Here is a 288,358-nt window from a genome sequence, read left to right on the forward strand (position 1 = left end):
TTTTTAAAATCATGTTTAAAACTTTTGGTAAGTGTTGTTTATGGTTTTTGTTTTTGATGGATGATGGTCATTCATGGTGGAGGTTTAAGGGTTTTTTAAAATCATGTTTAAATCATTAGTCTAACTTTAGCATGTCTGAGTCATCATATATATTGGTACCTAAATCTGTTCTAAATACAAAAGTCGAGGGTTTAAGGGATTTCATACGACCTTGAATACCTTAATATGATGGATTTCCTACTAAAGGAGCTTAGGAGTTTATCTCATAAAAGCTGATGTGTTCCTTTTGATTGGCTGTGATGATGTGTTTAGATTCAAAAATACTTGAGTTTATGTGCTCTCTGGCATGGCATTTGATGTGTGAATGTGACCTTGCTGTCACATTTGCCTTTTTAATGCAACCATGATGAATCATTACTCTTCCTTGAGCATGTCTGAGCCTTTGTAATCTTAAAGAACACCATGACTTTTTATTTATAATGTGGTATTATTAAAGGTATTGAAATTTTTACTATGTTTTCTGTTTTTATCTTAGTAATTTTCCTTTGGGTTGTGATGTCTAATTGTTTAATATTTGCAGGGTAATGATGTGGAAATGGCTGATGAGTGAAGAAAGTGTTTGGTTCTTTATGTTCGTACCTATTTTATGTTCTTAACGGTGTTTGTTTTGTTCTCCAAATTTAGGCACTCGGAAAGGTACTTAATGAACTTCTATTGAACTTTGATCAGTTAATGAAACAAGCTGCAGGTAGTTTTTTTTTAAAAAAAACTTTTTTCATGGCTCATTAATTTAGTTTATTCATGTAAAACTGTTTTGTGATTATGAGATAGGAATTGACAAATGAGTTTGATGTTCCGGTGGTGTTTGCTTATACTGACTTGATTTTAGGATACTACATGTTAAATGACAACAAAGGAGTATTTAGTTTTTATTTGTTTTCATTCACAAAAATTTTCTTTGGATGGATGAACTAATTTTATTTGTTTGATCATGTTCATTGTATAGTTGCTAAAAGATTTATGGATGGTGTTGTTTTTTCAAGGGTTAAACCAAGGACCAAAAAGATGGGATCAGCAGCTAGAACATCATCATTAAACCTTGTTGAACTTGCTTCTCTTGACCAAGAAAAGGCCCAAATAAATATTCATCTTTCGGTCCATATTAGCAGATTGCGGTCCAATACTCTTTGTAAGTACCTTTTAAAGTTTTAAGTATACAACTCTTTTCCAATATTATAGGTTTGAATATGGATGGGTCAGGTGATGGGTCAAACAAGTGAGCATCGGGAAAATGATATATATTGGTTGCTTTGAATTTTGAAACCATAGATCAAGTCAAAAATAGATGTAAACTGGTTTCAGGAGCTATTCATACAAACTAAGGTATGTTATTCAATCTTCTTTGTGTATATTTATCCACTGCAGAAAGTTGAAATGATTTTTTGATAATTTTGGGTAATGTGTGGTCGCAGTAGCTTTCCTTCTACTTGTGCTTATCTCGCTGCTCGTCGTATGTTGCTTGAATCTTTTTGTAGAAAGTGGGGTTGAGCTTGGGGATGTAAATGGGCTGGTCAACTGGATTGGTGCAGGTAAAACAAGACTTATTTGATCTGGTTGTCCTAAGAAACTTTGTGCTTAGATTTTAATAAGTTTTCGTGTGTTAGGCATGATTTACAGAAAAAGGTATTCTTATGAATTATGACACTAAACTAATATTTCGTCAATGAAACAAGTAGATTGTATGCATTAAAATTATACTTAGATGACATTTTACATGTTCGATAGAATTTGGTGTTCGATAATGACAATTATCATATGCTAAAGAGTATTTGGGTTTTTTAAAGTGCATTTGATGTAATCAATTACTTTCGACAAAGATACTTCGATGGAAAGGTGCTTATAATATTTTCAGTTTGCCCGTTTGTTTTGCCAAATGTTCGACTCATTGCTTGAGGTTGTCGTAACGAGATTAGTGATCAAAAAAGACGAGATAAAAAGAAAGCAAAAGGCGGTAGGTCACTGCGTCTTTATTAGCCTCTTCACTAAGTTGACTCTAACATTTGATAGTAAATTAAATATTGTTGGGGCAAATATAAGCATTAGGCTTTTGTTGTTTTGTTGAAGTTTTGTTGTTTGAGTAATTGTGCTGCAAATATTGATATATGATCCCCATGTATAAAGTTCAATCAAATGTGATTTTGGAGATATAAGTTCAAATGACATATACGATTCTTTGTGGAAGTTATTTAAAGCTACTCTGCATGTGACAAAGACATGTTAGCTTACGAATTCAACAAAAGAGTATTTTCATTTTCACACCAGAATTTTTTACATGTATTAAGCTTGAGTTGTGTTTTGGAGGATCGGTGATTACAGTTGTATCTTTCTATTACATTTTGTAGATATATACTCGTATAACAATAGATACATATAACTCATTGAGTTCAGTTGAATAAGTATACTGTGTTTCCTCACGGATTCTAAGGCTTAATATTATACGAGTACAATTATAAGAGTTAATCATACTCTTAATATTATAATTTTGTAAACATATAAAATAAGACAACTATTTTTTAAAACATATTTTAAGTTATTTATTTAGGTTATATTTCCAATATATATCTCGTGTTTTCACACGGGTTTTACATCTAGTATAGCTATATAGTAGTATTTTGAATTGTTATTTCATTTCCCTGGTGGTCATTGAAAAAGCTTATCTATACTATCTATACTTACTATATTATAAAGCAGAGTTTCTCTAGATTTTTAAAATTGAACTTGAAATTTTCAATATTGATTTTAAGTACTTCCCTAAAATGTCTCTCCTATCTATTCTATATTTATCTAAAATAACTATAATGCCCCTTCTCTCTCTTCAAATCTAAACCAATCATCTTTTTTCTCTCTCCTCCATAAATCATTTATTCCTCCAATTCATTCAAAATCTTTTATCTCAAAAACCGTACTCGATAAATTATAAAAATTGTATGGGTGTTTTAAAAATTTCATGCTCTTTCATTAGAGATGTCATTCGATATACTTTCGACAAATTTTTAAATCCGAGGGCGGAGCCCGTACGGCTAAGGCATTTGACTATCATACTCTATGACATATCAACTCCTATAACCTATCATACTCTATGACCTAGGTATCACCCCACCACCTCACCGCCGCAACGCGCGGGTACTTGCTCTCGTATTATAAAGTAGATTTTCCCTAAATTTTCAACATTGAACTTAATTTTCAATATTGATTTTAAGTACTTCCCCAAAATGCCTCTCCTATCTATTCAATATTTATCTAAAATAACTATAATACCCTTTCTCTCTCTTCAAATCTCAATCAATCATCTTTTTTTTCTCTCCTTCATAAATCATTTATTCCTCCAATTCATTCAAAATCTTTTATCTCAAAAACCATACATCGATAAATTATAAAAATTGTATGGGTGTTCTTAAAATTTTATGCTCTTTCATTAGAGAAGTCATTCGATATACTTTCGACAAATTTTTAAATCCGAGGGCGGAGCCCGTACGGCTAAGGCATTTGATTATCATACTCTATGACATATCAACTCGTATAACCTATCATACTCTATGACCTAGGTATCACCCCACCATCTCACCGCCACAACGCGCGGGTACTTGCTTTCGTCTATATAAAGCTAATTAACTTTCAACAATCTATTTCAACAATATACACATATTAATTTATGATATACCATACTTCAATGCATACAACTTTCTCTCTCTTCCATAAATCATTTTATTCCTCTAATTCTTTTAAAATCTTTTATCTTAAAAACCGATCGATAAGTTATAAAAATTACTCCTATATGGGTGTTCTTAAAATTTCATGCTCTTTCATTAGAGATGTCATTTGATATACTTTCGATGAGTTTTTACATCTGAGGGTAGAGCCCTTACGACTAAGGCATTTGGCTTTGACACTCTATTACATATAACTAGGGATGACAAATATACCCGTATCCGATGGGGAACCCGATTTGACCGGGGAATCCCCGAGTTGACCGGGGATGGGGATGGGGATGGGGACGGGTACGGGGATGTAAATATAATCCCCGATGGAAATGGGGACGGGGATGGGGAACCATAAATCCCCGTCCCGATACCCGAACCCGAAAATACTATATATATTTATTAGAATCACTTTAAGTTCTTGTTTATATTCAAGAATCAGTTTTAAGTTTAATGCTTTTGTTTAATAATTTTTATGTGTTATACTTTATTAATCATTTATGTAACATATATATTTGTTTATACATAGAAAGAAAATGTCAAAATACACATTCTCCCACGTATCATTTATTAAGATAAATTCACGTTCATTCAAAAAAGCTATCCCCGATACCCGACGGGGATCCCCAATACCCGATGGGGACAGGTATGAGGATGTAATTTAATTACCCGAAGGGGATGGGGATTACAACTGAAAATCAGGTATGGGGATGGGGATTGAGATCCCCGACAATCCCCGCCCCATTGTCATCCCTACATATAACCTCCTATGACCTATCATACTTTATGACTTATCACCCTCATCATTTTACCGCCGTAACGTGCGGATACTTGCTCTCGTATTCATAAACTGCAATAAAAGTAAACATATAATGTTGTGGCTTACGATGTGAATTCTAGAGTATATGCCAGATTTCTTCTCTCTTTATATATTCGCAAACATTTTGCTACTAGGTGTGAAGAACATGCCTGTTTTTATAAGCATTATGGAGGCCAACACTACATACTAGTGGTTTATTTAGGCTTTTTGATTGTTGATACATAACCTCTTCTCAGTTGACACCTTGAGCAAGTGGTGTTCAGTAAAACACTTCTATCGAAACTCAAGGAAACTGAGTAATGAACGCACTTATTTATATGGATCTAAAACATTTCCTTGTGCTCTCCTCATCCAAGATGGCCAGGTATTAAACATACTTTCTACATATATCCATATCTTACTGGGTGCTAAGTGGCTGTTGTAGAGTTATTTAACTGTAAACGGGTTCGGTTAGCTAGAAATTTCGAACCGTTTTTCGGGATTCGGTTCGGTTTGGTTAGTTAGAAATTTTAAACCGTTAATTTCGGTTACCCGCAAATCGGTTGCCCGGAAAAATCGGTTAATTTCGGTTAACCATTTATTAAATTATGCTAATATAAAGTTTTAGTTTTCAATTATATTGTATTAATTAATTTTTCTATGTATAGTAGTTTTGTAACTACGTTTATATTTTGTTTTATAAAAAATATACATTACATCTAATTTTAAATTATTTTTTTCTAACGTTATATTTATGCAATGCAAGTTTCTATTTAAGAGTATCATATTTTCGGGTTTCGGTTTTTTTCAATTTCGGTTTTTTCGGTTTCGGTCCACGCGGTTCAGACCGGTTTTCTGGTTTATTTTTTACACCCCTATTTTAGATTACTAATTAAAATGTCTTCTATATGATATTACTAATACTTTTGATAAATATTTTAAACAAAGTCAACAACTTTTCTTAAAAAGAGTATATATATATATATAAGAAAATTACTTAGAATATCTAAAATTAAACATAGATTGTGAAATAAAGCTAGTAAAATTGTTAATATTTTAGGCAACAAATACAAAAAATTAGCTAAATGGATATGTAAATGATGTATTCATGTAACACATATATGATTATATGTAGGTAAGGGTTGGGTATTGTAAAACAAGTATTAAGGTAAAACAAATAAGACAAGATCTTGACCCTTAGATCATGGTCAAGTCGATGCACGAAGATTCACGAAGCAATTGATGCACGATGATTTTCATGAGGCACGGTGATTTTATTGAAGAGAAATCTATTGTTTTATTTATTTTAATTTAATACTTGTTTTATTTTACCTAAAACCTATGTAGGTATATATCAAAATTCGGTTCGGTTCGGTTAACCGCGGGTAATGAATATTGAAAACCGTAACCGAACCGTTACACATCGTTTTTTTTGTTTTCGGTTTTTTCGGGTTTCGGTTTTTTTCAATTTCGGTTTTTTCGGTTTCGGTCCACGCGGTTCAGACCGGTTTTCTGGTTTATTTTTTTCACCCCTATTTTAGATATCTTAAGGTAAGCATCGGAGGGAAATGTGTAAGGTTTCGATATGCGAGTTCACAATAGAGATGCTAAATGAGTAAATGATCTATCTTCAAATAGAAATGTTATGCTTAAAATTAGAGAAAATAGCCTCAATACCCAAATATGGATACAACTATATCAATTTACCCAACAATTTTTAAATTTTCACAAAATACCCATAAGAATCGCAATAATCTGAGATAATCGCAATAAGATTCATAAGATCGCAACGAGATTTACTATAATCGCAATGAGAGAATGATAATCGCAATGAGATTATCATAATCACAAGATCTTTATGCGATTATGTGTTCTTTATGCGATTATATGCTATTTACGAGATCATAGGTTCTTTATGAGATCATAGGTTCTTTATGTGATCATAGGTTCTTTATGCGATCCTTGGTTCTTTATACAATTCTTAGTTCTCATTGCGATTCTTCGTTCTCATTGCGATTCTTCTTTCTTATTGTGATTATTTATCTTTATTGCGATCTTATCCAATTAGACAACCTCTAAGATGCCCCATAAACCATGTCCATTAATTAGATGTTTCTAATTTTCCAACCCTGTTTCACATTTGAAGAAGTTGGATATGAGTTGTATGTGTTTGAAATGTGGTGGAACGAAGAATTGTTGGTGATTTAATTTTGAAGGAATCATGAAATTTTGATGTTGATAATAGGTATCTTGTTGTACATTGTGATCTCCATAAACGGGGGTTGATGAACTGACTTGATTACTTCCGATTTCTAATTGGATAAGATCGCAATAAAGACAAATAATCGCAATAAGAAAGAAGAATCACAATGAGAACGAAGGATCGCAATGAGAACCAAGGATCGCATAAAGTATCTATGATCGCATAAAGAACTTGTGATCTCATAAAGAACCTATGATCTCGTAAAGAACCTAAGATCTCGTAAATAACATATAATCGCATAAAGATCTTGCGATTATCATTCTCTCATTGCGATTATAGCAAATCTCGTTGCGATCTTATGAATCTAATTGCGATTTTCTGAATCTTATTGTGATTATCTGAGATTATTGCGATTCTTATGGGTATTTTGTGAAAATTCAAAAATTGTTGGGTAAATTGATATAATTTTATCCATATTTGGGTATTGAGGTTAGTTTTTCTTAAAATTATTCTATTGTTAAATTCGTCGAACACTTGATTAACCTGAGAAATCCTTGTATACAGGGTTTATATATAAGTAGTTATTACAGTATATACTTTATAAGACCATGGTCGTATGATCACTACATTTCCAATTATGTTTCTAATTAACTCTTGCATATAATGAGTGTACAGCTTAAGAATATTACAATATATAAAAGGACTGAAAATAATACTATACATATAATCGTTGAAATTTTTTTAATATACTTACTTTTAACAAAATATAGTACATGTTTAAACCAAATTATGAAATTGAATATTGAAAGCTCCGTGCTTAGGCTAAGTGCATGTATGTTACTTAACTCGCTTTCAGAAGATCGAGAAAACTTTGCATTCACGTAAACTATCGTGTAAAAGTTTATGAGAAAAAATACTGGAGATTATGGATATATTGTTTTTATCCAAGATATTAGCAACAAGTTCCATTGTCGTCCAGCGGTTAGGATATCTGGCTTTCACCCAGGAGACCCGGGTTCGATTCCCGGCAATGGAACATTTTTTAAGCCTATATTTTATGCTAGAACTCTTGTTTTTGTTTTTACTTTTGTTTCTGATATCTGTTTTTTCTTTTTTTTTTTTTAAATTGATTTCTTTTCGTATACCACCGTAGTACTTTCTCCAACTGTCCCAGATTGTAGAGGTAGGTACAATTGTCAACTGCTTTAGTGAATTCAAATCGTTTGATTATTCATATAACAAAATGCTATGGAATGCAAACCGTTATTAAACGGAAAAACATTACAATACACATTTGTTCGCTTAAAAGTATATGTAAATAGCATATGTTGATAAATTCATATTATATACTAGTTTTTGGTCCGATAGACGGATAGCCTCAAAATATATTCATCAAAATAACAAATAACAAAACATATGAAAAATAACCAAACATGAACAAAACAAACTTAAAGGAATTACCCCTTTTGTAATAGAAAAAAAAACCATAATCAAACACAACAAACTAAATTATAAGATATTAAAAATAACAATAACATAACAATTCAATATCACATAATAAACAAACATGAACAAAATACCAAAAATAAAATTAAAGTGATAAAAAAAACCGTTTTTTTTTTTTTGATAAATTTACTGAACTTGATTTGTTTATTAAATATAGAAAGAAGATGAATAATATGAATGAGAATGATTAATAAAAGCTTAAGTTTTATATATAATAACTTATTGGGAAAATTTTAAGGATATTATATATTTTTAAAATTTAAAAAGATTTTGTTCATAGAAAAAGATTTATAATAGAATATTAAAGATTTAATAAACAAATAAAAAATAATAAAAATCTAAAAACAAAAAAAGAGAGCTATAGAGTAATTAAGAGGGAGTTTTAAACGTAAAGAGTTTTAATTGTGACAAGTGTATATCAACTTCCTCCTTTAGTTATATATAAATTTTATTATTGTTGGTTGGAAGATATTTGTAAAAAAGTTGTATAAAATACAGACAAAGCATGAAGTAATCTTTGTTGAAATTTTTTATTTTAATTTCAAATCATTAAAAGATAAAAAAAAAAAACAAACAAACACACACACATAACGTTCATCCTTAAATCGACCCTTCCGCCCCAATGACCCCGCCTTTGTAGTGGGGCAACACATGATGCGGGTGTTGTGGCCTTCAGTGTAATCAACCCCGGCATTAGGAACCCTCTTTAATAACTTTAATTCGACACTAGCTAGCTTAGATGGATATGGTGGAATTGAATGGTGGCTCCTACGACATGTCCCTCTCACTAAAAAGCTGAAATATACATTTAATAATTTCAAATTCCATGAGTATCTCTTTAGTGGCATGCGTATTAGACTAAGAGGAGTGAAGGGTTATGGGAATGCCCCTCCTCCATTCCTTACATGACACATGTCTAAACCTAATCATGATGGGCATTCCCTCCATTCCCTTGGGGCGGAGGTAGGGCATTCCCTATTTCTTTTTTTTTCTTTTTAAATTATAATTTTAAATAAACTAAATAAAACAACTAATTTTTATTAAATAAAAAGCACTATCACATTAAAAAAAACATACATAATACTTACAAAAAATAAAACAAAAGTAGCTTATCTAATAATATTAGAAATTTTTTAGAAATGAATTTAATAATATTAGTTAAAAAAGAAATATGGGATACATGATGTTTTGTCCTTAATTTGGTGAGGTGAAAACATTTTATAGGTAGTCTATTAATAATATCCTTCCATGTAGTATCCTTATCTTTTTTATGTAGTCTTCTTCTTCACCAAATCACCATACATCTTCTTCTTCACAAGTTTATATCTATATAATATATATATATATACACACACATTTACAGGTCAAAAGAAAAGAAAAAAAATATCAAACTCACCACCCCCAAGATGCAACGTACGAAATTTCACAAGCAAACAAAAGCGGAGCCGCGTTAGAAATGCGAAGGGGCACGAAAGATAAGGAGGCGGAACGCCCATCGGGACCGAGATTGGGCGTTCCGGGTGAAAAAAACGAGAAGAAACGGGCTACTCCTCTTAGTCTGAATAGATAGTGTCGTGACACGTTTTATCATTATCAAATCATTTAAAACTCAGACCAGACTTTTCTTTAGTGATTTCATTCCAATAGCCCAACAGTTTATCATAGAAAATTCTGACTTGTTTTCTTTATTAATTTGTTGTTTTTGAGAATTCTTAGATTTGGATAAGGACGTATGACGTAGAATTTATATCTATTCTTAAGCTACTCACAAATAATCCAACAACTATGAAAACGCTAAGGATAAACTCTTGCATTTCACCTTTAAAACGTACTAGATCGTTATATTGAAAAGGGAAAGTGATAGAATTGAACGCACATATTGAGGGAGATCGAAGTTAATTAATTAATGGACCAACCAAATGTATTTTATATTGACAGGTGTGAAACGATATGGATGTCATCTTTGGTCTTATATGCCCTTATTTATCTCTAGATTCAGGATATGGTGGCTACTCCACAAATGTCTCGATCCATCATATAATTTATATATCTTAAAGGTTTTTATTAAAAATGCTATATATATATATCTTCAGTTCTTCACTAATTCCTATCTATCAAACAGAAGGCTAGCTATGAGTAAGTGCAGATACGTCGGAGCCAAAATATATATATGAGGGGGCAATATGAATACACTAATTCTACGTTTTGTATGTGTTCATTATATTTAGTTTTTTTTTTTTACGGACAATTTCAAATATACCTTTAAAATTAAAAGAAAAAAAATACATTGTACGAAAATTATTCGACAATCTTAGACCAAGAATCCTAGTTTCGTTACTTTATGAATTAAACCTATTGATTCGCAAAATACCATGTTAAATTGTTAAACTTGATTAAAGAATACCGTGCTTAGGATTTATTTCATAAAAGAATTAATCAACTGTCGGCCATGTTCACAAGAAAGGTAGAAAATTATAAATTAAAAGCAAAATCCGACTAGTCCCTAATTAAAGGGAAGTGATATTCATACAACAAAATTCAATCCGTCATCTACAATAAAAATATAATTTTTAATGCACAATGTTGTAATACTGAATGATGCAGATATTGTTATAGATGTACATTTATAATTAATCGACTGTGATCACAAGAAAGCTAAAAAATTATAAATTTTCGTGAGTCCTATTGTCACCCGATCACAGGCTGCTAGAATAAGGGCTCAATCCTCCACGATAGGACCCAAATTACTCTTGCAGGCTAAAAATTCAGACACGTACGTACATGATATTCTCTTTATATATTCTTTTATGTTTGATTTCACATTACCAATCAAGCCACGTACTGTTACAAAAGGGGATTCTCTTTATTCTTATATATATGCACATTTTTCTTAATTTCCTTATTTTGGAAAAGGACAAAAAGAAGTTGGATATCCATTCATCCACGGACGACGAGCAATCCCCAAATACCTAATAAAGACAGAAAAGAATAAATCTAACCTAATTTGTAGACCTAATTATAAGATAGTGACATGTGGAAAAATCAGGGGACAAGATTAGGAAAAAAAATTAGTGGAATCCAGATATCTAAGTTCTTAAGGTTTTAGGTTTATTTTTAGTTAGATTGATTAATTATTTTCCTAAAAATAACATAAATTTATTTATCTTCGTGTGTATATATTTAACGAACTTCTTACGAACGCATAGCTATAACCAACAACTGTATTCATATTCGTTAATTTACTTTTGGTTAACAACAGGTGGATGAATGGTGTAATTATTGGGTATAGGCGTATTTCAGAGCTATTCATGAATGGTTGGTTGACCGCTCATTTTCAACCCATAAAATACGAGTGTTAAAATTGTTTAGACTCCATAAAATGACAAAACAGCCTTCAATCACTCTCTATTAATTTCACTTGGACGTACCGTGCATTTTCCTACTCCGATCTATAAATACGTACGTACCCGGCCCTTTGAATATAACTTAAATTAATAAACGTACACAATATTATAAAAATAAGTAATGGGTGCTGTAGCTTATGTTGTGGAAGACTTTCTAGGCATTGTTCAACTCTTTAGCGACGGTTCTATTAAGCGTAGTCACGAAAACATCGACTTCACTCCTTTCCCCGTTCAAGACGACGGTTCTGTCGACTGGAAAGACTATTCCTATGATAACCACCATGACCTCCGCCTCCGTATCTACAAACCCAAGTCCACCACCACCTCCAAACTTCCGGTCATATATTTCCTTCACGGCGGTGGATTCTGTGTTGGGTCATTTGCATGGCCAAATTTCCACAACTGTTGTCTTCGTCTATCGTCCGGCCTTCATGCCATTGTGGTGGCGCCTGACTATCGTCTTGCACCGGAACATAGACTTCCGGCAGCCTTGGAAGACAGCTATGGTGCTCTGAAGTGGATACAAACGATGGCTACTAAAGACGGTGGTCATGGAGAAACGTTTGACCGTTTTGACTTTGATAGGTTTTTCGTGACCGGCGACTCTTCTGGTGGGAATATAGCACACTACTTGGCGGTTCGGCTGGGACCCGGATCGCCGGAGCTGTCACCGGTGAAGATACGAGGGTATGTGATGCTGGCGCCGTTTTTTGGTGGGACGGAGAGGACCAAGTCGGAGGTGGAAGGGTCGTTGACGGAAAAGTTTTTAACGTTGGAGCTTCTTGACATGTAAGTCTCGATCATGCATGCTTAATTTTCTTCTATACATGTTTTATATGCTTAATTAATTATTAAACACTTAAATATATATGATCAGTCACATGCACAAAAATGAGCAAAGAAACAGAGGAAAATTAATAATTAATGTTGGAGTAATATGTGAAATTAAGTATTGGTGTGTATGCGCTTTGGTTGTTAAACTTTAAAATTGATGGGTTCGGTTGAGTTTGGTCTAATTAATTAGTTCAATTTAAAAGATAAAATAATTTAAAAAAAAAAAAATTAAAAGTATTGGTGTCTAATTAGTTCAGTTTTCAATTTTGGGGTGATTAATATGGCGATACAAATTAAAACAAGATCATCTAGCTAGCTCGATCTAAGTCCTAACTCTTTTAATTTGCTCCTAATCATGGAGCTATTGGTGACAAAATCAAACGTCTTTTGTATCGATTGCAGCGAGTTATATACGAGCAAAACAATATATAACACGCAAACACAATACAAAACATAAACATATATAATATTGAAGTTCAAACGTAATCATTAAATATCAACATAAGTTCTTATTTAAATGATTACATACATAGTTCCTAAAACATAAATGATAATCAAATCTATGTTGCGATTGTCACAAAGAATCTGCATCTACAGACTCCCCTTTGACGATTGCAACTAGATCTCTTTAAAGTCTTCAAACTTAAACTTCAAAGTTATCCATTAAACAAAAGTCTGGCGCTATCGCAATATTCTCGCACATTGTTTGGTAACGTCCACCGTATTCCAACCAAACATTTTTGGTATCTCGACCACCACTACTATTTGCAGCGATAGTCGCTGCAAATAATGCGGCCCCCCTGTCTGTAATGACAAATCTGGCAAAATAATAATGGGCCCCCTGTCAGTAATCGCTGTAAATAATTAGATATAGACAAAACACCACTATTTGCAGCGATTGTCGCTGCTAATAATCTGGTTGAATTATCAAAAATCTGGTCAGGATACCAACCGCCTTGATTAATACCCAATTAAAAAGAAAAAAATGTTCTTTATCGAGACAATGATATATATGCGGGCAATATATGAATTTGGTTAGTTTCTATAAATTCCTCAAAACGAAAAATAACGTCCTCATACACTGTTTTCAGAATTAGCTTAGATATATATGGTGGCGCCCCCGCCATGTCTCTTTCAATAAAAAGATCTCTTGTTGACTTTTCAATTTTCAATTTTTTTCAGTAGATTGTGTGTATTCAAATTCAATTATTTATGTCTTTAGTGGTATACTGACCATTATCTAGATTTATCTCTATCAAAACCTTTGTGGCTTCTGATTATTACGAGTATTTTTTTTGGACAAAAATTGCAAAAAATTATTATACCACGATGGTAGGTAAACGAGCAACAAGCTACGCCGCCACCCTTTTATGTATAGCAACAAAAATTGATTTTTTATCTTTATTTAAATACAAGGTGCTAAATACTGGAAAAAGGAGTTATATGGAGTTATATACTGTATATATATACTTAATTCATGATCGATCGCCTCCGGGGGAGGCCCGGAGGGAGCAAACCCAACCTTCGGCCAGGTTACATGTTGGAAAGAGGCAGAAAATTGTTAAAAATTTTCTACATATATTACATATATATATAAGTATAATGTGTTTTATGTATAGATATATATGATTCCAATTAATTAAACAAAATTATAAATACTATGTCTTTATTATTATTCTAAAGTCTCACTTATAGAAACTTAATTTAAAAAATAAAAAAATATAAAAAAACCTCACATACAAATATATATTGTTTTGGCCCTCAAATATATTTTTAATATTTTAAATAAATATTTGGTCCCCATGATTTTTATAATTAAAAAAAATATATGAAGAGTTTTTCACTCAACTAATATATCTAACAGCCTCATATTCCATTCCCCATATATGAATTGCCTAAGAGCTAGTGTCATAGTGTCATATATTTTCCCGACTCGGTCGGGGCACTTAATTAGCTATGACGCCACCTCATTAATATAAGATTGGTTATATATATATATATATTGTAAGTTTGTAACTTATATATATTGTAAGTTTGTAACTTATATATATATATGATACATGATGATAGGTTTTGGAGAATGTCATTACCGGTGGGAAAAACAGCAGATCATTCCTTTGCAAATCCATTTGGACCTAACAGCCCGAGTCTTGAACTAGTCAAGCTTGACCCAATACTCATAATGGTTGGAGGAAACGAAATCATGAAAGACAGAGTGAAAGTATATGCAGACCGGTTAAAGAAGCTTGGAAAGATAGCAAGTTACGTTGAGTTCGAAGGAAAACAACATGGGTTCTTCAGTAATGAGCCTTATTCGGATGTTTCAGAGTCGGTTTTGAATTTAATCAAGGATTTCGTGTCTCAACAATCCAGCAATTAACCTATTCAGACCTGCTTAACCTTTTAATTATATTCCGAGCTAGTACGTAGTGATCGAGTCAAACATTAGTTTGACATTCGAGCTAGAAGTTAAATTGTTTTTGGTATTGAGTGAGATCGAGCTAGAAGTTAAATTGTTTAATGTATGAAAGCATCAAATTAAAACATGTACAATTAATAGGATTTTGATTTTTGAATGATTATTATGTAATGATTCATGCTTTCTACGCAGTCAACTAATTACTTTATCAGTCAAGGGTTGTAAATGACAAATCTCGTAAACATAAAGGGTATATATGAAACAATTGGTATTGCAAGTGGGACACCTTTTGTTAGAACAAACACATTTTTGAAAAATTAAAAAAAAAAAAAAATAGCTACTTTTACAAAACATTTGTTAAAATACCCTAATTTTGCAAAAAAAAAAAAAAAAAAAAAAAAAAAAAAAAGAACTCGAAGAAACTACTAATTATTTTTTAATTTTAATGAAAAATTAACTTATGTGTAATGTCCCACGAGGAAACTATGATCAGTCATCATATTTATTTTGGTATTTTGTGTTTCATGTTCTTTGTTTAAACTGTTACATATTCATATACACTACTTTTCTAATATGTTGCAAGTGTATCTGTGTTAAGAATACGTCACATTAATTATGTACATGCATGTTCTTTAGATGCATGTTTTTTAGCTACTGAATACTGATACATGATGCTTACCGTCGTTAAGTAAACACGGTGTCTTCAGGAAGAATTATATGGTCTTGCCAGAAAGATCGACTTGTTATTGAAAATTGGAAATTATAAAGTCTTTGGAAATAATGATGTGCAAAAAAAAAAGAGGATGTGACTAGAGAATATGGAAGATGTGCCACTAACTTTTGAGTAACATGGAAGATGAGGTTTACATACATATATATATATATATAGACAATATAACGGAGTCGGCAAATTAATGGCGTGAAACTATCAAGTGTTGCATTATAATTGCTTAAGTACCATTGAGATTGACACTTACTTTGTAAACTCATATTTGACTAATCATATTTTATGATCGCCTAAATTGTGTCGATGTAGATCTTCGAGATATGTAGTTTCTTGAATAAGATGATCTGTTTATTGTGACATGAGTTTGAATTTGTGGCTGCCGTTTAGACCGTTGGTCAGCTACTGTATGGGTAATTGTCGTAAAAAGTGGTATTTTGTGGTAGATTAACAAAACATTGTGTAGGTTTATCACTTAATTTCCTAAAATTAAACACTACAAATGACAAATGATTAATAAATCATGCATATATAGCTTAAATACAAATGACAAATGATAGATAAATCATGATAGCTTACATATGCTTAATTAAGCCTTTTTTTTAAACAGATGTTAATTCCCTAATCGACATAACTGACTCATACCACCATTCCACTACTCATCTATAGTAGATGAAATGAAACTAAACTAATAATCAATGAATCATTGAGTCGAATCACGTCTCACGTACGTGTAAGGTGTCTCTTACTTTAATAAATATAAAATTTTAAGTAGATCAAACTGCTTTTGATTGAAAAAGACGTATTTAATTTGTTAAAGACAGCTGCCAATAGACATATCTCAAAAGTCAAAACTATAATACTGTATACTCTTATTAATTTTCATCATCACTTAAACCTACAATACAAATGGCTTAAATTATTGATAGATTGCGTATTGTAAATACTTAATGATACCTATTGTTCGTTTGTACGTGTAGCTAGATGAAAATTTTAATAATTGTTTTCATCTTTGTGACACAAAATATGTTATTCACAAGATGAAAGCTTGTATATTTATATCCGTACATTTTTACAAATTGTCACTCCTATTTTGGTCTAATGATATATTTGATGTATCATTTAAAATAGTCACTACAAATAATGTTACATTTATTTATATTTTTATTTAGCGTGAACAAATTAAAAATTTTGTCACACTTTTATGTGTAAAAATATATATAACTTAAAGTGTGTAGAAATTTTTTCACATTAAAAAGTGTGTAGAATTAAAAGTTCACACTTTTTAGTGTAGACTTTCATAATTATTTTATAACACCTCATTTGTTCACACTACATTTTTAGTTAGCGTGGACAAATGTGGTGTTAAAAAATAATTATGAAAGTTCACTACACTAAAAATGTGAAAATTTAATTTTACACACTTTTTAGTGTGAATAAATTTCTACACATCTTTAGTTCTACATATTTTTAAACAAATAAAAGCGTGACAAAAATTTTAATTTGTTCACGTTAACTAAAAGTGTAAATAAATGCAACATTATTTTTAGTGAGTACTGCTAATAAAAACTATTGTTTTTTGCAATTGAAGTTTGTTTACCTCAATTCATGATTTTCTTTGGAGGGAGAACGTTTTATTAAATGTTTATGACATGTATTATTATCATATTTTCAAAAGTAGAATCACACATGTATACAATAAGTTATAAGTGGAATTGAGTTTAAGTGCTCCAAAGATTTTATATATATATAGGAACTGATATTTATATTATACAAGATAAAGTATTCGTGTGTTGTGACGGTAAGATGGTGAGAGTGATAGGTCATAGAGTATGATAGGTCATAGAAGGTGAAAGGTCATAAGTGTGATAGCCAAATGCTTTAGTCGTACGGGCTCCGCACTCGGATTTAAAAATTCTTCGAAAATATATCGAATGACATCTTTAATGAAAGAACATGAAATTTTAAGAACACCTATATGATTTTTATAATTTATCGATGTACGGTTTTTTTAGATAAAAGATTTTGAATGAATTAGAGAAATAAATGATTTATGGAGGAGAGAAAAAAAATGATTAATTGAGATTTGAGGAGAGAGAAAAAGTATTATAGTTATTTTAGGTAAATATAGAATAGATAGGGGGACAATTTGAGAAAGTAAATGTTGAAACTTATAATTTATATAGGGGTAATTTGCTTTATAATATAACGAGAGTAGGTACCCGCGCGTTGCAGCGGTGAGATGGTGAAGGTGATAGGCCATAGAGTGTGATATCATAATGTGTGATAGCCAAATGGGAAGTAGGGGTGAGCATGGGTCGAAACCCAGCCCGACCCGTGAGAGCATGAAAACGTGAACCGTGACCCAACCCGTGAAGACACGGGTTGGTTCAGTTCGGGTCGGGTTCGGGCAGGTCACGGCTTTACTTCACACTTTTTCGTTTTTTGCCTTCACCCGACCCGTCCAACTCGTGACCCGCGAAAACACCAAATGCTTGACCCGTGACCCGACCCGTTAGTGCTTCGGGTGTGGGTCAACGGTTTTTTTGCTCATTCCTAATGGGAAGTGATATTTATACAACAGAATTTAGCCATTTACAACAAAAATACAAATTGTAATGCATAGAGTACAACTGAATGATGCAAATATTGTTGTAGATGTCTAAATTTAGTTGTAGCAATATCATTTCCCTAGCCAAATGTTTTAACCGTACGGGTTTCGCCATCGGATTTAAAAATTCGTCGAAAGTATATCGAATGACATCTTAGCTCTAATGAAAGAGAATGAAATTTTAAGAACACCCATATCATTTTTATAATTTATCGATGTACGATTTTTGAGATATAAGATTTTGAATGAATTGAAGGAATAAATGATTTATAGATAAGAAAAAAAAACTGATTGGTTGAGATTTAAAGAGAGGGAAAACGTATTATAACTATTTTAGGTAAATATAGAATAGATAATTGGGCATTTTTGGAAAGTAAATGTTGAAACTTAAAATTTAGATAGAGAAAATTTGCTTTATAATATAGATTATTTGTATCTACTAATTCTTTTATTTATATGATTATGACGACACATGACATAACTAGGTGAGATCGAAGATGGACGTCATAACATGATATAATACGGCCCTCGATCTCCAAGAGCGTCCAATATTGGAAGATGTTTGGTTTTGGGAAACTTTTGAATGAAATATAATACATATATGAGTATAACAATATGAATACATGATATGGTACGACCCTCCTCCCTGAGTCCCTGATACGGTCCACTTCGGTAACTATAAAGTCTTCATAATAAAATTATATTATATAAATTTTCGGTAAAATAAAATAAGTATTAAAGTAAAACAAATAAAATAATAGATTTTTCTTCACTGAAGATCACCATGCAGCATGAAAATTATTGTGCATCAATTGCTTCGTGAATCTTCGTACAGCAATTTAACCATGATCCAAGGGTCAAGATCATATCTTATTTGTTTTACTTTAATACGTGTTTTACAATACCCAACCCCGTATTATATATTTGTAAGATATTAAGATTGTGTCGATTAATAGTTGTTATATATATCTCATATGAAATATTCACATTATGTCCTCAATGTCTAATTAAGATAACTCTCCTCGATCGGTGTTCAAAGATAACTCTCATTATATCCATTTACTAATCATCCATACAGATGAAATAATACGGGAAAAGACATGAAAGTGGTGATGATGATTATCATCACTTTTATGATTAATAATGTGGTTCATTATAGACCATAAGAAGATAATTAAGCAATATTAATTGGATACAATTTCGACAACCTCCACATATAATAAATCAAACAGCAAATCCCACTTTCGCATTGAAAAATTTCATTTTAGAGATTTTTCTTTAAAATAAAACCTAAATTTAATTGTATCTAAATAAAATTTTTTTAAGATAATTGTTTAAATGTTAAAGTTCCAAAAAAGCTCTTGAAAATATCATGTCAAACATGTCTCCATATGTCATGCAGAGTTAATCGATACTCATCATTTATTTATTTATTTTTATTATTATCCTACTATTTATTAAATTAAAAGAAAAATTAACGGAGATTGTTGTTTTAAAAAAAGATAAAAAGAGAAACTAACAGTGGATCGGAAGGTGAACCACACAAGCTCGTCATTTATGCAACGATGGGAACCGAAGAAGTAAAGCGAGGAGATACTGCCTATAGTGTCGGTTTTAGACTAGAAGGGACGAGGAACACGCGACGAGCCTGCTGAGAGCATTCTAATAATTAAGTAATTGATGTTTATGTTGTTTTCGCTATGACTGCAGGCAGGGCCGTTGATCAAGGTGTGCAACCCGTTCTTGTGAACAGGGCCCAAAACTTTATATCCAATGATATATATATATATAATTTATTTATTTTAAAAACAATTTTTTTTGTAAAAACCATGGGAACTCTTATATATATATTTGTTAAAATGTTTTTTTGTTCATTCACATGTGAAATGATATAAAAATGTATGTTGTAAAAAAAACTTTGTGAAGAAACCTTCAAAATAGCTTTTTATTAACTTAAAAACGACTATATGCCGTTAAGTGCCGGAACAAGAATTTGGTGCTCGGCCGAGAGAAAACAATAGACATAGTGATTTTCCAAACGTATGGGTTTTTTTTAATAAAAGGCTATATATGTCACTTTCCATTAAAAGCATGATGCTGACTTTCTTTTCACACAAGATATTGTTGAATAGTCAATATGTCACTTTCCATTAAAAGCAGCATTTGCGTTAGTAAATTTTTACTATTTACTTTCCATCTTTTATTAGTATTAATCTTTATCAACGTGTCTAGATTTTAATAATAATACTAATACGCATGGTTTATCTTAATCGCAAATTCAATTCAATTAGTTTTCATATCTTTTAACGAGACAAAGTACCCACACGTTATGGCGGTGAGATGGTGGGATGATAGTTCATAAGGTATGATAAGTCATAGGTGGTGATAGGTCATAGAGTGTGATAACCAAATGACTTATCCGTTCAGGCTTCGCCCTCAGATTTAAAAATTAGTCGAAAGTATATCAAATTACATTTCTAATGAAAGAGCATGGAATTTCAAGAACACACATATACTCGTAATTTTTATAGTTTATCAACGTACGGTTTTTGAGATAAAAGATTTTGAATGAATTAGAGAAATAAAATGATTTATGGAGGTGAGAAAAAAATAAATGGTTAAGATTTGAAAAGAGAGAGAAAAAAAAAATAAGTGGTTGATGGAGATTTCTTATAAGGGTATTATGAATAAGTGATAAGGCTATTTTGGAGTTTTCAATTACTTAAATTTGAAAAAATGTTTTTTATTTCCTAAAGTTGATTTTTATTTTTCTTTTAAAGTTTGATTTACACTTATTTGTTATTTACGGTTTTTAATTTCGTAAAGTTATATTGGTTTCATTATAATTTACTTAATTAAGGTTGTATTTGTCAAAACTTTGAAAAGATAATTAACCACACTTCGCTAATTATCTTTCACAATCCCATGTTCTATTACTTCTATAAATACCCCCTTAATCTTTCTAATATAATCATACCATATCTTTGATGCTATAATTACTACAAATAATATATAATGGGTTCTCTTCCTTATGTTGTAGAAGACTTGCATGGCATTCTTCAACTCTTTAGTGACGGCTCCATTTACCGTTGTCAAAACATCGACTTTCCGCCTTTTCCACTCGAAGACGAGGATGGTTCCGTCGAGTGGAAAGACTATTGTTATGACAAACTCCATGACCTCCATCTCCGAATTTACAAACCCAAATCCATCACCACCAAACTTCCGGTCATAAACTACTTACACGGTGGCGGATTTTGTGTTGGATCGTTTGCATGGCCACACGTACACAACCTTTGCCTTCGAATGTCTTCTAGCCTTGATGCAATTGTGGTAGCTACCGATTACCGTCTCGCACCAGAGCATAGGGTCCCATCAGCTCTCGACGACTCGCTTTGTGCTCTCAAGTGGCTCCAAGGTTGTTGCGATGATCATCATGTAATTAATAATGTTGATTGTTTTGATTTTGACCGGGTTTTCATAATTGGAGACTCTTCTGGTGGGAATATAGCCCACCATCTGGCGGTCCGGCTAGGACCTGGCTCGAGTGAGCTAACACCCATCAAGATACGAGGGTATGTGATGTTGGCACCGTTCTTTGGAGGAACAAAGAGGACCAAATCCGAGGAACAAGGATTGCCGGAAAAGTTCCTTAACATGGATACTATTGACACGTAAGTCTAGTGCGATCTATATATATTTAGGGAAATTAATGATATATCTTTCGAAAAGTTAGCATACTAATTTGTTTTAATTAGCAGATATATGTTACACTTACAAACTACTTAATTATATTTTTTTTTAACATGCTACAATTTTATTTTGTTATACTTATTTGGGAGTTTTATTATTGACAGGTTTTGGAGAATGTCATTACCGGTTGGAAAAACAACGGATCATCCCTTTGCAAATCCATTTGGGCCTAACAGCCCGAGTCTTGAACTAGTTAAGCTTGACCCAATACTTATCATTGCTGGAGAGAATGAAGTTTTGAAAGATAGAGTGAAACTATATGCACAAAGGTTAAAAGAGCTTGGGAAAATAGCACGTTACGTCGAATTCCAAGGGAAAGAACACGGGTTTCTGTTTGATGAGCCTCATTGTAAAGCTTCCGAGTCACTTTTCAATCTCATCAAAGATTTCATGGTTGAATTTTCTAGTTAACTGATTCGGATCACGTTGTTTTTATGCTCGTTTGTATGATGTACGTATCAAAACCTAGCTTGTAAAATTATTGAAGTTATCTTTTTGTATGAATTGATCGAATTATTGTAGTTTTAATTATCATGCTTCATGACTAATGAGAATTAATCTAAGATCGAGTTCTTTCGTATCAATTTTGAAGTTTTTTATACCGGTTGAGTAATACGAGTATTTCATTAACAAGCTAGTGTTCATTTTGAGGAGAGTAGAGTCATTGTTTTGTTTTACTTAATCATCTTACCATTATACAATCAGAAGTAGTTGTAACCGTTTAAAAGTGTTAGTGAAAATTTCCAATCTATTTTAAAAAGTGGATAGTTAAAAGTGGGACAAACAATCTATCGGTATGTTTGACACAAAAACTTGGAACTGAGGTTGTGGTCAGGGGCTTGGAGCTGGATCGAGCTTAGAAATGGGGCTAGGAGCTGGGGCTTCTATTTCAACCCTTCTTCCATCAGCTTTTATTTTAAAGAGTTTTTAGAGCTGGGACTTTTAATTTAAAATATATATCCAAACAGGGTTATGGAGCTTTTTTTAAAAGCTTGGGGCTTTTAAGTTCCTAAAAGCCGCTAAAAACCCTCTACCAAACAGACACTATATCTATACTCCTTTATAATGCTAACTAAACCTTAATATTTAAATAATTAAGCACATTTGCAAATATTTCTAAAATACCCCTCACTCACTCATTAACTTACTAAAAAAAAAAAACTGTTCAGTGTCGTCTTTTACGGGTTTTGAGCCTCAATACCTTGACGGTTACTTCCATTATCTACATAAATGGTAGAAAATACCCCTCAACCGTTGCATGAGATGAGGATCAAACTCATGACCTCTGTCTCCAGATATCAGGTGTTTACCACTAATCCAACTATTCATTTATAAAATAAATCATTCTTCCACTCTTTTTAACTTTCGATCTTAAAAAATCTAAAATATCTTTAACTTTCAACTCTTTTTCAATCCATATATTACATCTATTCAAAATACCTCTAAAATATTTTTCAACCCCTATTGACTCAAAATTCTGTATGTTTTTATTTATTAATTAATTTAACTATTTACACCAAATATATCTATAATATATTTAATGAGATTATTTACAACATACATCCTTTAATCTTTGATATAACTATGTTACCCTAGTTTAAATCAATTATTTTTGTGTTAATAATCACAGTGCTACTTTCGTCGCATTACGCGCGCACTCTATTGTAAAATGAAATGCAAATGAACACTTACGATGGGCCGGGGGAAGGAAAATTTGCACGTCCATCGGTGATAAGTAAACTGAGGGTATAAAAATTGGTATTTTATCATTAAGAAATGTTGGTATTTTTATATAAAGTACCTATATACACATGTGTTATCATATTAATTAAAACTTTTAGAGTTGTCACTATCAGATTCTATTAATTAATTTCGTCATAAAGGTTAGACAAAGAACATAATCCAAGTTTTTTTTATCTAATTGGAAGATATGGTCTCTATTTTACTAAAATAAAAATATATATTTGGCATTATTCGTGTTTTTTCTTTACTTGCTACATATCCTTTATTGAATGTTATTTTGTATTTTCATAAGACAAGTAGACATAAGTGCATTGAATGAGTTAATTTTTTACGCAGCCTCTGATTCGGTTATATTTTCTTAGACTTTTTAATGAATTCTGATAGTAATAAAAGGGAAACGTGAATGTCAATCGACGTCATTTACATCCACATTTTGATATAATATAACATGATAAATATTTCATATGTGGGATGATTATAGATTTTACACGTTATGATATAGACATTTTATTTTTAATTACTAAGACTAGATACGGTGGTGGAGGCGGCGGAAAATACATTTAGACTTACCAAGTTAATTACATTATGTTTCTATATAAGTTATAATATCTGCTCCAACAAGTACTTTTCCATGGAAATCAGTTTGATTTATCTGGAATTTTATAATTATTTTATTTTAGATACATCTGACATCTGATTTGATCGACATGATGATAAATTGAAAATCATTTCATGAATAGATTAATAGAATAGTGGTATGAGTCATAAATCATTTGGATCAAGGATAATGCATACATTTTAATATCATTTTAAGATAAGAAGATTTATATTGATATACAGGTAGTATATTATTATTACGGATTAAAAAAGGGATTAGGTACAGCCTAATAGCCTATTCACTGCAAATAAAACCAGAAACGACAGCGTATCAATAATGTACGTATACGTATTAGAATTATCAACGTACGGAAGAAATTAGAAGAGCATTGCCTTGACAGACGAAATCGACAACATATAAAACGGATACCTTGTGTCTAATGATAAAGATATATATATAAGGGATAAATGAAGTTGACGTTAGGCATTTGAGTTGATTGAAATTCATATTACATATTAATTTTTAATATATAATTTATAATGTATAAATAATTAGGTCTCATGTTTTTTTATGAATTAAAAAATCAACATGTGAAAAGGATTTTAAGTACCCAACTTAGGTGCATAAGACCATCTTTAACGTCAGTGTATTGGACTATTGGCAGCGTATCTGCATCAAAAACGCCGGAATGTCGCCGTATTGGGTTAATGTGCCCGACGTTTTCGTCGGTGTATTTAGTCAAATTGGTGGCAAATACGCTCGGGGAGATGGTGTATTGGATTTTTGTTTTATTGTTTTGAATTATTTTTTGCTGCTACACAAAGGATTTGAATTTTGAAGAATGAAAATTTTGGTAACAAAGAATCAAAGCGTTATTTTCTGGTCGGCCGGGTCGGCGGTTGAGGAAGACAGTTTTTTTCTACATATAACTCATTTTCTAATTTAACCCCTGCAGTTTCAAAGTGTTATTTATATGTAAAATTTTATTATTTCATTTTAACCCCTTTAGTTGTTAACTATTTATAAGTTGGTTTATAAAGTATTTACAAAGTGTTACAACTTGGTTTAAAAGTATTATAAATTTAATATTATTAATATTGAAACATATTTTTTAATTTTTATAATGTATTTTTTAATATTGATATAAATGATGATGTGTCATCAATAAATTAAGATTTCAGTGTAAGGATTAATGATAAAAGTGGTTCAGTGTGATGAGTCAATGAATTGTTGATGTGATACCAATAAACTGAGTTTTCAGTGTGATGGATTAAAGATGATGTAACAAACCTTCACTTCCCCCATTATATATAATGAATTCAAAAACATGTATAACATACACAATCATGGTCAAAAGTCGGAATGTTCAAGAATTTGAACCACGTGTGTAAAAAGTAAAGTAAAATTATGCGTGAAGTTATTAACAACAACAATACCAAGACACAATCCCTGGACAGTGTATAAGGGAGGTAAGTTGTAGACAGTCTTACCTCTACCCAAAGGTAGAAAGACTGCTTCTAAAAGGGACCTTCGACCACAAAGAGATGAAAATCGAAGAGTGGAGAAAGTTTAGTTACCGTATCCGTCGTCCGAAAATAGCATACGAAAACCACCGGCAGCATTAAGAGTAGAGAAAAGTAGCAAACAAGCGACCTAGATAACTTAAGCATAGGTTCAACAATATACATACAGTAACAACCATATTGAACGTCGACAAATTTAAGTGTTTGATCATACATAAAATTAACTAAGAATTTCTAGTGCCTGAAGTTATTAACGTTAATCCCCAATTAATGTTGAGCAAAGACTTTTTGGAACCTATGGAATCTTGGCTCAAGTGAAGAAAGTTATTAACAGTGACTATTCCTAACTAATATGGACACTTGACAATATTAAAGTTATGAAATATCATATATATATATATATATATATGTATGTGTATATATATATATACAGAAAAATGCTACCTTCCATATTAAAAGTTCGCCTCCTAATTTTCGTGATAAATGTACAAACAAGTTATGCACCTTAAACATAGCCCTTAGGGCTGTATTTAGCAAACCCCATACAGGGAATATAAGGGTTTTAGGAATATCCAAAATTTGTTTTTAGACTATTACACATTATGTATTTAAGGGTTTTAGGAATATAATATATGATATTTACCTGACTGAAAATGGTAGAACCAAACGGAGAGGTACGTTGATCTTACTAATTAAAGGAAGTAGATTTGTTTTTCTGTATTTTTTTTTTCTGTTTTGTTTGGAAAGGAAGGAAATAAGTTTGTTAACTTTATATAGTCTGTTGGATCAAATTTTTAAAAACTATATAAGGGTGGACAAGATTCTCATAGTGATTGGAAAACTTGATTTGATCACTTGTTTAAACTAAAGGCCTTTTGGAAGAGAAAAATCAAAGAAAAAGGAATATAGTTAGGAGTTGAATTCTAACTCTAGTTACACTATACATGTATCATTTACGACATGACATGTCACAACACTTCACGATTTATGATCGTGTACTTCCTGAAGGACGCAAAAGACTCTGCTACAAGAACAAGTCGATCGTGAAATTAGCTATCAATTCAAAAAAGAAAATTAAGGCTAAGAGGAGTGGTATGACCTCCCTTGAGGCCACTAGCATATGGTGGTGTCATGCGGCATATAACGTTGCCATGGGTTGTCATGAAAAATTGGTGGAAGTGGTGTTGTTTATGGAGTGAATTGAAAGGGATTTCCGACAAATGGCTTATGATGATTGGTTGGGGATAATATTTAAATGAAAAAGTATAAAGAAAGAGACATGGGAGAGAGGAAGAAGTGTGAGTCGGCATCTCATGTGGAGCGCCCAGATGCCAAGCAGCCTGCGGGGGAAGTATTTCGGCTACTCGTCGGTGATTAGAGTAGAAGCCGCCGGGCTAGCATCCCCACTCCCCTTAGCCTGATAAGTCTTTGACTTTAGATTAGGCGATGTATTGTTAGATCTTGATATATAATATATATATATATATATATATATGGGGTTTGCTAAATACAACCTTTAGGGCTGTATTTAAGGTGCATACATTGTTTGTACATTTACCATGAAAATCAGGAGACGGGCTTTTAATATGGAAGGTACAAGTTTTTTTTGTGCACGTTAGGGCTGTATTTAGCATTTCCTTATATATATTTATCAAATTTTATGTTAGTCAATCATTCGATATTTATAGCCAATCAATATATCATAACGCTATTAAGAATAGTTAGCATATAAAACAAAGGTATCGTTAATAATAGTCCTATGAGTTGTCATTAAGTTATACTATCTTTTATCAAATACGAGTGTGAAGACCATGTTCCTGTTTTCCCTCCCTTACCTTAATTAATAAAGTCGAAAAACATGATCCACCATTGGCTTCCTAAAATTTTGTACATATTTTGGTCTCCATGGAATTTCAAAATTTTGTTGGGGAAATTCCACCTCCAATCTTCAACAGTCATGACCTGAGCTCCCTCCCTTTGGGCCCTTGTTGTCATCTTATTCTTACTCTAACCATATCATTCAAGGTACATACATATATATCTTAATGCATTACCGTAATTACTAGTTGTTTGTGAATTCAAATTGTAACTTTTTTTTATATATATATATTACAGGGTCCTCTAGTTGTTTTCTTTGATCTTGAAAGATATATATATATGGTTTGCTGGAGAATCGGCAAAAAGGGAAAAATATTCACATCCTTTTCTATCTTATATATACATTCGTCGTTAATATAGTTGTTGTTTGAATCGTTCATGGGCTCGGATTGTGAAAACAAAGAATGTGAACGTTGTTGTAGTTGTGATCCAATGGTTCACAATACACCAACATGGATTCGATCTGTGAAACGAAAGCTAGATGAACTCGAAATAGAAGAAGAAAGTTTCTTGATCCCGGGTTTATCAATACCTGAAGTGGCTCGTGTTGAGATTGAAAATGAATGTGGTGCATTGCGTGAAATGGTTACAAAGCAACAACAAACGATTAATTCACTTTTGGTTGAGTTAGAGGAAGAAAGGAATGCGTCTTCTTCAGCTGCAAACGAGGCCATGTCAATGATCTTAAGGTTGCAACGCGAGAAGGCAGAAATTGAAATGGAGCTAAGACAATTTAAGCGCTTTTCTGAACATAAAACGAGTCATGATCAACAAGAGATTGCAGCGTTAGAAGACTTGTTGTATAAACGAGAACAAACGATTCAATCTTTAACTTGTGAAGTACAAGCGTATAAATACCGAATGATGAGTTATGGTCTTACAGAATCTGAAGCAGATGGTGAAAAGGGTGTAATCACACATGCTAACAGCATCATCACAAACTCAGAAAACCAATTTGATTTCATTCCATATGATTACCCTCCTCTAAAATGCCATACAAATGAGCAAGAAACTTACCCTGAATCTGATAATGAAACAATTGATATAGATAAATATGCATTCACTGAGACCCCGTGTTCTTTAAAAGACATTGAACAACGAATAAACCAACTAGAAAAAAGTCCTAGCCATCAACCCGTGTTTGACAAAGTTATCGTTGGTCATTCTCCAAGAAAACAAAAACCTGCCAGCCTGTTTTCTTTTGATAGTGCAGGTTCGCTCTTTGCGACCATCAAAGAAGAGAACCCAAGTTTCAAAAAGGTCGATAACAGGTCAGAGTTTGGAAGTGAACTGAGCGATAGAATATACACCGTTGACTCAGTTCATTATGGTGAAACATATCATAATGACCCGAAGGCGAATATAGACACGTATGATGATATAATGAGCAGCCCAAAAGATTCAGTGTGTCATAGTGAGATACAAGATCCAGAGGTTATGAAGCTTTATGCAAGAGTTCATGCATTAGAGGCTGATAGGGAATCCATGAGGCAGGCTATTATTAATATGAGAACAGATAAAGCCCAGTTGGTATTATTGAAGGAAATAGCTCAAAATTTGTGCAAAGATATGTCACCTGCAAACAGGATGCCTATTAAGAAACTATCTGTATTTGAAAGTTTGGGTCAAAGTCTTGCATCCTTAATCTTGTGGAAAAAGAAAACAAGTCAATGCAAGTAAGTAATACATACAACTTGAATAGCATACTTGAGTCTGATTTTTATTTAGGTGCCAAAATAAGATAAGTGATATTCTAGTTAAACATAACTTAATTAGTGATTTCCTCATCATTAAAAAAAGTCAGCATGATCAGACTTACAGACTTGTAAACTATCACAATATCATTTTGATTTTAAATCAAAACTTTTGAAAGACGACTAGTTTAATTTAAGCTTTTTTCAGAAAGTGTGATGAAACAAAGTTTCTACAAGAAACAAGAATCCATCTAAGCAATACATTGACTAACTATATGATTATTATGTTCTTTAGGTACATGTTTGGTATGACTGCAAGTAATCCAGGGTTGATGGTACTTTTCGACAAGGGACCTCAGGTGGAGCAATGGAGATGCGTTTCAAGAACACAACTTTAACTATTAAACTGTCTTTCTTCTTCGATTATGTATGTTGGTTTTGTGACGATTTGTTGTTTGATAAATGGGTTGTGAAAATTTTCCTTTGAACTGGTTTTCTGGTGGATTAGTAAAGAAAGAATGCGAGTAAGGATGTAGGTCTGGTCCGCTTGTAAGGTTTGCTGGAATTTAGCTCAATATGCACAATATTAATGTGGCGATCTCTAATTCTCTATGTACATATATACATTACATATACTGATATAAATATTCTAGTATCATACCAATGTTGTTATCAAGTGTTTTATGGGTCTCACCACAGTTTAGGCATGATATTTTGTACTTTTTCAAAATGTAATATATGGTTTCCTGCATGGAGTAACGAACAAGTTTGATTATCAATAACATGTCTAAATTGATCTTCAGTAGAGGGCAGAAATGATAGGAGTGAAAATTGTGTGGATCTTAATTATAAAAACAGGTAATGTTGAAGAATAAAGTCTGCCTGAATGATGTATGTGTCATTCCCGGGTCTAGGCATAAACACTTGGTTAGAAGAGGACCCCTGCCAACGAACATGATAAATTGATAACTCCTTTACTTCAACTCTCACCAAATTCTAAGATTTGACAACTCTTTCAGGTAACCATTCCCTTATTGTAACTTGAACCATACTTACACGACGGGACTTCAACGTCACAATCATGTAGAACTTGGTCCCTAGTGAAGAATGGACAGAAATATAAAGTCAAGAGTGAGAAAGAGGTGAGCGTTTGGGATGACTGCGAAAGTCGTGACTTTGGGTTATGATCGTGCAATGTTATTCCATTTTCGATCGTCATAATGCGCTTACAGAATTTATTCAAACAAAAATAATACCCGCGCATTGCGGCGAAATTTTGTTTTAAGAATGAGATAGATTCGGGGGTAGTTTAGTCTAACTGTAGAGATGGGTATAGAAAGATGTATTAAAGTAAGGGGCATTTTAGACTTATCATGTTCATAATGACTTAAAGCTAATTTGCTTTATAAGGGAGTATAGATAGTTTAGTCCAACTGTAGAAGTGGGTATAGAAAGATGCATTAAGGTAAGGGGCATGTTTGACTTATCAAGTTCTTAATGACTTAAAGCTAATTTGTTTTACAAGGGGTATAGATAAAACAGAAAATTCAAGAGAAAAACACCTTACCCCAACTTGATAATACATTTTAGCCAAAAACACCCTGTTATTTTGACCCAAATCGCAAGTCAAACATCATGATTTGAATTCACGTATTTCATGTTGTTATTCGCTAAAATAACTACATCTCTTTTTAATCATAATATTACGTGATATAATTTTCCTGTGCTAGCTATTGGGTCGATCAAGGATAGAACAATAATAATCGATTACCCAATTATTTTTAGAAGACTCGAAAAAAACTATATATTATTAGGTATTGATTTTTGGTTTATTCTCTTCACCTAGCATATAGTAATATCAGATTATTTGGAAGTAAGAAAAACAAAGCAACCTAAAAGCCACAACTCAGAAGTCAGAAGATTGAGTTAAAAAATTACTGTTCGAAAAAAAAAAAAAAAAGTAAAAAATTAACTGTCTGCAGTAAAACTGTAAATAGAAACGAGTAAACAACTAAACATCCTTAAACTCTTTATTTTGGGTGTTGTCAAATGAAATATAGGGCTCCTTTTCCTTATAAACCCTAATCACAACTATCCTCCAGCAAACCCTAATCTTCAGGAATTACAATGTTTGGCTGCAGAACCTTATTAAAGCAGATTAAAAAGAGAAAAAGAAGAAAACTCCCCCGCAAATCTTTATCCAAAAACTCCAAACAAAAACCTCAAGATTTAGACAGATTTAGCTTAAAGGGCCAAAACTATGGAGTTCAACCATTGGGTAACTTTTATTTATCCTCGTCTCCACGCAATTCAAGAAACACAGGCTTAGGTAATATCCAAAAACTTACCGATGAACTTGTTCTTGATATTTTAAGCCTTTTAGATGGGACCCATTTGGGCATTTTGTCAACTGTTAGCAAATCTTTTTATGTGTTTTGTAATCATGAACCCCTTTGGAGGAATCTTGTTTTGGAGAATAATGATGATGGGTTTCTGTTTAGAGGGTCTTGGAAGTCGACTTTTGTTTCGGGGTTTAAGCCGTGTTTTGATGTCGAAAAGATTGGAACTTTAGGGTTTAAGGTGAAAGATTTTTACTCTGATTATATGTTTCAAAGTTGGCTTTGTGCTAATCTTGAAATGAAAGATGAATGGTTGGCAAAAGATAATATTGTTAGGAGAAAAGGGATTTCGGTTGAGGAGTTTGTGTCGAAGTTTGAGGAACCGAATAAGCCGGTTTTGTTAGAAGGGTGTTTGGATAATTGGCCTGCATTGGAGAAATGGGATAGGGATTATTTAGTTGAGGTTTGTGGAGATGCTCGGTTTGCAGTTGGGCCGGTGCAAATGAAATTGGATGATTACTTTCTGTATTCTGATCAAGCACGAGAAGAGAGACCGTTGTATCTTTTTGACCCAATATTTGCAGATAAAGTTCCGAAATTGGATCAAGATTATGATGTTCCAATTTATTTTAATGAGGACTTGTTTGGTGTTTTGGGTAATGCGAGACCCGATTATAGATGGATTATCATTGGACCAGCAGGGTCAGGTTCTTCGTTCCATATTGATCCTAATTCGACTTCAGCCTGGAATGCAGTGGTGAAAGGTTCAAAGAAATGGGTTTTGTTCCCCCCTGATGTTGTTCCACCAGGGGTGCACCCGAGCTCCGATGGTGCTGAGGTTGCGTGTCCAGTGTCAATAACTGAGTGGTTCATGAACTTCTATGAGTCGACTAAAACATGGAAAAAGAAACCCGTGGAATGTGTATGCAAAGCTGGTGAAGTTATCTTTGTCCCAAACGGTTGGTGGCATTTGGTTATAAACCTTGAAGATTCCATTGCCATTACACAGAATTTTGTTAGCAGGTTCTGTTATTATCTTTTTAATTGATGATTATTATCTAGATATGCTGGAGAAATTCTTAATAGATATATACATATTTATATGATTTCCAGGAGGAATTTGTTAAACGTGCTTGATTTTTTAAAACGACCTAATGCCAGCACACTTGTTTCTGGAACTAGAGATCGGGTGAATCTACATGACAAGTTCAAGAAAGCCATTGAAGCTGCTTTCCCTGGAACCATTGATGACTTGGTGCAGAAAGCCGAGAAGAAAAAAGCTGAGCAAGAGAAACCGTCTTTTTGGGATTCAGTCAAGGACTCCAGTTCGGGTGGTTTCAAGTTTTCTTTTTAGAGATATGTTGTTGAGCTATCACATTGTCTCTTATATGTTTCTTTTAAATTATGAGTTAAAGAACCTTGCCAAGAAGGCAAATATGGATACATTCTTAACTTTGTAATCTTTTTAAAATTTTAATACAACATTTCATTGCTTGAATGATATATCATAGCTTGCTGCATTTTGTTTGATTTCAAAGGCGTTTATAGTGTTAAGAACAAGATTAATGGCAAGTGGCAACAAAACTAATTTTATGACAGAGCATATTGAGAATTGATATACTTTTGTAGTTTGAAGTTGTAATAATCAAATAAGTCACTAAGCTTTTAGAATCTAATTTATAATGATTTATCTTGTTTATAATCAGATGGTTTTAATTATTATATTAACAGTAATCCTAAATTAACCATTTACAAATCAGTTCACGATATACTTATCAAATCCAACCAATTATTGGTCTACCGTCGACCAGTACTATACAAAATTTCAGAATGGAGTTACTAAACCTGGATAAACCACCAGCCAGACATCAAAGTGTGACGCAGATAGGCACATAATTGCTAGCTAGGTATTCACGATCCTACTGTAGGAGAAAGATGATGACTGGCTCTTTCAGCGAATCTGTGGAGCAAGCTGGATTAGTGCATGGGCTTGAAATTTCAGCTCAAAAGAGTCCCTATAGATTCTTAGTTTCTGTTTTTCGCTCCTAACCGACATGAAAGGCAAATCGCTTAAAAACCCAACATCACTCTACCACCAACCAGTCATATGGCCAACATGAAAGAAGATAAATCAGGAAACACTATACTTGAACAGACAATGAAATAGAATTTTAACCCTTGAGCTCGATTTTTATCCACATGTCCTACCTGTAGGCTGCTAGCGGACAGACCAATTCACTATAAATGACTATCTTTGATTTCCAAACAGGGTGAGAAGATTATCACATTCAAAGCACAATTCTAAACACCCAAAGAACAATATAAAAGGAACCACCTATTAACAAAGGGAGGTGATCTGTACACCACCAGTTTTTGGCGATACACCACCAAATATGCATTATTGTGTTGTAGAGTATAACACTGTAAAGCACAGTTAGTGGTGTATCGCCAAAAATTAGTGGTGTACAGATCGGTTCCCATTAAGAAATTAGATATAGAATCCAATAATAAGGACAGAATAAGCAAACTTTTAAGCAACAAGGTTTGATTCAACTGCAAGACTGGTCAAAGGTTTAGGTTTAAAATAAAGGGAGAAAACATAAACACAAGTTTTTCGCCATTAAATAACTTCAAACCGGTGAAAGGGAAACAGTGTAAGAATCATCTGAATATTTCAAGCCTTTTAGAAAACCACTAGTCAGGTGATGAGAAACAACAGTGTTCTTGATACCAAACGGACAACTCTTTTCATGCAACCCATCAACTGCTTTATCTTTTGCTTCGGACTTTTGACTAATGATGTCAAGGCCAACATTCAAGCCAATTGACATCGGTTCTACAACAAAACTGCAAATAACTATACTTTTAGAAAGGATATACCTGTCATTTAGAGAATAAAACACAAAGCAGAAACAAGAAAATCTGCCTACCTGGCTTCAAAGCTAATATCACCATTTGACATCATTGCATCACACACTCTGCTGGTTATCCATGGAGGAAGATAAGCATCCTTGATTTCAACAGTGTAATGAGAAGCGGAAGCTGGACCCTGGTTAGGTTCATTTGTAATTGGAACAGACATATGATCGATTTTCCTCACTTCCCTGCATTTCACCTGTAACCCATGAGCTTGAAATGTTAAAAACTTGTTTCACAACACAAAATAGAACAGATTAGTGAACAAACCTCAGGTGCAGAAAGAGCAGCATTTTTAAATGGTACTGGTGAATAAAGTAAAGGAACATCATAACTATTCAGAGATGGTAAAAGAAACCTGAAAACAATAAACAAGTATGAGAAGAGGTGAGAAATGTCAGAAATTCACTAGGTTTTATTTTTCTATAATAAAGAATATATGCTCACCTATAGTTAAGTAGAAAATCATATAACCCATTTACATTAATGTCACTGAACACCAGGAAGGATTCTGGGCTATTATCCACATCAGATAAAGAAACAGTGCGCCTAGTCTGCATAAATATAATTATTTGAGTTTCTAACTTTTTATAATAAGGAGGTAAATCATACTCAAAAGCATAAGCTTACTATCACATTACCTGTCCAAGGTTGTACTTTTCAAGCTCCGATAGCTCAAAAAGGTCTTCTTTAGTTACTTGCTCCACTTTAGAATGGCAGAGAGGCATAGTAAAAGAGATGTCCTTAGATACATAAAAACTATTTAGCACAAACCGAACACAGCAAAATGAGAACTGATAAACCCTTGAAGGAAAGATGAGACATACTTGTTCTTTTAACAGCGACCTTAAGCTTCTTGTAGATTGGGATACATAAGCATTGCACACGCTTTTACTTCCCATCGAACCATTGCTGCTAGTGAACATTGCCACAAACTGTCCAGTGCAAACTGTAAACTTGCAAGGAAATGCACTTCAGAAAAAATGTAAGAAAAATAAACTTATAAATAACATAAGTAGATTATCATAACCAAAAATATCCAAGAAAGAAAGAGACACTACCATAAAATAAGTTACAAATGTTTTTCCGCAACATGGCATAAAGACTACTAAATGAGGCCTCCCATGCCAATTGGCGTTTGCTCAAGAAATCCATTTGCCCTAAAAGTTTATTAACAGCGTAGGTCACAAATTCAAACCAAATTGGTAAAAAATAACACAACAACGTATATAACTTAAAACCAGATCCAGTATTTTTGATAAATACCTTGTCCATTTGTAGACAGAGTCAATGCCGCTATGACTGGAGGAGGTAGAGAACTCTGTGGGTACACCCAGGAATACAAAGATTTTGTATTGGATGCTTGAGCAGCTGAGCAATTGGATTCCTCAAGATCGTTAAACATGCCACAGCTCATCAACCGATGAAACCTGATGATCACACAAAATCTACAGTCAGTTGCATAACATCAAGGACACAAACTGAGAAAACTTTCAAGTAACATTACCAAGTGACGGATGATGAAGCAATCACACGCATGCTGGTTTTCAATGTGAAATCCAGTGGAGTCATGTGACCAGGCAACTGAAACTCTGCGCAAAATTTCGTTGTATTTCCTTCAGAAGGTTCTGTTGGTGAAATTGAGGTAGTAGGAGGTGGGCGACTTGCAAGCCCTCTGAAGCCTTCATCCTATAGACATTATGAACTTTTACATATACATATGTTATTCATAATGTAGGGCAATATCAAGATAGATAAAAAGAAATACCATATCAAGCAAAAAACCAGATGACTTTTCACCCATGGATGACAACTCCACTACATTCCGAAATGTGCTGGTGCTGCATTTTTGGGATGTGATGTGAGATTGTGCAAGTCTGTCTTTCGTACTAGTAGTTTCAGCCGAAACATGTGTATCTTTTGGACTGCAGAACATAGATATAAAATGGAATGTAACAAGCAGATTATTAAAGATATAGAGAATAGCATGATGAGGTAATTAAGTATACCCTGAACTCTGCGGCTGCCTTTCTGCAGGGAGCTTTAGAGAAAAAGAAGAATTCTTTAAGGCATCAACAATAATGTTTTCCTGATATGCGTCATTAATTAAGGAAAACATAAATTTGAAGTTCATTTCATTTAACCATATGATAACAATCATTACTCTATTATGCAGACCTTAACATTTTCCTTCCCGGGCAGTATCTTTTGCCTCAGATTGTTTTTCCTGCTAGGAAAAAGTTCATCCACACGTGTGTCGATGTATCTTGGATTCTTTGACACAATAGGTTTTGTAGGCTCAGTTGTTACTCCATGAATATTTCTGCCATCGAAAAACTTGATAGTTAGCTGTACAAACTCATACAATTAGAAATAATACATCTAGGGTTTTAGGTAGTCAGATTGATACCGCGTGGAACTAAACTCCAGCGCTGGAGATTCATCCATTATCTCAATAACATTCTTGCGCTTCAACTGCTCACCCTGTCATTCAAACAAAAGTCTTTATATCAGCTTCTCATTTCATCGACAATTTCTTTAAGAAGAAAAGCATAATTAATATGATAATAATTCAAGTTTCACAAAAAATTGTCACAAATTATACCGACCTCCATGAAAATAAAGTTTCAATTTTGTTAATGGTTTATTGATCGATGTGATTCAAGTATCATTATAAAGGTTTACATAAAGCAGTATTTCAATGCCTTAGAACTGTGCCTCACTGACTCAAATCAGAAATTCCCTTCTCCCATAAAGTCATATGAACTACACTTAACAAAAAAAAACAGCAGTCACAGCATCATTTAAAGGACTACACACACACAAATAGTGAGAGATGCAAACAATGACCACACATACACATAGACATAAACATAGGGGCGAATAATTGTAAAAAGGATCAAAACTTGTGAAAAAGCCCTCAAAACAAATCAAATCCAGCTTGTCCATCATAAAAGTTGGTTTTGCATAAGAAAAACTGTGCTTTTTGCATCACGTGTTACCAAAATGATTACAAACTTTGTGCAAAGAGGTCAATGATAATCAAACACATCAAAAGATTTATTGTTTTAAACATAAATTTGCCTTCTGGCGTTAAAGTAAACTTGTATTTGATCAGCACTGGAGTAACCTCGGTGGAAGATATCAAGTTCTAAGTTATTGAATTTAATATTTCAGATATAAATTATCTTTAAAAAAAAAAAAAACTTGTTCAGTGCCGCCTTACGCGGGTTTTGAGCCCCAGGAGGCTGTTTACAAAGGTCAGGGTGTTTACCAGTTATCCAAACCATGCTACTTATATGAATTATCTTAAAAGTAACCACATTTTCTCATTTCTCTAAAAAAATACCTAACTTTAATTAACTAAAAACAATTAATCAGATCACTTCGATATATGAAATCCCTATGTTTAACGTTTCCATAAATCTATAAATACACAAAATAAATAGATATAGGTATATATATAACTGATAATACTCACTCTCAACTCAGAAGGCGTCTTTCGTTTGATTCCGTTGCCGGTTTTTGAATAACCAGCGGTGGATCCACCGTCGTTGCCACCGGAAAACAAAGGAACTTTTGACACCGGTAAAACCGGTCCACGTGATGCAACCTTAGCCATTATTACCGATTGATATCACAGCCAAAGTCAACTTTTAGGGTTGTTGACTGTGTGTCCGATCGATTGTGCTCTGAAAATAAGGTTTTCTCAGATAATTAATTTTATTCTTGAGATAAATGGAGAAGTTAAAAACATAAATGGAGTGTGATAATAATGATAGAATAATGATAAATAATATTTTAAATAGAAAAGCGGGATTTTTTAGCGTTTTGGGGGTTTTTTGAATAAATTTTGATTTCCCTCCCTCGGACTGCTACTTACTAACGTCGTTAATCATTTCCGTTAGTTGCTTTTTGTTTTTGGTAAAAATACACTTTTAATCCCTAAAGTAGACACGACTATCGCTTTTCATCACGGAACTGAAAAGAATTACAAAATTAACCTCCAACTTGACATTTTTTGCGATTTCCATTTTTGGTCCCAACGGCATTAGCAATTTGTTGTTAGGTCTGCTCAAGAGTATTTCAAATTAGGGCATATTTGTTACTTTCCCAACTTCACATAAACACTTATATATGTATGGTCGTATGGGTTGGTGTCAAATGCCCAACAAGTAGGCGTCTAGTATTTCTTTATCGTGGCTTTACATAAAACACAAAGATTGAAGGAGAGTTCATGACATGTATATAATATTAGTATTAGTATTAATGTTAAAGTTAAAATGTTAAATATATCTACTCGTGAATCAATTAATTATCAAAACCTAATATGAGTTGTTTCAATATTTTGGTTAAAGTGCAATGTGTTAAGAGAATTTCTGACCCAAATAATATTTATTCAACATAGAATAACCATATTCTGATCATTTAATATTATATATAGAATATTTTACTGACAAATAAATTTGAAGGAACTGTTTAAAGAAATTTTTGGCTTGCTGCAACTTGAAACCCATATTGGCATAAACTTCAACATGAAGTAAGTAACATTATGAGTTAATTTCTGTGGATTTGTAGTTTTATATACAAGAGAAAGTACTTGTGCGTTGCGGTTGTGACATGGTGGGGGTGATAGGTCATAGAGTGTGATAAGTCATAGGAGCTGATAGGTCATAGAGTGTGATAGCCAAATGCCTTATCCGTACGGGCTCCGCCCTCAAATTTAAAAATTCATCGAAATTATATCGAATGACCTCTCTAATGAAAAAGCATGGAATTTTAAGAACACTCATATAATTTTTATAACAAGTTGTAACCTTCTTTAAGAGACCTAGCGGCGGGGATGTTGGTTTGGAAACCTAAGACCGAACTTAGTTTCCTCATGGTTTCGGGCATTTATCTCTTGAGCGTGTGGGCATACGTGTTATCACTTATGTTCTACAGAAGTGTGCATGTTCCAACTTCCAGCATACTACCCACTTTGAATGTTATTGTTCGGGTTCGAATCATTAACATCAAACATTTTTCGTTCCAAAAATAAAAATAAATAAATAAATAAAGTCTCGTTAATTGTGTATAATATTGAAGGTGTCCTTTTAATATAATATGAAATTGGTTTCTACTAATGATAATAGTCGGTTCTAGCCCTGCTTTACGGGGCCTTAATTATCGTATTGATATGTTTCATTATGTTTTATATTTGCATTAGAGTAAATTACACGTTTCGTCCCTGAAGTTGGCACGTTTTTCACTTTTGATCCCTAAACTTTAAAAATTACAATTTTAACCCTAAAGTTGGCCAATTTTTTCAATAATCGTCCTTTGGCCTTACTACGTTAAAAAATGGCTGTTAACGTACGCACGTGCTAGACACGTGAGGGCACTAATGTCATTTCACCTTACACCGAGAGACAAAAAGTGAAAAAATAGCTACTTGAAGGACGAAAATTGAAAAAATAGCTACTTGAGGGACGAAAAATGAAAATCATACAAATAAATTTATTCTTCCATTCTTTCTTTTCCGATGAAATTTTCTGACTAGACATTTATTTTCTCTTTACCCCCAAGCCTCTGTAATGACCACCACCTAATAACCACCAACAACAGCCTCGCTACCAGCCACCGCCGTCTATAACCACCACGAGCAACTGCCACCCACAGTCACTGCCGCCTATAATTACCACCAGCCATCGCCACTACAATCAACACCAGCCACCACCGCCTACAATCACCACCAGCCACCACCGCTTACAATTCCCCCCAAACACCGCCATCTACAGTCACCTCCAACCACCGCCATCTACATTCACCACCAACCAACCACCGCCACCTAGAATCACCACCATCCACCGTCTTCCTTTCAATTAAAATCAAAATTTAGAAAAGAAAAAAAAAAGATGACTGACATGTTTAAACTATAATTTGTTTGATTGGTTGTGTTTTAAATGTCATGAATTTGAGTAAATGATTTTGTTTGTGGTATAGATTTGGATTCAAAGTCGGAAAATTCCATCGGTAAAAATGATCGGAGAAGATGATCGAAAAAGAAAGAATGGAATAATAAGTTTATTTGTATGATTTTCATTTTTCGTCACTCAAGTAGCTATTTTTTCACTTTTCGTCCCTCAAGTAACTATTTTTTCACTTTTCGTCCCTCGGTGTAAGGTGAAATGACATTATTGCCCTCACGTGTCTAGCACGTGCGTACGTTAACGACTATTTTTTAACGTCGTAAGGCCAAAGGACGATTATTGAAAAAATTAGCCAACTTTAGGGTCAAATTTGTAATTTTTAAAGTTTAGGGATCAAAAGTGAAAAACGTGTCAACTTTAGGGACAAAAAGTGTAATTTACTCTTTATTAAATCAACAACTTCTTAATTAAATACCCGTTTGTCATGGAAGAAAACAAAAAAGATATAAATTGTAAAAAAAAAAAGACCAAGAATAATAATGGAAAAAGAGAAAAAAGCAAAATGGGGTTAACAAAAAAAGTTAATAGAAAACCAGATAAGATATATGTAAAACAAAATTTTACAAAAATTATAACAAAAAGTTTTTAAAGATTGTAAGTGATTCAACTCACACCTTGTCACGAATATTCGTCTTTGTTTTTAGAGTAAATACCACAACCTCAACATTATATTCGTGTTTTCTTAAAAGTTTCGTAATAGATAAATGTTATAAAACAAAATCCAGAAAACCCAACTCGAGAAAAAATTCAAGAAAAAAATTAAAACTTTTAGAAAAAGGTGTAAAGAGTAACATGTTATAGAAATGTAAAAAGATAAAAAGAAAAATAAAAAGCATATGTGATTTCTATTTCTATGAAGTATAAAATATGAAGGAAAAAAATGCTACAATTTAATACAAAAAGTTACAAAATTTATTTTACAAATAAGAAATTACAATTTGGAAAAAAACAAAAAATAGCAACATATAAAATAAAAAAAATGCAACAAATTTTATGAATAAACAAAAATATAAAAAAAAAAACGAAACTACATAACTTGTATCAATTCTATTAAGTATAAAACTTAATGATTTTTAAAAAAAAATTATGATAGTAAAAAAAATAAAAATGTTGGATTTACCATGGTTTGATCCTTGTATCAAAACTCTTAGAGCTCCAAACCAACTCATCTAACTACATCTTCGTTTTATTATTTGTTTTAACTAATATATATTGGACAAGATTACTGTATCAATTGTTAAACGGCTTAGTATAAGCTTCTTTAAGACAAAATGTCTTTGTAAGCTTTAGATCTTAGCTAGGTTATGTCTATGTAAGCTTTAAATATTAGCTAGGTTAGATTTGGGCTCTGCAAATGGTAATGTTTTGCTTATCTTTGATATTTTCCTAAATGTTTTACCTTGATGTTTTGGTAAACTCATGGGGCAATTTGTGATGTATTATGAGATTGTTGCTTTTGATGTATGATGTTTAAATGAATAACTAAACGAATATTTGTGTTTGAGATGTTTTGTTATAAGTTGTAAGAGCAGCTATTGATATAGTGTATATATGTCTAATGAACATGTCCAGGAATGTATAAAAAAAAAACAACAAAAAGAAACAGCTGGTAGTAATGCAGATATCATACACGGTGACTTAAAAACCATGTCAGAAAAAGATACAACATACAAGGCTATACAAACCGTGTAAAAATGTAGGCTTTTTACACGGTTTAAAAACTGTGTATAAAGGGGTTAGAATCAGTTACACAACATTGTTACATGGAAGCAAAACCGTGTAAAAATCCAGTTTTTAACCGTGTAAAAAATCCTGTTTTGTAGTAGTGTCTATTTAGATTTTAGATTTTATACACCATGCTTTGAAGCTTGTACTTTACTGTTCACATAGGTTTCTTTTAATAAAGGATATAATTTATCGATGTACAGTATAAAAAGTTTTGAATGAATTAGAGGAATAAATTAATTTATGGAGGAGAGAAAAACAAATTAGTGGTTGAGATTTGAGTTGAGAGATGAAAATGAGTGGTTGAAAGTGAAAAAAAATTGACAGGAACAAATGCTTTATAATGTAGTAGCGAATGCGATAGAGATAGATAAATATTTACTCATAATTCTCTAATTTTTAAAATTACAAAGGTAATTTTTATTTGAAACTTCATTTCATTTACTTGATCAAGGGTATACCGTATACGTACGTATATCTCAATAACTTTCAATAATATTCACTTCAATATATAATTATTAAATTAGAATGATAATTAAGTTGGACTTAACCATTTGGGAAATACGATGGACCTCTGTATATGATCATTATCTCATTTTCAATTAATTAAGCTGTACGTAATCAAAGTAGAATTCACAAGTTAACTATGATTATGACTTATTTCAAGAATAAAGCTATATATGCATATTTATTTTCCGCTGAAATCATGTCATTATGGGTTACTTTTGATAACGATCGATTTTGTTTTCTAATTTGCTCTATCGGTTGCGTCATATATATAAATAACTATTTTAACTTTGCATTATCTGTGGTAGCTAAATGCTGTTTGATTAACAAGTTAAGGGATCGAAGTTTTTGAAGAGCCAAAAATCCAATCAAACTGACGTATTTGTACAAACAAATTGAGTAATAAAAACCACGGATAATGAATTATTGGGATGCCTAAATAAACTTTTTTTAATAAAAAAAATCTAGATTCATAAAAATAAATCATACAATAATATATATATGTTTCATGTCAATTAATGAGGAGTCTTCAAACCACTTGATGACTCCAGAAATTAAGATGACACGCACATTCAATTCACGACTAGCTGGCTATTAACAAATATGAAGCTCGATAATATATATAAACATATGTCTAGCTATATGAATCTACACCGTATATATATAAAATTAAGATTAAGATGATCAACAATATTAATTTTGATGATGTGAAGATGATGACGTTGGTTTTCCAGTAAGTTGTTGAACCGTGGACATGAACTCGTGAGGGGGCACATGAACCACCTTTGGTGACTCCAGATAAACTATCACCGGTGGTTTATTACTACCATGCTTCTGGATCAATCCATTACTATTTTTCTTGTAGTTGGCCGCCTTTGTTATCAAAGGTGCGGGTTTTGGACCATGTAAACCTTGCATTTGCGTGGCAGCCATCATGCCGTTGGAATTGGTGTTCATCTTCGATTTTCCTTGGATCGATCTTTTTATTTTTTATAATCTAGTGAGTGGTAAAGCATATTTATATATATGTATGATAGATGATAGTTATAGGAGTAATGAGAGTAATAGATAAAATTTTAACATGCTGCTGGTCAGCTTTGAACAAGTCTTTATTTCCCTTTTTTTTTAAAACCATATACCCTGTATTTTTTTTTCATGATAATATGACGACCGAGTTACTTTGTTAGTTCACCCATATGGATGGGACTTAATCAACAAAGTCAAACTTGTAGTAAATAATTGAACTAATTGCATTTTTGGTCCGTGTATTATCACACTTTTCGCACGTTTGGTCCAAACTTTTTATTTGTTGCATATTTGGTGCCAAAAATGTGCATTTTTCGCAATAATAGTGCAATTTTACGATTCCGTCATCTATCAACCGTTAAGTAGGTCATATGCACCTCATGTGAGGAGCAAAATCGCCTATTACATAAAGAAGGACCATTCTAGCAATTTTCATATAGAGTTAATGACAAGTTTCGTCCCTATGGTTTGTGCCAATTTTTATCTATTTGATGAGACTCTCTCTCTCCCTCTTTCTTCCCCTCTTATTCATCTTCTTTCTCAAGCAACATGGTTGGATCAGTGGTAAACACCATTGCCTCTGGAGATTGAGGTCATGGGTTCGATCCTCATCCCATGCAAAGGTTGGAGGGCCTTTTCTACCATTTAGGTAGAAACTGGAAGCAGTCTCTCTACTTAGGTAGAGGTAAGGTCTGCTTACATCTTAACCTCCCCCATACACCGTCGAGGTATTGGGGCTCAAAACCCGCGGAAGGCGGCACTGAGCAGTTACTTACTTACTTTTTTCTCATCTTTTATTCATCTGCTTCAAAAAAAATCCATAATCGAGAATCAAAGAACTATAAAACCATATAAATTTAAACACATAAACCCAAATATGTATATCTAAATTTCGGTCAAATCCAAAACCATATACATAAAAATTACAAACAAATACAAAACTGAACCAGATATACCCATTCGATCTAGATTTGGCTGGATTTGAACCATCTTACCATCATCCCCGGCCACAACCTCCCAACTCTATATGAAAATTGCAAGAATGGTCTTCCTTTATGTAAATAGGCGATTTTGCTCCTCGCATGAGGTGCACATAACCCACTTAACGGTTGATAGTAGACGGAATCGTTAAGTTGCACTATTCTTGCGAAAAATGCACACTTTTGGCACCAAAAATGCAACAAATGAAAAGCTTGGACCAAACGTGCAAAAAGTATGATAACACAAGGACCAAAAATGCAATTAGTTCTAAATAAATTTTCCTTCTTTGATAACAAAATATCGATAACTTTAGAATTAACATATCTTAAAAAAAATAGTTCTAAAATATCGATCCATGTCACACACTGTATATATGTTTGGCATAGTAGAGCTTTTAATTGCAGCTCAAACTTGTAGTTTTCAAACTACGTAGTTGTTTACTTGTTTATGTTTAGACTTTATGTTACACATATGGTACAAAACAAATAAGGTAATCAATTACCAACCTTAACTACAACAAATTAAACTCTGTTATATTTTTTTTTCCCATTTAAATTTTGCTTTTCTAAAAGTACTAACTAGAATAATGTATGATAAAATCCAAATTTATTGATGAAGGCTTGAGCCTCTTAGGAAAGAAGTGAAACCAGACAATGTTTAGTAGTTTTGTAGGTGTGAAAGTTTATATAAGCTTTATTTAACGTATAAAAGTTTAATAATTAGTTACACGAATCTATTATACACATATGTTAGTTATATGAATCTATTATGCCAGACATACTATTTATGTTACTTATTTTCAAGTTAATAAGGACGTGTGTGAATCCTTCATATTTAACCAATTAAATACATTAAGAAACGAAATTCAATTTCAATTCCATCAAATTCTATCAAAAATTTGTGAACTAAACGCACCTCGAGGAATGAAATATACATCATCAAAAGAAAAGGATTAGTATATTCGAATGTAACAAACTTTGAACGAATGTCTATAGTGTGAAATAAGTAAAGTTGTGTTCATTGTATGTAATAATCTTTAAATTTTGTCTATTGTGTATATCCAGATCTACGTGACAACCATATAAAGTTGTCACTTGTTAGTTTTTGATTGGTCAGATACACCTGGATACATACAACAAACATAATTCAAAGCTTATTGCATAGAATGAACACAACTTTAGTTATTTCACACCGTAGAATACTCGTCTAAAGTTTGTTACATTATAGGATACTTATCCCTAAAAGAAATGTTCACATTCCATTGGAATGATATTATTTTATCTTTTAACATCCAATTAAAACATATTATTATACGAAATGGAATTCAATTATAATTTCATTAGAGTTTGTGAACCAAACATAATCTAAATCTTCTTTACAAGAATCGATCTCATAACATCAGTTGAATAAATGTTAATCATTCAAAATAACAAACTAATTTTTTTTATCATAGCTAGATAGATTTCGTCCAAGTATTCTATCATCGTTTCATATGTGTAACTGTATGTGTAACTGTGTAAGTGTGTAACTAAATTAAAATACCATTAAGAATTTCAAGTTCTCCCAACTTGACTAGTCAAGTTATAAGTTAGGAAAACTTAGGAAAAATTGAGGGAATCCTTTCCAAAAAATTTAAGATGATAAAATCGTGCTCACTTGCAGCACTGAGCATATCATAACTAGAAGTGATTTTGTTAGTACATTAAGGCATGCATGATGTACATTGAAATAAAATAATTATCACTATGTTTATGGTTGTTGCATGCCAAGTCAACTATAATTGAAGTAAGTTGCGCCTACAACGACCATTTCGAACCCAATATTAAGTCTCTTATATATTTGATTAATTCGCCATATATATAGCTATATAGCTAGAGTCAGTCAGTACTGATTGAGTCTGCTTGACTTGGTAGACATGTATCGCTTTAAAACTAGCTAGCCGTGTCCAACACCAGAAAAACAAATTTTACCTGGTTCAATTCCTAGATATATAGATCGATCTGGTAATAAGCTAGCCAGTTTTTACTTCAATTAAATTAAATAGATAAATATATATGGATGTAAGTAGAAATTAGAATGTTCATACACACGTATTTTTTTTCCAGTTATTTCCGTGCCAGCTTTAAAATGTGAAAGCATTAACAAATGTCTATTTTCTTATCATAAATACAAACAAGAAAGCAAATTATTAAGATAAAAAATAAATGGTAAATAGTGATCATCAGAAGTGAGAAGAATTATATGATGTGAGGATGAAGAAATTAAAGTTTTAAAATGAGGCACTAAAATATATATTAAAAAAAAAGAAGAAGAAAGTTTTACCATTCAAAAGTCTATAATAAATTATCAAAAAGAGACCCAAAATAAATTGTCATACAAAATAACTTTTGAAGACTACTAAATTTTTAATTTTGAGGCCCGGTACAGTTGCACAACTTGCAAAAACTCCTTTTTTGTTACAGCGAAGATTGAAATAAAGACGTACCAGACAGACTCATCAAAGATTGTGATCAAAGATTGTGACGCGAGCGAACAAACGACTTTTTCTTCTTCGACTGGGATTTCTCCGACATCTGTCTAGTTTAATATTTTGATAGTACAAGCAGCCCAATAGTGTAATCAACGCTGGAAAATAAATGGGCCCGGGCTTAAGGAAAGGCCTAATAATGTTCAAGATGTGAAACAATATGGCCCCTGCGAGTCTGCGACTCTGCGAGACATGTCCAATAATTCCCTACTGGTAGGTTCTCTACCGGGGTTTGATAAAACATATGCTCGAATCAATATTTGATTTACAAATTTTGAAGTTTCCAAAAATATATATTGCGATGTTACATATTTTAGCTAGATAATATCACAATGAAATGTCTAAAATAGGTGTACTATGTTATCTTTTAAAAATACTGGACCCAAAATCCGTGGAAGACGACACTAAAAGATATTGGGATTCAAAATCTGTGAAAGACGACACTGCCCAGTTCATTTCCTTTCCTTATGTTATCTTCTAAAGGTGTCGATAACTTAATGATTGCGAAGGTCCAAAAAAAAAATTCACGTAATACTAAGCATATAGGAAGAACACAATGACATTAGGAGTATGGTGATAATATACCAAACACATTCTCTAATTATAAAAACTAAAAAAGGTTGATTTTAGGCTACTAACTATTAACTGTTAAGAACTTGTTAGTGTGAAATTTGGAGCAGTCAACGTCTGCATGCATGAAAATGTGAAACAATCCTTAAACCAAGTATATTGAAACAAAAAAATAAAAGTAAAAAAGAAATGTTGAAAACCTTTCCATTAGAATTGTGAAAAAAAAATGAACAAAACCAAGCGTTAAACCTACAACCCCTGACTTAAAGTCCAGGGCCCAAACCAATCCATCCAAATAGAATCTTTTTATATCATTTGTTTATTAAATATATATTTATTTGATGTTTTAGTTGTGCATTATGCCTCTAAACTTGTATTTCACTGTTCACATCAAGTTACTATATTAAAGAAGGTAATTTGATATTTTGGTTGTACATTATGCCTCTGAACTTGTATTTCACTGTTCACGTCAAGTTACTATATTAAAGAAGGTAATAATTTGGCTTTTTACAAGTTGTAGGCATCATGAATTAATTTTCCTTAAAAAAAAATACCCTACATAAAAAGTGTCTACGACGTATTGATTTAGCGTAAATTGATACGATATTTAAAAGGGTAGCGATATATATACAACCAACAACTGTACACATTATATTGCACAATGTATAACTGTATAAAACAAACATGGTTGTGGAAAGCTAAAAGTTGTTGTAGATTTATCATTTGCCTATTTAAAAAGGGGTGAAATATTTATGACTTTATGATTCTATGTTTCTAGTCGTTATTGAGTTTAGGAGGTTTGTTCATTCATTAAAAATAAAAATCAAGAAATAACCTTTCTAAAATAACAAAATGACTAATTGCACGTTAAAAATGATGGTAATTTAATTTGACAATCGCATGAACTATATGACAGCAGTCGAATAGATGGTCAGTTAGGTTAATTTATGATCTGTCTTAATTTGTATCATTTCTCGAATTAAAAAAATAATAAAAAAAAAATAAATGTAATCGTTGAACAAGTGATATATATCTCCCAATAAATGAAAAATGTTATTTATTCTAATTTAATCTAAGCTAGTATACAATAATCTAATATGTTTTAGTGAAACCATTGGGTAATAGCCACTGACCCCAAGCCGCCACTTCGGGGAACTTAGGTTCGAGTATTGCCAAAAGCAAACTTAAAATAATTAGGAGATTATTAAGTGACTGAAATTTACCTAGACACTAGCCTAGCTGGAGGTTTAGTGGTTACCAAGTGGTACATGAAATCAAGGGTTCTTATCCAATTATTATTTTTTTTCTTTCTAAATATGTTTTAGCGATCCAGAAATTTCGCTTTGCATTAAGTAGATCGAATGCGTTATCATGTTGGGTCAAATCATAATATGATAATACAACATGCCTCGTAAATTATTATTTCGATTATTAATCTCTTAATTAAACTTGTTGACTAGTAAACTTCACTAACTAATCCTTAAAATTATAAAGAAAACAAATTTTTTATTTTGTATATTGCTGCATGCTATTGGAACTAATCTTTCACAATTTAAACCAATATATTTTAGGAGTGGGTGATTAATGATAACTTCATCTTAATATATAACACAAACCCACATGATTAGAATAAAAACACACTTCGTAAAGCAAATCACGAATTTCACCACAAGAATTGGAGGGGTATAAAACCGTGAAAAAGAATAGCTAATTATCTATATCATATCATAATATCATATACTACATATATATATATATATATATATATAAGATCAACCACTTTTTAAAATTTCAAATTGAACTACTTAAAATATTATTCTTTTTTATTCATTAATTTAAACATTTCCACCTAATATATATATATATAATACCCTTAATGAAATAATTTACAACATAAATTCTCCGATCCTTAAAATAATTACAGTACTTTTTTCTAACATCAATTACTTTACATTCACCACCATTGCCATCCCCACCATCCGTCACCGCCACCAACAGTCGCCACCGCCTCCACCACCGCGCGTCATTACCATCATCACCGCCACATAGAGGTGGTCATTGGATCGGAACCAGAACCGGTTCCAGTCAACGTGACAAAGAATCGGTTCTTCAAGAACCGGAACCGGTTCTTGGTCAAAGTTTGACCCTTTTTTTCGTTTTTTCCCGGTTTGGAACCGGGAAGGAACCAATTTTTGGATCCAAAAGTGGAACGTGTTCCTATCTATCGGTTCTTGAGGAACCGAAACCGGTTCCAATCGGTTCCGGTTTTAAGATTATCCAAATCGGTTTTTTTGAAACTGGTATTTTTGCCCACTGTCTACCGCCACATTACTGGTATTTTTGCCCACTGTCTACCGCCACATTTCGTGAGTATATGACTCGTCTGGAAAAATGAGGATTGATTGAAACTGGAATGATACTAATAAATGAATGTAAAATGGACTGGCTCTGATGTACGAGTATATATGGAGTATTGAAGTATATATATCACAATAAACTTATTAATAAATGTGAGAGAAATTAGAGAGCGAATTTGGTGAGCATTTCTATTTGAATCCAATATTGATTGTAAATGAAAAGAAAGTTGGCTTGTATATAAAGCAACACTAATTATCAACCAATTACATAATTAGTCTTCTAAGTATTCCATTTACAAAGAAAAATGATAAATCCTCCTAACCAAATAGCCTAATAATCCTCTAGATTCCTCCTATTATATTAAGAAAGTGACACGTGGTATCCACTAATTCTATTTCCTAATCTTGCCCACTGATTTTTCCACATGTTATCATCTCATGATTAAGAGAATTATTAGGCTACCTGATTTAGCAGATTAATCATTTTCCATTTACAAATGTACGTATCTACACTTTGCGAGGCCCGGAATCCGAATACAGCGCCCATTGTTAATTAATTAATTAATTAGCATCACTAACCATGTTTAATATTATTGGAGTGGGTGAAGTTTTTGAATATAAAAAGTTTGTAACAATGACGAAACATTTTTCAAAAGTTTCTTATGTATATATATATATCACTTCATACTTCTGTTATAATACGTACCCCCTTTAATCCTTCTAGTTAACTAATTATATATATGTACTTTGAATATAACCACACAAATGGCTAGTAGTGTTCCTTACGTCGTGGAAGACTTGAGCGGCTTTATTCAGGTCTTAAGCGACGGTTCTACCCGTCGTATGGAGATCCCTGAGCCGCCTTACGATGTCAAAGACGACGGTTCTGTTGTGTGGAAAGCCTATTGTTTTGACAAAGAACACAACCTCCACCTGCGCATCTACAAACCCAAATCCGCCACTAATAATATTAAACTTCCTGTTATATACTATATTCATGGTGGCGGATTTTGTGCTTGGACAATCGAACGTCCCAAGTACCACAACTGTTGGCTTAAAATCTCTTCATCCCTTAATGCCGTTGTGGTGGCACCAGACTATCGGCTTGCACCAGAACATAGGCTTCCTGCTGCCATAGACGACTCGTTTAGTGCCTTGAAGTGGCTCCAAGCTCTAGCTAATGATATAGATGTGGTAATTGATTCATCATCTTTTGATTTTGATCATTTTTATATATTTGGTGATTCTTCGGGTGGAAATATAGCGCACCACTTGGCAGTGAGGCTCGGACCTGGCTCGCCCCAGCTGATGCCCATCAGGACTCGAGGGTATGCCATGTTTTCGCCGTTCTTTGGAGGAACCGAAAGGACCAAGTCGGAGGCGGCTGGGTTGCAAGAAATTGTCTTAAACATTGACATTCTTGACACGTACGTAAGCTATATAAATGCAACTAATTTCTTTTTACTACTTTAATTTCTTTCTACAAGCAATATATGTTTCTAGCGTTAGTTAATATTTTATTTTGAATACTACTCTTGGGACTTTGGGGTGGATGAAGTAACAACATTAATTAGAATAACAATTACACTCGTGGGAGACGGTGTTAATTGATTTAACCTTTTTAAGATTAAACTTACAAATTCAATTACTGTATATAAAAGAAATTCAATTATGTGATGTTGGACTATCAAACTCAAAATAAAGAAAAAAATAACAAAACACAACACAAACATATTTGAACTAGAACAATACCCGTGCGTAGCTCGGGTTACACTTAATAGAGTATTTTATAACTTACATTTCAATTGAACACAAGGCCCGTTTCTTTTTTTTAGTCACTTGTATTAAGTTGTGAATTGAATGTATGAATAATATCTGCATGTATTAAATAAAAGATCAATAATTGGCGGTCATTTTTGTTTATTAAGTCAAAAAAGAAAAAACAAATTGACTTAATTATTAAATTCTTAAGAGAAAGCTCACCCCTGCCTTTAGACGATAAAGCCTTCTTTTAAGTTATTACAATAAGATTAAAATAGGTGTGTTTAATCGTCTTTATTAGGTTTATTTCGGTTATTACGCTTTTTATAAATTGCCTTTTACTGCATACTTCATACCATATAATATGATAACTTAAGATCTCCAAAATGATAACTTAAGGTAAATGGTTCCATCCATACTATAAAATAATGCAAAAAAAGTACAATACTAAAGAAATGATCAAATTGAAGCTTGGAACATAATAATGAGAAGAAAAAAAAAATCTCCAAAGCAAATCCTTTTAAAGTGAAGAAATGATCAATAAACTATTGTCACAAATATAGAGAGATGAAAATCGACTCCAAAATTAATATTTGTTGAATCGGAAATACACGAAACAAACACATTACCTGGCAAACAAATAGAGAGGCGCTAAACTTGATTGCTTTTCTTATTACATAAAACTAAAGTGGAGAAATGGAGATTCATATATATATAGCAAAGAGAAAGTAAGCGTGTAACACTATCACTACTTCACAATGCTTGAAATAAGCTAAACAATCTAAAAATCCGGACCATTACTCTTGACTTATTCAACCTAGCTACTATATGTAAACACAACAAAGTTAACAACTTTTACGTGGAAATAGAGTTTGTCCAACTCAACATGTACTATGTGTTCTTGATGATGTACTTCCAATATCAGGTAGTAATATATAGTAAATTGGCTGGAAAATAAGAGCTTTAGTTATTGTATATATTGTGTTACTTGCTTTAATCCACGTTTATATTATCCGACTAACTACCCTACCATTAATTCTAGATGGGTGATTTGTAAGGCTATGATTAAATACTTAATTGATCAAATGGACATATATATATATAAACTCAAATCACCGGTGAAAATATATACGAAAAAAATACCGTGCGTTGCCCAGGTTACGATTATCAAAATAAATTTTTTAAATCATTCACAACAAAAAGAAAATTAACAGGAAATAGACCAAATCGTTTAACTAATATACAAGCTTTTCCCACATCTAGAAAACCATACTCCATTAGAGTTTGTAACTCATGAAGAAAAGAATTCAATAAAATGAAACATAGAATTGACCATAGGTTGAAAAATGAATAAATTCTTTTGATTGGTATCTTAGAGATATTGATCTGAGACATTAGCAAAATCAATTCTTGTGTTTGATAGAAAATCAAAGAAATGAAACGTATTTTATTTCATTATATTCATTTTTATATGGATTCCATTGATTCTACGTAAGAAACAATGCGTCTGCAATGAAGTAGTCATCACCATCGATCACGAAGATGGATCTTTCTCTTGGATGACATTAATAAATAGAATACAACATCGTCCAACAATTTCACACGAGCTCAATAATTTCACGAAACACACAAAAGATACCAACAGATTTGCGGTAACAAAGTAGCCACGTAAACTCTTTTAACCGGCTACATATATACATCAGTTGTAGTATTCGCTAAAAATTTTTATGACAACTCATTTTAAGTAAAAAAGATAACTTTTCATCTTTATTCTTCCGGTGTCCATGATCTTTTGCTTCTTACTTACTCACTTTATTTATGTATCATCAATGTTTCGTAAAAGAAACTATACTTTGGATTATGGTGACATGATGAGAGCATCCTATTTTTTGGTTGAAGGTCTTATACGTTAGTTGAAGATCAACATGACATTTGATTTGTTTTGTTGAAGCCATTTTTTTTTTCAAACTTAAGGTATTTTCAAAGAAGTGTAAAAACATACAATAAACATGTACGAGTATATGTTTATATAGTGCAAGGTTTGTGAAAATTATTGGGGGGATCGGAAATGGATAAGTGTGAAATTTAAAATCTCATAAGTTTCTCATCATTTGTTGTGGCAATGTGAAACATGCGGAGTAAAATTGTCAAGATTCATTGCTTTATAGTTAGTAACATAAATGGCAGTATATATTTTGAGCACATGCTTTTTCTCTACTAACAAACTTGAAGATAAATTCCATTTTAAAAGGTAGAATTTATGTGGCTAGGATGACTTGATAATCTAATCGAATGAATCATATTAATTCTTAAAGTAACTTACCGGCAACAATATGTATATATAATCACATTAATCTGCACGTTGTATCACAATATGAAAACTCTCTTAATTAATTTAAATATAGAATCCATACTTAATATTTTATTTTAAAATTGAGACGACTTTAATATTATAATAATCGAAAGAATAAGTTTTTAAAGTGATCAGCTGCTATGTATTATATATAATTAATTAAGCATATTGTTACCATCAGGAGGTAAAATAATATATCCATCAATCTTTTATATACAGTATATATATACTTTTCGTTCAAATTAGTGATTTCATGTTTGAGTAATTTATTGTATCTGAGATGCTTAAATAAAGATTAATTAACTTTAATGACAGGTTCTGGAGAATGGCATTGCCAGTTGGAAAGACATTAGACCATCCATTTGCAAACCCATTTGGGCCCGAAAGCCCAAATCTTGAGCTAGTTCAGCTTGACCCAATGCTTATAATGGTTGGAGGGGATGAGGTTATGAAAGACAGGGTTAAATTATATGCAAAAAGGTTGGAAGAGCTCAAAAAAACAGTACAATATGTTGAATTCGAAGGCAAACAGCATGGGATGTTCTTTACTCATGTGGCATATTCGGATGTCGCGGATTCGGTTTTGAATCTATTGAAAAATTTTATGCTCAAACATTCTGATGAAACGATTTAAGCTTAGTGAACTTTTGTAATATCTGATTTGAACGTTGTTTAAAAAAACATTGTATCATGAGAAAATATTATAATTCGAAAGTATGAACCTAGGTCACATGTCATGCTCTTTTTCAGATATATAGTATGTGTGGTTTACATGAAAATGAAACTAAGATTTTTATTTGAGTCCATAACTCATAAGCACAATATCTTTAGTATAGGAGAGTTAATTGTCAAGAAAGGAATATTTGGTTAAAATTCTCTGGATTATTATAGGATAAACCACTTTTTATGTTTTTTTATAGATTGTATATCACAATTAAAAGTATCTTATGTTTAGCAAAATTATATTTAAAAATCAATGTTTACACCATGTTACCGATATATTTTACGTTTAGCAAAATTATTTGTATTTGTGCGACTTATGGTTGTTGGCGTAATTGTCGATTAGTTGTTTCTGACTCAACTCAAAAACTTGTTTTTTTTTACTCGTGACTCGAATCGTAAGAGTCAATATGTTATATAAATATATATTTTTTTTGGAATGTTATTAAGATCACTCACGGCACCACCTTTTGCAATCAATGACAGCCACGCCCACGCGATCATCCTCAAATACCTTTCAGGGAAACCCAAATAATTGGGAAAAACCTTCTGTATGCAAGACTCGAACCCGTAATGTATGCACATTCAGAGGCTCTATCCCACTTCCTGATGACCATTGAGCTAAAACTCTTGGACATGCTATATAAATATATAATATATATTTTATGATAATTCACAAGTATTTATTGCACATATAATATTATATATTTATATTAAGTTAAAAATAGATCATTATTGAAATAAAATAAAATTTATAAACAAATTAAAAATTTATGTTTAAAATTTTAAAATAATAAAAAAAACTTATATTTTTAATTATGACTCTGAAGTTGACTCATACCGACTAGTAACGTGACTTGTATCGACTCAAGAGCAAAGTCAGATAATCAATCATGTCGTTTCAAATTTGCTCTATTTTGACTCGCCTGGTGCAAATTTGACAACTATGGTTGTTGGGCCGATAGGGTAAAAATTAAAAGATAAAAATATGTTAAAAAGTCTGAAGGGCCCGACGTTTTGTTTTGGGTTTTGACTTTTGAAAGATAAAAATGCATGGAATCAAATTTCTTTCTCTCTCTTTTTTTTTTTATAAAAAAAATGAGTAATAAAAGTTTGAGAAGAGGGAACCTAACGGATAAATCATTGCCCTAGCTCTAATCAGCGATGGAATCAGATGAAGATCGATGCAATAGTCGTGTTTTTATCCGAGCTTAATTTGATCTTGTGATGACGCTCCGCGGTGGTTGCTAGCCCGTTATCCCGGTCCCAGCCTACATCAGGTTCTATATATGTTTCGATCAACCTTTTCTTTTTTAATATAATGATAATTGCCCTTATTTGACTGTAGTTTACATTAGTTGGATGAATGAGTGTGCTAAAACCTAAAGGATGTCGAATAAAGACACCAAATGTTCTTTATAAGAAAAGAAAGATAGAAACCGCCCAGTGCCGTCTTACGCGGGTTTTGAGCCCCAATACCTCGATGGTGTATGGGGGAGGTTAAGATGTAGACAAACCTTACCTCTACCTAAGTAGAGAGTCTGCTTCCATTTACTACCTAAATGGTAGAAAAGGCCCTCCAACCTTTGCATGGGTTGAGGATCGAACCCATGACCTCTTTCTCCAGAGGCTAGGGTGTTTACCACTGATCCAACCATGTTGCTTACCAAATGTTCTTTATCTTTCCCCAAATTCCGACTAACAGGTTACCTAGGAAGAGAGTATATAACTCTAATGTACCGAGCGTTTAGTCTATCAGTATTAGGGCAATTCAAGTTTCAATTGAATATTAGGTGTATTATGGCCGTGTGAGTCTATAAAAAATGCGAGGATGAGGAATATGCAAATATTAGTTAATCCGCCTGTGGACTTTAGTGGCCTTGAATTAACTTGTCATAATGTCAAGTTGAAGATCAACAATACTATCAACATACTTAATTATCATTCTCATTGCTTACAATTAACAATAGCAAGTCAATTACAGTCTCCAATAGTAATTTCACAACTTTATAGAAAACGAAAATTCTTCTTGCGGTCATTGTAGCTACTTCTTGTTCTTTTGTATCCTTCCTGCTTACTTCTTTGCCTCATTAAGCCAAAAATCACTTTGAAGCTGCTGTCTATCACTGAAAAGCTCATCTAAACTGTATTTCGCAAAGAAATGTATGCCAATATACGATAGCCAAGAGCCATGGCTACCAAGGCTACAACTTCCTTCAACCCACTGCCTAATTCTATCCCGTCGATTACATGACTGATATGTTCATATTGCACCTTTAGAAGAAGTCTGTATGTGTGATAGTTGAAGGACAAATAACTTAACCACGATATGAATATGGGAACGTTCTGCACAAAATAATGGTGTATTATAGGAACGTAACCGTGAATTATGTATTGACTAGATGAATACATACATCATATATATTTGAGTAGATTACTTATTTTACCTTCACGAAAAAACCACCAGCCAACATGAAAGCCATTACAGTCACAGAGGCCAAAGTAGTTGCCTTATTCAAATCCATCATTGCAGCACCGATAGCGAGTCCAAGCCCCTACCATCGTAATTATACGTATGTCATAATTTACTTTATAAAATAGAACCACCTGGTATCAATATGAACATAGTAAAGTGGCATACCTGAGCGGCAATAATGCACAGAGAGACTATAAGTGTGGTTAGGAAAAATGACAGAGCCGTTAGTGTAAGCCCTGCCATGAAATATACTATCACCAGGAAGAGTAACGGAAGAAGAAGATCAAGCGGAAGATCTGTCGTTATTCTTGCCATGAAATATGCACTAAGCCTATACATGTCAGCTGCTTTTTCCTTTTTCAGCATTGCTCTTTCTTGAGGAAATGTGAAAATTGCCGTAAAAACCGGGAAAAATGCCCAAAACACGGCAATGAAGAAAAGCAACCCTGCCTGCGGATAAACATTTAGGCTTATGTAAACAATCACAAAACAATACGTGTAATAAAATAGTACTCGTACTATTTATCATTCCTTTTTTCCCAAATGGAAACATCACATACCTGATTCTGCAGATCTTTTGGGCTATGAACTTGTGATTGCCACCAAAGAAGTCCCAAGATGACTGCAGTTGCCACAACTTGCGTGATTCTCAACCAGCTAAAATAATCATGTCTCCTTTCTTTAATCCCTCTCCAGAACAATATGGAGTATTGTTCTCCCCAGCTTGCTCCCCAACCTCGTCTCACAGACTTTACGCTTGACTTGGTGTCTTGATCTACTGATGTAGGGCTTGTAAGCATCTTTTCCGTTTCTTGAGATACGTTCGTTATGCAAGCCTCTACTAAATACTGTAAGTCAAAGATAGACAGTGTTTTAATGAATCTTAATATGCATAAATTGTTTTGCCTTCTGTTTACTAATTTAATTACCTCATGCACAATTGCTGGAGAAGGTTTCCCACCCCTTGTTTCTCTTCCTGAATTTCCTATGTGTACTTTGTCCTCTAATTCGTATGGAACAGAAATATCATTCATATTCCCATTAGCCAGATCTAACAAGAATTCGGCTGGGTTCATGGAAATTAAAGGAGAACATCCTATCGATGCAAAATAATCCATGGCTTGTGAGGCTTTTCCAAAATACAACAAACTTCCTTTCCCAAGTAGGATTAACTTGTCAAACTTGTGAAAAAGTCTGCTTGACGGTTGGTGAATCGTGGTAATCACTGTCTTCTCAGCCTGTTTAAAACATATGAAGAATGTAGGAACTAATTAAAATGATCGATAGTTTCTTCAGATTTCATTTAACTTAGTTGGTTAGTGTTTTGAATGATCATACCTCAGCTATGTCTTGTAACAATTCTATGATTCTCAAAGCGGTTGTGGAATCCAAACCAGAGGTGGGTTCATCAAGGAATAAGAGTGAAGGGTTGATTATGATTTCGTTTCCAATGGAGACACGCTTTCTTTCTCCACCCGAGATTCCCCTAACAAAGGAGTTGCCTATCATAGAATCTTGGCACCTGTTTAATCGTAATAAGGATGTAAAACTTTTTGCTGTTACAATAATCGATAGCATCTAGAAAATACGACTCAATTACCTCTCCAAACCAAGTTCACAAATGACATCTGCTGCTTGTTTTTCTTTCTCTTGTTTCGTTAATGTCTTAGGTAGTCGTAAAAGAGCAGCATACGTTATTGTTTCTTTCACAGTTAGGTGTGGAAACAGAACATCATCTTGAGTGACAAACCCAATCCTGCTCACATCAACATCATCCCAATTTGATATTTTAGAGCCATATGTGCTGTTTAATATAAGTTCACTTGGAAAAATTAACATACCTGCTTTTTAGTAACTTTGAGTATGGCTGGTCATTATAAGTGATTGATCCTCCTTGGGCTGGCTTTGTCAATCGGCCTCCAAGCAAGCTTAGAAGTGTCGTTTTTCCACTCCCTGATGGCCCCATGAGTGCCAAAACTTCTCCTGGATTCACCTCACCATTTATCCCATTCAAAATATCCTTCTCTACTGTGGAAGTCACTCCTTTGGTTATTATCTTGTATGACACTTCCGTAAACTGCACATTTGATGATAAAGCGATTCAACTTAATTCGTTAGCATAATTAACTATATGTATGTATGTATGTATGCATCAGTAGAGATAACAGTTCATATACTTAAGAATAGAATGAGTCCATTTAGAGTTTTAGATTGATGGTCTATATTAGCTCATCATTAGTTAAGACTCCTTTTTTTTTGTTCAGGTAAAAAGCAAATTAGTCTTGTACACAAATACCATAGAGTATGAGATTTTGTACAAGACTGAACCTGACTTCTCCCATTGTTCTCAAAGAAAAACCTCCGTTTTTGCCTGCCCAAATATACACAAAAGAAATTAATCTATTTGCATTATTGGCATAAACATTCTAAACCATGAGCTGTAACACGTTTCTGTCAACAGAGAACGTAAATGCCAATGAGAGGGTACGTGAAAAGCTTTCATTGTGAATAGTCTTGTATACCTTTAGAGAGATTTGCAAGGTAGGCTCAGTATGGAACTTTTTACGCATGCCTGCTTCAATGTCTTCGGCTGTAACAAGCATGTTTAGTTTAGCAGAGAAACTTCACATATTACAAGTTAAATGCTCATATACTTATTGTTGAGTACATGTTCATTATGTTCTCGACTAATTAGGAGTTGTTCATTATGAGACTATTATCATAAAGTAGATAGGGTACGTCTTGCTGTGTCACCTCAACAGTCCTCAAGTTCTTCAAAAAGTTTATGTATGATTCTCAATGACTCCATACGATTAATCAAGGGTTAAGCACATCAACTATTTATTGGATCCTCAGTATCTGTTATCGATTTTTTTTAAAGTAATGAATATATATAAATATTTTTCATTTTGTTCTTAAGCCGTGTAGGTCTTGTTTTCGTGGTGGCAATTGTCTTTTATCTGGTCAATACGAGTACAGAGATATCCTTTTCTTTTTGCAAGTTTTCTAACCATGAGTAGTTCTTATCAAATATATTCGTAAGGTTATCATTTGATTGTTCCTGTTATCATCGTATGATATATGCTAGCTAGATATGTAGAAGAAGTTGCGAGAGGATTGTGATGTGTCTGATGTCGGTATGAATGTATGATAACACTTAGTCAAGGACTTTTTAAGAGGAAAAATGGCATCAGCAAAGTGCCTAAAAGGCTAAGATCCATGTAATGGGAATTATAAGTACACATCATGGATCAAGGGCACATGCTTGTTTTCTTGCATTGGAGAAAGCCTAATTAAGAAGAAAAATTTTAGAGATAAGAGGGAGACCAAGACCCCCTTGGACTTTAGTATTAAATGATTTGACTGGTTAGTAAACACTGGACCAAGGTGTGTGCATATGTGGTCCTAGTCCTGTCCTAGGCCCAGTTTCTATCCAAGGCAGGTCCACTGATATATGTTGTTTAGATAGACAACAGTTTTAAACTTTATACACTTATACCCATCTATGAACATATATTGTTGTATACAACTATATATACATAATATCCCATTAGTTAGACATAAAACCGATTGATAGTATGGCATGTCATTTATCGTCTCATAATATAGAGGCCTTTGCTAAGACATTTCTAACGATGTTCGTTAAGACATGTCTAACGATATATTAAGATATCACAAATTTTAAATGATCATGCATGGTCATACCCTTGAAATTAGGAGGATTATGTACCATGGCCTTTAAAATCAGTTCTTGTACACTTAGATGCTCTTAATCATCCATCACTTGTATTTACCCTCACAAATTCATATCAATTACATATATATACCCAAATCAATTTAAACACTTATTTGATTGATTCAAAATTTAGGTAAGAAAGGCCAACTTTTCAGGTGTGTCCCGTTATATATCCAACTTTATGGGCTAATTTAGCTTTTTGTTACATAAAAGTTTTAGCATGCTGTCACCTTTTGAGCATACTTTCATAGCTACTTGAAATGACATTTTTACCTCCACAAGTCTTTGCTTTTGGTGTTCAAAATATAACTCTTTTCGGAATGTATATTTCTTAAAGTTATCAAGAAGATTATTGAAAGACCCAACCTGAAACAGGGAGATACTTACGGATGTCATCGTCGCTGTAAGGTCTTGAATCTGCAATTTCATCAGGAGGCATTGTGAATCCAGCAAGTGAGAATGAAAAGCCTAGGCTAGCACTTGAAGCTCGACTTAAAGCGGCTCCACTACCAACATCATCTAATTCTAACTTCATTTGAGCGCTCTTCCCTTTCTTGAGGTATGTGTTTCTTTCACTAATACCACCTCGCCCCGGGGAGGCAAGCACTTGACTTCTGCTTGATTTTCTTGAAAGTGGACGGCTGTCCACTTCTTTAGTAGCCTCGTTTGTTATGTCAAACGATTTCATTGCGTCTCCCTCCACTATCTTGGCTAGTTGATCAGATTGCGTTCTATATATGCCCGAACTAGTACCCAGCTTCTCCATATTTGCTTGCTACATGCATCCACAAAATTGTTTATTAATAAGTGGCATGTAAACGTGAAAACATAACAACATATATAAAAGCATGAATGGCATAAAATGTTAGAGCATAAATCAATTTATGACATACCTTATACATACATATGTAGTAATAGATATAGTATCATATGAAGGGAAAAATTCCAACTACTTCACAAACCTTTACTTAGACCAGTGAACTGAAGTTAAGAAGTGATGAACTATGTAGGGAGCTAGCTATCTATTTATAATGTCCATAACTTTGAAAGACCAAAAAGCCCTTATCAATATATAAAGTTATTATTTGATTTTTGAAAGACACCTAACATTCAAATCAAGCATATATATTCTTGTAATTGTACATTTATTATAAAAACTCAACACGTCTAAGTCAGTACCCTCTGATCACAGCTGCCGTATACGTGTAAGGGTACGAAATTTTATGTATTTTTTATCAAACGTTATCGATGTTTTTGTGTGATGAGCGTCAACAGAAGAGTCATTGTTATTGAACTTTTAGCATTAATGGAGGTTTTTGTAATGAAGCTTAATTAGTAATCCACGAATATAAATGTCATCAATACTGTGAGGTCTTGGTTCGTTCTCATGTTACCTTTCTCTTAGGGCACACAACATTTTGGAATTTTTCTCATATAATTGGCACACATATTCTTACATACCTTTTATCTATTTCATATGGAGTCAGGATATCTCCATAACGGATAATTGGGATTAATTTCATCATATGCATGATCATATCAAACTCAAAATTTAAGTTAGCGTATTAATTCATATCTTTGTAGTTTATTTAAGCAAAGCAGTTTCCATTAATTTTGAGGATTAGTTAAATGTATATATTGAATGTTTGGGACTTAATATATATGGTCACCAAGATAGCTGGTTAAACGTCTTACTTCGTCTACCTGTTAGCCCAAGCTAGAACTGACAAATGAGGTTTTGTCCTGAGGCATAGTACATCATGTATGTCCTTTAGGAACGATTCGACGTAAGCATGACAACCTTAGTGAGTCATATATACAAAATATATAGCTCACATGGTTTTTTTGTAAGCCAAAGAAATCATATATATATATATATATATATGGGGGAAGTGAAGGTGGTGCCGTTATTTATGGATTAAAAAAATAGCATATGAGAGGGATTTCACCCAACTTAGGTACATAACAACACCACATTCACTTTTCCCTATATTTACTATCAATATTCTACATATAAATGATGTGGAACCACGAGAGCTTTATCTGATGACGAGGGAGTTAATTCTCCAAGAGATTGATATTCTGATAACCTTAATCGACTCACTTGAGCCCGTGTGATCCCATCCAGTATGCTGTAAATCAAACTCTTTGTAACCCTGTTAAGTTAACTTTGTGGCCTTAATTAGTCAGTAAAATGTCACCGAGCCAATTTTGCTTTCTCAAACTCAAAAAGTAGAAGTACTGATTATAGAATTAGTACAAGGAAAATAGTTATTTTATGATGATAAGTGATAGCTGATTTGTAGAAGTACTACATAACAATGCTTTACTTTTTCGAAAAAGTTATTGATTAGCTTTTAGTGGTTTAGAAACAAATTGTGTATTCTTATAATTTTGGTATATATATCAAAAAGTAGTACTATTAAGCTGTAAATTGTAATGTTGACATGGACGGGCCTGAAACCATAGAAGTAAAACGTCACGTGAAATTCAGGTGTTCTTCCACTTTTTCACCAACCATTTCAGAAAATAAATACTTCATCGTTCCATAATATCCGTTTGATAATAAGTGTTTACTTTGTGATCTGCTTATCATGATTTAAAAAGGAAAATTTTACTTTCAGCCTCATCGGATGGATTGGTTATTTCAAAAATATGTCTTATAATATCTTCTCAATTTGTTTAGTGTTTTTATGATAAATTAGTGAATTTTGTCTTACTCAATGAATTAATAACCATCATAAGAACAAAACAAACATGAGTAATATTCATATTTAATAATATACATTTCATCAAACATATGGGAAAAGTGAAGGTAGTGTTGTTATTCACCCAATTTGAGTGAAATCCTTCTCACATACTAGTTTTTTAATATTTAATATATAATGAATAAATAATTGGCCCCCCATGTATTTTATGCTTTAAAAAATTAGTATGTGAGAAGGATTTCATCCAAGTTGGGTGCATAACAGCACCTCCTTCACTTCCCCCCAAACATATACCATATGTGTGGGGATAGGCAAAAACTCCATAATCCCGATCCTGTCTCAATAACGACTCGGTCCTGGTACCGGCGAGTCCCAAATGGGACCAGGACCGGTACCCACTTTTATAAGTTTGCGGGATCGATACCAATCAGGATCGGTACCGGGAAATACTGCGCAAATTCTGATGGTTCTGACATGTAAGGAAAGTAGCATATTATCTATGTTTTGTAAGGAACTATATTTATATCTATAACTAAATTTCTATGTATTGTATATATATGTTATATTGTTATATGTATATCACTATACAAGATAGAAGTTTCAAGCTTGCAGATATACAATTTTTGCAGGTGGTATTTAAGGTGAAAACAGAACCTTCCTATTGTATAAAACTAACCTAGTTCACAACACCATTTGCACGGATTGAATGAACTTAATCGCTTGAGATTACAATTGCCCGGTACCTTTATCCTCGTCAATCCTTGTTAATATAAGCATTAGTATGTGTTTATCTGATGTTAGTGTTTAAATCCAACTCACTTGACTACTTGAGATTCTTAACTTGATATATAATCAGTTATGTCTAAAAACAAATCAGTCAAAAAAATGCAAGTGTAGCTCGGGTTTAAATGGGACGCACTTCGGGATTTGATACCTAACGTCCCGGATAGATGTGTTAGTTGGGTTGTTTCATGTATGATCCAAACTCATTAGCCTTAACTCCAACCCATTTATAATATCACTACGAGACAAAGTACCCGCGCATTGCGGCGATGAGATGGTGGAGGTGATAGGTCATAGAGTATAATAGATAATAGGAGGTGATAGGTTATAGAGTGTGATAGCCAAATGTTTTAGCCGTTCGGGCTCCGCACTCAAATTTAAAATTTGTCGAAAGTATATCGAATGACATCTCTAATGAAAGAGCATGAAATTTTAAGAACACCCATATAATTTTTACTCGTATAATTTATCGATTTATAGTTTTTGAAATAAAAGATTTTGAATGAATTAGAGAAATAAAATGATTTATGTAGGATAGAGAAAAATAAGTAGTTGAGATTTGAGGAAAAGAAAAAAAAATGAGTAGTTGTAATTTCTTTTAAGGGTATTATATGAATGTTGAAAAGTTAAAAGTTCAAAAGTGGATTTGCTTTATAATATAGTACGAGAGAATTTACCCGCGCGTTGCGGCGGTGAGATGGTGGGGTTGATAGGTCTTAGAATGTAATAGTAAAATGTCTTAGTCGTACGGGCTCCATCATCGGATTTAAAAATTTTGTCAAAAATATATAGAATGACATCTCTAATGAAAGAGTATGAAATTATAAGAACATTCATCTAATTTTTATAATTTATCGATGTACGGTTTTTTAGATAAAAGATTTTGAATGAATTAGAGAAATAAAATGATTTTTAGAGGAGAGAGAAAAAAAAATGAGTGGTTGAGATTTGAGGAGATAGATGAAAATGATAGTTGAAAGTTGTGAGACATTGATGTATGGTACATTATGCATTATCATGTGTTGAATGTTGAAAAGTTGAATCTTGTGTTTTATAATATAGCATAGATATAGATATAAATAGATGTATGTTAATGAAATGGACATTGAGTTATTTAAATATGGATTTGAAATAATAAATGAACAGTTTTGCCCTTCTGATTTGGGTAGGTTTTTTGCAAAGATTTAGTGATTGCTAATAGTTTATGACCCTTCTTCACAAGTCTTCATATGAATGTTTGAGGCCTGTAAAATGTATGCTCATAAGTCATAATCCTCTTGATTAGACTATCTATGCCTATCTTTCAATCCGGATTTTATCTCATAATAACATAATACTCGTAATAAAGTGTAAGGCCACATCTGGGTCATTCTCTGAGAGTCTGAGGTACATAATACATTTGGTAGAAATTTGGGAATTATTCATAAGTCAGTGAAAATAGAATTGGAAATAAGTACTATAAAGTAGTACTCGTAGTACAATCGCTTTCTGGTGACAAAAGAACAAAGGACGGTGCCGACCAATATTAAAGGCACATATACCCGTGACATATAACCCAAAATATATATGTTGTAACACAAGTATTCGTTCATTTTTTGGTAAATGCAAACATATATTACCACAACCTGTTTACAAGATGTAAAATGGGCTGAGAAGTTACAAAACAACCGCTTGAAATCTTGAATTATACAAATAATAAATGTAAACTATTGACCAAGTATTCATTAATTATATTAATTAGAGTTTTGTTAATGATAGTCTTTAGGATTAATTTCATACATTAAAATTTGTAACTTCAGGGGCGGTTATTAATATATTTTTATCTCGTGTAATCTTTATCTCTGCACTGTACTTTTAACTTCTCACTAGTCATTATCAATGGAATCCTTTTGAATGTTGAAAAAAAAAAATTAAAAAAAATTATTATACTTTTAATGACAACCGCTGTCATTATTATTTTCCGAAAGAAAACATTTTTTTGAAAAACATGATAACGTTATTATCGGAACTGTGTTTTATTTCAACATAAGAAAGTTCCACCGAGTGTTATGCCTTCAACTATCTCGTTGGTCGATCGAACGTTGCAAATAAAATATAAATAAATAAATAACTCAGTAGGTTAAAGACGTTTGGTAGCACATATATACTTGTCGGCCCTGACGTGTGTTCCCATGAAACTCGAATCTTCCATTTTCATATAAGAACATAATAACATTACATTTATAAAACAAAAATGACACTAATATAAATTGCGAGATGATTTTAGAAATATCGTAGTATATTTAAGAAGTGTTCATTAAATACTTTTGAAAAGTTATTTGACTGTTTGAGGAGAGATACTTCCAAAAGAAAATAGTGAACTATTTTATTTAGTTATATGAGCTTTAGAAACAAGAAACAAAACAAAGCTCGCTCGTTCACAACATGTTAACTAAGACGACGGTAACCACTACTGAAATTTTGTTTTTACTAATACTAACTATGTTTCGTAATCCTTGATTAGGTTCTGGAAATATAAGGATGAATGTCATAAGCTCGTGATGGACTCTAGACTTGGACTTCTTCTCTGCTGGGCTATTGCAGCTATATGGGCTTCATGTATTGTTAGTGGGTTTAAAGAAGATAATTAATGGCTAATCCATAGATTCAAAGGAAGACTAAACTAAAAGCCTCTCCCTTTTCCATTCCATCTAGGGTAGGGATGTGCATGGATTGAAACCCGTCCTGATCCGGTCCGAACCGGGTTGACCCGTGACTCGTAAAAGCATGAAAAACGGAACCGTGAACCATCCCGTGAAGGCTCATTTCGGGTCGGGTCAGACACAGGCGGGTCACAGGTTTCCTTAACATTTTCTCGGCTTTGGCATCACCCAACCTGGCCCGGACCGACCAACCCGTGACGCGGCCCGTTAGGGCTTTAGACGGGCGGTTCCAGTTTGGGTTTAGGTTTAGGTTTATGCGTCTTTTGCTCATCCCTAATTCTGTTGTAACAAACACCTCCTTACTTAATCGACATCATTGGTAGTGGGTGTTTCCTGGTCAATCTTTGATAGCTCGACATGGAGAAAGAGGTGATGCGAACGAGAGGGGGGTGGTGTTGGGAATCTTGGGATGGGATTGCGTGTAACAACCAATTAAAAATAACATTTATGTTTTTGTTATTGTTTTGTTTAATAATGAAATAATTAACGGATAAGAAGTAAAAAAAAAGTTATATTAGCATGAATGTGTTGTGAAATGAAAAAATAGAGAAGTAATGTAACAATTTGGAAGAGGTATGGACATTGTCACGATTGGGACAGACCTAATTGGCAAAATATTATGCCAAGGATGTATCATGTATTGTTGATTTGTTGGATACAAAATTTTCTCATACGGTTAAGTGGTTAACACAAAGTGTGTCAGACATACATACTGCGACTTATATGTAGTCGATAACACCACTAGTCTTGTTCTTCCGCAGTTTCGTTAATAATTGGTATAGGTAAAATAGACTCTTTAAAACTTTCATGCTCGAACGACACACTTCTTATTGAGAATCTCAAAACACATATACACTCATTTATTGTATTCTTCAAAATGTTAACTAAGTAAGAAGGGAATACATGCACCATAAAATGGACATCAAGTGGTTAACTATGATATTACATTATTTACTTTCTCTTGTATTGAACATAAACGGATAAATATTTAAACGTTGGTCGTTATTATACAAAATTATTAAAATAAATAAATAGAACAAAATTTTAATCCTTAAATCATAATGAAAATAATGCATGAATATTCACAAAACACAAGTATATATATATTGATGCATAATGCTTATCAATGACAAAAAAACTTATTGTTTTATATGTTTTATTTTAATTAATATTTGTATTATTTTACATAGATTTAATAATTTAATGAAAATAATATATCCTTCTTATAAATATTCTAATAGTCTTTTTAAAAACACTAAAACATGACGTATGATCCACTAATTTTTTATTTTATCAAATTAATACGAGTAAAAGATTTATAAGAGAATTGTTTAAGAGTGTTTATCATTTTCATAATTTACTTCCTTAACTTACTTAACATAGTGTACAATGTCATGTCTAGTAAAAAAAAATTGAAAGCTAGTCATATTAAAATTTGTACGATGCAAATACATGGCGAGTACAACTCCTTTTTGTAAAATAAAGATACGATGTTTTCTTTTCTTGTTGTGAATAATACAATACTAATTTGTACATTATATTTTCCCTCTCAAACAAATTACCTCCGATATCTACTCCCCCTGTAAATTCTCAGAAACAAAAACAGCCACAAATTCACCTCAAATAATGATAAGTAAGTTTTTATAATGTGTGTATGGAATTAACTATGCCATATTAACCTTCCAACTGTATGTTAACCTTCCGTTAAAATTTCCCTTTATAACTTTCAAACCTTCCCCCCAAATTAACCGTTCGTCGTTAATTCCCAAACGAACCACAAATTAAAACCCTAATATTTAACAATGCCGAAACCACAATTCGTTCTCCGCCGTTCCTTAGAAGAACGCCGCCAGTTATTACAACAACATTCCTCATGCCGATCCGGCAACCGCATGGCGGAGCTCGCCGGCGGTACCACGGCGGAGGTCGCCGCCGTATGCTGTTGTTTCCCTTGCGCCGTTGTTGATTTCATGGTTCTCACTATGTATAAAGTTCCGGCGGGTTTATGCAGGAACGCCATGCGTCGTCGCCGGCACCGGAGGTTGATGGTGCACCGGAATAGTAACGGCGGTGGTCGGAGTGAGAGTAGCAGGATCGAGGATGAGTTGTTGATGCATCCGGCGGTGGTGGCGGCGGCGGAACGGTTTATGACGCCCATGGCGGAGGATAAAGATGTGGTGGCGTTGGAAAATGAAATGTGGGAGAAGTTTTCGGAGCGTGGGTTCTGGAGAAGTCCGTCACGGAAAGAATGAAATCGGTGTTCCCTCTAGTAGTTTTGAGACCGGTTAGTGAAAAACCGATAATGAATTAAATTATTTCATTGTAATTGGGGAAACGATTAACTATTATGAATATGAATATAAATTTGAATCTAACTAGTTAATTACTACATATATATATATATGCTCTCATGATACAAGTCATATATTAATTTTAGAGGATTGATACAATGACTAACACTTTTTACTAATTTAAGTGATGAGGCCCATCCACGTCAATCGTATGATATTAACTTGGGTTAAATAACCTTGTATTAATTTTCTCTCCTCACTCTAAATATAAACTATCTATCAACATGAATCAACCTCAACTCTTTCTTCTCTATTACATGATCAAGTATTATCATATTGCTTGTCTTTTCTTTCTTCCCCATTTAACGATATCGGGTTCAGAGCAAGGGTTATCATCGACGAAACGTTATTACCAGAATCTGATCAAGGGTTATTACAACATTCTGATCGAGCGCCATAATTAACAGAATCGTCATCAAAAGCTAAGAACTTGTAGGAAAATCTAAATGATAACGCGTACTCTGTTTCGGGTGATATAAGTCATAACGCATATGCGAATTTCCAGCCTCCCTATGGTGGATTCGTTCCGATTTATCCTATGCAACATCATCCATATCATCTGCAAACCGAAGATAGGTTTCTCCAAGTTTCCCTAAATTTCATTAAAAAATGAATGCACAACATATAAAATACAAAACAAAAAGTTTAGAAGTAAGCGATCAAAAGCTAATTATTATAAGTATAAAAAATTAACAAATTTCGTACTCAATAATGTTCACATATCATTACGACAATAAGAAATCCATAATTAAGAATTAAGATGTTTTCATACCTAAAACTAATGTGACATGAATATGATAACTCAATAGCACTCCCAGCATCTTCCAAATTATAATTATAAACGATCCTATCAAGACTAAAACTACAAATAATGAAATTGAAAAATGAACCACTAAATTGAATAGAATAACTATCTATAAATCATTATCAGCCAAGTAAATAAATGAGGGATTTCCTCAAACTTTTGGTATACAACAAGTATATAAACTTATATATACGCATGTTTCTTAAATTCTCGATTAAAACTTCAATAATGATTAAGGGAAGTAATGTAGATTTATCTTCTTTGTGTAACTGGGAGATTTTGAGGGCCTTTATTTCCTGGGAGTTGAAGAATGGAGATTTATGTTTAAGGAAAGAGAAAGTAATAATAATTAATTATAACCCCGTAAAAGAAGTTGAAGGAAAAACATTAACCATAGTTAAGTATAATAGTGATGTGGATGGCCAGTTCACTCTCCACGTGAGTTTGTGAAAAAAATTAGTAAAACTGTTTGTCATTATAGCATTTTCCTTAATTTTAACTCAATCATGATATAAGTTTGAGTGAATTATGGGCGTTTTTTTTTAATTTTAAATTATTGAAAGGATAAATAATGTATGTATATATTAAGTTTATTTTTTTGTTTATATAAATAAAAAAAACAAACAATTTTAATGACTTGATGAACTAAGTATATTTGATTAAGTTACGATTTGCTTATTAAGAGCCTAACAAACAATACCTTATATTGGATTTGTAAATGGTTTGTTTGTTTCGGTTGAATTGAAACAAATTTAAACTAGAAAGGAATCCTCTACATTTTGTTTTCTTGTATGATCGATATTAATTAAGATGTTGAAAATATACATTGGAAAAGATATGTTGATTGTACACCAAACTGAGATTAGGTTTAGAAAGGAGAGATGATAGGTGTTTTTGGTTGTTTGTTGGCGATTCCCCGAAGGTAGAGTTAGTCTCTTTACGCCGATTCGAGTATGATTGATATATGGCCGATTGGGATCGTGCCGATGATTATGTTTTTAGACCTGATTGATCGTGTGTGTGTGAATAATGATTCGAATGCCTTCGTGAGGTCTTATGAGTCTCCTTTTATAGGGAGACTTTATCTTGGAGGAAAAGCTAAAGACTTTTTAGGGTTTCCCTAAGTCTTAGGAAATAAAAGTCCAGGAGGATCGTTTCCTTCTTTAATGGACTAAGAGATAAGACCGAATCCTTGAATTATAGGGGAACAATTCCTATCTCTTTATCTTACAGCGGAAGCCTTCGTTACGGACAACCCTTCGTATTGCAGTTCCTAGCGGTATGTCCTGTGTACCGATAGGGGTATGTCATCATATGTCGAATGAGATTCAACCATACAACCAGCAGAATCATGTAATACATTACATATATAGCAAGTTAGATTGTTGAGGTAAATTTTAATGATTTTTAAAATTTTACAGTAAAAGATGTATACATCTCACTTTACCAACTCATAGTTGCATCAAACAAACCTAAAAATTAATATTGTTATCAATGATGTTTCGTTCAGATATGTAATCGTATAAAGTACACATAAGTGTTTTGTCTTGTTGTAAAAGTAAGAATTTGATAAAATTTAGAGCAGAGGAAAGGAACCCAACGAGTAATAAATCATAAATATTGTACCCGATGAATAGTACGTAAGTGTCAGTGTATTTCTGTCCATAATACTTGTACCATGTGCATCAAACATAGTACAATTTTGCAGAGTGTGAAATTAATTATCATACCTCCATAATTAACAAGTTTTGTGGTGCTTACGGAGGAACAATGTGGTGTTTAACTTAGAAAGAGGGTCCGCTGAATCGATCATAGATGAAATCCGATCACTATCATTCATATGGATCAAGAGCAGGTCAAGATACAAAGCTTTATCATGGGATTGTTGGTGTGATTTTAATTTCAATTCGTTTTAAATAATGTAATGTAGTATTATGGTGTCGTGATAGTATTGGTGCATGTAATTGGTAACATATGGTGACCAATGTTTTGTTGGTTTACGCTATAATGGTAATTGATTTTGTTTGTCGTTAAAAAAAAAAAAACAAGTTTTGTGTTTTCACGAACGTGCGAGCCCACAAACTTAAACATAGCAAGGAGTTGAGAATCATTGTGGTGCATTGCGGCATTTGAATAGCTCTACATTTCTGGTTTCGTTCATTGTAAACGAATGTAAAATAATTACTAGTAAATTATGATTTAATCTAAATTAATACGGTGTAATTTACAATTTATAGCGAACTGATCAAAACTCAAATAACAAGGTCTGAGGTTCATTAGTTTGTTTAACTTGACGGTTTGTCATTGTTACAATATTATCGAAAAAAATATTTATACACATTAGCTATTTACATCTCTATTGGTTAATTGATGATGTTGACCAAAATACATTTGAGCTTTAATGCCCGTTATTATTACTTCATTAATAGAAATCACATCACTAAGGATGGTAGAAATTGATAAAACTAATCTATTCGGGAATTCCCCAAAGTCGTGTATAGAATGGTCAAAATGGTGTACTTTCAACTTTCAATCTTCTTTCAATATGTTGTATTTTCTTTTGCTTGTACTTTTAACTTCTCGCTAGCTTAAATCTTTCAATGTTAAAACAAAAAAAAAATCCAAGACAAGATTATAGTTTTAGCAATTTTTCAAACTCAATCAACTTGATGATCCAACGACTTTTTTTTTTGAACCGATTCAATGATTTTTATCGAAGAATATTTTTTTTGAACTCAATCAACTTGATGATCCAATGACTTTTTTCTATTTTGAATCGATTCAATGATTTTTCCTAATTTTTTTTATACAACTAATAAATACTAGATTGCTAACAGTGGCAGACCCAAGATTTTGAGTAACCCGTATCACAAAAATTTTAACACTACCATCATATTCATGCAAAGTAACGCTAATTAGTAGATTGTTACGATTATTAAGCATTTTTTAACGATTTTTTGTTATTTTTAGCATTTTATAAGAATTTTAGTAATTTTGTTAGTTTTTTATTCCCATTTAGTTACTAAAATACATATCTATAAGCTTGTTGCTATAAAAATCATTCAAAAGATTAAAGTCATTGACATAGATCGGTATCCCAAATTTCGTTGACCCGTAACACCAATAAAATAATCAACGTATTTCGAAAAAGTTTACACAATGTGGGTTAAGTTGACCCGTAGCCCGGGCTACCCCTTTGCTATATGTAGTTTCGCCCCTGTTACTATACTTATAAACTCCTTTGAAGATTAATGATGAGCGTCCATTTCGTGATTATTTCCTATATCATTAGGTCGTGTTTTGATGTCTAAATGAGTTAAGAAATGTGAACTTTTGGTACTTAATGGGATGACATGTTATGATAGGTTCACAAGGCGTGCAAGTGAAGGCAAACTTCTCTACTCAACTTAACACGAAGCCACAAGACTTTTGGATGAAGACTAGCAAGCGGAAGATGAAGGCTTTGAGACCGACATGAAGCATACGACCACCTGTTAGTAATTTGGGAATAACTTCTTCATACGGACTTCGTTTCTGATGAATAAGCTATCCACGAAAACACGAGAGAAAGATCTACAACTTTCATGTTGATGTCCAGGACCAGCGCCGCTCACATAAAGCTCCAGCGCCGCTGGAAGTGCATGAGCACCGCTGGGAAAGTCGGCCAGATCTAGGGTTTCTCATTAAACCTATAAATACCTCCTTAAACCCTAAGATTCGTAGCACACTTCCTCCAGACGACTTGTGAGTCATTTCTAGGGTATTTTCACCAGATCTAAACCCTCGTAACACTCTCATATCATCTGATAATCAAACATCAATCCTTAACAACATAATCATCATAATTATTAATCAAGAAGGCGTGGGTATTGCTTGAGAGGTTCGACCGAGAGAAACAAATGAGGCAGCAGCCGCGACTTTGGATCTTCTAAGTCAACATTAACATCAACCAGCCACATACCTGTTAGTTTGATCTTTCTTTTTTCTCTTATTATTGTTATTAGGGTTACTGTTAAACCGTACAATTATTATTATGGATTTATTTATATTAATGATTGTTAGGTTTATTTGTCCTGTAATGAGTAGCTAAGTGTTTTTACATCTGCTTGGATAATGTGATCATGCCTTTCTAGTGATATTATGTGCTTGTAGTTGTTGAACCGTTTTTATACTTGATTTAGTTAAAGTAGGCCGGGGACTTAACAGGAAGTCAAACTGCTTTGGTGACTTAACAGGAATTCCATAGACTATAAAGGTTAGGTCATAAAAACAGGCTTAGGTTATAATCTTAATCAGGGGACTTAAAAGGAAGTTTAATTAAAGGGTTAGGTGACTTGACAGGAATCTTGACCATTTAGACCGGGGGACTTAACAGGAAGTTTGGTTGCGATTAGTCGTTCAACAGTTATAAGTAATATGGTAGATGATCTAGGTGGCATGTGAAATAGCTCCAAGTAGATGTATCGTTTTTAATATTATTGTTCTGTTTTACTTTTCAAATATCTTTTCGTTGTTTCTTCCAATACAGTCTGCCCCGGTAATACTGGATTTTACTGTCTTTAATTATTATTAGTTTAAGCATCGTGACAACTCGGTCACAAACCCCTAACAATCTTAGAATTACACCTAGTTGCATTCTTAGAATATAGTCATTGAGAACGATCCTGGTATTATCGATTTGTTATACTATAAACGAACAGATTCACTGCCCGATAGCAAGTGTAGTAAAGAAGTTAACCTTCTAATAAATAAATTTAAAACTTTTATGAAATTATAGTTAAACCTCCATATGCATCAATGAACTACAACAAATAGTTCTAGTTGTTCCATTTTAAGAAAATCAAAAACCTCATGATTTCCTAGCTAAAATTTAAACCTCGATGATTACAATATGAATGTCATATCATTTTACCTGATTGTTAAGAGAAAAACCAAGACAATACATTATACAAAAATCTGTAACATTAACATACATAGATGAATTTATACTTGTATGCGTACAAAATAATAAAATAAAAAAACTCTCTAGCTAGCCATTAAAACATGTAGTTTCACAAACTAATTAACATTATTATTTTATCATAAAAACAAGTTTAAAAGCAGAAATGATGAAACAAATGATAAGGATGGTCAAAAACAAATAATCCAAAGGGAAGAATATAATGTCACGATCACATTCAGAACGAAAGAAAAATCATCCAAACTTTTACTTTCAAACAACAACGAGGACCCACCATAGTTGATGCCTCAATCGATGACTTTTTAAACACTATAAATTTCTCAACTCAAGAAGCAATCAAACCTACCTTTTAATATTAACTTCTAAACTATAATAATAATAATAGTATCGGCAGCTAGAAATTTATCAGCAAATTACTTGTCGACATGGTGATTTGGTGAACCTTCTTTAGAATACGTATAAGTCACTGATATATCTGATATCTCTGAATTGTATTGTAAACCAACACATAAAACATTTGTTTGTATGTACATTGTGGATCTAACTAGATTGGGTTCCTACATAGCCTTTGCGCGATCCGTATATCCAAGGAGCATGCTACAACAAAATGATGATCTTTTTCTCACAATTATTTTATATCAATTTAGTCGTCTCACGCTATTATTGACATAACAACCGATACATCATATATTGACCCGTTGATTTTGTAGATGTTTTGTCTTCCTAAAATCAATCATTTATTATCGTATGATGCATATATCAATTATAGTTATTGGTTTTTCATATAATTAATATGAGAGTGTAAATAGCTTTAACAATTTATAAAGGGAAGTGATTTTTATACTGAACAATTTACTTTGCCTACTAGAAATAGTTTTTTATGACAATTTTGCCCTTAATAATAATAATTACCCTTTACATTTATATAATTTTCAAAATATTTTTAGCCTCTTATTTTTTCCTTTTGTACAATGTATATATATAACTTAAAATCCCCCCAAACTACTGGCGGCACGTCATAAACTCACAGGTATATTGCAATTGGATATTATTTTTCATATTAGCTTTCCTGTAAATTTGTTCAAGATTATTGATATTTTTAGTTTTGTAGGTTCTCAAATAAAGCTCTATTTTTCTCCAATGGTGTAAAAAACATGTTTAGGCCGACTCAAGACCTTTTGTGATCAACAATTCAAAACATAAAAATCATTAATTGATTTAATAAATATGATAATCGGCATTTGCTATCTCCAAATAGAAGTAATGTTAATATGAAATAACAATCCAACATTAAATGCAAATTTAAATATGAAAAATCATATACAATTGCAATACACTTACCCGTTGATCAGGCATGATTGTATGGCGTGCCGCCGGTAGCTTGAGGGAGGTATTTAAGTTTTCACAAGGAATAAAAAATAGGGTAAAACTTTTTTATGTGTGGTAGAAAATTAAATTAATTAAAAAGGTTAATTGTTATTAAGGGCAAAATTGTCATAAAAAGTCATTCGTAGTAGGCAAAGTAAATTCTTTAGTAACAAAATGACTTCCCATTTATAAACTTTCACTGCAACAAATTAGTCAATTCTACACACTTTATTCTACACAATTTTGAAAAATGCGTAAAATATTATTGGATCGTTCACATTTATAAATGTGTACAAAATGTATACATCAATAACTGCGTACAAATTTAAAAGTTTCACATTTAAAAGTATGGAAAAAAATGTTCACACTAATAAGTGTGTACAAACTTTAAATATTATGCACTTATAAGTGTGAAGATCATTTCTTTGCGGATGATTTATTCGTACTTGTGTAAAAATCACCCGCAAATAAATAATTTTTATAGTGCGTAGAATTCATCTGCGAATAAATGATCTTTACATTTAAAAGTGCGTACAAATATAATATTTTACACACTTATTAGTGTGTAAAAATTTTCTTCGCATTTTTAAAAGTAAAACTTGTAACTTTTTCACACTTTTCAGTGTAGACTATTTGTACAGATTTTTAAGTGCGAACAGTTTAGCAAATTTTTTCGCATTTTTAAAAAGTGGTGCGTACAAATGACAATTTTTTTGCGTTTGTGAAATTTATTACACTTGTGTATAAATAAAGAAAATTCATGCTTACATGTAACATAAACACTGTTATTATAAGAGAGAAAGGAAATGAAATTAAAAGATGTTATAGATATCTGTGTTTTTTTTTGTTTCTTAGTGAATTGAAATGAAAAGAGATGAATTAAAGATTTTAGTTAATTTAGTTTTAAAGTAAATCATGTTACTTTTGAGATGATTTGAAAATAAAAAAGTAAAGTTCCTCCTTCTTAATCGTTAAAAAAAGAGATTAATTACAGGAAGACTAATATACTTTTTCATTTGTACACGGTTGTCCATTATACTTTTTTATTGATGAGGTTTACCTACAAACTTTGTTTTTGTACACGGTTGACCCATATTACCAGTAATCACCCTTTTTAATGACGTGGCACCCACGTGGATATTTAATGAAGCTGACATGGATTCACAACGATAGGTTTAATCACTGGATGGATAATGTACCTTCTCTTTTGTACATGGTTGGCCATTGAACTTTTTTTTATTGATGTGTATTACCAACAAACTCTTAAAATTTGTACATGGTTGACCCAAATATTCAAAGCTGGTTCTCTCTCGTACTCAAATCTTCAAAATTTCTTATTTCTCTAAAAAGAAAACCCATAAATTTTGATTAAAAAAAAGTATTTTTCTAAAAAAAGTTCCAACCGCTAACCCATTAGTCACCAAAAAATTGTTTTCAATTTGAAGAAACGAAAGAGAAAATGTCGATTTTGAGTTTTTCGAGCGAGATGTTTGAATTCTTGCAGGCTAACAAAGGTGAGTGTATAAGATATTTTTTTTATCTGACTTAGGAATGTAATGTAAATGCCGAATTAGTCAACTATTCGTTTGACAAATTTATGATTATCTACCAGATTGTCAACCAAATGAGAAAAATTTCTGAATCAAACGTTTTCTACTACAACATGTATATAATTGTTGGAATATTTTTTAGAAAAAACTTATGCTTTTTTTTAGTTAACATTTATGGGTTTTCTTTTTAGAGAGAGAATCAGTTTTGAAGATTTAGGTCAATCATGTATAAATTTTAAGTGTTTGTTGGTAATACACATCAATTAAAAAAGTTCAATGACCAACCATGTACAAAAGAAAAAGTACATTAGTTATCTAGAGATTAAACTTGTCGTTGTGAATCCATGTCAGTTTCCTTTACCGACTATAACCGGTAAAACAGTCAACTATGGGTCAACCGTGTACAAAAAGAAAAGTTTGTGGGTAAACCTCATCAATAAAAAAAGTATAATGGGCAACCGTGTACAAATGGGAAAGTACGTTGGTCTTCCCGTGATTAATCCCTTAAAAAATTTCACTTATTTTTTAAACTAGCTAATCAATCCGGGTTCAACCAGGGCCGTATAATGAAAAGGTTAAAACAAAAAATATATAGAATTATGTATGTAATTTAGGAGAGTTCTATGTATGTCTGGTTCAACCCTATTGCTTATTTGGCTTGCTGTGAGGGGATTTAATGGAGTTCTTACACATATCGCTCGTAATTGTTGGAACCTGCTTGGTTGTATGCACATGGACATGTTTATTATATTTGTATGTTAATGTTTAATAGGTTTAAATGCCCTTTTACTATGTATTGTCCATTTTACGCTAAAGTGTGTTATGCAGTGTCTGCAATTATTCTTTAACTGTAATGTAGTCACACGACTCAACCGACATGTATGGTTACTAAACTTTTTACCCTCTCAATTTTTTGTCTCTTTTTGGCCGGAGATCCTTCTAGAAGCAGTCTCTCTACCTTCGTATAGGTGTAAGGCTGTCTACATTTCTAACTTTCCCAAACCCGGTTTTTCCCGTATTGGGTACCGTTGTTGTTGTTGTATGTAATTTGTTGTCAATACATTATAATTTTTGATATGGAGATAACAATATATTTGTAAAGATGAACTTTAATATATAAAATCGATTAGGTGATAAAAAAAGAAAAGAAAACTAAGTACCATAAATCAATGGTAGATATAGAATTAAAAATAAAGAGCTAGAATACGATCAATCATTTTTCATATTAATAAGGTTACAAAAATAACATGTAACAAAAGAGATAATATAGGGCCTAATATGAAAAATAGTTTTTTAAAAATAAAGAAAAAATAATTATGACATCATAAATTTGTAGAAAATAGCTTAAGAGAAAATGTTAACATGCCACCTAAAAAAAAAGTTTTAGAAACAATTTTGTTTTATTTATATGTAACTAAACTATAATTATATAAGAGATTACTTATCTTTTTCTTTTTTTTGGTTCTTTTTTAAATGTAAACTCAAAAACATATTAATAGAATTTAAACATTAAATTTTCAATTTGTGGATTCTGGTCGAATGACCTATATATAATAGTTGTAAAATAAACAAAAGGAGGAGACTTAAGATTTTTTGAAAGATGAATTTCGTTTGAAGTTTCGTGTCACGATTCGATAGTCAAAAGTTTAACATACGTTATTTTAATCAGGTCCGTGTTAAAATGTTCAAAGATTCGAACATAGACTCAAACCTTTTTAGTGAGAGACTATCTTAAAGCATCTCCAATGGTGTTTTTATAAAACTTTTTGTAAGACTTGAATCTATTACAAAAAACTTTTATAAAGACTTTTTATCATTGGAGGTGAAGGCTTTTTTAGCAATGACTTGAAAAATTTCAAGCTATTGCATTCTCTCTCTTACATATTTAATTACAATTTAAAGAATTTTAGGTGAATTTCAAGCTATTACCATTGGAACAATAAAAAGTTTATAGAAAAAAGCTTTATCATTGTGGATACTCTTACCTGACTGACGAGGAAACTTTAAGATATTTCCAAGAAGAATCAATCCTATTCCAAGTGTATAAACATGTAAAATTAAAAAGAAAAGATAGAATAAAGTTGTATTTTAATAATCTTAATCTTAATTATTAATTAAATTAAATTAGAAATGAAAGTGAGTGGATGAATGGTATTGGAAAAATCAAAAGGTAAAGTTGTGTACTTCCATCATCTCCTCAAACACAAACCCTCTTCAAACGCTATCTTTTATCATCAAAACCTTTCATAAATTCCTCAGCCCTTTGATATTTATTATATTATACTCTTCAACAACAACATAAATACCATAAAGTTTTGATCTTTATATCATATATTCAACTTCTTTGTCACAATCTTTGGGACACTTTCTATATTCCCATGGAGGAGGTAAATTTACAATCTTACATAAAAGTTAGTTTCGATCCGTGTTTTGTTACGTGTTTTAACATATGTTTATACAACTTTTTCTTATAAAGCATGATATAATTATTGGTTAAAGCTTTCAACTTTAGCTGTTTTCCTTCAAGAGTTTTGTTGTTTTGATGACTTTATTATATGAGTATGTGTTAGTTTTTGATTTTATATGGTGTATGTAATTGTATTTATGAATTTCAGTGGTGAAACAGTGATTAATTAGCTTAAAAATGAAGTTTGTGTGGTTTAGGGGGAAATTATAACATATGGGCATTTTCTTTAAATTTACTACTCGTATTTTGGAAGGAAAATTGTTGTGAAAGTAGAAATGGATTGAATTGAAAGATATGCAATTCTTTCTGAACTTTTGTCATTTGGTTTCTTACTTTCTTTTACCCTATAATGTTAGATTTACTATAGAATTGTATTGGTGTAAATGTGGAGTATGTATGTGTGGTTATGTTGATGTTATTTTGGGTGGCTAAACCTGATATATGTGAAGATATGAATGTCTCGCTCGTCTACTTTTTACCAATTTATCGTCTATATAGGTTCAAAAAATGGAAGAAGGGAAGAGCAAGAGTCATTTAATTTCGCCTGCAGCTTTTGTTGAAGGAGGTATACAAGAAGCTTGTGAGGATTCGTGTAGCATTTGCCTCGAAGGTTTCTGTGATAATGATCCTGGAACGGTAATACTTATATTATACAAAGGAATTATCATTGTCACTAATCACTATCCTTATGTTGTGATTTATTTCTTTCATTATGTATACTGTTATGTACGTGTAATTCATGGCAGTTTTTGCATTTCAGGTGACAAGCTGCAAGCACGAGTTTCATCTTCAATGTATTCTTGAATGGTACAGCGTGAAATACTTTGTATAAGCTACTGATTTATTATACTCTTCTAGAATTTCTTTTATGAAAATCTAATTCTTTTGTTACTTTTTATTTACCTTGTATAGGTGTCAAAGGAGCTCGAATTGTCCTATGTGTTGGCAAGCGATTAGTCTAAAAGATCCATCTAGGTGACCTATTTTGCTCATTTATTATATGTGTATAATACTAGAATGTGTGTGTGGATTTTAGTGTGCTAATTGTGTTTACAATGTGCAGTCAAGAGTTATTGGAGGCGGTAGAACATGAAAGGCGGGTCAGATTCAACCCACCAAGAACTTCCACAATATTTCATCACCCCACACTTGGGGATTTTGAATTGCAACATGTATGTTATACTTGTAATATACCTAGTTACTGGTTGAATCTTTTATGACAAAGTTGTAACTTTGACATTTGTGTTTTGTATTTTAGTTGCCAGTGGGTGTGAATGACAGTGAACTTGAGGACCGAATCATCCAACATCTGGCGGCTGCAGCTGCCATGGGTCGCACCCATCATGTGGGTAGAAGGGAAGGTTCAAGGAACCGGTCAGCAGCTCATAGTCGTCCACAGTTCTTGGTGTTTTCCACAAACCCTAATGCACCTCCAGCTGTTGCCGTTTCGGCTTCTAGTGGTTCCGTTCAAGTGCAAGCAGAACCAGTTGATGAACCGACTGCTGTTGACTCACCTAGGGCATCAGCCTTATATACAGGTCGTGGGGGTGGGACGGTCCAACATACATTGACATCTGGAAGGACTAACACCTCAGATAGTCAACATGGGACGTCAGTTATTCACAGGTATTTACGGGCCGTTGAATTCTTCTTCGGAATTTATATCTTGATTACGCGTTAGACATAAACTTCAAATGTAACCGAAGGATAAAATTTAAGGTAACTGTGATATCATCAATTTAAATTATAAAGAAAGAAAGAAAGAAACTGCTCAGTGCCGCCTTCCGCGGGTTATGAGCCCCAATACCTTGACGGTGTATGGGGGAGGTAAATATGTAGGCAGACCTTATCTCTACCTAATTAGAGACTAGAGAGGCTGCTTTCATTTTCTACCTAAATGGTAGAAAAGGCCCTCCAACCTTTGCATGGGATGAGGATCGAACCCATGACCTCTGTCATCAATTTAAACTATAAAAGTGCAAAACATCACCATTTATTTAACCAGGATATAACTTGTCATCTCTTTGTTTTGAAGATCAGTTGATAGGAGATTATATGTTGGATTTTTGTTTTTGACCTCTTTGCACGGTTTCAAGTGAAACTAATCTGAATTTAATTGTTTGATATCTTGTTTATTTATATTTAAATGTTGCCTATCTACAGGAGCTCAGGTAGCGTATCTTCACCGCCTGATCAAGATAGAGCAGGGCCATCAGAAATGCAAACACCTTCAGATACATGGAAATCTAAGTTCAGTGCTATTTCAACAAGGTATAGTTGGATCTGTTATAAATTGCAGTTCCTTAACAAGTTTTGTCTAACATTTGTTTTTTTTTTCTTCTTGAAGATATAAAGAATCACTATCGAAGAGTACAAGAGGGTGGAAAGATAAACTTTTTAACAAGAGTCCATCTATGTCGAGTATTGGGTCAGAAGTAAGGAGAGAGGTTAACGCTGGAATTGCTAATATGTCGCGGATGATTGAGCGGCTTGAAGTTCAAGATAATAATAGTGAAGTTCATGATCATGATTCTCCAGCCAGTAATTTAGCTGAACAGGTTTCAGATGCAGGGGGAAGTAACCATAATCGCATTGAGATAGCTGGTGCACATGGTGGTTTAAACTAGCCTCTTTTGCTACTTTTTAAGCGGTAAAATTTTCTGCTGGCACTTGCCTTTAAAGGTGAGTTGTATATATGTAGTGTCATTGGCTTTTGTTTACATTATTAAACATAAATTCTCACAAGTACGATTCTTCATCCTCCAATGCAGAAAGTATCTTGTTTATTGTATTATGAGGGTTTTAGTATTGTGATTTGGAAGTGATTTCTTATCGTGACTCTAAGCGACAGGAAATTTTTGTTGATGTTTTTTAACCTTTTCATGTAGGTTGTTGAAAACAGTTATCCAGATAGAGAGCTTTATCACCTGGTGAACACTTCTAAATCTTTATAATGTGCTTGTAAATGTGCTGCTATTTTAATTCGAATATAGTATCGTTGGTGATCTTTTGATTATCATTGTTACTGATTCGACATGTTTTATTTAATGTATTCAATCCTTGTCTATGAACTATATGTCCATTAGTTTTGTTAGGCTGTACATAGAGTGGTACAGCCTAACAAAACTTTTGTTGTGATGTTTGCTTGTGCTTACCGAAATTTAATTGTTCAAAGTATAACCTGCTTTTTGGTATGAGCTTGTATCAATGTAAATATGTAACGCACGTATTTTTGTTTGTCAAAAACTCTGCAATTTGAACTTGGAATATAGACAAGTTATATATGTAGTTACAGATAACAAAACATGACACATTATTTAAATCTAATGCATCCTAGATTAAAAATGGGAAAAAAAGGATAGCTACGTTTAACATGCATTTGGCTCAACCTTTTCCAATGTTGGTTAGGTGTCACCTTAAGTGCTAAAATGTAAAACCTTACCAACTTTCTAATGTATCTACATTGATAATTCATTTATTCAGTGACTGGGGATATACGTAGATACAAAAGTACTAGGTTCCTTGAGTTATGCGATGTTGAGACGACGAAGTGAGAAAGTTATGTCTCTGACACACAAATATGCGGGTATACGGGTCGGGTATGCGGATTTTCATTTAAAACCATTCCTGGACCCGAACCCAAACCCGGTTAAAGTATTAGAACAATCCATACCCGGCCTTAGACCCGCATACCCGGACCCGAACCCGGTCCAAAAATGTCGGGTTTCGGTTTTACCCATCGGGTACGAGTTCGTTTGCCATCCATAATCTTGAGTGATGTGATATGAATGAGAAAGTCAGGGGTGCTAAATGTTACGAAGTTGGAAGTTGGAACTCTAATCCAGTTTACTTGGTGGCCAAGTTTATAGGAGGGGTTGGAAGTTGGAACTCTAATCCAGTTTAGGAGCTCGAATCCAGATAACGGCTAATTTTATCATTTTTAGGCTGGAATTATGTAACAATGTGTTACTATTGCTGGAGTTTTGATCTGATACATATCATGATGCATCTTGATTAACTCTTAGAGGGTGTCTTGTACCGAGATGATATAGAACGATTCACAGTTATAAACACCCTTTTGGTGTAACTTTTTTTTCTTTTATCTATATCTATCTATACTATATTATAAAACAAATTTTTCATGTCTACATTTTAAGTTTCAACATTTACTTTCTTAAAATGTCCCCTTATCTATTATACATTTATTTAAAATAAATATAATACCCTTTCTCTCTTCTTAAATCTCAAACAATCTTTTTTTTCTTTTTCCTCCATAAATTATTTATTCATCCAATTTATTCAAAATCTTTTATCTCAAAAACCGTATATCTATAAATCATAAAAATTATATGGGTGTTTTTAAAATTCCATGCTCTTTCATTAGAGATGTCATTCGATATACTTTTGACGAATTTTTAAATCCGATGGCTGACGGCTAAGGCATTTGGCTATCACACTATATAACCTATCACCTCCACAATTTATGACTTATCGCATCACCATCTCACCGCCACTAACTCGACGACCGCTGCAACGTACAGGTGCCATTCTCGCATTATTGATTATAATAACAAATACGAGGTTGTCATACATTAAGTTTAAGAAAAAAAATAATCTTACATCATACAGATTAACTTTTGAGATTTTTTGTGCAGAATAAATAAATGATTTTTGTTTGTTTCAAAACATGTACTCTAAGTAAAATTTAGATTTTAACATGAAAGTTTGTCTTTCTTCTTTTACTATCAAACTTTCCCTTTTCAAATTGTTGTCAAAAGTAGGGTTGTAAATTGTTCGGTTTGGTTCGGTTAGCTAAAAATTTCGAACCATTTATCGGGTTTCAGTTTGGTTAGTTAGAAATTTTGAAACGTTAATTTTGGTTATCCAAAAAAGTCGGTTAATTTCAGTTTTTTTTTCGGTTAACCATTTATTAAAGTTATGCTAATATAAAGTTTAAGTTTTTAATTATAATAGTCAATTTATATTGAACTAATTAATTTTTCTATGTATAATAGTCATTTAACTACGTTAATATTTTGTTTTATAAATAAATATACATTACATGTAATTTTAAATTACTTTTTTCTAACGTTATATTTATGCAACGCAAATTTCTGTTTTCATGATTTACTACTTAAAATGTATCTATATGATATTACTAATACTTTTGATAAATATTTTAAACAAAGTTAACAACTTTTCTTAAAAAGAGTACATATATAAGAAAGTTAACTAAAATATCCAAAACTAATCATAGATTGTGAAAGAAAGTTAGTAAAATTATTAATATTTTAGGCAACAAATATAAAAGTTAGCTAAATAGATATGTAAATGATGTGTTAATGTAATACATATATGTGTAAATGTATATATACATGATTATATGTAGGTATATATCAAAATCCGGTTCGGTTAACCGCGGGTAATGATTAATGAAATCCGTAACCGAACCGTTACACATCGGTTTTTTTGGGTTTCGGTTTTTTTGGTTTCAGATCACGCGGTTCAAACCGTTTTTTCGGTTTTGCGGTTTATTTCTTACACCCTAGTCAAAAGTCACGCTTTTTTGCTTTATTTCCAATGGCTCCCTTGCTGACACTTAAATTTGATACATCATCTATGCTAATGTATAATATCTGTTTATATATAAAATAATAATAAAAAGGGTAATGTAAATGTTTATACTTTATAGATAAAAGATGTTCCAATCGGATGAATCATGCAAGTCTCGTCAATCTCATAAATGGACCTTCTCTTTCAGTGATCAAAATCAATGGCTTACTGTTTGACAGACCATCGTACCATATCAATCAAAAACTAGGCTGGTACATTAAAAGTGCAAAGGCTTTTATTACCAGAAAAGAATATGAAATTAGCGTCCATAGAATACATTTGAGTGTGTAGTGGAGACAGCATGATCGATCAACGTACCTATTCACCTCATCCATTTGCAAAACCGTTAATTAGACACTTATCTTGAATTTTGAAAACGACCTTCGGACTCGATATCAATTTAAATGGGCTTAGATGTGTGTATATGTTTTTTTTTTGTTGTTGTGAATACAAATTTCATTAATCTATTATATTTAAAATTCTTAGCATGGATCTTCTTTCCGCGATTTCCGACTCAAAGAAAGCCAAGAGATTGTATTCTTTCAAAGTTCAAACACCTTAAGAATGGATAACGATAAATTCAATCGTAATATTCATTCGTCGCTTTTATGACAACACATTGAGTTTTGCCAAGGATTCAGCGCGTTGCCATGTCTCCTCCATTGGAGATGGCCTAATAGGGCCATCAAATGTAACCCAACCGTTAAGTGTAACTCCAATAAATCACGTGTAGTAAAAATCATATATTACGAGAACCTTACACACACTGCAACAACTAATGAGGTGAAACCCAAGTAGTACTGCTATTATATGACCACATGAGTCTATTGATGAAAGCTAGAGATCACAGATTCAAAACTTGTCAAAGGCATCTATGTGTGAGATTAGTGACATACCAGACAATGGCGAAGCCACACTTGTATTTCTATCAAAATTTGACCCACAACTTAGATGGCTCATTCAAGTCAAAATAAAACCAAAAAAATCAATATCTTCTTAATTTTTTAAAAATAATTTATAACTTTAATTACTCGTTTTTTAGTTTTGACCCGTCCAAAGTATAATTTCTGCCTTTGTTGTTGTTATCAGGGGTTTCCACCTATTCTTTTTACACATATTGCAATATAGCTCGACATCCCATTTCATCATATTATCAGAGTTGAAAGTCTATTCATTTCAATTAGGTAACCGATAATATTTGATTTTTTTAGATAGCCGATTATTACGGTTACACTTTAAAAACTTTATACCATTAGATCTTTGCAAAATTTCCTTACATAATGCCACATAAAAGATGTGGTCATTGCACCAGAATCTCATACCGATGAACCATCTATCCCATTGTAGGCACCGAATACATAAACTGAGAAATATTGACATTTCGTTTAAGCAATTAGTTGCTCAGCTCACTAATTATTTTTAGCATTTATTATTTTAGTTGAAGTCAAATGAACTATATATGATTCCTCTCATTCTCTAGAGTCAAAAGTATGCATGTTCTAGTCCATCTAATTAGAGCCATGAACAATCAATACTCGTCTAAAATTTGCTTCAAAATTACTCTAAGTGCATCTATTTTATATCATCTCAAACGTCTTTTTGTACTTGGATAATTTATTTACCAAAAAAAAAAAATATTTAATACATAATGTTACATTGATTAATCAGACATACAAAAGTTTCAAAACCTTACTCAATATAAAAAAAACCCATCAAGATCAGTAATAATCATGCACCTAATTACTAATCATAAGGCACGTTAAAACCAAATAAAAGATCATTACTTTTGCCTTTTCTTTTCTAAAAAAAATGTCAAAAAAATATCAATTTTCAGTAGAAGAGTAATTAAAAAAAGTGGGGGGTACCAGTGGCAACAACACTAGCTGTGTTTTATAACATGTCACTGTATTGACTTAAAAGCTTCTTCACGGGCCTTTGTCTCCCTTCCCTTCCCTTCCCCTCTCTCCTTATTTTCCAAAACGACGCCACCTCTTTGTCGTTTCATCTTCTATCTCTCTCTCCACCTGCCTCCCCTTCACCACAACCCAGGAAAACCTACTGTGAAAACACAAACACACATTTCATATTTCATATCTATAGATACAAAAAAAACCAAACACAATACCAAATAACATCATTGAATCTTTGACATATTTGTCACAAGTTTTTTTATTTTATTAAAAATAGCACCATGGATTATCAGATCTATGGTGCATTTACAACAGCTACATTTATTATATGTGTCATGTTTTTGGTCCAAACTACTTTTACAACAACAAATGCTAGTAGTGTTGCACCATCTTCTGATGACCCAAATATCAAATCTAGTACGACCCAGATCAACTCAAACTCAGTTCTTGTTGCACTTCTTGATTCACATTACACTGAGCTATCTGAGCTAGTTGAGAAAGCCATGCTGTTACAAACTCTAGAAAATATTGTTGCCACTAAGAATGTTACTATATTTGCACCCAGTAATGAAGCTTTGGAAAGACATTTGGATCCTGAGTTTAAACGGTTTTTACTTGAACCCCGGAACTTGAAATCTTTGCAGAATCTGTTGCTGTACCATATTGTTCCGGGTCGGGTCGGGTCGGAGGAATGGGGTGGGTATGAGACGCTGTGTGTTGAGGAAAGTGAGAATTGGTTGGTGATGAGTAGTGGAGAAGAATCCGGGGAGAAAATGGTGGGCGGGTTAGCGAAAGTGACCCGACCCGATGATGTGGTGAGACCCGATGGGTTGATTCATGGGATTGAGAGGTTGTTGGTGCCTAGATTGGTGCAAGAAGAATTCAATAAGAGGAGAAGTTTGAGTTCGATTTCTGCGGTTTTGCCTCAAGGAGCTCCGGTTGTGGATCCCCGGTTGAAGAAACCAGCTAGCCCGGTTCCCGCCGGAGCTCCACCGGCCTTGCCGATTTATGACGCGATGGCTCCGGGGCCGTCGCTTGCCCCGGCTCCAGCGCCCGGACCTGGTGGGGCCAAACACCACTTTGATGGAGAAAGCCAGGTATTTACCCTAGTAAAAAAATACATTTGTTTACTACAATAGAATTTTATAATTTTGTAAGTTTATTGTTTTTGTTGTTTTCGGCCATAAGCAGAAAAAATATTGACTTTCTTATATTTCAACAAAGCCGATAAGCCTAAAAATTAAGCCAGTCAAATACGACCCTAAATGTTCAAAAAGAGTACATTACATAAATTTTCCTGAACCCGCCATTGCAGGTTAAAGATTTTATCCAAACCCTGCTACATTATGGTGGCTACAACGAATTAGCGGATATTTTGGTGAATTTAACATCATTAGCTACGGAAATGGGGAAATTGGTGTCAGAGGGTTATGTGTTAACGGTGCTGGCACCAAATGACGAAGCTATGGCTAAACTAACGACAGACCAGCTGAGTGACCCCGGTGCGCCTGAGCAGATCATTTATTATCATTTGATACCCGAGTATCAAACTGAAGAGAGTATGTATAATGCTGTACGGCGGTTCGGTAAGGTTCAGTATGATACATTACGGCTGCCTCATAAGGTGGTTGCAGAGGAGGCTGATGGGTCAGTGAAGTTCGGTTCGGGAGAGGAGTCAGCGTATTTGTTTGATCCGGATATATATACAGATGGTAGGATATCGGTGCAGGGTATTGATGGGGTTTTGTTTCCGATCGAGCAAACGGTGGAGAAGCCTTCCAGCGAGGTTGTTCCACCTGTGCCAGCGAAAGTTGTGGCTAAGCAAAATAGAGGTATGTTTACTACTTATGAACTCGATTAGTTAACACGCTGTTTTCGTTCTTATCTTTGCTGTATTATGTTGGAAATGTTGATCATATATTTTATGGTTTGACACTATGTATGTTCTCTATGAATTGCTTCATTTGTAGTGTGATTGCTGATTCATTGTGAACTAAACTACCATGAAAACCTCACAATTAGGACACTTGAAATATAGATTACCAGAGCCAGTTTTTTGCTCTATTTTAACCAAATAGTTTCTTTCACTAGGTTTTGGTTGCAGAGATACTTTCTATTTGTACACTTAAAATGGCGAAAACATATGTTATATCCATGTCTTTTAGGAACAAATAATTCATTTCACTTGATACGTAAGTTGTTTATAAAATCAAGATCAACAAAACCTGTGAAATCAGAATCCAATATTGCTTTAAAGTCAGGAAAACCCAAAATCATTAGTTTTAATAGTTGAACAGGATAAAAGATAATATAGTTTGAAAATTAGACCCTAATTGAAAACATTGTTTTTAGGACAAATTAGAATCAGAAATGCGACATTACTATAATTAATTTTTGATGGCCCGAGTATTTAGATTAGGATAAGCGACACAAGATGTTCCGACAATGAGATATGGAGTCTAGATTTTGAACTCTACGCCCACTGAATCACAATAACAAGAATGTTATCAGATTAAACCTAATAATTACTCCAAAAACAATAGTATAAAGATCAATTATAGTGCTTTTAGATTAGGATAAGCGACACAAGATGTTCCAACAATGAGATACGGAGTCTAGATTTTGAACTCTACGCCCACTGAATCACAACAACAAGAATGTTATCAGATTAAACCTAATAATTACTCCAAAAACAATGGTATAAAGATCAATTATAGTGCTTTTATAGTCATTTGATAATTTTTGTTGTGACTATAGTGTACAAAAAATTAAAAGTTGGTTAATATTAGAAATAATTTTGTACCATATCTAAGTTAGTTGTGACATGATCAACAAATGTAGGAAATTTTTGTATATATGTTTGTTTTTTATTTCACTTCTGTTGCCACATCTTGATATTGCTTACTTTGACTATGCCTCTTGGTACCATTTTTGTTGTTGGTAACTTAACTAGTAAAAGTGGATCCCTTATGGAGGGGTGATTATCATAAGTTTATAAAAAAACACCATTTAACACATAGTACAGGACTATGGCATGTATTTTCTTTTGATAGTATGTTCATTCTAGTAGAAAAAAAGTACCCACTTCAAGTCCTGGAAATGATGGGAGCATCATATACCAACTGTATTGAGTCTTTATGATTAGAACATTAGGGGAAAGATCTGTTTTAAAAAGGTGAATCAGACGTGTTACTACCAAAATCTTTTCTACACTATCTACGGTTTGGGTTGATTGGGCGACCAGGTCGAAACTTTAGAATTGATTTTCAAATTTTATATAATTTCTTGGCTAACAACGCTTTCTTCCAACCGGTTGCTGATAAAACGTAGTCTTAGATGGTTTATAAAACATAGACTAATTATCAAATGGGTCAAAAGTCCTAAATTGTACTTTATTATATTCTTGCTTGCAAACGAGTACTACGATCTCTATAGGTGCATCCAGCTGGAACCCCATGTTATGCAATATCTACCATAGAGCTGACTAGTGATACTCTCTTTTGAAAACAGCCTGTTTATGATCTGGTTTTCATGCTTCATGATATTGTACCTTAAATACTTGCACTTAAAGCCTTAACATAACTGTCACTGTATATTTATCTTTTGGGCCCCTCTTTCCTGTTCTTGTCACGTTCATCAATTATCATCCTCTCCTTTGGCAAATCTTTTTACCTACATTATCAGAATATCTTTGGACTATATGGTGTTACACTTTTTCTGATATATTTTGTGTGCACGAGGTACAAGTACTAACTATAAAAAAGAAAATCAATAATAAGATTATGTAACTTATTAGTAATCACCTTCTATATGTTTTTTTTTATATTTAGATGTTAATAGGGACGAGTTAGTCCATATGTGGAGATTTTATGATGATAAGTTAATATTCATGCCGCAATGGTGTTTTTATTTACTCAAACACCCACTATTGTTATATCGATTTGACCCTTGTGCCATATCGACTAGGCCGAAGGCTTTGATTTGTTATTTAGGCACTTATGCTGTGTAAAATCAAATATATAATTGTATTAATGATTAATATTTGGAAATGTAGGGAAATTATTGGAAGTGGCATGTTCGATAGTTGGAGCATTTGGACAAGATTCTCAATTTACAAGCTGTCATTAAGACATAGATATATATTTTCCAACAATTCAAGAAAATGGATTAAAACTGGAAAATAGAACAGCCACATAGCCACACACTCAAAGGTGACCTTTTTTTTTTTCTTTCAGAAAATGAAAATGACAATATCTGTTATTATATGAACTTTGCCTATAATTATTTCTATTGATAATTATGTTTTAACACATAGTTATTTTTTACGTTTTATATCCTATTAACTTGAACTAAATGTGCCTTCCCAAAAAAAACTTGAACTAAATGTAATCTAATAATATTTGCCAGATTTCTGAAAGGAAGGTGTCCAGATATATAGCAAAAACAGATATTAAAAGGGTTAGCAGATGGATGTTGCAGCTTGCATTCAAGGAAGTTTCCCTGTTTATTTTTTTCTATATGATAATTCTTTTACATATTTATCTTGATATATTTTTGGGGTCTGTGTTTCTAAGATTACTGTAATTACTACTACTACTAGCAGAAGTGGTTTTTTGGTTTGCTTTTGGAAACACATTATTATGCAAATACATAAAATCATTTGTACAACAACCAATCAATTTTATTATAAAACCACCATTTTGCTCTCTTGATCATTTAAGGAATAAATGATCATGTCTTCACAAAAGCATTCGATATTGTGATCAAATGCAAATATTGATGTTGATAATAAACTATATGAAAAATGGTCTTCAATTTGCATAAATTCTATTTCCCTCATCAGTCCAAGCACAAAATTAACTAGCAAAAAACCAATTATTGACAAAGAAACAATCAATTCATCTTCATTGGATTCTCCAACTATCTTTTCAATCCTTTTCAATCCATTTCAGCCGATGCTTCCATACAGGATAAAGCATATGCAACTGGATTTGGCCCCAATAATATGATTTGTTACCAACACAAACTTTTGGCTATCTAACATTCAATCTTTCCCCAATACCTTGTATATCGTTGTTGTATATAACATTTCAACATTTGATCTTTCACTACTGCATAGTACTTTATTGCAGCCCGTGCACATCAAATGTATAGGAAAGTTAGCACAAACATAAGCTGTACGCATATTTCCACGAGTATAACGCTGACACCTCTAAATTTAATGAAACAAATTAGATCCATGAAATACTTCATAAAAGTATAGAACCACCAAACTTTTTTAAACAAAAAATATCCACTGGACAGCCAAGGAAACCTCATAAACTTTTGAACAATGCACTTTAAAGCACATTTTGACTTCCAATAGGGATACCCACGGGTGTCATATCCTGATTGGGTGAACCTGAACCCGAATTGAACCCACTTTCAAGCACCCTACTGTCTTCTGCACATCCTTCAGCTTCATGAGTAGCTACAGTTGGCATTTTGCTTTCATGCACTTCCTTTGTGTCTTCTGCTATCAAGACATTTTCTTTTGACTTGTCATTATTGACTTCTGAGGTTTTAGTCAAAGACTTCCTCTTGGGTTTTTTGGAAGCAGGTGTATCTTTGTGACGCTTCGTAGGGTTGAGCCTTGGTGACATAGTTTGGTCTTTAGCGCTTCGGGGGCTATCAGAAATCTCTAGTTTTTCCAAAGACTTGCTCACTCCACTCAAAGAGCTCTTGCTTCTTCCCAGCTTAGGTGATTTAGGACGCGTAAGTGGTTTCTGTAAAAAACATATATAAACCCCCTAATCAATACCATTGATAGCACAAAAAACATGTCATCAAAGAGATTGTTTGGATGTGCATTTTATAATGATAATATAGTCCTGTTTTTCGAGTATGAAATTGATCATGTACGTAAAACGTTCTAGCTAATTAAGATAAAGAAATGTACCTTCTTGAGTTGAGGTTTTGGAGGAGGCTCTTTGTAGAAGTTTGGCATTGGTTTGGCTTTAAACGTCAAACTCTTTCTCAATTTCTTTATATCTTTTTCCTGGCTTTCCTGCATATATATATATACACCCAAGTTCAATATATAATTTAATTAGTCTCTAACAAGTGTTTTAAGTAGGCCCAAATTCATTCATTGACTACAGAGTTCAGTTTTTAAGAATGACAATTCACCTTTGACTTTTCTTCCAAATAAGTCTTTTCCACTTTTTTTGCATGAACCTTCTCCTCAATCTTTGAAAAATACTTGTAAAATATAACATCATCAAACATAAGTTATTGTTACTGTTTTCATATTAAGAAAACAATGAAACAAACAATATGCACCTGTTTTCGCCTTTCAGCACGCTCATTCACCCTGAAAGGAATAGCAGATGTGCTATTCCTACGCTGCCCACCAGGGGTACTGCTGGCATTTCTATTCAAGTCAATTAACACAAAGAAAGAAGATTCATTCAGAAAAGTTAAGCAATTAATTAATCATGGTACTATAAAGTTAAGAAGTCAAGAATAATACGTACGGAGAAGCATTAGAAGTGGCAGCATCGTCTTCTTTAACTGAGAGTCGAGTTTTGATTGGTTTCAATCCACTTGATGCTCTTTTGTAAGAAGGGTGTGATCTAGAACACGAAGTTGTGGACAATGTAGGCGCCACAGGGGTTTCGGTTTTTGCAGGGAAAGATAAACTTTGAGACAAACTCGGCCTTGGTGTTCGACCAAATGTTCCAACATTAGGGACATTTTTAGCCAACTTACAGTTTTTGGAACCACTTCCTTTAGTGGTACTAACCTTAACCGGATCTCGGTTTCCAGGGTTGTTCACTTGTGTTTTGGATAAATCAATAACTTCCTCATGATCAACTTTGTTCAAGTCTTCGTGATTAGTCGGCCGCTTGGCAGCATCCTTATTTGCATTCACAACAGGTTCTTCGTTAACAGCATTAGTTTCGGATTCTAACACAAGTCCATTTCCAGACTCCATTCCGGCCTATATATAATCCAAAAACGTATATTTATTTTCAGTAACGTTTCACAAAATAATGAGATAATATTTCCTAGTAAAGAATATTTGTACAACTGTTCGATCCATTTGATCATTAACAGGGCCATTTTCAATTAAAGACCATATACGAAAATAGCAGAAAATAACTATTACTAAAACTTATGCAGTTACATTTTTGTTTTTGTTACAGTTTTTCGTTATCTGGTTACGAAAATAATATAAAAAGAAAACATGATTGGAGAGCGAACACTAGTAGATAAACATTTGTTAATGAGATCAAACAAGTATATATAATCATCCAACAAAACTAAGAAGAAAACATTCGTAAAATTACATAACTGGAAGTTGTAACCGCTAAAAAAATGATGTGTACCTTATTTGACGATGAAATGAAAATCCTGAGAAGGAATGGATTGTGTCAGTTATTATGAATTAACACGGACAAGTAGTACAAGAAAAGAAGAATTATATGCTTGTAAAGAAAGTTTGTTCTGTTTCGTAACTTTTGTTTTGGATATAGATAGAAGAGGATGAGTTGATGGGGGTATGTTGGTAATTAACTATGCAGTTTTTTATAGTAATAATGCTGGATTTAAATATTTGTAACCACTACGTCGTACTAATTAAGATATAAATTTATTTTATTTGATTACCTAAAGATTAAGAGACGGTACAAAAAAATATTCCAAAGGGGATAAACTTAGAAAACTTACGAAAAATAAATTTAAAATGGGGCAAAATGTCAAAAACCTATATAAATTTTTTTAAAATCTATAAAAAATTTAAAAGTACATGACAAAATTTAAATTTGGAATGGGGCATTGGACCCCTTTGCCCCCCTTTAGTACCGCCCCTATAATGATTACTATTAAAAAGATGAGATTAGTTTCCTGGAATGTAACTATCTTTGACCAAATGTCTATAGTAGGAAAAAACTAAAGTTGTGTGTATTGTATGTAAGCAAACTCGAAAAATGTTTATTGTATGTAAGAAAACATATGTGACAACCATATACAGATGCCACTTGTCAGATTTTAATTGGTTGAAACGAAATTCTTACATACAATAAACATTATTTCGAGTTGTTTACGTACAATACACACAACTTTAGTTATTTCTTACTATAGACATTCATTCAAAGTTTCTTACATTTCAGGAAACTATTCTCTGAAAAGATTGCGTTTTAAAAGTAGCAACTTTTTTAAATTATAAATCTTCAAACGTTATATAGGACTTGAACATATAAATATTTGATTATGTATTTGAGGTAAATAATGCATTTTCAGTCAGAAGTATGTACGTGTATGAGTTGAAATATATATACGTTTTGCTTACTATATTTTACGGTAAAGTGACATTATGTATCTAGAGTTAAAGTATTACTGTGTGAATGTAACTTTCATTTGGTTCATTGTATATATTCAAATTACTAAATTTAAACGATTAATGTAAAATTTTTACGTTGACCAATCAAAAACTTCTACGTGGCAGCTCATATGGTGTGTCACATATATACTTTTACATTAATCGTTCAATTTAGTGAGTTAGTTACATACAATGAACCAAATGAAATTTACATTCACACAATAGAAAAAGTGTAAAAGTTACTTACACCCCCAAATACTAAACCCTATGTATCTAACTCATTAACTACTATTACTTCTCCGATTAAATTTAATTCGATATATCATACACTACACCAAAAAATTGTTAAGTCTACACAACAATGTAATAAATATATGGGGAAGTGAGTATGGGTCATGTATTTATTTAAAATTCAAACAAATACTAAAATATTTGTATGTGAGGGGTCCCCATCTAAGCTTAGATGGGGAACAACCCCATACTCATTTTTCCCTAAATATATTAGCTTTTACTGCATGCTTTATTTTATTACCACTAGATTATGGTAAACCATAACGAGAAGCATAGTTTAACGAAAAATATACAAGGGCAAGATGGGAAATATGAGCTAGAATTGCTGTGAACGTGGGGAGAATATGGAGGGTGAAGTGCCAACGTGACACAACGAAGCAAGGTGATTGGTTGCACGTCCAACATGTTTCGTGCCCCACCACACAAACAAACAAACGTAGAATTGAGTTGTCCCATCTTGGGCCGCCGTATGTTATATGTCAATCAACGTCTAACAAATATGCTGGTCATCATGGAATCTGGGCCGTTGGTTTCCCACGCCTTTTTTTTGTGTGTGTCTTTTTACGTATAACAAATACGGTATATATTAGATAAAACCCGTCAATCCGATATTCAGATGTATGACACTGTGGCAAGAAGTCCATCCATGTAGGCCACTAGGCCAGGTTGATCCACGCTTCTTGACCCATCTCATGGTTCGGTGTAATGAATGATATTTTGAATGCAAATGTATACGAGCCTTTAAAAAGAAAAAAAAAAAAAAGGGATTAGTTTCCCGGAATGTAAGAAACTTTGAACAAATGTCTATAGTAAGAAATAACTAAAGTTGTATGTATTATATGTAAACAACTCGAAATAATGTTTATTGTATGTAAGAATTTCGTTTCAACCAATTAAAATCTGACAAGTGGCACCTGTATATGATTGCCACGTATGTCTTCTTACATACAATAAACATTTTTTCAAGTTGCTTACATATAATACACATAACCTTAGTTTTTTCCTACTATAGACATTCGGTCAAAGATAGTTACATTCCTAAAAACTAATCCCAAATAAAAAATATTCCTCTATGGATACCTGGTTTCCGAGACATAGACTGAAGTCACACAATTGTGTTCAATACTATAGACATGCATTTAAGATTGGTTCAAGCGTCAGAGTCGGACAGAGTTGCTAAATGATTTGTATCGATGCCTATAAATTGCAGCCAAAGAATCAAATTGCCACAACACAATCACAACCACAACCGCAAATGCACATCTTTCTCATTTGTCATTGTACAAAAAGTTAGACTTTTATCTTGTTCATTTCACATGTTCGTCTGTATGTATATAGGCATGGTACATTCTATGAGCCAAAATGCAACACCTAGCTAGCTATTTGAGTATACAAAATCTAACAACTTATGATCATCTGCTAGTTTAAATGCATTTTGTTTGTTACGTTTAGATGCAACAACAATTAACAATTTCATATCAACAAATCGACACCGGCCCCCTTATTGTCACCCTATAATCATCCTTCAATGGCTTGTTTGTCAATGTGGGATTTCCTGTATGCATCATTGTGACAAACTCGTTGTAATCTATACGGCCATCCTGCAAGTTAACAATAAAAACAGACTCAACACAACAAGTAAATGTGGAAATTTAAACTCATTTATAGTCAATGGGTCAATTGAGAGTTTTAACTCTAACCGTTCAACTAGTAAATAAAAGCATAGCTTATAAGGAAAAGTGGGAACACTTGGTCTAAAGTGTTATTAGTTATTACATGCTCAACTAGTCATCTATTCAGAAAATTTGTAAATTTTGGACAAAAAAGTATTCTGCAGGTCAACCCAGCCTGACCCATTTCAACCCTATGAAAACTTTCCATTTTTTTTACACAGAATTATTGATGTCCTGACAAAATAAATATTGATAGTCTAGAATCTAGATATGATTGTAGTAAGAACTTACATTATTTTGGTCAGCTTCTTTGATAATTTCTTCTAAATGAACACAATCTAATCCAAACTCTTTGCAGGCTTGTTGGAGTTCATCAAGGGTGATATAACCACTGTCATCTTTATCAAAATACGAAAAAGCAGCGAACAAATGATTTTCCCTATCAACTTGGTTCATATGCAAAGTTGCAGCTACAAATTCTTCGTAGTCAATAATACCATTATTATCAATATCCGCCTGTATTTCAAGTTTAAACAATCAAATGACTAATTCAATTTTAATTCGAGCAGAAAAGAAGGATAATCAGATATACTTACAGATTGCATTAGATCATAGATCTCAGACTCTTTGAGATTAGAACCAAATCGCCTGAGTCCAGCCTTAAGTTCTTCAAAAGTAATATAACCACTGTTGTCTGTATCTATTATCTTGAACATTTGTTTTAAGCCCGCGATTTCTTCCTCAGAGAGTTTTGATGCGATGACCTGTGAGGAACACCAGATGGGTAAGGATAAGGTTAAAGTCAACATTTTTGCAGTGAGATTTTGAAATTATCAGCTTCTTTTTCTTGATCTACTTACTCTTAGAGCCATTTTCTTGAGCTTGTTCATGGCAGAAAATTGAGTTAACCGGCTCAGCACTGCAGAATCAAGAGGTTTATCTGGAGCAACACCATCTTCACTGATCCAAGGGTGGCCTGAAGTGGTGAGAACAAGAATTAGAATCATATTGCTAAGATTATGGATGTGTGCTTTGGAAGTGTGTATATGAATATATGATATTATCTGGATGATACTATTTGGATGTCCTGCTGCTGTTTTCAGGTTGTAATATTCAGATAATTAGTAGATGTTTAAGACTTGAGTATTTTGGACAATCAGATTATCTAAGGAATCAATAGGAAAATAATAATCAGAAGCATAATCTGTTATGCAAAAGTTGTATTTCAACTGGAAATTCAATTCACAACAATAAGAAAATCAGTAGCAGAACACAAATCCAAACATCCCCTATGTTGTTAATTAGAAGCCAGTGTTGTTGATCAGAAATAAAATGAAAAAGGAACAGTTAGACTTACAAAGAACTTCATGAGCCGTTATCCGCCTTTTGGGGTGTCTGATGAGCATTTTTCTAACTAAATCTTTAGCACTTTCAGAGATACTAGGCCATGGATCAGAGGAGAAGTCGAGTTTACCCCGCAAGACTTCTTCAAATATTTCATTCTCAGATTCTGCATCGAAATAAAGATTATAAATGGGGATGACTAAGTTGAAAATATTTACTCATTTAATGTAGTATTTAAGACTAACCTCCCCAAAATGGAGGCACCCCACAAAGGAGAATGTAAAGGATCACACCAGCGCTCCATATATCTGCTTCTGGACCATAATTTTTAAGCAATACTTCAGGTGCAACATAGTATGGACTACCAACCACATCAATGAAAGTTTCACCTGCAATTTACACATGGTAAATTTTATTTATAATCATTTTTTGTTACCATTGATATGAAACTGATTATCGAACCCAACAAACTCCAAATAACAATCACTTAATCAGAAGCATGATCTATTGCTATCCAAATGTTGAGGTCTATAATGAGTTTCAAAATGCAACATAAATTCAAGACAAACATGTGATCTGAAAAGTACCTGGTTTAAAGAAAACTGATAGCCCAAAGTCTATGGTTTTAAGTGATGAATCTTCGTGTTCATCGACAAAGAGGAAGTTCTCGGGCTTAAGATCACGATGCATAACTCCTAATGAATGACAAGTTTCAATCACACCAACAATCGTTCTAACAAGTTCAGCCGCTTTTCTTTCTGAAAAATGCCCTATTTTCGTAATCCTATCAAACAATTCACCTCCAGCACAAAGTTCCATCACCAAATGAACAGCCACAGAATCCTCATAAGCGCCTTGAATCGAAACCACATTAGAGTTGCCAGATAAATGATGCATGATTTCGATTTCTCTTCTAACGTCCTCCACATCTTCATCTGTTAACAACTTTCTCTTAGCGATTGATTTGCAGGCGAATTCTTTTCCAGTAGTCTTCTCTATACAAAGAAAAGTCGTACCAAATTGACCATGTCCTAGTTTCTGACCCAAATTAAAGTACTCTTTCAAATGCCCGGTTTTCGTCTTCAATACCCTATCAGCTTGCAACCCTGCACTCAACATTCTCTTCACATTATGCGCCATTTTAACATCAGACGATTTACTTTGTTGCTTCACAACCAGAACCATTTCGGATTGTTTCATTTCTTGATCCAAAACTACCACCTGTGAAGGTTTAGCAATGTTTTTCGGTATGATCACCAACCGTGGAGCTGTCTTTTGAACCTCCACAGGAACTTTATCATCTTTATCTATCGACGGCATTTCTTTGCTAAATTCACCTTCGCCATTCTTATAATAGATCAAATCCGGCGACTTAGACCACCAATACGAATGTGACATAGATTGAAAGAATCCATCTTTCGAGTAACACGATCCTACACATACATTTCCCATATATCTAAATTTCTTTACCCACAATCTTTTTTCAAAAATAGATGTCTAGTTACAGCAAAAATTCATACACAAAGCTCTCAATACAACAGAATTCCCCCTTTTTTTTTTCGCCAAATTTTAAAGTTCTTACAGACATATAAACAAACACCTAGTGTACAGACATATAAAGGAAATTGGGGATGTGGGTATGATGTAAATTTGTAAGAAACAGGATAAGATTGGTGGGTATGATCGAAAGATTTTAACTTGGTATGGGTTTACTAAGTCCTTTTATATAAATTTTTGGAAAAAATGGGACTTTTTCTAATGTTTGAATGTTTCATGTTTGTGTATATATATGTGTGTATGTATGTATAGATGGACATGTACACGGGAAGCGTGGAGGTCGCAGAAATTGACGAGGGAAAGTGACAGGTTTTTCATTTGGGATGTTTTTTAAACGCGTTAGGCACACACTTTTTACATACACATCTTCAAAACAAAAAGGCATCATACCTATCATACCTATGTGTTTGAATTTACGTTTACATTTTGTTTTTCAAATATTTCATTCATTATGTGACACGTTATGTCTTAAAAGATTTTAGATGATTGTATGCTCATAAGGTAATGCTAATTATAGTGGTTAAACTTTATCTCTTAATCTTAAGTGTAGAAAATATGATCTATGTTAGTCAATAAAGTATTTTGCCGTTCTAGAAAATGTTGGTCAATAAAGTATAACTTCTCTTCGAACGTCATACCTATCATGTACTTTTTTGGTAAAGTTAATACAACATGTATATTTGAAGTATGGATTTAGGAAAATGATTAATCATTAAAAGAGGCCGTTTGTTTGATAAGAATAGAGTCATAGACCGTTTGAAAAATTCTTTAATTATTATACGCTAAAAATTTACACACAAAATTGTGTTTGATTATAAAATATCAAGTACCCTCTAGCCTCATATTAGTTTCATTACGTAAAAATTTAATATAAATAGAAAAGCCAATCATATATGTTAAGTCTCAAGTTGGAACAAGGTACATATACGCAGAGGCGGTACCAGGAAAAAATTTCAAAGGGGGCAAACTTAGAAAACTTATGAAAAATAAATCTAAAAGAGGGCAAAATGTTAAAAACCTATACAAAATTTTTAAAATTTTATGAAAAATTTAAAAATACATGACAAAATTTAAATTTAGAAAGGGGCATTGGACCCCCTTGCCCCCCTTTAGTACCATCCCTGCATATACGGTATATGTACCTTTAATATCAACGTTCACGCTAAAAAATTTAAAAATTGATATGGTATATGATATACCATATCAATTTTTTAGTACACTATATCAAATTATGTTTTATGATGATGTATATATGGTAGTACAAATCTTTGATATCAACTTTAATACATTGTGGGTTCACGCTAAACACCCTTTATAACTGGTCAACTGCGGTGTCATACAAAGAAGTTAAGAAACTACAAGTGGAAGCAAGGTGGTTATACTAATTAAGCTACTTCTTGGAGGTCATTAGAAAGCGTCAAGTGAGTGAGACCTAGTTTTCACAAACTTTAATATAAAAAACTAAAAAATACATATTCCAAGTGATTTAAATGCATGGGTAATTTCATATTTTTCTTCACTTGATAAATGGATGATTTTAATAATAATACTACTAATAATAAAAATGAAATAGAAAGATGGTTGACCTGTGTATAAAGTGGAGGAGCACTTGCACGACTAAATTGGATGTTTGACAAACGGCTGCTAACCGGATTTAAAACAAATAACATCAAGACAAACCACACCTTCCTTGATATAATCCACAACTAATTATTATTAGTTATAATAATAATTAAAACATAAACCTTTTTTTTTTACAAATATAATAATGCAAATAAAGCATTTAATATAATGGGTTTGTATATCTAACCGAGTTAGAGGCTGGCGGGCCGGCTGTTGCCGGAGACAGCTTCATTCTTGTCTTTGAGACAATGGGCTAATTTGCAACTTAACACCACACCATCAACTTTCATTCACAATTTTAACATTTTTAACTTTTATACTCCTAACAACTCTTTTCATTTCAATCTTTTACGATATGTACAACACACAAAGGTTATGAATTGTGACATCTTTGTATGGTTGAATTATGTAATACAAAGTTATCAAGAAAAAATATATATATATATATATATCCTGTTGTTTCTTCATTTTATAATTTTTTGCATTTTGGTTCTCGTCGAGGTTTTGGCATTTTAATTTCATAATTCAAGTTTACATGAATGTTGAACTTAATCGGTGTTTATGAGTAATGAGTATATTGGGTTACTGAATTAAATGGTAGGTTTTTATTGTTAGGATGCCGCTATAATAAAACTTGCGTTAATATCATTACTTTTCAGGCTAATTACTTGTTATCTTCTTACTCAGAGGTTTTGTATGTTCGGATTATCAGGAAAGACAAATCTTTGAAAGATAAACGGTCTAGTGGGGTATTCCCGTGACCATTTTCAAACCTTTTATCCTGGCCCTCCCAAGGTTGTTAACCTAGTGAGGTTCGAACAAGATACTTCTTGTGAAGACATTAGAACATCTGAGCACTATGCAGGCTTGTCGGTGATTAGTAAAATTACTTTGTGCTAATGCAACTTAATGTACCAAGAATACATGAAAATTTTAACAGCGTTATTATAACTTATAAGAGGCATGTGAAAAGCGAATGGGTGCAATAGAGGTCATGAACTCATGATTGACCCGCCCAGAAGTTTACTTATTCCTTTGACTTCCACTTGATGAAATGAACAAAGAAGATTTCCTCCACTGATAAAGCTCCCACCTAAACTCGTGTCTCATCTTTTCTTAAAAAGGTTATTCATGCTGCAGATGCTGGCTTTTAGGCTCAATCTTAGTTTTCAGCGGTAACCATATCTAGATGTTCAGGATACCCCTTTATGGTTCTGTTTGCAGGGCATTCAGAAATGGATCCACATGCCAAACAGTCCCAGTCCCAGTCCCATTTAGTTTTAGGCCGGGTAACTAAAACTGAACAGGTTTTTTATTTTTTTATTTTTAATCTAGAGTTTGTAATCTCTAAACGGCTCAACATGAAAATATATATTTTGAAGCTATAAAACCTTTTGCATTCAGCTAATCTAGTTTGGGACCATATTCTAAATTTTCAGTTTCAGTGCAGCATCCTAATTGGTTCAACGTGGTCTGGTTTTGTCCCTAGGAACAATCCTATCCCAGGTCTTTTAAGAAGCGACGAAACTCTAAAGAATGCACCGAGATCATTGATCCTAACCAAATATACTTTTGCCAGTCCGAATCTTTAGGCCATCAAAGTATAGAAACAAAGTTCTAAGAATCAACAAAATGTATCAGAATAGGGCCTGAAAAATTCTGCTAGTAGAGTCCCATAACATTTATACTCTATTCTCCAAACAAGGAACAAATATTCAACACAGCTCACTGCTATTTAAAATTAATATAGCAAGATATTTTTTTCAACCACAAAGATTAAAACATCTAATAAATGCAATTCATTTAGTTAACTAGCATCTACAATTATTCCAAAACCATACTAATAAGCATCAAGACACTAATATAAGTGGATCATGTGAGCTCAAACATCTCTGGCCAATCCTGAAAGATCGACATGTCCATCACGAGTTTCAGGCTCAACGATCTTTGGAGGTGAAGCTTCAATGGGTACACTCCTTTTAGAAGAAGGTTTAGAATCCCCATCAAACAAACTAGGAGACCCAAAAGTGGCTTTGGAGTCCCCGTCATAAAGATGAGGAGACCCAAACATACCGAAAATCCCTTTCGTCATGTCTTCAGCAGCCTCAAAGAAACGGTTCATGTTTCCAAAAAAGTTGCGTTCAATTGATTCTATATCACTGCGCAGTCCAGGGAAGTCAAACGGTGTAAGCTCTGATGACTGCCGTGGGAAAGAAGAACCTTTTGTCATCTGTTCAGTCACATCTTCTTCAGTGTATTCCTTGTTAGAATGCACTACCTCAGATGGCCTGAAAGATTTTAAATACGTGTCAAACTGATTCAAGTAAATTGATGGGCAGAGTGCCAGAGTCGCTTGCTATTATTCTATTAACAGGTCAGAAATTTATACAACTAGCATCCAGAATTTGGGGGGACCGAATCAAACGTATTTGTTGCACTAACGAATCCTTTTCGCCCCATTCCAAGTGACACATAAACTTGTGGGAGTGCTATGTCAATTGTTTCATCCAACTAAGTAACCCACAATCGGTATATTTTTTGCCTAATTGTCTATGACAATTCAAGTGCTATGCTTTTTTTTCCCCCTAAACTTTTACCCAAATTACGACAAACAAACACACACATAACTGTGTGAAAACAAACATCTATTAATGCAATATACATTAGATTAATCAAATCAAGTTATATCTGCCGAATAACTTCTGTGGAGACATAATTCAAGAATGATATACAATTGGGGACGAAATAATGAGGTCATGTAATTACTAATGCAGAACTTGAAAATGCAAGCCTTGAAATTAATCTATATAAGTTACGATGTAATCGATATCATTATACTTTTCTTGTCCTTGGACCACAAACAATATATACACACACAAAAAAGGGAAAAAAACCCTAATAAATCAAATAAATAACGCTAAGATATTAATCAATAGAAAAACACATTCATGAATGAATAAAGAAAAAGCAATACCTGCCAAGACAATCCTTAAGAACTTGTTCGGTTTTCTCGCATTTCTTAATGAATTTGCCGGGCTCAACCTCTTCAGTTCTGCACTGAGAAGATACAATCTTCCTGGTTGAGCATGCAACGCCGTCAGATCTAGGATTGTTTCCACCGTAGATCTCGCCCGAGGAGTCTTCATCATCGTCCTTCCATACCCAACCCATGATTAATTAATTAATGAATTGTCTTGCTTCTCTATTAATTAATGAATTGTCTTGCTTCTCCAGAAACCTCGAGAGTTTATTTGTCAAGGAAAAAGTGGGTGGGGGGTAAAAATATAAATAATAAGGCGGTTTATGTTTTTGCTAACTTGTTGATAAAGCACGCACCCAACTTTATAACATTTCTAAATATGCCCCTTAAGTTTTTCGACTATCTCCAAGTTATGTTCTCCAACTTTTACGTTAGATTTTAAACCAATGCGAGCCTACTCTACTCGAGCCTACAACAATAGCCCCAACCACTTGATATCTTCTGTATACAGTCCATAATAGTTCTTTACATAAATATATTACTCGTAGGTTTCTTCGGAACCAACTACAACGTTCGACCACTTAAAAAACAAACTTGTTGCTGTAGTCAGTAACACTATATATGAACTCTTTAACCACTCTAACAGTCAAACCCTTTTTGTTTTATACATAGTGCCGGTTTCTTTCTCATATTTATTTTTTCATTTTCTTGTTTGTTTTTTGTGTATTAGCACATATATGCTGTATTAAATCGTTTAATTATACACCAATTATACATATATTGTAGCTTACTTGTACCTATTATGTATGACTACATATTGTTAACGTACATATGCCCTCCCTTTCCATATTGAACCAACATGTGGACTTCCATAGATAAAACTATATACTTATGGAAGCCTCATCCGTGCATTACAATGGTTTCACCATCAAACTGACACGGTGACACCATCTACCAAATGAGGAATCTAACACACACACACAAAAAAAAAAAAAAAAAGAAAAAAAAAAAAAACACAAGACAAACAGAAGTATAAGCATGCATCCAACATCTTTATTAGATTTCGGCACACAGGGTATAAAATTCTTGCTATTTCCCTACAACGTGGGCTTTAACAAATCAAATGAATTCATGTTTCTTGTTAAGGGCTATACCAGAACTGTTTGGAGCTTTGCCTATTCTCATACATCAAATGCCAAACAACACCACCTGTAATCCTTTAAATTATCTATATGTCATGAAACAGCTCAAAAGAATAGCTGGACTAGAGCTTCTTAACAATCTCTTCATTCACACGATGATAGTAGGTCATTCTTTGAATTGATTTGAGAGCTTCATCATATTTTTTACTTTCAAAAGCATTTGCAAACAATTCAGACCAATGTCCAAGTTTTTCTTCCATCTATAAGAATTAAGAAAAAAAAGTTTTGAATCGCTAAATTATTTCTAAAAGGCTTAGCTGTAAGACACCAAGCCATTAAAATATGTTTCACATGTACCTGGGATTGAATCTGAATCAGTGCTCGGTTGTCGGGGGCTTCTTCCACTGCTTCCCTAATTTCCATGATCTGCAAGCAGAGTGAAATTTTACTCTTAGACAATTTAACTTAATGAGTTTCATTTATATGGGTAGATAAGAAATACTAATTGTTTCACAGGAACTAGTTTATGTGAGTCGAAATAAAAGTAGGGTCCGAATGTATATGAATAACGGGGTTAGAAAGCATTGAATTTCAGATTGGACAAGCAGTGGCGGACGTATGCATACCGAAGGGTATGCACTTGCATACCCTGTGCGTTCTATCCGTAATGTAAATTTTAAACTTTTTTGAATCTTTATAGTAAACTTTCTTAAGAGTGCATACCCGGTGGTTAAACGGTGAACACCCTGCAACAATTATCCGTGATTCCCTTCTCTTGTTAATGTAGAATCCAAAACCAAAATCGAAATCAAAAGTGAAAGTTTACCGAGAAACCATTTTGATTAGAGTTACTGATCAGAAATTTTGACTAGTTGAATTCAAGGGAGCATCATAACTGCAAGAAGCTAGCTTTCTCTATGTCATTTTCATCAACTAGATGACTAGATCATCAACTTGGTTCTTTGGTGGCTCTGATTCGAACTTCCTAACAGAGTGCTCCACTATCAATTGAGCACACCTGTTGTGTTCTTCTTGGTCTGTCATACATTTATATTTATATTTATAAGAACACGGTAAGAACACTTAAAAACTACATTTTGATGGTTTAAAAGTCCATAAAACTGACATAGTGCATAACTAATTATCATTATTTAAGTGTTTAACAACACATTGATCCATCAAAATCGAAAAAATCATGTTTTTTGTTGGATGCATCATTTTGATGAATATGCATCCAAGATGGATGCACAAAACAAAAAACGTGATTTTTTCGATTTTGACGGATCAATGTGTTGTTAAACACTTAAATAATGATAATTAGTTATGCACTATTTTAGTTTTATGGACTTTTAATGCATCAAAACGATGTTTTTAAGTGTTCTCACCGTTCTTATTTTAAGATTGTTCTCACTGGAATGTTACCCTATATTTATATGTGTATATATAACTAGTATGATATATCAGTGATATGATGTCGAGTGTTTTAAGTGGAATTATTATAGAAAAGAAGTAAAAATACGGAGTTGGTTACTTTTTTTTTTCTCCGAAAATTGTAAAAATAGTTTTTTATATTCATTATGTGCCCAAGAAGATGTGCAACACATGGAGAAGTTCAACTTTGTGGAGTTACACGTGTAATAGAAGAATAGGTGTGAAGGGATATAAGAATTGCAATTGCAACTTTGTATAGCGTCACAAGATGTACAAATTATATATGGTCCACCCTAATATATTAAGATTCATCAGTTTTATAAAATAGAAATTGAGTTATCCCTAATTAAAGTTAGTATCACAAAAAATTAAAGCAAAGTTATACAAATAGGGTTTTGCAAGGACATATACACGGTTACCTGTTTAGTTATTTGTCAGTGGACAATATAATTCGTTATGAAGTGTAGTTTATTTTTGTTCGCCCGTTTGTTTAAACCTTGCTAACAACCTATATGTACATACAAATTTTATTTTCTTTTAATCAAAAGTGCATACCCAATGGCGGATTCCTAGATCCGCCACTGTGGACAAGGGTCTCAACCACATCTATCCATATAAGAATAGCAAAGAAGTACATAAGGAAACTCTATCTCGCTCGATGTGCAATAGACATCCATAACAAGTTGTGTCTTAGGAATATATACATGCACCTAGTAGTCTAGGACAATGTATAGGGAAATAGGGAAATCACTATGAGAAACCAAGGACCTTAAATTACCTCGCCCAACAATTCCGGTTCCGAGACAGTTTGTTCTTCATCTACTTCAATCCCTTCAAGCCTCATCTAATAAGGCAGAAAGATGATAAGAAAAAAGCCATTTGAACGATGAAGATCATTTTCAAGCAATCAATCAACAATAATAATCAACCGGTTTGGCGAAAATATGTTCTAAAGTCAACTAGAAAAGCGTTTTTGGTGGATTGTTTGTCGATGCTACTAAAATATGTCTTCAGTCTGCAGGCATGACTTAAATATAGTGATGAATTTATGTGTCAGATGGGCTAGAGGTACAGTAAATTGCTAGATAATTATGTTATTGGTGACCCATAATACAGTTTTTGGTAATTAAATGGCTAAATTATCTACAAGACACAGAAACTATGTTTGTACTTACAATATAAATCGCTCTTAACAATGGTTTACGGAGTGTAGTATACGCATCAATAACCCTAGCAGACTGTTCAGCGGCATACTCTCTATCCTCCTGCTTAACAACAAGAACCAACACATGAACCAACAAAAAAAAGAACTTTTAAAAATCAAACAAAACATAATTTACTCACAAACCTTAGATTTGGTGTGAACCAAATCAGGATGAAGCTTTTTCTGCCAATTTTTGTATGTTCCTTCCAAAGTTCTATCATCAATATTAAACTTCCTCTCTCTGTCATATAAAAGTAGTAATAGCTAATCAAAAGAGCGAGATCCATAACACGTTAATATACTTTCACTTTTGTCAAAAGAGTAGTAATAACTACTATTAACTAGTGCTCAGTTTTGCCAGAATCACGAAAAGATAGCTTTGTGTAGCATTTTAGCTATTCAGTAACCTCAAGTAAATATGCTAAGTTGGCAGCTCAAATGATATTCTCTATACGTTAGCATTGTTATATACTAATCATACATATAACAAGATACATTCAAATTTGTCCCCGAGCCATTGTACTCAACAATTTTACACAAGTCAGGTTACCAAATAAAACGACCAAAAGGGAGCACAGAACAAACCATGGCTGCCAAAAGTAAATACGACGACTCGAGAGTATATGAGATAATTGTTCCGGCTAGCACTTACCAAAGTATATTGTCATTTTATCAAAAATCTTAATTCTAATGAAGGTTCAAATTGCAATTAGGAACTAAACTATAAAAATCCAACAAACCCAAAACACATCAACTCAATAATCATTGTCCAGAACTATATCCATGAAGAACTTGACACTAGGGCTATTATTTTAAATTAAAAAAAAAAAAAACTTACAAACCAAAAATGGTGAAATAATCAACAGAATGGTCAACAGGCTGAATACTCCCGCAAGATTCACAAAACAGAAAAGCCCTGTCACGCTTACAATTCCAACAACTACTGAAACTGGATTCACTAGAAGAACTGAAGAAACTGTTTCCAAGAATTTTGGGATTCCGTATAATAAGATGATTTTGCGGGTGGTTTTGTGAAACCCATATTGGTTGTTTGGGAATGAAGAAAGATGAAGTTGAGAAATTTGGTGGGTTTTGAAACTGGGTGATGGGTTCTTGGAGGGATATAAATTTAGGGTTTAGGGTTTTTGTTGATAATAAGGATGTTCTTGTTTTAATCTTAATAATAAGTTGTTGGTTTCTCCACATTTTTGGAGAGAAACTGATCTAGTTCTAAAACCCTGTTGTTGATGCTAAACCCATGTGATGTTTGTAGTGTTTTTGATATCAAGTTTTCTGCTTGTCTAGGCAGCTTCAAGAATTGGGAAATTTTCAGTTTTAATAAATGTTTCTATTTATTTTTTATTTGTCTTTATTTTTTTAATAATTTTCAGAATAGGTGGCAGCGTGCAGTCCTTTCCTTCCTTCCCATCTTAAAATCTTACTCCCTATATATATGGTTTGTTTTTTTTTTTTTCTTTTTTTATGTATATTATCAAAATGATGCATTAAAAAAAATATATTATTTTTTTTTATTTTGACGGATTCATGTGCTGTTAAACACTTAAATAATGATAATTAGTTATGCACTATGTCAGTTTTATGAACTTTTAATGCATCAAAATGTAGTTTTTAAGTGTTCTTATTTGTTCTCATTTTAAGTTGATTCTCATTTGATTGCCATATATATATCTATATAGGGTAGCTTTCCGGTGAGAACAGGTTAAAAATAAGAATAGTGAGAACAGTTTATAACCATTGGATAGAAAAATTGAATGGCCAAGATGAATAAGGGTATTTTTAAAATATTAAATAGATTTCATGGTAAATATGTCTTTTTACCAAGAATTTTAAGGATATGATAGTAAATAAGAAGGAAAAAAGAAAAAAGAAATGGCTATAATAACACGTTTTGGGAGTTAAAGAAAAAGACGGTTACCAAGTTGTTAATTTTGAAGAATTTTTTCAAACTTACGTACCAACTTGTATTTTAATTTGTAAAATAATTAATCCTATATTTTATTAATGTAACGATTCTTTAGATAAGTTTTGAAAAGCATTTCAGACGGAAAACACAAAAAGAAAAAGAAAGGAAGATTTGGATGCATCAAAAATAAACATTTGGATGTTTGGATACATGAAAAAATAAATATAACTTGGATGCATAAAAATGATTTGGATGCATAAAAATGATTTGGATGCATTGAAAATGACTTGGATGTATAAAAAATTAACATAACTTCGATCTAAATTGGATGCATTAAAATGACTTGGATCCATAAAAACTAATATAACTTGGATGCATGAAAATTAATCTTACTTGACTTGGATGCATAAAACTAATTTGACTAGGATCCATATTGTTGAGAAAAGTTGGAAATTAAATAATAAATAAACAAATACAGGGCTTGGTTTGATGAAATAGAAACTAAATACTTTAATATGAAAATTGATATAGAAATAAAATCGTGATATGGAAATTGTTAACTAGATCGGATTAGATCACGGTTACTTATTTATGGAGATAAAAGAAAAATATTAATTTGTAATTTTCAATTGTCTAAATTACCCTTTTTAATATTTAATGATGTGGAAGTTTCCTGTTAGTTCTTACATGTTCTTATTTTTTACTTGTTCTTATTGGATGGCTTCCATATATATATATATATAGGAAAGATAATTTGAGACCAACTAAAAAAAGTTCAAAAAAGGACCATTGATTTTCATAAGTTACACACCATCATCATGATCTATTACGATATACAAGACTTTCACAGAATGTTTTGGTAAGGAATGGAATCTTTCAAAGGAATTGAAATTTGAAGGAATAGAATTTGACGGAATGTTTTTGATTTTTTGAAAATTTAAGTGATGGAATGTTTACATTCCTATGCAATGAGATTCCCTCTTCTTTGTGCAACCAAACGCACTAAGGAATGGAATTCAATTCCAATTCCATCAAATTCTATGAACCAAACGCGACCTAAGACTTTTCAGCGACGGGCCCACAGAAAAATCATGTGTAAGTTAACTTACACATACTTACACACGTGTAAGTTTACACATGATTTTCTGGTGGGCCCGTCATCGGAAATTCTTAGTGTTTTTATTAAAAAGTCTTGTATACCGTAGTAGATGATGATGGTGTACAAAAATCAATAGTCCTAGTTGGTCCTAAAATAAATAAGAGGTGGTCTCAAAATATCTCACCCATATATATATATATATATAAATTGATTAGGGCTTTTATGAATTTACTTAAAATTTATGATTTACTATTTTGTGATTAGGTTAATCTGAATGTAGTGCAGTAGATTTGTATGTATATGTTTATGAATTGAACGATTATTATTGTGGTAAATGTTGTTAAATGTGATGGGAACCGTGTAGGTTGAAATGGTGAGCTTATTAATGATATTACAGTACCAGGGGTTGTAGCAATTAACACCATCTTATGGGAGTCGAAGAATCAACAGGTAAAGGATATATTCCCATCTTCTAAACTGTCACCGATCATTTAGCCATTAACCCCAAAATCAAATTTACTCCTTTCATTTTCATCAAATCAATTTTTTTACAGATTCAAACTTCTTCTTTTCAATTATTTAATCAACCTATATTTAATTTGTTGGAATTTTTCATTAATTTAAATTCTTTAGGGTTTTTTGCATTGAATTTGCGGATTTGGATTTTCCGGTGATGACTTTGGGTGCTGTATTATATATCTATGATTAATTGATTGGATGCAATTTTTTTTTCTTTTTTTTTTCTCATTATTGATATTATGAAATTTTTCAGCAGGTGAAGCATTTATACATGTGGTAAGTTTTTCAAATTCTGGTAAGTTTATAAATAAGTATGTCATATTCATACATATATGACATTTAACAAATTCATCTAATAGGTAAAAAAGTTAAAGAACTATGGAATTAGGAAGATATGTTTACGTAACATAATAATTACATTTTTTTTTTTTTGCATTTTCTTGCACTTCTTATTTGTTGTCTAGACTCAATTCTTTTGGTTCCTGAATGTATTCTCTCTACAGGAAAGAAAATACAGTTAACTGCAGTGTTTGAGGGTAGCAACCATGTACCTCCACACTATGTAAGTCGTCATTTCAATGTGCAAAGTCATACATTTTTCAGAATTTCAGCATTAGATTGTTGCTAGGATAGGTTATGAATTGTAACTCATTTACCTCAAAACTTTAGAAACTTTAATATAGACGTTGCTTTTAACCATTTACTCATGAATGAATTCATTTGGGGTCGTCTTCTAACTAATGACTAAAATGAATGCTATGTCCCAAGAGTAACGAGATGGTAATTCGAATTAAACAAGAGTGGGTGATGTCGGATTGAAAGTATGACATTGAATTCAGTTATAAGTAATAAAGATGCGCCTCTCCTCAATGGCTTTTTGAAATCTTTTTCAGTTTTTGATATGAATATGTTGCTCTGGTGTCCAAAAAAACTAGAGGATGGCCTGTGATGTCTATCGGATAAACAGTTTGAGTAAACAGTAAAATAATTTAATTGAGTATGAATTAACTCTCGAAAAAGCAGCAGCACCTGTCATGATGATGACGTTGATGCACCAGGGCCTACAAAGAAACTCAAGGTTAATGAACAAGAGGCGTTGGAAGGTGGTCATGAAATGATGTCCACTCAGAAAGTGGCTGCTTTTGAGGTCAATCTTTAAGAAGTTGAACTTTATTCCCTGGTAGAACTTTGTAATCTATTACAGCTGAATAGTTTATCTGCTGATTTACTTTATTGTTACGGGTTTATGACTTCCTTTCCTAAGTATATGATGTAAAATATAATATTCTGGTGCATGATGTTTGAACTTCTTTTGAAATCTACAGTTTCATGTATTAAGACTGGAGGTTTTAAATATTATCATGTGCAATAGAAAGTTTGGTGTCACTAAAAAGGAGCTGACCTGACCCATTAACGCAACAAAACTTTAACCCGACCCATCATCTACAATTTGGTGTGATTTAAAATAAAGTTTTGTTTTTTTTCTTTTTTCAAAACTGGAGGTGTATGCTTTAAATTGTTTTCTTGGTTTAGGGTTTCGAAATAGTTGGGTAGTTTCTGCTTCACCAGAAGAAGGTTGACCTGATTATTCTTTTTCTGGAAGCTAATTAACTATGTATGTGTATGCTACACTTCTGATTCTAATAGTGTGAGAGATTGGGCATTGCTTTCAGGTATATCTTTGCACCCTCCTTGTATGTGTCATTGATATGCACTACTTAGTTTTTCTATGGTTTGTCCAGAAGAAAATCGATGTTTCATATCAGTTCAATTTGCTGTATGAAGTCAGGCTGTCATCTTGCACGATGGTGCCACCTGTCAGAAGTAAGTTCTTGATAGAATGAGGTTGGACAAATGAACTATTATCCTATATCTACTTGTCCCATCCTTATTTTTATGTAGGTATATTCTATTGTCTTCGATCTACTTCTTCATATAATAAGCCTAAATTTAGTTGGAATGAAAAGAGCATTTCCTGCGATTCTCTCTTTATAATGATCTGATATCCTTTTTTGTTGAAATCATTAATATTTTCTTTTTATCATGTCTCTTATTCTGTTTTGTACAAGTTATTGTTTTGGGTTCACAAAAATATATGTTCTAAAATTATTATATATTGCAGTTAGAAAAGAGGATTTTGATGGGGCTACATATTTTGTCTCAAAGGGTTATGAGATGATGCTTATCGCATGAGACCTCATCAGGTACTGTCCTAATTATATTCTTGATCAACTGAGATGTGTACTTCGCAAAAGTGGCAATGCCTAGGTTTTCCGATATTACCCGCAACATCTATCATTCTTAGAATATAATATATATATATATATATTCGTAAATAGGGATTCATATATATCTTCCGAGACTCTATCTTGATGTTTATATATTCTTATCTTCTAAAAGATATTCCTTCTTCCTTTTCGAGTAAGTTCCTAAAGATGACGTTTACCTGGCTTTGTCTTCAGTCTGTTCAGTCTTGTGCTGATTTCTGTCTGATCTCTTTAATTTTCAGGTCACACAAATCTAGACGTCTTTTTTTCAGTAGCTTGTTCTTAATAAGTTTCTTCCGTCAAATTCATATAAGGGTTTAGTTCATTACAGTTAGCAATAAATATTTTTGTTTAACAGGGTTCTATACTTCTATTTGAGTTTTTGGGATCATAACCAAATTGTGTCTAACATCAAAACTTTTTAAACTGTGGAATGAAATACAATCTATTTTAAGCTGTTGTGATTTAATTTAAAAACTTGTAACAGTTGTTTATTTGCTTCGTTTTATTGGATGAAATATGCGTAATAATTTATTTTGAATGATGAAGGAGATACCAATATCTGAATCATTAAAAGATAGGATCATGGAGAGGAGTCACAAGAATGATGAAAGATGGTGATGTAGAAGTGAGATGATACTTACATCGGGCATGGTGTTAATTACAGCTCGATAAATCTGCTACCTAGCCCACATACAGTTGTTGCCTGGATTCAGTTGTTCCGCTCGGTTGACAAATAGGTTCATAGCAGTACACTTGACTAGAAGGTTACTGGAAACATAGTTGTTTGCATTGATGTAGCCACTCATTTGGTTGAGTTACAACACAGTGCAACAAAGTAGTATTTTTGTGCTGGTGGGTACATTCTGCAGTGTCTGGTATTGTTAAAGTAGCTAAGGAATGGGAAACATTCACTACATTTGTTGTTAATGTGCACAACTGATTTCTACTCTTAAACGGCAGCTTAGATAAGAGACTATGCTTGAAGGTAAGTTGTTGGTGTTGGAGAATGATGCTGATAAGGATCTAATTAAGGACTCTGTGTGTTCATTTTAGGCCATGTAAAAGCTGATGAAGGGTAGGTCCAAGAAGGATATCATTAACGGTGCATGATTATTTGAGCTGTGTGATTATATTATTCTGGTGATGGGGTGTGCGGCTGTCTCAAAAAAATAGAGAATCGCCTGTGATGTCAATATTAGTGATGGTTTCCATGTCGAGTTAGTTCCCCGTTACTTTTTCATATTTTGACCCATATTGTTGCAGATTCTTCTTGTATGTACCGGTGGATATTCTGAAACACTTTAACCCCACTCATGTGGTTAAAATTTGTATTATCTGCTAAAACTAAGAACCTAACCTTCAGAGTGTATTGATCTCAAGATAGAGATGTTGGGGGAGTAACTTTAATGGAATTCAATTCAGCCCACCATGACTCCTCCAATCGATCGTAAGCGTAAAGCAATGGTTAGTCTTTTGGATTCCTTCAAACTTCAGGCATTTCAGCTTTATTAAGAGGCTTTACCACCATTATCATAGTAGGAAATCTCAACTTTAGCTAATCGTGGGCTGGGTAGATGGTTTTATTAAGAGGCTTTGGCACCATTATCATAGTAGGAAATCTCAACATTAAAATGGTTGCATGGATCCCGGGCATTTATCGGATGAACTACCTGATCATGGAAAAAAGGTTTCTTCTTTGTTATGTAAACTTTTCTATTTGTTGGTATAAGGCAACTGGTCTAGGATAAACAACAGTTTCTTGAAGAATTTTTTTATTACTTGTTAGACTTGTTTTTAATGCTGTCCTTTGATAACTTCAAAAAAGCTCCCATCTTTTGACATGGTTACGCATAACGTGGTTTGTAAACCGTGTTAAAACCCCAAACCCCACACGAACCCTTAAAGACCCCCACCCCACCTGCCCATTTACAGTTCCTTTTAACTTGCTGCTAAACTTCCCATCATCACTGGCATTTTTTTGTTTCTGTCAGTTTCGACCCATTTAGCTTTTAAATGGGTCGATTTGGTTATCTTTGATCTCTACTCGGTCAAGCATTTTTGTTTTAATACTTGAATGGATAAGAATTTGGTCAAATGTGTCAAAAGTCACCAAAAGTTAATGTTAATGTATAAAACCTTTCAAATAGTTCCTTTCCAAAAAATGAATAATGTTGAGTAATAGAACTTCTTAAGTATATTTGATACACTTATTATTTATGTTAGATTTGATTTTGTTGGACAGAAGATGTTTCTTCATCTTGATCTGTTTTTGACTTGTACAGTGCTTACCTGTTTGACTAGAACACATTCTTAACTGGTTATCCAGCCTTCCTCCATTTCGCCACCTTTAGAGTGAGGTTTTTCTCTAGACACCACCCAAAATCTGTAATATGTGTATCCCAGATGGCTTGAGAATTGCTATGTAATAGTTCTATTGTGTATTTTATCTGTATTCAATTTTACTATAGTTAATTACTGTTTGAACAACCACTAGGTGATTAAATAGTTTTTTTTTTTTGGTTAAATGCAGGTCCAGCAACATCTGATATGATGCTTGCATATGTGGATTGTTTACTTGGTGGAGATGAGAAGAGAGATGACCTTCCTCCTCCACTTCATTAGAGATTTCCCTATCTTTAGTTTTTGAAGGAGATCGAAGCTACATGGCTCCTTTTGTTCTTCATAGTGACAATATTATAACCAGCCTTGGGTGGATATATGCTAAAACACTTTGCCCCCATTCATGTGGTTAAAATTTGTATTTCCGCTAAAAGTAAGGACCTACTCTCTAGAGTATATTCATCTCAAAATGGGGATGTTGGTGGAGTAACTCTAAGTCCACCCATGACTCCTTCAAGTAAGCATAAAGCAATGGTTAGTCTTTTGTATTTGATAAATGTTTGGCTGTGCGTAGCACGGGTATTTAAACCCTCGTCAACTTTAAAATGCAATGTTTAGAGTTGAAGTTACTCGCAAGTTAATGAGCTTGCAAGACAATACAGCAAAAGAGTTAATGGGGGAAACCTTAGCCCCGGTACCACAATTGGATACTCATCGACTCACCCCGTATGAGTCATGATGCCGATAAAATACCTCCATCCTAATCCCCACATGATCTGGGCACCCCGAAGGATCGAACCCGCGTATTTAAACTTCATATATGGGTCTAGGCTTTATTCGTAACGGGTACCTTGAATGAATTACTTTTTACTCCAGCTGGGATCGAACCTGAGACCTTAAAGTCACCAAGTGCTTGTCTTACCACTAGGCTAGTGAGTCTCAAAATATGGTGTTGAGTATATAATGGTGTGATAAGTGAGTCTCGAGTCGAAATTTAATGAGCAAAACAATATAGCAAAACAGTTAAGAAGTTGAGTATACAATGCAATAATGCATATCGAGTGATAAACTGATAATGGTGTGATAAGTATTCACTGGTCCCCTTGAGCAGTTAAAAAGCTATGCACTTTGATTTGGTGATCTAACCTAACACTTACTAATTAATATTAAGAAGGACCAATCACTATAAAGTTCCATCTTGTTCAGTTTATTGTCGTGATAACTGATATATATATCCCAAACAGAACAAAATGGAATCTAGGACAAATTTTGCCATTAGAGGTTATGAAATTTAACAATCAATGACGAAAACAATGAATGAGGACCAATCTTTTCACTAGTAAAAAACTCATATCTTACATACTAACATCAGTCCATCACTGCATGTACTTCCTCTTTTATAATCTTTCATATATTCACATCTTTTGAATGTTATTACGAGTATAAAAATGTCAGAAACATCTTTGAAAACGGTAATTAATTTCCATCCTCGCACATTTTTTAAACTATAGAACATATCTAGACCCAAATGACCCATCTGCACCTGTAATGTATCATATGTATATTTGCGTATGTTGAGCCTGTATAATTTTAACTATAATCTAACTAACTAGCCGCCCAGACGTGAAGTTGAGGCAGCAAAATCTTTGTTTTTTGACCTTTTTCTTAGGCAATCCGTTCTCAAGCTTCCCATTAGTGGCATTGTTTTCTGCTGATGTTGAATTTATAGCCTCATTTATGACGAAAGAGAATGAACTCCTGTGAGTTTTGCGTGAGCCTGAGGTATCGTCTTCTGGTGATGCCAAGCCCACTTCAAAATCTTTGTGCCTGAGGAAGAAAACGTTCATCGTTGGACCCGTCTAATATAAGACCACAAAGAATATACTACTCTTTTGCAAAGTTAGTGGATGTACCTGGAGCTATGACTTGAATAACTGTTTCTTGATCCTTTTGATTTTCTTGCTGTTAACTCGTTTACAAAATGTTTAGAACCATATGATTTATTGTCTTCAAGATCAGCAAACACATTATTGACAAATCGCGAGAATGATAATGATCGCGGATTAAATCCAAATTCTCTAAAGATGGTAATGACCTTTTCAAGCGTTCCTAGTGCTTGATTCACTTCAGGACTTACAACAACTTGCTTTTTATCATCGTATAATAATCTGTTACTATAACTATTCTCATGTGACCTCTCAGTTTCTTCAACTTCCTCAATTTCACAAATTGATGTCTGATCATTCACTTCTATCTTTGAGGTACAATGCTCTTCAGGTTGACCGATATTGTCCGTTTCTTGTTCCAAAACTTCATCAACAATCTTGATATCATTTTGTTCCACAGCCTCATAATAAATATCGACATCTTTTTGTTTCGAAACCCCGTTAGGTACGTTGTTTTCTGAGTAGAGTGCCTCACGAATTCGTCCATAGAATGGCTTTTTTAAGGCCTCACTGAAATCTTCATCACCTTTTGTAACAGAGGCCACTTCCTGTTGTAATATGTACTATTAGCATGGAAAAGGCTTAGTATGACTTTTGAGGTCAAACCAGGCCGTTTTCAGATGAAAAGTCGATGAAGATTTTTACAAATGTTTGAAGTTATAACTTCTTTAGTTGTAGAAAATCTTGTATAGTTCATGTGGTTACCAATCATCATAATTGAAAAAAAGTTTTATAGTTGTTTCAGGATAATGAACTTTAAACAGACACTATAAAGTCAAAAGTATGATGTATGTGCAAGCTTGCTGTTTGAAGTGATTTAGAACCACACCTTTTTAAAGAGCTTGAAGCCGCTACCTATAAGTTGCCTGGAAACAAAATTGATGATCGCTGGAGGAACAAAATCAAGTTTTACATCCATGTTTGCAATCGCCCTGCAAATAATGAAATTTTTTAAACTCGGCTATAAAGCTAAAATCCTTAACAGATGGGGAGTAAAAAGTTTCATCAAGAAAAAAAGATGACCTTATGTTAAAGCAAATAAGGAGCATTGACTTCTAAGTTAGTGTTTTGAACTATTCTCAAGATATGAACAATAAAGAGCATGAAACAAAGAAAATGCAAATCTTTACCGGAAGTAGCTTCTATTGGCACTCACTTTCTGTAAAGCAAGGCCTCCCACAACATCCATCCTTATCACATTTCCTACGTCCGGTATACCATCTCTAGTGAATCCATGAGTGCTTTTACTAATATCCTCTGTCTCAGAAATCTGCAAAAAAAAAGAGAAAACAAGGACGGGTTGTATTGGTTTATGTCCACAAGGACAATAAAGGTTGTCCCAGTATTCATTATTAAGCAGTAGTTTATATCTTTCATATGCATAAGCTATTACCGTGTTTAAAAGCACTATAACGAGATCATCTTGGTAGTAATTAAGTGTAACGTAATGGACTAACGCCTCTCTTGCCGATACTGGCCATGAGAGCTTCATCCTTTCTTCCACATGCAGGAATATAGTTATCAACATCCAGGAACAATGATCTTATACTAAGGTTTTAATCATCGAGTTTTACATAGTTTAGACAAACCTCACTAAAGATATTTGTTCACCCATTCCGATGTTCTTCACACATTCCGAAAAGAGAACCTTAAAAGTCGGGATATTGAATTGAGGCCACCTACAAGAAACAAGGGTTAAGATCCTCTCATGTTAGAATCCCTCTCAAGTTGTCTAAGTCCAATATCTGGGTTGACATCCTCTCAAGTTGAAAATTTGTATTTATAAAAAATATTGACCAACATGATAGATTTTAACTTTTGAGGATCCCACCCCAAGATACAATGATCCTAGTGAGGGTAATGGAAAAAGGGTTAAAAGTATGCATATATCACCCGATGACAATTGTAAAGAAAGAAGGAGTTGATGTTGTGATTTTCAGAGATTACTGAAGTGTTTAAACTTTTAATTTTTTCAAGATAGCCTAGAGTTCATGAGTTCAAATTTGGAACTTGTATAGTACCCACGAGAGATATGTCACAAAAGTTTACTCTGAGTCAGGATTCAACCGTTTGGCAGCAGGATGGCATGTCGGGTGGGTTGGGTAATTGTGCTTGTTAAACCCGTTAGATCCAAATGTCAATAAAACAGATTGCTTCACCCCTTTTGAGAAAAAAAAAATATATTTACCATATCAATTCCTTCATAAGTAGATAGGCATATGCTGAATTGTTTCCTAATGTGGTTTACAAGGTCTATTAGCGAATTACGGTGTTGTTTTTGTTCAATCTTTCTTTGACTACTGTGGTCAGATAAGTTAGTTGCGGTGTATAATTGTACTTGGATTTGCATAGCAAACAAACTAACGTCTTGTGAAATTGTTCAAAAAGACATTATACTATGCAAGATAGAGAGATTTTAGAAAATTTTTGGAAATATAAAAGGACAAAGAACCATTATAGAATTGCTCATCCTTACAACATACAGTGTTCATAAGTATTTCCAAATGAGAGGTGGTTTGCTTATGAACCGTAGACAGTAGTTTCCAAAATTAATAACCCAATAATTTTCTTACCATTTTTGGTAAAGTCCTGCCTCCCATGATATGCACATGCCTGCACTCAAACATATAATTTCACATTATATTTGTGCACAAAATTTTCAAACGACTCATAATAATAACAAACACATAATTAGATATTAAATTCGCATGACAAATGTCTCAAAACCCTTTAACTCTACTTACAAACATCTAGAGGCCCGTCAACATATCCTTCCACAAGTAATGTATGGAAGGGAGTGCCTGCAGGTCCCTCCCTATACATAACACGACATTCTTGATTATCATGTTTTATCTGCCATAATTAAAAATGTTTAATGACCAAAACCACAAAACTATCCCACATAATTGGCATAAAGTTATAGAAAGATGAAGAATAAACATATAACATGACCTACTTTCCAACCACCACTTGGTGTTTCGTTCACTTTTGACTCTTTAACCGCCTTCCCCGAAGCACTTCTAAGCATGCTAAGAAAATTGGCCACTTCCTTGGTTCTTTTCTGGACTAATTTATCTCTACAATCTACATAGAAACGAAATCTTCTAATATTAACAATCGAAAGTCAAAATCGGCTTTTGATTAAAAAGGAAATGAGAATTCTTCAACCTTGATCTTCACTTTGAATTGATTCTGACATTTGACTTTCAACTAGGATCTTAAGGTTTTCCACATTAGAAAGATCACTAGACATGACCGTTTGGTCGAGTCTATCTCGGTACTGAGATATATTTTCCATTCCCTCCATTTGTAAATCGCACAAACAACAAGTAGAATATGACTATGATCTTCCACTATAATCTGTAATAATCCAGTTTACGATAATTATCATAATTAATCAACATGTAGCAGTCATATTATCATAACAATCATGAAAGCTAAAAAACAATCATAGACTCAATATTCTTTAATACTCTAATTTTAGAAAGTGTACAAATTTGGTGTCTTTTTTAATACCCATGTGCAAGAAGATTGAAAATTCAACTCATTCAACAAAAGGGTACCTCTCAAAATGACAAATAATTGCTAATACGGACACAAACATTATTGAAAAGTTCTTATTGTCATTCAATGTTTACCCCCAAAAGCTAAAAGAGTCAAGAAAATCAATATTAAAAAACACCCATATACTAAAAACCAGAGAATCACTACATATAACAATCAAAAACCATAAATACAAGTGAAAAACACATATTTCTATTGGAAAGACTGAAGCTTGTGATTATATATTCCAAAAAAAGGTTTAAATTGACAGAGAATAAAGTTGTGATCAAGAAAATGAAACTTACTAGTTGAGTTTGTTGAGATAAACTAAAGATTGAATTCTTCACTGTGTTTTGAAGGTGGTGATGAGAATAAGCAAAACAAAGGATTTGTTTTTTTAAGTTACTACTGTGAAGAAAGTAAAAATGAGAATCTCAAGAAAGGAAAATGATTTGGAAGTATGAAAAGGAGACAAATTGAAACAAAGTTTAAGAAGGATCCCTGGCATATGGGGGTGGTTTTGGATACATATATACATGTATTTCTTGAATATATCAAACATCAAAAATGGAGAGACCCCAACATCGTTGTATTTGGTTAATTGCTTTCAATACTAGTCTACGTGTATGTGTGTGTTTTTATGGGTGTTTGTCAACTGCCCTTTGGGTCAACATAATGGGAAGCCTTGCAGCTGTCAATCAATCAAATGTTTATTGTGTGGGATTTGCTTTTATTTATATGATTCGAACTATGAAAATTGATACTTCATTATGTTAAACGCTTGCGACAGAATGAAGATCAATTGAATAAAAATCAGATTCACAGTATATATTTTCCTATTTATATAAAAGGTTTTTGCTAAATTAATATGCATAAAATAATTATAATTTTATCATAAATATAAAAAAAATAAGTTTTTATATGAAAATTTAACTTTTTCTATGTACACTTATATATAAAAATCACAAGGTGACATGTTAAGTTGATTTTCAACTTAGGAAAATTTTTATTTAAATTTTGTTTAGGCTTCAAAGTTAATGGTTTGTTTTTATTAACGAGAGCACGTACCCGCGCGTTGCGGCGGTAAAATGATGAGGGTGATAGGCGAGTGTGATCGGTCATAGGAGGTGATATGTGATAGAATGTCATAGCCAAATGCCTTAGCCGTACGGGCTCCGTACTCGGATTTAAAAATTCGTCGTAAGTATATCGAATGACAGCTCTAATGAAAAAGCATGAAATTTTAAGAACACTCATATAATTTTTATAATTTATCGATGTACGCTTTTTGAGAAAAATGAAAAATGATTTTGAAAGAATTAGAGAAATAAAATGATTTGTGAAGAAGAGATAAAGTTGTATGCATTGATGTATGGTACATCATGCATTATCATGTGTATATTGTTGAAATTGAATGTTGAAAAATTGAAAGTTCAAAAATAGATTTGTTTTATAATATAGTAATAGATATAGATAATTTAATAGTGAGAAATCTATCTTTTTACCTACTTTAATCACAAATAACAAATAGTATTAATTATTAGTTTATTAAGCCTAAAAATAATCTTAAAAGCTTTAAAACATGACAAGTGATATATACTAATAGTCTTTCCTAATCTCACTTTCTGATTTTCCTACATGTTTCAATCTAATAGTTAGGATGATCTATTAGACTATTGTTTTATGAGGATTTATCATTTCCCATTTATTATTTAGGTAGTTGTGTTGATATATATCAAAGGATTCTAATAAACTACATGATATCCAAATTGGGACTAAGATAAATGAGATATCGATACTCATAAATATGTTTAATTAGAAATGTCTATTTACGTGGGTGGAAGGTGTGGGTGCGAAACACTCGACGTATTTGCTTCTGAGGCCGATACGGACAAGGATGATGAAGTGTAATGTGGTGTTTTAGCGGCGCATTTCGCACACTTAGTTTCGTTTTGGCTCTGCTCAAGCCACTACCTAACTTTTTGTTTGAGTGGCTAGAAACTGTTTGAATTTTTGTAGTTTCGGTTGGCTGAATACTTTTGGGGAATTTGTATTGACTTAACCAACCCATTTGACCTAAAATAACTAGAAAAGACCTACCAACCCACCAAGCTACTAATCCATTTGATCGACCAACCGACAAATCGACCTCTTGACTCAAAAAACCTGTATTTTAACTACCAGGTTCCAGTTGACGGGTTGTGAGTTTGGGTTAAGTTTTCCAACCCAATTTTGATACTAGGGGTTAGAAACGGTCATAAAATCAGCATACGTTTTCATTTTAAAAGAAAAAAACAAAAAAACTCACTTTTCTGAATAACCTGGATACGAAAAAAACTTCATTTCCTTACTGATTTACGAAGCTAATCCTTCATGACGCTTATTATACAATACCCACACACCTATGATACAAGCCTACAAGTGCTTTCCTAAGGAGTGTGTCGATGTCGATACAAGCTTATCTACAATTATTTGTTTTGTATGTTAGCATATAAAGAAACACATAGCGTTTAATACAATTATGGTAGCGCTTAACACAATAATGGGATCCACACATGCTATGGAAGAGATTGTATCCAATCGTAATCAAATTATCATTATGTTAAAAAAAAAAAAAAGGAAATGGTTTTAATCCAATAAATTTATTTAAAGAATTTAAAATATGTTGTTTATACCTTTAATATTTATTGAGTTAATTACAGAAATCGTCTTTGTCGTGGTACTCAGCTTGCAGGTTTCATCCCTAACTTTAAAAAATTACAGTTTTAGTCCAAAAAACTTTGTTCCATCAACAGTTTTAGTCCTGGCCATAAACGTCCGTTTAAAATCAAGTCACGTGATTTGCTTGTGATGGGTAATCTCGTAAATTGGCTTAATATTACCCAGAGTTAATTACAGAAATCGTCCATGTTGTGGGCGGTCACTTGCAACTTTCATCCCTAACTTTCAAAAAATTACATTTTTGGTCCAAAATCCAAAATAAAATTAAATGCAAAATCATTTGGATTTCTAATGCATAACATATATCACAGATACACTCCCATATCCAAAATCAAAAACAAATTTAATCCAACATTTAATGAAACTCCAAATCTCATTACTTTCATATCAATACATGATCTGTATACAAACATAATATATAACTATATATATATTAGATCTATTCTTTGTATACAATTAATTCACAAACAAAAAAATCTTAGAAAAATCTCACCATCTATATTATTCTTAGCTCTTCCTCTGTTTTTATAAGTTCTCAAAACAAAAATAAAACTAAGTAAAAAATATATATCAATTACTTAAAACCCATAAATACTTAAATCCAAGAAAGTCTGAATCTCTAGTTTTCAAAAAGAGAGTAGGGTGTGAGTTAAGATTGTTTGTGAATTTATATCTGATAGAAATAGAAGAAGTTGGATAATTATGATTTTTTTTTTTTTGTGTGTGTGTAAATGTTTCTTTTCATATAGATTGAGGATAGAAATTTTGGACCAAAACTGTAATTTTTTGAAAGTTAGGGATTAAAGTTGCAAGTGACCGTCTACAGCAGGGACGATTTCTGTAATTAACTCTGGGTATTATTAAGCCAAATTACGAGATTACCCATCACGTGTGAATCACGTGACTTGGTTTTAAACGGACGTTTATGGCCAGGACTAAAACTGTTGATGGAGCAAAGTTTTTTGGACTAAAACTGTAATTTTTGAAAGTTAAAGATAAAACCTGCAAGCTGAGTACCACGACAGAGACGATTTATGTAATTAACTCATATTTATTTTAACGTTTACTACCCTGAATTCAATCATTTCTTTCCAATGAAACTAATCTAGTCCGATTGAAAAATACTCAAGTCGTGTCAAATTTAATAACTTTAGTTATAACCTTTGTAAGCCTTACTAAGCCAAAAACACAAATTTTTTACCTAAATGTATGGAGTCTAATTTGAATATTTTTGTAATTGTTCTTTAATATTTTTTTCCTTCCTTAATCTCAAAATGTTTACATAATAACAAGGTTGAACTAAGATTTCTCATGATAAAATCAAGATTGCATGGCCCATAAGCCATCCGGCTACGACTCGCTTTCCTCTTTAATTACGTAATCCACTCGAATTGAAAGCATGAGGTCGCTACCGGTATTATCAAGACACCCAACCTCCTCTTGCAAATTGATGATGATGATGATGTTTTCAAATCACACACACTACATTTAGTTTAAACCTATTTATTTTTTATTTTTTTTCTTTTGAATCTCTTTGTTTTGAAATTCGCCAAATGCTTTAGTCATGAATCATGATATATCGATACTTGATGTGACAATAAAATAAAAACATATCCGATTTGTCCATCCATATTAGTATGTGTTCCAAAAAGTATGTGACAACCGAACTTTTACAATCAATAATTTTATTAAAATTAATAATGCAGCATTTTATAATTACAGGCATAGCCGAAATCGAAGACACAAATTCAGAAATCTTAATCTTAATATATACTATAAGACAGTTGAACTAATGACTAATTAACCAATCACATCGTTCGATTTCATCAAATTGACTTTTGATGATGTCATCATTTAGATAAACTACAAACTAAAAATCCTAATAATCATTATCCAAATATATTATTATATTAATATTTATATTAATTTGTAGAAAAAGTATCATTAATTTACACTTTTTTATTTTCCATCAATAATTTACACTTTTTAGCCCTGAATACTTAATTTATATATATATTTAGTATTTATATTAATTTGTAGAAAAAGTCTCATTAATTTACACTTTTTGTTTTCCATCAATAATTTACATTTTTTAGCCATGAATACTTAATTTATATATATTTTTAGCCATCAACTCGAGAGAATTTTTTAAAATTTTCTACAAAAAGTTATTTGAAAACCTAATGACTTATTAACAAATATTAGATAGTCCTAATTGTTATCAAAGAATATAATAACAATCCTAATTGTTATCATATTATCATAGAACAAGTGATTGAAAATAAACATATGCGTGTTATGAACGCGCATCATGATTAAATACATATACTTGAATGTCAAGTTCGGGATCACAAATATGTTTATATTTTAATTCTTAATTATTTTTTCTAATAATATCACATTATGAGTACATCTGTTTCAAAATATATTATAATGGAGAAATTCTTATATATAGCATGTGCCTTGTGGAATGACTACAACAAACAATTCCATCAATATGTCTAGGCTGATAATGACAGTGAGGAACCTATGATTATTGTACTACAACTTGCAAAATATAACACTTAAAACCATGTTTTTTTTAAAATTGTAAGCTTTTATGACTTAAATGTATGAAGATCTGATATTGTTAATATTGTAAATCCTGTGTCCAGTGTTGGACACGGGTCTAAAATCAATAGTAGTAAAAGTCACTCACATGAAACCTAAATTTATAAAAGATTAAAATTATTCGTTTGTAATGATGATGATTTTAATTAAAATATGGTTGCCATTATTATTTATGTCAAAACTTTAATAATCGATTATTCATTCTCACCAAACTTTTTGGTATCATTTAAATAATCAAAAACTTATAAAGTGAACTAATAATAAAGTGTGTTATTCGTTTCGTGATGTAATGAAAGTAGAACATCTTATAAATTTCTTTTTACACATATTTTATCACGCATCCTTTTTCATATAACGATAACTAATCTTTAGACCCGTGTAATCGTGTATGCACACAAACAATATTAAGTAACGATTTGATGAGTAATAAATACCATCAAAGATTTTGTTTAAACAAAATGAGGCAGACGAAAAACAATGTATTATAAAGTCATCTACATTTGCTACAGATAATAAATAATAATTATTGACTCTGCAAATACACCAGGAAACAACACTAAAGCATGGAATATAATAAAAGGAAAACTAATAATAATATTGTAGTTATCTTAACTGAATTCCGACAATACTAATTATCTATGAAGTATAAAATAAATAAAGTTAAGTTAAGAGACGAAAGCAGTTGGTAAACCAAATATGATATGTCGTGTGCGACACAGCTGTGTGTTTGGTCATGTAAATCATGTGTACCTCCCATTCATAATATTTTCCTTATACGTAATATATACATCCTTTTTTAAAAAAAAATTTTTTAAACGACGAAATTCGAAACCCTCCCAATAATCCACTCCTACAAATGTAGGAAGTGAGATTCGAACCCTGGTAGATTTTTCGAAGTCTATTATTACTTTCCTTGAGAGGATGATTTTGTTTTACAAATACAATCAAAGCTAGATATGTCATATTATCATGCATATATGGAAGTTATAGACTGCAGTAGTGCAAGTGAGTTAACTGGAAACCTACTTCGATTCAAATCTTGTAATTATAGTTTGTTAAAAGAATAAGCAACGGCTTGCCAATATATAGAGCACAAGTATTTGGGTAAAGACCAAGGTTCAATCCCTCACATTTAGTGAATTTAGGAGTATTGGAGTCGGAATAGTGTTACAAAATTGCCGTTAAAATAAAAAATATTGGTCAAATATATGCTAGATATCTCACAAGTATTATCTATAGGTGATCATAAGTTTTGACATTTTGAAAATAGATCATACTATTTATCAGGTTTTCTATTGAAACCATGAAAAATGATACTCAAGATGACTCATCAACTAAGAAGTGAGAGTTTCTAGTCCTACTGTAGACATTTTGCAAAATTATATGATAATGAAAATCTTATATAGTGTAATATTACATTAACCAGATGAGCAAACTATCAAATTTCTGCATCAAATAATGTTAGAACCCATGGCCAACTAAAAGAAAAACAAGTTGTAGAACAATTTCAGAAAAAAAGGTAGCATAACACCATTGGACATTATGTTTATACACTAAGGTCTAAAGAGAAGCACTTTATATCGGCATATCGGTGCTTCTATATCTGATAATCTCCACTCCTAAATAGTCAAGAGGTCCAGGAACCGCCACATGAGGCTTTCCAACTACCACACGTACAGCGGATATCTGTGAGTGATTGTTCAACGTTGTAGTTGCAATAAGTTGAGCCACCGATTCTAATAGATTCTGAGAAGGACCTTCTACGATATTTTTCGCAATGCTGTCACATTTGTATACAAAGGAGAAAAGGTAAAATATGTTAGTATACAGAAGATCCTAATCGCAAAAAGTATTTAAGAACTTTATTATAGAGACCAAAAAGAAAGTATGATCAGCTAACATAGCAAGATTATTTATATTAAAATGGTTCTCTGATTTTTAGTAAACTACAAAAAAAAAAAAAGTGCTTCAAAAATTTCTTGATAACACTTGGATGTCTTTCCAGCCAATTTGACCTCTACAAGGTTTATTGCACCTCACTTGGTTCTATTGTATCTACAAATGCACAATCAAGTTGTTAAAAGTTACTATTTGTGTTACTTTTTTTCGTGGATTCTTATGGTTTGGGGTTTGTGTGAATTATTTCATCTTCTGTGTTCCTTAACATATTTTCTTAACTATCTTCATGTTCTTAGAATGATGAAGGACCATACTTTTTTAACACACAAAACTTAAAAACAAAATCATTAATCTCAAGTCAAAGCCAAAACACTTTATAACACAAATTAATGAACAGCTTTAAACCCCAAATCTATTACAGTAAAATTTAACACTTCATTTGAAATTCTTATTGACCTTAAACTTCATTTGGAATTTAAAAGTAAAATCATAAGTAAAGTGAATCTTACCGATAGATGTCTGTGTAACTGACTGTATCAGACATGTTGTCAGTGTGACCAGGCGTTCGAAGATCCATCCAAGCATCTACATCTATCTTGAACTTCTGACCCAGTTTCTTTTCCTCCTGCTTCACTCCATGATAACCATGGAACATTAACCCTCTTAGTATCAACTTGTCTCCTAACCTTGCCCCATCTGATGTCATTGTTCCTAAGAGATATCTGCACCAAATTTCTATTTGTTTACGACTTTACGCATATTCTTGTACTATAATAGAGAAGAGCACATAATGTTAAAAGCCCATTAAACCTTTCTACCGAATCTATGTGTAAGTTGCAACAAAATAGATTGAATTCACCAGATAACTAAACAATTGAAACAAAACCACAGATAATGGAACTATTAGTAGCATAAGTAAAGACGACCAGAAGTAGTTAAGGCCAAATGTTGGTTATATTGTTTACAAATCAGACACCTAAATGAACATAAACAGAAAAGCATAAGCAAATGAAAGACCAAACTTAATACAGCTTATGGAGTCTTTAGAGCTGTAAGGTTGTGGTGCATTCAGATGTTTCACAAACATTAGTCCTATTTGAAGGTAATTGTTAGTTATTAGAACATAATTACATACATTGATACATACAGCTAGGACAGAAATTGAGAAAGGACTGCTATCCTTTTAACACTCATGCATACATAATAATCTAAACTTTTGGTATCTCAAACCACTGAAAACTCCCTAACCAACATTGGAATATTTTCTACATCCACTCACTATGCCGAAAAAGCACGCACAAATGTGACCCACATGCATGTGAGACTACATGAGATGAAGGGTCATTGTTGATTTGTTAAAGCACACAAGATGTTTAGCTTATCCGAATGGTGTTTATTGATTCATTGAAAGTTTAACCCAACAACCCAAAAAGAATGATGGGCTTACTGTGTAAAACTCAAAAAACCCAAAAAGAAATGGTCTTGATATGTGAAATATAGTGTGGGTGTTTGGAATCGCTTATTATTCAGCTTATATGGTATCTACACGTGTTCTGCTTATTGCTTGTTAATTTCAGAGAATAAGCAACAACAAACATTCTATCACAAACTGTACTGAATTAAGTAACACAAGTGAAATATTATATGATGCAGTTTCTCATTGAGGAATATCATCAAACACTTGTTTGGTGTTGATCACATTCATAAAATAAATATATACTGTACTCGTATATGATAAGGCAGGCAGACCCATAAAAATATATATATATATATATATATATAAATTGAAAGACTGATATCGTGGGGGTATTAGGGTATAGAAATTGGCAAGAAGTGGAAGATGAGAAAGTACCTGCCGCCGCCGGCGGGAAAGAAACTTAAGAAAGGAGAATATTGGAAAACAAATACAAGCCTGCCTTTCAAGATATGGCCAAGGCTCTACTGCTATGCTATTGTTTGTTGGAGCCTGGTAGGCGGATGTAGTTCACAATTGACGGGGGGAAGTGCCCCCTATGACTTTCGTATTGCTTTAGAATGTTTAGTGTAAAATAACATAAAATGAAACGCGTTCAAATTTTATTTTTATAGAAAAGAAAAATTAGAAAATACATTTTTATTGTATTTTACTTTTTATTTTTCATTTCTTAAATTTTTAAAACCTCAAATTGTTTTCTACTTTTTAGTTTTGAACGCGTTTTTAAAATTTTTATTTATTTTTTAAAGATGGAAAACTCCTTTCATTTTTTAAAAAAATAAAAATAAAAAACTAGAAAACATTTTCCATAACTAAACACACCATTAGTTTTTGATAGTTTGTTGGATCAAAAACGATATATGCCCTCGGTCCAAATTGAGCATGCCCTTGTCTAATTAAAAATAAACCAAGGATAAACAAGATATATTTATGTGTTGGGCTTATTTATAATCTCATATCTACCAATCATTTTTCTTATTCTTCGCTGTGGGACCATATGCGGAACTTGAACTATTGTATTAGAGTGGTTAAAATTTGAAAATTTGTATCTGGAGGGGTTAAAGTTATGTTTTTAGTAAAATTTATAGTATAACCCCCGGTCCATAATCCCTATGAAGTTCCGTCGTTGTGTGGGATATAAAAGCTTTCAAACTACATAGTTGTTTACTTGTTTATGTTTAGACTTTATGTTACACATACGGTACAAAACAAATAAGGTAATCAATTACCAACCGTAACTACAACAAATTAAACTTTGTTATATTTTTTTTTTCCATTCAAATTTTGCTTTTCTAAAAGTACTAACTAGAATAATGTATGATAAAATCCAAATTTATTGATGAAGGCTTGAGCCTCTTAGGAAAAAAGTGAAACCAGACAATGTTTAGTAGTTTTGTAGGTGTGACTTATGAACTTCCATTGCAAATTTGTAGTTTAGAGAAGCTACAAAATTAATTATTTATCTGCTAGTTATTTTCGGATGATGGTGTTATTATAAGTAAGAATGTCGTTATAACCTCTAGTTCTTTCATGGCGTATGGATATGCTTTTCGAAAATTTTATATTCTCTGTTGTTTTCAAGGAATTTTTTTTTCCCCATCGACATTTAATGGTAGATCCGCCTCTGCAGCCTGGAGTAAAGTTTGTGTTAGTGGAGCTAGTATAGCTTTTTGGTTTTAAAATGTTTTTTTTTTTAAAATAAGATTTTGCTTTGATAATATATCTTCTAATCTTGTCTCTATCTGTTAATGTGATCGGGTAAACAAATGAGTTTTATTTGTTCACGACAACTCGGAGTTGACCTTTTTTACTTAGCTATATGCAGTTCAACTAAGGCAACCTTGTGAGCGTCTGTCGACCACCCTTAGGATGTGATCTTAAGTGGGTTTGAATCTGAAAACTCATGTGAGAACATTTGGACCCTTCCCCCAAATAGCATCTTTTTATGTTTCCAATTGGACGAGACACGTAATTTGCTTAAGTTTCGTATTCGGAACCTGTGGTGACTGGTGACTCTAGATTCTCTTTATATTGTCATTATTAGAAACAAGCTATGGTCAAGTTAACCCACTACTATAGTTCACCTACACCTCTTAACAAATTTGTAACCTCTTGAGTTTTTTGGTATAGTGCAGATGGTGGGTATGCCCCACCAAGGCTGCTTTCTATTATACTTGTAAATATCTTTTGAGCGATATAATATATTCAGTTTTCACTAAAAAATATTGTAACCTCTTTGCTAGCAAATTACTAAATCTTAATATCAGTCGGAAAATATTGATAACTAAGATATAATAAGGCAATAAGCATATGTTGACAAAACATTTTCTTCAACTCTATAATTAAAAGCTATTTCACTATATTCATTAAAAGACCCATCAAGCTGCAATTTTCCAAAAGGTTGAAATGTCAGACAACCCCAACCAACTCACATTATACCACCTTGAGTCTATCGTAGAAGAGCTTAAATCAAGTTAACCTATCTGGTTAGATAATGACTCAACCTAACTAAACAGCCTTCCTCAAGTAAGTTTTCTTATAATTAGTATTCATGGGTAGAAAAGAGTTCATATAAATGAGGTTAGTAAAAAGGCAAGTTAACCAAACATAACTAGGCCAGAAACCAAGCAAAGGTTGTAAAACCAAGACCGAGAAACGATGCCTCAGAAGCTGCAGCTGAAACTGAAGCTAAAGCTATTGATCCAAGAAATTGAGGTGGCCACTGGCAAAATCTGTAGTCTAATCTAAGTACATGTACAACACAGGGCACTCTAATTGTAATGGAAAAACTATTTTCTATCAGATGTAATGTATAATGGCCCCAAATCTGCACAAGATGTAATCGACTTTAAAGGCTTTCTGTTTCAACCTCTAAACCATTGGGCCAAAAAACTTGAAACTTTGACGACTGTCCTGTCCTACACAAATTCCACCGACTAGCAGGTGTATATTGGTCTATATCTCAAATTCTCTTGTAAAATAGAACATAGGCTGCAGATGTCTTGATCTGGTCTTCACTAACGGGGAAGACATGGCTGTCATTGAACTCATACCACTGCTCGCCAGACTGCATCAAAAAATAGAATATTAATAATAATGGCTACGTAACAGAAATAAATAATAGGGTTTACCTAAAGGTGGCAAAAGAGTAACACACTGAGGCAAGGTCCGGGCTGGTCTACCCATAAAGACTAATTTATCCTCTTTTTTTAACTCTAAATAACTGATGTGCTAAACATTATTTTGATAAAGATAATGAAACTTTTTAAAATTAAGGGCCTGAAGAATTATGTATTTGCATACTCTCCGGGTAACATTTACCCAGTTTTCTTTTTGGTCGAAAATTTATAACTCAACCCATTTCACACATTAGAGAAAATACTTAAATCAAGATCTACCCATTTTATGTAGATATAAAGCAGTGTTATATTGTGAGTATATTAACTAATAACTTTTATGACAGCAGATTCGAGTTAAAACTTATTCAAAAGAAGAATTTCTAATTTGACACATGCTTCTCTGACCCAAGTAAACAAAAGAGTGAAATAATATAACAGCAAACATAGTGAATCAATGCATGAACACAGAAATCAAGTTTTTGACTTTTTGTCACGCTTAACAATATGTATAAGACATAAATAAGTGAGTGTGCCTTACCTGAGCAAAAGCAGTGTAGTGGCCACCACCCATTCCACCATAGTGGTTACTGACAGCATACAGTTTGTAGCGAAAAGAAGACTGGGAATCCTTATGAACGGTGTAATTTGAAAGGTCAAAATCATCAACAGGGAAGTCAACAAAAGTTTCCAATTTGTCCTTGAAAAACTGGTTGTATGAAAATCTCTTCAAATGAATAATCAGAACTTCTGGTAATCTCCAGAGATCCAACTTTTTGCTAGCTTGGCAATGCTTCATGCATTTAGGGCAGTACCTGAGAATATTTAAATTAAATTCAGTCGGGTTGGACTGTAATTCAAAATCCACATGAGTACTAAATGACAAGAGACTTTAGTAGAGCTAGCAAAATGGGTGGGCCAAGCAATCGGGTAACATGTCACAAAGGTTCGGGTTGAAACATGTTTTATTACGGGGCTGGATTAAATTACGTTGGATCGTTGGGTAGACCCATAAGTAGTTTTCGTCGAGTTTTTCTAATTGTTAAGGTATAATCAAGAATTAAGAATACTTTAACTATGTTATAGCAATAACCAATCTATTTTTTTATAATTTGATTTAGAAAAATATAAGCACTTAAATACACTTTGGGCGGCTGTTACCCCTTTTGACCTGCCCAGGTCGTTTCCCTTTAAGCTGCTATTTATATGATCTCTCATAACCCAAACCGGTTCCATTCATAATTGAAAGGGTCAAAACAACCACCTTAGTAGCAAGAAAGGAGCATGACATACCACATGTCTTCAGGTCCCAACGGTTCTTCCTTCAAGAATGCTTCAAGACATTTATATAACGAAACCGACTCTGGAGGCTTGTTTGCAAGTAATGGAAACCCCCCTGTTCCTGGTAAATGGCTTAGAATGGAAGTATCATACCGTCTCAACATTTCATCTGGCCACAAAACAAACACAGAGAGATTCCCGAATTCCGGGATTGATAATGGTTTATCCATCACTATCTTATCACTTTCTAAAAAAAGCCTGTCACGGTCCTCATAAAACTCAAAGTTTCCATTTACATCACTCTCTGAAACATCCTTAATTGCAATATCGTTGACCTTTTCATTCATTTCACTGTTCGAGACGTCATTAATTGCCATGTCATCGGCTTTATCATCCAATTCAGTGTTCAAAACATCATTTACTACCATGCCATCAACTTTATCATCCATTTCAGTTTCTTGATTGACAGTGTCTATGGGATCATCAAAAACATCCAAGGATAATTCTTCTGGCATAAGAAATGGGTGAAGCACTTGAAGGAACTTCTTATGAATCTCAGAACCATCACTACAATCAGGAATCCTAGCTGCTAGAGGAATCCCGAACTTTTTGTAAGGTTGAACTTGAAACTTTCCACTGGTTGACATGAATCCAAATACATTGTAGTAATTAGAAGCTATAACCATAATTAGTAAAATCAGAAGAACAATATGTATATTATCCTTGGAACAATAGTGTTGAGAAAGAAAATGGTCTATTTTCTGTGAGTAAAGATTGAAGAAGCTGTTTGGTTTGTCCGGATGATGTATAATTCCTCATGTCATTCTTTCCATTTTTCTGACAATAATTCCTTCGGCAGGGTTTTAATTTTTTGATGAAAAGGAAGAATGATATGAAAACTCACAAAAAAGAACCTACTATATCCCGTTTAATCTTTAATAACCCCTTACCCTTTTATATTTTTAATACTTCAACTAAAAAAAATTTAATAACAAAAATAACTTTTTATCATTCAAAAGTAACTAGGTAGCTTTTTCTTATTTTACAAATGTCACTATAATAATTATTTACTAAATCACTTTTTCTTATCTTTTATCAGACGGCAAATAATCGCACATCTGTCCCTGTTGGGACTTTTTTCAGCTAAACAATTCCACACATATTCTAAACCTCTACTCCTCTAGGATAGTGGTCCATCTAACCTAACCGTATTTATAGCATCTCACAATTTAAATTGAGACTTATCTACATAGAACATTATTGAATTTATTACCAATTCGGATGCATATTAAAGCATACCGAACAATATACTTGAATGGTCATTTCATTCTTTCAGGTCAACCAAACATAATGACGGTAACTATGTAATGACTCATTCAGTTACCGTGGCCATTCCATCCAGTAGAACATGCCCTAATAAGAGAGGGAAAAAAAATGATATACTCCATAATTAAAAAAATAATAATAATAAGCTTACTCGTCGAAATGAAAATGTGTAAACACAACTAAAGGCAATGAATCCTCGTCCTTTAGTAGCCTGTAAGCAACAAGCGTATCATTATCCCTAACCAGCTCTATGGAGTCACCTGGCTTATCCAAGACATGAAGAATGCGGTTGTTGTATACCTGTACAATATGTTCAACCAAAAAAACAGTAACTTTCCATACAAGGGAACACATAAAACCTTACAAATGGTTTCTTCGTGCGAACCTCAGCTACCAGTAATGTTTCATGATCGCCCAAAGAACAGGCAGTGCTCAAAGCCTGAATAAGATCCTTAAACTTTCCATTTTTAGGAACAGTCACACTAACTGGAATTGGCAAAGTTGATCCATCAGTGCTCAATATCGTCAACGTCATAGTTCTTGTTTTTGTTGAAGGCAACGGCAAGGACAGATATAAGAATGGATCAAAAGTAACTGAATGCTTCGTGCAAAGAGGACATATCAAAGTTGACCGATACTGACCCTGTAAGAGGTCGCGGAAATATATGTTATTGACAGTTTTCAAACTACATAATACACAATACATATTAGCTAGTTTACCTGGCACGTGCCAACTATTATGGAGTCATTGCGAGCCAAATGGTTCCGCCAGTGTTCATCTGCTACTTCTTTGTCTGATGTCCCATCCACATCTTTTATCTCATTATAAGGCTTAATTTTAACTCGATTCAAATCTTCATGGAGCCCATCAAGTAGAAAAGCAAGAAACTCCTACATTAGAAAAAAAGAGAGAGAGACAGAGTTGGCAATGAGATCAAAAATCATGTTGATTGTATCAATAATATATTAATATTAATAATGTACTATATAATGTAGATAAAAAAACTTGAAGATCACCAACTTGGGAATCATGCTGATTGTAGCCACTAAACTGAGGAGCGAAGTCAGATAGCCTTGACTTGAATACTCGTGGGCCCACCGAAGTAGCTCCAGGTGTCCATAGCTGCCTTAGCAAGTCTCCAAATGCTAGAGCAAGCTTCCCCTAGAAAACATAAGCATAAAGGTAATTCAAAAATATGTCATGTGTAACTCGTATCCAATTACTATGGAAACGGTATATAAGATTTGCTTTTCAAAAATTTATTAATCTAATAATTACAAACTACATACATTCATGCCTAGTGGATTTTCAAAGTTTAGATCCTTTCTGAAGTCTCCAAGGAAATAATCGACAAGCTGTGGAGTATGCACCAAGCACTGGATAGCGCTATTCATAAAACACGTGTTTCCAAGATTGTACAATCCGGTCAAACCCAAATTATACGCTTCACTGGAGCTATTAGTAAGTGGTTGACGGTCATATCTAACATATGAGTTGACTTTGTCAGAGTAGCCGTTCACCTTCAGTGAGCCATTCCAGTCATCAACTGCCATCTCATTTTCTTTATGCATTATATCATCATACAATCCATAAAATTGCAATTCCAAGAAAATCTATAGTCCAGAAAATAACAGAAGTTAGCATCTGAGGTAAAAATAAATCAAACAAGTGTTCAAGATAATACTAAGTACCTCTTCATTTCCTTGTTCAGGTAAATCCGATAGTGCGCTGCCTTGTAGAAAAAGCTTGGTTATTTGTCCTGAAAAATCCCATATCTTTGACTGCAAAATACTTAATGTCATTAGAAAATCTAAGCATTTTATAACAAAAGATCAAATTTAAAAATACTCACCACGCCAGGCTTGACACAAAATATTTGACAGGCCTTATTAAAAGATCCAATCATATTTCCCTGAAGAACAACCATGGATAAAATAAAGAACCAAAAAACATATAGCAGTGATCAAAAAAATTCACAGCACAAATACAATTATATACCTTTTGACTTATTCTTACAACCAATGCATTTGTTGTTGCAGAAGTTGAAAGCCTGACTTGCAAAGAAAACAAGTCTGCCTTATTATGTTCTGTGGCTCCTAAGTTCCCAACACTTTTCATATCAAAATGCCTGCATGGGAGAGCATATTATTGAAAGGAAGTAATACATCATCAAGCAACTGAAGTTTTAGCAGATGTGCATAAATGTCGAGCAGGGAACCGAGGGTGTCAAGTCTAGATATAGCTATGAATCTAAAACAGATTTGTTGAATACAAGATCGTTGGATATAGTTCAATTTCATGCATTATTTTTCTTGTCCATTTGATCAATATTATGCTAGATAATGGTCATAGAAAGTAAGTGTCAAGGCTGGACGGCCATTCCTAACCAGATATTAAAGATAGACATAGAATGTTGCAACATGCGCTGCAAAATATAAGTATCCTCTGGGAATTGAAATAAAAGTTAACCTCAAAACAAAAAAGAAGTGGGTGCTAACTTTTCTGCTCCAATTTTTTTGTATTCCTAGAGTTACATCCAGCCATAGAGGCCTGATTTAATGGACTAGATACTAATACACAATGACGTAGGTCATAAGATTCCAGTACACAATGGATTAATGGAACCTTATCTACTGTTTGCCAATATACTATGTTAATGCATTTATAGAAACCAATCTATAATTATATTTTAACGCACTAAAGATATGGGATGGGTACAGCATAAGCAACTGCAAAACCTCCCTGGCATAAAATCCTCTGTTGAAAAAAAAAATTATGGACAAATAATTAGAAAGACAGTAAACTTCAACCACTAACCCTAATATGAGTGCTGAGTCGGCTAAAATTGCGTTGTTGAAACTTAACTACAATAAAAATTAATACGTAGTCAAACATTAATAAGATTTTACCAAAATCAGCCAGTGCTTATCAAAAATCTAAATCTTGTTCTCATTGTTCATTTCTTTACTCTCTTTATTGTACTTCATTTTTTTACTATTGCATTGTTCATAACGTATACTCGATCTTCCACCTTTAATATGCCAATTCAACCGTAAAGGGGCAAATTTTCTTGCTATTTCACTTATTATAAAGCTAACGAAAGTAAAACCCTAACGGTCCTAATTCACTTATAACATCAATCAAAACGAATCTAAAATTAGTAACTATTTATTCTAGCAATAATGCATAATCATAACCAAACAAACCGGATAACCATACTATAAAACCCTAACCATTTAAGAGCTCGATAAAACATCCACTCGGAAACCAACGCATACTCGCGTCCGGAAACTCCTAACTCTTGTTCTTCTACATTCTCACAATCATCCTCACTTCTTCTCATTTCCAAAACAATCTCCGATTCAAATTCATCAACCAAACACGAACTCGCACCGTACGTAACCGCCTCATTGATATCCTTAAATAAAGCCTCTCTAGTCTCACTCCACCACCTGCAAATTCACACATACCTAAAATTTTAAACATCTAAAAAGCATTTTAGAGATTCTGAATTATATATACGTATATAACTTAGACTAAAATTCACTACAAAAATTTTATAAAAAGAAAAAAGAAGAGGATTCACCTGTGATTAACTAAATAAAGGCGTTCCTCGTCTAGGTCAGAGAGACTGTTAATCGTACGGAAGGACGAGGAGGAGGTTCCGAAAAAAGAGGCGTCGTCATCGGCGGAATCTGCGGAGAAGAAGAGAGAATCCATGTTGAAGAGGAAATCTAGGGTTTTGGATATGAATTGACGGATTTTTAGAGAGAGAAAGTTGGTGAGGAGAGAGAAAGCGAAGATTTGAATCAATCGGCCCTTGAAGAAGAGACGATGGTTCATGAGAATGTAACAAAACCCCCCACTGCAAAAAAATTTTGATAACAAGTAAAAACGATAAAAATGGCTGATGATAGTGATTGTTGTGATGATGATGACAAAATAATAAAATGCTACAGTAATATTTTATTTTAATTTATATATATTTATTCACTGTGAGTAAAATATGTAGCAGAGTAGTAATAAAATCTATATTTTATTATATTTTGACTAAACGTATAAGATCATCGGAAAGTTTTTTGAAAACCTTTTATTTTCTTACCTAGTTAATTCATTAACATCAAGCTATTAATAAACAATATTTTAATAAAGGTGAATTAAATAGTTGTACACTTATCATAATATTTAAAAGGATACTTTTAATATAAAAAATACAAATTTTATGCACCTTAAATAAAGACATAAGTGCTTTATTTAAAAAAAATTTAATAAATAATTCATTCTAATTGTATCAATTTTTTTAGAAAGTTTTTTTCTTTAAAAAAAAAAAGTTTCATCAGATTATCATTAAAGATGTTCTAAGAAAAAAATGTATGTGACTACCACTCCCGCCTCCATTCATTTTTCAGTTGTCAAATTGTCAAATATGTATCACTCGTACTCGAGTAAAAATGTGTGTTTTTTTAGTCGTGATGTACAGTAGAATCTCTATAAATTGGTATTCGATAAATTAATAATCTCGATAAAATTAATAATTTGTCTCGTCTCAATTTGGGACCAGTACAAAAATAGACCTCAATCAATAAAATAATAAGATGATAACTTTTTTTAAATTACAATGTATTTATATTGATCTCAACGAAACTATAAATTAATAATTATAAAAATATGTACTTGCCTATTAAGTATGAATTATTTTGGTCTATATGATTAATTGTCTCGATATATACAAAATGATAGAAATGGTTGGTTACACTTATATCCCCATTAGATAGTCAATGGCAAGACAGATATTTTTATAGAATAAGATCCTATAAAGTTGTAAAGTTGAATCAATTTTAATGATTGGATTAAATTTAATAGTTAAAATTAAAATTTAATGTTTAAATTTTGACCTTTCAATTCAATTTAAGGGTTAAAGTTGTTCTAACTTTACATATAAAGTTGGATGATTAACTTTAAAGTTGGTTGAGAAATTCAATGAATTTCTTTGTTTGGTGGAGAAATCAGAAAGAAATAAACAAAATAAAAATATTTAAAATTAATAAAATGTAATTTTGGTCCTTTTGGATAAGTGTACAACAAACGCTCTTGATAATCACAAAAGTGATAGAAATCTAAATCGTATAAAAAAAAAGTGATCCTAATAAATCATTTAAAAATATATTTTTATATCTATACTTCTATACTATATTAGTAATAATTATCACGTTCACTCTCATAAAAATGTTAGATGCAAAATTTTTATTTTACCCTTAACTAGCTAATCAACCCGGGTTTAACTCGGGCTTTTTAACTAAAATTTTAAAAGAAAAAAAATCTTAAAAAGCGTATATAATTTTTGTTATTGATATATTATAACTCGGCTTGGAGATATTAAATTGATTAACACAAAAATTTATATATATTAGTACTTATTCCATTAATAAAACATAAAAAGACATTGGAATTTATAAATGTAGTTGCCGGAAAACTAAAAAAAGTGACTCTTTTTTGTAAAAAATATAACTTGAGCTCAGAATTTGGGGGTCGAGAATTTCGAAAGTCGGAGACGCCATGGCTGCTAACCCCGCGGGTTTACCCCGCCAATATACGCCTCGGATCATCCGAGTCCCATTTTTACGAACATTTGTATCATCATCGCCCTTTTTTTCCGGCAACCTAAAAAACTGTTCAACGATATCATCATTTAAAGGAAAAAGTTTCGGAAACAAAGTATGTAAATAACTAACTGAAGGATGTCCCAGTCTTCTATGCCACAACCAGGCTTCTCTGTCACCAGTTCCATGAGCTAACATCACATTTCCATTCTCAATAACTTCATCAACATAATACAGTCCTTCTCTCTCAGTGCCACGCCCAATAATCCGTCCCGTCCTGATATCCTGTAAAAGACAAAAATGTGGATGCATAAGAACTGAGCAGTTAAGTTCCTTTGTCACATGACTTATTGACAAAAGTTTATGTGATAAAGAAGGAACATAAAGACAATTGGTTAAATTGATGTTTGAAGAAATTTTAACGGTTCCACCATTTTTCACATCCATTTTTGCTTTATTAGCAACTTCTATATGAGTTCTCCTGGGTTTTGAAAAAACTGAAAAATCCGACAAATCATATGTCATCGTATCAGTAGCACCACAATCAAAAATCCAAGACCCATTTTGTTTTTTGTAACCAGATTGAACTACATGGGCTCCCCCTTGTTTTTTCAGTGGACTAAAGCATTTCAGCCCATTTATATTCGGCCCAAAAGGCTGGGCTCCCCCTTGTTTCTTAAGCTGGAAGGGCCCATGTGGCTTTAAAATCTGGTCAACAGAATTATTACGTATATATGTATATATATATTATATGGAAACAATGGTTTAGAAAAAAGAGGATCACATATGTCGACCCCTTTTTCTCCTTTACCTGCCACCACCGAAAAACCTCCCTCTTTTTCATTAACTCCAGCAGCCGCTACTCCACCAAACCCCGTCTCCGATTTCCGGTTATCATTCTCTTTGGTTGCAGTAGCCTTGGCGGTAGGGGTGATGGTACTAGTTTTGGGGTTATATCCTTTCTTGGTGCCTTTCTTGCTCGCCGTTTTGTGTCCATCGGTCCACCACTCGGGATATCCAATGATCTTGAAACACTGGTCTTTGGTGTGTCGATACATGCCGTATTCATCACATTGTAGTTGTGATTTATCATCTTGAACAACTTTCTTCTTCCAATCTATGCGGCTGAAACTTTTTGATGCAAAACTGGATCCATCCATATTTGTGGTCATCAAGCCGGCGGCGATGCCTTGTGATTCTCCAGTGGTTGCTCCCAGAATATTCTGGTGAGCGGCCTCTTTCCGAACAGTGGCATAAGCTGCTTCTGCCGTCGGTAATGGATCGATACGAAGAATCTCTCTTTTTATAGATTCGAATCTTCGATCTAACCCATTAAGGAACTGAAATAATTTCTGATTGGATCGGATTGTTGCATATGCTTTAATGTCTTCTGCACACTTCATGGGGTTTGGATCGATGCGATCTATTTCACCCCAAATACCTTGCAATGAAATCCAGAAATCTTCTAATGATTTTTCTGATTGTTTAATTTCATTTGCCTTGACATGAAGGTTGAAAGCTTGTAATTTATCTTTGCCGCTATTGTAAGTGGTGACCAAAGCATCCCACACTTCTTTCGATGTGGAAAATTCGGTCATATTTTCGGCAATGGTTGGTTCAATATTCTGGATGAGCCATGAGAAAACGATAAGATCTTCTTGTTCCCATAACTCATATTTTTCAGATGTTGTTTTTTCTGGTGGTGATTCGGTTAAATGGTTTAAAAGATTTTTTGATTTTCCGCCGATAGCAACTCGGATCATCCGAGTCCATAACGGGTAATTTTGACTATTGAGTTTGAGGTTGATTTGCAAATTTTCGGAAAGTTTTGGGTTTTGTGGCTGTGAATTGTTGTTTTGCAATAAATTTGCTAACTGAAGCATTAAATCTGAACCCGATTTTGGGTTGCCGGTTCCGGCCATGGTAGCTCAGATTTAATCGGGTGATTTTAGATGATTATTGTGTAGATGATGAGCCCCAAACAATTGGAAGCTCTGATACCATGTTAAATAGTGATGAATAATATTGATTTTTATTGATATATCGATTGATTGAGAAAACCTCAATTTATACAAGAAAGAATAGACTGAAATATGGAAACTAAATCAAGTTGGAAAAACATTTGTCTTGATAACCAAGTCGAAATCTTTTGTATTTGGAAAGGATGATGATTTGTTCTGATCCAATAACCCCTTAATTTCGGAAGTGATGATATTGTTCTGATCCGACATTCTAACAATATATGTATATATATGTGTATATATGTGCACTTACAAAAAGTTTTGTTTTGATGAAAAGGAGTTAAAGAAGGTAGGCAAACGTAAGATCAATGGTGGAGGAATTTTCATGTTGTGTGTTAAATGTGCTTTGCATGTGCTATTTGTATTTATACCTATAATAGTTTTGGCCTTATTCATTTCTCAACTATAGACATGGAGAATTATAAGAAACTTTTCATATACAAATTTCATTTCTTCTCAAAATGTAGGGAAATCATACTATGAAGTAATCTATTTTCTGGGAAATGGATATTCTTTGATATCTTTTCTCAACCAAACAAAGAATTTATTTCATTTCCATTTCTTTGGGTCCATTTCTTCCTACCAAACACACCCTTTAGTGATAATAGGCTAACCCTTACAATGCACCACAGTCAAATGTATTTTAAGCTGTTTAATACTCGTATTTACATACGGGTTAATACGGCTAAATGGTTGAAGATGGTGAGAGACCTTCGTGATACAAAGTTATAAGACACATACTTCACTTCATGAACCTCGTTACAAGCGATTCATATTGTAAGCACAAACATAAGTTCAATAGCTTGTAGATAAATTTGCCATTCAATTACCAAAAAGGTATCACGGGTCATTCACTAATTCTGAGTATCTAACATTAAACAATAACTCTAGCCCATTCGACACATACATTCATCACTGTTATCAAGTTAGTGCCTGCAGACCAAGAAATCTTAGTAGCATGGACAAACAATCCACCAAAATGATAGAAATAAAAACTACATAGAAGTAAAAAACTACAATGAAGCTTTTAAATCAATTCAAAGAATGACATATTACCATCGCGTAAATGAAGAGATTGTTAAGAAGCTCTAGCCTAGCTATATAGGCTGTGTTCAATCCTTGGGTGAATGGGATTATCACGTTCTGTGCATCACATATGATCATCATGCTATGCACATTGTACTTTTCAGCGTTCCATAGATTTGTGTGTTATTAGTATGGAAAGATCCATTCAAATTGTTTCTGAGTAGCATTAAAGATGGCTTTCAATGCTTGGCTTGCTCTTAAATAAAAATGATAAATATTAGTTCTTTACCTTTATTTATAACTCAGCAACTCGGCGGCAATCTATAATGGCAAAATATATCTTTTATCTTGATTGAAAAGGATGCCATTTTAAGTATGTTTTCTAACATAGGCTTCAAATATTTTTTTTGAAATCTCTATATTTCAGGGACTAACTTCAGGGCCAAAAAAACAAGGCTCCTCTCTAATTGAAACTGCATTGTTGAAGCTTGCTGATAATGCTTCTGTGGCTGGAGACAAAGAGTTTGATCTTAATATTCCTCTTAATTTCCCTTGTGGAATGATTGAGCCTCACCCTTTGCTTCGTGTATGTATCAATATATAATTTGGATACTTTAGCGTCTTGATATTAGCATTACCCTTTGATCCCATTATTGCATTAGTCTTACCGCTACATTCAATTCATCATTTTGCAAAAACGGAGAATGAACACTAGAAAGTTCAAAAATGAGCGCTTATGGAGTTTGTACAAAAAATGTGGGTCATGATTCTTTCTTTTGGTATTTCCACAATATGTTAAAATTTCTGTTTTTGGCAACTATAACTTATTTTCCCATATTGCTGTTTCTTGCATGTTATAATGTTGTTTGCACCCAAGATCTTGAATTCATGAGGTCTGTTGTGCAGATATCACTTAGCTTAGTAGAACATAGAGCTCCTTAAGAATTAGCAGAGTCAATGCATTGATAACGTATCTGGACTCTGGAGAAAAAGATGAGCTTTCTACACTTAAAGAAGGATTAAGAAAAGTCAAGATATTAAGGAGTATGTGTCAATTAGACGAGCCAAAAAAGACATCACGTGAAGATGATTTGACATAAGTGAAAGCAGAAGTGAAGAGGTTGATTACATCAACCTGTTAGACTCAGATTCACTTTAAAGAACTGGAAGAGCCAGAGTTACATGAAAATGAAAACGAGTATGATGCTACTTTTAGGAAGTCATTTCGTTATGCCACACTAGCAAATGCAAATTATGTTGGAGGGTCTTTTCTTGAAAATAGTATTTATCATAGTTACCGAAAATAGTATTTCTTGAAAAATCTTTTATTTTGTAAGAGTATCTTGTTCACAGTTCAATGTGCAGTGGTTTACCATGGAAGAAAAGGAAATTGAACTTACAATTACCAAAAGTTAGAGGGGAACCGTTGTTAAAGAAAGATAACTGTGAACAAGGCGGAGATGACATTGATTTAGACCGGCGTCAGCTTAGCTCTGATTAATCTCTAGCTAGTTGGGGTAAAATCTTTTTCTTTGCTTGCTTCGTTCGGCACTAGAATATGTTTTTTTGTCTTACAAATGTATCGTTCACCCTGGATGCAACAATCTCGTTCCATTTACCTGTGAACGGGCTAATCTGGGTTATACATTATTTCTAGATGGTAGTCTTAAGTAAAGGAAAACGAGTTAAAGTCACCCAAAAAATACTCTAGTGCATACAATACAACCTACTGAATAGTTTTACGAGTACTTTTCTAGTAATTAAATTATTAGTGTGATGAATGTTTCGTAATCATATTAATACACAATATTAATGCAGAACTAAAAATGTCAAAGTGTTTTAGGTCCACCAGTAAGCCTGGCCTGTATGACCTGTGAAAAGTTACCCGTTTTAAGTTATTACCCAACCTGTGCGACCCACTCATTTTGCCACCTCTAGTTCACTTGCTCCAAATCTTTACTAAGGTATTCGCTAGTTCGTTTGTTCAATATATAATGTTACTTGGGCTTTAAATCATTTTCGTTTCTTGTTTCAAGTAGTTGACTTTGACTAAACTGCTAGCAGTGGCTGAAGTCATATGAAGACTCTTTGGCTTACCAATCTTCTATATTCGAGTTTGGGGACGACAACTTTGCTGTTGGAAACGGGGAACTGTTGGATATGCTCAGCCACGATCTTCTTTGCTATACCATTGATCAACAGAGTGAACGAGGAGCGAAAGAGAGTGCCTGTACGGCCCTACTTGGCGGTGATTGTTGACTGGTTCCAAAAGAGCCATGATTTAATGCCAATTAAGTCACGACATTTGACTCTTTCATGAGAGACGGTTCTTTATAGTGGAGACTCAGAAACCTATGTGAAAATCCTTAAAACTCAATTTCCTGATAAACATTTTGATCTTGAAGCTACTCTCGAAGCCAATATACGACTAATTTCTATAGTCCAAGAAAAATCTTTTTTTGGTTTCTTTCTAATCTGGAACAAGTTGAAGAGGGCAAATTTGACTTCGTACATGGAGCAATGTCGTTTGATAGTATGTGGGATGAGATTAACCGTGAGCCGGACCTTTCTAGCCACGCGCTGAACCGCAAGTCTACATGGTTAGTTGGAACCACCGCTTATTTTTGTTGAAAGTAAAACCCAAAGCTTCATCTTGAAATTTGATCGAGATACAACAATTTAAAAACTTACAAAGTGCCCGTCTCAGATTCAGTTGAAAATGGGTCATTTATAGCTGTAAAAGTATGCCTGTGATTTTTTTGTCTAAAATCTATGTTCCGGTTGGAAGATTTCTTGCTACTTTTGTCTTTCATTCATATGTCTTGCTGCTTTGTGTCTAGATTCGTTATTGTGACTCATGCTTTCTCAAAAACATCTTTTTTTAGGAAAACTGATTATGTATAAGTAGCATTATGCTATGCTATCCTTACCCTATGTTATCCTATCCATACACAAACAATCCAACTGATCATGGATGCAAATAATGTAATGCTAATAGAAGACAAAAATGAAAATAAGATAAAGAAAACAGTTTTTGGTAAGCATGAAAATAAGCACCAAAGCAGATTCTATTTTATTCTTTATTCTTATGAACATAATTCAAAGTTAATAATAAAATTAATATCAATATTAATTATAAAAAATAAAGTTAAAAATAATTAACTATCAACCACCATTCACCTTTTTTGTTTGGTTTACAATCCACGGACCACATGGAGAGTGGAGACCCCATCATGGGCTTTAAAATAACCAAAAACATGGGTTTGGCCCACAAAATGATCACACAGGCCCTAGTGCTCTAGTAAATTCTTCATCGATAACGAAAAATAACAGAAAGGACCAATAGTCCAATACACTTATTTTTAACGTAAAAGACAAATGACAACAAATCGTTAATAGTTGCCTAGTTGGTGAAGTTTACAAGAAATAACTTCTAATCTAAACAATCATAATTCTTAAGATGCAAACAAAATAAATAATAATAATTTAGTTATAATAATAATAATACAAATCAGATAATGTAGAATTGCACTTAGTAAAATGTGATAAAAGCATAAATGTATATATTATCTACCATGATCGAGTCCAAACGCAACCGGGTTTTATCACAGTGGGTCTTCGGGCGACGAGTTTTCCCTGGAACTAGAGATGGAGGCTTGGCTACCAAACTTAACAGGCACAATGATCCTTCATCAGACATTATTCATTGACCGTTTAAAAAAAATTACAACAAGACTTGAGATTGAAAAAAAAAAAAATTAATAAAAAGTGTGAATGAGTCAAACCATCTCATTTGAAATATTTCAAATTTAAAGTCGATAAGTAACAAACGTGGTGATGTTTGATGTTTAGGCCACCCAAGCCAAAACACTGACTTAATATAAGAATGATCAAAGAATGATGAAGAGGACAATTAGTCAGGTGTTGACATGAAAATACCATAATAATAAGTGCATATTTACATGGTTATTTTGAAATTAATAACATATATGCTAATATGCTTTCATCTACTTCCATAATATGAAGCCATCAATATGTTCAACCAAATGACAGATACATTTGTGAAACATTTTTGGCATCATTTATGACTCCTAATTAAGCTGTGAGACCATAGATTTAATTAGTATCTAGAAAAGCTGCACAACGAATGCCTTACATTTAAGCCCGATTTCTATATATGTATAAATCAAAAGCAGACGGGGCATTTCACTAATCCGTTCTCATTGCACTCTACACAGCTAATGGGCAATGAGGTATCACCATCCTCGTCTGCCTCCTCCAATACCACCTTTCTGCTACCATTACACGTTTGACAAAGCACAAAACGCATCCCGCCACACCCTTTGCAAGGGCCACTAGCCGGGCTTTTTGGTATCCCACACAAGAGCTCTTCTAACTTACCTTCCTCATGAAGCCCGACCACCTCATCAACCCCTCCAATCAGTCTTCCTTTGATAAATAGCCTAGGTGGGATCACCCTACCGCCCAACGTGCGCCACAGCTCCTCCCTGAATTCCAAATGCATGGACACGTCTCTCTCATCATACAAAACCCGAAAACTCCCCAACAAAAACCTGATTGTGTTACAATCTTCATAAGTCTTGCGTATACCTCTTAGACTTGTTGTGTAGAAGATAACCGAGTCATTACCTCCTGGTGGACACTTCTCTTCGAATTCTACCAACAAAGAATGGTTTTCGGTCTTTTTTGAAACCAACATATTATTGTTCCCTATAATCTCTTCATTCTTGGGATCATTTGCGAGTATTGGTGTTTCAAAGTACTGATTGAAGGCGGCGTTATCTTGAAAAACTAGACTTTGTGTAAGACTTGTAATGCTTGAAATCGATTTCAGCTTCCCTAAAAATCTTCCTCTCATTCCTTTCATCTCTTCACTTGTCTACAGTCCTTATCATCTACTTGAGAGTTGAGTTTATAGCTCACTAAGAATACAACATATAGGGGCCCTCATCATGGATTGTCTAACAAATTAAGTCTAGCTATTTTGTCAAATTTTCTAAAATACCCTCAAAAAGAACCATTAGGTAGAGTAAACCATCATTACAAGTCTTAATTTAACGTTGCATAATGAAAAATTATAACAACTTTAAGACTTCATAACAAAAGAAACTTTCCATTATGGGACCCATGGATTACAAAAGAAGATGAGGGGGTAAAGATCTTACCATAGTGGTTGTCTTTGGTGGGCTTGTATGTTTCCACTTTTAGTAAGCTTTTTTATATATAATCAACCAATAGCTAGGGGACACCACAAGTCAATTTGACATGGCATAACGGCAAATTTGAATAGGATGACACTCAATGTTTTAAATACCGGTATTTTGGTTGTACCGGTTAGGTACACGGTACCGGTATTACTGGTATACCGGCCGGTACGTACCGACACGGTAATTTAATTTTTGTATTTTTTTTTTATTTTTATAGAAATCCTACAAAACTTGTTACAATTTAATGAAAATAGTCAAAATACAAGTACAATCTACTAAAAAATAATACCAAATAGGTATTTCATAACAAAATATAAGTTTTAAAGTTTACAAATAACAATACATAATATTAAAGTATCAAAAAATAATTTTAAAAAAAATTCAAAAAAAAAAGAAAATCAATATACTGGTATGACTATTCCGGTAATACCGGAAAATACCAGAAATGCCAGAAATACCGTCCAGTATTGAATAGTGAAAATATCGGAAAAAATACCGGGATAGTTGTACCGGGGTACCACCGGGTATCCGGTATTCCGGGTAATACCGGCCGGTACGTACCGGTATTTAAAACGCAGGTGACACTAGATGGATCATCGCGTGAAATGAGATAAGATATTACGTTTTATACGATTATAGTAAACATTTTAACCACCTATATCTCTATTAAAAAGGCACCATTGTACTTGATACGAGTTAGGGTGTATGAAATGCTGACGCAGACGGAAACTTTGGATAGATAATTGAACCTGTTAATTCCTAAGAATACCAGGAACAATTCTTCTAAATTTTCGATGATTTATATTAAATACCGAAATTTAAGATTTCACACTAAAACACACACATGATTAGAGGAAAAATGATTTTTTTGATTATCTGAAAACTGATCATTTTCCCATGATAGGATACACATATATAAGCAAGCAAAATTCAAACGGGCATAAAAACATTAGTGAGCCGGCTGAAAGTTATAACAAAAAGAAAATCCAAAAATACCCGAAAAACACATAAAAAGGTCCATAACTACTAGAAAATGGTGTTTCTGAGCCTGAAGACTTGCCCAAACCGCCTTTGGCTGTTTGTAGCTTGGTGCTCATCTTTCCAAGGATCATTTCTCCTGGTCGCATATCGAAAACGGAGCTCTGTAGCAAAAGTTATGGTCATTTTAGTAAATACCTTTTTTTAGTTTTTACCCCTTTATTGAGTATTTGAGTTGGGCCTACATCAAATGCACACCCACAAGTCGATGTAATCTTGGACCCAAAAGTGCCTCCCTAGCGAGGCTTAGGGAAAACACCTCTTTTGACGGACCTCAACAAAATTTGCATAGTAGGTGATTATAGATATCAAGGAGCAGCGAGTCTCATGTTGCTCACTGGTATCACAAAGTCATACTGGTGTCTCATATCGGCATACTAATCAGGGACAAAGTGTTCAATTTCAGCCTTACCGTGTACTAAGTTGATCATTGAGTACACTGATTAGCTAGTGACTCCAAGCAATGACCAAGCTAACTTGTGGCCATCAGGCATCTATGTAACCTCTCCTAACCTCTAGCAACTTAATTATGGAAGATGTTTTTGGAAGATGGTAACTGCCATATTTTTTATGCCAAACGTAGAAGCCCAATAAGAGTTGGTGATAAAGGAAGTGGCCACTAATCTTAGAATTTATAATGTGGGATTAAGTTTGTAGCTTATCCCAATACAAAAAATTGTGTATCCCAAGCTGTATATTCTCGGAACACGATCACAGGTGATATATAGTCAATTAATCAATGTTATATTACCCTTATATCCTGAATTTTCAACAATATTTCCTTCTTTCCTGTTTAAATATGAGTGTTAACATCCGGGAAAGCAGATCAAGACTTCAAGTTGTTATTAGCCCTGTCCTGTAGTGCACCCAAGACCCAACCATTCTCGTTATTTCAATGAAAATTCATACACCCTAACAAGTTAGTATCACTTGCTGGACTTGAACTTGAACTCCCAATAAGCAGAGGATGAACAACTCATTAATATTGAGTATTTTAGTATTAGAAATCATTGATTTCATGTGATTTTCCAAATAACTGACATAAAGTGATCAACTAAACAAAAAGAATCTCATTGTTCTGACAAATTAACTCAAACAATCGACGGCTGAACAGCAAATGTGTGGCCTGTCACGAGATACATGCGGGCACGAGATATGGACATTCGTGTTCATCACCTCAAAGGTTACCCCATTTTATGTTGGTTTGGTTATCCATGTTCCATTGAAATCGATTATCTGCTCAATTCTCCTTGCATCAGTAAGAGAGGAGTAAAATGACGGAAACAACCTCAAAAAGATGGGGTCAATTCATTTCCAGACCAAATATTTGGCGATGATGGAGATGGCGAACCAGATTAGGCTAAAAACAATGGGAGACAAGGTGTGGTACCACTCATAATTGAGTCACAAGGGGGCCTTTCAAATGGCTAAAAAGCACTCCCTTCTTTTACTCTTTTCATCAACCACACTTTTGTGAATATAAAGTTAAATCAATAGTGGAAGGGCTAAAGACTTTTTTGCACAAACCATGATACCTGTCTCTGAACCATAAGGACTTCTCATAACTACCCCACTGCCCATATTTCCTTCTTGATTAGGATACTAATGGACTTGGACCTCCACACAAGCTCAACCAAGACATTATTGATCACATGTTTTTATGTATGTATAGCACCTTATCTACTGCAGACATTCCCAACGATCCGTTTATCTAATCTGGAAATTCATACTAACAACACATGCCTCATTATGCATTTACAAAAGTTAAAAAGGGAACTTTTCACTTGGACACACATCTTGCATGTAGATATAATAACACCGGATTTATAACTTTTTACGTACATAAAAGACATAACAACCATAAATCCCAGTTATTACAGTCAAACTACCTAACATAGTACAGAGCCAGAGGTGAGATAGTGGAAGTTATACAAACACCATGTAGGTACGTGGAAGCTATTTATTGATTATTTGGTCGAGAAGACAGATTTCAAGCATTTAAATGGAAGCTATTTCCGCCTCGGCGCTATACCAGCCAACGCTAAAATCAAATGAGATACATGTCAACTCCTTATTGTTACCATCTTTCAGCTTCATTGTGAGTGAATATGAGCCCTACATTTTCAAACCACACTTGTCAGATTCAAGAATATTGAAAACAAGTTAGACGTGAGGATGAGAAAAGAGAACACAAGAAGGTTGATCAGTAAATACTACTTATATAAGGCTATAATGTATTCAAATTTTGAGCTGTAAGTACCAAGTCTACCCTCCTAGATAATGGTCTACTTTCAAGATGTAATAAGCTCTCTTGGTCAAGGTTGCAAAAATGACTACCAAGAGTCGGATCTGCCGGGGACCTTTGAAAGAGTACTCGGATTAATAGGGAGTACTCACGGAGTTCTCCAATTGGGATTATTAATATTAAAATAATAACTTTCTAAATTATATGCATAGAAATATGACTAGAAACATAACTGTTCATACACCTTAGAGATATGTTAAGAAACAGTCACAATAGTTCAAGTAATTCAAACTGATTTTTGACCAAATTTCAAACTGATTTTGAATCAGCGAACACCGAGTTCTGACCAAGTTGACCAAATTGTGGACCATGAGTGATTACTCTGATATTACTCAACTCGCCTCGGTCTTGACCTTGCAGCGAGTACTCAGCCTTGGAATCAGAGTTTTACAACACAGATGTGAGTTACGCCCACTAGATTAAATCTCTTTAATAATAATGAATTAATGATAACTTAACATTGTATTGTTCATAATCCTTATTTATAATATGTAACAAGGACCTCTATCCTATTGACACACACACAAGTTAACGGAAGATTGCTACAGCATAAAGCATCATATTCATGTATGCACAATAATAAGCAATCATTAAAGCCTGGGACAAGGTTCAAGTCTGAATTGACAATTTCTGCCCAAAACAACAAAAACTCCTACGTCCCAAGCGACGAGTAATTCCACAACGTGAAATTTAGTTAACTGGTTGAGATAGGTAGACGGCTGATACATTAAAGAAACCAAAAGGGTCATATTAGGTTGGAAGTTGGATCAAGATGGGCGGTGGACCATGCGTTGGAAAAAGGAATGGGTTACCTGGTGGCAGTTGTCCACTGTATGCAACTCAATACACAAAGTTCCTAGCATATTATTATTATATTGTTTTTAGTACTTTATTAATTATTGTAGATTGTAGATTTTACACCCAAAAATAAATTTTCATAATAATGAGCAATAACTTCAATACACAAAGTTGCTGAACAATTTATATCTTTTAAGAGACTAACTTTTATTTATAAATAACAGAAGGCTGAAAGGCTGATACATTTAAGAAACCAAATGGGTCTACTAATAAACTAGGCTGGAGTTTAGATCGCAGTGAGGGCCAACGGGCGGTAATTGTCCACTTTACTAATACAAGTTCATAGCATATTTTTCTTATTGGTTGCAGGTATATAAACACTTCTTGACCTTTAAGGGTCTATAATCAACTCACAGAGTCACAGCTACTTTTATTCAGCCAGCAAACACCAAACACAAGATACCAACACCAAGACAAGAACACAAGTTATAAGTTTATTATGGTTAATTTTGATACACAATATTTCATAAAACTTATAATAGCTTAATATTAACGCCAACTAATGTTGATAAAGTTGATGAACAATTCAGATTTTTTGACAAATTTATTGTTATTAATAGACAGAATAATTATTTTATGTGGTTTACAATTGGAAAAATACATATACAAGAATCAATGGTTCACTCTAATTACATCAAACCTGCTTGACCCATTCAAATTTCGCTTTCAACCAAACCCGTTTTGACCTACTAAGTAGTAACCAACCTTTCCATCTTGCAGGCCTATAGTTTAGGTCATCCTAACCATCACACACAAAAAGAAGGTCAGGCTTTACACAAATCTGGAAACCATGAGTCCTATGACGGTTTTAACTAGTCATTGGCAACTCTGAGAAAGCAACTAAAATTCCATAGAAGCAGACGACACATTCTGAAGCTGACCAAAGAAAGTGTTTGTTTCAGCAGGGTTAATCCAGACTAATAGACAGCATATCAATCAGAACCCTTTACTGTCACACCACAAAATTTCATTGTTGACTAAAACCTCCTAAACCCGAAACCACAACTCTGATTACGTACACAACTTGCTTTATTCATACATAACCACAATTTCCTCTGTCACAACTCTTGGTTTAAGGTAATGAACTGGTGAGAGCTCAATCGGTATTTTGTATCAGTGAGATTAAAAGGATCCCATGGGAATGTTATCACTATTTGAGATGTACATCTTGGTCTATATATCTCTCTCAACTTATAGTTCAAAATTTATGAGAAACAGGCTGCGACTGGGATATCCTGTACAAATCATGATTCCATCTCAATCTCACTGATACAAATACCAAACGAGCATCATTTACAAAATCTAAACCCTTGACCTAGACATAGAGTAAAATGCAACGAAGAGGCAACAACAAAATTGATAGACAATGGAAGTTTCTGTAGGAGTTTCGTCAATGATACTTCAGCTGCATTAGAAGAGTTTTGTTACCAAAGAAGGAAAGCTTAGAGAAAACCATCGAAAAAGACACATGGATGATATTGACAAGATACCGGTGATAAGCTACCCTTTCACGGAAATCTACTTTGAGTTAGAAAAGATAGTTGAGCTTTTCAAAGATGGAAATACATATATATAGAGAAAGATTTCCAAAGCAAGATTATCATGTAATTCATAAGAAGTTCTGCAGACACCACACCTAATGTATTTGAGATGAGACATCTACTCAAGAAAAGTGTAAAGTGCTCCATTTCAATATTTTATTGATAGGCTGTTAATACACGTTAGCCTTGCTAAATGACATCAGTTTGGCCAACTTCAGTGTTTTTAATTGGCAGTTCTAAAAGTTTGCTCATTCACTGACACACTTGTTTATAATGTTCGTTTGGCAAGTTGTGCCCTTGGTTACACTGTTTAGGGTGTCACACTGTCACCTACTTAACAGAAGTTTAAGGAGTAAACATGTGTGTGTGTGTGTGTGTACAATTAACATTTTGAATAAATAAAACATGATAAAACCACTTACAGGTGGAGTCACTCCAGGCAAGGATTGAGTGTGAGAGATTGCAAATTCACCAGAAGCAACAGGGCAATCTGTTTTGCTGCAGAGGTCACTTGTTTCACTATAGACCCCAAAAAAGTAGTATGAAACATCAATATCAAGGCTCCCTCCAGAGATTGGCGTTTCTGCATATCAAGAACGTCCTCTTTAATCTGCTGCTATTTGCTAATAAATTGTGACATACTACATGCTAAATTGATTTTAGACGCACTTCCAAAGACAAAGTTTTCACAAATAATATGTGGCGGTGCACACTAATGGAAATAAAAAGCAAAAAAATTTCATTTGCAACTATTGATCCCATTGTATGCTGACAAACTAATTATTTGAAAACATTCACCAGATTGAAAAAATAATTCCATGAATGGGTATTCACATTTTGCATTTTCCTTCCAACTAAGAAATGCGATATAAAAGAATAGAATAAGACTCTACCTGTTGAAGCACTAATTGTGAATGTGGTCTCCACCCCTCTTTGCATTGGGTAAGGATTGATCTCAACTCCACTGACCTTCACACCATAATCTTTATTCTTTTCTGTAGACGTGTTGACAAATTAAACACAAGATTTTCACTCAGATGTGTAAGCTATTGAAAGAGAATATTTAAGAAGCTTCTCTTTCGATACTTCTAATACACACCATCAAATTTATATCATGAGGTCAAACAGCAACCGGCAATTCGTCTTTTAGAGTTCTAAAGTCCTAACAAGAATCAACTAACATGTCAATTCCACCAAACATGTACAGATTTGCCTCCCAGCTTCAACCCTTAAAATACCAAATAAATTCAGAAAAAACTAAAAGTACGGTTTTGAAAAGTTCATTGACAACATTTATACATATTGATCTCCCACAAAATATGTATGCATCACTATATAGTGTGTCCTTATGCAGCTTTCTACTTTAAGCATGAACATTTCGCTCATTTCCTTGAACAAAAAAAAGGGCATTCAAGATTGCACCAGTGTCCTAGACACGTCATTTACATGATCAAAATTTCAACATGCTTTCGGTGCATAAAGGAGACATTATTCATTCTCATCAGTTAATATGAATGCATTAAAGCTTATATTGTACTTCACTCTCTGATTCTAATTGTGCCAGACCAGTAAGAAGGGTAATGCCCTTAGCAACAAGAGAACTATATATAAATTATATAAAAATACGATAATGTAGCTTCTATGATAACAGACCAGATATCATAACTAAATAATAACTTACAATATTTTCGTCAACTCAAACACAATAAACTTTAGAGAATATATATATATATATAGGGTGAGGATTCTGGAAGAAGGTGTCTTAAGGAGAGAAGGGAGAGAAGGTCCTATTAGCTAATCAGAACGCGACATGTGGCAAAATAAAAAAAAAGCGCGGTGGCAATTTTGTAAATAAATGAAAGTTTTGTGAAGCTTGGTCAGCTTGGGATCTCAGTGGGTTGGGTCAGCTTGGGATGGGTCAACTTGAGTTGGATCAGCTTGGTTTGGGACAATTTGGTCAGTTTGGTCAGTCAGCTTGGGTCTGGATCAGTTTGTCTGGGTTAGCTTGGGGTCTTGTCAGGTTTAGGCCAGCTTGGGTCAGCTTGGGGTCGGGTCAGTTTGGGGTCTGGGTCATATTTGGTCATGGTTGGGTCAGCTTGGGGCCTGGTTCGGGTCAGTTTGACACAATTTACACATAATCTACACAGCTACACAAATGTAGATTATGGGTTCTGGGTTCGGTCAGGTTTGGGTCAGCTTGGGGTCAGGTCAGGTTGGGTCAGCTTGGGGTTGGGTTAGCTTGACACAATTACACAAATGTAGATTAATCTACACAAATGTAGATTATGAGTTTTGGGTCAGGTTTGGGTCAGCTTGGGGTCTGGTCAGGTTGGGTCAGCTTGGGGCCTAGTCAGCTTGGGGTTGGGTTAGCTTGACATAATTTACACATAATCTACACAAATGTAGCTAATGGGTTTTGGGTCAGCTTGGGTTCTGGGTTGGGTCAGCTTGGTTCAGGTTTGGGTCAGCTTGGGGTTGGGTTAGCTTGACACAATTTACACAATCTACACAAATGTAGATTACGGGTTTGGGTCAGCTTGGGGTTCGGTTGGGTCAGCTTGGGATGGATCAGGTTGGGTTTGGGTCAGCTTGGGCTAGAATCCAGGCTAATCAGATCCCAAGCTGACCCAAAACCAAGCTGACCAACCAAGCTGAACTAGAACCCAGGCTGATCAAGCTGACCCAACCAAGCTGATCATAACCCAAGCTGACCCAGACCCAAGCTGACCCAAAACCAGGCTGATAAAAGTTTGATTTATTTACAAAAATGCCACCGCGTTTTTTTTTAAAACCACATGTTGCGTTGTGATTGGTTCATAAGACTTTCTCTCCCTCCCTTCTCTCCTTAAGACACCTTCTTATTTGATCTCTCTCCTATATATATATATATATATATATACACACACACACACACACACACCAAACACTAATTAAGTAATTAACCACCTATATAGTAAGTGCAAAAGTTCAGTAGCAAATTAAATAGATTAATGATCGGAAATTAAAAACAAAATACAAAAACCCTAACTTAACTTCCGAATATCTCGGATCATGATAGATCATCAAACAAGTAGTCAACGAAAGTTTTAATTACAAAATATATATATAGAGAGAGAGAGAGAAAGAGAAAAGAACTTACTGCAGTATTTGACGTCAATGGCATCAGCGATCAAAAGAGAAGCCGAGCAGATAAGAAGGATGGACATCAGCTTGCTTTGAATGCCTGCCATTGGATTGATTAAATTTTAGTGTGTGTGGTGTGTAAATGATAGAAAACGTGTAACTGATGGAGAGTGTGATATATATAACGGTAGTTGCGGTGGTTGTCAGTCGGTGTGTTTAAGGTCAATGGTAATGAAGTCCCGATTAGATATGCAAGATTCCCTTATTTTATAAGGGATTTTCTATTGGAAAATGATACTCCCCGTCCCACTAAACTTGTCCAATTTATTATTTTCAAGGTCAAACTTTACGAACTTTGACTATAAATATTTTTGTTTGTGTTATGTAATATTTGATGAAAACTATATGGATTGATTATGTTTTAAATGTGTGTTTCATTGGTATAGCTTTCTTCAACTATTATGTAACACAACTAAAAATATATATGGTCAAAGTTCGTAGAGTTTGACTTTGAAAATTTAAAAGTGGACAACTGAAAGTCCCTTAGCCACTGGATCACACGAGATTAAGTATCTAATGTATAAGTGCGGAAAATCTTATACACTAGCAATCAACAACACGAACACGAATATGAATAAACTGGAACCGTATATTACTTCGGTAAATGCAATTACAAGTAACACACCAGGTTCGGAATACGAAAATATGAAAAACAAAACGACTAGAAGATTCACCTTAAACATAAGGTTTAATCTCTATTTATACTAAAACTAATAGACTAGTCGGACCTCGAATTTCATGGACCAAAGCTCGACTCGGACACTGCACGAGCTTGACCAGGTCGAGCTCGACCAAGTCAACGTGTTGACCAATTCGAGCTTGACCAGGTCGCTCGACCAAGTCAACTTGTTGACCAATTCGAGGTTGACTTTATTATACGCGAAAACTTAACGTTTATTACAAGTACATATTAAATAGACTCAAGACAAACTTCTATAATGATGTTGTCACCCGGAAATGCACCAACAGACTCCCCCTTGACATCAGCATTTAGAAGTTTTCATCGATCTTCAAAGTCTTCACTTGTAATGCACGGAAATAGTAACAGAAATGCCCAATCAAGCACTCCTTGACTATTGCTATCACTTATGACAATCAGTAGTTAAAAAATCTGCAATCAACAAATTTTCGTTAACTAATAATATTATGTCTTCTTTTGATAAGACCTGATCTTTATGCGCTGCACACTGATCTTCAAACTGCAAAATCTCTGTATCCTTATGACAATTAACAAATTCAATACTCAGATTGTAATTCTCCCCCTGAACAGTAACATCCAAATTAAGCTCCAAGCAATATTATCACGCCAAACATCATCACTTCAAAGTAATACAGACATCATTGCCTCCTCATGCAATTCGGATATCATCACTCCAAATATTATACAAAATAACATTGCTCAATCTATTTAGATCTTCAAGCTTAACCGTCATACGATAAAGAAGTTGAATATCCAACAATCAGCATCGAATTTAATCAGCTCTCACAACGATAAGAAACTCTGTAACTTGAATTTCAGATATGCAGCACTCACAAGATCCATGTCTTCAACCAATAGTGTCTGACTTTGTCTTGTATCTTCATGAACCCACCAATCACCTAAAGTCTTTCATATCAAATCTCCCCCTCAAGGTAAGCACTCCAAAATACATTAAGAACCACTTAATCTGCAACCTCTTCACTAGTCACCAGATTAATCATCTCTACATCATTGGCATTAAATAAAGGTTTGATTTTCAATTACTCGGCTACAAATGATTAACTTTATCACAAAAGCTTTTCGACAAAATCCCAAACACATGTTAAGCAAAGATCATGAACAGTTTACTCGGATTTTCAATCACGGTCTTCAATCTTCATCTGATTCATTTGAATAACCTAATCTTAAATCAGGCGCCTTTGATCCAAAAATTAGGTCGGACACATGTCACACGGATTCAAAACCAGAAAGATGCCATGACTAAACCCTGACAAAACACCATGATCTTCATTGCTACGAACACCCAAGAATTTTGCTAAGAAAACATGGAAGCTTTAAATTTTTATCCTCCCCTTTTCTCTACAAAATTCTTAAAACAGCCTATATGTTTGTTTTTGGTTTCAACACATCTCTCAATCTCATCTTCATCCCACAGTTGTTCACATATGCAATCCAGAGATAACACAATAGCTCATTGCCATAACAACATGATGACACAATTGTTCACATATACAATCAAGAGATAACCCAGTAGCTCCTTGCCAATACAACATTATGACACAATTGTTCATATATTTCAATCAAGAGATAACCCAGTAGCTCCTTGTCAGAACAACCTTTTTGGCCTGGTCTTGAATTCCTTCTAAGATTTCTCATAATCTTCTATAAATGATAGAACTTTAGCCACCATTGATTCCAGTTGTCTAAATTTAGAACCTAAAGTTGATCAAGTTTTCAAGTCTAATGCTTTATTACAGAAATTGAACCAAAACTCAAAGAGTTTACAAGTTCAATATTCCAACAAGCTTAGGCCTAAACTAAATCAAGATTACAAGTTCTTGACAATTTGAAAAGTGATTAATTAGAATCCAAAGTTGATCAAGTTTACAAGTCCAAAACTCGATTAACAGATATCAAACCTAAACTCAAAAGAGTTTACAAGTTCAATATTCAGACAAGTTTTGAACCCAAACATAATCAAGATTGCAAATTCTAAAAACGTCCAATCACTTGGAGCACAAAATCTGATTATATAGTCGAACAAGAAATATCGGAACTTAGTTACTCGAGCCCGAATAGGTCGAGCTAGGATAGGTCGAGCTCCAGATGTGGTGGAGGTCGAGCTCCAGAGGTCGAGCTTGGTCGAGGTCGAGCTTGGGTTGTGGTCGAGGTTGAGGTTCACTTTTGGTCGAGTTCGAGCTTGTGTGGTTGAGGTCGACCCTATCTGGTCGAGTTCAAGTGATGTCTCCATAACCACTGGAAAGTAGACTCATTTACGAATTCGTGGCCACTTGAATCGTCAAAAACGGAGTTACGGTTTGAAAGTTATGGCCAAAACAAGATCAACACATTTTGGTCGAGCTAGGAAAGGATGAATGGGTAAAATTATAATGGCTAAAACTAATGGACTAGTCGGACCTCGAATTTCATGGACCAAAGCCCAACTCGGACACCACACGAGCTTGACCAGGTCGAGCTCGACCAAGTCAACGTGTTGACCAAGTCGAGCTCGACCAAGTTGGGGTGTTAGTCATTTCTCCGCTCTGCCTTTCAAAAAAAAGACTGATAATTCTTGTAATGTACAAGTCTATTTATTTTCTTTCTTAATTTTGTAATTTGATTTTGTCATCAAATAATTTGAAAGATTTATCATTTTTTCTTTTCTAATATATGGCATATGTAATTTGCATTTATTATGATCAATATTCTTATTCAAACTAGTATTTCACATTAAATTGCATTAATCTTTTACTTTTTTTCATATTTACCCCTTTTTTATTTCTTCCTAAACTTTATCACCTTTTATGATTACCTAATTAAATATTTTACTCTCTTTAAAATTTTACCCATTCATCCTTCTTGTTATAATTGTTGATACAATTATATAGAACTATTGACTTAAATATGTTGTTTTGTTGCAAATACCATTGCATCTACATCATCAATTTGATGAAAAAGGTATTATGGTTATCGGTCATTAATACAAAACAACAAGGTGTTAAAAAAGTACAAGCTTATGAATACAAGTAAAAATAAATTGAAGAGAAAATGTCACAAATGGTCCATGTGGTTTGTCACATTAGCGTTTGGCCCCCTGTGCTTTTTTCGTTGCAAATGGTCCATAACTTTTTCATTCTCGTTGACAGAAGCCCCTGGCACTAACATTCGTCAGTTTTTGGCCGTTAGTAAGAATATAATCGTCCATTTAAGTATAACAACCACTATATATATATATATATATATGCACTTCTTCCTCCTCCTCCTTCCTCTTCCTTTTTCAGGTCACCACCATCACTAAAATCCGGGCAAATTTTTCATATTTTTCAGATCTATACAAGTTCAAATCCATTTTCTTCTCTCATAATCAATCATTAAAACAAATCAATACCCATCTCTAATATATAAATACATATATGAAATCATTAAGTAACGTAAAAAAAAAAATCACAGATAAGACCATTTTTATTGAAAGGCCGATGCATCTGTGAAAATAGTATTAGCCATTCTAAAATTTTTCTAAAGAATTATATTTCACTTTTACTCCATACCCTCCTTCTAGACTTTGACACCACCTTTCACAATTGCCTTTCTCAAATTTTTTCAAAGTTCAAAAACTAACCATATTTGATTATTACATTCAATTCTCAAAAAACTGAAATTAGGTGGAGAACTCTATTCTATTTCTACTACTCTAATTTCTTCACTCACACTAATTTCTTCACACTGTGAGTATCATTTGCAAGGCAAATATGCCTCATTTGGAAGAAAAAAAAAAATCGAAAAAGGGTTATGGATCGGGAAAAAAAAAAGGATAAAGTGAGTATCACCATCTCAAGTGGATCTCAAGGGTGGTGTTTCTTCTCCGCCACCATCTTTAGCCATTCAATGAAGGGGCTTTTAAAATCAAAGCCTCGCACACCCGTCGAGCTCGTTCAACATCTTTGTAATTTTCCTCCACTGACATCGACGATCTTTACACTAACCTTTTATATTTGCTACTGTTGTTGATGAAGATGACATTTGACATGTTGAGGAGGTGAATATGTCATCAAATACTACGTATGTTTCATGTGTTGTGTTAGTTTTCCATTTCAACCATGGCAATTTTTTTCCCCTTAGATTTTGGTGCAGAATGCTGATGGTGAAGGTATTAGGTGTAGTTGGTTTGTGGTTTAGAATGAATGTGATTAAGAATTATTTATTTATTTTTTGGATAAATATATATTGATAATACAATTCTTTATTATGATATATTTTTTTTAATCACAAATAGTCCTTATGGCAAAAAGACGATTATACCCTCACGTGATATACACTTGAGGGGTTTAAACGGCCAAAACTAACGAATGTTAGTGCCAGGGGCTTCTGGAAATGAGAATGCAATTAGGGACCATTTACAACGAAAAAATAGCACAGGAGGCAAAACGCTAATATAACAAACCACAGGATCATTTGTGACATTTTCTCTAAATTGAAATTAAAAGCTAAAGCTATAACATTTTGACCCATCAATCTAGGGTAAAAGCTTTCTAGTTTTAACTAGAGAAAGCTAAAGATTGTGTATTAAACTTTATTTTATTTTTACATTAAAGTATGAGTAATATACATAAAATAAATATAAAATTGACTAAAAAAATAAGCCTAATTAGTTATCAAGTCAATAATAAGATGAAAACATGTAACATGATCAATGTCGATTATAAAAAGAAAACAAATTCATGATCCATAGATCAAATTATTATTATTATTATTATTATTATTATTATTATTATTATTATTATTATTATTATTATTATTATTATTTTGTAAAGTTAGTTTCGATTCAGACGTGTTGAAGGCAATTTTAGAAAATAACCCGAGACCTTGGGGAAAACTCACCTCCGGGACCCACATAATGAATTTAGAAAATAAACCTGGCAAACCCATCAAAGTGGAGTTGGTTCGTAAATTAAGTTATTTAATACATTAAGTTGATTGTTAAGCTTATATTCTAGCTTAGTTTATTATTTCTCCTATATACATAATAATTAATGATGAAGGAGACAATCAAATAAGAACAATCTTAAAATAAGAACACGGTGATAACACTTAAAAACTACATTTTGATGCATTAAAAGTCCATAAAACTAACATATTGTATAACTAATTATCATTATTTAAGTGTTTAATAACACATTGGTCTGTCAAAATCGAGAAAATCATGTTTTTTGTTTTGTGCATCCATCTTGGATGCATATTCATCAAAATGATGCATCCAACAAAAAACATGATTTTTTTGATTTTGACGGATCAATGTGTTGTTAAACACTTAAATAGTGATAATTAGTTATGTACTATGTTAGTTTTGTGGACTTTTAATGCATCAAAATGATATTGTTAAGTGTTCTCACCGTTCTTATTTTAAGATTATTATTATCGGGGTGTTACCATTAATAATAATAATAATAATAATAATAATAATAATAATAATAATAATAATAATAATAATAATAATAATAATAATAATGCATATATATATGAGCATAATACCCGCACGTTGCGGGGAATTTTATTTTTTGAGTGACAATTTGTTATAAGGATAGATACGGTAATTTAGTGTTGTAGTGCGTGGAGGTTATTTTGGGAACCATATATATATATACTATGGGAAATGATTTATGATGTTAATATCATCTTTGATGGATGATGTTGTTCTCACAAACTCACTTAAATCAATTTCTACACATGTCAAAAAGCCCCCCATGATTTTAATGGTTTGTGAGAGCAACATCATCCAACCAAAATAATGTTAACATCATCCAAGTTATCCCCATATACTATCTATACTATCTTATAAAGCATTTTGCCCATTTTAAAAATCTCAATTTCATGATTTGAAGCATCTAAATACGCCTCTTATTTATTCACTAATTTAAATATTCTTAGCTAATATACATATAATACCCTTAAATCTCAATCACTCATTTTATTCTCTCTCCTCAAATCTTAACCACTCATTTTTTTCTCTCTCCTGCATAAATCATTTTATTCATCCAATTAATTCAAAATCTTTTATCTCAAAAAGCGTATATCAATAAATTATAAAAGTTGTATGGGTGTTCTTAAAATTTCATGTTCTTTCATTAGAGATGTCATTCGATATATTTTCGACAAATTTTTAAATGCGAGGGCGGAACCCGTACGGATAAAACATTTGGCTATCACACTTTATGACTTATCCCCCCTATCATCTAACCGCCGCAATGCGCGGGCACTTTCCCTCGTATTATAAAGCAGATCTCCCATGTCTACATTTTAAGTTTCAACATTTACTCTCCCAAAATGACCATATATCAATTCTATATTTACCTAACTTCTCTCTCTTCAAATCTCAACCAATCATTTTTTTTCTCTCTCATCCATAAATCATTTATTTCCCAAATTCATTCAAAATCTTTTATCTCAAAAACCGTACATCGATAAATTATAAAAGTTATATGGGTGTTCTTAAAATTTCATGCTCTTTCATTAGAGATGTCATTTGATATACTTTCGGCGAATTTTTAAATCCGAGAGCGGGGCCTGTACGGCTAAGGCATTTGGCTATCACACCCTATGACCTATAACCCCACCATCTCACCGCCGCAACGCGCGGGTACTTGCTCTCGTATATACTAAAAGGAGTTTTTGGATAAAAAGAAAAGTGCATAATTTTTAAGACATACCATAAATAAAAATCCAAAATGTTTTATAAGGGAGTCTCTCTATATAACTAAGAGAGGATAAGTTTTTTCCTACGTGGTGTCTTTCTTTTCATGCCATGTAGGCTTTTTGCTTAGGTGGCATTTTATGATAATTTTAACATTTTTTTTCATATATTGACATTTAAATTTATATTTTTTTAGTGCTCATGTGACACTTCATTTGCCACGTCATCATTTGCCTACGTAGACCTTTTTTTTAATCAATTTTTATCAGCAAATAAAAAAGACAAATATAAGATTAGAACTCATGACCTCTAACTTTTAATATTATGCACAAACCATTTGATCTAACTTAATACTTGTTTATTTTTTGCAAACTACGGTAGATTTTCATTGAATATTAGAACTAACTAAAAGACATTGATATTATATTATTGATCTTTGTAACTTATCTCTTTCTACTTTGCTTTGTATTTAATTATCTGCGTACGTGAAATATAATTACTTTAATATAATATAAAACTAGATTATATTAATAATTATATCTAATATTTTACTAACCGATTATATGATCAATTGTTAAAATTAAAAATTTACTTTATCAGTTTCATACACATATTTTTTATATTTAAATCTAAATTTCTATATAACTAAGATTCCGTATTTTGATAATATATGACCACAAAAATGTTTGTATGTTCTAGACCACGCCTTTTTATTAGTTAAATGATAATTATCATTGTTTCAAATGAGATTGTTTATTATATTATATTTAATAAATATAGATCATTAAAAAGAATTTTACGTTTCATTAGTCATGCTTTAACATTTTTGATATATATTATATATTTATAAGTTATAAATTTATTATTTGTATCAGTTACAAATTGACTATTTTTTATATTATCATAAACCATGAATAATAATTGTAATTTTCAATTAATTTTAGTTTACGATTTCAGTCAGCCTAGCTTGTACAACGTGCGGGTTTAATCTATTATAGATATATATACGAATATCTTGAACATCTAAAGGTTTGACTAGAATTGACTTTTCCATAAAAATCACACACTAGCGTCAAACCAAAAAACGACTTAATTACCATGCAATACGAATCCGATCCCAACACTGACACTTGATCAAACTTAATTACCTACCTATATATACACACCCCCAATTATATCCATATATAGGTTTATCGTAATTAATTCATTATAATCAATTACATTGTACGTGTTAAACAATAATATTTCGTTCCATCACTTAAATTTTATCAAGTATATAATCGTAATATATAGAAGAAGATGAAGAAGAAGATGGTGCAGCAGCAAGTAGAAGAAGAAGTAGCAGATGATGATATGGGATTTCCGGTTCATCTTTTAGAGGAGGACGGAGAGCACAAGATAAAAGTTGGCAGTATTGATATGCATCCCACCTTCGAGTTCAAGGAGTACCGATCCATGTTGGCCGCCATGGTGGGTGTTTCCCACAATCATCTGACTTCATACTTTGTGGACTACATCGACAACACCAAGCTTCTCATGACGAGTAAGGTGGATTTCTCAACCTTCGGAGTTTGGTAGTTACTTTCTCGTTGTCTTGAAACAACGTCGACGTCGCAAGAAGAAGAAAGCTAATTATAACAATCCTTCTTCATCAACCACTAGTAGTCCTCATCCTGACTTGTTCACATTTGATGATTGTAGTTCAAATCAAGATAACTATTGTAAGACTACAATAACTGAAATTGATGACATTTGGCCCCAAGTAGAAATATTGGAGATGAAGAAATTATTAGCGGATACTACTACAGAAGAAGTTGTACTTCGAAGTAAAGATGACAAGAAACTCCAAGGTGTTTTCCGCTCACCATATGGACCGATTGCTCCACCAGTGAATTAAACTTGCTGTTTAATTTGCTGCTAGCTATTGATATTAATAATCTTATTAATTAGTCAGATCGAGCTTAATTCTAGTTTGCGATGGTTGTTTGTATTAGTTTGTTTAATTTCCAATTATGTACGTAGCATCATTATGCATGATTGGTACGTAACATAATTGTGTATTGAAAATAATAATTTATGTTAATAACAAGGGTGGTATGTTTAGGTCGAGTGGCGGTTGCTATGTAGAAATCGTTATAGGATTGCATCATGTCATAAGCTAGGTGTAGAACTCACTTCCAAAAGCTAGCTCAAAGGAGGAGGGGACACCTAGGCTTATAAACCACCAACCAATCCCATACTTGGCCGATGTGGGATCATATCAAATACATTACCAAATACATTCATATAGCCGGTTTCACAAAGCTTGTTCTCATTTATGTATATATAAAAAAAATTCTAACTAGAGCTTCTAGCCTAATTAGGAGCTAATGCTTGAAAGGATCTCACTCTCGTCAACATTGACCTCAGAACTTCTTCCTGATCTTGGTGGTCGAGATGTATCTGTTTTTCCTGCTGCCAAGTTCAGTCGCAGAGGGCGACCCTCAACCTCCTATTCACCAAAAGAAAACCAGAAAAATGAAAAAAAAAAAAACATAAATAGAAGTGGCAAAATGGACAAGGGGTAAATGGATAATTCTAGATCAATTGTAATGGATCGTGTCATTTGATTAGAAACACACACTTTGTATGACTTTGGAACCGGCGTGAACCACTTTGTTATTGGCTCAATGTTGTTGCATGTTGGATAAAATATATATAAACTATATTGACCCATCTATTCAGGTTGAAATTGTCACGTCTCAGATAATTGAGTTTTGAAGCTTACCACTTCATTCATGGCATCAAGTGCAGACTCTGCCGCCTCAGAGGAATTAAAAGTGACAAATCCAAAACCCCTAGACCTGCCCGAGTGTTTCTCATAGATGACCTTTGCGCTCAATAGACCAGGCTGGTCTGCAAAAGCGTCCTTGAGCCTCTCTGAAGTTATTATCCAGCTAAGATTACCCGCATATATCTTATAAGGGCTTTCAATAAACTCTCTGTTACTGCTTCTAATCTTAGGACCCATCACTTCCCTCTCACCTCCTCTTGGCACCTCTGGGAAGTTTACCTTGACAGTTCTGCCACCAATTTGCTGCAAATTATCAGCAAAATCAGAAATTGCAAATCTAAAAGCGCACAATCAGTGGTTGTGTTCTAAAGCCAGCCGAACCAGATTGGGCCCACAGGAGTACTTACAGATCCATTAAACATTCTAATGGCTTCTTTAGCTTCCTGAACACTTGCCATTGTAATAAACGCAAAACCCCTGCTCCTGTCTGTAACTCTATCATAAACAATCTGAGCCAACACAAAGTTTCGAACCATTCACAAATCATTAACATTTTCTTTTTGATCCTTTTAGTTCGAGTAATGATACATACGTCTTGTTTGATTCTAATTCTATAAGCTATACTTATCAAATTATCCCGTGATGGAATGGAAATGGGTATCAAATTCCTTTCAAAAATGTTGGGTTAATAATTAAGTTTGTATATACTCCATATTTTTGATGACAATTGCCCATATAAATAAACACTAGATTACCTCAACAGAATTAACAATGCCAGCTTCACCAAACACTTGTGACAATTCAGAAGCAGTTATCGCATACGGCAAGTTTCCGATGTACAACCTCCCGGCTTCCGGGGATTCCGTCTGGGCTGCTTCTTCATCATCATCAAAATCATCATCGTCTTCTTCTTGTGTATCTACTAATTCATCTTCAATTGTTAGTGGCTCTGATTTCGGGGTTTCATCAACTTGACTCGAATCATGGGACTGAGAGCAACTGGGTGCTTGGATTGAGGAATGAACAAGGATTGGGGAAAAATTGAGTTTGGGTTTGAAAGTGAAAGATAATTTGTGGGTTTTGGGAATTGGATTTATGGAAAAGGGTGTTAGGAAGTGAAGGGATTTGGAGCTGCAAAATGAAGAATGCGAGGTCCAAGATTTGGTTATGGAAATTGAGATTAATGATGATGAAGCACACATTTTGGTAATTTGATTTCCAGAATATGAAAGATAAGGTGTGGCCCTTGTATTTTTGCTACAATAATATTTTTTCCTTTTCTTAGAAAAAAAAAAGGGTTTTTCACTATTTTTATTTTACCCAAATATGAAATATACATTCGGACAGAATTTTTGACGGTGTTCGATCAGGTTTTTAGGCCCTGTTTTCATGTTTTCAACCGGTTGGTTCTTTGGATTTTTATCTTTTCAGGGCTCAACCGGTTTTGTCTAATTTTATGATTATGTGAACACTTTGATTTTACTTTTGAGTGTTTGTGAACTTGCTATAATATTTTGCTACTTAAAGAAAAATTTCATAACAAAACTTGATGTAAAATAGTTACAATCAATCATTTAGCTTAACAATGTAAATCTATATAATTAAATAAGGATAAGGATAAACATTAGTGCTAGAAACATAAAAACAAAAGAACTAGAAAAAGGCACATTTCTTGAATTTAATATGTCCCCCAACTAATCTATAGAGACATATACCTAACAATTCTATAAATCGAAACCAACCAAACTTTAAGCAAAATGGTTTAATCTTTACTCTTTTAAATATCAAATTTAATTCTATATCTTTGAAAGATACTGATTGCTAGTATAATTCTAAGATTACAACATACAAGTACAGTAATATTTTCTTTACATCAGACACATAAAAAATCATAGAGCTCAAATTAAAGTTGTCAAAAGAGAGCTAAAAGAATATGAGTTGAAAACCAATGTATACATCAACATCCAACATTCGCGTTAATTTACAAAAGGGGAATTTCAGTATAGCAACAATTGTGTAAGTAACAAACAGAACATCATACATTGCATTTTTCTAAAATGCCTGAAAGTCAGAAAACACACATGATTCAAACACAAAGTTTTTCAAGATTTATTCATTCAAGCAACATGTATATTTTATTTAAATTTAGATTAGATTAGATGAAACAAACACATCTTGAAGAGGTATTTATCCATCATATTATACGCATTAAGGTCGTCTCTTAACAATTCCCAAAATGCTGCAAACAATGTTTACAGGGAGAATTATGGTTGGAGACGTAACCTTAACACAAAAGCCAAGGATGATTTGCCTAGCCAAACAAGGAAACGATCCAGCCCCATTTGACTAATCAAAGAAAGGGCCTGATGTGCTGACACATCAAGGCCCATGTCACATCAAACTGCCAGGTTACAACGGTTATCACCGCCACCAGCCGCTGCAACCCATTTGTTGTGCATGCCAAACCCATGAATGGCATTACCAGACATCATCATGTCAGAAATAGAAACACCTGACAGATTCCCAATAGGGAAGTGATTGAGGTCTCCCATTGAAAACGTGCTTGTCACCTCTGATACCGGCATGTGGATCCTGCTACCATTTGTTTCCTGATCTGACTGCACTACCTCAGATCTCTGAGAGCCTGTTGGATGTTCAGTCAGCTTCGAATCCAGGTTTCCAACTTTAACATTTTCCATTTCTTTTGTGTTTAAAAACCGCCCCCCACAGCCTCTTGGCCTGCGTTTGGCGTGGAGATGGCGCGACAGGTGCAGATATGGCTGTGTATAATGAACAAATAGATGTCAAACTCTAAAAAGTGGGAAAGTTGCGGGAGTAAAAGAGTCAGATAACATAATGAACATACCTTACGGCTTTTTGTAACCTTTCTCGCCATTTCTGCCTTAGCACGCGATCGCCTGCGCCTAATTATTCCATGATACTGCTTTGCGTTCACAAATACAGGTCCGTCATCAGAACTCAAGTTCAAAGGCAGCATAACCCGGCCCTGAACCACCATCAATTAGTACCAAATCAAACCGTGAAGAATAAATAAATCTTAAATACAGATTGCGTACATTCGAGTTGTATCAAAAATTATTAGTGTAAACCATAAGTAATGTGTTTAATTTACCAGAATGTAGAATCTACACATACTAATCTTGAAAAACAATGTGTTTACATCCATCATGACAGTACTTACTTACATAGCAAGTTAACATAATGTGGCAAGATAGGTATGTACGGTATGGTAGGTAACATGTCAAAACGAGTTTGACTTGAAACTGGGCGGTCAAATAGGACGGGTTGTATGCATTAATAATAGACTGTTCTACGGTTCGACCCTCTTGATCGTTCCCCTTTTAGCCCAAAATATATATATATATATATATGTTATCTGACCCGTTTGAGAGAATATGTGCCCAACTAGACCAATTCATAAGTAACCACTGTACTTGCTAATATTAAAAAAGCACATTAAAATATGTAAGCTTGAGTCACCTAACTCTTATAGTCATATACTTCTTCTGTCGTTGCAAGATATAACTGTGGGAATCTACCTAAAAATGATCACTTTGACATACTTTATGTTGCTTTTTGCATTTAGCAAGTGCATAGATTACTTTACCATAAAGCTACAATTATACTAATTAATATAATAAAATCTAACTATTTATAGGGTATCATCTAAACTGGACAAACCAGAATATGATAAACAAGTAGATCAACTAGATTAATTAACTCAGAAAGAGGACGCACCGCGATTTGAGGTCCATAAGCAGAGAGCATGCCATAATACTGATCGCCCAAAGGATAATTGCCACATATCTATCAAAATTTATATAAAAAGGTTATATAACACGTATATAGAGATTATGATCATTTTGATCTACAAAAGAAACATGTTTATCAAGTAAAACTTAGAGTTATTACCACAGCCGGCTGACTAAATCCTAGCTCAAGATGACCCCCATACTCTTGTGGAGAAGATTGTATAGTAAAAGCAGCCTGAAATTGCAATGACTTTTGCGCATTTGATGAATTCTTAGACTCACCTAAATCAATTCAAACGTTAATCGAAAATTCCACTAGTTTGCTGGCCAATACAAACTTTGTTTGAAAATTATATACAACTAAACTTTCATGCTAAAATTTCATAACTCATACTCCACTTCAATTCGAGCCATGGCAATGCAACCTATTATTTGATTTCTAGATTAACATGGGCTAATGTTTGTTCCTGACCATCACTTTTTAACATAAATATATAAACACAATTTCCTATATATAAAAACTTCAAACTTTACCAGAAAAGACATTGAAATGAGTCGTCATATTCCCTTTCTGATCAGTGGCACGAGGCGACGGTTTAGGGGCAATAGGCATGAGTTGTTCTCCACAGTTTTCCATTGATGAAGACTTAACTCGGCCGACGGAATCTTCAAAAGTGGGTTGAGTCACAAGTCCACTCCACCACGGTCCAGGCCCAGATGACAGTGAACCCACCTGATGTGACGCAATTCCATCATCATGTTCTTTGTAATACACAGAATTCATTCTCAAATTGTTGCTGCAAGTTTTCATTTATAGAAAAACATTAGATTCTTTAATATTTATTCAAATGCCCACATCCTATCCACTATCTAAATACACACACACACAAAAAAAAAAAGACATAAAAGGTGATTACATAACACAGTACTTTCTTTAAGTTTTCAACATAGTCTACCATAAATTAAATCACTAATAAAGATTACGACTTTCTAATGACCCATCGGGAAATAACAAAAACCCAGTTCATTTAAGCCAAAACCCAAGTGAAATATCAAGTAAAGATTGAAACTTTGCAAGATCCTGATTGATAAACCCAGATAAGAAAAAGATAAAAAAAAGTCAAGGGGGGGATATTCTGTTCAATGGTGACAATAACAAGAGAGAGAGATAGTAGAATATTAATAAGAAGAAGAAATAGAAGAAAACATACATAGCAAGTAGAGAGGGATGTTTGAATAAGAGAATCCAATTGCCAAGAAGAAATAGAATCCTTAAATGACAAGTGCCAAGTTAAGATACAATTTCAACTAGATTGATGACAGAGAAAGACAGAGACAAAGACCGGTGAAAGAAGGAAGGAAATTTAATGAAAGGAGTAATGTGTAATTATAGAAGATTATTGTGGCCAATGACATAATACTAAGAAGCCCTTTATCTATTCACTCTACACTAACCATTTATGGTTTTCTTATGCTACACATGCAATATGCACAAAAGGTATGTTTGGATGCATATCACTAAAAAAAAAACACAATTCTTTTCTTAAATTATGATAATTAGTTATATAATATGTTGATTTTATAAACTTTTAATGCATCAAAATGATATTTTTAAATGTTTTTACCGTATTCTTATCTGACTAATTTAAAAATGTCTTCTATATTATAAATAAGCAGCCAATTATTGGTCATTAACCCTTTGTCACAAATATAACTTCATAACAACATTTAAGTTTGAGTTAAATATATATTTATCGTTACGTATCCATGGTCCATTGTATACCTCGATCACTGGTTAAGTAAAAGCTTGTAGTGTGTCTGTGATATATAAAATATAAAATTATTTATAAACTAAAATATGGAAGCTAGGAAGATTAACCTTTCAAACAATGTTTTTATTGAATTACAGGAGCATGGTACCCACGCAATGCGGTGGTGGTGGCGGGGACGGCGGTCTAGTGGTATCGGTAACGGTATTATTGGTGGTGGTGGCGGTGTCAAGTGGTGTAGGTTGATGTAAAGGTTATAATGGAATATTTAAAAAAAATAAGGATTTAAACTGTTAATTATTAAAATAAGAGTTTATAGTGTAAATTAATTCATTAAGGGTTCTTCATAATTATTTTTATTTTTAAATTTTAGTAAAGGACTTCTATAAAATTCTTTTTTGGTACCTTAGTGTCCGTACAATATAATACAATTGGTGAAAAGGCCCAGGGTTGGTTTGATCAATCATATGGTTCCTTCCCATTTGGGTAATCTATACTCCCAAAGTCCCATGCTTTCTTCATATAGGCACACCTAGTGCAACTTGGCAAAATTATCAAGATTTTCTTTCACTACAATAAAACAGATATTGAATAAAAAATAGTTAGGCTTCATGTGATTAGTCATTAGATAACATGCATTGCAAACCATGTGTAGATATAGTAAAACTTCCTCTTTTTTTTGTATATACAATTTTACTAAAAGTAGAAAAAATTCAACGCTATTTTTAATAGAAATGCTAGGATTTTTATGCATGCAAGTTTGAAATAGTTTTATTGTACTAAAGTTGAACATTTTCCGCTTCTTTGTCTTAATCATAGCTTATATTTGTTGATCGTATGATTCACTTTTGCGTGTTTCTAATGTAACACATAGTCTATTTATTGTTTTATCGAAATATATAACGAAGCCTTATATGACCGATTCTTCTTGTTTCATAGACGGAGCCAGTTTGAAAACAGTATAAGCAATTGTCTTCTCATCAATTTTGGTACATTATAAAAAATTAAAAAAAAAAAAATTTAAAAGTATGTTTGAAATTTTGCCCAAAAAAAAAAACTAAAAATATAGCGAAATAGTAAATACATGTAGATAATAAAATTAACGTTTTAAATTTATTCCTTCAAGATAAATTCTCGTACTTCGTTTCTACCTTGTTTAATACAATTATCTTTGTAAAACAGGTGATGATATACTCCGTATATATTTACCTCAATTTGATTGTTCGAAAATCGAAAATATACAGTACTTGTGAGATAATAGAATTGGTGAAGTCTTTATTGCACATTATCTAATTTTAATAGGAAAATGCTAAACAAAGCCCTTAGGGCTTCATTTAACATGTATAAAAAGATTGTATATTTCCATATTAAAACCTTACCCCCTGAATTTTATGATAAGTGTACAACTAATTAATGCAGCTTAAAGAAAGTCCTTTTTTAATTAGTTTTTATTTTCTAAATTTTAGAAACCTCAAATTATATTAACTCTTTCTTAAGTTTCCGGCTCTTTCACCCCTTGCCCCCTCAAATTATGCATAGATCATTTCCCGTACAAATGTATCCACTTGTTTTGTACGAGCAGTTTACAAAAATGGTCTAATTGAACACTTGATCAAATCGTAGATGAATTGCAAATTATGCGGATGGCCTACCCTTATATATATATATGCATCCCCTTTATCATACTTTGACTTGAACTTTCTTTTTGTGATTACTTAACAATGTAGGTTACATAAGCCATAAATATGGTAGGTAAGCTTAGAAATCATTGCTTAAAATATAAAAGTGATGAGACTAATTAAAGTGGAACTTCATAATAAAACTCGATTGTTGTCCCTATTAAAATAACAGATATGAGCGATTGAGTTCCAACTTTGTAGCTAGCTAGCTAGCCTCAATTCCCTAGTGAAGTTTCTCAATAAACTTTCAATTTGATCATATGCATAGACAAAACAAAAGACAATTATTATATGTGTAGACTTCACTTTCAATCAGTCTTTGAATTGAAGTTACTATAAACTCGTACCTAGAAAGATGTGTATTTAAACTTCCGTATATATAATGTGATATAATTTATAAGTTAATAAACTAATTAAACAAAAAATATTCATGATTATTTTTAGTAGTGACTAGTATATACTTGCGTTACATACACATATAAAACGTAAACATATCCTCTAATACATATTTGCATTACAAAACATCAAATGCATGTAATTGAAAATATTGTTATACCCTTCTATGTTTTTGGATGATTACATGCATGTATGTTCTGATGTTTACTTTTTCTCTCAACTAAAGTTAACTTTCAAGTAAACATTTAAATGGAGTGATATTTAATCTTAAACTAGTTTTAGTAGTCATCATCTCTTAGTATTAATCATTATCCATTCTTATTGGATTTGTTTATTTGAGTAATCAGTATACTCGTTTTTTAGAAGTGAAGTCAGCATAAAATTTTTCTTTTTTCTTTTTCTTTTAGCGCGCACCTGAAAATTCTTTTCTCTATTATTATTGATGTACATTGAACATACGAGTCGTTCAAGTTCCAACTTTTTTTTAAAAAGGCAAAGATCGAGCAGATAAATAGCTAACCCCCAACTTGCGCTATCACCCAAATGGCTAAGGTATGTGATAATTTGTTTTGTGTATAATAAAAGTTTGTAAAGAAAAAGGTTATAGAAAGGTTACAAAATAGTATTTATTTCTAAAATAAAAGGATAAAAATAGTTATTGAGTGAAAGATGATTGAAGGCTTTTACTAAGAAAGGCAAAAAGGGAGAGACTTTAATTTGGTTATCTTGTTCCCTCATCTATCAGTCCAAAACTGTTCAACTGTCCATAGGGACCAAATATCCGCAAAAAGCTCCCACATGGTTTAACGAACACATGCTCCACTTACACTTTTTTTTTTTCTATATATATGTAGAGTAGTTATTATTTGGCATATATTGTGTTGGAATTTTTGATGATTGAAATAGGCGATACTTGTCATCTGGACGAAATTGAATACGGGCGGTGTTACTTTTTACCTTTTGATTAATCAACATTACGAAAGTACACTGCTATCTATGAATTGTAGTAAAAATCTAATGAATTTTTTTTTTTTTTAATCAGCAACATTGTCTCTTCATCGTCCGGTAGAGATCGATCACGTCACCAACACAGTCAATCCGAGGGCATGACTGGCGGTGGAAGTCTGACTACCATTTTGGAGGAAACCAGCTAAATGCTACTAGAAGAAACCCCCATGTCCCACCTCATTGGTAAAGATTTCCCAATATGTCTTTCAATGGTTTCAAACCCATGACCAACAATTGGTTAGAAAGACATAAGAGGCACTAAATGTATAGTTAGGCTAAATTCAAAAGGCAAGTGTGGTTGTTTTTTCCCCTATTTAAAGATATGAATTATTCGTGAATGTTAGAAAGTTTAATATACCACTACAACAAATTTGTCATTTCTTAGCACTTGTTTTTTCATACTTTTAGAAAGTGTGAAAAAATTTATTAATTTAATCACATTTAAAAGTGTATAAAAATAATTTACTTTTCAAAGTGTGTAAAATATATCAGTTATTCACACTTAAGAGTGTGAAAGTTAATTTGTAACACATATTTTCTACGCAGATGGAGAGTGAAAAAATTTTCACACTTTTAAATATGAAAATATTAAACAATTGTTCACACTTTTAAGTGTTAACATTTTGTTTACACAATTATAATTGTGAAAAAAATATAACTTTTGAAATTTATTCACACTTTTATATGTAATTTTTTTCTACACGTACACTTTTATATGTGATTAAATTCATAAATTTTTTCAATTTTTCATAACCAAATATGAATAAATGGACCTTTCTTTTGTAGTGTACGTTTCTTTTTCTAGGTTTGCATTAAGGAACCTTCTCGTTTGCGTTAAAAAGCTCTCTCGCTTAATCGATCTTTGTTTTATTAGACCCATCTATATGTATTGATTGCAATTATTTTTGTAACACCCAAAGCCCAAAGGAGTGGACTAGCTAAATAACTACGAATTACATACAATTTACAATTAAGACCATGATGGAAATTTAGCATGGGGACATGACTTAGAACTTACATTAGTCTTAAACTTCTATATTTCCAATAACTTTACTACTAGTAGTCTAGCACGTACTTGTTCTACTTTTAGAAACTAATTAAGACAAATATTTGTTAAGATAATCCTTGGCTATAGCAGTATAGCTGGACAAATGGGCGGGTCAGCGGACGGGTCAATATATATGTTCGGGGTTGAAATAGGTCTGGGTTGAAATAGATCCATTTAAAAACGGGTTAATATGGTTCGGGTTATAACAGACGTCAATTTGGATGTTTTCTCATTCCCAGAATTAAGTTATAGTCATCCCAATTTCATGCTAAACATTGTATAACATGACAATATTGTCGTTGAGTCTATGATTATTGTTGTCAACGTAAGTTAGTTCGCTTGGTAGAGGCTTATGTCTTTTAAAAAGAAGATCAATCATCAAACCACATAGACATATTTGGGATTGAATTAGGTGTAGTATGTAGTAGATTTTATGTAATAGTTCAAAGAAAAAAATCTATGACTATAGATTGATAATAAGAAAGTAATAAGTGACAATAGCAGCAATATTAAATATGAAAAAGTGGTAGTAGATAAAAGTTTCACGACCAAAACAGAGAGAGCATGTTTTTACAATCATGCTAAGTAACGAGCAGTCGAACAAAAACTACAAAAGAACAAATTCATGGGATTTTAGATCATTAGATGACATATGCAAACACATGTGTCCCTTCAAATTAAACAATGTCAAAAAGTAAAGAATACCTTGGCAATTCATATCACAACTTTTATTCCTTTTCTTTTTTCTATTTAACACCAGAACTAAGTACTATGAAATTAAGAAGAAGAAAAAAAGTTGAGAAGGAGAAAAAAAAATATTTTTATTATTGAAGGGATCTCTTTTAATAAAATACACTAAAATCTAAAAAATCGTTAAAACTCTAGTAAACATAAATTATTCACCACTATTAAGTAACATATTTTCATTATCACATAAAGAATAAAGAATATAGTTATAGTAGGATTTATTAAGATATCCAATTCAGAGACGGAGTCAGAAATTTGTCTACGATTGGGCAATTTTAAAAGTTGTTTGTCATACTTATAAATTATAATAATCGTATCCGATAATGTAAAAAAATTAGACCCTGGCTCAGGGTTAGAAAATGAACCCTTAAAATAGTTTCGTTCCCCACATTGGGTGTAATGCTTATATTCAAAAGGTACTAGTTATTTCTAATAAATAAACACCACACTTGCCGGACAAGGTCTTATTAAATGAAAAGTTATACTCGTACAATCATAATATAGGAAACCCGAATAATATAACTTTTATGAAGTAATTAACTTGTATATATATCTTTTCTACATAACTATTATGGTTATTAAAAATTAAAACAATTTTTTATTATACCAATGGAAATGTTTTGATGACCAATGACTTCTTAAGAATAAGCACAAGGAAGATAATATTTGTATGTATTTCCTATTCAGTTTTTCTTATTTTGAGCAAAAAATTAAACATATACCATTTAAATTTTAAAAAATTACATTGTACCAAAATTGGAGTGGGGTTAGCTGACCCCGCTTCCCCCATCGTAGATCCGTCCTTGGATATCCTTTCACCTTATTTTCCAATATTATATCATCAATATCGATCCATCAATACTTAACAGATGGAGGGTACTTGTAAATATTAGGATTGGACATGAGACCGGTTCTGTCACCAGTTTCGAAAATGATGAAAATGTGGTATCGACCTTTGTCCCATATAAGGAGGGATCGAGTTGAGACAGTCCTGTAGTTTGTGGGATTTTCCCGGTCCCAATCCCGAATTTCATCAAAAACCAATATCAGTCTCGATCCCACTTGGGACTCGGTACCACTTACCGGTATCGGGATCGGGACGGTATTGGGACTGGACTCGGGACTTGGTTTTTTTTGCTCATCACTACTCGTTACTAATGCAGTTTCAGTCCACATATGAAGTTACGCAACGTGGTTTTGATTTTTAGTGATGTTTAAATTATGTAGGTATTATATGAAGGTATTTTACTAGCATCAAAAATTTTATGAGGGATTCATGATGAGGATCCAATATAGTTTGGTGTACTCCTTTGTCTTATATATTATTTTCTTTTATATAGTATTATATCATCATTAGTCTCGTTTTTCTATCAAAAGTTTTGAACACATAAACAAACGTTGCAATCCACTTCCCTAGCAAAAAAACAAGATCGACGAATTAAAGAAACAATTGAAACATGAGCTCTAGTAGCATAATGATAGCTCTTTCTTTAAAATATATATATATATATATATATATAGGGTGACAATCAAATGAGAACCAAATTAAAATGAGAACACTTAAAAACTATATTTTGATGTATTAAAAGTCCATAAAACTGACATAGTGCACAACTAGTTATTATTATTTAAGTGTTTAACAACACATTGATTCGTCAAAATTGAAAAAAACACGTGTTTTGTTGGATGCATCATTTTGATGAATATGCATCCAAGATGGATGCACAAAACAAAAAACGTGATTTTTTCGATTTTGACAGATCAATGTGTTATTAAACACTTAAATAATGATAATTAGTTAAGCACTATGTTAGTTTTATAGACTTTTAATGCATCAAAATGATGTTTTTAAGTGTTCTCACCAGAGTGTTACCCTATCTATATATCTAATAAAACAATAGTTATCCTAGCTTTCTAAAGCCATCTAACTCAACTTAAAACTATCTTTAGATTTTGCCACATAAGATATTTCCTATGTGTCATCTTTATGAATTTTTCCCATTTAATGTATACTATATTTCTTTTTTGTTACAATATCAATAAAATAAAATCACAACATATAATGAATAAAATAATCAACTTTTAATTTGTTTCCAAATAAATAATTGCTAGCACTTTTTTTCCAATATATAAATATAATCCAAGAGTCGCGTATCGTGCGGGGTAAAAATCCTTGTATATATATATATTATATAAAAGTAGAACTTCGTCATCGTCCACTACTAGTCTACATATTGGACACATGTCTAGGGAAGAAAATGGATGCCAAGTAGTGATACAAGTGGAATTATAGCCACCACGGCTACCCTTTTCAGTTATTTTATTTATATTAAACTTTTACTTTTAATTAATGGAAATGAAGTAGTGCAAATAATATTCACCAAATGGGGTGTTTATTTATCTATTTATTTATTTTTGTCTTTTTAGTTGGAATTTGGCATCCGAATCATATGAAAGTAACTTTTATGGTAGCACACATAGTGCAATATTGGATATGTTGAACATAAGCCTATAATAATGGGACGGAGAAGATCTTTCAAATTACAACTTCACATCATCCATGAGGTCAAAGGGGTTTATGGAGGTTTGCATTATTTAATCATTTCTCATTTGTTTATTGTAATGATTCATTCATATAATATCTACAAGTTTGCTTTTAGTGAAGGGTGTAATCTTTGTCCTTCATTTTCATCACTGATATAATTTGGTTCTCTCATTGGATGCTTTTAGTAGGCTATCTTATGTACCAAAATGTAATTGATAATAGTGACTAAGTGATAATACAAGGATCAAACTTATGATTAAATCAGTTGTTATACTTATCCAAGTGTATTATTATTCTAAGGGAGATGATATTAGTACCATCTAACTTGATAAATCTACCATATACATGCATTATTTACTTGTACAGTGTGCTGTTTCATTTGTACAATGCGGTAACTTAATCAAAATCCATAGTACGAATATCAATTCTCTTATTCTAATAATACAGTAATACTCGCACCTAAACTTTTTAGCACACGTAAAAGAGAGTGCACTAACGTTGTCTCAAAGGTTAAAAAAATTATGAATTTATACCAAAATTTCGGATGTCATTTTTGTTCATTGTTATCCAAAATGTTAATGTGACTTAGAATATTTTTTTACAAGAATGGATAAGTAAGATTAGTGACTTATGCTATTGTTAATCAAACGATTACTACGTTGTACGGACAACTAAAGTCATTTTGAAAAGCTAGCCATCATTAATTCGTTATTGTCGTCATATGAATTCTAATTCTTCCAAGTCAAAATTTTTGGGCAATACACCCAATGCATGAAAGGATTAGAATTAGATAATCCATAAACTTATAGCTAATCTTGTTTTAATGCAAATCCTATCTGGTTAATTACTTTTTAAAGTAGTTTAGTGCTCCTGCTTTGCAAGAGAGAAAATACAAATCTGAAAAGGTTCAAAATGGGTAGTTAAATTGGACAGGCACTAACTACATGTTGCAAACTTGCAATATTGTGCATGTTAACTGTATATCGATATATAGTTTTTTTAATTAGAAAATTTAAATCTTGAATTGGGAATATGATGTATTAGTTTGTGTGCTTAAATACGATATAAGAACATGTGAAGTGGTTGTTCATCACATCTTGATCGAATTGATCACACTGAAAATTAGCACTCATCTCTAACGTACGTGAATCACAATAAAACGAGGCCAAGTCGATAATTTTTGCCCTGAGTTTGTATTTGCATGTTTACTGTTGTTTAATTTGTTATATTTTAGCAAGGTATTTAACGAACAAAAAAGAATATCAATCCAATCAGGGCATCAAATTCTTGCTATATATCTTGCTATATATATATATATATATGATCTTCAATTATATTAAGTAGTACCGATGTGGCAATAGCGGAGTGATCACAATGTGACAAACTCCCCTCCTCAGAAGGATAGATGGGACGTTTAAGGTGACTTGTGGTCAACACCTAAATTAGTAACCTAGTTAAGTTTTGAAAGAAATGTCATAAGTTTTCTAAAATAATCTAAACTTCTAAAGCCTTAACCGCGGGGCACTATAGATAAAGTAAAATTAAGTTTATTTCATATAGAATATATCATTATAAAATTTATTAATCTTCGAACATGATACGTCTTTACTGGTGGAGAACAAGTGGATTCGTTATTAACTAATTGTGTGATATTAAACCATTAGCAATAACCAAAAAAACATAAGCATGGGTGATTGGGTAGGCTATACGACACAAATCCACAATAGCGACTAGATACACAACATATATACATCACAAGTGGATATTCGTAAAACTAGAAACCAACATCTCAATGGAAAATAGTCAATTATTACCACGACAGATGCAAACATTATTGTTAGAGCATTTCTAATGGAAGCTTTTTTAGAAAAAAATAATAGTAATATAAAAAGTATAGTCATTAATGACTTATTTTTTATTCAAAAATAAAAAGGAAAGCTTACAAATATATACGGGATTCTCAAAGACTTATATTTTGTACAATTTTTTCACTATAACCCCCTTTCTAGTAATTTTCATGATATTATATATATTGTTATATTGTTGATTACTTAAAAAAGCTTTCAAAAGTGTGTCCGTTAAGAATATTTTGATAATAACCTCTTACATGAGCGAGTGATATATTTACGTGGCAAGAAATATAAGACCTAAAAATTAGCAGTATTGGAGATGTTTTTACATTGGGGTAAAAACAATTCTTTTGTCATGTGTATTCCTCAATGTACAAATCTCCAAAAAGCTGCAGCTTGCGTTCAACTAATTTAATTTATACAACACAGTAAAAACTAAATGAACAAGACGCCTGGAACTAGATCACCTCTGTATAGAAAAAAGTAAAGTAACTCCTAATGTCGTCTTCCACATATTTTGGGTCCCAAATACCGTCTTCGACGGTGTATGAGGGAGGTTGAGATGTAGACAGCCTTACCCCTACCAAAGGTAAAGAGACTGCTTCCAGGTTCTACCAAAGGTAGAAAAGGACCTCCAGCCTTGCTGGGCATGAGAATCGAACCCATAAACTCTGTCTCCAGAGGCAAGGGCTCCAAGCCTCCAACCACTGATCCAACCCAGTTGGTTTTTAGAAATCACCTCTATATATAGGTATTTTGATATTCTTAAACAATTTAATGTCATTACCTTGTATTTCTTGATAATCTGCATGACATCCTTTCTATAAAGTCGACTACCCATTTAACTGTAAACACAACTACAAGAGTATATGCAAGTATGCAACACATACAGCTTATTATTGTACTCTGAAGTTTTAGTGTCTCATAATGATGAACTCCCACATCTATTTATAGATGATATTACTCTTACTCTTGCCTCTGTTACTCATGATTCCTAGAATATGCCTTGGTTATACCTTTATCCCTCGTTTGGCTAGAAGAGTATCGAACTTTGAACAGATCAAGTAGTATTTGATACTTAATAAGTTAATAGCAAATAGATTCGGATGTCACAAAACAATGACAATAATTTAAGCTATGGAAAGCATTCTACGATAATGGTTTAATATCTTCGGTATTCTTTCAACTTTTGTTATAAATGGACTAAGAAAGAGGGTCGATAAAAATTCATAATCTTGTGGTGCTTTTTGGAGCAAAATTATGAAAAATTAGCAATTGTAACTATAGCAAGAACCATAAGTGCCTGATTTTTATTTTCTCAGGTGTGAATAAATGTATTGGGGAAAAAAAATTAAAGAAAAGGATTAAAAGGTCAAATGGGATAAGTAAAAAAAACAAGATTTTGAAACCCACATAATTGCACATATAATCTTTTAATTGCAAGCTTGCAACTCCTACATAATACAGCTTGTGGGTTTTTGTCAAGGAAAAAGAGTACATCTTGTATCAAAAAACTTGGCAAACAACAAAGAACTTATTACTTGGAAGTCTGAACACCAGAAAGAATAGCATCTGCTGCAGCATCCAAGTCATGAGGAAAAAAAACCCTGCACAATGGACCACGTTACCCTGAGTAACCACTATCAAGTGAATCAAATAAAGCCACAAGACTATGATCTTCAATATAATTATTGATCATCATATTGGGATATCAGATATCTGTTTAAATATATTGGTGAAAGACTTTTATTCAGTTTCACACAAAAAAAAATTAAAATCTATGAGTATCAGTTTCAGGATCCAACGATAAATACAAAAGAATCACATTTTCAACAATATTTCAAGGCAATTGATGTTCAGAATACCTGCATGTGTTGTGGTACAGGGTTTTGCTGAGTTGGTTTATATCATCAATGCCTTTACAACCGCCAACAACCTCAAGTACTTGCCTGGAGATGATTGATATATTATATATCAGAACCTTAACAGTTCAAACGAATATACGCAAGTATTCAACACATTGCATTATGCATGGGTATGGTGGCCATGAGCCTAAGCCTGAGCCTGAGCCTGAGCCTGAGCCTGGGCTTGTTTGAATCATATCGCAAACTAATATATGTTTTCTGACTTTCTCCTTGATGACTTCATATCCTTGACCACAACAATTATGTCTCAAACTCTTGTGCATTTCAATAAAAATCTAAATTTTAATTATTTGGGAGGATTTAAGCATAGAAATACACTTTGTGAAACTTTCAGACTGTCTGATCCATTTCATTTTTAGCTATTCTTTTCTTCCTATTTGACCTTTTGAAGATCAAACATAACAAGAACTAACAATAAATGCACTTACCGAACTAAACAAGGTTCATTTCGACCTTTGACTACAGAATCCTGGTCATACTTCTCTTTCTTCTTAGAAGGCCAAGTGGACTTTATAAAGTTCTTCCCAGCATGCGTGTTTTTGATCTCACAGTAGGGAGAATCTGTCTCAATCATCATTCTATCGACTGGGATACCTTTAAGAGCATCAAGATTTTCAGAAGTTTTCAAAGAGCAACCATTAATCCCTGTTGTTGGAGAAACAAAACATTATTATCAGGATCATGTACATTATTGCAAATGAAAATCAAATTTATATGTAAATTTATTCAGTTGATAAAAAGTGGATGAGATGAAACAGATAGATGTTGACCTATAAAGAGATTACTAAATGCGAGAAGCTTGTCACGGTCTTCAGGTGTGCCAGTAAATGAGTGTGCAACTCCACCACAGAACCTGTCACGTATAAAAGAACTTTTAGCCAAGTTCACAACCTTCAATAAAGCAACTGCCTAGATTATACAGAGAATTTTGTATTAAAACGATATACTGCACCAATGGTAAAAGGGTTAATGTCAATCAGTACGTTGAAAGTATGCATATCATACACAATGGTGAAATTTTTTTGAGGAGAACGTCCCTCAAAATATCTTAACCATAAACTGTTAATATGATTTATATAATACTCATTCATTGAGTGCTGACTTCTTATTTTCTATATAATGAGATCCATGTCTCGTACCTGTGCTTGTTTTGCTCAAGAATGTCACAGAAATCCCCAGCAGCTGCTCGCATATGAAGAAACATTGGAAGCTTCATGATATGTGCTAATTCAAACTGCTTTTCAAAGTATCTAAAGATAACAATATACATATGTGAACCTATAAACCTTATTTATAGCTCAAATATGAGACAAGAAACACATACTTCTTTTGAATCTCCGGTGAACAAAAGTGAGTTCTGTCATAATCCAATCCACATTCACCAATGGCCACTACCTACTAAAAACACATGCTATACGTTATATTATAGTAGATTGGGAAAACAATGAGTTCATGATCACATTACCTTCCCTTTTTCAACTCCCTCTCTAGCCAGTGACAAGAGTTCCTGAAAATGCTTTTCTGGATCCCCACTCTCATCGAACTCCTAGATCGAATAAGAAAGAGTTATGATTAGAAATCCACAAGACCACAAGTATCTTTATGTTTGATGTATTTAAATACTATTAACAAACATTCAGAAGAAGTACCCACATTGCATCGTGTTGGGTGCACTCCAACCGTACAAAATAGTCTTGCTACCATAAACAATACACCATCAGTATACAAATGAAATGGAATCTGATACTACAAAACTGGTAAGAACATACTGAAAATCATTACACACATCGACTAACCATCAGTTTCTGCAATAGCTAAAGCTTCCTTGGACTCCTCAAGTGATCCACCTGTGACCTATAACAAAGATGTCATCTCACAAGTTCATATACATATGCATAATGTGAACCAGATTATATGCATTCAACAACAGCAAAAAATAGTCTTTTCTTATAGTGCCATAACTAGAGAGATCACAACCCAGCCAACTTTGTTGACATGGCAGGCAAACCCGAGGCGCTGTCAATACCCCACAATCCATGAAACTGGGCTAAACAACCATTCCTCCATAATTCTGGTATATATGTGTGACAGGTGGCCTTCTTTGGAAAATCTGCCATGATTTGGACTCAAGGAGTTGAAACTGCCCATCCCAAACGATTGGCCTCACTGCCACTTCTAGTAGAGTTTTTCTAGACATATGCAAACATATCCACACATATTTTAAAATTTTTGCAATGGGATTGTAGAACCCACGACATTTTGGTCGATGGGTCATCTCGAATACCGTTGTGGCTAAGGCCCTTTGGTCTACAAGGAAGTTGGTAAACATTATAAAGTGGATCAAGTGATGTCATATTTCCCAACTATCGTAGCTAGTTAACTCGGTCTCTTACTCCACTTTTAAAACAAAGTAACCATTTAAGCATCGTACATGTAACTTAGATAATCACTTTAGTACGTCTAATCATATAAAATCTATGAAAATCTAGATTGCATTCAGGATGGTAAAGCTTACGATAATTCGATCAACGCCTGCGGTCCAAGCCCTAGTTAAAACAGCTGCAATATCAGGTAAATGGCATTGCTTACCATTATACACACCCTTGAACATGCTATCTGCCATCATCAATTCAATATAATATTATTTATACTATCCTATAATATAATGTATAATAATATAAACTGTGGCAAAATTACAACTTGGCAAAGAACTAAACTAACCTGTGAAATTAACAGCAATATCTGCTTAAAGTAGAAACAGAAAAATAAGTAACCGTTAGTGAAGTAAATAAATAAAAACACATGAACGGAAATATAGGATGTAAAAGGAAAGAAAGGAGACGTGCACGTGCCTATCATTCTAACTGTTGCCATGGATTAACTTCAATTGGCAGGTGTGTAAGAGTTGAAGAAACCCTAATCAAAAGGTCTGCAGATGTTTTATTTTAGGGTTTTACATTAAATATTTTTTTTGTTTTCGGGGGTTACAAATAAAAGAGAATGGAAATGTAATAAAGAATAGAAAATGAGAGAATGAGATTTAATATGGAAATGTGTAGTTCATTATCTTGTTTGGTGTGAACAGAGAATCGAACCTGAGAAATATAACAGAGAATGATTCTCTTGTTTGTTATGTCAAGTGAATGGATTAATTTTTTTTTTTAAAAAAATTATTTTGTAGAAATTTAACACTTTTACCATCTCAAAATATCCATTATACATGATACTATGATAGTATGCTACGACGACATAATATTTCAACTTTTTGATAAATGTTTGATAAAAAAAGAAAAAAAAAAGACAGAATACCATATAACAAGATAAACCAAAATGTGACCAACAAAACAAGCAATAAACCAACAACAAAAACTATCTGCTCTAGAAAATTAAAAACAACAAACACAAGTAAGAAATGAGTTATATGAAGCCAAACAATTATTTCACAAAAAAAAAAAAAAACTAACTAATACCAACATTGTTCCATTTGATGATGCTTGGTCAACCACAAAATACATAGTCATATAGTACGAAAGCACATCTAGATAACATGAAGATCCCTACATTACTTATATTACTTACAACTATACATTATATATAGCCAAAAAAATTATATAGTTACTAGAGAAATAAACCTTGTTAAGTTAAAAAAAAACTAGTTCAAAAGAAGCATCCATAACACATTAACCTAGTCAAGAGGCCCATCCCCGAGCATCTGAATATAGGTAATCCTATCTCCTTCAGAAGACCTAAGAAATATACGAGCTTTACTTGCATTACGACGGATAACATGCATCCCCCTAAGACGTTGATGTGTAGTAATGCCTTGTAAGTTTTGTATCTCGGTAATAACATCGTCCAATATATCATTAGCAATATCTTGATTAGCTTGATCAGCACTAGCAACAAGTTTGTCACCCAACATACCTAAAGAATGTTCCATTTTTTCTGTCAAGTTACTCGAACATTCCTTAAAAGTTTCACCAAAGTCGTCACTTTTGCTTCTTTTTCGCTTACTACCGGTGCTACTTGGATCTCCACCAGACATGGGAACTTCCAAATCAACTGCAGTGGGAGTCTCTTGTGCCTCATCTCCAATATCTTCATCTCCAAGATCCTCAGCACGAGATCCCGTAGCTCTATCTTTGCCAAAGATGCTACAAAGTTTCTCATAGAATGGTAAAGGCTTGCCTCGAAAATAAGCAGCAGTTTTGTGGTACTACAAGAAATTAATAAATTTCTATTATTAACTATAATAACCCGTGAAATTAGTATAATAATATAATGTTATTTATAAAATAAGTGACAAAAAAAATAAAAGAATAGAGAGGAAGGAGTGATCAACTCTCAACTGCGTGGGAACAGAGAGGAAGGAGTGATCAGCTCTGGTCTATTAATAATGTATTCTCAATAATCTTAGTTTTAGTTTCGTATATGAATAACCGGGAACAGTACTGGTAATGGTTATAAATCATAGTTTGGGGTTTCAAATAAACATCAGATCACTTTCTGTTATAATCAGAGTAGTTGACAAGCCGAGTATACTAGTCTTGTGATATATATTTAGCTATCGTTAAGGGAGGTTAATCTGGTAGTAATATGTATAATAATGTTAGACTTACTATACCATGAAATCGGTTGAGCCAATTTGAGTCGACTTGAGGACTGTCCAAATGGGTCATTAGGTACAGGTACAATGTGGGTAAAGAAGTGACTGCAGGAAATTCTAAGAGTGTCTAAATATGTTCCTTCAATCAGTAGGTTAAATGATACATGACTCATGATTTCTAATTTCTTAGCTACATATAATATACATTCTGTTATAGTAGTTAGTGACTGCAGGAAACTCCAAGTAGGTTGTACAAGTCTCACCTATTTTATAGAGCTACTGATGTGTCGTACATATGTATATATGTATGAGAGTGGCTGTAAATGCTACCTTTTAAACTAGCTCGTTAAGTAAATTTAACTAAAATAGGATTGTTGTGAATGAGTTTTTGGGTCGTATATGCATCAGTAGCTCTAATGTTTTGGATCAGGTTATAATATAACCTGATGGTCACCTTATATATACAAACTTATGTTCTCGATCAGTATATAACATGATGGTTTTCTTATACCTCTAACATTGGTCGGCTAGTTGAGTCTAAGGAATTATAGGAAGGAGAGTTACAGCAAGGTATACCTTGATATATTCATCCCAGACTTGGTCTTCCGCATCAATACAACATGTTTTGGAATTCCAACCGAAGCCACTTGTGTTGGTGCCGACTAACATGTCGTGCACAGTGCTGAAATTTGACTTCAACGTCTTCATCCTTGACTTAATATGAGGGTCTGCCTTTAATCCCGCATTAGGAAGAGATACATCCAACAGGCTTTGTACAGCTTTAAGATATCCCGGCTTGAAGCCATTATCAGCCCCTGAATACTTTCCAGATACATGTAACTCCATAAGTGCATCAATCAGCTTTGCATCTTCCTCTACTGTCCAAGGTCTTTTGTTCCTTTCAGCACCTTTAACTATAGTTTGTTCAGCCATGACTACATTACAAAAAAAGGGAACAACAAGTATCTAAAGAATGAACGATCTACTTTCAAAAAAGGTTGCACCATATATGATCATATTAACCAGCAAGGAATAGTATAGATTTACAAAAGATTCTAGTTTAGCCAAAATGCATACATCATTACATATATATTAACTACTAAAACACATAAACCAGCAAGGAATAGCTTAGATATACAAAAGATTATCATCTAAGACGTAAATCTATTGAGCTAAATGAGCACGTCTTGCATTCCACTCGTTAAACATCTCATTAGCAAGATTATCTCTGTGATCACTCCATGCATGTGTAGTCTCGACTGTGCTAATAACATCATCGTGAGTGTTTGCTGGTTCTACATGATTGCTTGGTACTTCACAATCAGCAGGGTCCTCATCTATGGTTGTACGAATAAAATTGTGCATCAAACAACAAGCGATGATTATTCGTGGCATAGAGTCTATCGGATGGAAATGACAATCAAGCAAAATTTTCCATCTATTCTTAATCATCCCAAAACATCTTTCGATTACATTTCTTGCCGACGCGTGTCGCATATTATATAATTCTTTCGCTGTAGTAGGTGGACGATTCCAATCATTAAGATGATATCTTTGACCGCTGTAAGGACTTAAAAAACCATTTCCATTCATATAACCGGCATCACAAAGGTAATAGGTTCCTTCTGTGACTTTAAGACCGTTTGGTCTACTAATAGCATCTCGAAGCACTCAACTATCCGCTGCAGAACCCTCCCATCCCACCAAGACGTATGTAAACAAAAGGTCTTTTATACAAACACCAAGTACATTAGTACATATTTCACCCTTTCGTGTTCGATAAGGTTTTCTATCAGCAGCATGTACCTTAACTTTTATATATGTTCCATCTAATGCTCCTAGGCAACCCTTCACATATAAATTATATATATATTAGTACGTAGATAACTCAATATTGTTATTAAAACGTGATTATAGTTAACTAACCTTAAACCATTTCCACCTTTCATCTAATTCATCGTTTGGTACTGGCACTGGCGTTCTGTAAAACTCTTTATGTAGTCGACAAACCGCATTTAAGACAATCTGGAAATATCGACTTATAGTTTCACCGGACCTTTCAAACCTATTGATAATAATCCTATTTTTTTCATTATGCGCAAGTGTGTGTAAGAACATAGCAACTTGTTCATCCACTTTTATGTTTTTACTATTACTTAATCCCCCTCTACTTTCAAGAATTCCACAAAGCTTTCTAAAGGCGTATATATTCATTCTTATATTTGTGATACTCGTTGTATCGCTTTGATATACCATCTTTCTCATATTTTTATCTCTATCGTTATAACTAACAAAGTACCTCTCACGCAATGTTCTTGACTCTATGATGTGATTCATGGCATGAGCACACTGAAGAAACCAACGAGCAACAAAATACATAACTTGAGTTGTTCCTAATGCAGCGAGTATAACAGAGTGTCTAGTTCGGACTTTTCGTTGAGACAATGGCATTCTTGTCATCTAGAGATTATTCAAGTTTAATAAGATATATATACATATGTATTAACGGGTGCTACTACTAAACATCAAGCTGAGAGCAAACAGAAACAACTCACATCAGTACTTATGCAAGAACATATATATCAATTGAGGGAATAATATGATAATTTCCTCGAGTTGTAAAACTATATACGGTCACCTCAAAATAAAAATATCATTCCTTGTGGATAACCAACTTAGTGGACTTCTAAAACAAGTTTCCAGCGTAGAGATCACTTGTAATGAAAAACATTATCTAAATGCTCAATATTAGGCGAGAAGATATGAAAATCATTAAATATATATTAATACAAGTAGTAATTATATAAACCACCACATATAATAGCAATTTGAACACAAAAAAATATAAATATGCATTGAAAATTAATAATTGAAAAGAATATATTAATTAGGTTTTTTTTAGGGTTTGAGATTTCAGATTAAAATAAAATAGAGAAAAAATAAACAAAAAATTACCTTAGTTGTGGATGAAAGCAATCATAAGACTGATGAAGAAAAGATCTCACCAAGGGTTATAGATTGTGTTATGAAGATGCTGATATGGGGTTATAGATTGTGTTATGAAGAGGGTGATATTTTTTTTTTAGATATATATCCCTTTTATTGAATTCACACTAGAAAAGGAGAAGAGAATCAGGCTTTGTAAACTATCTATTCTCCCTGTTTCTTTATTTTTTGTAAGGAAAGGAAAACAGAGAAAGAGAAAGCTACAGTATACTTTTATTTCCATTCTCTTTTTCAAACAAACAAGGAAAATGATTCTATTTCCCTTTCTCATGCCTCCATTCCATTGTACCTAAATTTGAATTTAGGCTTGAACACGGGGCAAAACCTGAAACCGCAAATCAAGACCAAAACCTGGTTCAGGTTGGGTTCACGTGAGCCGGGTCTCGAGTTTCGGGTCATTTGCCGATGCCTATTTAACAGCTTGTTGAATTTATTTATGAAAAATGATTAATCCTCTTAAATATTAGCCTAAAAATTATCCTAAAACTATATAACTGTGGATTCCACAAATTTCTATTTTTATTTTCACCCACTTATTTTCCACAAGTCACCATCGTATGAATTAGGAGGATTTTTAGGCTAATAAGTTATGAGGATTGATCATTTCCCATTATTTATTGATGAATGTAATTTCAAATAAGATTAATCTAATGTTCTGTAATTAATATATATTAAAGCACGTGGTTTATAATTATAAACGTGTCACGGATCCATTTATAATGTTCGGATTTTGTTATGTTGCATCATGTTTTGTTTTTTTTTTCTTTGAGATTTCTCTTGTTTCTTGTTTGACAAGAATTGTACTTACAAAACACGTCACAAATCTATGAAATTTAAACAAAAGAATGCTATGAAATACTTAGTTGCTTGTAAAATAAAAAATATACAACAGATAATCTTTATATATACTAAAAAACAACTGACCTAATTGCTTATTGACCAATTATAACTCTCTATTCATTTAAATTAGACTTTGATGATGTCATCATCTATCAATTAGTTAAAAAAAATAAAAGTTATAACCGACTTATGCTAATTGCCGAATGTAAATCTTTGAGTCTGTGGTCTCTAATGTGATTCCTACTTAAACTCAAATTCCATAATATATATTGTTATAAAAACCACTTTATACTTTGTTAACATAGAGACTACTTCATTTTTTGTAATATTAATATTTATTTTCTTTTAATTATTTTAACTATAATTGAGCAATCACAAATATGAGATAATCTTTCTTTTATGACATGAATAATAAACTTAAATATGATATAAAAAGTATATAATAAAATTGTACGTTATGATATTTCGAGTTAAATCAAAAGACATTTTATGATGATGATAATCAACAAATGTCAATTAAAAAATTATAAATAAATATTACAATGTATTACAAAAAATGAAATACAATATATGCGTTGGGTTTGTACAAAAAGAACTTTACTTCATCATCTAACTAATGATTTATTAACCAATCAAATCGTTTGATTTCATCAAATTAACTTTTGATGATGTCATCATTTAGATAAACTACAAATTAAAAACCTAATAATCATTATCTAAATATATTATTATATTAATATTTATATTAATTTGTAGAAAAAGTCTCATTAATTTACATTTTTTTGTTTTCCATCAATAATTTACACTTTTTAGCCCTAAATATTTAATTTATATTTATTTTTAACCATCAACTTGAGAGAAATTTTTAATATTTACAATCATCTAGTTAAATAAAAAAAATTTAACATATCAAATTTTTTCTTAAAAAAAATATTTCAAAACCTAATGACTTATTAACAAATTTTAGATTAAATTTATAATTATAAATATTAATATTTAGTTTAATATTAGATATAAATACAATGTGAACTTTAGATACATATCCCAAACATAATAACAGATAACAATATACAACATCATTATCCTAAACACCATAGAAATCACGGAATGTGGGACGATCATAGAACAAAACACGATTTACAATAGAGGGTTTACTTGAATCCTATGTCCAAATCAATATAAACTCCATTCAAGATTCATTCTATCTCTCAATCGAAGAGGTACATAATTTTCTCCTTTTTTGTATATTAGTTTTCCATTTTAATGTTTAAAGTTACAGTTGGCACTCAAAACAAGAGTCCTAATTGTTAATCAAAGAATATAAAAACAATCCTAATTGTTATCATATTATCATAGAACAGGTGATTGAAAATAAAACTATACGTGTTATGGTCACGATAACACGCATCATGATTAAATACATATATTTGAATGTCAAGTACACGATCACAAATATGTTTATATTTTAATTCTAATTTATCTTTCATAATAATATCACATTATGAGTACATTTGGTTTCAAAATATTCTATAATGGAAAAATTATTATATATAGCATGTGTCTTGTGTAATGACTACGACAAACAATTCTATCAATATGTATAGGCTAATAATAACAGTGACAACCTATGATTTCTATACTACAAGTTGCAAAATATAACACTTAAAACTGTATTTCTTCAAAGTTATAAACTTTTATGACTTAAATGTATGAAGATCTAACATTGATAATATTGTAAATCTCATGTCCAGTGTTGGACACGGGGCTAAAATCTAGTACAATGTTGGTCCATCAAGACATATGAGACTCTTTATATAGAATTTCAGTTGTTTTTATTCGTGCTTTTAACAAAAAGTAATGATTACTACTTATTTTAGAGATGATAATATAAAACATCACTTGAGAACATCAAAACGAGATAAAGATCTACATCATATATCTCTCATATATTGTTTATATGAAATTTGGATATGCTTGTTCCTGGTTATGAAGAGGTTGGGCCATTAGGTAAAATGAGCCTTACCACAAACGTGGAAGTATTTCAAATACTTAGAGCATACACTAATACATTATGGTCGGATTAGTCCTCAAAAGAACTAGTCTTTGTCAGCAACATATTAGATGAAGGACAAATCCTTTAAAACAAGCTCAATATATGATTAGTCTGGGACCCACCATTTATATCACTAATCCGTGAAACACCCCACACACTAACTATAAAACTAGTCTCTGGAAGGACGGGTCACGAAAGACGAGTCCTGTGAATAGAACAACACTATGGTGTTCACTCATCCTTGGACTATGGACGAAGTGAAGATCAGTCGAGACGAAACCATAGTGTTCCCTCTTACAAACTTAATCTAATCTAAATAAATGTTTGATCTATGCTTTTACGTGTTGAAGCTAAAATAATCTATATTTGACCCACTTGTTAAATGGGCTATGGGGCCATATACTCGTATCTAATTAGCATGTCAATGGGTTGAAATGGCACCTCTTTTGACCACGGAGATGCCTTCTAGATACTCCAAATACTAGTATGACACATGTAAATAAACAAGACCCAAGTTGACATAGTGATTGCAGGCAGTTGAGCCAACCTACCAAAGTTTAAAAGGCTAGTAATACATGTTTGACCTGGTCCATTATACCTTTCCTAAGATTCAATAATGCATTTGTACTTTCTAATTATTTGTTTGTCCAATATACGCACATCACCATGGAATACGGAAATATTTATCAGTATGATACTCAAAACAATCAAAACACGACAAACTAAAATAGATACAATAATAATCATAAAAATAAAAAAATACAATGAAAAATAACTCATACTCGCTCCAACAACCCGATGCGATCGATTACTAATCCATCGTCAGGCCGCCGTAGGTGGTGGTGGTGGTGATGGCGTAGATGGAACACTACTATTCCCGCCACTATTACTCTCCCACGGCCTGATGGAAAGTAAAATGATCATAATAACAACCAACACCAAAAGGATCCCAAAACACGCCCATTTACGCGTATTTTTCTGATGCTTACGCGCAACTTGTAAATGAGTAGTTCCACGGCTAACAAAGGAGCTAGCGCGATTAACCTGATTCTCAATATCATCCAACTGTTGACCTTGACTCTCAACTAAAACCGCCATATCCATAAAAACCTGATGCAACTCTTTCAAATTCTTTTCAATTTCTTTAACCGCATCATGCCTTTCCTGTATCTCCAAAATCGTATCCATCACCTGTCCTCTCCCTTGCTCCTGTATCGCTTTCTGTAAAAAACTTTCACTCTCACCTGTCGAAATTAACCGATCCACAACCGATTCGTCAGGTTTTTCACCGGTAACAGTAAAATATCGTCGCTCAACCGTCTCACGGTACTCCGAATTCATCTTACTCCGTAAATCATTAAACATATTCATAGAATCAGATAGTTTTTTACGTAGTCCGTTAACAACGGAAGTTCGTGTACGATCCGATGAGCTTCCTGGTCCACAGCCAGGTAAGCTGCGATTAGCGGCGTTAGATCGATCTAACGCTTCTAATCGGACTTTGATGAATTTAGCTTTTTTTAATGATAAGGAAACGTCGTTATCCATTTTAGATCTGAGTTGTTTGACTGATTTAGCATTGTGTAAGGTTTTGCTGTTTTCGTGTGATGATTGGAGGCTGTTGTGGAGAGTTTCGAGTGCTCGGAGTTCGTCTTTGATTGATTCCACGTCTTCGAAAAACTTGTCGAGATTTGCGCCGCCGGAGTCTCCTCCTCCGGTCATCTCGATGTTCTGGTGGTTGTTACGTGGTGGTGATGAGTCTTCGCTGCGGAAGCGAGAGAATGAGCCGGAAAATAGGTCGTTCATGATTCTTCTGGCTTGTTTAAGAAATTATTTGATGATGATGATGATGATTTGTGTAAAGATATAGATACAGAAAATTTAGGATTTGGGATGGAGATATTTGTTGAATTTTGATGTTGAAAAAGTCAAGGGAGAGGAAATAGCTGAGAAAGTGATAATTTTATGGACTGACTTAGATGAGACGTTTTCAAGACCGCGTTAATTAAACAACAAAGAGAGACGATTTATTAGCAACTACTAATTTTATATTGAATGCAAAGCGTATAACTATTTGATTTCATTTAGCAAAACCCAACTGATAAACATCTTTTCTTTTTGAAAAATGATAAATCCTGTTAATAAATAGTATCATAATCCTCCTAAAAACTATAAATTAAAACAAATATAATCAACTTATTTTTTTTTCTAATCTCATCTTTTGATTTTTTTTATATGCGTTTCTTCCTAAGTTTATTTTACACACATACATACTTATATGAAAAATCCCTCGAAACTGATAAACCAAACTCATTTTGTTGCTTACATGAAGCCTCAAAACTGGCGAGGGTGTCACTTTTGTGACGGTGACACAAACCAACGAGATCATTGAGAGCGTCTAATCGCTACATCTTAAATATACTTCATTAGTTTAGTGTTTAGCTCGACAAAAATTGAATAACTTTTTTTTCAGTTTTTTTTCTTATTAAAGGCTAAACCATTAATCGTATGTCATTATCTAATTTTTAAAGATATTTATAGGCATACAAAATGAAGCATATTCAGTGACGGATACAGGATTTTGAGAGGGTGGGGGCAAAAGTTTTACGCTGGAAACGACCGCACTATCACACTTGCCAAACATCTATCAAACAACATTTTTACTACTAAATATTTACCCATCAATCCTGAGTTTTAATGCCCATGATGAAAGAAAAATACGTGTTATTAAATTTATAGACAAACAAGACATGTATTAAGATGCTATAATCTATTCAAACTAGCTGGCTTATCGTGATTATGAATTTTTCATTTAAAAATGGCCTTACAAAACTCATCTATTTTTATTGAAATCAATAAGAATGCATTTGGATATTAGTTATAATTAATTTACACTACTTGTTAGCCTGTCATATGCTTTTATGTATAACTAAACTATTTGTTAATCACATCAACAATTTATATGAACTAAAATTTATGTAATCGAATATATGCTTTTGTGACAATTTTATCTTGAATCAATCAATCAAATTTGAATTGTTATTGAGTAATATATAACTACAGTTACGGAGTTTATATATATACTTTGTTTTTTGGTTCACCTAAAATACTAAAATATAAAAAGAAAATCAATTAACTTTTTTAAGAGTCCCACAGCGATGTGTGATTAAAAGGGAACAAAGTCACAATACTATAAAAAAAGGGCATGAATGCATCTTATGTCATTGCCTTTCTTAGCTTTTTCTTATTTTGATGAGGGAATTGTAATATTGGGCTGAGGGCATTTAGAAGGATTGGGCTAGATTCACCTTTAAAACAAAAGGTATTTACCTTAACAAAATCATAGTTATTGGGGGCATTACCCCCAGTCTTAATACTATTCATCCTCCCCTTAGCATATTAATCAACTTTTTTTTTTAACCTAAAGTATTCGAATCCAACTATTAGATAACGTAGTGTTTGGTCAAAGCGAATTAATATTATTTGAAGTTGTGATAAATCGATAATCAGTTTTGTGATATCATTTATGTTTATAGGCTAACTTTTTAAAGATGAAGGGAAATATGTGTTTAATATGTGTTGCGACTTTAATGGAAAGTGGGTTGAAGCAAATTACTTCATTTATAAGCAACTACTTAACGTACTATTACTCATTATTCAAATTTTATATTCGATTTATCATTATAAGATAAGTTGATATACTTTTTTTTCTTAAGAGTAAATGACACAAAATAAAAAATAAAAAATCCAGTTTATCTTGTACTCGTAACATTTTTGTGAAATATTTATTTAAAAACTGACCAAAACACATTGTGATACACAATGTGTTTTAATTGTGTTTTATAAAAACAATGTGTTTTTATTGTGTAATCTAAAAACACATTGTGTTAAGTTTTAAATCACAATGTGTTTTTGATAGCACATGAAAATCAGAAAATTGTTAAATCACACTGTGATATGAACTTAACACAATGTGTTTTCTAAAAACTAATTAAAAAACACATTGTGTTAAATTCATATCACAATATATTTTGGCCAATTTTTTAGTTTTCACAAACATTTTAGTTTTCAAAGGATCATCACAATCTATAATCTTGTTGTACCAGTGGTTGAGAAAGAAGCTATAAGAAATCGCGGCTATATTATTGTTTTTTCAAAAAATAAAAAATAAAATAAAAAAAAACCTTCTTAGAAAGTTGGACATCTTATGAGTTATGAATGAACAGAGGAGAAGGTTGGTGTGCATGACCGTTGTTCGTGGAAGTAGATGAGAAAGTGTCAAAATATAGTTTTTCAAGCAAAACCATCACATATTAAATTAAGTCCATACCTGTATATTTAAATTATTATCACGTAGATGGTAGATACAAATTTAAATACATAACATAATAATAATGTCTTTGTAACTAATTCTGAATCTGAGCATAAACTCACCAAAAGAATGTTGACCATAAAATCTTAAAATTCCATTCCGGTTACTAGACTCACCAAAACATCTTGTAGAAAAATCAAATATTCTTGTTCTAGAAATCTTGATACTATATACACAAAAACAGAACAACAAGGTATAACAAGCACTATCATTAATCATCACTATGCTTGTAAGACCAAAAGGGAGATTTCCTCACTGGCATGGAAGAATCAAAAGGCACCTCCAGTCGTTCCAAAAACCGCTTCTCACTAGACCTCAACATTGCTGGCAGCGGTAAACACACCCCCTTTTCCATACATCGCAGGTGCCTTGGTTTTATCCGATTCTCTAAGCTAAACGAAAAATATTGTGGGAACTCCACCAATTCCTTCAAGTCCCGCCCCATTTCCCTCGCAAAATAATTAAATTTTGGCTCAAGATTCTCCTTTATACTATAACAAAACAATGAGGGGAAGCGCCTGAAAATCAAGATTGTGTCATCATGGGAAATTCCTATGTTTTCGTGGAAGTATTCGATTCGAGGAAGGAGTTTGTCTTCAACAGAGCAAGATAGAAGGTGGGTGTGCTTGTTAACATCTGCAATACCAATTGTACCTTGGAGAAAGTAGAGGGTGGGGCGAAGGCGTGTTTTTACATCAGAGGTGAGTAGTCTAGGGCGACGGTGGATGACATAGCGAAGGTTGTGGCTGCGGACGTGGGCTTCCCTGAGGAGGAATGTGATGGTGGAGATGATGGAAGGGAGTGGGAGTGTAAGGACTTCCGGGCAAATGGATATAAGGCGGTCGAGGGCAGGCGGGGTGAGGGGAATGGTGGTGGTAAGGAACGAGATAGTCGATTTGATATGGGATAAGGAGGTGGAGATGAGGGGTGGGTGAGTGGCGAGAAGGGGGATTAGGTCGATTCCGAATGAATCAAGGTAAAGGAGTTTTTCTTGAAGTTGGGTGTTGATGTTTGTGGCGGAAATAGGTGGTGAGGGAGAGGGTTTGGGAGATATTAGGGTAGTTTTGGAGGAAGGTGGGAGGTTGGATTTGGGCGGAGTATTGGAAGCAAATCCCTTTGTCCTCAATTCTTCCACCTATGAAAGAATCCACTGTTTACATTGCAAGACATATAAACTAGATATGCACACTTAACATTAAGTAAAGATTGGCGTATAATTATGACAGACAGAATGCATATACACATATAGACATTGCAGACATACATGTGGACGTGACATTAGGGTCCTCTATTTGTTAAAACTATGGGTGTTTAGCATCAGGTTGGGCAGGTTTACAAGATAAGATTCTGGCCAAACCAGTAACTTCGTATTTGGAAAAATCAAATCAAAACAAACCGGGTCAGCCAACTCATAGAGAACCAATTTGGCGGTCTTAGCTAGGTTTTTCTTTAATGTAAAATACGAATCGAACAAACAGTTAATAAAATACAATTATATGATCATTGTGCAATTTAGACATAAGCATATGTGAAAACTGTCCAAAACGAAACTGAAGAACAAAAGAAGAGCAGATTTATTTCCCCTTTGATATTGGTTGTCAAGCATTTCACTTCTTAATTTCGCAGGCCATAACATAAGATAAATATGACATAAGAGTATAAGACATCTGCTAAAGAAATTTCAGTGGCCAGGCATAACGGCATAGTTTTTTAAAGGGTTGAGCGATAGTTATAAGTATGAAACATCTTATCTCCCTACACATAGAAATTACATTACCTATAGGTTATGGGTTACATTTGTAATTAGCTCTATTAAAATTCACATAAACTATGAGAACCAAACGGGCCCAAAGTAGTTGCCATTAAATCTACACCTAGGCCCGATGATGAATCTTGAGAAAACTCGGACCAATGTCTGAAACCGTCAGACCAGAGTGACTTAATAAGAAATGTTTAACTAATGCTCTATTCTAGTCAGCATACTTGAGATTCTAGAGTAAATGTCAGTCAATGAAATGGTATATACTACTAGCAGAAACTGAAAATTACAAAAAAAAAAAGAAAAAAAAAGAAAAAAAAAAAAAAGAGCAATTATTATTTTATTTTTACATAGATATTCTTGGATGAGGATAAAGTCTGAAATTAAGGTGGGGGTGGGGGCAAACCTTTTTGAGACGGACAACCCGAATGGTGTCGCTATCGGAAGTTGAAGTGGTAGTGGAAACGGCGGATGGTCTTGTGGGTCTACCGGATTGTTTTGGCACAGCGGCGGACGTGGTGGATGAGGAAGAACAGCAGAAGATAAATGTAACAGGAAGATGATATGATTTACAATTAACAAGACGATGATGATAATGATGATGAACAGAAGAAGAAGAAGAAGCATGTAAATCAAACAGATGATGCCTCAGTGGTGGCCTTGATGACCATACCTCCATTCGTTATTTTTTTATTTTTATTTTTTTGTTACCCGACTACCTCGCCTTAGCTGCTACTCTAATAAATAATAAATAATAAAAATAATAGTAATAGTAATAGGGGTACTTTTGTTTTTGCTATTGCTATGGCTAGAACATGATCAAGAGGTTGACAATACACAGGGTACTGTACACTTGTAAATATGTGACTAATTTGTTGATATATCATAATATCATACATCATATATGTGATTATATGTGTGCAAAAAATAAGACTTGTTTATCGTAAAATCACCCAAAGATTTTTCAAAGAAACAATGAAAAACAAAAAAAGTGATAAAATTAGGAAATTCTTTAAAAAAATTCGAAAGAAATGAAAAACACTCTTTGCAACATAAATTAAAAAAGAAAAAAACGTATTTCTATTGTATCAATATGAACAGTAAACCAATATACCACACTAATTTGCACGTCATACACAAAACTACCAAATGAACATTAACACATTGAGAATTGATTAGGGTGTATTGAAGGCTTCAGCTAAATTAGATTAATCAAATTTCAACCATTCAATTGTTCTTATTAACCTGTTGGCTATAAATAAATATAACAAAAATTTTATATAATGCCCTCGTATCCAACCAACTTTTCTATCTTGTTCTATAAACACATTTATAACAACAAATTTTACAACTGAAATACTACACCACGCCCCACCCTCAAAAACAAATCAAAACCCAAAAATATCAAAGCCACAAAACATTCATTCCTCCCGCAATACGGTCAGATAAAACGGATGTCCATGACACGTCCCTTCTTTTTCACGGGCATCATTACAGTCAAGAAGATTCCAATTTAATGTGTAGTTGGAAAGATCGTAAGTACCAGGAGCAAATGTAGTGACCAGTAGAGATATTTCAGAGGTGGAATTGGGATCAAGTTTCACCCTGGTGGTGCTTGACCCCGACCAAATAAAAGGAGGAACGGACTCTAGTGAGACGGGTTTTCCTGTATTGGTTCCGGTTATGTCAGGTGCAGGAACTCCGATGTCCATAGATGGACTGGACATATCGTGCCAACCGACTTTGTTTGCTGATGGTGAACTACCAGGAGGGGAATCAAGTGTGCTAATACGAACAGAAGCAATAAAACTTGAAGAGTTGTGAATTGTCATTTTGAGTTTTGTCTCACAGAAGGTATCAGTAAAACTATGGTGGATGATCCGTGGGCCATCAAGTAGCCACCATATTGGTCTCTTGGTTGAAACACTGCAGAGCAAATCAGTAAATCACGATAAATTCCAATGAAGATGAAATGACAACTATTTATTATTTATGGGTGGTGATAATGGCAAAATTCTGGTGGTGTATACAGATCACCACCCATTTATTTAACAGGCCGTATTTCTCCAACCGGTCAAACCAGCAAAATCAGATCTAAAGAAGAAAAACTACAACACTTAAACATCCTTACTAGAAATTTTAAATTACTCGGATTATTTTTGATAAAATAAAAAATTTGAATTTCAAATCACTATCGCAACACTAATTATTACTCAAACAATTTTTGTTGTACACAACCATAGAAAATAAAAAATAAGTTATTGCGTAATTAATGAAGTCTTTACTCAATTTGAATTCAAAAGTTGTAAAATTAAAAATATTCCTGGTAGATGAAGGAATGGATGATAAATGTCTTTGTGTGACGATTATTTTGTGACAAACAAAATGGCAATGTTGACAAGTTAAAGGATAAAGAAACTAACAATAAAAATTGCAGCAATAGTAAAACTAACGGTTTAGACAAAAGTATTTTTGAAGTCGACCTGGACCATTTTGACCTGACGAAATAAATTGTGCAGAGTAACCCGAACCCATTTAGTCCAGTTACCTACTTACCCAACCTGCCCAACCCTCACTTTTTGCCACATCTAAATTTTGGCATGTGTAGAACATGGCTTGCCTGCAATGACAGGCGTGGTGAGAAAAGATTTGTGGGGTGGTAGGGAAGTCAGAAGAATCATTTTCACTTTCATCCATCTGGGAAATCAACATAAAGTCGACTGTGCTATGATGTTCCTGAAACAATCGAAAAAAGTTATTAGATGTTTACAGCAAGAATAAAATTCAGGATAATCACCACAACATAAATCACACACTCCATTATAAGATATCAAACTTGGCACCATAATAAATAAAGAATAAAATATAATCCAACCTGACGTGAAGTTTTCTGATGCAGTTGTTCATAATGGTGGAAATTCACAAGAGGCGCACATTGTGTATCATAGATTGATTCACAGCTGCTATGACTCAACCAAACACCAGTCCCATCCCCCCTGCTTGCCTCTCTATTAGTTTCTGTTGTCTTCACATTCTGTAGCCAGTAATACAAGTATTAAGAGATATGACATGTAGACATGTATAAACATAATTTGGTCATGAAGTGTAATCTATATATATATGTATACCTTGAGCTTGAGAAAACATGAAAGAGCCTGACCAGCAACCAAGTTTCCTGAAGGGAAAATGTCTTCAATGGATTCAATTAAAGAAATCTGCCATTCATTCCCGACAGACGATAATTGATGAAGCTTCAAGCTCCTCAAACTAGTCCTGTTTATTACATCCATACGCACGATATACTCTTGCAACCTTGTAGGACAAGGGCTTATGTGAAATGATACATCCAATGATGGTAGCACCTGTCAGAAGAGATTTAATATATAACTGATGTTTTAATATCAGAATGACAATTAATAGATCATTTGCTGCAAGTATTAAAACAAGTGACTCCTCTTTGTCATTTACCCTCCAGAAATTTGCAGTGACTATTTTGACCCACTTTCTTAAAAATAGAATTACATGACTTTTTTTACAGTTCACACCAGTAAAACTAAAATAATTAAAAATGTTGCCCTAAAAGGAGATAGGTCAAAACTCAAAAGTCACTCACAATGTAACCTTAATGCATGAAACCTCTTAAATCATTCGTATTAAAAAAAAGGGATAAGTATCCTGGAATGTAACAAACTTTGGACGAATGTCTATAGTAGGAAATAACTAAATTTTGTGTATTTTATGTAGACAACTTTAAAAAATGTTTATTGTATGTAAGAAAACATACGTGGCAACCATATAAAGGTGTCACTTGTCTGATTTTAATTGGTTGAATACATTTTCTTACATACAATAAACATTATTTTCGAGTTGTTTACATACAATACACACAACTTTAGTTATTTCCTACTATAGACATTCGTTCAAAGTTTGTTACATTACAAGATACTTATCCCTAAAAAAAATAGGCTGCTATTGGAAGAAAAGAATACTTGTAAACATCTTGCACACACGAATTGTACAAAGATTTGGAAATTTTGGAACAAGTGTTTCAGGTAAACCCAAGCAAGCTCCAAGCATAATACCCAGGCTACCTGTACCGCCCTAAGGCCACATCTTAAATTTTGTTATGAGGGGTGCTATATGTGTCTGCCCATGTACAAAAACTAAATTCAATATTTTAGATACCTCCAACATATGATGTGTACGTAAAGTGCGATATCGCATAGCAATCGATTTGTCTTCAATCTCATAATATACTGTAAGATACAAAGACACGTTTCCAGGAGTAGCTGCCCGGAACCAAAGAGGCAAAAAGAAGGGGGTTCCCTTATGAATTGCTGTATCCTGAAAACGGGGGAAAATAAGTAAGCAATTACCAAAGAGAGAAATATGATGATAGAAAATTAACAATTGCTGATAACCATGAGACAATTGACCTTCACTGACCTCGGGAAAATGGAATACACTTTCTGATTGTTTAGTGGTATCAAGATCTGCATCTTTATGTACAGATGATTTGTCCTTCTCCAGGCAGGCAGGAAACTTTACATCCAATACTTCCGGATTTCCTATGTTTAGAAATCTGGGATGACTGATCTTCATCTTTAAATTCTGCCATCAAAAGCAAAAACTTAAGTTAAATACCTGGAGAACACAAATATGTGATTCACATGATATGCAAATCCATTAATTACGCATACCTTCACGGGAATCTCTGATGAGTTCCTCAGTTCCAGTGATAGACGTTGTAAATTTCCAGCATAAACAGTTGCCGGTAGGTTGTTAATAACACCCTCAAGTCTGGGTAGGCTCTGAGAGAGAACAGAATAGTGAGAATACAATGCAATCAAGGTAAGTTGATACGAAGAAATTTCAATGCAAGTATTTATGAAAAAAATGAAAACAAGAGACTGAACCTTGATAACTAAAAACTCGAGTTTACTGGTGTTTTGCATAGCTTTTCTTTTTTGTTTAGACATTTTTTTCTTTATCAACTCTGGCTCAAAAAAGTAAACGCCAATCATTGAATCAGACAGTTTCCAACTCACACCAGTTATTGTTAGCCGGCCTTCTTTTCTAGGAATAACACTTAACTGAGCCTGAAATTAATATATATAAGAAACATATAGGAAAAACCAAATAGGAAAAACCAGCATAAAGGAGTGAAATTTTTATAATTGTAATGGCATTGATAGTATATAAACCTTCTGTAACCGTCAACTCACCAGAGTCGTCTCACCGCCAGCCAACACTATGTCAACCTCAGATGTTGTAAAAAGCGATGTGTCTGAGCTGAGCTCTCTGCAATTAGAAAGAAAACTTTCTTCTTAGTGATTATGCCTTTGCCATTCCAAATAAATATATTTATACCTTGAAGTATGCGGCAGAGAGTTTTCGGAGGAATGCTTATACCTTACAGTTGCTGTTTTCACATCTTCAACACCCTGATCTACAGAAGACGAGTTGTTTGCATCTGACCAGTGAAATAACCATCAATAATTAACGAGTGCTTATTATAGCCTATAGGTGGCAAGGGCAAGTTGAGTTTGGGTAACAAATAAAAATAGCTTCAAATTGAGATGAACCACTTACAGGTCAGATTGGATCGACCAGTAAAACTTCTTAATAGAAATATTGAGTAATTACCGTATTAATAGAAATACTAAACTAATATTTTTAAAATAATAGTCTGAACCTTTAAGTAAATTCATTTATAAGGTTGTGTGCATTCAAAACGGATTCTGGGCAGCATTCAACAGATTTGGCCTTTTTTTAGATCAAGAGGAAGGGTACCTCGAAATATATATTAACAATCGTACAAGGAATATCAGGGAATTTTATTTAAACAATGTGAAATAATAAAAATTTAAAATTTAAAAAGAAAAAACAAATCCCAAATAGGCCCATTCAGAAGTAAATGGGTGGAAGGAATATCAGAAACAGTAACGAATGTGTGTGTGTGTGTGTGTGTGTGTTTGGGATGAATCGACAAAAAGACACAAAAAATAGTTCAAATATTGTTAAAAAGTTCAGTAAAGTAATCAAGTAAACCATTCATAACCTACCCGGTAGTGTCCGATTTTCTGAATGCTCACACATTAGCATAACATTAGAAATGGGAATAGAGAGTTGGAGAGGGTTTTTGAATGCAATTTCCACCTTCAGAGCTTCTGCAAGTAAAAGAAGCATAAATGTTATAACACACATCTATTAACAGATAAGAAACAACACCCTTTGTTGTTATTATATTGTTAAATAACGTGAGCATTTGACATATAGAAAGCAGAGATTATTACCAGTTGCTTATTTTAATACACCGCATAAATATAACTTTATGTTATATGTCACAAGAGAGTATAATTTCAGTTTAATTATTACAATAATCAAGTACCATCACCTTCATACCTCCTGCCACACAGACGTTTGATTGTTTAAGTTTATTTGGTAGAAGCTTTGACTGTACATCCAACCATGTAGTCTTGACATTAGATAAAGATGGAACCATTTCCTCTTCCAAAGTCTGCCAAACACTTTCTTTAACACTGACCTGGCATAAAGAACAGCAAAAGATAAACAATTCAACTCAAAGCCATCAGACAAAACCAAAATCAACATGGTAAATTACAATTCGTCCCTATGGTTATACCCCAATTATAGATTTCATCTAAAAGTATCAATTTTAACAGCCTCGGTCCAAAGCAATTCTTTTACATGAACTAAAACTATCAGGCGAATTCCAAAACTTTGGATACAAACACAAGGTGAAGCTTGAAAATTACTCTAAACAGTAAAAATCAACACCCAAGACTATTCCTAATGCCATCCCAAAATATAACATAACCCCAAAAATATAAAAATATATAGATCATCACTAGCTCACCATGGAGCCAATCTATGAAGTATGAAACCCTCCATAGCTACCAAGAATGGACTATAATACACAAAGTGATGGATTTACGCTGTATAACACAAAGTGATTGATTTGATGGACAAATCATGAAATACGGAAACTACGGATTTTGATGAATTCCTATTAGGCTATTATAACATCATTTCAAATCACCACTATCGTGAATGAATATGCTTTGTTCTCTACCAATATATTTCTCAACTTAACTTTCGTTTCATTGGTTCTTAATTATGATAACATCATAAAAACTTTTATCGTACTTCAAACTTCAATAATATTAAAGTTTCTATGTATAACCAAGTGCAAAAATACAATGGTTGTAAATATTCATCAATATGTTTATTACTTGCCCTGTCAATATATTGAGCTAAACTTATTTAACTTGGCTTTATAAGTTACAAATATATGCAAAAAAATTCCTTTTTTTGAGTTAACAGTTGTTATATATATATATATTTTTTTTCAACTACAATGGTTGTTCTCAAAACCTAGTGCCAAGTATAAAGGATAAAAGTCATTCAGTCAAATTGTTTGAGAAGGGCCATCGGCAATGTAGACAAGTAACAAAAAAATAGCATCACATTGAAATAATAGCATAGAATGACAGCAGATGGTTCAACTTACAGCAGCAAGTGATCCATAAGTTCGATGATCTTCAGAAACAATATTGAGTGAAGAGATATCGACAACTGGCAACTGAAGTCGTGGTATCTTATATGTTTTGCCTGTTTTCTACATTAACCATAACAGAACAAACATAATTTAACCTTTAAATAAACTTGCTAGGGTAATATTATGTTAAAAACTATAGTTAATTAAACTTTCTTTCTTTTGTGTGAAAAGTGAAGTTAATTACACTTATAATAGATATATTGGGAGAAAGCCAAAAATGGAACACAGTATGCAAATATAAAAGCCAAAACGAACAATAATAACCTGCAGAATTTGGAAAAAATCCTTCATAAATAATTCTTGCATTGGCTTCGATTGATGGCTGCAAGCCACGATTTCCAGCATATGTTTCATGGCCACGTCAAACCTTCCAAGAAAAGCATACCACCTGTCGGGAAGAAGGTATTAAAAAGTTTGGCTTAATTTATCCGACCTCCAAGAAGCTAAGCTCAACAAATCTTGACAGACCCCTTTAAACTTACTTTCCAATTTGGAAATGGACATGATCATGAATATGACTCCATGTTGTTCCTTTAAATACAGAAAGAGCATTTCTGTATGCACGAATCGCGTGTTTTATCTGATATAGGAAGGTAGAACTTATTAGAAGCAAATAAAACAAGCAAGCATAGACTGCTCATTGATTCCATTATTGTCTCCTTTTGATGTCAAACAAACTACTCTATAACTTCAAATTGACATGAAAGGAAATGTAAAAGAATTCACTGTAAAATTCCAAATAGAAGACGTTCACATTTAAATCTCAAAAAGGGATAGTATGTGTATTTTATGTATTTGTGCTTTTTAGGTAAGATTCAAAAAAAGCAACTTCAAGCCTTTTGCAGTCCATGTCAAAGTTTAAAGGAGTGATAAAAACATTATTTATGAGAAAGTAACTGATGTCAATGACTTGACGAGCAGGGCTCAGAGACACAATCAAGAACTGCACATGTTAACTTAAATAGATCTCTCTTAACCTCTTTTTTTACTATGTTAGATCTAATATCTGTAGCTTGCATTTTTATATTCAGTGCTGTATTTCTTTCTTAAAGAAAAAGCTATTTCACACTGACATTACCTGATCACATTTCTTGTACAGATCACCAGAGAGAATGAGATGAAATCCATACTTCCGTAACATGGGTGGTTTGGATAAAAGGTAGCAATAAGATGCTTGCTCAAGCATCACGGCTGAATGAAGAGGTTCCTGCACAAAAAATACAATATCTAAAGTTAAGCACCATACATAAACGATATGTTTTTACAAAAGAGAATTGATCATTACCTCACCAGAGATACGGAAGTAAACACCAGCAGCATCTTTATACTGCCCACTTGTCTTTAACATTTCAACCCACCAAAGCCCACACCTTGTGGCGTTTCCCTTGCCTGGTGTCCCAATACGCTGAATAAATAAGTAAATGTTTCAGACAACATTTACTTATTGAGTAAATAAGTATAGACAACAAGAAATGTTTCAGCAAGTGTTTGCTTATGTCAGTACCTTTCCCTTTGGATTTTTCTTTTTTTGGCTTATCATATAAAACATTAGTTTTATGGAAAAAGAAACATCTATATGCTGATGGAGAACAATTTAAGCATTAATATTATTCTTCTTTTCAAAGCTTTAGTTAAATTCACTTATAGCATTGATACGCATAAAGCAATAGACTCATGGTGATGTGGTATCATATTAGTGGTAATATAGCCAAAAAAAACAATTTAGTCATACTAAGTAAGTACTGAAGGCATTTTCCATGCAATATTCTGCATCTTTTTTTGATTGGTTTAGCATGAAGTACGTCAATCCCATCATTTCCTGCGATCAGGAAAAAAAGGAAGAATCAAGGCTTGTGCCGTTAACAGAATATGCATCAAATAAATTTACACCAGACTTACAAACTAACACATGTGTTGCAAAAATAAAGTAGAGCATTAAGCACTTGGATGTCTTTTGAAAAGAAAATATACTTAAAAAAAAAGAAGAAGAAGAAGAAAATGTCCAATTATCCTATATATCTTAAATTTGAGTTGAACAGGGAAGGAAAGAACTTTCCCACCCGTTCCATTACTGTCTTCCCAAAAACTACTCAGAAACAGTGAAACACACCCTTCAACTGATGAATATGCTTAAAAGACATACTAACAATCAATTTTAACCAAGCATATCATAAGTCCACACAACTATCTGATTATATCGTAAACTATTTATTTTTAGTATAAACCATCCAGTTGATCTATGTCATCATAGTTCCCACTAAAAATACAATAAAACTATAACTATACCTTATATATGATCCCCCAAAAAAGGAGGATCCTATTTGACATATTTTTATCCCCACCGTAGCACTAACTAAAAACCACGGCTTTAGATCCACTTGGTACTCCATTATCATTGAATATAGCATTTCTAATGTGAATGCATAGCATTTTGTAATTCACTTATAACTTAGCTTCAATGTAAAGACATCCATTATACCCATCATGTAAACTATACACTTTTTGGACACTTTTAAATTAATAAAGTTTTAGCTAGGCACTGCATCCCTTGGTACTGATGTGAAAAGTAGGCTAACAAGCAATATAATTTTATTGATATATTAATGAGCACATATTTAAGGGCTATAGATACCTGTACGCCAGCATATCGTTTCCATGCTTTGTCAAGCTTGTAATCAGTGGATAGCAGGCGATAGTTTGATAGAGCGAGTTCATAATCTCGTAACATGAAAGCATAATCACCCAATACCCTTATCTGAGATTCAATTGAGTTGAAAGTGTACCTTCAAATATCATCAGTAGAACTATATTAGAACACTAGGAAGGAAATAAACTAGCTTAGTTACAGGTAGAACATACATGCCAACACTTTGAGTCTCTTGTGTATCCTCTTTCCCTTTTCTCCACCATAAATTCTTTATTTGGTTTCTAAAACCTTTTCTTGTTGCAGAGACCTAAAACAACAGCACCCATAAGTAAGAAAACCCAGATTTGGTATTCAAAATAGAAACTGATCTTCACTAGACATGGCTATGAGCTTATGACCACTCAAAAACTTTAAAATCAACTCAAACGACCTGTGTATGTAAATGTTGGGCAATTTTAAGCTATGAAATTGGCCAACAGGTTGAAAGGGACAGAATTTAATCTAAAGTAAGAAACCAACTGTCAAATACTTAAATTGGGTTAAAATCTAGGTGGGTAACTGGGTTACATTAACTATTACTTTAACTAGCACGTTACCCACGCAATGCGGCGGTGGTCATGACAATGCCGTTGTAGTGGGGTGCCGAATGTTGGTGGTGGAGACGGCGTCGAGTGGTGTGGATAATTGATGTAAATGGTTAATGAAAATATATTAAAGAATAAAGGATTGGTAGTGTACATTAATCATTAATGTTATGGGGTAGTGTATGTTGAAATATTTTAAGGGGTGCTAAGTGAAAATATTACATATTTTCAACACTTCTATAAATAAAATGGGCTATTTCTTTTATAATATAGTATAGATAAGCAAATAAATAACACAGCAAGGGGCAGTTGGTTCCATCTCTGAAACAATTTTCGAATTCTTTAATTATTCTTTTAGTGACCCATTACCGGACCCAACCAACCCATTTTCTACCTCTAAACAATTTAGTAGCGTAAAAGAACCTGCTGATTTAGAACACGGATTCTTTGCTCCATGTTGGGAATAATATCTTTGGATGATAAATCACGAACAAATTCCTTCAACTGTTGCAATTCAAATGAAGCTGAGATGTCATATGGTATAGATATAAACCCATAAACATAACTGCCTCTCAATCAGAAAAGAATTTTCTAGAAAGAACCTCATCCACATCCTCGTTGTTAAGCAAACATCCAAGATGCTGACCAGGTGAAATATTAGAACTCTGTCAAAGAATACAAACCACTCACAGTCAGATACTTATACAAAAACCAAAACTCCTAATCTAAGAGAAGACGAAAATAAATTACAGCAGCAAAAATGCACGTACATAATGTTCCCATGGATTTGGTTCATGATCAGCTATTCCATCTTGGGAGGAGTTAATACAAAGTAAACGACAATCGTTTGACCCAAACGTATTTCTCATTTCTGCCAAAATCTTGGTTGCCCTGAATTATATGCAGTAAATAAGAACATCAACCTATGATTTGTAACTGGGTTGATGAAGAAGCAACTTAAAATGAGAATAGTAACCTCTGCTGTCTTTTCTGACACTCTCAAAGATAGAAACACATTAGATATAGATTTGATTGAGAACTCAAAGCTAGAATTCTAATTCAATTAAATCAAGAACTAAGACAGGGAGAGTGTAACAAACTTCATACTCTGGCCATCACTCTAATCCTAACAGGCCAATTAGACTTCTATCCATACTAACAATAGAGGCCACTTCTCATGATAACAAGAATGCTAACTAAAAGAGTGAAGCCATTCACATCCTTGTTAGATATTTGTATCCAAAATTATTCATGTTATGTTTATCTGCAGTGCTGAAAGATTAAACCCAGTGGCTCTGAATCATAATACCAACCTGATGACTGCATACTTAAGAGAGGCAAAGGCAAAAGTAATTATCATGCTAAACACCATACTGATATAACTATACCACTAAAAAGTACCTACATTTATTGTGTCATATAAGCTACAGTGAAATCCTATATACAAGCAATGCCAATGAATAGCATTTCTATTTTTTGTAGTTGGTAATTCCATGTTCCGCAACATCTTTCTCGTATTAAATTTCTGAATATATATTCAAACATTGCCTGCTGGACTGGCTTATTTGCATAACGTCATAATCCACAAATATAGACTTTCTTTCAACATCATTAATAACATTGAATTTGAACGTGAAGATACCTCTCTGAGGAACCATCTTGGTTATCATGAACCAAAATAAAGTATTTCGGAATCTTTGGATCCATTGCACCATCATTAAGAAGTGAGGGTAACTTGTTCGGGTTGAAAAGATCCACAAACTTGTTGATAGGATCCTCATCATTTGATGAGACAACCAAAAGGCCTGCGCATTCATAATACTTCAAACCATGTAAATTCATGTGTTGAGTATGTGCAAAAGCGAAAGTGCATTTGAATGATAGGTAAAATGCACCCTTGAAACGTACATGCAACAGGATGATCAAAGGTTTCATGATCGGAGAAGGAAACACTGTGTACAAGCTCTTTATTGAAATATTGAAACCATGTCGGTACAAATTCGGGTTCTGAAGCTGCAGAACCAACGTAGATAAATAATTAAAAATAACCTCTTGGAATAAGTTCCTCAATCAGCAAACATAATTTCGATCCTTGAAATTCAGCACCAACAGACTTCTATTGCATGTAAGCAAATTTTACTTTCATGCATGTAGTGCCTATTACTCATTTTAACAAGAATTCCACTTTTGTGAACATTGAAAAAAATGCATAGAGCTCCTTACAGTATACATCTTAAAACAAATACTGCCTTTAGGAAATATGAGCTGTCAAGTACAATTCCACACGCCATAAATAGAACAGAATCAAACTTACAGATTGACATAGTTTCAATAGGTGACGGATCTAAGTACAAGTCAGGATCCTCGGTGTTTCCTGCATCAGTAATAACCTGTTTTAACCGCTCCTTTGTCACCTACTTGAGTGAAAAAAACATTTCTCAGAAAACCACATAAGGTTCGAGACAAAGAACAACTTATCCTGTTTAATTAGCATAACATAAGCAGTAAAAAGCATAATAAAGTATCATAAATTACAACATGCAAAACTGATCTATGTAGGCAGATAACAATTTCTTGAAAAAAATAACAAAACCAATGTCCAAGAAGTACAAGTTTGACAACTATGAATCACAGTATAATCCCATTCAAAGCTAATAAAAATGCAATTTAAAATATCATTGATATGCCCACAATAACACTTGTTGCTAGCTAGTAGCAAAACAGGTTCTGAATTGTGAGAGTAGTGCCGCACTCACGTAAAATTAATTTATCACGTTGAAGTTCTATGAGCCCGATAAGTTTCCTCTTGTACCAAAAGGTCGTCACAATATACTAAGAGTAGTCCCACACTCACGTAAAATTAATTTATCACGTTGAAGTTCTATGAACCCGATAAGTTTCCTCTTGTACAGAAAGGTCGTCACGATATACATGGAGTTTAAAATTCTGAGGGCTTTTAAAGATAACTTTCACAAAAAAAAAATATAACTACCGTGAACTTGGTAAGTGCTAGTTTTTATCAGCAAAATTACCTTCGGTATATATGTAAGCTACACACACTTTCCTAATAGCTTTGATGAGTGTAAGACACTCCTAATTGTCTTTGTAAAACCATAATTTGTACATAAAGGCCGACATTGAAAGTAGATGGACAGTCATTGGTACTATTGATTATGATTTTTATCATTTAGGAAAGTATCTATTAGTTTTGGTGCAAAACTATTGTAAAAAACATTATTTAAAGACAACACTGAGCTATCCACGTGATCTCGTTAGTCAAAGCCTTACCATGTTACACATATACATCTAACTCTCGACACCAAAAAACTTGTAATACACCAACACGTTAAACATGTTTCAAACAAATCCATCTCAAATAAATGCTTAAATATCTGATTCCTTTAACCTGTCTTTTACTTACGATCAGTATTACTCATATTTCATAAACCTAATATCTCCCATGATTAGTCCATGTTACAATTTTACAAGTTCCTTACTCACACGACTTACACTCCTTCATGACTAACTTATCGAAAACAACTTACTCCTATAATATAATGATAAAAATCAGTCGCAAAAGCACCGAATGTATACAATCAAACATATACCTCAACATTTGGTTGCCGAATATCTGATGCGTAAAACATCCGTAACTTGAACTTCTGTAGCCTGTACGGTTGATCACTCGCCGTACGAACAGGTACTGCAAAAACAACATAATGATAATATAGTATCAAATTACACAAATACCTAATTTCAACAATAAAGGAGAAATGATTGTTACAAATATATATATTATGATTATGATAACAATAATAATAATAATATTTATTTACGCTAATATTAACCTAACTATAAGCTTAAACATAACTGCACAGCATAATTGATCTTTATCAACGCTAGCATATTTGTATATATAAATTTTGTATGAAAAAAATAGAAATACGACAACAAAGTGTATGAATATGTGGATATATACGTACCGTCAATATTGTTGAAATAGCAAAAAGGAGTGAGCATTTGAACAAAAGAAAGTCCGTTTTTCTGACATCGCTGTTCGACTAATGGCGTAGGGAGAACCATGACTACCGGCGTGATCTCATCGAGTAGCATTTTTCTTAGGGCAAAGTAAGCCGGATCCGCCATTATAACTCGAGCGAGTCAACTCGGATTACCGGATTCCGGCAGATCTCTTGTTTTTATTACTTTCAATTTAGTCGGGACTATCAAACGGAGGTTTGGTCGATGGATTCGTTGAGATTTACCGCAGGTGTAGAGAGGCCAAAGAGAGAGTGAGTAAGCTAGTGATTTGGATCAGATGAAATGGGTTGATCTGTTGGGCTTTATGTTTTAGGCTCATTAAATTAGTATCAGTACTTTGGTTTTAAAAACTAGACCGGGCTGGCCAGTTTTATACCATCGGTCCGGTTCGATCTATTGAATAACTGCGGTTCGAGCCTATGAATAAATGAAAAAAACACTTTAGGCAAAAAATTTCATATTTATAAAGTTTAAACAATTTTAATTGGCAAAAAAAACTGATAAAAATATCTATCACAAGTCTCCGTTGATCGATTTGGACTGCTTGATTGGTGATTCTTGTTTATAAATTTAAAACTAAATTGTATATCAATGTATGATTTTGATCTCACTTCCACAAAATCTGTAAAACCACTCGACAACAACCAACCAACGACTCACAAGCTTGACGACCGAACAACGACATGACCATTCTGCCACCGACATATCCAACAATAACTAACAAGACTACCAATACCCAATTCGACACTCACGACTCACGTAACCGTTTATAAGCGACGAGATGACTAGAATTCAACTTGTGCATAGCTCTCATGTATTATATCTAAATGGGCAAGACAATACTAGCCAAGTGGGGGTATTAACTAAGGATTCTAATATGTAATGCAAACATTGGATTTGGTTATGTATCTTTTGCACCAAGAATCGTTTTAAAGCTTCATTTTCAAAAGACTCATTTTGAATATTCCTTAGACAACCATTTCGATCATTCCATATTAAATTTTTAATTAGGCATAGTTGATCAGGCTATGCATAATTAAAACAAGAATACTTTATGATCGACTCAATTGTTTAAGAAATATTCGACTCGCTTTGAAAATACATGGGTTATAGCAAAAATTCTCTATAACCTTGTATTATGTTCCAGAAGTGTATCAAAATACCAAAGTATTATGAACACTAATAGTTGTAGAGGGGGGTGAATACAACTTTTCCTTAATTCTTAACTAACTTTTAAAATAAGTTTTAACGACTCAGACTACAAAAATAAACATTAAGTAATAAGAATTAATAAAACAGTAAAGCAGTAAATAAACATTCTTGCAAACAAATTGCGTTTTCAAATGTGATTCTTTATTAAGAAATAATCTATACAAAGAATTACAGGGTTGTTGCGGAAACAAGATAACCTACAAATATCTAAACAACCCTTGAAATGACAAACAACAATCAAGAAGTTCTTGCTCAAGAGAAGTAGCCAAAGCTGACTCTCTCTACAGGCTAAGCTGTGTGTAAGAGCAGAGGAAACTTATACAAAGAATGATTCTAAAGAAATGCCACACATATGCATACAAGGAATGTGGCTTTTATAGGCGAAAACCATTATTCTCTTGGTATCCAATTAAGCCACGTATTCTTCTTCTGTTGGACGATCAAAGTAATATTAGATCGTGCCTTCATCGTACTTGTGGTCCCCAAAACCTGCAGCACGTCATTTTGATCTTCCAATAAGAATATGGACACGCATATGTATATCTGTCACCAACCTAGTGATGATATACCCATACGGAGCTCTAGCTCCGTACCCAAAGCAGAAGCAGGATACGAAGCCACCTTCGTACATGTAAAGTCGCAACGGAACCTGACCTCCGTTCAACAAAACTACCCCGGAGCTCTAAAGGTAACAAATACCAAGCTCCGATGAGATACATAATAAAGATCGGATAAAGATCTCTTCCACGACTAATTCACTAAGCTCCGATATGCTCGGACATAATTAGGTAACAAGATTACCACAAATCTCCTCAAGAAGGAAAGAAGATATTCACAAAGGAGGAAGAGATTTACCCTAATTCTCTTACCCTCCTCTCCAAGTTATCTACCCTCTATATAAATAGAGGAGGAGCCTCACGGCACATTCACTCACGTTCATACGAACATAAGCTAAAAACCCTCTCACGAGTTTATTCGATCCCCGAACAAACCCTAAACAAAATCCCTAAACCCTAAGTCAAATACGAGTCGACTTAGACCAATAAACTATCCGGCGTAAAGCAGTCCTCCGACCCTCTGACCGTAAGGGAATCGCCGATAAACACTCACAACCCATCTCACACCTCCGGTTGAGTCATAGTACGATTATTTGATCAAACAAGTTGACGCCATCCGTGGGACCTTTTTGTCCTCAAAACCGAACGTAGCCACGATCAAGATAAAAGCATTATGTCGAACCCAGATTCCCTATCGACAAGACTCGGGTCGAGGATCGCTCATGATCACCGTGTGACGGTGATCAGGGTTTCATCGCTAAGATCGCAGGCCCTCCAAGCATCCAGGAGGACGACGATCTCACGCTCTCTACCAATCAGACACCAGACCACTTGATACGCTTAGAAGTGGTGACAGAGGAAGCGACCGACACCTGTCCCCGAGGAGAAACGGACACTGGCAAAAGGAACATGGCCTCAAGAGCAGAAGAAGGTACTGCACAAACTCCTGATTGTCCAGAAGAGGACAATCCTCTGCCTTGGGCGCAAGAACCCTCAAAAGAAAACAGGACCCGAGACACGACTCAAGCGGGTGACTCGACAAAAACGGAGGAAACAGGCGGGGGGGTCACTTAAAAAGGTTTCGGGTGAAAAGACCAAGTTTCAAGACAGACACGGAAGCAGCTTTGAAGTAGTAAAAGGAACGGGAGTAATTTACCCTACCTACCCGACCTACCCAGCCTACCCGCCACACCAAGGGACCCCTGCGGGCACTATGATCATTAGTGCGACGCAACCGTATCAACCGATGTACCCGTTATACTATCATGGGGAATGCCTCTACCCGAACGGGACAGCGCAACCCCAGCTCGCGGGAATGCTACCCTTAGCTGGAGGTTGCCCGGTGCAAATACAGGGATCATGGTACTACCCATATGTGTTTGCGGCATCACAACATCCCCAGGTAGACCCCTCGGTTGAAACCAAGAAGGGCGAAGCCACCCCGACGAAATCAGGACTTAAGTACAAAGGGTCATGTGTGCAGTTCGCAAAGAAGCTACGCCAACATGTGCCGCCGGTAGGATTGTTAGATGCCCACGAGCTCCCCTGGTACGATGGTACCTCCGAAGTTAACAGCTTCCTCCAAAAAGTCGACGATACAGCCCAACGGGAAGGAGAAAAAATGTTTCCCGAGCTTTTCAGTATGGAAAAGGAGAAAAAATGTTTTGTGCGAGACAGGTTCTGGGTGACTCAAGACGGTTTGTGGGCTGTAAAGAGTGGTACCCTATTCCTCTCTCTACAACCATGGCAAGTGAATGGGAAAGATTTCGAGACTTGTTAGACGACTTTAGACTAACAGATGCAGAGGATCGATGGGTTTGGCTTGGAGATAATGGCTCTAACTTCACTGTTAAAAGCGCGAAGAAGTTCATTAGAAGTGGTAGTGACTTTTCGGGTCGTTTTGTTTTTAAATGGGCAAAGGGGATACCCAAAAAATGTAACATCTTTATGTGGCGTGCGGCTCTTGATCGTTTACCAACTTATGCAGCTCTTACATCGCGTAACTGTAACTTTGGAAGCTCTCTATACGGTATGTGCGAAACTTGGCATGAAACAGTAGACCATCTAATTTGTGAATGCAACTTTGCTTCAGGAGTATGGGGTTTAATTCGAGGATGGTGCAAGGTGGGGAACCTCATTTTTACTTCAATTAAAGAATTAATTGTGGTTGTTGAAAATTTGGGTTTGGGAAAGAAAGCGACTAAGGTGTTTAAAGGTATTGTTTTCGTCACGGGATGGTGTCTTTGGAAAGCTAGGAATGAGAAGATCTTCAAGCAAGCTTCGATTAGTGTTGATAAGGTTTTTATGGAGGTTAAGGCGATAGGTTTTTTGTGGTATAAATGTAGATTAAAAAAAGGAGAGATTAGTTGGGATAATTGGAACAAGTTCAATGTAACTTGATGTGCTTGTAACTTACTACTTCGTAATTGCGGAGTAGGGTGAATATATACAAATGACTCATACTTTTCAAAAATAATAATAATAATAATGATATAATAACTAACAATATCTAATAGAAATAACCTAACAACACACATTTAAATAATATTAACAAGATATAAGTAAGATACTCCCACTACTAGAAATAGGCCTATCCTTGACCCCCTTTTTATGACTCACGCTAATAGATGACAGGCAAAGTGAAAAGTCATAAAATAATCTGGCATAACTTGTGAAATCCGAAGGGTTTATGACACGCATTTTTTAGTGTCATAAAAAAAGGTAGGGTAACGCGGAGTATACTTACATTTGCGTGTCATCTTTGTTCCCCATATATAAAGCTAAAAAAAACCTCAAAAAAACCTATCCTTCTTTTCAATCAGATCTAGAACGAACGAACCCCAAAACCCCAATATCTATCGAAGAGGAGCTCCAAAATCGAACTACATCCTCTACACAAATCGAAGCCCTAAAATCGTTCGTTTTATAGTCAAAATCTTTCAATTTTTGATTACATAGATTTGATGATGGGAAGTTCTAGATATGTGTTAATTCAATTGAAAATAACTAAGGTTTCTGATAAGCCTCAAATTGTACATGTTTCCCTACACCGAATTGGACGTTTTGTACTGATTTTATAGCCATTTATACTTGTTTTGTGGTACGTTATGGTATTTGCTAGTGGTTTCAGGCCTACAGCAGGTATATTGCCCTAAATGGTAGAAAATAACTCAGAAGTGGTCCATATGCACTAACCGAAGAAGAACAAAGCTGAAACGGCAACTCCCTGCAAGACCTCGCGGCGCGAGGATGGTCCCTAGCGGCGCGAGTTGTGGATTTTCAAGACAGAACTTTTCACTGAAGGAACTAGCGGCGCGATTAGGTCCTCTCGCGGCGCGAGCCAGGGTTTTCAGCCCAGTAGCGGCGCGAGGAGGGATAATAGCGACGCGAGTTTGGGGGTTTCGAAGTCAGAACTTTGGCCTGAAGGAGCTAGCGGCGCGACCCGAGTTCCTAGCGCCGCGAGTTCTATCTGACATCACCATTTTCTCTCTCCTGGGGTATAAATACTATTCACCACTCCACCCAAACCCTAGTCTTGGACATTTCAGCTCACACAACTATACTTCAGCCGTTTTTTTCAAGGTTTTCAAGAGTTTTTCACTACTCCAACATCATTTGAAGACTTGAAGATTAATTTTAGCTATTGTTACTCATTGTAGCTCGATTGTAACTTCGGTTTGGATTTGTTCTCTATATTGGGTACATTATGTCTTCCTTTCTATTTCAATCTTTAGCTTTTAACATTATGAGTAGCTAAATCCTTATACATCTATAAAGATGAAGTGAAACAATTAGTTATGGTTGCATAGTATTTTGAATTCAAGTTGGTTTTACTTAACATTTTGTCAAGATCTTAATGAAGTGATTTCTTCCACTTAAATTTGTGTTCTTGGTGATATTTGTGTTTTTCAATAGTGGTACTAGTTGAATGCAAGTATTATTTTAGTTGTTTGTCTATGAACAACTTTTGCTAGGTCATGGTATGATAGTAAAGAATATAAGTTTAATAGAAATTACTTTGTTAAGTGAATTTAACGGTTGGTGGTACCACGTTTCTTTCACAAAGATAAAATTGTTATTTAAGTAGTCAAACAAACTAGTTAGTTCAAGGAAGTGTAATAAGGATGGTGGTACCACTTGTTGCAAGGAATTGAATTGATTAGGTGATTGAGTCAATTTTACAACCGGAGTGCACGCCGGGTGTGTTTTAGTCTTGTCACGATTATTGTCACCAACATTATTGAATTGTGAGCTTAAACCATATGCAACCTAAACTTCTTGTGTAGCGGATTCGACATAGATGGCTTTTTAATTATTTGTTACAACTCAAACTATTTTCGCATACTCTCGATTGACATCGGTTGAGTATTTAGTTTATTTTACTTGTTGATTCATTAGCTTTCTGAAACGCAAAGTGACAACTCGGGCACAAACCAAACTTTCTCTTGATTTACATTTTTACAACCTTAAGTACAACATTCAGTCCTTGTGTTCGATCCTGGTCTTACCAATTAACTATATTACATGCGAACGGGTACACTGCCCATAAGTGTGTGGTAGTCAGTAAGCGGTAGATCTTGTTATAAATTATTAAACTCGATTTCACACATCAGTTTTATTATTTTTATTGGTTGAAGGTGTATACTAATGATGAGAAGTTAAAGATTTGGAGTGAGGATCATTATTCTTATTGGTTAGATTCATCAGATGGTTAGATTCATCCGCCAAGAAGCCGAGGAAAAAGCCAACGAGATCTCCGTTTCCGCTGAAGAAGTAATTATTCACAATCTTTTTTTGCTATTTCAATTTCGTTTTTTTTCTAGTAATTATTCTTATTTTATTGATCTATGATGATTTTCTATTTAGGGTTTCTTAACTACTTGGAGGACTGATAATGGATCGGTTTATACAAAAAATCAAACAATTTAAATTTAATATATATGTGTGTGCAATTAGTGAAATATTGTTTTTATATTCGTTTATAGTTAATTTCAATTGTAGATTCTGCTAGTGGTTACGTTTGTGTTATATGTGTATATATATGTATATGTATATGATGATGATGAGATAAGATCGCAATCTGTTGGTTTGTTTACGGATTTAGTTTGTCGACAGGAATTCATCATTGAGAAGTTGCAATTAGTGAAGGTCGAGAAAAAGAAGATCCGGCAAGAGTATGAGCGTATACAAAAACAAGTCGAAGTTCGTAAGAAATATATATTTGCTAGAAAATTGTAAACAAGTCGAAGATCCGGCAAGAGTTGCTTTATTCCGGTTGGGTGTTGGTACTTGTATACGTACGAGTGTATTTTTATTATTTTACTGTAATGATCGTATTTGAATATAATTGGGCGTCTTGTCTGTAGGATGATCCTATATGTGTTGCTGCTAGACGAGATGGAAAGATAGTAGTTCTTGCTTTATGGGTTGATGTCTGCTTAGATCATGGATTTCTTGTTGATGTAACTTCGGTAAGTACGCATTGTTTGTTCTTAGTGTTGTTATAACGTAAAAACTGCCTACTTTTGCTGCGATTGTTCTCTGTTTTGAAATTGTGTTAAATTGTACAGCCTACGAGTATATAGCTGGTTATGATATTTTTCTATTGCATCTCTAACAGATAATGTACAGACCAGTTAGAGATTTAAACGGCATTCCAGGCGCAAAGTCACTAGTTATGTGTTTAACAGGATATCAACGCGATATGGTTTGCTTATTTTCAATCTGCCATTTATAATTGCAAACATTTTTATCAAACAAGATAAATGGTCATATATAATGAATGTTCTATTATGCTTTATATTTTAGATCATGGTTGAACGGATGGATGCACAATTTTCAAAACCACTTATAGCAACCAAGGCCACTCATCTCATATGCTATAAATTTGAACGTGTGCTATATTACTTTTATGTAGTGACACTGGTCCGCCATCATGTATTTAGTTTTATTTTTAACTCTCGAGATTATAGTACTGTGTTACAGCGATTAGGTTAGTTCAATCAGAATTGAAACGGAATTTATATCTAAGTGAAGTGCATCTGATAGCTTTTTACGATATTTGGTGTAGTGAGTATTATAATCTCGAGTAAATAGTTTGGCGGTTTCTGTTTCAGATTAATTCCAAAATTCATGTTTGAATAGGAAAATTAACCTCATCTATGTTAAGGAAATTGGATGAATGAAATGGACTAGTCTAAACTGTTTTCTTTTCGTCCATTATTAAAGTTAGTCATTTTTGTCTTGAATATTGCTATAGTTTTTGACATATTGATCATTTATATACAGTGAGGCATGTAAGCCGTTCACATTCTGGAAAGTTCCGGCTGGTGAACAGGGAATGTTGGGATTGCAGTGAGGCATGTGCATCGTTTACATTCTGGAAAGTTCGTTAGGGTTAAGAAAGGTATTGGATTTCTACTTTATCAAGTTATTTGTATATGTGGTGTCTACGTTGGTGTTTTTTTAACTCTGATTTAAACAGGGGGGCTGCTGGTGCACGTGGTGGTGGGCGTGGAGCTGAACGTGGACGAGGAACTGGACGTGCCACCTTCTTTCGTGGTAGAGGTGCTCCAAGAGGAGTTGACTTTCATGGTCGGGGTCATGGCACTGGATCCAGTAGGGGACGAGGGATATTTTAGAAAAACATGTGTATGATTTATCTAGTATGCGTTTAGTATTCAACTTCCGCCTTTAGATGTTGCTTCCACATTTAAATTTTGATGGTTCTTTCCTCGGCGGCTTGTTCAATTGTTCCATTGAATAATGAATTAGCCACATTGTTATATATATATATATATATATATATCAAATGCGTTATTTTGATATTTGTGTTTTTAATTTTGTATTATCAGGTTTTTAATTCTCATTTAATAAAAAATTAGGAAATGAAAAAAATTATTTAAAAAAAAAAAATTAAGTTATGACACGCAAAAACGCACGTCAGAAAAGAGTCATAAACCGAGGGTCATTGTAACACCTGTCATTTTAAAATCTGGATTTTCAAAAACTTTTGCCTAACGGCGTTTAAAAACTTTTGTCATGAACCGAGCGTCATAAAAGGATGACGCCCAAATGCGGGTCATGAAAATTTATGACTGGTCCTACCTTGACGCGCTTTTATGCATCATCTGACCTTTTTATGACGCGCATTGCGCGTCAAGAATAGCCCTGTTTCTAGTAGTGTCCTCGTACAAGAAATTGTTTATAATTTTTAAACTAACTGTTTAAATATAAAAAATTTTATATCCAAAAAATATGTAATATAAAAAAATAACAAGATATAAATAAATACAACAAAACTTTTATTACCTCTAAAAGCCATCTAAATGTTTCTTTTTTTCTCATCACGTAAGAGTGCACATCCAAATAGTATGGTTCTTCCATGATTGTCAATACCAACAAAGATTCCAAAAGACATGTCATAAGAATTCACTTTGTATGTAGTATCGAATGCTACAACATCTCCATATTTTTGATATAACTCAAAACAATGAACGGGGGACCAAAATATATGTTTTAACTTGCTTTCGCCATCAATTGTGAATGCATATTAAATATTAGGATTTTCGCTCTTGCTTTTTTGGCAAAATTCCAAAAGATCTTTTGCATCATTTTGGGAATGCATTTGACGAAGCTTACCAAAAAAATTATGAACATCCTTACTCAAAAAATCAAGTTGGCCATGTTGTATATTTTTTTCAACCTCCATGACACGCATAATTTGTTTCACTGACAAACCACATTCTTTAAGCATGACTATACGTTGCTGATCTTCTTGTGTAATACTTCGATAAGATGGAAGAAAACGTACCTCTTGTGGAGATAACAATTCATGATTATGGTCTAAAATCAAGCTTGTAATGTGCCACTCATTTGGAAAGATTTCATTTGCTCGCCTCAACGTTATTCTCATAAAAGCCTTATATTGACACCTTGTAGAAATCCGATGTCTTTGTATTTTTGAATGATCTACCAATTTAACGTCCGGTTTTCCTTGTCGGTGACAAAAGAAATCTCATCGTTTTTTTTCTCCATTTTTGTTGGCAAACCTTCCTTTCCGTATTGAAAATCCATTACTTTTTGCAAAATTTTGATAAAAAACAAAAGCTTCTTATTCGCTAAGAAAACATTGACCTACAAAAGGTTCATTAACTTTCTTTGAACCTTCATCAAAAAAGGTTTTTTCTTGACTAACGTTTGTAATATTTTCATCATTTACCGGAATTTCATTCAAATCAAAGGAAAATTGTTTGTGCATTATGTTTATTTTTTTTTTTTAAAGTAAAAGAACTCGACAGAAACAAAAGTACTTGTGTTTTATTTGTCATATTTGTGCATTATGTTCGTTAATCTATACTCCCTTATAGAGAGTATTGGATTTCTTAAAATCCAACACTTTTTTTTCTTCCCAAAATACTCCTTTTTAAGCATAAAACCCTTATATACCCTCATTTTCCCATTCCCCCTAATCATTACACACTCTCATCGACTTTCTATCACCGTCCGCCGCCACCCTCCTTCTCCACCGCCTCCCTCGATCTTCACCACTGTCTCCCTTTTATATTGGCATCACCTTCTAGCCGCCGCAACGCGCGGGCACTATACTCGTTTATAATTGGGAAAAGAAGTGGAAAATTTTGGAGGGAATAATGTAAGAAACAAAATTAAAGATCATAATGCAATCTAAATTTTTAAAATAAAATACTGGAATATTTAAAATGATATTTGTAATTACTAAAAGTTGATTACAACAAATCAAGTGTAATATTTGAGTAATAATGGGAGTTGACAGAATATACATAAAATTAATATAAAGATTGATTAAAAAAAATCAATGGGAGTTGACGAACTTGTTAGTTGAAATTTCCATACTCCATAAAATTGAGTTATATATAATTGAGAATATAAGCATTAAATAAAGGATATTTCATACGTACAAAAAAAAAAAAAAAAAAAAAAGGATAGCAAATAAAAGACAAGGATACAATGGAAATACTAGTGCTCATTAAATGTGAAGATTAGGAAACGTATAGAAATTAATTCATAGATCCTGTGCCTAATGGGCACATTGTAGAAATTCCCATAAACATTATAGCAAACTAGCATGGTGCCCGCACGTTACGGCGGCTAAACGGTGATTACAATACAAAGCATGCGAGATGAGACGACGAAAATAATTGCAAACCAAACCGTAAAAATTACCATTATATATCAAGACCAAACAAAATAAACAGGAATAATCCGTAAAGAAACATACTTTATTTAAATACTCACAATAACTATACCCATGATATGATATATGACTTAATATAACCACTGAGTTGACGCCTTGGCTACACTCATAATCATATCTGCAAATCCTTGGCATACAACTTACATGGTGACACCTTCAAGAAAGTCCTTATCATTCAAAGAATCTCATAAGTTTTTACATGGTGAGCATCTTTACTATCCTGAAACATAAAAATAGATAGACAAATCTATGTATATCTTTACTTCAACGCATATAAAAATTAATGACCCCCTTATTTTTAAAATATATAAAAATTACATTTACATCAATTATCTAGACCACTCGCGATGGCCACCGCCATATCGCCTTCGCCACTACCACCGCCGCATTGCCGGACAACTGCGCTAGTTCCAATTCGTTAACAAATCAAAAGTTAAAGATAAATATATATCTGTTAACTAATCTTTTTAAAGGAGATAACAACATGAAGTTAAATTGTGAGCATTTGTAAGCTTGAGAAATCTACAAACATGAACCTACAGTCCCACAGGTCCATACATCTTAACTTGGTGATTAAGAAAAGTATGAAAACTTATAAAAACATGGTACAAATTTGGTAAATAAAACTTGCAAAACGTAAACTTAAATTTCAAGTGATGTGCATGCAAGAATTTAGTAACAAAACCAAAAAATAAAAAATAATATACCTCACTATCATGAACAGGGACGGAGCCAGTATATTTTTTGTGAGCGGCCAAATTTAAAAGTCATTTATTATATATAAAATCCATCTTCGGGGGGGGGGGGGGGGGGTTTAAAAAAAATGGACCCTCACCCGTAATTAGAAAAAAATGGACTCCTAAAAGAATTTCGTTAATGATCGGAGTTGAGAAGACCGAGTTTAGCACAGGTGAGTGTCAGTTATGGAAATATCTATCTTTTACATAAATATTGGTCTTTGCAATTTTGGAGCCATGATGTACAATTTAGCTTTCAATTTTACCCTTCAAGTAACCTTTAACTTAAGAGAATCTTCACCCTTTTTCAAACTCCTTTTTCAACTTTATTAAAAATTAAAACTCAAGATTTTTTCTCTACCAATAGAGAATTTATCTCAAAAATAATGTTTCTAACATAAGTAATGTACTTCGAAAGAAGAAACTTATGACAACGACAATGACATTTGTTGTAATATTTATTTATTTATTTCAAATATACCTCTAAAAAATTACATTGTATCAAAAATGGAATGGGGGCAGTTGCCTCCACTACCCTCATTGTAGAACCGTCCATGATCATGAAGCCAGATAAACTATAGGTGTACATGTCGTCCAATGTTTTCGGAAACGGGGCTAGTTCCGACAATGTGAAAAAGCAATGGAGATTTAAGCTGCAAACAGTTACAAATAGTTATTCCATAAAGCTAAAGGATATTGTATCTTGACATGGAAGAAAATATAGTCAGCCAGCTTTGTAACTTAAGGGCCTGGAACTTTATCTTGCAATAATTGTATCTAGACATCAAAGAAAATATAGTCAGACAGCTTTGTATCTTAAGGGCCTTGAACTTTATCTTGGCAATAACTAAAAAAATTATTCCTTACCAAGCAGACATGTACATACCATTAGTTCTTAGTACATCCAAGGTAAACTACCGGGTAGATAAAATTGCCACGCTTCATGTTACGAAAAGCTTTTTTAGTTTTATTAAACATCATTATTTAACCAATTTGTTTAGGTGACTTGATTAAAACTTCGGTGGGAAGCCCGACAACAGCATCATGTGTTCTCACCAGTTTCTATCTAAAGAGCATTTCATACAAAAACTTAAAAGTAGGTCTTCACATAGTATACAAAATCAACCGAAGAAATAAAGCTAATAGGTAAAAATTCCTATTCCTTACTAAACAAACAGTTTATCACAAATCACACTCATCCAACATTAGTTTGGATATGTTGTCCCATAAGGGGGATAAGGTACGACACTATGACTGTTGTTTCTATTAGTTTCAGAGAAGCATCCATCATGTGTGATCATAGCATACCCACTAAACAGATCACTTTAAAAGGTATAAACAGATAATGTTTCAAAACTGGAAACATAGATAACTGAAATAGCAAATACCTTTGCATCGTCTCTGGATCCAAGATCGAACTGCTTCATAACTCAGCATTTAGGTCGACCAGTCTTGACTGCATAACAACATGTAAAAGAACGATAAGTGGCATCCAAATAACAATAATATGAAGTGTGACCAAATAGTACTTCATGCATACATATACACACATATTGATCATTTTCGGCTCGTTGGAAGTGTGATTGTTCCCCCACTTCACCGCAAATTAAGTAATTTACATTTGTCTCCTTTTCGGCTAGTTGGAAGTGTGATTGTTCCCCACTTCACCGCAAATTAAGTAATTTACATTTGTCTGTCTCATGAACATCCTAAATATGCTTGATCCACGCCAACCCTCCCCTGAAGAAAGTGTAGAACCGTGGGATGATATACAACGTACCTTCATTTTTTCACTTATCCACCAACGCTCATCCTGATACATCTATCTTGTACCTGTCCATCAACATTTAAAAAGTATAAAAATAAGACCGCAAAAATCAAATACTGAGTAGTATCCTATATATTTGCTTTATACCCGTAAGTACATTGACCTTTGATGTTAGATTTATTGAATTCATTTGTAACCTAATTAGCCAATCCTGTTTTATACAAGTGATGATCCATCTAGTCGTCTACATTAGTGTATATATATCTTGTAATGTAATTTTTAATATATAAAATCACCAAAATTAGTAAAAAATAATATACCGTAGGGTCTGGTCGATGCTACACCATATCCGCTCAAGATCGCTCCTTATTTCATTCCACACTTGAATCGGATAAAACTCTTAAATTTTAAAAATAGCAAAATCATAAAATAATCAAATATTTGATAGGATATATGGATGTAATCATGTATATATATAAACTTGTGTATCGAATAACATGTTTATAACCCATATTTTTAATCAACAAATCGGATGATGAGAAATGGATGATGGAGTTTCCCCGATGAAAAAAGGGAACGATATGCGGTGGTCGACCGCCGAGAAAAAAGATGGTGACGGTTGTGAATTGTGATGAAGGGCGGCGGTGGAGATGGAGGGCAGCAATGGAGATGATGGAGGGCGGCAGTGGAGATCTGATGGAAGGTCGATGGGTGATGGAGGGAGGCGGTGGAGCGATGGGTAATTAGACAGATTGACAGAATGGAAAAGATAGATTTTATGCATAGGGAGGGGTATTTTGGGAAGTGGAATTATGCTTAATTTCTTAATTTCAATACCCTTTATAAAGGTTTATACATATAGATAAATAAATACGAGTAATAAATGTTCAATCGGTTCAGTTGGTGATGCGCGTAAGTGCGTAACCTATTTCATGCTTGACGTTAACCCACCAGTGGTGGGCTGCTTCATAGTTTTGGCTTGTCTGATTTTTAGACTTTTGGTTTTAGAATTTGGGCCTTGCCATATATAATTCCAATCCATTAAAATACATTTGTCTTCTTTCATAATTTCGACTTTTTTATACATTTGATGGTGGGTTAACGTCAACCCATTCAGATGTTTTACATCTTTTCAATGTTAGCTCTTTTGTCACATTTTACTCACCGATGTTTTATACTGTAATTCGTAACTTTTGTTTTCACTTTAACTAACAATTATTATGAACTATTTTTTCACCCTTCATGATTTTCTTATTTGTTTTGTTTTATTATTTCTGTTCGATTATGTTTTTCTAATTTTGGACTTCTAACTATTTTTATCTAAGTAATATTTAATATAAACTCCTTTCTCAAGTATGTTTTTGTGTTCGAGTTTTTTTTCCCTTTGTTATGTATGCTTCCCGGGTTACATATTTCTTTATTCTTTTAATGCAATTTTTTTTCTGAACTTTCTTATTTTGGAAAATGACGGAACAAGTTGGAATCCATCTATCCACTGGGACGACCAAAATGAGCAATCCCCAAATACTCTAATCCTGTTGTATAAGCTCTAAACAAACTGAATAAAAATAACGCAAATTTATTTTCGAAATAATGAACATAATCGCATACGACAAGTTTTTCAAACGTTGATTAATAAACTACTGAACCTTATCGAACATAAATAGACGGATTAGAAATTTAGAATCCTCTAAACCAATTTTATTAGTAAAATTAGATCAAATTTAACCATTGGGTTAAATTTAATGATCAAGATTAAAACTTGATATTTAGATAAAGTTGGTATAATTTTACCTATAAAGTTAGATTAACTTCTGAAGATCTCAATTCTAAATAAACAAAAGAGAACTATGGTAATGTACATGCATTATAAAATCAAACAAACTAATATTTGTGTGTTATGTTCCTTTATTTTAGAGCTATTCAGAATATATATTGACTCCATAAAATGGAAAAAACAGCCGTCTAAACCTTCAATCACTCTCTAACTCACTTCAATTCGACGTCTCATTTCCTACTTCGATCTATAAATATACGTACCCTCTTAATGTAACCCTTCAATATATATCTTAATTAAATTAATAAACACAAATAAAAATAATTAATGGGTTCTCTACCTTTTGTTGTGGAAGACTTTCTAGCCATTATTCAGGTCTTTAGCGACGGTTCTATTAAGCGTCACGAAAACATCATCGACTTCACGTCCTTTCCCGATAATGACGACTGTTATGTCGAGTGGAAAGACTATTGCTATGATATCCACCACGACCTCCACCTCCGTATCTACCCGAAAACGAACCCGATCCTGAAACTGGTCAACAACCAGGTTTGACCCAAACCGGTTCGGTTTGACCCAACCCGGCGGTTACAAACCGGTTTTGGTTTTTGGTTTATATTTTCAATTAGAGACTGGGTTGAGTTCGGGTCGGGTCCGGTTTTTGGTAAAAAAAACAGAGTTAAATCTGGTCAATAACCGGGTCGGGTTGGGTCAAACCTGATTTTGGTTCCGTTGACAAAAAAATCGGTTCAGTTTCGGGTCGGGTAGAAACCATTTTTTGTTTACCTCTACCGACAGCATACAAGATTCACAAAACCCACAAAATGCTTCAAAAGGTAAATACTGCATATCTAGATAAAGATGACTACATAATAAGGGGCTTTAAAGCAATGTTCTTTACCAGAAGAATGGGCAAAAAAGAATGTATGTGGCGAACACATGCCTGTTTTGTTGAATTGAGACAATCTTCAAAATATGTATCAATTATCAAAATACTAAATTGGCCTAATATCAAAATAGCTACGTACATAGATATACTAAACATGAGTCTTGACTCTTGAATGGTTTTCTGTTTTAACACGATCGAATATGTAATTTTAGTTGGGTTTAGAAGTGAAAAAAAAAAAAGATTCCAAGTATGACACAATAGTAACTGTTGAATTTCCTGAATCATTTCAGTTTTGATGTGGACGACCATTAGAGGATACTGATAAATTTTAACTGCTGAATTTTGAATGTTTATACATTTTTCGTGTTTGTTAATTACAGGAAGGACAACTGTCGGTGAACGTTAAAAACCGTGTTTTAGTTCTTGATCAGCAGCTGCTAACAAATCAAGAAAAGAAGGCTGCGAATAATCTTTCTTTTTCTTAACTTCATGTGTTCTTAAATTCTCTATAAGCTCTTTTTTTATGTCGATTTATCACCCAAGGTTGATTCATTTTATGCTTAGGTACACTCATTTTATCACCCAAGGTTGATTCATTTTATGCTTAGGTACATTCATTTTATCACCCAAGGTTGATTCATAACTTATCCTTATTCATTTTGTATGTGGATTTATCACCAAAGTTTTTTTTGTATGTGGATTGCCTACTTACACTATTTTTGATAGTCACGACTTGAGATGTCCTGTCTACGGTATCCGCCGCAACACGCGGGTACCATGCTCGTTGAATAAAATGATTTAGGGATTTGGTTTTAAGGCAACTTTCAACCAATCTGATGCTTTGACTTGTTTTTTTATATGTTTGGTTTTAAGGCAACTTTCAACCCATCTGATGCTTTGACCTTTTTCATTATATGTTACTCGTTATATATTAAACATAACCCAAATAGACCTGTTGATAACTATTCTCAAATACTGGTTGCTAAAGAGATATTTTTATAAATTTTAGCAGGTCCACTCTGAATATGCTAGGACGACAAAATGCTTCTTCCAGTGGGTCATGAGGCCTCAACCCCCTCTTCCACCTACTCCGCCACCTTATACTGCAGCGTCTTCATTATCATCTTTAAGAACATCTACACCTCCATCTTCAGCATATAATCAATCCAATATTGGATCTTCAGAGTTGACGCATATTTTGCTTCTTCAAATATGGCAATTCTTTCTTATCCTCTACCGCCATTGTATATGATGCCACCAATGATTTATAACAGACCTGTTTACAATCCTTATGGAAATCAAGGAGAACACCAAGCGTCTCTTTCGCAAACTTTTCCAATTGGCTTTTCTTCTTTACAGCCAATTACTCAGCTGCAGCCATTGCAACCACCACAACTCCCTCGGCCACCCCAGCCGCCACCACAGCATCTAAGACCACCGGTTCCAGCTTCATCACAGTCAGATCAAACTATGGCTGCTTCTGTTCAAATGCAAGTACAACAATTGCCAATGGTGCAACCATCTAATGTATATTATCAGACGATGCAACAAGAGAACTTTTGTCATACTCATCAACAGCAACAACTCCAGCAGCAGCAGCACGGGTGGATCCTCAAGCACATGCTCTGCATCAACAAGGGCATAGTAGCAATTTTCAACAGCAAGATGCTAGTGCATTGTCACTGCAGCATATTTTCAGTTCCCCCGAAGCTATTCAGGTATTTTATTTCATGCACTTTAGCTCTTTTGTTTTGAGGCACCCTATAGCATATATTTCACTACAACGTGAATGTTTTATAAAGAGGTGGCAAACTCGGGGGTTTTGGGTCAAGATGGTTTTTTGCTGTACACATTATGTTAGGCTGGTTTCGTTGAACCAAAAACACCTTTTTCAAAAAGTTTAACTTTTTTAATTATGTCATAATGGTTATCGAGGTTATACGATCTTAATGATAATTTAACTTTTCAATATAATAAAGATGTAGGAGGTTTTATGCATTAATAATATGGGTGACTTTTAACTGCACTTTTGTCTGCGTTTTTAGCTGTCTTTTATGAAAACTTACCTGTTTGAGGTAAAAGATCACTGGAATGGAACAATTCACAAGTGAATGGAAGTTATCATTTCTAGTCTATTTGAGCCATCCATTTATTTTTCTGCTGCAAACAGTGTCATTCCACAAATACAAGTAAAGGCTAGCTTGTGCATGAATGACCAATCTGAATGAAAAAACTTGCAGTGTTCTTTTTTTTTTTTTTGATATGCAGCTAAAAGTGCAACTTATATCTAATGCTATCTGTTGGTCTTTTCCTCTCATCTCTTTACTTATAACATGTGCTTCTTATTTGTAGGACCTGCCAGGGGACCGGGAAAAACTTGTCCAGCTTCTAGAACAGCACCCTAAGTTGATGCAGATGCTTCAGGTTTGAGGTCATCTTAATCTATGAACATATGTGTATGTTTGTGTATTGTGCCTTACTTTTGATTTGTTAGAATGGAGACTGTCAAAACGGATATGTACATAAGACACTAAAGGTAAAATAAATGGGTGGGTCCAGTAGGTCAAAACAATTTCGGTTATGGGGGAACATTCTTGGTGTGATTGGGTTGGCTGAAAATCCTGTACATTCCTAGTACATCAAAAACAAAAATATCTAATTCCACATATATGTGGATTGTGGAAGTATTATTGAGGAGGTAAGTTGTAGTTAGTCATACTCTGCCCAAAGGTAGTGAAAGGCTGCTTCCAAGAAGGCTCCTTGCTAAGAAAGTGTTAAAAAAAAGTTTCATGTAAATACTCTGCAGAAAGGCTTAGGTAATAGTAAAGGTATATCATACCCAGTATGTGTTGAATCTTGTTATATAAAATGAATATATCTGCATTTATACTATAGTTATTTAATATAAGCGATGTAGCAGGTTGTATGCTATAAATATACACTTTTAGGTGACTTTTGACCCGTTGCCCAGCTGACCCATTTGATGTATTTCCCTTTAGTTATAGATTTTATATTATCCCTGCTACCCTAGGATCTGTTAGCTGAGCCTAAAGAGGCCAGATAGAAGGTTGCTCATATGTTCAGGCTCGAAAATATATCTTTTCTACCCGGTCAAAAGTCTTTTGGTCAAAAATTGCTGTACCTCCTTGATACCAATACAATACGAAACTGATCTTGCAAATATAGCTACTTCATGCGGCATGATAGTATTGGTGTTGCTAGTATTTTAATTGAGCATTGTAGTTCTGATATATGTTTGGCAGCAAAAGTAAGATTGACTTGCTCTGTTCGTATAATTCTATATATGCGGGACAAACTACATGGTTGAGTTCGGGTCGGGTTCGGTTTTTGGTCAAAAAAACAAAGTCAAACCCGGTCAATAACCGGGTCGGGTTGGGTTAAGCCTGATTTTGGTTCCGTTGACCAAAAACCGGTTCGGTTTTGGGTCGAGTTGGGTAGAAACCAGTTTTTGTTCACCGACAGCATACAAGATTCACAAAACCCACAAAATGTTTCAAAAGGTAAATACTGCATATCTAGATAAAGATGACTACATAATAAGGGGCTTTGGGAGCAGTATATAACCAATTGTGCTTCACAAGGAAGTGATTAAGTAGATAATTAGTCAAAGTCAACATGATAAATACTAGTTATAAGCACATAAACATTGTCACGGTTTCACGGTAGTATCTTCAAAATAGCTCAGCATCTTTTCCCATTTCTCGTTGTCTTCCGTTATGAACTTGTCGCTCCATCATCTACAATTCAAACAGTTGGTACCAAAACTTAAAGGTGGTGATAATAGACGAGTTGGATAACATGTTCAGGTAGAAAACGGATTTTTTTGAAGCAATGTAAGATTTATGTATTCCCTTGCACATTGAATTCGACTTCTTTTTTTTTTTACTTAAATCTTTTAACCAAATCGTATTACATCTTATTTTCATAGGTATATACCGAGCTCATATAAATGATATACCATCAATGCATATTATTAAAGTTTGAAAATAAACAGACAAGTCAAAATACCAAAAGTTGCATTACCTAATTGAGAGATGATAAGCGACAGCAGACGCCATGAACAACAATATAAATGGTAGAACTCTGTATTAATGATCACCAAGTAAGCAAAATCCCCAACATTAACAAAGAAAAAAAACATATACAACAAGTATTACCTTTACAGATGATGGCTCCAAACCCTTAACAGTGTCACCCTCACCTGTTTATAACATATCACAACATAAGTGACACGTGAAGACATTCACAAAACCTTAGTATGGAAGATAAAATGTATCTGGCCACTTATCCTAAAAATTGGATCAAATTTGGGTGTAATCTATCACAAGCAAGTAAGATACCGATACGCACAATAAAATTGGCTAAAAGAATACATGGTTAAAACATTGTATTATAACAATGATTAAGTAGGCTATTTATGCATCAAAAATACACTTCGCACAATTTTGATCGGTTAAGTCACGCATTAAAAATTAAATTGACTTTTGATAAGTTGCGAAACTTTAAATTCTAATTCTTTACAAAAATATTAAATATTCTATTAATAATGATATTTGGTATATAACATTAATGCATACTTATGCATCAGCAAGTTCTATATAAGTTGAGGCATCTAATTGGTTATAACTAAATGAATAAATTAAAAAAATTAGACAAGTAGCAGTGCACAAGACATACCAAGAGCAACTGCATTTTCCTGACTTGAGTTGTTAACTGCATTACAATATGTTTTATCTGAAACAACCTGTGTTCAACATACAGGCATCATATTAAATTGGTTCCATTCACAATGAACAATAATTAGGACCACACACAAAAAAAAAACGTATTAATTTCTCAGGTCCTGGAAAAATAAACCCAACTTAAAAAATCTGAAAAAACCTACCAGAATTGCTTTGGCAAATGCTTCTATAATTAGTTGTGCGCGTACGCCTTCTGCACGTTTTGCCTCTTTGCGTACACGCTTGATTATTTTGTCCTGCAATAATAATAATAATAATAATAATAATAATAATAATAAAAAAATAATAATAATAATAATAATAAATAATAATAATAGTAATAGAATCATTAAACCATAAACATAGCGTGTTTGCAATCACTTTCTAATAAGTATATAACGTACACATATAATCCAGGACCACCAACAACAAATGAGTTTTTATTCATTTCATCCCTCACCCCCGGGATCATATCAAGAAAATACTCCTCTGCTTCTTCAACAAGCTATTATAAAATCAAGATTACATAATCAATATTAATTCCACATTAATTTGGTATAAAGCAGTTCTTTTTGGAAAACGTGATGAATACTCTAGATCAAAAACCAGTATACTGATTTTTCTTTAAGAATAGTTTATGGAAAGAACCTCATCTTCTCCACAAAGAACAATAGTGGTTGCCTTGCCTTTAGGACATCCACTAAGTATGCCAAACACTTCATTTTTAAGGTTGCGTTTGGTTCACAGAATTTGATGGAATATGATGGAATTGGAATTGAATTCCATTCCTTAGTGTGTTTGGTTGGTTAAAGACGAAGGAATCACATTCCGTTGGAATGTTAACATTCCCTCATTTGATGGAATCTCCATTCCTTGGGGATGGGGGAAGGAATCTCATTCCGTCCCTCACTTGAATCTTCAAAAAATCAAAAACATTCCGTCAAATTCCATTCCTTCAGATTCCAATTCCTTTGAAAGATTCCATTCCTTCCAAAAACATTCCACGAAACAAACGCGCCCTAAATTTCTTATGCTCAAAACACTTGCAAGTCCCTACAAGCCTTTCCAAGAACTAAAAGTACATTGTATATTTTTGATAAGTTAAACAAAAACATGCAAATACTAAGAATATCAATAAACATATAGTTTAATTTAAAAGTAGAAGGGGATTACTCTCTCTGGTAGATTTATAAGATTGCATGTTGAAGCAAAAGTTGCAGCTGAAACACGAACTAGATCATCTTCGGGTACTAGATCAGCAAAATAAATACATCGCTCTGTCAATACCTGATGATAAAAAAAAGATACAAAAGTTAAATATAAGAATGAGTTTCATTGACATCAAAGAACCAATGTTAACCACCTTTTTTTGCAGACTCCTCAATAGCTTGACATGACAAAACGATGTTGGGATGACAAGTATCTAGTATATCATTTAAGCTAACTCTGTTAATACAAAGGATAAAGTGTCAAGATCCCATGAAAAAAATCTAATAAGCAACTAAGCAAGACAAACTAATATAAACTATATATACCTAAAATCTTTTTTTTGGGATTTGATGTTTAAAAGCAGAATCTTTGGATCCTTCACCACATCCAGCTTCTCAGGATCATCAACTTGTAGTTTAAACGTGATACCTTCTACAAAAAAGGAGTCATCCATGGTACCACCAGAAACCTAGAGAAAAGAACACTTAAATGATGCATATGAATTAAATAATTAAAAAATAATGCATTCTCATTACAGTTCTACCAGTTGTGTTGTCAACAATCTAGGGTGATGTTGGTTGTTTATGAGTGAGGGGCGATGTACGATTCTTTTTTCAAACACAAAAACTGTTTGTTTTCCAACTTTTCAATCTTTGACAACAATTATCTCAAAACATTATACCATCAATCACATACCACTAATCCATATCTATATCCATATCTATCTATCTATCTATATAAAATATATCCTACATTATAAAGCATATGATCCTTCAAAATTTGTCAAAAAAAAACTTAATTAACCCCAAACTACCATTCTCCTTTATTCATTAATTTAAATATTTCCAAATAATATATCTATGATACCCTTAATAGAATAATTTTACAATATCACCCCTCAACCCTTAAAATACCTAGACCAGCCCCTTTTACATCAATTAATTTTACATTAATAACCACAATGCGTCCCTTCTAGTATATATTGAGTTTTAAAGTATTTTACATCAAATTTAACATAATACAATCACACCTTAATATTCTATTAAGTTTTAGAGTCCTTTGTATCACACTTAAGTTACCATAAAAAATCAAAAACAATTTCAACAAAATATGCAAGCATACAAATGACGCGAAATCTTTAATATATTTATATAAAAAGATAAATAAATAAAAACGAGAAAAAAAAGTGTGAAAAACCAAGATTTTGTTAAAGGGGGATGTACCTTCTTTACGTCAATCAGGTCGAATCCATCTTCTAGATCAGCTAAACATGGGTCAAAAGGACCAATATAGTCATATTTATAATCATATCCTGAAGCATAGACAGCGTCAACAAGAACTTTTGCTACACGTTTCCATGTCTCATCAGATGGAAACAGCTGTGCCGAGGGTTGTTTGGCATAATAGTTGTATAGTACGTATTTCATTTCAGAATGACAGATAAATCGTCGAACTTCTGCATGACCTATAACATAATTTTGAGCTTCACAACTAAATTATGATGGTGATGTTAAATTTAATTTTTGAAAAGAAGTAGAGATTTGAATCTACCTTATGACAAACATCTTTGAAAACAAAGTCGATTAATTGAAGAGGAACACCTTCTCCTAAAATTTTTTGGCACTTCTGGAAAGCTCATCCATAAGAACAGGTATTATAATGTCCTGCCACCAGATATATATTCATATGAATAGTAGTTGTTGATTAAAGTTAATGGAAACAAGGATATTCATGTACCTCCTCGGAAAGCAAACTGTAGTCTTGTTGACGCTGAAAATGTTCAAATACAACTCAAATTCAATAAAAACAAAATATTAAATATTAGTCAATAACATGCGGAATGAGTGGGTGATAGATGAGGAGACCGTATTACCTTGAGCATTTCCATTATCGATCACCAGTATATGAGAGGGAAAAGTAGTAATGATGGGTTGTCTCCTGTCCTACTTTATCAGTTAGAATATATGCATACATATATATATTATACAAAACATACAGATATAATAAATAAATAAAATTAGAAAATTGTGTAATTGATTAGTATGGAGGGAGGGATTGAATGAAACCCTAGAATTTCGAAAGATAATGAAATGAATCTAATATCTCTTTCAACTTAAGAAAAATCTTATCGAGGTTAAATAATTCTGATTACCACGAAAATAACCAACAAGAAACCCTAAATCGGATCAAAATCACGAGGAATATGAACAAAAAGAGTTTGACCAGATTTGACCAAAACCCTAGGCTACGAACACGAACAGATCCCAACTGGGAGAAAGGAAAGAACACGATTTCAAGGCCATAACTACGATTATAACTCAGATCTAAACTAGATCTGACCACCGAATCTACCCAATATGTTACATATATTTTTGGTTATCAACTTCGGTAAATATATATTTATAAACGTTTACATGTTGTATGCATCAAATCTATACTAAAATAAAACGATTTTCGAGATGAAACCCATTAATCCTTACAAGTTTTCGGATTTGAAGATTTTCGGATATATATATATAAACCGATTTATATGTAAAAGCAATTCTCAAAGCCACCCATGAAACCCAAAGTGACTGGACCTAGATCTTTAAGGAAGAATACTCGTGATGCAGACTTGTCCACTTTCAAGCCAATTTCTGAGGATGCAGCCCATGTTCAAAGAAAGGCTGAATTGGCTCAGTATGAGCATTATCTGAAGCACTGGCGGAACCACATGAGACGAAGGGGTAGCCTAGGCTACCACTCAACTTTGTCCATGAAGTCCAAAATAATTACTCGTATAATAACTTTTCAATTTCAATCATGCTACCCGTCTAATGATTTTACGCTATCGGTCCAATTAGAATGGAAGAGTAGAAGACAACATGAAACAAAAATAACAAAAGATTACTTGTCAACGTGGACTAGTTCATTAGTAAATGCTTATGTTTTATGGGAGAGAACAATTTTCCAACCGTGGTTTATGCATATTTAGATCGTTTTATGAGTATAAAGGGATATGGTATAGTATTTATAAAAACAACATGATCACTCCATCAACAAAGAAGATTATTTTAAAAATTATAAACACGTAATATATATTATACTGCTGCTTGTTTATTTTTTCACCACCTAAGTAACGAAATTCAATCTTCATTTCCTTGAGTTTGGTGATCGTTTTGTTTTTAGTTCTATAAGTCATTGAATGAGGGTAATCAGTACACCATTAGCTTTTTGGTTATACACAATCATCCAAATGTGCTTTACTTTATTGTATAAACTATATTAGGTGGTGTACGGTCAAAAACTCATAGTATACAAATCACTTCCCTTGAACAAAAGCCACCATTTAAGTTTGATTTCTTACACTTACAATTCAGGTTAATCATAAAGGTTTATTAAAGTTCGAAGCGAACCGTAAAAAGAATAGACTCGTTGTAACACCCTAACTAAGGTGGAATAATGAGATGTACAGAAAATCGAGCATTCAAAACAAAGGGTTATAAATAACAGTCACCATAGCTTTATTTGATAAAAGAATTTTACAAATATACAAGCATGTGAACCAATCCCCAAGTACAATACGTCTATCACACTTGGGCATTAAGTCCACGAAACAAATAACAAGCACATGAAATATTATACTACAATGATCAAGGCGGATTCCATTGCCCATTACAAGGTTTGATCTTTGACTTCAAAGTGCAATGCAAACAATTATGATGCATATAAATCCTCAAAGCTTATGCTAATTCCTGAAAAGCATGAAGAAAAAGTGTCAACTACGAAAAACGTAATTAGTGAGTGCATAGGTTTTTATATAAATCTTAGTATCTAACCATTTTAATACTTAGAAAACAGATTTCCATTACATTTCGAAATATCCAAACCATATGACCGACAAAATTTTCATGTCATATTATCAAATTTTCCAAATACCATAATGTCATATCAAGACTTGGAAAAATCCATGGTAAAATTTCAAATTTCTCATTTGTCAAATCATCATGAGAGAAAAGTATATAAATCGATTAACCGTATACCATACCAAAATCATTCGGTTATCAAATTCTTTTCAATATCTCAAATTTCAACGACTTTCAAGATTTCATAGGAGGGACGATACCCAAACCGTATGTTCAAACAATTTCCAATTATCATCAATATTAATATCAATTTCATTTAGCCACGTGGGCACAATTCAAGATCAAACTCATTTGGCCACAAGGGCGTAATATAAATATCAAATTCATTTGGCCACATGAGCATAATTTAAATAATTTTTGATGAGTAAATGTTTGAGCCACTACTACTACCATTTTCAAGTCCAAACAATATATTATTTCATTTCATATCACAAGCTGTCAATCAAGTGCTTTATTTATAGTTGGGTCGTGCCATGGAGACGACCATTTAAGTTTAAAGTAGCTAGATCACCACTCTGGTCGGACTGGAAGTGAAGGTCGTCGCAAAGGCAACCAACCTTCCACCGTTACACTCTGGGTGGGTGGACGACTCCTAGTTGCGCAACTATCTAACTACAGGCCTCCCTTTTTGGAGTAAATAGTAGTGTACCGAAAGGAAACAGGTTGACAAAACTCAAACTCATCATATAACATTTATCACATTGAACATATGTTATAATTTTATTTCATAATCATAATATCAAGAATCATTTCATATATATATAGAAAGCAATTTCATTTATATATCATGCTTTTCACCCCGATAGTTAAACACATAAAATAGTTTGAAAGGGGGCTATGACTCACCTTGATATGTCACACATTATATTCATATATCCAAAATGGGTACTTCCCATCTATAGCTTCCTTGATCATATATTCCTCATGCTCCTCATTCGTATATCAAAGCCAAGCCTATCCCTACGATAGGACTAATATACATAAGTTCCTATCTTAAGCCATTGCTTAGAAATGCCATTTTCATTATGTTGTTATCAATTTTGGAATCCAGGTGGATTGCTAATATTCGCATCATTTTGGTTGTAGAGATTGATGGTGTAAAGGTTACTTTCATTATATACGTAGTTATAAATCGTTAGAATTTCGGTAACTTGGTTTCATTTGTGGTTTCGTTTGGCATCTTTAGGTTATGATATGCTAATATTAAGTCATATTATCCTTATTCATCATTTGATGTGTAACCGATATTAGTGTAAATTATCTTTCAAGGTATCATTTTATATTATAAGTACCTTAGTTGTTTCCGTTTATCCACTTAATTATCTTTGGTTTATTTTGATTACACTTGTCTTCAACTTGTATATTTCTCGATTTGTCTTACGATTACTTGGTTCATGAAATTCGTTTAAGTGTTATGGGCTTTTATCAATTGGGCCTAAAGTGTCACGGGCTTTTAAATGTTTTGGGCTTACATTAGTTGTTGGGCTTTACCTTATTTGGGTTATGTGCTTAATGGGTTATATTGATTATTAGGCTATATACTTATGGTTTTATGGGTTGGTTATTTGGGTCGGGTTAGCCCATTATGGTTCTTAGTTCATTACACAGCTCATTAAAGAAACTATTAGTTCACTTCAGAATTTTCTGTTTTAATTCACATTTTTATGAAATGTTGGCTACTATTTTGGGGTCAAGACGAATTATTTGGACCTTCCTGATTTTTGTGTAGCAACCTATATGTGTCTTATAATTTTGTGAATTTTTACTTAATTTTTAGATATTGTTTGCTACCTCTAAAAATTCCTAAACTAAAACTGGTCAGAATGGTTGCTGTTTGGCGATTTGAAATGTTTTATAAAAGTTCTTAATGATATGACCTTCAGAAAAATACCACAAATTTATTTTAAGTTATGGACATATGGAAGTTACTTTCCACCAAGTATGACCTCCTGTAGCCTTTTGGTTTACGAGATATAAATTTTTAAAGTTCATAAAATATTCAGACAAAATAACAGTTTTGACCAGTTTTAGTAGAAAAATCATATCTTTCGTCTAGTTCAGTATTTTTGAGTAATTCCAGTTGGTGGTTATTCCTAACTCGATCCTCTACAACTTTTATTTTTAAAGTTTTACTTGAAAATGTCGTCACATGTTCAGTTTATTCGTTACAAGACAGAAGATTAATAGAAATCAATCATAATAAATACATTTTTTATAATCACAAATTTCTCTTTAATATTCCCAAAAATAATCAATCATAACAATTACATTCCTAAAATATCTCTCAAATTATTTTCCTAAACATAGAAAAGATATGTCGATAAGACTAAGGAGAGTAACATAGTAACGTATTACATGAATCCCATATTCTAAGTTATCATGTATGTCTACTGATTTCGTTAAAAAAAAGATTTTGTTTTGCTATGGAATATTAATTAACCCATTGGCCATTGTTCAACCTCTCTTTTCAAAAAGGAAATAATTCGTGTGATATGCAAACAATAAAACATGCAAAGTTTACATAGAATAGAGAACAAAAATAAAAAGGATGCACAACCCGATAAAAAACCCGTTAATTGTCTTGAAACCCGACCCGTGACCTGATAAGATTGCCCCGATCTGACCCAAATTTTTCGGGTATCGGTTTCCCGGCTTAGTAAAAATTTTTACCGATGACAAATACAAGTATGCAACCAAAACAAACACCTCAAAGCTACCCTAAATATATGGCCATTAAAAAAACGATATTCAGACGTCCATATGTTTTTATAAAAACAAACGAGACAATTGAACCACCTCTTAACATTTAGATGGGTTATGAAACTTTAAAAAAACAAACAGGGCCTAAGTAAAATTTTCTACCGATAGACAAATACAAGTATACAACCGAAACACACACCTCAAAGCTAGCCTAGGGCAGAACCTGTTGGGGGGTTTTTCAATCGAAAGTGAGAGCGCACCACACTCCACCATTCCCCTCCCCTTTTGTTTCTTCAAATCGCTCACCAGGTACCGCTATCTATTCTTGATTATTATTACTTTTTTATTATTAGTATTGTTTCTGCTTAATTTTACATTCTTACAATTATTATATACTCTTCTACTTGTTTCTATATCAATTGTTTCACATCAGTTCTTTAATTGATCCTTCAACTTATAACGCGGTATGATATTGAAGTTAGTTTCTTTTCATCTTTAACGGATCACTATCTTCTTTCTCATTAGGTTTTCCGTATCATATATATATATATTATATCTCTATATATTTGTTATTATAAGTTAGGTTTGTTATTTCGCTGGTTACAGAAGTTATCCACATACAGTAATATATACATCGACATTGTATTATCGAATCTTTATCTTGAAGTTGAATCTTAACTTTAGAGGTAAGTTATTGAAATCGTATCCAGAATTGGAGGGAGCCTGTTTATGTTACATGTATTTCTATTCGACATATATATATATATATATAATCATGATTTTTCTAGTTGACCAAGGTGTATATACTTAAGAGTAAACCACAAAAGATCTTACTTGAGTGCCCTAAATTGAACATTTGAAAAGTTCAGGCAATAACGAGTGACTTCTTAAGAGTGTCTAATGCTGTAAATGCGCTTTGCTTTAGACCAGTTAGTCATCAAGGAAAGCTATAACAAACTTCCCCTGGTAGGGTTTAAGACTGTGTTTATTGAATGTTGGAAGGTAGATGGTCCAGTATGATAATGATCGTTTCCCCCTTTTTTTATAAACTATATGAAGGATATAAGATGATCCAAATAATCCCATGAAGTTCTTTTTATTTATTAGATTTTGAAGTTGTTAAGAGTTAAAGCATAGGAATATGAAAGCCTCGGTTGCGAGCTATTTACAAATCATTGCCAAATATTAAAATAATACCATGGAAAATTACTGAATAAGATAAGTTGTAAGTTGTATCTGGGCTGTAATGTAGGGCTATCATAGACTCGAAATAGTATATTGCCACCATAGGCCTAGTGAGATGACACAATTAGCGATCAGTATTATTAAATGATCCGTAAATTTTAGTTTCTAATTCTATTGGGAGACCACTTTATGCTTCTTGTAAAGCAACAAGATAAGGGTAGGAGGTATTATGCTTATGTAGTTTGGTGCAAACGTATTAGCTAAGTTTGTAAGATCAAGTAATAGGTAGCCTGAACTTGCTTAGTACCCATTATCTGGTCATTTAAGAGGAAAGTAGATATGTCAGTATTTCACTGCATATTATTTTTTGAACATATATTTCAATTCTAGTAGATCAAAGCATAACTCTCTGTAGCTCAGAAGAATAAGAGCACTAGTAAATGTATATTTTTTTTTAACAATGTTGATATCAAAAGAAGTATTGTTAATAGTATATTTGTTTTCAACAATGTTGATATGTTTTTTTTGAATACTGACTTGGTGCGTGACAAAGCTTTGTACCTAAGGTCTATAAAATTACACGAATCATTCTTCGATAATGATGAATTGAGAAGTTTGTTGGTACCAAGTCTCTGCCACCAATATTTTGTAATTATTCTTTTTGAAATAGCTTAAATTTGTAAGCTTTTTATCTAAAACTGTCACTGCTCTTTGATGATGACAGCTCTCCATATTTTCCGAGTTACCACACCTACAAGCAAAACTTTTAAGCTGGAAAAAGGATATATATATGCATAACGATCAATGGGCCGTCCAGAACCTTCCGTGCTGTTTGCCCAGACGTTTGCACACGCGCACCTTGATGAATACGTTGATGAGGTATTCCTCTTATTTCACATCTGTTTATACTTCACTTCTTTTTTTAATGTTTAAATATCCCACATTATCATAATCAACTTTTTTGTAAATCATTTTTTATATCTTATGTAGTTATAGCGGTCCAAAATCAAATATCGGTCAAGGACTGATAGTTGAGATATTGGTTATCGCGGTAGGAGTGGTAATTTTAATATTATGCAATACATAATAATTAATAATAATAGAAATATCAAAAGTCAAGCTTAAAAGTGTCAATGTATGAAACATTAGTGTTAACACTTGCATAGTTAGTGCTTCTTATGTCGTGTTCAAGTTTGGGCCAAAAAAAAAATTAAAAAACAAACCGCTATAGCATCGCTATATAGACCTCTATCGGTGGTAAATCTCACCGATAACCGCTATAGCATCGCTGTTGACTACATAGCTTATACCAGGAATGGTCCAATGTATTATGAGAGTACAGATTTTATGGCTTGGGGTCTTTCTAAGTCGAGATCGACATGATCAGTCATGTTTTACAAAATAAGAATAGAACTGGAAGAGGAGGAAAAGAAATAGCTTATGATGCCCTTCTATTTGAGTCAATCATTTCATAGACTGCGTACAATCAGACCGAGCATAATATTTTTCTCATAATAAATAATAACATACATATGTTTACTGAACCTACTAAGCCACTAATCAATTTTGCTCTAAACTAAGGGTTCCACTCTTTTATGTATGAGAAAACATGACGAGTCATATTGATCTCAATCTGGATTTCATTACATTATGACATTAATTTCCCTTCAGCAGCAAATTTAAATGAGAGCTATCTTGAAATTTACAGTCATATTTGTGCTATGTTTTTGCAGGTTATATTTTCTGAACCTGTTGTTGTCACTGCTTGTGAGTTTCTCGACCAGAGCTCATCATCGTCATCACCTGCAGTAACACTTTTGGGGTACAATATTCTACATATGTGATTTGACATTTTACATTATTTCCAATGGGTCTAAGCTTTGGTGCTATGGTTCATCTAATTTTGTTATTTAAGAGTTAGTATTATAGACAAAATTCAAAAGATGATTTTATTTTACTGGAACTATTGTTGTTATAAATATGAATGTAAGAACTCTAGCTTACTTTAGTTGTTTTTTCATTTGCTAGTAATGAATATGATGTGATCTTTTTTATGCTTCATGTTTATATTGCATTGCATTGCATTGTGACAATAAGCTGGAATCTCCCTTACATTAGTTTCAATATGCGCAGGGCCACCTCACCTCCTTCATTTGCTTTAGAGGTATTTGTTCATTGTGAAGGGGAGACAAGATTTAGACGGTTATGTCAGCCTTTTCTGTATTCTCCTTCCTCTTCAAATGTTCTCGAAGTTGAGGTACTTCATATGTGAATTCTTTTAACAACGGTGCCTTCAATATCTAGCTGCATCTGCTTTTTTAAAAATCTATTTTCTTTGTTTTTTCTCTTCTGTAATAGTGTAATGTTTATTGTGCTTCATGCTGTCCATTTTAAGGAACTTGTCTTTTTTCCCATGTTCTTTAAAGAAATATGCATCTATATTTGCAGGCAATCGTAACAAGCCATTTGGCTGTGAGGGGGAGCTACCGCAGCCTTAGTTTGGTTATATATGGGAACACCGGGGAAGATCTCGGGCAGTTCAGCCTAGAAGTTGATTTAGACAGCTCTTTTACGAACACTGTGTCCATTGTTGAGGGCAACCTTGAGGACCTTCCTCCTGCACTAAACCCTGTAAAGTCAACCATTGAGGAACCCATGTCTCCCCTGAAGTCACTGACTCTGAGACCTTATACATCAGATATATCTGTTGAGATGAAGCAGTTTTTACAGTTATCTTTGAAGATCTTGATGATACCGAATGCAGGAGATGCTTTGAATGCAGTAGTTAACTCTCTTGCGTCAACAGCAGCTACATTTTCAACTCAAAGCTTGCAACGTGCATCTAGAAGAAATGAAGTGGTTGACCATGATGAATCTTATTATGATGCTAGTCAAGTCGGAAAGGAGATGCTTGATATTTTTAATAACCTTCTGACTACCTCAGGAAATTCTGAAATTTTGTCAGAGAACATTTCTTTTGAATCCGAGGGTGGTTTAGTCTCTTCTAAAGAGTTGGTGAATACTTTAGCGCAACACTATCACAATATTGGTAATTGTGAGAGTGTTTTAGGTGCTCAGCTTCCACAGGTCTCTCTCTCTCTCTCTCACACACACACACACACACTATGATTAATGTATATGTGTTAGAATTTAGGAATTTAGGACAACGTTGGCCCAACCGGTCATATTTGGGCTGATATGGCCTTTTTGTGATCTTATGGATGTGTTTGGGCAAAAATACGTATATAAAAGCGTCCATATGGGCTAAAACCCCCTAATAGTTTACTGGATAACATAAGCTGGGCATCCTTGACCAAGCGAGTAAACTTGGTGGTTCTTGATCACCACCAGCTAAAGCTGAAGTTCTAGTAAGCTCTATTATATGTAATTAGATTATGCCCCGTGCGATTCAAGGCCCGAGGGAATATACACGTTAAATTAATTATAAATTATAGTGTTAAATATTTACTTGGAAAAGATGATTTGGCGTATATTATTAATCATGATAACAAATATAATATCATTATTAATGTTATAATCAAATGTAAATAAGAATCGTAGCGATGATTAACATTTCTTACACTGAAAAACCCGATGACTCGATGCTTTACAGTCAAGAATTATTACAATCTTACTAGAAATATATTAGTCATTGTCTATTTCAATTAGGTTTCAAATTTCAAATTTCTAGAGAACATTTAAGTTAGAACTTTTAAATCTCAAATAACATCAAATTAGATATCTTGCTAATTATAAGTTTCCAAAAATATGAACTGACAAGCATGGGCAGAATGAACAAAAGATTGCATGTAGGAGTGTTAAGCTATATGAATATGAATGCCACATAGGATTGAGCGACCTCCTTCAGCTATATAGATAGATAGATTTTACCCTTTTTATTCTTTAGTTTAAATACTTAAATATAATTATGAGAACAATGTTAGTAAACAATAACTCTTTTTTTTGGGTTAAATGATTTTAGAGAGGCTATCGGCATTCAAAACTGTTGACTCATTACATCACCATTGTAATTAGTTTAGTGCATTTGGACTTCACTGTTTATAAATGTTGGTAGTAGATAAAAACCAAAAAGTGGTTAGTATAATTGCAAAGAAAATAGAAGATTAGCAAGCGGGTAAACCTGGCTCATATTAAATGGCTTGGTTGTCTCGTTGCCCAGCCTGGCTGTTTTTCCATCTTCACTATGACTTTATTCTTCATTTTGAATGCCTTATGCTTTGTTTTCTCAGAGCAAGATTGTCATGGCGTGGCTAAGTGCTGCACTTATATTGTGTTCATATAAAGAGAGCTGCTTCAATTTCGTTGATGGTGGGGGCATGAAACAGCTCAATGACATTTTCTGCACAAAAGTGCATTCTAGTGCTGCCACACTGATGCTACTTGGAGTTATTGAGCAGGCTACTAGGCATTCTATTGGGTGCGAGGGATTTTTAAATTGGTGGCCCAGGGAAGATGATACGATTCCTAGTGGAACCAGTGAAGGTTATAATCAATTGCTTAAGTTGTTGATGCAAAAGCCGCGTCACGATATTGCTTCTCTTGCCACATACATTCTCCACCGCGCACGTATCTATGAAGTTGCTTCCAGATATGAGGTTTCTTTCTGATTTCTTAATTTTGTTCCTTATTTGATGGCATGGCAATGGATGGCTTTAACTTAATTTGTATATGATATAGTTTGCTGTACTACATGTGCTGGGAGGTGTCTCTTCTATCGGTAATGCTATGCCAATTACTGTGGACATGCTTGCAAGTGCTAAGCTCCAACTCAAAAAACTTTTGGTGAGTGTCAGGCTAATCCCCCTTTTTCTTTCTACTTAAACCATGTAAACCCTAAGTATACGTAATTTGTGACTTGACGCACGGGGTAAATTTCTGAATAAAGTGACTTTGATATGATATTCTGATATTTAGGACGAAACAATTATTTTCGTACAGGTTGCAAAAACATTGATTTAATACTTAAGTACCTCCTTTTTATCCATAGTTTCCTTGTTAAGAGTGTCATTATAGAATACAGTTATATAAATTATATATACAATACACACATTTTGTTAGCACATAATTATTATTTTTTTTATACATTATGAAAAATCAATTGCCGCAATTTAAAATTTTAATATCAACAATATAACAGAATCAGAATGTCCATTTTGTTCGTTTTATCTAATAGTTTCTTCTAGCAAAATACAAATACAAATAATAATTCAAAGCACATTCTCATTGCAGAATGTTTTATTACGACTGATTATTTTTTGATTATTCAATCTCACAATTCATTCTAAATCGGCAACTAAGAACGTCCTTAATTTATAAGTGAAGTATGAGGAGTTTCTCTAGTAGTTACTAGTAGTTCACTTCAGTGAAAGATAGGTGGCGCATTTGTTGATTACCTTTAATGTTTTCAATCAAATGATACTGCAGAACTTATTAAATTCTAGTAAATATATAAATTATATATACAATACACACGTTTTGTTAGCACATAATTAATCTCTTTTTTTTATAGATTCTGAAAAATCAATTGCTACAATAAAAAAATTTAATACCAACAATATAAAAGAATGAGAATGTCCATTTTGTTCGTTTTATTTAATAGTTGACTTTCTTCTAGCAAAAACTAATAATAATCCAAAGCACATTCTCATGCAGAATGTTTATTACAACTGATTATTTTTTGATTATTCAATATCACAATTCATTTTAAGTGACATCTAAGAACTTCTTCAATAAATAAGTGAAGTGTGAGGAGTTTCTCTAGTAGTGACTAGTAGCCACTTCAGTGAAAGATAGGTGGCTCATTTGTTGATTACCTTTAATGTTTCTGATCAAATGATACTGCAGAAATTATTAAATTCTAGTGTGCTAGTTGACGATCCTTCTCAAGTTGCAAGCGCAAGCAGGTCACTTATTCTTGGTGAAATGGATGGTCTATTGTCATACAAAGCGACTAGTAGGCTGGTTACTTTGTCAAACTGTCGGTTTTCAAGCTGTGATATTGACCCGCACGTGCTTTTTCTTCTTAAGGTATGCCGTTAGTTTCTGTCTGCTAGATGTGGATGCATTTGTAACATGCTAAATTCTAGTGTTATTTTATGTTCTGATTTGAATCTATCTTTGCAAGTTAGATGTGATTTAAAATTTATTTTATGACTTCAATGTTATCCATACTTGTATCAGAAAAGTTCTTGTGTCTGTTCTCTTCTGCGTAGTTTATATATCAAGATCAATATTTATTTAATTTAATTTTGTCCCACAGGAAAGGGGTTTTCTTCCTTTATCTGCCGCACTTCTTTCATCGTCTACATTGCTCTCTGAAACGGGCCATGCTAGGGAGTTATTAATGGATATCACATCAGACATTGCATCCATAATTCTTTCACTTGTCTTTTGTCGGTCAGGTGTGCTAAGTCATATATTATCTTGTAATTACTATCCATTTCTCTTCCGCCTCTTACTTTTTTACTTAATCAGGCTTAATGTTCCTTCTGCTTGACCCTGAGCTCGCAACTACTGTAATTCTTGCTCTAAGAGGACCTGATTTGGGGATGCAAGAGTCTATTCCTCTTCGTTATGCATCAGTCTTGATATCCAAGGGTTTTTTCTGCCATCCTCGTGAAATTGGAATAATTATGAAGACACATTTGAGGGTGGTTAGTATCAATTTGTCAGTTAAAAATTGTGCATTCTTAGTTTACTGTGCTCTAACACATCTCGTATCTTCTGCTTCAGATGAATGTGGTAGATCAGTTGATCACGTCACAACTGCATTCAGAAGACCTTTTATGGGGTTTATGGGAGCTTTGTTGCATCTCCAGGTGTGATGACTTAAGCCTTTTGCATGATAATTAATGTTCCATATCAATTAACTAGTGGTTAATGTTATGCAAATCTATCTACAGGTCTGATTATGGGCGCCAGGCTTTGTTGGCCATAACACATTTTCCAGAGGTGAGCCTTTATGAAAGTTAATGTAATCTAAGTAGCTCATTTTACCTGTTATCCTTGATTTGTTAATCGAGGTTTGAAATAGCATATATATATATATATGTGCTATCTTTAGTTGCTTCAGTAACTGCCATTTCATCATCTAGATCTTGGGACTGGGCTGATCGAGTGATCGTGAATGTGTTAAATTGGGTTCAGGGCAATCTGGGTAATCTAGTATTTGAATTGGAATGATTTATAGGTCTTGTTTATAAAAATATTCTTTAAAAACCTTTTGACCCGTGTGGATGTGTGTATCTGGGCATCTTTCGGCCTGCTCGGCCCATATTATGTGTGTATTTCACTGGATTTGTTCCACCTTTTAGAGATAAAACATTACTCGAATGTACTCATTAGTTGATGGATTGCAATTGTCACCTCCACTTTCTACCATTCTTTGGTAAAAGTTTCGTTGAAAACCAAATTTTTTATGTGTCTCTCTCAACTTCTTGTTACTTTCCAATTACATGCTACATAATGTTTCAACTATTCATGATAATATTTCATACACATATTGTCTTTTCCTTTGCTTTTCAGGCTGTTTTAGTTTTGATGGCTGCATTACATTCTGTCAAAGAATTGGAACCAGTTTCTGTGAATAATGGTAATTCCCTTTTGGCATTTTTTGATACATTCCTTGTACCTTTTCTTTCTAGATTTTCATTCAGTACTGATAGCTGCTCAACATATATGTGGAACTTGCAGGAACCGCACCACTTAATCTTGCCATCTTCCACTCGGCTGTAGAGATATTTGAAGTCATTGTTCTCGATTCCACATCATCCTCCATGAGTTCATGGATTGGACATGCTAAGGAACTTCACAAGGCTTTGCATTCTTCGTCCCCCGGGTCAAACAGAAAAGATGCTCCTACACGGCTTTTGGAGTTAATAGATGGTGGTGTGGTTTATCATAAAAATGGGGCTATTGGCCTACTGAGATATGCTGCTGTGTTAGCTTCTGGTGGAGATGCACTCATGGCGTCGACAAACATTTTAGCATGTGATGAAATGGATGTTGATAGTGTTGTTAATGATGTTTCAGGAAGTTCTGAGGGGAACATAATTGATAATTTATTAGGGAAACCAATTACCGAGTCAAGGTTTCTTGGTTTTACACTCCGTGATTCCTCTGTGGCTCAACTGACAACAACTTTCCGTATCTTGGCCTTCATTTCAGAGAATTCGGTGTGTGACTGTTCATGTATTTACAATTTTTATTAAAATTTTTCTTTATTAATATTAGTATAAATACTAGTTAGTCATGTTTGATTGGTGTAGGTTGTTGCCGGTGCTTTATATGATGAAGGAGCTGTAATGATAGTTCACGCAGTTCTTTTAGATTGCAAACTGATGCTTGAGAAGTCATCAAACAACTATGGTCAGTATATTTATCAATTTTTTGGTAATATGTTTGAGCTTTAGATACCTTATAAGAGACTTTTTTTTTCATCAACTGTATAATTGAATATCCTTCCTTTTTTTTTTTTGTTGGAATAGCACATATTTGAGTGTTTCTATCTGTAAACTTTTGTATTTATGGTTTATGTACAAAGGTAAAAGTTTAGTTGTTGTTGAGCAGATTACCTTGTTGACGAGGGTACAGAATGCAATACTGCATCGGATATACTTCTTGAACGAAATCGTGAGCAGAGCGTTATTGATCTGTTAGTTCCTTGCCTGTCGCTGCTGATTAATCTATTGCATAAACTGAAGGTAATCTATGACCACTCAATTCAATGCTTTTTCTTGTTCCATGATAATGATATCAAAAGGGAGTTATTATCTTTTAACTGGTAAATAGTAAACTTGAAAAAGAAAGAATAAAAAACCTTGGACTTATGATGTAGTTATCTTTTTATAGGAGACAAAGGAGCAACACCGGAATAAAAAGCTTATTCAGGCACTTTTACATCTGCACCGGGAACTCAGGTAGTGTGAAATATTAAATAGTTAAGTAGCAGGGTTTACATATGCACATATATTCCCATGTATATGTTTATTTAAATTATTTTATCTATTCAAATATTTTATAAATGTTATTTCTTTTGCAGCCCAAAGTTGGCCTCCTGTGCAGTTAATTTATCTTATACACATCCCGATGTTGTGCTTCGATATGAAGCTGTGTGCCATCTTATTGTCTCAGCACTTGCTTGTTGGCCTGCATATGGTTGGACTCCCACTCTTTTTCATTTTCTCCTAGATAGCCTTCACGCCACTTCATTGCTGGCAATGGGTCCAAAAGAAACTTGCAGCTTACTTTTTCTGTTTGTAAGTTTCCTTTATGTCTTCAACTACTAATTATAAACTCATCTACCTTATTATGGTCAAAAAGTAATATCATTTTCCCATTCTTCTTTTAGAATGATATTTTACCTGACGAAGGCGTCTCACTTTGGAAGAATGGAATGCCCATTTTAAGTGCTTATCGACAGTTGGCTGTTGGAACACTATTAGGTCCCGAGAAGGAGAGAGAGATCAACTGGTACTTAAAGGCTGGACACAAGGAGAAGCTGATTGGACAGTTGAAACCAATGCTTCACAAGATTGCAGAGATCGTTCTACATTGTGCTATTAGCGTATGTGATATCTTCTTTGAAAGTATTATAAATATCACAATCTCGAGTTTATTATGACCCATGGTTTTCAATTAACAGGCCTTGGTTGTTATACAAGACTTGTTGCGAATATTTATCGTCCGTATGGCATGCTTACATGCTGATAGTGCTGCCATACTCTTGAGGCCCGTGATACTTTGGGTAGATGAATGGCTATCAGAGTCATCCACAATTACTGATACAGATGCTTACAAGGTGATAAGTAATACATTTTATAAGGTTAAATCTAGAGATTGCAATTTCAATGAATGGATTGGTTTGGGATGTTTTGTCTTTAACTGGTAAAAACCGTAAAAGGTAAGGATAAAGGGAAAAGTTAAAAATGGATATACTAGGTTAACTGGGTTGAAAATGACCTAAATTGTATTTTTTTTAATGCATAAAAACAGTGGCGGACCCAGGGACAGTACCACCAGGTTCACCATATATTTGGACATGGTACATTTTTCTCTTGGACTCGGCACACTATATAAAAATTGGAATTGTTACGAACTGTTACACTACATGGAAAAAAACCATGTGGTTCTCGGCACCCCTTATGGTCTGCCCAGTTGTGGACATATTGTTTTGCAACAACCCTACATGACTCCATCAGATCAGGCACCAAATTTTCCTTTTTTTTTTACTTGAACCATTCAGCCCCATCACTAAACCTGCCTTATTTGCTGATTGTTCTACTTCCACCTTTAGTTAGATCCATATATGTTTGGGACTTGAATTTTGTGTCATGAAAAGTTTGATTTTTCAGGTTTGCAGATTGCTTGATTTTCTTTCTAGCCTACTCGAGCATCCACGTGCAAAGGTTTCTTTTCTTTCTAAAAGTTATACTAAAAAACCATCTTTAAATAAGTAGTCAGATATCGGTTTGTTATAGGACTTACAACATCCTTTTTCTGACAGCCAATACTGTTGCGTGAAGGGGTAGTACAGATGCTATCCAAAGTACTTAAAAGTTCCACCACACTTCCTCAACATAGTTGGTGCATCCCTGCATGTAGGTCAATTTCTTTAATATCTGACTCCAAGAATGATAGGTGGGCGTTAAAGTATTCTTTGCTTTGTCTTTCTCTTGGTTTTCGCATAACTTTATCTATGGATTATGACCTTTGAAGTTTATGATTTGTTTTAGGGAAACCGCAAATGTATTGACAGCGCAGGATTGTTCATTGCTTTTATTCCAACTTTTTAGACTTGTCAAGGTAGGTCCCTGGACTTTTTGTGTCTGTTTGAGAACAGGGATATTAACACTTAATTTCATTACTTGATATATGTCTGTTTTCCAGTTTCTGCCAGTTGGGAAAGAGTTATTCTCGTGTCTGTCAGCGTTTAAAAGTTTAGGATCTTTACCTGAAGGTCGAAGTGGTTTGCAATTGATTTTCGCACATGCCCAATCATCATATCAAGAAGAATCTGAACCTGATAACAGACAATTATTTAACACGAGCTCTGATCACAATGAATTGCAAAAGTCCCCTCCGTTGCTATTTTGCTTAATAACTTTATTAAGCTCAATTGAAATGGAGGATGTTCCATCAGTATTGACCATTGATGCTGTTGAGGCGCTTACGTCAGGAGCTTTGACCTTTTGCATGGATAAGAGGTCAGTTTGACTTTTTTTATGTGCATATTAGGATTGATTTTTCAAGGAACTAAACACACTTCGTTTTACAGCTTGAATCTAAAGATGGTTGATATTGTAAAATACCTCTTTGGGCTTCCTTGTGGTATAAATAATGTAAATAACTCTTCAGAGGTGAACATCAAGTACATTGTTAAGTTGAAATCCTTGCTAGGTTCCAGTCAGGTTTGTAGTTTATAATTTGTTATCTCGCCTCTTCAAGAAAAAGCTCTATAATTGTTAATTGGCATACATGATGTGCAGGTTAAAGAATATGCAAACTCATTGTTAGCTCTGCTGGAAAAGCCGAGTGATTCCATTAATTCGGATGAGATTAATTCTAGTGTTTACAAGTCACTGGCGAATCAAAATCAAGGTCCATTAAAGATGCAAAAGATTTCAAATTTTAGTGTTGACCGCTTGGAACATTACAACTTGAACACCTTTGGGGATAAGTTTATGTGGGATTGTCCTGAAAATTTACGTGACCGGTTTTCTCAAAGTTCGCAATCTATTAGAAGGAAACCTACACCGTTGGAAGCCGCTAACAGGCGTCCACGGGCTGAAAACGTGGTAGCTGAGAACGTGAACCAAAATACGTTTTCTCGGGGGGGTCAATTCATAGCTCCTTCAGGACCGACCCGTAGAGATGCTTTTCGCCTTCGAAAGCCCAATACTAGCAGGCCACCTTCTATGCATGTCGATGACTATGTTGCTAGAGAGAGAAATGATGGCACTACCAGTTCAAACGTAATTGCGATTCCACGGTTGGGATCTAGCAGTGGTAGACCACCATCTATTCATGTGGATGAGTTCGAGGCTCGGCAACGGGAGCGAAAAAATCCTGTCGGGACAGCAGGGAGCCCTCAGGTAAAAAACACACCTCCTGAAAATGACCCGGATGCAGAGAAAACGAACAAATCTATGCAGTTGAGGCCTGATCTGGACGACGACCTCCAGGGGGTCAATATTGAGTTCGGTGGTGAGGAGTCGGGATCTGATGATGGGCTGCCATTTCCACAACCAGACGATAATTTACCCCAACCGTCATCGGTTATTGATGAACAAAATTCTCCTCATTCGATTGTTGAAGAGACAGAAAGTGATTCTCGTTTGGGTACGCCATCAAAGTCTAATTTCGATGATAATAATCAAAGTGATTTTTCTTCACGGATTTCGGTTTCACGGCCAGAAATGTCGTTGACCCGTGAGCCGAGTATATCTTCTGAGAAAAAGTACTTTGAGAACAACGATAAACTGGAAAAATCTTCTGGATTTTCATCTTCGATTAATGTTAAAAACTCTAAATCAATAGCTGATAGCAGGGTGCCTCATAATTTGTATCCTAATCTTGGGCAAGCTGATAATTCTAAAGAATTTTATGAGCAAAAATTTCCGTTGGCACAACCTCCTCTCCCTCCAATGCCACCACCGTCCAACATTTCACCTGTTCACAAAACTTATTCGAACCAGTCTGCTCCCTTCCAGAACTCGATACGTGATGCCCAACCACCACTGCCACCGGGATTTCATGTAAGAATGATCACAGCTCCTTGGATAACTTGTTATTTGGCAAAATGGGGTGGGTTGGAAATGGGTTAAATAGCTAAAGTTTTTGTGCTGGGTGATTTGGGTTGGGTCAACACAAAGGTCTGGTTGGTTACTGGGTCAAAATGGGCATCTAATATTCTAGTCATATTGAGTAAAATGATTTAGGGATTTGGTTTTAAGGCAACTTTCAACCAATCTGATGCTTTGACTAGTTTTTTTATATGTTTGGTTTTAAGTCAACTTTCAACCCATCTGATGCTTTGACCTTTTTCATTATATGTTACTCATTATAAATTAAACATAACCCAAATAGACCTGCTAACAATTATTCTCAAATACTGGTTGCTAAAGAGATATTTTTATAAATTTTAGCAGGTCCACTCTGAATATGCAAGGACGACACATGCTTCTTCCAGTGGGTCCATGAGGCCTCAACCCCCTCTTCCACCTACCCCGCCACCTTATACTGCAGCGTCTTCTTCATCATCTTTAAGAACATCTACACCTCCATCTTCAGCATATAATCAATCCAATATTGGATCTTCAGAGTTGATGCATAATTTTGCTTCTTCAAATATGGCAAATCTTTCTTATCCTCTACCGCCAATGATTTATAACAGGCCTGTTTTCAATCCTTATGGAAATCAAGGAGAACACCAAGCGTCTCTTTCGCAAACTTTTCCAATTGGTTTTTCTTCTTTACAGCCAATTACTCAGCTGCAGCCATTGCAACCACCACAACTCCCCCGGCCACCCCAGCCACCACCACAGCATCTAAGACCACCGGTTTCAGCTTCATCACAGTCAGATCAAACTATGGCTGCTTCTGTTCAAATGCAAGTACAACAATTGCAAATGGTGCAACCATCTAATGTATATTATCAAACGACGCAACAAGAGAACTTTTCTCATACTCATCAACAGCAACAACTCCAGCAGCAGCAGCAGCGGTTGGATCCTCAAGCACATGCTCTGCATCAACAAGGGCATAATAGCAATTTTCAACAGCAAGATGCTAGTGCATTGTCACTGCAGCACATTTTCAGTTCCCCGGAAGCTATTCAGGTATTTTGGTTCATGCACTTTAGTTCTTTTGTTTTGAGGCACCCTATAGCATATATTTCACTACAGCGTGAATGTTTTATTAAGAGGTGGCAAACTCGGGGGTTTTGGGTCAAGATGGTTTTTTGTTGTACACTTTATGTTAGGCTGGGTTCAGTTGAACCAAAAACACCTTTTTCAAAAAGTTTAATGGTTATCGAGGTTATACGATCTTAATGATAGTTTAAATTTTCAATATAATAAAGATGTAGGAGGTTTTATGCATTAATAATATGGGCGAGTTTTAACTGCACTTTTGTCTGCGTTTTTAGCTGTCTTTTATGAAAACTTACCTGTTTTGAGGTAAAAGATCCCTGGAATCGAACAATTCACGAGTGAATGGAAGTTATCATTTCTAGTCTATTTGAGCCATCCATTTATTTTTCTGCTGCAAACAGTGTCATTCCACAAATACAAGTAAAAGCTAGGTTGTGCAAGAATGACTAATCTGAATGAAAAAACTTGCAGCGTTCTTTTTTTTTTGATATGCTGCTAAATGTGGAACTTATATCTAATGCTATCTGTTGGTCTTTTCCTCTCATCTGTTCACTTATAACATGTGCTTCTTATTTGTAGGACCTCCTAGGGGACCGGGAAAAACTTGTCCAGCTTCTAGAACAGCACCCTAAGTTGATGCAGATGCTTCAGGTTCGAGGTCTTCCTTAATCTATGAACATATGTGTATGTCTGTGTATTGAGCCTTACTTTTGATTTGTTAAAATGGAGACTGTCAAAACAGATATGTACATAAGACACTAAAGGTAAAAAATGGGCCGGTCCAGTAGGTCGAAACAATTTCGGTTATGGGGGAACATTCTTGGTGTGATTGGGTTGGCTGAAACTCCTGTACATTCCTAGTACAACAAAAACAAAAATATCTAATTCCACGTATATGTTAATTGTGGAGTATTATTGAGGAGGTAAGTTTTAGTTAGTCATACTCTTCCCAAAAGTAGTAAAAGGCTGCTTCCAAAAAGGCTCCTTGCTAAAAATTTGTATAAAAAAAGTTTCATGTAAATACTCTGCACGAAGGCGTAGGTTTTATAATAAATAGTAAGGGTATATCATACCCAGTATGTGTTGAATCTTTTTTATAAAATGAATATATCTGCAATTATACTATAGTTTTTTAATATAAGTGATGTAGCAGGTTGTATGCATTAAAAATACACTTTAGGTGACTTTTGACCTGTTGCCCTGCTGACCCATTTGATGTATTTCCCTTTAGTTATAGATTTTATTTTAACTCTGATCTGTTAGCAGAGCCTACCCGGTCAAAAGTCTATTGGTCAAAAATTGCTGTACCTCCATAGTACCAATACAATACGAAACTGATCTTGCAAATATAGCTACTTCATGCGGCGTGATAGTATTGGTGTTGCTAGTATTTTAATTGAGCATTGTAGTTCTGATATATGTTTTGCAGCAAAAGTAATATTGACTTGCTCTGTTCGTATAATTCTATATATGCAGGACAAACTACATGGCTGACATCTTGAAGAACGCCATGGAGCTGCTAGCATTATCTTCAAGTTTTTAATTTTTTTTTTCTATAGCAACGAGTGGAGGGGTTTAGCCATTTAGGTATTACGAGTTGTGTTCTTATGGGCATTGCCTGATGTGAACATTCATGTACAATTGTTGTAAACTGTTATATCGGCATGTAATTATAATTAACTGCCAAACCTTCTATTTTTCTCTTTTCCACTTGCTTCACAACTGTACTAGTGTACTATAACTCGTATAATTCAGTTTGGTAAGAAACTGGGTTCGTTACCATATACTGTCACATTAAAGCCCCATAAGTGGTTGGTTTTTTAAACAGAAGCGATATTTATAAACAAAAGTATATAGGGTAAATTGGAATGGTCTTTATAGTTGAAAGTGAGTTTTTTCTAAGGTGCCTAATTTTTTTAAAATTACAGACAATTTACATTTTGATGGCTTTTTTAAGTTGTAAAAAGTGAAGATGATGTTATCACATTTTAAAGTCTTTTAGTGAAATATCCTCTCACATCCTTATTTTATAAGTATTAGTATCTTCAAATGTATGTGACAACAAGCTATCATTTGTAAGTTTTTTATTAAGAGATATATATTATGTACAAAATTTGAAAGTCCATTACATACAATGCATAAGATTAAAGTTTGATATACATTATGACAACTCTTGTAAATCTTGTAAAGTTGTTTACATTTTAAAATATGAATCTTTATTTTATAATATACCTCTCCTAAATAGCAAAAGTCATATGTTGATTTTAAAAAAAGTACTAAAAATTTAAGATATGAGAAGAATTTTACCTGACTTTAGTATGTAATAGCAATATAGCATTACCTTAACTTCTCTGATAGTTACCTTTATATTTGGCTAAAATAATTTTAGTTTTGTTTAACAGTTCGTTGTTAACTTGGTAATTCTAAAGTTTATTTATATTTTACATATGACACATTACACATCTGATTTGAACACTAAAACGTTTACCGAAGTCAAATGCTAGTCCAATTTTTATCCGGCAGATCAGTTAGATATTGTTTAGATAACTGATCAATTTTTTTATACCTTTACTTTGATTGCACTTATCACTGCAATTCTGTAACTGGTTTATTCAAACCAAAACAAAAGTACTCTAGGTTTATTTAAAGTCCTCAATAGTTGTATGCTAGACACTAACATCTGAACAATTAAATCACTGTCGTTTTAGATGGATGTTCTCATCCATTTTACTTCATATGAAAGAAACCTGACTCCATTTCAAAGATGTGTTTCATTCTGAATTTGCGGTACATCGAAAAAGTTGAAACCCGGTCTACTATGAAGGATAATAATAACTAAACAGTAACTCAATCGTTGCACAAAATCCTGTCATTCATAATTGTATAACTAATGAGGGACAATTTAATAGAACAGACTCTTGGAACTAATGCTTTGGTTTGAACAGATGCTTGGCTAGGTACAACACATGTTCCATTACCATCAAGTAAACCGAAGTATCAAAAACCTCCTACTCGCCTCTAGCGTCAAAAATATGAATTATATTACAAGAGTCATAACCAAAGCAAATAACCAAAATTACAATGTTCAAGCATACCCTGCTTCACTTCACTTTTGTGTGTCCACCACCAGCAGGCATCCCTCCCGTAAAAGTTCCAAGGTCAAAAAACTACGGGTGCTGATAAAGCAGCATGATACTAGAAGGCTCACCAGGGATAGCATTATGCAGCATACAGAATGTGTACACGCACAAGAGCTTAAGAAGAGGAAGTTATGATTTGTTTGCTTTTCAAACTAGACTTGTGTTAAAAATAAAATTAGTTATTTGGGTATACAGGGTGTAAAGCTTCAAACAGGCTCGTAAAGACCCAGCATGTGACCATCAATACCCCGCATTGCAGCAACCTGCCAACAAAAGGAAGAAATCTTGAGGTGTTCTCTGGATTTTTCTGTATCAAAACTCACCCAAAGTCTATTGCTAATGATTTAAGTATAAAGTATAAACCTAGTAAATTGATGAATACAAAATAGCGATTACCTTTCCATGGACCTCGTATTTGATAGGGCCATCCATCTGTGCACCTAAAGCCATGAGTTTAGTCACACTGCTATTAATGTCGGTTACGGTGAACGATAACAGTGAAGAGTATCCTTTCTGAGCTACTGCTGTCTCACTGCATTTACAATAGTAGTTATAAATTATCAGAAAACTGTATACTGTTACTTCACATTAGGATCTATCTAATAAACATGTCAGCTAACTATCTTCCTGGTGTCATCTCAAATAAATTTCACACTCCATTCATTATTAAAAAAATACAAATACATACTCGATTCCATAAACCCTAAAAATGTAGTAGAAAACTATTACTGTATTATTAAAATTATAAGCTATTGAAAAATATAAACACAATTAGATATATATATATATACACAACAAGAATGGAAATAGTAACTTGGAAGGAGAATGCAAGAGAGCGAGCTTGAGTGGACCGGACTCGAGTTCGGCCCAACGGTGGGTGCAGACATTAACGGTGAAATCAAGACCTTGTTTGTAGAAATTAGCAGCTTTTGGTACATCTTTATGTAATTGTAGGATCCATCTAAACGACGCCACCATTCTTTGACAAATCGGAGATCCCTCTTCTTCTTCTTCTTCTTGTTTATAATTTACCTTTTTTACTGTTAAAAGCTGAGAAAGTATAGTTACTCTTCTTTCTTATGGGCCGATTCCAACTACAAGGGCTTATCTTGTATGTAAACATATAAATTAATGGCCTTACAATACAACAACAACAGGACCCAATCCTTGTGCGGGGTATGGGAGAGGTAAGCTGTAGATAGTCTTACCTCTACACAAAGGTAAAGAGACTGCTTCCATAGTGACCTCCGACCACAGAGGAGTGCAAGACGGAAAATGAGAAATGTTTAGAAAATCATACCTGTCTGCCGAGAATCTGAAAAGAAGAAATACCTGTCTGCTGGGTCCGGCTACTATGCGGTCGAACGTTAACCACTCATGCGTCCTACCGATATCTTAGAAACATGTTTGACAATACAATTACAAATACAAATACGAAAGCAACCATATTGGGCATATTAAACAACATAAAAGTAGCAAACTAATACGTAACTCGAACAAGTAATGGGAAACAACAAGACAAACATACAAATAAATAAGAAATGACAGAAAAGATCCCTATTGAGCCAAGGCAGTAACTACTTCTAAACAACCTATGAAAAAAATGACCTTAGGCCACCTAGCTATCCTAATCCTAATCCTCTTACCTGCTCTTCTAAACCAATAAACTAGTCCTAAACCCCTAATCCTCTAGATAAACTCTCATTGGTCATGTCCTCCGACAGCCATCTTGGGGGTAACAAACACAAGAGTAACCTCCCCCCTCGGTTTAGGCCTCTCGAGACTCAAGGCCAAAAACCCCTACGAAAGGTCACAAAGAACCAAAGTCTAAATAAAAAGTCTACTTAATCTAAAACCCATATGCCTTACCCTCGCATTCCACTACCTCTACCTGGAAGCTCCTCTAACGCATTCGGAATTCCGTACTTCCACCTCCATCTACCTACCACTCTTTCTATCACGTCAAAGTCCTCTGTAGCGTAGCTAAGCCACTTCTTTAGGCCAAACCCTCACAAACCTCCTTTAGCAAGGCAATATGGGAAAAGAAGACTATCAAGGTCGCCCAAAAGTCCTACCCTAACCTACTATTCTACTCTAATCCTAGTTCTCCATGCCATCCTATCCGACGTCATGTCCTCCGACAGGCCAAGTTCAATTAGATCCTTCGCTAATCGATCATCTCACCTCATCTTTGGTCGTCCCCTTCTTCGTATGTCATCCACGTGAATAGACTCCGCTCTCCTTAGTGGTACAGTTTCATCCCTTCTCCTAACATGGCCAAACCATCTCAAGCGCTCTTCCCTTAGCTTGTTGATGATGGTCCCTACTTCAAGTTCTGCTCTAAAAACTCCCGTCGGGATCCTGTCTGCTAAGGTCTTCCGTAAGTCCACCTTAACATCTCATCTCAGCAACCTTTACTCGAGCCGCTTGGGCTTTCGTCATCGCCCAACATTCTGACCCTTATAGCATAGCCGGTCTAATAGCCACTCTATATAACTTCCCTTTCAGCTTTAGCGGGATCTTCTTGTCGCACATGACTCCCGTAGTTGCTCTCCACTTCATCCATCCGGCTTGGTTTAGATGCGTCACGTCTTCGTCTATCCTACCCGATTTGTGTATCACTGATCCCAGGTATCTAAAAGACTCCTTCGGACGCAATATGGGCTTACAATAGCAACATATAATTATAGAGAATTGATATTTGTACCATGGATTTTGATTAAGTTACCGCACTGTACAAATGAAACAGTACACTATACAAGTAAATAATGCATGTATATGGTATATCTATCAAATTAGATGGTACTAATATCATATCCCATAATTATATAAGAGGGTATGAAGTATGTGGCAGTTAGATACCCAACTTGGGTGTAGCCCCTCACATTTTGTTTTTTTAATCCATGAAAATCAGGGGGCCAAACATTTATATATATATTAAAATATTGGTATGTGAAGGGTTCTACACCCAAGCTTGGTATCTAACAGCTAGGGATGTGCAAATGGCCCGACCCGCGAAAACCCAACCCGACTCGCAAATGCATGAAAATCAGAACCGTGACCCGACCCGTGAAGGTACGGGTCGGGTCAGGTCGGGCGGGTCACGGGTTTCCTTTTTTTTTCGGTTTTTGCCTTCACCCGACCCGACCCACGAAAACCGTGACCCGCGAATGCAACAAAAGCGTGACCTGTGACCCGGACCGTGAGAGCTTCAGGCGGGTTGGTTCAGGCCGGTTCCGGGTCGGGCGCGGGTCAACGGTTTTTTTGCTCATCCCTACTAACAGCTATATACTCCATTTTCTCATTATATAAACATATATAAGATTTTTTTTTCAATATTTTTTTTCTTTTTTTTAGAACAATGTATTAGTTGATTAGTGGTTTAAACCCTAGCAGTAACATTTAAGCGGGCAGTATGCTAGCTGTTGGAATCCGAAGGCACCCTTGGAGACCAAAAGTGCGATAACACTGTTCGAACGCGTCTAAAGAAGTAAATATCCGAAATCATGGGGAATTGAGATTCAATCCCTGGTCTCCAATCCAAGTAGCCAACTAATCTTTAAAGTCCACATTGAACACCTTTAAAGCTGTTTTTGTCCGTTTCAAACCCCATAATATAGATTTTTTTAGTTTAGACCCAATAAAGATATTTTGAACAAGTTGAGATACTTTACAATCAATTAATCTTAGAACTATATTTATATTATCTTTAAATCTTTTCATTAGGCTTAAGAGTTGAGCATTGTTTTCTCACATTATAACAAGAAAATTATGAAAAATAGTTGCTTACAATGTTTCTTTGTAAAAATGGAATAACATCTGACCTACATTTGATTCATAAATATAGTTAGTATAATAAAAACATAATCAAACCTTTGTTAGAACCAACACTTTTAAGATGTCCATAAAGGGCTTTACGTGAAGTTTGACGCTTTAATATTGCTTGTAAAGTGATAGGTAATCTAAGGGAGTAATATTCATATTATATTTATCCCTAACTCTTTGTTTATTCTACACTGAAAAAGAGAAAATTACAAATAAAAAGTTTATAAATACAAATTCCATCAATTAAAGTAGCAGGGGTTGAGCTAATAGGGGACTGGGGGTGGATAACCCTCGCAACCATTCATATTTTTCATTGCAAGGCTAGCTCATAGCCAATTAATACAAAAGTCTTTTTGAAGCAAGTCACCCCAATCTATAAATGTTTGATTTCTAGCAATGACAGTTCAAGTAAAACCTTTACATTTGGTTCATAAAAGTAAGTCATCGCAATAAAATTCTATTTTACTTACATTTTATATATTAAATTGTTATGTCTTTCACATTATATTGTATATAACGATCGGTAAAGAAATATGGTTGAGTCTCCCTCAACGTGAAATGGCTCCGCCTCTAAATCAAACTAAGGTATTTTTCATCTATTTCTTTCTTTCTTTATGATTGAACTATCACTTTGCAAGTATAGAGTATATTATTACGCTCTAATGTGAATCAAAGAAGATGCCAAAATCTGAGGTAAGTACATACGATTAGTTGATTCATTAGTCAAATGTTTATGTTTAGGCGGTGAAGATCGGTGTTTTTTAAGAGAAAAAAAAATGCATTACAATTGTTACGTCACATATTCTGGAATATTTGTAGCATTGATTAAACATATCATTATTATTATTGAGAATATTTATTTTTCAGCTTACACTAGTTTCTTTCAATTCGGAGAGACTTTCAATAGATACACGACTTCCTTCGAAACTTCAACAGCAATATGGAAAGTATATATCGTTAAAATATATAGATATAAATTCGAATAATATATTTTCATATGGACACTTGATCGAGTTATTTTTTTTATTTTAATATTCTTGTTCCAATATTTCGGCTAACCACTTGTTTTACTTTAATAAAAAAAATGTATAGAATAATAAATTATATAAGTGGCAGGTGGACTAAGCATCCATTTTATATTTATCATGACGAATATATATGTATTTATATCAAACTAATAAATAAATTCACATTCAAACCATGAATAATGGATACACAGTTAATTTTATTAATATTAAATTAGATAATTTAATTAGAAAAATGTTAAATTGACGTACGGATTACAAGTAAATTTTGACAAACACATATAATATGAGATGGTCCGATATATCAACAAAGAAAAATAAATAAATAAAAAATACATAGACATGATTTCATCATTTATTTATAAAAATTTATCTGTTGATTGGACCATCAACTTAACAAACAAAAGAATAAACGATTATGTTTGTAAAAAAAATTAGTAACTCCATATTGTTTACATCAACTTACACAACATCTGGATTATTACTTACTTATTTATTCTATTTTTCAAACCTTAATTAAGATCCGGCCACGACAGGAGGTTATCTAATTAAACGTAAGGTATCTAAGATTTTTTTGATATGTTCATTTTATGGAATACTACATATTTTTTCGAGCTCTAAGGTGTCATGATCCCTAAATTCATGGGTTTTTTCTTTTAACGTTCAAATGGTCAGAATCCGTTTGTCCCACCTATCGACCCTTATATTTTTCGGGCAAGATGTCATTTAAATTTTCAAGGAACCCCATAGGGAGTTGGGGAAAACCTTCTATTAATTATCAAAGATTATACCCGCTAAGTATGATCATATATAAATATAAATAAAAGAATATGATCCTTACACAACACATTTTTACCGTACATAACAATATATATGCATTAAATAGTTATAAAATACAACTTCATATATTGTTGTATATGGTAAAAATATGTTGTGGGGTCACCTCTATAAATAAATTATACAATTTTAAGTATAATCTTATAATCACATAAATGCTAAAAACATCAATTAATGAATCGAAGTATTAGATTCTTGTCAAAATTATAAATGACTTGAGAGCTTCTTATTCGAGCTCAAAAAATAACATAGTGATTTTTAGAGGGTGTTTGGGATTGCTTTTTGAAAATAGATTATGTTGTTTGTATAATCAGAATCAGATAATTAACTGTAACAAAACGTAATATAAAATTTTAGTGTTTGGAATTAATTATGTTGTTTAATATCGCTATAATCAAATAATTAGTTTTTTGAGTGTTTGGTAAATTACATAATTTGATGACTAAATTAGTCAAATGACTAAAAAGGACATTACTTATAATTAAAATATTAAAACTCGTATATGATAAATATGCGCATTGATAATAACATACGAGTAACAAAGATATAAAAATAATAAGCAATAACTATAACTATGATATATAAATCAATTATTCCGTTTACGTAAATAGGGATTATTCATGTATAAAGTAAACAAGTTTGTTATGTAATATATAATAAATAAAAAACACGGAGAGTAAGAATTATACTTAGTTTGTTATGTATTTAACTAAGCCGTAAATAAGTATGTGGAGGTACGTGAATTATAAAGGGTATTAATGTAAGCTAACAAGCAGGAGAATAAAATAATTTAGTAACGTTTTCTTGCAGTAAGAGGTTTATGCTTTTAAATTATCACGTTTATAAAGGTTCAAAACGTTAAAAATCAATTTTTATTAATTTTTTACCAAACACTAAAAATAGATTTTATGTGATTTCAAATCATAATAATCTAATAATCATGTTTAAAAGGCAATCCCAAAAACCCCTTAGTCGCGTTATAGTTTTTAAACGGACTAAAAATCACACCGTGCACTACAATTAAATTTCTTTACATAATCAGTCTAACAAGCCTAAATTTAATTAATATCGTCAAAATGATCTAACACTTAACCTATGACTAATTAAACAATTTCAACAAAGAATGTATTCGATCATGATGGATAGGAAGAAATTAAGTTATGTGGTATACAAGGTGAATTACTCCAAACCCTAGCATGCATCTTCAATATCTCAATAGCTTTCTCCTTCATTTTAGTCCCACAATCCACTTGCAAAACCAGGCACAACTTCCCCACCACTCCTATTTGCAACATCTCCGCCACCACATTTGCGTTACCGGAAAACTTTGCCACGGAATGTACTATCCTCACCGCCCTATCACTTGCCACAGTCGAAACCCTAAAAATCTTTTTGGAAACAATAGCTAATCCCGCACCATGTTTTAGCAACTCGGATCTCCCTTCAGCACATTGACAAAGCTGATCTAGTGACAATAAAGCCATCTCGGATAGCCTTCTATCCGTAGAATCTAGCAAAATGTCAATTAAGGCCGGAACAACGGCTGCTTCAGCTGCTCTTATTCTGTTCCGGCCTGATAAACAAACGTTGATAAGTAACTTTAACGTTGTTTTTGTAGCCTTTTGCGAGATTTGATCCGTCATAACCCTGACCAACTCTACGAAAAACTCGTGTTTCAACGAGGTTGTCATGTTGGAATTCTCGGCCGCATCAAACATGGACTTTAACAACATGACAACATACGTACGTGTTTCATAGCTTGTGGCGCGTTGCATTACACGCGTTAGGGTATCAATAAAACCACTAGTTGTTTTAGCAAACAAACCTTGAAGACCACTTTGTGAAAGATGCATATGGTAAAGAATGCTTATTGCTTCATCAACCGGTGTAACAAACTCCATTAATGCTTCCACGTCGGAATATTCTCCGGCCGGTGAAGAAGATAATGAAGTGATCATGTTGTTGTTGTTGTTGTTATAATCATCCAAGATATGAGTTAAGTAATCAACCGCTCCAACTGCTTCCATTGACCTTTTATTCGTTTCATTCTCCATGACAATCACTTTTAATCTCTTCAAAGACTTCATTTGCAAATTTGGATACTTTAAATCTTTAAGAAGTTTAAGTATTTGAGGTTTGGAGATAGGTAGTCGAGGCGTTGGGAGTCTTTCGACACCAGACAATGGGTTAAGTGTGCACCAAGCTTGGATCAATCGTCGAACCGTGTGGTTTGGAGTAATTAGTTGATGATCTATATCTTCAAGGACTTGTTTTGTTACCGGACAAGTGTTGTTTTTCTTGACATATAGCCATGTCTCAATGCTACCGCGATCATATGTGATCCCGGTAGCAAGTGTGACAGGGTCTTTCATGATTTCTAATGAAATCGGACAAATGAAAAATGGAGGGACTTCGATGTTTTTGAGATCACCCATTATAGAATGATGAAATTTACAAGAACAACACAAAAACTTTTGATCTTAATTAAAGATTAGAATCCGAAGGATGTTTTGAAACTTGAAAAAATGATATGATGTGTGAAAGTAGGTAGAGGATTTTTTGGTAATGCTTGATTTGTTGAATATTTGTTATGAAGAAAAATAATGCTCCAATGTATGGTTTTCATATATATATGAATGGTGGAGGGGGGAGAAAATGGAATAGTGTATTTTTTTATTCGAAAGTCAAATTAAAGAAAAAGTAAAAGGCATATTTTGGTCAAAGAAATGTGGAGATTTGACTTTTCAAAGAGTTTTGTAAGGCTCAATGCGATGAAACGACAACTTAACTTGGTTATTATTGCATGTGCTAGATAAACATGAAGTGCGGGGCCCAAAGTGCCAAGATAAGCAAGACTTCTCTGTTTAGATATATGTCAACTTAAGTCCTATATCTTTGGATAATTCTCGTTTTATGACTACTGCTTACATTTCTTGTAAATTCGACCATCTTATTAGAAAATATGAGAAGTTTGTGTAAAATCTCTATTTATGAGGGAAAAAAAAGGAAGTGATATTCGTACCACTATCTTTGATTAATGTACCACAATGTACATATTGTATAGCTAACAGTACAAACCGGTAATGCACAGTTGTGGTACATCAATCAAAATAAATGATACGAATATCACTTTTCAAAAAAAAAAATTCCCTATAAACTACCAAAAAAATAACAGCTACATATATATACATTAGATTTGAACTCAATTAAAAAGATAACACAACAGATTTATAAAAAGTTTTGTATTACAGAAAATGTCGGCACATCTTATGATTAACATGTTTGTTCTTTATAAGACTTGAATACATAATTTCATAATTAGTGAGTAGTTTACATATTATCAAAGTAAAAATCCTTAATTTATATTTGTTAATTTTCCACACATATTATAAGGAGACAACAATTGTATTGTTTACTTGTATTTTATACGTCATGTATGTTTTCAGAAGATGCATTTCTTTCGATCATTACAAATTTGTAAAGATTATAAATTTGTAAAGTTAAAGATGTGTTTGCTTAATAAAAAAACCCAAAAATGGACTCTCTAAATTTAACTCTGTTTTTCAACGTATAACTCTTTATTTGAATATTTTTGAGAAATATATTTTCCAAATTGCAACTAAACATATTTTCAACATTTTCATTTTAAGAAAAAGCAACCTTTCGCGCTAGGCGCTCACTTTTTTTTGTCTAGGTGGAAGCTGGCGGCGGGGCGAAAACTTTTCTTAATATTTTGAAAAATGAAACATTTAAAAAAGATTTCTATAACTCAATGCATCCTACACTTTTGTTGCCTTTTTGGAATTATTCATAACTTAAGTACTTGTTTTCAAAAGTGGTGATAATGTAAATGGTTGATTTAGAACTAATGTCGGTTGTTGACTTTGTACGTAACTTGTCTGGCAATGTCAACCTTTTTCTCATAAAAACATATACTCAGTAATAGTTACTCGTGCTTAATTTCAAAAGGTGCCGACCGATAGTAGTTGATATATGGATTTGGATTTGGATGTATTCGGGCTTGTTTCCTTCTTAACTTTACGATTAAGGTTCCAAACAACTTTACTAACGTAAGTGTTAAATTTAAAATTTTACTTAAATTAAGTAAGTAAGATTTCTTTTTTTAAATAGTTATTAAAAAGTATAAATTAATAATGAAAAACAAAAAAATATTATTTAATAAGGCTTTTGCTATAATAATTAATATAATTGATAATTAAAGTTTTGAGAGCCTATTTTATAAATATATTTCTACTAGATATTAGGTCCGTGTTACAATTTTATCAATATTAGATGTTAGTTTATTATGATTTAAAAATTTAGTTTACAATTTTTAATAATAAAATTTATATTGTAAAATTTTGAGTTTTATAGTGAAACATTTTTTAAAATATGTTAATCGAAATTGTTTACTATGACATACATAATGATATTTAAATATTATAAAATCATTATATATTCATCAATGTTGTAGATTGTGACATACTTAGCGAGTTAGCGACGAGTTGATAAGCTAATAAGTTATTAAAGCAATATCTTTTAGTATATTAAAAGAAAAGATTTTATGGAAGAAAAAAATTAATAATAAAATGTTGAATTTTTTTTAGTTAATTAAATGATGAAAATCTAAAACAAAATTTTAAAGTTGATAACTACAAATTGTAATAATTATAGATTAAGTATCCATTGAAAGTAAAAAGTGTGAATTATTGATGGAAAAAAAATGTAAATTAGATATTTAGTGAGGATAAGAAGTGTAAATTATTGATGAAAAACAAAAAAGTGTAAATTAGTGAGATTTTTTCTATAAATATAAATATAATATAATAATATATTTAGATAATAATTAATAGGATTTTTGATTTATTATTAAATTAATAATGACATCATTAATTTTCAATTTGATAAAATCGAGAGCTGTGATTAGTTAATAAACTATTAGGTCAGTTGTCTTTTAATATATATAAAAATATCTCTTATTTACCATAAACAAGTGGCGTTTTGTGCCTAACAATTGCCGTTTGATATACTCTTCACATGGCAAGTTTGTAATTAATATCAACTTTGTGGTTATTTTAAAATCGCGTAATAAATAATAGCCGATGCTTTTATACGTTTTAGTTTTAGTCTGGTTGCTACGATATTATTGGTGTTCTCCCGTACGTGATTTCGTTCTAATTGACGTCATCTTTGTTATTTGAATATCGTGTTACTAAATATATAATAGCAGATATTTGTATACATTGTAAATTTACTGTGGTTGTTATATTGTGATTTTGATAAATAATAAGTGTTATTATATATACGTCGGTTTCATGATCAGATTATTTAATTTAATCACAAACCTATACTTTTGTGAAAAATTGTTGTTTGAAAGATATTATCCCATGTTCCAACAATACAATTACAAATATGTATTGTTGGTTAATTTTGTTCAGTTAAATATATTCAAGATAAATGTTAAATAGTTTGTTAACAAAAACTCAACATGTTAAAACCGCAGCAAAGCGTGAGTGATCTTATTAGTTCATACTCAAAAGTCAAAAATTAAAAGCAAACACTAATTATTTGAAAAATTGAAACTTGTGATTGGTTTATAAGTCATTTGAACTTTTGTTTTTAATATACAAAAATATGTATTATATTATATTACATTATTAGATTATTGTCCCCCGTAATACGCGAGATAACATATTTAATTAGTGACAAGTTATCGTTTCACAATATCATACATTGACAACCATATATAAAAGATGTTGAAAATAGATTAATTAGTATCATGGTACCAAAGTTGTAAATTAATTAATATCTTGTTGTTAATGTATGTCTTTATATAGAAAAAAAAAACATAAAATTTCATGATTTTATGTTTCTATAAACAATTACTAACACTTCAAATTATTGTGTCAAGTGATAGTTTGAAATTCAATATAAACAGATTTGTTTAGCGGAATATAAATAAGAGCTTTATATGGATTTGACTTCTCTTTAATTAGTGTAACTATATTAGTCATTTTTTATAATTTTCACGTAGTTTAATGTTTATATAAATATACATATAAATAAAATTTAACAAAAGAAAAATAGTTAGCATTTGAACCACGCATGTTTGAGATGAAACCCAGTATTATTGAAAACCCTCTTAATTATCCACTCATACAAACTTCGGAAGTGTGATTTATACCCTGATGAACCTTGAAGTTTAAGACCTTGTCAGTAGCTCACATTTACTTTTGAAAGTTTACTTTTTGTGTTTATAGTTAACCTTTTGAAATTTTTAAAATTAATTTCGCATCAATATATTGAGGTTTCAGATTATGTAATTATAGTTAAATTTTTAGAAATTTTCAAAATATTTTTTTAAAATCATGGTTGAATTTTACTATTAATATTAATAATATTTGAAACAAATATTGGGTTTATGTAACAAATTTAAAAACTAAAATATTTAAGAAATTAAAATCTTAAACTTTTAATCTTTACTTTAATTAACACAACTTATGTAAAAGCAAATTATAATACAATAATTAAGATTTAAAAGTTCATAATATAATCTTATAAGAGACCTTAAATTTCAACTTCTAGATTTATTAGGAAAAACATATAATGAATAACTTATTAAAAAGTGTCAAGTAATAAGTTTTTCAATTTGATAGGATCAACAACATAAGCAAATGTTAATTAAATGAAATAAGGCATTTCAATTGGTTAATAATTATTTAAGAAGATCGTATTTTTGTATATATAAAAGTAAAATTATATTTTCTGTATATTACAGGAGACAATATAAATACGTGAAATAAACACAATAAGTTTTAAGAATAACATAATTATTAATTATAGATAAAAACATGTTAAAATACAATTATATTGTTATTTGAAGTTTTATTTGTATCAAAAATGGCTAGTAAGATATATAGATTTTTGTATAATGACAATGTAATGTTAATACATCTAATACTGGTGAATACAGTAATATTCAAAATTGCTATTTAGTGTAGCTGTTTTCTATAATATGGTTGTTTTATATTTGTATAATGACGATATAAAAGTAAATATAAACAAAACACTTTATCTACTATAATTGAATTTCAAACCAACTCATTTAGGTGGGTTGGCCACCATGACATCATTGAGAGTCTGTTGTCGTGAGGGACGCATGTTCAATTCTTGTCGTGGATAAGACTGATAATGATAGTTAATCATCGATGCAAAAAAACTCAAAATTGAGGTTTCGTAGGTACCAATTCGGTACACGGGATCAAAGGGTTTCCTTCAATCTACCCTGTGATTTAAATGAAATTTCAAAAAAAATACTATCTTCTTATTTATATAAAATCAAATACTCGATTATAAATCTTAAACTACATTATGTATCTATTTAATAAAATAACATATTTATTTTATGTGTTTTGTTCGAATAATCTAACTTCCAATAATAAATTAGACAATCTAACTTCCATATTTTTGTGTTTTGTTCTAGTATTTTTCCGTATTTTATAGCTCTTTTTTTAATTTTTTTTCTTGTAATATTTTGTCAAAATATAAAAGGTAATTGTTCTTGCATTGAAATTTAAATATGCGTACGAAATTCAACTAAGTTAATAAAAAATTTAAGGCTTGTAATGAAAAATTCAAACTCATTATGTTTTTTTAATTATATATCATCTATTCAATCTCTCTATGTAACTAATAGATGATAGTTTCATAGGTGACATTTTTAGTTTTTTTGTCACATTAAATTTTTAATGAGGTGCCATATTTTCTATTTAAATTGTTATATCTATGTTGCCATGTACAATCTTTATCATCAATTTTGATCATAATCATTAATCATCATCCTAATCATTAATATTTAATTTTCCATATTATATATAAGTACAAAGATTATATACATTATACTACTTCTTTTTTTAAAATTAATTCAATGATAATTATCTTTTATCAAATAAGATTGTTTATTATATTATGTTTATTTTTTGAAAAGTATTTATTATATTATATTTAATAATTATATATCATGAGAAAGATTTTTATGATTTAAATATTATGTTTCATTAGTCTTGCTTTTATACTTGGCGTGTATAATATATTCATAAACTATATTTTTATTTTTTTTATCAGTCGTAATCTGATAGTTCTTTATATTACCATAACTATGAATAATAATGTAACTATCAATTATTGCTTTTATATTTATGTTTTCAATTATCCCGCACAACATACGAGTTTAATCTAGTATCTAGTATATATAGTGAATGACATGCTTTTTCTTTTATTAATAAATTAATAGTTATCTATATTAGTTAAATAATAGTCGGATAATCTAAAAGACCTTTAATGTATATAATATAATTGAAAACGATTTGATAACTTAATAATACGGTTACAATATAAACTCATACATGCATGAGTATATATATTAGTTCATTATGTTTATAAATTACATTGATCGATCGATCTATGGCTTCCTAAGTATATACTTACTTTATTAAATATACAAAATTTAATTATTTTAAATAAAAAGACTAATATTGTGTTTTCTTAATATTAGTGATTAAATATTAATGATGGAAACTGTAAATTAGTGATGAAAAATAAAAAAATATAAATTATCCAAAGTAGATGGACTAATGTTGTGTTTATTTAATATTAAATTTGGTAATGGTACTATTATTTAGATCTAAGGGTTGTAATCAAAAGTTTGAACTCATCTAACTGTCCTTGTTTCTCCATAAAATAATTTAGGACCTTGTTATATATATATTGGTAGATATTATATTTTAAATACTATGCTCCTGTTTGTGAATGGTTCCTGCTTTCGGTTTATATTAAAAGAGAAAAAAAATATGAAAATGATAGAAGAACAAAAAGCCGAAAAAGAAAGCGTTCTACTTTTTTCCTTAATTGTCTTTCATTATTCGTTTTGGAAAGTGATATCCCCACAACACAAATTAGTCATTCACAACAATAATTGTTTTACACAGTTGTACATTGTGCAACAAAATATATACATATGTTGTGGATGGCTAATTTTTGTTGTGGGGATATTGTGACATCCGTCGCCAAAACCAGTCATTTATTTTAGTTTGTAACTTACATTCCTAATTTCTTGACTAGTCAATGTGCCTACATAGTATAACAAATATTATTTTATTTTCCAATAATTTAAGATTTAGTCACTTTACATGACATATAGTTATATGTCATATTCATTTTGAGAAATTCATAAATCTCTATACATTATTTAATGGTGAGTCAAAATTTATAATCATCAAGGTTAATTATAATATAGTAATAATAATGGTTATATTATACAATTAAATTGGAAGTTAAATAAATAAAACAAATTAAAAATTTCAAATGCAATTTGACTAGTTTATTTTAAATAACAAAACATATCCATCCAACCTTATGAATTGGAATTTACGGCTGAGGGGTCACAATCCCATCCCATTTAAATTATTCTTAATAATAATAATAATAATAATAATAATAATATAGCCTAATTATATCCAAACTCAAACACTTATCTCTATAACAAATATAAATGAAATATCCTAAATAAAAACTAAAACCCTTTGTTTTTTATTTTCTTCTACCATCGAACAACACAAAAAAAAGGGAGCACCATCATCAAAATCTTAATTGCTCCTTTGTCATAGCAATCTTGGTGAGTTTAAATAGTTTTCATTATTACTTTAAAAATCTTTTATATATAAAAATCTATAGTTAAATCCTTATAGATTTATATTCAATTTTGTCAAGGTATCTAAGGAGTGCTCATCAATCTTGGGGTAAAATACTTATCTTTTCTTTTCATATATATATATATATTTTTATTTACTTATTGATCTTTCATTATAAGTAGCCTATTTGATGAATATATATTATGGCAAAATTTATAATAACTAATGAATGTCTTTTTATGGTTAAATCAAGAGCTTGAAGTAGAGACCATATTGATGTTAAAAGTTTACGTATTAATTGTAGCGTAATAATTAATGTAATTTAAGAAATCCAATTATGAAGGCATGAAAATCATAATAACAGATTTAAATAGGTGTTGGAAAGATTTGAAAGTTTATATATGAATATTTAGTTGTAGTAATCTTTAAAACAGTAAGTTTGAGTTATTTCAGAATCTGGACAGATTCAGTTTGTTAACTTTAAGAGGTCGTATCTTGGTCATGGGAGATGGTTAAGTCACGTTTTTGGTGCCTAAAATTAATTTCAGGAAGTTTAGTTTCTGGTGAAGTTGGTTTCGTGTCAAAATATGAAGTTTAAGTTCATCAAACGAATTTTTTAACAAAACTGCACAAAGCTGAGTTTTCCGAACAGATTTTGGTCGACGTCAAATAGTCATATCTTAGTCAATTTTAAGAACTGGAAATTTATGCTTTTCCAGGAACATGTTTAAGGTGTTAAGAATTTATATAAAAAAATGGATTTTTTTGAAGCTTTATAGGTCCTTAACTTTTATAAAACTTTTCTGTGTGCAAACAGTGATTTTTCTGACTAGTCTGTAATTATCGAATTTTTAAAAATATTAAACGTGCCAAATAAATTATGTAAAAATTCAAGTAAGTTTATAACACTCTAAGGTTACAGTAGTTAAGATTTGAAAACTTGAATTGTTTGTCTCATCTTAATAAAAAATAGATAAAGTAACCAAAAATTTCAACGAATAAGAGCTTGTAGAACTAAATTATAAATCATTAAAACAAATACTCTATATTAAGTTATGTGACTTGTAACTTAATAATATATGACAAATCAGTTGGGAATATTTTAAAAGTAGCCATATATGAATATATCATCAAATACGGGTTACAATGGATGGTTCTTGACTATGTCCATAACTGTAACTTGTTCATGTATATGTTGTGTAGATTCTAGTGATCTTTTGGACTTTGTACAACTGCTTGCTGATTGAGGTGAGTTTCGTGGCCCCTTTTTATTTTATTTGTTTGGGGGAAAATGATGCTCAAAACATTTTTCATTTATTTACTAGTTGTGCCAAAACTTGTTTGTTTTCTTGGACAAATACGTGTAATTATGAAATGTGTATGCTAGCTTGTTTGTGTTGATTCTATGATGCAATAGATGTCTGTTGATATCTATTGAAGACTATTTGAAATCTATCGACCAACTATATACTCCAGCTGGTAGTTGTTGGTATTACAATGTGTGATTGAGATGTTGGCAAGTAGTGATGTGATTGTGTTGTTGGCAAGCAGTGATGAGTTTGTGTTGTTGGAAAACTATGATGGCATTGATCGGTATTTGGTATGCATACATGCTACTACATGTTTATATTTACACTATTGTCCAAACCTCATATATCATGCACAACAAACTCATTTGTATTCCTATAAACCTACGAACTCACCAACATTATGTTGACATTTTCGAGCATTCATTTTCAGGTAATAACAATGCTTAAGGAGATTGAGCATAAGGACTTTAAGAAGACTAATAAAGAGATCCTTCATGGACTCCTAGTTGCATTTAATCATTGAACTTTATTTGCTATTTGTTACATCTTTTGCTATTTGAGGTGTGTTCCCTAGACTTATGATAGCTTGTGGGAATTACATTTATTTGGATTTCATTTAGTATAACTCTATTACAAATTCCATGTGCTATTGCTATATCTTTTCGTCATATCCTACGATTCCGCCTAAGGTGGGGTGTAACAGATATCACTTTCCATTTGTTTTACTTAAGAATTGTGACATTGGTATTGTTAATTTGTTACCTCCATTAACTTACCAAATCGTTCTTGACGGTCTCTGACTTTTTCTCTTAGAAGAAGTAAACATCTTGATTCTAATTTTGATTATTTAACACATACTAGTAACATTTCATCTTAACATGTTAACTAGTTAAGTATATTTTCATTTTCATGGAGGCTCGGAAGGAGACAAATCCGGTCGGTCTCTGATCAGGGCACATGTTTGAAGAAAGTATAAAATTGTTAATATATATATATATATATATATGGGGATGAGAATATAAGGCTGTTAGGTATCTAACCTTAGATGTCGGACACTCACATATTAATTTTTTAAACTATAAAAATCATGGGGGCCCATACATTTATTCATTAAACAATAAATAATAAAATATTAGTATGTGAGGGGTTCCACACCTAAGCTTAGGTGTCGAACAACCTTATATTCCATTTTCCCATGCATCATGAAAATCACCTAAGCTTAGGTGTTGGACAGCCTTATATATAGGTTTTAGCTAAATAAAACAAATATTAAATTAAACAAATAAAACAATAGATTTTTCTTCACTGAAAATCACCATGCATCATGAAAATCATCGTGAATCAATTGCTTATTGAATCTTTGTGTATTTTCTAGTCTTAAATTTATGAACACGAAATACCTAGCTACTGACTACTACACACTTGCGGGCAATGAACCCGTTCGTATGCAATATAGTTGACTTGGTAAACCGAGGTCGAACACAAGGACTTAATAAGCAATTGTCACAGTAAAGTGATTCAGATTAAAAGGGGGTTTTTGTGACCGAATTGTCACGTTGCAAAGTTAGTGAAGAAAGTCAGTAATCCCGTAGGATTAATCGCAAAGAGTATTTGATTGGTTGAATCTTAACACAGATTTAAAAACGAACACCTACTTGGATCAGCTCACATGTCAATCATCGGGTCTAAATATTACTTGCTTTTGTTGAACGACTCAAAAAGTAGACAAGATGAACTCCCGTTATACTTGAAACTTTAACTGCTCAAAAGATAATTATTGCTCCCGCACTTAATTTCTCCTCTAAACAGTTAAGCATTAAATTCCTGAGTTGATTTTATGATTTAATCTTTTGAAAGCTTTCTCCCGAACTGCTTATTCGCCTAATCAGATCCCTCTATCATAGACGTTTACACATTCAAAATGAATTTAATTGTTTTTAATCTTTATCGTTGATTTCTCCCGAACTCCAACGATTTTAGGTTAATTATAGACCGATTAACCATTTCATAAATCAATTGACAATGACATAGATTTCTCCCGAACTTCTAATTACAATTATCAATCAATTAATATAAAAGTTGAAAACAATATTTAAATCCAAATAAATGTGGATCTTCGATTAAACATATAAACCTTGTTCAACATTCACAAGCAACATCAATTCGACCCTATGACATGCTTACTACCCAAGCGGGTGCTAAAGATTTAGCTATTCATATTAAAAACACAAGAACAAACAAATAGAGAGGAAATCATATTATACCAAATGAATGATGATAATCCGGTAGCAATGATGATTACAATCAAAAGCTGAAAATAATCGAAACCCTAATCACTTGGTTGCTCCAAAGTATTCCTAAGTATGAGAAAAACTATCAAAATTGTGTTATTGCTCGTCCAAAAGTGCAGAACCCTAACTAATCCTTTGTACAAAACACGCGTGTAACGGCCGTTAGTGGGCTAATGGCCGTTATTATTATACTTGAGGTCTAACGGGGGTTACTGGGTAACGGCCGTTACTCTTCAGTTGATAACTAACGGCCGTTAGTTCCCTAACTGCCAGTTACAGGAGAAACCACAAACCACCTATGTAACGGCCGTTACTGGGCTAACGACAGTTACAACTTCCAGATTTCGTTTTCTTCATCTTTCGCGTGATTTCACCCGAATCTTTCTCCCGTTTCTTCCTTAACTCATCAAAATCGACCAATTCATTCGTCTAATCAATTTCCAACCTGAAAACACTCAACACACCTTCAAAGCATCGAAAGTTGGATATAAAACTATCAAAATGACGAATAATTGGTTCTAAAGTCACGTGGGAAATGGTATAAAATATGACACATCAATCATCGTGAATCAATTGCTTATTGAATCTTTGTGCATCAATTTAACCATGATCTAGGGGTCAAGATCTTGTCATATTTGTTTTCCTTTAATACTTGTTTTACAATACCCAACCCCTTATATATATATATATATATAAGGTAACACTCTGGTGAGAACACTTTTAAAATAAGAACGGTGAGTTTGACATGCCAATGTATTGTTAAACACTTAAATAATGATAATTAGTTATACACTATGTTAATTTTATGGACTTTTAATGCATCAAAATGTAGTTTTTAAGTGTTCTTATTTTAATTTAGTTCTCATTTGATGATCACCATATATATATATTGATATATTTAATTTCAATAACTAATTAATGACTGAGTTATAAATACTATGATTTTGTTACAACAAATATAAGGCACATAATCAGAAACAACTTAAAGGCCAAGAACATCATCAAGTAAACTCAAATGAAGTCCAATAATTCCACGCATGAATGTATAATCCCACATTAACCCAAAACATACCAAAGAAACATATAGTCGATATAATACTAGCACTTCATTTTTACTACAAAGCAAAATTATATGATGGACGTTTGAATGATGCCCCGTAAGTGGGAGAAATTTTTTATATTACCTCAATTTATTTATTCAAGTCATTTGCAATCTTATTAAGTGAATCCTCCTACAACTACATTAAGTTTAACTAAAGAGGTTGTTATATATTAATACTATTACCAAATAATGTATTACAGTTGATTAGCCGGGTTGTCCATAACAATAAAATCCCTAGTATTGAGGTTTTGAATTAAGATACGTTGAACACTTAGGAAAATAATAATAATAATAATAATATGAGGGCCATTTTTAAGGGTAGGTGAAAAAAGGAAGGTGAAATAAGAGGGTGAAGTTGGTGAACAATTATAGAGTGGATGCGAAATGGGTTAAGGTGATGAAAAGATAATGATTATATTCAGCTATGGTTTTGTAGACCTTATTCATTGTTACTACCCTGCTTTATATTATTTTGATTGGTGATATTATGAGTATAGTGAGGTATTAAATTTGAAGGGAGTGGTTAAGGGAGAAAAGAAAAAGGGGAAGATGGTGAGAAAATGGAGCTGGCGTGACGGTAAAAAGTATTAATGGAAATGGTGAACGGTTAATAGTGGTCTAAAAAAAAAGATTGAATTGGTTAAAACACAAAATATATCAATGCTAGCTATGTAAATTAAAAATCTAACCAAAAAAAAAAAAATTAACTAAATTATATGTGTTGTGGACTTTAACATAATTGTGACACAAACTTGAATGAAACATTCAACGTTTTCTTAAAAGTCAGTTGGTGAACTTTTGATAAATGTTTATAGTTATCGTGTATGCAACAATATTAAGGCAAGAAGGTTTGATGTGTTGTGACTCTCTTAGAAGATTCAGTCAACGGAATTCTTTAAAGTCATATCTAGTCATCAATTTGATAGAGTCGAGGTTATCTTAACATATTAAAGTCACCCTGCGTAGACCTTATACAAGTAGTGAGAGATACAAAGACTACCATATGCTATTTCTACTAAATAGTTAAGATTGAAAAATTTATGGATTACTTAGAAGAGTAAAGTGGTTAGACTTGATATTGTACAAAAAACTACCATGATAATCTTCTCAATGGAAGGACAAACATAAGCTATGCATGATCCTCAAAAAGAACTATTACAAAAATCTTTAGAAGTTAGCGTCAACAATAAACTGCTACTCAAAGTGTTTTCTTAGCTATACTATGTTAGGTTCTTTTTATTTGGGTCAATCAATGTAAGAACCTATGTATTTTTTTTGGCTATACTATGTAAAGTCCATACATATTTTACATTGTATAGCCAAGAAAACATAAGTGCATACATTATATAGCCACATGAATATGTCACTACATTACATAACTATTTGGTCATAGGTGGTTACATTTGTATGCCATAAACCTTATTTTTTTTTACTCGGTCTAAATATTCGATTTCTTAGGACCGCCACTATTATTTTAAAGCTCGTAACTCGGATATGTAAAAATAGATGCATGCATTAATCAATCAATTACTAAAATATGTCTTTAGTTCCCAACCAATTCGATTTAATTATGTACTGTAATGATCCAAATGAATATTTTATAAATCAACCTAATTGGTGTGTCGATAGACCTAACAGTAAGATATTGACATGTGAAAAAATCAGAGGGCAAGATTAGGAAAGAGAATTAGTGGAGTCCACATGTCAAATTTGTAAGGTTTTAGGTTGATTTTTAAGCATATGAAGTAGATTGATTAATTATTTTCTTTTTATAAAAAAACATTAAAATGAATTAGCAAGTAGCAACATATAATGACCTTTTCAACTTGACTTA

At 33.2% G+C, this 288,358-nt stretch overlaps 28 protein-coding genes, 3 long non-coding RNA genes, 1 other non-coding gene and 1 pseudogene across 54 annotated transcripts; 12 read left to right on the forward strand and 21 right to left on the reverse strand.

Moving 5' to 3' along the window:
• The first annotated feature begins 7,724 nt into the window (after positions 1 to 7,724).
• On the forward strand, positions 7,725 to 7,796 carry TRNAE-UUC. Its single transcript has one exon. It is a non-coding gene; the product is annotated as a tRNA-Glu (tRNA).
• Positions 7,797 to 11,739: 3,943 nt separating this feature from the next.
• LOC122585018 (probable carboxylesterase 15) lies at positions 11,740 to 15,110 on the forward strand. The gene is made up of 2 exons (XM_043757118.1): positions 11,740 to 12,459; positions 14,575 to 15,110. The coding sequence occupies exons 1-2, from the start codon at positions 11,792 to 11,794 to the stop codon at positions 14,882 to 14,884; spliced, it is 978 nt and encodes a 325-aa protein (XP_043613053.1). The 5' UTR covers positions 11,740 to 11,791; the 3' UTR covers positions 14,885 to 15,110.
• A 6,163-nt stretch (positions 15,111 to 21,273) lies between these two features.
• Positions 21,274 to 22,422, forward strand: LOC122585019 (probable carboxylesterase 15). The gene is made up of 2 exons (XM_043757119.1): positions 21,274 to 21,932; positions 22,116 to 22,422. The coding sequence occupies exons 1-2, from the start codon at positions 21,274 to 21,276 to the stop codon at positions 22,420 to 22,422; spliced, it is 966 nt and encodes a 321-aa protein (XP_043613054.1).
• Positions 22,423 to 27,874: 5,452 nt separating this feature from the next.
• Positions 27,875 to 29,859, forward strand: LOC122585934 (myosin-binding protein 7-like). Its single transcript, XM_043758050.1, has 3 exons — positions 27,875 to 27,900; positions 27,991 to 29,429; positions 29,743 to 29,859. Exons 2-3 carry the CDS (start codon positions 28,132 to 28,134, stop codon positions 29,843 to 29,845), a joined length of 1,401 nt encoding a protein of 466 aa, XP_043613985.1. The 5' UTR covers positions 27,875 to 27,900; positions 27,991 to 28,131; the 3' UTR covers positions 29,846 to 29,859.
• Positions 29,860 to 31,497: 1,638 nt separating this feature from the next.
• LOC122611178 (F-box protein At5g06550) lies at positions 31,498 to 33,289 on the forward strand. Its single transcript, XM_043784159.1, has 2 exons — positions 31,498 to 32,809; positions 32,900 to 33,289. The coding sequence occupies exons 1-2, from the start codon at positions 31,575 to 31,577 to the stop codon at positions 33,138 to 33,140; spliced, it is 1,476 nt and encodes a 491-aa protein (XP_043640094.1). The 5' UTR covers positions 31,498 to 31,574; the 3' UTR covers positions 33,141 to 33,289.
• A 1,014-nt stretch (positions 33,290 to 34,303) lies between these two features.
• On the reverse strand, positions 34,304 to 38,442 carry LOC122585626 (protein downstream neighbor of Son-like). The gene is made up of 14 exons (XM_043757751.1): positions 38,184 to 38,442; positions 37,113 to 37,186; positions 36,881 to 37,025; positions 36,712 to 36,791; positions 36,471 to 36,627; positions 36,210 to 36,391; positions 35,969 to 36,132; positions 35,764 to 35,862; positions 35,530 to 35,651; positions 35,344 to 35,445; positions 35,150 to 35,256; positions 34,973 to 35,060; positions 34,717 to 34,901; positions 34,304 to 34,633 (listed from the first exon to the last, which is right to left on the reverse strand). Exons 1-14 carry the CDS (start codon positions 38,322 to 38,324, stop codon positions 34,417 to 34,419), a joined length of 1,863 nt encoding a protein of 620 aa, XP_043613686.1. The 5' UTR covers positions 38,325 to 38,442; the 3' UTR covers positions 34,304 to 34,416.
• Positions 38,443 to 42,927: 4,485 nt separating this feature from the next.
• LOC122595428 lies at positions 42,928 to 55,115 on the forward strand (annotated as a pseudogene).
• Positions 55,116 to 57,121: 2,006 nt separating this feature from the next.
• On the reverse strand, positions 57,122 to 62,416 carry LOC122609066 (ABC transporter G family member 22-like). Of its 4 annotated transcripts, none has more exons than XM_043782133.1 (11): positions 62,376 to 62,416; positions 61,801 to 62,188; positions 60,200 to 60,267; positions 59,519 to 59,754; positions 59,278 to 59,433; positions 59,016 to 59,199; positions 58,607 to 58,915; positions 58,238 to 58,525; positions 57,843 to 58,127; positions 57,649 to 57,756; positions 57,122 to 57,547 (listed from the first exon to the last, which is right to left on the reverse strand). In XM_043782133.1, the coding sequence occupies exons 2-11, from the start codon at positions 62,177 to 62,179 to the stop codon at positions 57,341 to 57,343; spliced, it is 2,220 nt and encodes a 739-aa protein (XP_043638068.1). In that variant the 5' UTR covers positions 62,180 to 62,188; positions 62,376 to 62,416; the 3' UTR covers positions 57,122 to 57,340. The 4 variants fall into 4 exon arrangements, with proteins under 4 accessions (XP_043638068.1, XP_043638061.1, XP_043638073.1 ...); XM_043782126.1 differs by having other exon boundaries at positions 62,307 to 62,394; XM_043782138.1 differs by lacking the exons at positions 61,801 to 62,188; positions 62,376 to 62,416 and adding an exon at positions 61,383 to 61,487.
• A 6,946-nt stretch (positions 62,417 to 69,362) lies between these two features.
• On the forward strand, positions 69,363 to 69,868 carry LOC122609087. The gene has a single exon (XM_043782150.1). The coding sequence runs from the start codon at positions 69,409 to 69,411 to the stop codon at positions 69,856 to 69,858; it is 450 nt and encodes a 149-aa protein (XP_043638085.1). The 5' UTR covers positions 69,363 to 69,408; the 3' UTR covers positions 69,859 to 69,868.
• A 10,936-nt stretch (positions 69,869 to 80,804) lies between these two features.
• On the forward strand, positions 80,805 to 84,301 carry LOC122602002 (E3 ubiquitin-protein ligase RHF2A-like). Of its 3 annotated transcripts, none has more exons than XM_043774753.1 (9): positions 80,805 to 81,027; positions 81,606 to 81,743; positions 81,868 to 81,914; positions 82,020 to 82,082; positions 82,171 to 82,279; positions 82,366 to 82,733; positions 83,271 to 83,378; positions 83,455 to 83,757; positions 83,996 to 84,301. In XM_043774753.1, the coding sequence occupies exons 1-8, from the start codon at positions 81,019 to 81,021 to the stop codon at positions 83,732 to 83,734; spliced, it is 1,122 nt and encodes a 373-aa protein (XP_043630688.1). In that variant the 5' UTR covers positions 80,805 to 81,018; the 3' UTR covers positions 83,735 to 83,757; positions 83,996 to 84,301. The 3 variants fall into 3 exon arrangements, 2 of the variants coding, with proteins under 2 accessions (XP_043630688.1, XP_043630681.1); XR_006324138.1 differs by having other exon boundaries at positions 80,807 to 81,027; positions 83,455 to 83,789; XM_043774746.1 differs by lacking the exon at positions 83,996 to 84,301 and having other exon boundaries at positions 80,806 to 81,027; positions 83,455 to 83,898.
• Positions 84,302 to 88,634: 4,333 nt separating this feature from the next.
• On the forward strand, positions 88,635 to 93,301 carry LOC122585235 (fasciclin-like arabinogalactan protein 17). The gene is made up of 4 exons (XM_043757355.1): positions 88,635 to 89,727; positions 89,946 to 90,462; positions 92,685 to 92,841; positions 93,038 to 93,301. The coding sequence occupies exons 1-3, from the start codon at positions 88,912 to 88,914 to the stop codon at positions 92,756 to 92,758; spliced, it is 1,407 nt and encodes a 468-aa protein (XP_043613290.1). The 5' UTR covers positions 88,635 to 88,911; the 3' UTR covers positions 92,759 to 92,841; positions 93,038 to 93,301.
• Positions 93,302 to 93,826: 525 nt separating this feature from the next.
• On the reverse strand, positions 93,827 to 96,043 carry LOC122585776 (protein WVD2-like 4). Its single transcript, XM_043757900.1, has 6 exons — positions 96,001 to 96,043; positions 95,146 to 95,612; positions 94,952 to 95,042; positions 94,799 to 94,870; positions 94,569 to 94,676; positions 93,827 to 94,395 (listed from the first exon to the last, which is right to left on the reverse strand). Exons 2-6 carry the CDS (start codon positions 95,604 to 95,606, stop codon positions 93,970 to 93,972), a joined length of 1,158 nt encoding a protein of 385 aa, XP_043613835.1. The 5' UTR covers positions 95,607 to 95,612; positions 96,001 to 96,043; the 3' UTR covers positions 93,827 to 93,969.
• A 2,481-nt stretch (positions 96,044 to 98,524) lies between these two features.
• On the reverse strand, positions 98,525 to 102,049 carry LOC122598114 (calcium-dependent protein kinase 26-like). The gene is made up of 7 exons (XM_043770719.1): positions 100,888 to 102,049; positions 100,546 to 100,689; positions 100,314 to 100,466; positions 99,817 to 99,932; positions 99,553 to 99,720; positions 99,248 to 99,472; positions 98,525 to 98,884 (listed from the first exon to the last, which is right to left on the reverse strand). The coding sequence occupies exons 1-7, from the start codon at positions 101,750 to 101,752 to the stop codon at positions 98,762 to 98,764; spliced, it is 1,794 nt and encodes a 597-aa protein (XP_043626654.1). The 5' UTR covers positions 101,753 to 102,049; the 3' UTR covers positions 98,525 to 98,761.
• A 3,143-nt stretch (positions 102,050 to 105,192) lies between these two features.
• LOC122580851 (fra a 1-associated protein) lies at positions 105,193 to 106,752 on the reverse strand. Its single transcript, XM_043753008.1, has 2 exons — positions 106,455 to 106,752; positions 105,193 to 105,768 (listed from the first exon to the last, which is right to left on the reverse strand). The coding sequence occupies exons 1-2, from the start codon at positions 106,649 to 106,651 to the stop codon at positions 105,363 to 105,365; spliced, it is 603 nt and encodes a 200-aa protein (XP_043608943.1). The 5' UTR covers positions 106,652 to 106,752; the 3' UTR covers positions 105,193 to 105,362.
• Positions 106,753 to 107,491: 739 nt separating this feature from the next.
• Positions 107,492 to 111,560, reverse strand: LOC122581552 (iron-sulfur cluster co-chaperone protein HscB homolog). The gene is made up of 6 exons (XM_043753786.1): positions 111,076 to 111,560; positions 110,382 to 110,478; positions 110,209 to 110,298; positions 109,812 to 109,877; positions 107,960 to 108,028; positions 107,492 to 107,862 (listed from the first exon to the last, which is right to left on the reverse strand). The coding sequence occupies exons 1-6, from the start codon at positions 111,441 to 111,443 to the stop codon at positions 107,725 to 107,727; spliced, it is 828 nt and encodes a 275-aa protein (XP_043609721.1). The 5' UTR covers positions 111,444 to 111,560; the 3' UTR covers positions 107,492 to 107,724.
• Positions 111,561 to 113,483: 1,923 nt separating this feature from the next.
• Positions 113,484 to 118,956, forward strand: LOC122582854. 9 transcript variants are annotated; one of them, XR_006321271.1, is made up of 8 exons: positions 113,484 to 113,710; positions 114,033 to 114,074; positions 114,283 to 114,341; positions 114,838 to 115,603; positions 115,902 to 115,983; positions 116,596 to 117,034; positions 117,103 to 117,513; positions 118,580 to 118,956. It is a non-coding gene; the product is annotated as an uncharacterized LOC122582854 (long non-coding RNA). The 9 variants fall into 9 exon arrangements; XR_006321263.1 differs by having other exon boundaries at positions 114,838 to 115,452; positions 115,522 to 115,603; positions 116,596 to 117,513; XR_006321264.1 differs by having other exon boundaries at positions 113,531 to 113,552; positions 113,625 to 113,710; positions 116,596 to 117,513.
• Positions 118,957 to 119,784: 828 nt separating this feature from the next.
• On the reverse strand, positions 119,785 to 124,543 carry LOC122603548. 5 transcript variants are annotated; one of them, XM_043776302.1, is made up of 11 exons: positions 124,184 to 124,540; positions 123,504 to 123,695; positions 123,292 to 123,419; positions 123,080 to 123,188; positions 122,909 to 122,948; positions 121,925 to 122,014; positions 121,729 to 121,828; positions 121,466 to 121,605; positions 121,165 to 121,267; positions 120,303 to 120,898; positions 119,785 to 120,216 (listed from the first exon to the last, which is right to left on the reverse strand). In XM_043776302.1, exons 2-11 carry the CDS (start codon positions 123,640 to 123,642, stop codon positions 119,991 to 119,993), a joined length of 1,671 nt encoding a protein of 556 aa, XP_043632237.1. In that variant the 5' UTR covers positions 123,643 to 123,695; positions 124,184 to 124,540; the 3' UTR covers positions 119,785 to 119,990. The 5 variants fall into 5 exon arrangements, with proteins under 5 accessions (XP_043632237.1, XP_043632244.1, XP_043632213.1 ...); XM_043776309.1 differs by having other exon boundaries at positions 120,303 to 120,883; positions 124,184 to 124,538; XM_043776278.1 differs by having other exon boundaries at positions 121,466 to 121,828; positions 124,184 to 124,543.
• Positions 124,544 to 130,578: 6,035 nt separating this feature from the next.
• On the reverse strand, positions 130,579 to 133,117 carry LOC122597282 (dihydroneopterin aldolase 2-like). The gene is made up of 3 exons (XM_043769899.1): positions 132,961 to 133,117; positions 131,618 to 131,830; positions 130,579 to 130,989 (listed from the first exon to the last, which is right to left on the reverse strand). Exons 2-3 carry the CDS (start codon positions 131,812 to 131,814, stop codon positions 130,785 to 130,787), a joined length of 402 nt encoding a protein of 133 aa, XP_043625834.1. The 5' UTR covers positions 131,815 to 131,830; positions 132,961 to 133,117; the 3' UTR covers positions 130,579 to 130,784.
• Positions 133,118 to 135,136: 2,019 nt separating this feature from the next.
• Positions 135,137 to 142,221, reverse strand: LOC122597271 (ubiquitin carboxyl-terminal hydrolase 8-like). Its single transcript, XM_043769888.1, has 13 exons — positions 141,893 to 142,221; positions 141,540 to 141,758; positions 140,305 to 140,434; positions 140,159 to 140,218; positions 139,998 to 140,087; positions 139,596 to 139,919; positions 139,327 to 139,467; positions 139,026 to 139,196; positions 138,691 to 138,948; positions 138,457 to 138,605; positions 136,992 to 137,615; positions 136,240 to 136,513; positions 135,137 to 135,649 (listed from the first exon to the last, which is right to left on the reverse strand). Exons 1-13 carry the CDS (start codon positions 142,147 to 142,149, stop codon positions 135,545 to 135,547), a joined length of 2,802 nt encoding a protein of 933 aa, XP_043625823.1. The 5' UTR covers positions 142,150 to 142,221; the 3' UTR covers positions 135,137 to 135,544.
• Positions 142,222 to 150,873: 8,652 nt separating this feature from the next.
• On the reverse strand, positions 150,874 to 151,937 carry LOC122584927 (uncharacterized protein At5g39865). Its single transcript, XM_043757008.1, has one exon. The coding sequence runs from the start codon at positions 151,839 to 151,841 to the stop codon at positions 151,140 to 151,142; it is 702 nt and encodes a 233-aa protein (XP_043612943.1). The 5' UTR covers positions 151,842 to 151,937; the 3' UTR covers positions 150,874 to 151,139.
• Positions 151,938 to 155,023: 3,086 nt separating this feature from the next.
• LOC122581261 (putative phosphatidylglycerol/phosphatidylinositol transfer protein DDB_G0278295) lies at positions 155,024 to 161,284 on the reverse strand. Its single transcript, XM_043753450.1, has 4 exons — positions 161,063 to 161,284; positions 158,817 to 158,918; positions 158,346 to 158,506; positions 155,024 to 155,334 (listed from the first exon to the last, which is right to left on the reverse strand). Exons 1-4 carry the CDS (start codon positions 161,151 to 161,153, stop codon positions 155,218 to 155,220), a joined length of 471 nt encoding a protein of 156 aa, XP_043609385.1. The 5' UTR covers positions 161,154 to 161,284; the 3' UTR covers positions 155,024 to 155,217.
• Positions 161,285 to 164,751: 3,467 nt separating this feature from the next.
• Positions 164,752 to 165,971, reverse strand: LOC122585651. Its single transcript, XR_006321749.1, has 2 exons — positions 165,634 to 165,971; positions 164,752 to 164,958 (listed from the first exon to the last, which is right to left on the reverse strand). It is a non-coding gene; the product is annotated as an uncharacterized LOC122585651 (long non-coding RNA).
• A 4,773-nt stretch (positions 165,972 to 170,744) lies between these two features.
• LOC122605593 (33 kDa ribonucleoprotein, chloroplastic) lies at positions 170,745 to 172,531 on the reverse strand. The gene is made up of 4 exons (XM_043778557.1): positions 172,023 to 172,531; positions 171,675 to 171,776; positions 171,262 to 171,570; positions 170,745 to 170,985 (listed from the first exon to the last, which is right to left on the reverse strand). The coding sequence occupies exons 1-4, from the start codon at positions 172,467 to 172,469 to the stop codon at positions 170,854 to 170,856; spliced, it is 990 nt and encodes a 329-aa protein (XP_043634492.1). The 5' UTR covers positions 172,470 to 172,531; the 3' UTR covers positions 170,745 to 170,853.
• Positions 172,532 to 173,247: 716 nt separating this feature from the next.
• On the reverse strand, positions 173,248 to 176,322 carry LOC122585121 (nuclear transcription factor Y subunit A-10-like). 2 transcript variants are annotated; one of them, XM_043757220.1, is made up of 6 exons: positions 176,252 to 176,322; positions 175,575 to 175,837; positions 175,201 to 175,322; positions 175,027 to 175,095; positions 174,134 to 174,274; positions 173,248 to 174,047 (listed from the first exon to the last, which is right to left on the reverse strand). In XM_043757220.1, the coding sequence occupies exons 2-6, from the start codon at positions 175,822 to 175,824 to the stop codon at positions 173,664 to 173,666; spliced, it is 966 nt and encodes a 321-aa protein (XP_043613155.1). In that variant the 5' UTR covers positions 175,825 to 175,837; positions 176,252 to 176,322; the 3' UTR covers positions 173,248 to 173,663. The 2 variants fall into 2 exon arrangements, with proteins under 2 accessions (XP_043613155.1, XP_043613154.1); XM_043757219.1 differs by lacking the exon at positions 176,252 to 176,322 and having other exon boundaries at positions 175,575 to 175,912.
• Positions 176,323 to 187,447: 11,125 nt separating this feature from the next.
• On the reverse strand, positions 187,448 to 190,980 carry LOC122581486 (putative deoxyribonuclease TATDN1). Of its 2 annotated transcripts, XM_043753720.1 has the most exons (12): positions 190,860 to 190,980; positions 190,729 to 190,749; positions 190,523 to 190,623; positions 189,804 to 189,861; positions 189,661 to 189,704; positions 189,473 to 189,553; positions 189,332 to 189,402; positions 189,147 to 189,257; positions 188,778 to 188,860; positions 188,436 to 188,652; positions 187,948 to 188,031; positions 187,448 to 187,689 (listed from the first exon to the last, which is right to left on the reverse strand). In XM_043753720.1, the coding sequence occupies exons 1-12, from the start codon at positions 190,879 to 190,881 to the stop codon at positions 187,620 to 187,622; spliced, it is 963 nt and encodes a 320-aa protein (XP_043609655.1). In that variant the 5' UTR covers positions 190,882 to 190,980; the 3' UTR covers positions 187,448 to 187,619. The 2 variants fall into 2 exon arrangements, with proteins under 2 accessions (XP_043609655.1, XP_043609661.1); XM_043753726.1 differs by lacking the exons at positions 190,523 to 190,623; positions 190,729 to 190,749; positions 190,860 to 190,980 and having other exon boundaries at positions 189,794 to 189,839.
• A 712-nt stretch (positions 190,981 to 191,692) lies between these two features.
• On the reverse strand, positions 191,693 to 193,546 carry LOC122595438. Its single transcript, XM_043767800.1, has 2 exons — positions 193,190 to 193,546; positions 191,693 to 192,223 (listed from the first exon to the last, which is right to left on the reverse strand). Exons 1-2 carry the CDS (start codon positions 193,544 to 193,546, stop codon positions 191,693 to 191,695), a joined length of 888 nt encoding a protein of 295 aa, XP_043623735.1.
• Positions 193,547 to 199,184: 5,638 nt separating this feature from the next.
• On the reverse strand, positions 199,185 to 200,496 carry LOC122605558 (syntaxin-121). The gene has a single exon (XM_043778519.1). It carries the CDS (start codon positions 200,316 to 200,318, stop codon positions 199,335 to 199,337), a length of 984 nt encoding a protein of 327 aa, XP_043634454.1. The 5' UTR covers positions 200,319 to 200,496; the 3' UTR covers positions 199,185 to 199,334.
• Positions 200,497 to 202,956: 2,460 nt separating this feature from the next.
• Positions 202,957 to 205,367, reverse strand: LOC122578629 (transcription termination factor MTEF1, chloroplastic). The gene is made up of 2 exons (XM_043750630.1): positions 205,050 to 205,367; positions 202,957 to 204,019 (listed from the first exon to the last, which is right to left on the reverse strand). The coding sequence occupies exons 1-2, from the start codon at positions 205,320 to 205,322 to the stop codon at positions 203,096 to 203,098; spliced, it is 1,197 nt and encodes a 398-aa protein (XP_043606565.1). The 5' UTR covers positions 205,323 to 205,367; the 3' UTR covers positions 202,957 to 203,095.
• Positions 205,368 to 205,836: 469 nt separating this feature from the next.
• Positions 205,837 to 219,741, reverse strand: LOC122609149 (trafficking protein particle complex subunit 8). Its single transcript, XM_043782209.1, has 28 exons — positions 219,440 to 219,741; positions 219,065 to 219,159; positions 217,771 to 217,870; positions 217,365 to 217,469; positions 217,099 to 217,261; positions 216,227 to 216,347; positions 216,059 to 216,121; positions 215,880 to 215,960; positions 215,085 to 215,179; positions 214,858 to 215,008; positions 213,958 to 214,044; positions 213,511 to 213,630; positions 213,304 to 213,432; positions 212,708 to 212,805; positions 212,490 to 212,613; positions 212,178 to 212,285; positions 211,049 to 211,190; positions 210,709 to 210,813; positions 210,056 to 210,116; positions 209,869 to 209,944; positions 209,560 to 209,742; positions 209,344 to 209,454; positions 209,090 to 209,254; positions 208,829 to 208,987; positions 207,772 to 208,005; positions 207,519 to 207,677; positions 207,264 to 207,379; positions 205,837 to 206,569 (listed from the first exon to the last, which is right to left on the reverse strand). The coding sequence occupies exons 1-28, from the start codon at positions 219,600 to 219,602 to the stop codon at positions 206,065 to 206,067; spliced, it is 3,819 nt and encodes a 1,272-aa protein (XP_043638144.1). The 5' UTR covers positions 219,603 to 219,741; the 3' UTR covers positions 205,837 to 206,064.
• A 6,167-nt stretch (positions 219,742 to 225,908) lies between these two features.
• Positions 225,909 to 228,000, forward strand: LOC122585987. 3 transcript variants are annotated; one of them, XR_006321842.1, is made up of 6 exons: positions 225,909 to 226,039; positions 226,382 to 226,551; positions 226,633 to 226,737; positions 226,887 to 226,973; positions 227,555 to 227,672; positions 227,751 to 228,000. It is a non-coding gene; the product is annotated as an uncharacterized LOC122585987 (long non-coding RNA). The 3 variants fall into 3 exon arrangements; XR_006321844.1 differs by having other exon boundaries at positions 226,887 to 226,940; XR_006321843.1 differs by having other exon boundaries at positions 226,382 to 226,540.
• Positions 228,001 to 248,422: 20,422 nt separating this feature from the next.
• LOC122599719 (protein virilizer homolog) lies at positions 248,423 to 265,008 on the forward strand. 2 transcript variants are annotated; one of them, XM_043772284.1, is made up of 29 exons: positions 248,423 to 248,537; positions 250,138 to 250,292; positions 251,147 to 251,235; positions 251,547 to 251,670; positions 251,862 to 252,500; positions 253,664 to 254,029; positions 254,112 to 254,216; positions 255,279 to 255,461; positions 255,694 to 255,835; positions 255,909 to 256,087; positions 256,167 to 256,252; positions 256,337 to 256,385; positions 256,959 to 257,025; positions 257,127 to 257,608; positions 257,702 to 257,801; positions 258,003 to 258,136; positions 258,285 to 258,352; positions 258,475 to 258,691; positions 258,784 to 258,999; positions 259,078 to 259,233; positions 259,787 to 259,840; positions 259,939 to 260,072; positions 260,168 to 260,237; positions 260,322 to 260,638; positions 260,710 to 260,842; positions 260,921 to 262,189; positions 262,583 to 263,272; positions 263,885 to 263,956; positions 264,782 to 265,008. In XM_043772284.1, exons 2-29 carry the CDS (start codon positions 250,218 to 250,220, stop codon positions 264,797 to 264,799), a joined length of 6,234 nt encoding a protein of 2,077 aa, XP_043628219.1. In that variant the 5' UTR covers positions 248,423 to 248,537; positions 250,138 to 250,217; the 3' UTR covers positions 264,800 to 265,008. The 2 variants fall into 2 exon arrangements, with proteins under 2 accessions (XP_043628219.1, XP_043628210.1); XM_043772275.1 differs by having other exon boundaries at positions 248,424 to 248,537; positions 262,580 to 263,272.
• A 1,151-nt stretch (positions 265,009 to 266,159) lies between these two features.
• On the reverse strand, positions 266,160 to 267,530 carry LOC122585182. The gene is made up of 3 exons (XM_043757292.1): positions 267,260 to 267,530; positions 266,842 to 266,977; positions 266,160 to 266,708 (listed from the first exon to the last, which is right to left on the reverse strand). Exons 1-3 carry the CDS (start codon positions 267,421 to 267,423, stop codon positions 266,652 to 266,654), a joined length of 357 nt encoding a protein of 118 aa, XP_043613227.1. The 5' UTR covers positions 267,424 to 267,530; the 3' UTR covers positions 266,160 to 266,651.
• Positions 267,531 to 273,075: 5,545 nt separating this feature from the next.
• LOC122585789 (E3 ubiquitin-protein ligase PUB23-like) lies at positions 273,076 to 274,661 on the reverse strand. Its single transcript, XM_043757913.1, has one exon. It carries the CDS (start codon positions 274,565 to 274,567, stop codon positions 273,266 to 273,268), a length of 1,302 nt encoding a protein of 433 aa, XP_043613848.1. The 5' UTR covers positions 274,568 to 274,661; the 3' UTR covers positions 273,076 to 273,265.
• Positions 274,662 to 288,358: the final 13,697 nt, after the last annotated feature.

This window comes from Erigeron canadensis, chromosome 1, assembly GCF_010389155.1.
Source record: "Erigeron canadensis isolate Cc75 chromosome 1, C_canadensis_v1, whole genome shotgun sequence".
Taxonomy (NCBI): domain Eukaryota; kingdom Viridiplantae; phylum Streptophyta; class Magnoliopsida; order Asterales; family Asteraceae; genus Erigeron; species Erigeron canadensis.

Bases quoted from the DNA above. Each gene is read 5' to 3' on its own strand.
- LOC122585018 (XM_043757118.1), top strand. From the start codon at position 11,792: ATGGGTGCTGTAGCTTATGTTGTGGAAGACTTTCTAGGCATTGTTCAA. The intron at 12,460-14,574 runs GTAAGTCTCGAT...ACATGATGATAG, and splicing joins ACGTTGGAGCTTCTTGACAT to GTTTTGGAGAATGTCATTAC.
- LOC122578629 (XM_043750630.1), bottom strand. From the start codon at position 205,322: ATGGAGGTATGGTCATCAAGGCCACCACTGAGGCATCATCTGTTTGAT. The intron at 204,020-205,049 runs GTTTGCCCCCAC...ATTCTTTCATAG, and splicing joins GGGTTGTCCGTCTCAAAAAG to GTGGAAGAATTGAGGACAAA.
- LOC122585776 (XM_043757900.1), bottom strand. From the start codon at position 95,606: ATGGAGTCTGGAAATGGACTTGTGTTAGAATCCGAAACTAATGCTGTT. The intron at 94,871-94,951 runs GTGCATATTGTT...ATATTTTACAAG, and splicing joins GTGCTGAAAGGCGAAAACAG to TATTTTTCAAAGATTGAGGA. The intron at 94,396-94,568 runs GTACATTTCTTT...TGTTTTTTACAG, and splicing joins CAAAACCTCAACTCAAGAAG to AAACCACTTACGCGTCCTAA.
- LOC122609087 (XM_043782150.1), top strand. From the start codon at position 69,409: ATGCCGAAACCACAATTCGTTCTCCGCCGTTCCTTAGAAGAACGCCGC.
- LOC122599719 (XM_043772275.1), top strand. From the start codon at position 250,218: ATGGGCCGTCCAGAACCTTCCGTGCTGTTTGCCCAGACGTTTGCACAC. The intron at 257,802-258,002 runs GTCAGTATATTT...GTTGTTGAGCAG, and splicing joins GAAGTCATCAAACAACTATG to ATTACCTTGTTGACGAGGGT. The intron at 260,843-260,920 runs GTTTGTAGTTTA...CATGATGTGCAG, and splicing joins CCTTGCTAGGTTCCAGTCAG to GTTAAAGAATATGCAAACTC.
- LOC122605593 (XM_043778557.1), bottom strand. From the start codon at position 172,469: ATGTGTGCTTCATCATCATTAATCTCAATTTCCATAACCAAATCTTGG. The intron at 171,777-172,022 runs GTAATCTAGTGT...GTGTTGGCTCAG, and splicing joins GCATTGTTAATTCTGTTGAG to ATTGTTTATGATAGAGTTAC. The intron at 171,571-171,674 runs GTAAGTACTCCT...GATAATTTGCAG, and splicing joins TTAGAATGTTTAATGGATCT to CAAATTGGTGGCAGAACTGT.
- LOC122585626 (XM_043757751.1), bottom strand. From the start codon at position 38,324: ATGGCTAAGGTTGCATCACGTGGACCGGTTTTACCGGTGTCAAAAGTT. The intron at 36,792-36,880 runs GTCTGCATAATA...GACGCATATCAG, and splicing joins CCGGGAAGGAAAATGTTAAG to GAAAACATTATTGTTGATGC. The intron at 34,902-34,972 runs GTTTGTTCACTA...CATGGGTTACAG, and splicing joins CTGCTCTTTCTGCACCTGAG to GTGAAATGCAGGGAAGTGAG.
- LOC122580851 (XM_043753008.1), bottom strand. From the start codon at position 106,651: ATGGGTTGGGTATGGAAGGACGATGATGAAGACTCCTCGGGCGAGATC. The intron at 105,769-106,454 runs GTATTGCTTTTT...AAAATCTTTCAG, and splicing joins CTTAAGGATTGTCTTGGCAG to GCCATCTGAGGTAGTGCATT.
- LOC122603548 (XM_043776278.1), bottom strand. From the start codon at position 123,642: ATGGAGGGAATGGAAAATATATCTCAGTACCGAGATAGACTCGACCAA. The intron at 121,829-121,924 runs GTTTGTCTAAAC...TGTGGAAGAAAG, and splicing joins GAACAAATATCTTTAGTGAG to GATGAAGCTCTCATGGCCAG. The intron at 120,899-121,164 runs GTGTGGTTCTAA...CCATGCTAATAG, and splicing joins GCTTCAAGCTCTTTAAAAAG to TACATATTACAACAGGAAGT.
- LOC122581261 (XM_043753450.1), bottom strand. From the start codon at position 161,153: ATGGCAGGCATTCAAAGCAAGCTGATGTCCATCCTTCTTATCTGCTCG. The intron at 158,919-161,062 runs GTAAGTTCTTTT...ACACGTCTACAG, and splicing joins CATTGACGTCAAATACTGCA to AAAAGAATAAAGATTATGGT. The intron at 155,335-158,345 runs GTAAGTGGTTTT...TTGAAAATGTAG, and splicing joins TGCCTGGAGTGACTCCACCT to GGCTCATATTCACTCACAAT.
- LOC122609149 (XM_043782209.1), bottom strand. From the start codon at position 219,602: ATGGCGGATCCGGCTTACTTTGCCCTAAGAAAAATGCTACTCGATGAG. The intron at 212,286-212,489 runs GTTATTATTGTT...TGGTTAATGTAG, and splicing joins ATTTTTTCCAAATTCTGCAG to AAAACAGGCAAAACATATAA. The intron at 208,988-209,089 runs GTCAGTGAAGGT...CCCCGTTTTCAG, and splicing joins GTGTATTCCATTTTCCCGAG to GATACAGCAATTCATAAGGG.
- LOC122581552 (XM_043753786.1), bottom strand. From the start codon at position 111,443: ATGTGGAGAAACCAACAACTTATTATTAAGATTAAAACAAGAACATCC. The intron at 110,299-110,381 runs GTTTGTGAGTAA...GTTGTTAAGCAG, and splicing joins TGGTTCACACCAAATCTAAG to GAGGATAGAGAGTATGCCGC. The intron at 109,878-110,208 runs GTAAGTACAAAC...CTGCCTTATTAG, and splicing joins TGTTAAGAGCGATTTATATT to ATGAGGCTTGAAGGGATTGA.
- LOC122585934 (XM_043758050.1), top strand. From the start codon at position 28,132: ATGGGCTCGGATTGTGAAAACAAAGAATGTGAACGTTGTTGTAGTTGT. The intron at 29,430-29,742 runs GTAAGTAATACA...TATGTTCTTTAG, and splicing joins AAGAAAACAAGTCAATGCAA to GTACATGTTTGGTATGACTG.
- LOC122585235 (XM_043757355.1), top strand. From the start codon at position 88,912: ATGGATTATCAGATCTATGGTGCATTTACAACAGCTACATTTATTATA. The intron at 89,728-89,945 runs GTATTTACCCTA...CCGCCATTGCAG, and splicing joins ACTTTGATGGAGAAAGCCAG to GTTAAAGATTTTATCCAAAC. The intron at 90,463-92,684 runs GTATGTTTACTA...TTGGAAATGTAG, and splicing joins TGTGGCTAAGCAAAATAGAG to GGAAATTATTGGAAGTGGCA.
- LOC122585121 (XM_043757219.1), bottom strand. From the start codon at position 175,851: ATGAAAACTTGCAGCAACAATTTGAGAATGAATTCTGTGTATTACAAA. The intron at 175,323-175,574 runs GTAAAGTTTGAA...GAATTGATTTAG, and splicing joins TCATTTCAATGTCTTTTCTG to GTGAGTCTAAGAATTCATCA. The intron at 174,048-174,133 runs GTATGTTCATTA...CATTATACACAG, and splicing joins AGGTTACAAAAAGCCGTAAG to CCATATCTGCACCTGTCGCG.
- LOC122597282 (XM_043769899.1), bottom strand. From the start codon at position 131,814: ATGACATCAGATGGGGCAAGGTTAGGAGACAAGTTGATACTAAGAGGG. The intron at 130,990-131,617 runs GTAAGATTCACT...CAAATGTGACAG, and splicing joins AGTTACACAGACATCTATCG to CATTGCGAAAAATATCGTAG.
- LOC122597271 (XM_043769888.1), bottom strand. From the start codon at position 142,149: ATGAACCATCGTCTCTTCTTCAAGGGCCGATTGATTCAAATCTTCGCT. The intron at 140,435-141,539 runs GTTAGGGTTTTA...TCTCCCATGCAG, and splicing joins TTTTATCGAGCTCTTAAATG to GCATTTTGATATGAAAAGTG. The intron at 137,616-138,456 runs GTAAGCTTATTA...CATGTCAACCAG, and splicing joins ACACATTTTCATTTCGACGA to TGGAAAGTTTCAAGTTCAAC.
- LOC122585789 (XM_043757913.1), bottom strand. From the start codon at position 274,567: ATGGGTGATCTCAAAAACATCGAAGTCCCTCCATTTTTCATTTGTCCG.
- LOC122585182 (XM_043757292.1), bottom strand. From the start codon at position 267,423: ATGGTGGCGTCGTTTAGATGGATCCTACAATTACATAAAGATGTACCA. The intron at 266,978-267,259 runs GTTACTATTTCC...TTGTAAATGCAG, and splicing joins CTCTTGCATTCTCCTTCCAA to TGAGACAGCAGTAGCTCAGA. The intron at 266,709-266,841 runs GTAATCGCTATT...TTTTGTTGGCAG, and splicing joins AATACGAGGTCCATGGAAAG to GTTGCTGCAATGCGGGGTAT.
- LOC122611178 (XM_043784159.1), top strand. From the start codon at position 31,575: ATGTTTGGCTGCAGAACCTTATTAAAGCAGATTAAAAAGAGAAAAAGA. The intron at 32,810-32,899 runs GTTCTGTTATTA...TATGATTTCCAG, and splicing joins ACACAGAATTTTGTTAGCAG to GAGGAATTTGTTAAACGTGC.
- LOC122602002 (XM_043774753.1), top strand. The intron at 81,915-82,019 runs GTACAGCGTGAA...TACCTTGTATAG, and splicing joins CTTCAATGTATTCTTGAATG to GTGTCAAAGGAGCTCGAATT. The intron at 83,379-83,454 runs GTATAGTTGGAT...TTCTTCTTGAAG, and splicing joins TTCAGTGCTATTTCAACAAG to ATATAAAGAATCACTATCGA.
- LOC122605558 (XM_043778519.1), bottom strand. From the start codon at position 200,318: ATGAACGACCTATTTTCCGGCTCATTCTCTCGCTTCCGCAGCGAAGAC.
- LOC122595438 (XM_043767800.1), bottom strand. From the start codon at position 193,546: ATGGCTGAACAAACTATAGTTAAAGGTGCTGAAAGGAACAAAAGACCT. The intron at 192,224-193,189 runs GTATACCTTGCT...AATTTCTTGTAG, and splicing joins TCTGGGATGAATATATCAAG to TACCACAAAACTGCTGCTTA.
- LOC122598114 (XM_043770719.1), bottom strand. From the start codon at position 101,752: ATGGGAAATGTATGTGTAGGATCGTGTTACTCGAAAGATGGATTCTTT. The intron at 100,690-100,887 runs GTACTTTTCAGA...TGTAAATTGCAG, and splicing joins ATCAGTTTTCTTTAAACCAG to GTGAAACTTTCATTGATGTG. The intron at 99,473-99,552 runs GTAAGTATATCT...CTTGAAATACAG, and splicing joins TCTATGATCTAATGCAATCT to GCGGATATTGATAATAATGG.
- LOC122584927 (XM_043757008.1), bottom strand. From the start codon at position 151,841: ATGAAAGGAATGAGAGGAAGATTTTTAGGGAAGCTGAAATCGATTTCA.
- LOC122609066 (XM_043782126.1), bottom strand. The intron at 60,268-61,800 runs GTAAGTATCTCC...TGCTTGTTACAG, and splicing joins TTACAGCGACGATGACATCC to CCGAAGACATTGAAGCAGGC. The intron at 57,548-57,648 runs GTAAAATAAGTA...TATTTTGTGCAG, and splicing joins CTGGTGGTTTTTTCGTGAAG to AACGTTCCCATATTCATATC.
- LOC122581486 (XM_043753720.1), bottom strand. From the start codon at position 190,881: ATGGCAACAGTTAGAATGATAG. The intron at 190,750-190,859 runs GCACGTGCACGT...TACTTTAAGCAG, and splicing joins GGCAACAGTTAGAATGATAG to ATATTGCTGTTAATTTCACA. The intron at 190,624-190,728 runs GTTAGTTTAGTT...TGATGATGGCAG, and splicing joins TATTGCTGTTAATTTCACAG to ATAGCATGTTCAAGGGTGTG.
- LOC122585019 (XM_043757119.1), top strand. From the start codon at position 21,274: ATGGGTTCTCTTCCTTATGTTGTAGAAGACTTGCATGGCATTCTTCAA. The intron at 21,933-22,115 runs GTAAGTCTAGTG...TATTATTGACAG, and splicing joins AACATGGATACTATTGACAC to GTTTTGGAGAATGTCATTAC.